The 284,669-nt window shown below is 44.0% G+C and overlaps 13 protein-coding genes across 29 annotated transcripts in view; 7 read left to right on the top strand and 6 right to left on the bottom strand.

Annotated features, from left to right (window-relative positions):
• Positions 1-28,500, bottom strand: part of plekhg4b (pleckstrin homology domain containing, family G (with RhoGef domain) member 4B) — a 29,538-nt gene extending 1,038 nt beyond the window's left edge. Inside the window, exons 1-23 of one of the 2 annotated variants that reach the window (XM_018740702.2) lie at positions 28,259-28,500; positions 20,059-20,256; positions 16,893-18,117; positions 12,326-12,526; positions 12,019-12,142; positions 11,679-11,772; positions 10,884-10,973; positions 9,626-9,742; positions 9,279-9,377; positions 8,775-8,917; positions 8,211-8,349; positions 7,952-8,074; positions 7,459-7,620; positions 6,426-7,261; positions 5,809-6,058; positions 5,132-5,221; positions 4,794-5,018; positions 4,432-4,602; positions 3,530-3,707; positions 3,240-3,356; positions 1,444-1,707; positions 1,079-1,320; positions 769-831 (exon numbers count right to left, since the gene is read on the bottom strand). In XM_018740702.2, coding sequence (XP_018596218.2) covers positions 787-831; positions 1,079-1,320; positions 1,444-1,707; positions 3,240-3,356; positions 3,530-3,707; positions 4,432-4,602; positions 4,794-5,018; positions 5,132-5,221; positions 5,809-6,058; positions 6,426-7,261; positions 7,459-7,620; positions 7,952-8,074; positions 8,211-8,349; positions 8,775-8,917; positions 9,279-9,377; positions 9,626-9,742; positions 10,884-10,973; positions 11,679-11,772; positions 12,019-12,142; positions 12,326-12,526; positions 16,893-18,117; positions 20,059-20,256; positions 28,259-28,309 — 5,184 coding nt within the window. In that variant the 5' untranslated portion in view covers positions 28,310-28,500 and the 3' untranslated portion in view covers positions 769-786. The remainder of the gene's footprint in view (positions 1-768; positions 832-1,078; positions 1,321-1,443; positions 1,708-3,239; positions 3,357-3,529; positions 3,708-4,431; positions 4,603-4,793; positions 5,019-5,131; positions 5,222-5,808; positions 6,059-6,425; positions 7,262-7,458; positions 7,621-7,951; positions 8,075-8,210; positions 8,350-8,774; positions 8,918-9,278; positions 9,378-9,625; positions 9,743-10,883; positions 10,974-11,678; positions 11,773-12,018; positions 12,143-12,325; positions 12,527-16,892; positions 18,118-20,058; positions 20,257-28,258) is intronic. The other variant, XM_029259835.1, reaches the window with a different exon arrangement.
• A 21,298-nt stretch (positions 28,501-49,798) lies between these two features.
• nkd2b (NKD inhibitor of WNT signaling pathway 2b) lies at positions 49,799-77,362 on the bottom strand. 3 transcript variants are annotated; one of them, XM_018740600.2, is made up of 10 exons: positions 77,258-77,362; positions 77,086-77,112; positions 76,722-76,798; positions 55,041-55,101; positions 54,356-54,474; positions 53,407-53,502; positions 52,690-52,840; positions 52,020-52,158; positions 51,521-51,648; positions 49,799-50,984 (listed from the first exon to the last, which is right to left on the bottom strand). In XM_018740600.2, the coding sequence occupies exons 1-10, from the start codon at positions 77,280-77,282 to the stop codon at positions 50,371-50,373; spliced, it is 1,437 nt and encodes a 478-aa protein (XP_018596116.2). In that variant the 5' UTR covers positions 77,283-77,362; the 3' UTR covers positions 49,799-50,370. The 3 variants fall into 3 exon arrangements, with proteins under 3 accessions (XP_018596116.2, XP_018596117.2, XP_018596118.2); XM_018740601.2 differs by having other exon boundaries at positions 52,020-52,104; XM_018740602.2 differs by lacking the exon at positions 53,407-53,502.
• Positions 77,363-82,604: 5,242 nt separating this feature from the next.
• trip13 (thyroid hormone receptor interactor 13) lies at positions 82,605-88,185 on the bottom strand. Its single transcript, XM_018740672.2, has 14 exons — positions 88,151-88,185; positions 87,606-87,709; positions 86,752-86,902; positions 86,037-86,163; positions 85,529-85,584; positions 85,327-85,417; positions 85,143-85,215; positions 84,986-85,049; positions 84,800-84,886; positions 84,566-84,672; positions 84,251-84,404; positions 83,412-83,524; positions 82,865-82,934; positions 82,605-82,774 (listed from the first exon to the last, which is right to left on the bottom strand). The coding sequence occupies exons 2-14, from the start codon at positions 87,701-87,703 to the stop codon at positions 82,679-82,681; spliced, it is 1,287 nt and encodes a 428-aa protein (XP_018596188.1). The 5' UTR covers positions 87,704-87,709; positions 88,151-88,185; the 3' UTR covers positions 82,605-82,678.
• Positions 88,186-88,305: 120 nt separating this feature from the next.
• Positions 88,306-95,480, top strand: brd9 (bromodomain containing 9). The gene is made up of 17 exons (XM_018740636.2): positions 88,306-88,634; positions 89,301-89,521; positions 89,626-89,715; positions 89,906-90,038; positions 90,143-90,200; positions 90,543-90,687; positions 91,111-91,221; positions 91,786-91,973; positions 92,239-92,371; positions 92,640-92,715; positions 93,058-93,153; positions 93,397-93,529; positions 93,621-93,732; positions 93,937-93,996; positions 94,101-94,209; positions 94,349-94,519; positions 94,905-95,480. Exons 1-17 carry the CDS (start codon positions 88,586-88,588, stop codon positions 95,003-95,005), a joined length of 1,986 nt encoding a protein of 661 aa, XP_018596152.1. The 5' UTR covers positions 88,306-88,585; the 3' UTR covers positions 95,006-95,480.
• A 537-nt stretch (positions 95,481-96,017) lies between these two features.
• zdhhc11 (zDHHC palmitoyltransferase 11) lies at positions 96,018-104,827 on the top strand. Of its 2 annotated transcripts, none has more exons than XM_018740593.2 (11): positions 96,018-96,307; positions 99,489-99,710; positions 100,639-100,817; positions 101,007-101,108; positions 101,196-101,320; positions 102,505-102,660; positions 102,825-102,934; positions 103,277-103,335; positions 103,761-103,809; positions 103,937-104,018; positions 104,150-104,827. In XM_018740593.2, exons 1-11 carry the CDS (start codon positions 96,230-96,232, stop codon positions 104,365-104,367), a joined length of 1,380 nt encoding a protein of 459 aa, XP_018596109.2. In that variant the 5' UTR covers positions 96,018-96,229; the 3' UTR covers positions 104,368-104,827. The 2 variants fall into 2 exon arrangements, with proteins under 2 accessions (XP_018596109.2, XP_018596107.2); XM_018740591.2 differs by having other exon boundaries at positions 104,147-104,827.
• Positions 104,828-106,471: 1,644 nt separating this feature from the next.
• Positions 106,472-125,770, top strand: tppp (tubulin polymerization promoting protein). 5 transcript variants are annotated; one of them, XM_018740694.2, is made up of 5 exons: positions 106,472-106,690; positions 117,367-117,444; positions 119,265-119,594; positions 124,834-124,987; positions 125,546-125,770. In XM_018740694.2, the coding sequence occupies exons 3-5, from the start codon at positions 119,269-119,271 to the stop codon at positions 125,747-125,749; spliced, it is 684 nt and encodes a 227-aa protein (XP_018596210.2). In that variant the 5' UTR covers positions 106,472-106,690; positions 117,367-117,444; positions 119,265-119,268; the 3' UTR covers positions 125,750-125,770. The 5 variants fall into 5 exon arrangements, with proteins under 5 accessions (XP_018596210.2, XP_018596209.2, XP_018596212.2 ...); XM_018740693.2 differs by having other exon boundaries at positions 117,364-117,444; XM_018740695.2 differs by lacking the exon at positions 106,472-106,690 and adding an exon at positions 107,370-107,506.
• A 3,639-nt stretch (positions 125,771-129,409) lies between these two features.
• Positions 129,410-140,528, bottom strand: cep72 (centrosomal protein 72). Of its 5 annotated transcripts, none has more exons than XM_018740687.2 (14): positions 137,761-138,572; positions 136,860-136,987; positions 135,701-135,893; positions 135,043-135,148; positions 134,718-134,896; positions 134,536-134,594; positions 134,381-134,423; positions 131,902-132,096; positions 131,405-131,592; positions 131,184-131,292; positions 130,905-131,083; positions 130,621-130,741; positions 130,285-130,396; positions 129,410-129,658 (listed from the first exon to the last, which is right to left on the bottom strand). In XM_018740687.2, exons 1-14 carry the CDS (start codon positions 137,831-137,833, stop codon positions 129,529-129,531), a joined length of 1,815 nt encoding a protein of 604 aa, XP_018596203.2. In that variant the 5' UTR covers positions 137,834-138,572; the 3' UTR covers positions 129,410-129,528. The 5 variants fall into 5 exon arrangements, 4 of the variants coding, with proteins under 4 accessions (XP_018596203.2, XP_018596204.2, XP_018596206.2 ...); XM_018740688.2 differs by having other exon boundaries at positions 136,860-137,061; positions 137,761-137,807; XR_001965585.2 differs by having other exon boundaries at positions 129,594-129,658; positions 130,063-130,396.
• LOC108927415 (uncharacterized) lies at positions 139,948-143,566 on the top strand. The gene is made up of 3 exons (XM_018740698.2): positions 139,948-139,996; positions 141,549-141,735; positions 142,474-143,566. Exons 2-3 carry the CDS (start codon positions 141,643-141,645, stop codon positions 142,999-143,001), a joined length of 621 nt encoding a protein of 206 aa, XP_018596214.1. The 5' UTR covers positions 139,948-139,996; positions 141,549-141,642; the 3' UTR covers positions 143,002-143,566.
• Positions 143,567-144,665: 1,099 nt separating this feature from the next.
• Positions 144,666-158,644, top strand: LOC108927370 (kinesin-like protein KIFC3). The gene is made up of 19 exons (XM_018740631.2): positions 144,666-145,338; positions 145,631-145,727; positions 145,886-146,055; positions 146,295-146,532; positions 149,149-149,318; positions 149,505-149,570; positions 149,818-149,955; positions 150,600-150,797; positions 151,918-152,091; positions 152,195-152,342; positions 152,486-152,616; positions 153,169-153,280; positions 153,446-153,627; positions 153,793-153,897; positions 154,749-154,879; positions 155,288-155,408; positions 155,836-155,965; positions 156,064-156,293; positions 156,560-158,644. Exons 1-19 carry the CDS (start codon positions 145,234-145,236, stop codon positions 156,686-156,688), a joined length of 2,775 nt encoding a protein of 924 aa, XP_018596147.2. The 5' UTR covers positions 144,666-145,233; the 3' UTR covers positions 156,689-158,644.
• A 444-nt stretch (positions 158,645-159,088) lies between these two features.
• Positions 159,089-166,085, bottom strand: ccdc12 (coiled-coil domain containing 12). The gene is made up of 7 exons (XM_018740700.2): positions 165,963-166,085; positions 163,810-163,886; positions 160,941-161,020; positions 160,679-160,740; positions 160,520-160,554; positions 160,256-160,332; positions 159,089-159,462 (listed from the first exon to the last, which is right to left on the bottom strand). Exons 1-7 carry the CDS (start codon positions 166,044-166,046, stop codon positions 159,383-159,385), a joined length of 495 nt encoding a protein of 164 aa, XP_018596216.2. The 5' UTR covers positions 166,047-166,085; the 3' UTR covers positions 159,089-159,382.
• A 5,772-nt stretch (positions 166,086-171,857) lies between these two features.
• Positions 171,858-221,777, top strand: nbeal2 (neurobeachin-like 2). Of its 3 annotated transcripts, none has more exons than XM_018740704.2 (55): positions 171,858-172,330; positions 192,908-192,996; positions 193,575-193,736; positions 194,265-194,346; positions 195,483-195,595; positions 196,108-196,190; positions 197,246-197,331; positions 198,222-198,525; positions 198,977-199,083; positions 199,526-199,612; positions 201,696-201,779; positions 202,536-202,634; positions 202,834-203,450; positions 203,721-203,853; positions 204,184-204,303; positions 204,600-204,942; positions 205,123-205,205; positions 205,966-206,058; positions 206,214-206,385; positions 206,506-206,639; positions 207,318-207,477; positions 208,095-208,197; positions 208,656-208,809; positions 209,083-209,235; positions 209,606-209,765; positions 209,910-209,998; positions 210,193-210,858; positions 211,157-211,332; positions 211,686-211,842; positions 211,935-212,078; positions 212,195-212,521; positions 213,569-213,718; positions 213,969-214,126; positions 214,264-214,388; positions 214,558-214,678; positions 215,499-215,656; positions 216,089-216,222; positions 216,322-216,429; positions 216,554-216,649; positions 216,906-217,030; positions 217,404-217,544; positions 217,651-217,781; positions 217,871-217,980; positions 218,097-218,214; positions 218,353-218,450; positions 218,543-218,656; positions 218,784-218,867; positions 219,003-219,112; positions 219,238-219,410; positions 219,680-219,774; positions 220,561-220,677; positions 220,806-220,967; positions 221,105-221,253; positions 221,402-221,537; positions 221,670-221,777. In XM_018740704.2, exons 1-55 carry the CDS (start codon positions 172,280-172,282, stop codon positions 221,775-221,777), a joined length of 8,352 nt encoding a protein of 2,783 aa, XP_018596220.2. In that variant the 5' UTR covers positions 171,858-172,279. The 3 variants fall into 3 exon arrangements, with proteins under 3 accessions (XP_018596220.2, XP_018596219.2, XP_018596222.2); XM_018740703.2 differs by having other exon boundaries at positions 211,154-211,332; XM_018740706.2 differs by lacking the exon at positions 199,526-199,612 and having other exon boundaries at positions 211,154-211,332.
• A 9,901-nt stretch (positions 221,778-231,678) lies between these two features.
• Positions 231,679-244,853, top strand: nradd (neurotrophin receptor associated death domain). Of its 2 annotated transcripts, none has more exons than XM_018740645.2 (6): positions 231,679-232,160; positions 239,423-239,555; positions 239,884-240,252; positions 241,174-241,387; positions 242,943-243,085; positions 243,630-244,853. In XM_018740645.2, the coding sequence occupies exons 1-6, from the start codon at positions 232,107-232,109 to the stop codon at positions 243,941-243,943; spliced, it is 1,227 nt and encodes a 408-aa protein (XP_018596161.1). In that variant the 5' UTR covers positions 231,679-232,106; the 3' UTR covers positions 243,944-244,853. The 2 variants fall into 2 exon arrangements, with proteins under 2 accessions (XP_018596161.1, XP_018596160.1); XM_018740644.2 differs by having other exon boundaries at positions 243,627-244,853.
• A 1,823-nt stretch (positions 244,854-246,676) lies between these two features.
• Positions 246,677-278,091, bottom strand: setd2 (SET domain containing 2, histone lysine methyltransferase). Of its 2 annotated transcripts, XM_018740715.2 has the most exons (22): positions 277,725-278,091; positions 274,617-274,737; positions 270,294-270,315; positions 263,837-268,596; positions 263,082-263,213; positions 262,254-262,382; positions 261,955-262,078; positions 261,040-261,117; positions 260,802-260,899; positions 260,404-260,548; positions 258,698-258,832; positions 258,182-258,310; positions 255,969-257,123; positions 255,775-255,823; positions 255,321-255,534; positions 254,302-255,013; positions 253,922-254,047; positions 251,607-251,743; positions 251,337-251,448; positions 248,855-248,929; positions 248,471-248,572; positions 246,677-248,170 (listed from the first exon to the last, which is right to left on the bottom strand). In XM_018740715.2, the coding sequence occupies exons 2-22, from the start codon at positions 274,643-274,645 to the stop codon at positions 248,009-248,011; spliced, it is 8,625 nt and encodes a 2,874-aa protein (XP_018596231.1). In that variant the 5' UTR covers positions 274,646-274,737; positions 277,725-278,091; the 3' UTR covers positions 246,677-248,008. The 2 variants fall into 2 exon arrangements, with proteins under 2 accessions (XP_018596231.1, XP_018596230.1); XM_018740714.2 differs by lacking the exon at positions 274,617-274,737.
• Positions 278,092-284,669: the final 6,578 nt, after the last annotated feature.

Genomic DNA, 284,669 nt, shown 5'->3' with positions numbered 1-284,669 from the left:
GTGACATTATGGATGTACAAAACACAACCGCGTGACAGATGCGGATCGCTGCCACTGCCCAGTATCGTGAAAGAGTATCGCATCGCATATCACTTGCCCGGGAAAAAAAATAAAAAATTCAAAGTTCAAAGTACAGTTTCTACTGAATGTCTATTGCCAGCTCATCATCGTAAAGTTGAAAAAATCGTAAGTCAGAGAGCACCTGTATAAGCACTATACATTGCAAATAATGCACATAAAGCTCTTAACTCACATAATAGTAGTAAAGCTTAGGAACTTATATCAATTTAAAGTAATTACATAGCTTATAGTTAAGAACTTAATTTCTTAAATTGCAAAATATAAACTAAATATAAAGACCATTTGACCAAACAAATTACTACCCACCCATAAATAGGCAGATTTGTTTGGACCAAATTACAATTGCAACTATATTAACAAGCAATTGTTTAACAATACATGAACAATTAATTGTTTCAAAGGGAAGAGCAAAATAGAATCGAAAAGGACCCAGAGTTCCTAAACAAATGGCAAGTAAAAAGGTCACATCTTTTCAGTCCTAACAGAACATACCCAAGCAACAAAGACACAGAAGAGTGATCAAATTTAATTATAGACACACACACACACACACACACACACACACACACACACACACACACACACACAGATTAGTGGCAAGCAATGGAATTGCATTAAAAGGGTTAGGTTAGTAAGACTCTGAACAGAACAGAAGTGAAAAAAGCTCGGGTGAGGCTGCTTACTTACTGAGCTAAACTCTTTGAGTCAGACCACTGTTGAGAGGCCTATTGTTATATGAGATGTCTTGCTCTGGCAAAAATAAACAAAAAAAGATGAGATAAGCCAATGGAAGGACATGCTGATGACATCACGTGTCACCTCGCTCCAGCTTTCTGAACAGACGAGTATGGATATGATGGGTGTCATTGCACGTTTCAGAGGTAACGCAGCTTGTCTTTCACCCCGACCACAAAGGTTTATGCTTCACACGCACCTTACAGCAACCTGAAGATGTTTAGTATCGATAGAAGGGCTCACCACCTGAGGGGATACTTACTGCTGTGATGAAGCTGCTGCCCTGCGACTGGAGGTCCTGGTCCTTCTGGAAGAGAACTGGCGGGGGTGCCGGCGATGGCGGGGATGATGAGGAGGAGAAAGGGGACGAGTGCAGGGGGGAAGCCACATCGCTGGAGAATGTGTCCATGGCGATGGCAGCGCTAGGAGGGAGTGTAAGGCCATTGAGTCCGCCCACGCTGTCGCTGGACGTGCACTGGGAGGACGTCTCTGAGCTTTCTGTGACTGTGGGGCAACACACAACGCCAGGGAAATAAGAATTCAGAATAAACACCCCACACTAATGTGGGATTCTTCTCAGTTACAATTCAGAACACAACTCAAATATTCCCAGGTGTGGTAACTCACTCATGGATGGTTGCCTGCCACTGTCCTGCTCCAGCTCATCCTCCTCAATGCAGTCGTAAGGCCAGTGTCCAAAGGAGGCACCCCCCGGGAGTGAGTGGGCAGGTGAGGGGTACAGGTGCAGGTTGAGGGAGCCCAGCAGCGAGGATGAGGAGTGACTGCTGGAGGAAGAGGTGCTGCTATTGGAGATGGTGGAATGAGGCCTCTTGAAGGGTGCAGAGTGGTCAAAGGATGATGCTGTGATGGAGGCCATGCTTTTGGACTCTGCTGGTAGAGTAGGGCAGAGACATGTTATTATATTATTATTATTATTACTACTAGGTTTTATAAAAAGCCTTTGTCCTAAACACCGTAGAACGCTAGCTATACTATACCAAACTCCTTAAAATCATTCACTTAATTATGCCCCTTTTTATTTCAGGAGCAGCAGGTAGTGTAGTGGTTTTAGCTGCTGACTTTGGACTCAGAGGGTGCAGAATCAAATCCCTCTTCCTGATGTAGTACCCTTGAGCCAAAGCACACACACACACACATTTTCAGAACCGCTTGTCCCATACGGGGTCACGGGGAGCCAGAGCCTAACCCGGCAACACAGGGCGTAAGGCCGGAGGGGGAGGGGACACACCCAGGACGGGACGCCAGTCCGCCGCAAGGCACCCCAAGCAGGACTCAAACCCCAGACCCACTGGAGAGTAGGACCTGGTCCAACCCACTGCGCCACCGCACCCCCTGAGCCAAAGCACTTGGCCTGAATTACTCCAGTAAAATTACAAAACAGTATAAATGAGTAAATAGTTTTAGGCAGATTAATACTGTCGATCACTATTGATAAAAGTGTCAGCTAAAGAAATGAATGTAATGCAAGCAGAGAAAGGTAACTCACTCATACACACAAACAAATGCCACAATCATTTTAGAGCCACAAATTAACCTCAAGGATATGCAAAGCTCATGCAAACTGAGCCGGATGCAAACCTATGTTTGAAACCAGAGCCCAGGACTTGTGAGGCACCACAACAACATCCTGTGCCATCATACTGGAGTGAAGGGAAAGAGGCACAGCAAACGAAAAAAAGCAAACATGGCAGGAGAGACTTCCTCACACCTTCCGATAGCATTTACTTCACGTATTCTTTAAATTTTTGCCATGACCATAAGGATGTAACCCAGTGATTGTGAAATACCCCAATTTTTTCCAGATGCCTAAGCTGCACAAAGTCCCAAAATGTACACATGATGGCTGAATGGGTAAAAATGTGTGAAGAGATCCATGTGACACTAATTGCATCTTATTCAGGATATTTCAAAGTGCCCTCAGAGAGTGCATGCGAAACACCTGCGATAAGGACATGCCCAGACAAGCTCAGTATTCTCATTCCTGTAGACAAAATAGTGCATCAGCACACACCCCGCTCCTGTAATATATGGGCTGATAAGTCCTCCAGATGGTCTGGTTGTCTTTGAGTCTAAGAATGCCCGTATATTTCTAGGTGGAAAAAGGAAAGCCTTGAAAAAATGTAATGAAAGCTGTCTAGTAGAATGCTGTGGGCTCTAGTTCTGCAGACCTATCCAGAATGAGTCAGGAGTCCAGATGTCGGAGAGATGGGGGCAAAATAAATTACATTCAAGAAGCTGTTATGACCTAACTTATAAGTGAAACCAGGAGAGGTAAATGGAACTGTGTACAATGCTAAGGACAAACATCACCACATACATGGAACTGGGGGGGAAAAAACATGGTGAGGTGAAACAAAGAATTGCTTAAGTTGTCTGCTCTCTTCATGCCTTAAACAATATACCTGATCCCTTCATGGTGTAGTCAATGGCCCGGTCACTGATGGCTGCTTCACTGGGTTTGATATCCATGAAGGGTTTGTTGCCAATCCCCATGGACACCATTTCCTGCATCCGTAGCTCTGCAGACCAAAGTAAGTTGACTAAACACGTATGTCTGTTCAAGGACAAGGACATGGTGCTTAGGTTTAAATACGCAGTGCACTCGATCTTATGATTAGATTTGGATGATAAGGGATACGGTCAAGATCCCACTGACTCTTTCGATGCTTCTGACTCCTTTCTGGACTCCCACCTCGGTTGCGCAGAGCTTGTCTCCACAGGATCTTGCCAATGATGGAGGTCCAAGCAGCCTTCACCTCGACCGAGCTGGCCTGGAGGATGAAAGTGTCCTGGGACTTCCTGCGCCGGAACCAGATCTCGAACCGCAGCCCACTGTCTCCAACATTCTCTGTCATGCCGATCTCTGCTGTCTGAGGGAGCAAAACGAACCAGATCGAACTTCTCTTACTGACATGTTGACACGTACCTTTACACAAAGTACAGACAAAGACTTTGTGGGTTTTAAAATAATCATTTATTTCAATATGAGTCAGTCTTCACTGAAAATTATTATTGGAAATGAATTTTGGCTCATCAAAAATTCTGTGCAGTTTAACAGCACACAACTACAATTACAACTGTGCTGTTGCCTCAAGAGGAACAAAAGGAAACACGTATTTGAAAAAATCTTTTCATGTTAACACCATACCTCACATACCAGAAATATCTGTTGAAACTTAAGGTATTACCAATCCATTATTTGAATTATAGTTTTTCCACAGGCAATACCACAACTGACAAGCTCATCATTTTTCTTTCTAAGTGTAGAGCTGAAAGCTTTCGTCTACCCCTCTGCTGTATACTTACATGCTTTACTCAGTTACTCTATGTCAAACATTGCTTAACTTGCTGTACAACCAACTGCATTCAATCAAATTATAGTCATTTTCATACAAATGGATGACCCTGAAAGTAAACAAGTATATGGATAGTTTTCAGAGTATCTGACCTTTGATATTAAGTTCCGTACCTTTAAACATAATCATCGCAGTTAAACATGCAAACACGTCATATGATAAAGTTCAATAGAATTATTTTGAGGAAATCTCTGTTAAAATCCAGACTGAATATCTCCCATTGTGAAAGCTCTTTCACCTTGTAGGACTGCTTGTAGATGTAAATGTCATAACCCCCATCAATCTTCTTAGTTTTGCTGAAGAGGATGAGGTCCTCAAATAAAAAGACATGACGGAGGTACTTCCTGCGTCCACACCAGACGACGAACTCATCCTGACACCGGAGCTGACCCTGCTCTTTCAGGTTTACCTGGAGCCCAAGCAAGAGAGAGGCCGGGGTCATAAGTCATGGGAGAATTCATCAATAATGGCAGTTTATCATGGGAGTCAAAGTCACAGTTATCTACTATGCTCATCTTAAGCCTGCTGAGCTCTTGTGCTGATGTCATATCCACCCACTAGTCCAATAAAAACACATTTGCCTTCTCCACCCATACGCACATCACATCCACGAATAGCATCCATAGCCAGCAAGTCATTGCCATGGCGGAGCTGGAATTTGACCATCTCCTCAGCCGTGCGGAGATCACTCAGCTCCTGTTCCTGCGAGTGGCTACACTCCTTGATGAGGTCCTTCAGGAGCAGAGCATACTTGCTCATGCGCTGGATGGGCTTCAGCAGGTAAGAGGCCAGGTCCATCTTATCCCCCAGCTCCACCTGCTTATTCTTAGCACCAGGAGAACAGCAGAGGACCACGGTTATGGGACTCAGAAGTGCTTAAAACTCTATCAACAATGACTTCTGTCACCATTGCCAATGATTTCAAACAGGCAACCAACCTTGAAAAACCCATTGCCATGGCTAGTTAGGAGTGCATCAGACTGGGGCTTGTTTTTGCTGTAGAGAGCGTACATCCCAAACTGATCCTCCTGGAATAAAGACAACAACCCTCTTATAAGTGTACATGGACGTGATCTTTCCTCAAATAAATACAACAGGAATTTGGAAGCTTAGTACTGTGTAGCAATGGTGAGTCAGTTGAAAAGCCACTGGCAATAGAAAGGGAATGGTGTATTTAAACACGTCTACACATCATCTGGCACCACTTGGGCATTCTGATGATGCCATGATGATCCCAGATCCCTATTTCCATTCATCCAACTTCAATGACCGCTTGTTCTGAGCAGAGTTGTGGAGTGTTATCTATTTATTTATTTTAATTTAGTTAACTGATGCTTTTCTCCAAAGCTACTTAGGTTTGTATTCTGAGTTGCAGTGATTTACAATGATTTATCCAGTTACAATCATCATACCCATTTACAGAGCTGGGAAATTTTTACTTTATGAATTCAGGGTATGAACCTCGATGAAAGGTAAGACAGAAGGAATAGGGATTTAAGTCCAGGTCATTCAAGTGTAGGGTAACTTTGTTCTTTTTACAAAAGACTGATACAAACACATTTACTCCTGAAATCAATTATTAAATTAACCATCGGCCTGGGTTCAAGGGACCTACATAATGCAGGAAGCAGCTGCTGACTGAAAGAGGGGCATGAGCACAGCGCTCCAGCTCCTTCAGGAAGTACTGGCCATGGAAGTCACACAGCTTCTCCAAATTTCCAAAGATGATGCTACGCTTCCCACGCAGGTCCTGCGGCAGGTCGGCCCGCTCCATCTCCGGGAAATAGTTCTCGATGATATAGGTGAGGGATCGTACGTATTCCCTCTCGGTGGCAATCATCTCATCCATGATATGCTGGACTTTACTGTCAAAGTCAGGGAACTCAATGAAATCACGAGATTAAATTACCCAAAAAAGCAATCTCCAGAAATGGGAGAAAAAATTCTATACAGTAGTAAAACCACATTTGATCTCTTCTCTTCCTGAGATAAGTAAGGCATTTAAGTGCCAAGAAGCTAAACTTGTGCTGGTACCACTCGTTCAAGAGGTGCTGCAGGACAGATGAAATTTGTATTGTTCAGCAAAAAAGCCGGAAATGGTCTGAAATTGAACTTTTTCTGATAATACAGCCATTTTTAAGGATATTCTCTAAAACATCACAATGGATGGTCAAAGAGCCCTTATATTTAGTTCTGGCTGATTTTGACCCATGATTGCCAATGGTCTCTTACTTGCTCTGCTTCTTGTCCTCCTCCATGTGTCTGCAGTTCACCCCAGCAGGGGAGGACATACTACGGCTGCGACCCAACCCTGGGCTCTTGATGTCAGGCCGCTGGTACTTCTTCTCCACACACACGTTGTTGGCCACTTCCAACCCTTTGATATAGACACCTGTATATCCATGCAGGCTAACTTCAGTGTGGCCAGCTTCCCGGGTGGACAGTTCATAGCTCATTGTCTTCTTCATGATCTTCTTCAGTGGCTGCTTGCGGTGTCTCGTGGCTGGGGAGAAGGCCGGCTCTGACTGGCAGGAGGCAAAGGAGTCGATAGTGCAGTCGCTGTCCGTGTCATCGAACAGTGATGGGCGGCGACTCGGCCCCTCACTCTTGGGTGAGCCAGGAGGGGGTGCAATCGGGAATGCAGGTGGGCCCCTGCAAAAGGGGCTGGGAGTGCGGGTCCTTGCATCCTCACTGTCGAGGGAAAGTCCTGCCCGGGGATCAGGAGGTGTAATGTCAGAGAGCAGGCAGGAGGACCCTTTAGATGGGACTCTTGCTTCCACTGGCTCAGGAGCTTCCAAGGCCACCTGAGCCCTGGCCAGTGCTTCCTCCAGCTCTTCCCGGGTCTCCTGGCATTTGTGCCAGAGGTCATTCCACTGCTTGAGCTCCCGTGCACTGCTCAGGTTCAGCACCATCTCGTTTAGGGAACTGAAGTTCTCTGGTGAGAACTTGGTGGCTTCATGATGATAGTCCTGGAGAACCTGTACCACTGCTGGGGTGAAAGGGGAGTTGCTGTTGTCCGTGCTCAAACTCTGTAAGTAATCCTGGCAGTGCTCCATCCACTGATCAGCCTGTAAGAGGACAGACAGTTCCTTAGATACCCAATTATGCACCCTAATGTCCAACATTCCGATCTAATACAATAATTTCAAGATGTACAAAGAAGGTGGTTAGTTTTTGTCTATCTGGGAAAAAGTGATTATTTTAATACAACTGTCTGGAGAAAAAAGTTGAAAAATAAGTCTGAAGTTGTAAAAGGGAGTCTTACTGAGTCGTAGAACTCATACAGGTTGAGCAGAAGGTCAAGCTCTGCTTTTCGCCGCTCAGTGCGAGCAAGGACAGAGCTGAGGTACTGCTTGAAGTCAGACAAAGTGGCGCTGGGGATCATCTTTGATTCCCGGATGAGCTGTAAACCCCGCTTCTGATGTTGCTGCGAGACAAGAAAACACTGGAACCTTCAGACATCTTGAGTAGCATCTTGGAATATCATCTTTCAACAGCTATCAATATCTTTCTCTAAAAGAAAAATAAAAAGTGTAGATGCTCAGCTGTAAATCCTAAACTAAATTAATGTCATAAAAGTCTCGGAAAATGATTCATTTTCATTTCATTTCATGATACAGAGTTTATCAGTGGACACACTCCACACATTTGTAATGTATCTTGTGCTAGAACAAGATCTCACAATTGCTGCCAGTTCTTAAATCCTTCACACTCTGGCAGATTCACGTGCATGGTTTTCTAGGAAACAGGATATTTACTGCTGCCTCATTGAAGAAGGAGCCCATTTTTAGCTTCAGCTGTTTGAGATTCCTCAAAGACATGTTCATGGAGTCCAGAGAAATGAGGTATTTCTCCCCCTCAACGCTGAACCACAGCTTGATCTAGAGAGAGAACGGTTCACATGAACTGACTTTTGAAATGCATTTTATACATACATGTTATGTTACAGAAACTCATGTATGTTCAATAAAAGGCACAAATATAACTGATGGTTGCCTTATTGACATTATGTCTTACTTGAGCACTCCCCTCTTCAAATCTACGTGTTTCCAGGAGGTTCTCCAGCCTTTTCAATGACTTGTTTGAGAGTATCACAAGTTTGTGGACTTCCTCATCGACCTGGTTGTACAGCACACTCACCAAGTCAACCGCATCCCTGAGAATTAAATCACTGATCAGTCTGAGAACTTCTGCTCCTCACAAGAAAAATCATACAGAAAAATCAAGCTATACAGAAAGGCAATTCAGAAGAAAGCTCCTTGACTTTTTTTAGCAAGTAAATGACACTGCACTGTGTTTGTTTAGTAAAATAAAACATCATTATTATTTATTTGATGCTTTTCTCCAAAATACCTTGTTAGTTTCCTACACTAAGCTACTTAATAATTAATTTGTTCTACAGCGGGGTACTTTTACTGCATCTATTCAGGGTAAGTTCCTTGATCGAATGCTGTACAACAACAGCGGGGTTTCAAATACAAGTCCTTCGATTACAAGATGACAGCTCTAACCAACATGGCACATGCTGCCCAATATATTAAGTCTTATAATAACCAAGCAACTACTATGTCACAACAGTACCTATAACCGTCATTTTCACAAGCCTCCTCTTTCCGGATCCGAGCTAAAACAGTCCCGCCCTCCAGCCTGAGTTGGATCAGATGCGTGTCATCCAACACACTCTTCATCAGCCGCTTCTGTTGGTCAATGACCTCCTCCACATCCTGCAAGAATGAATCTTGTTCAGTTTTGTGTGCTGTGTAATGATGTATATCTTTTGATGAAACAGTTATGATGTTACCTCTAAGAAAATTAGGTACACATGGTCTTTATAAACTACAAATAGGTCAAAGTTAAAAAAAAACTGATACATTTTTTCCATGGTAATATAGTGCCTGCAAATAATATTATATAATACTATACTATAATAAAGGACATTTGCATACAGTATGCATGTATAACTTAACAGAAGTGAAAATATATCTTCTGTAGTTGAAATAATGGGTTCTTGAAAAAGAACTCAATTGTCATATACAAAGTGGGTGCAATGTGCTTCTGGTATGGCAGGTTGCCATGGTTACATACCTTGGCAGTGTGTAGTTTGCCACCAGAGCTGAGAGTGGCAATGGAGCTCTGAAGAGAGGAAACAGCTGACCTGCAGCTGCTGGCGAAGGGTTCGATTTTCTGCCGGTTTCAGACAGAACAATTAAAACACCATAGCATTTACTATCAGCCAAACCATCCAATCCTATATTCCAGATGTATACAATATACTAAAACACTGTATAGGGATCTGTCTATTTTAATTAGCTGTGGTGTACTGAAAGTCATATCATTTACATTCTCTGAACTAGGCTGTGGTCTGCATGGAGTTTCCATGTTATATACGGAGGTGGTTTCAGGATAAGATCAAAGTGCTTCGGCAACCTTACCCTTCTGAACTGTACCCAGTGGTTGTGGTCATAGGCGAAGCTGCCCTCCAGGTCCCGAGTGAGATGGCTTGCATCCACATGCTTCTGCAGAGCCTTCAGGGAGGTGAGGAGCTCACACTACGGAGAGGGAAAAAACATAATGGTTCAAACTTTGCTTCCTGTTCAGTGGCTTCGTTTACCTGTTTATATCCACACTGATGTACTAATAAAATACACACATCCACATAACACTGGGACACATACAGCAGTGTCCTAGATTTGATGGAGAGCAGCATGGTGGTATAGTGGGTAGCACTGCCTCCTAATAGCATGTGGGTGGTTCGGGCATAGGCTTGAAGGAGTTTGCATGTAATTCCCGTGTTTGAGTGGGTTTCCACTGGGCACACCCATTTCCTCCCACAGTCCAAAGACGTGTTCCAGGTGAACCGGTAACTAAATTGCATGCAGTGTGCGAATGTGTGTGGCCACTCTGCAAAGGACTGATGTCTCATTCAGAGTGAATCCAACTTGGCCTTGTGCCCTGTACTTCAAGGATAGGGTCCTGAGTGCCACAACCCTGATAAACAGTTAAGAAAAGTGAACAAGTGAGAAGATCTGATGCGGCTGTTCGGTACTGAGGTTATAAGTACAGTGGTTTGTGACCAGTTCTAATTCTGGAATCAAAACAAAACCATTCAATTGCAGCGTGTAAGCCGAGTATCTTTTCAGCGTTCAAGTGGAATATCCCAGGAATGATAATTCAGTTTCGTTTTGCATGTGAACCCCAGCTCCTTTCTTCCACGTGCCCACTGATTGATGTTGCGGTGTGACAGGCACACGTTCGCCCTTAACGAGGAGGATTACATTCCCCAGTAGACGTGTGCCTTCACGCTGACATAGCTCCGACATTCCTTTTCCCATCATCCGCCATGTGACGCACCAATTCCGTTTCAGCCGATGTCAGGGGTCTCATGTCAACACGCTGCCACAACTCAAAGGTCAGCTATTCAACTCTTTTACGACTTGCATTCATCTAACGTTGACAAGGCTGTGGTCCTTACAACTGTCACCTGGGCTCTTCTGAGGATAGGTAATGTTCCTAATTCCATTACAAATGAGAAAAGAACTTGTAAGAGAAGAAGGGTACGATTTACACTGAATCGCTAGAGAAGGGTGTCATTACAGGACCTATTTAGGGAATTATTTTTCTTCATTGTAGATTAATAAAATATCTCTGTCAAATGGATTTTTTACTACATTTTACTGATGCTTCCATTACCTGGACTGTAAAGTCTCTCAAGTCAGGCCTTGATGCGTTGTCCTTGTCCACAAGCCACAGTACTGAATAAAGTGCATTAGGCAGGAAAGCCTTGGGAAGGAACAGAACAAAGTCATAGTTAGCTTGTATTATGTACTGTATATATGTCACATATTATATATACATATATATTTTATATAGTGTGGGATTATATTGACAGAATAAAATAATTCCTGCTATTGCTCTTTAAAATGATGCTGTTTTCAAAAAAGGGGGGTGTGGTGGCGCAGCGGGTTTGGCAAAGGCCTGCTCTCTGGTGGGTCTGGGGTTCATGTCCCACTTGAGGTGCCTTGTGATGGACTGGCATCCCGTCCTGGGTGTGTCCCCTCCCCCTCCAGCCTTACGCCCTGTGTTGCCAGGTTAGGCTCCGGTTTGCCACGACCCTGCTCAGGACAAGCGGCTTTAGCCAATGTGTGTGTGTGTGTGTGTGTGTGTGTGCGACTGTAAAACTTTAGAAGAGACGAGATCCTCATGGTGGATCCCCTTCTCTTCTGTGGAAGTTGACTGCGTGTTTTGGACAATAACACCCACCATGTGGTCTCGAGGGCAAGTGAGAACAGGCATTCCCACAACCCCTTGGGACTGGAATTCAACTAAACTATTTTGGAAATATCAACAAGAAGAAGCGGAATAAGCAGGAGGGCCATTTTTGACAACAGACAAAAGCAGAATGAAGAGTCAAACCACTGCTGTGCCCTGAAACATAAGAGTGTTTGTGGAAGAAAGTGGTGTCAGGTACGACAGCGAAGGTTCCACCTGGAGTTCGGATAAGGATGCGAGCAGAAGTTGGCTCGGTTGCTGTCGGCGCGTGTCCATCAGCATGATGATGCCCTGATCCCTCTTCTCCTTCCTGGAACCAGATCAGGGAGGAGGACAAGAAAATGTGTCTGGGCCGCTCAACTCCAGGTCACATCCTGCCAAATGTCTTTTATCTCAGAAGTTACATCTTACCAGGAATATTAAAGATCTTTTACAATTCTCAAAATAATAATACAGATCTATCCCTGTGATATAAAGTTCTCATATTGGCATTGGATGATACACTGCAGCGGTCTCCACCATCAAAACCTGGACTGCGACAAGACAAAATGCTTACCGAAGGGTGGTGTAGTAGTAGCCAAAGAGGCAGGTGAGGTCTTTGGCCGTAAAGCTCTCGCTACTCCACACCGAGTTCCGAGTGCACACCTGTAGCACCGCCCGCCCACTGCGGTCCCTGTTTCCTGTGAAACACACAGCCAGACACAAAACAGCAGAATACAATAATGAATGTTGACTTTGCCAAAATACTGTTTCTAAAAAATGCAGTGTCATGCAGGTGTTTCAGCGCCTATTTCTTTGGAACAGTCTCCCCAAGTCAAAGAAAGCACTACTATGACAGATGCAGATTGCTTGCCGTAACCCACCTGGCAGGATGACGGCCCCTGAAAGCAGTAACTCCTGGTTGACCTCCGACACGAGTCGAGGAAGGACGCAGTCAGTAGGGGGCGCTGGCGGAATCCCAAACTGCTGTTTGGGGGTCGCACTGGTGGGTTTAGGAGATTGGGGCACTTCTCCGCTGTGGCTGTTGCGTCTGCGCTCCGTGTCGGAGCCGGACCCATGAAGCCCTGTCGAAGGAATGAGGCATGTTGTCATGGTGATTTGGTGAAAACCTTGTCATTAAAGCATCTGCTCTCTGCTGCCCAGTTTCCAGAGACTAAAAGCCACAACCAGCTAACTTTGGATGGGCCAGTGGATCATATAGTGGTTAAAGCAGTCCTTTTGCAATCTAAAGGACCCACATTTGAATAACACTCTGCTGTTAGACCCTTGATCAAAGTACCTCAACTGATACAGTAAAAATGACTCAAATCATTGCAAGGCTCTTAGTATACAAACTTAACATTGTACATTACATTGAACAACCTCATCTAAATAACGGTTAAAAATTGTCTTTATGATCAAAATCATCGTTCCAGGAAAAGTCATCAGCAAGAACCAACTAAGATTTCAAGATGACTCTATGGGCAACAGGAGGTGTACTGGTTAGAGACCCTGCCTATTGAGTCCTCAAGCTTGAATCCCAACTACCGCTTGCGCACCCTTGAGCAAGGTACTTACCCTGAATTGATACAGTAAAAACCGCCCTGCTGCACAAATGGGTAAATTAATGCAAATAGCACAACAAGATCAGGTAAATAAATAAATGAAAATATATACCCCCAAAACAAGTTATAATAAAACTTCCAAAGACCATGTAATCCTAGTGAGCAGGGCATAATAAAACTGTGAAGTCAGGATACATTTATTCACGTAGCAGACACTTAGCAGAAGATACAATGATCACTATGTAGTCTTTTACCTGACTCCTTTGCCCAATGTGTCTTAAGGTGTTAAATACACTGCGGTAAACTCCATCTATACAGTGGTGCAATGTAACCTACAGATACATACTGTACATATAGACTGTGGGCAATCTGGAGTCACTAGGCAACTTAAAAGATGTGTCTTTGGATTGTGGGGGGAAACCCACACAAACACGTGGACAACAAGCAAACTCCACACAGAGCAAGCAGGGATCAAACCCATGTCCCGTCGCACCATCCGCTGCACCAACATGCCATGCGGGACACCACGTTAAAGGCATATCAGGTGCAATCACTTTTCTGGCCTTCAGAACCACTTCATTAGAGGAGATATAGGTGTTCTGAGTGCTAGATGAGAGCCCAGCTACATGCTGTGTGTGTCGTCTCCAACTTCAACGCCACCGTCCCGTCTCCTCTTCCCTGTGTCGTGTCAAGGTGAAACTGCTGCCCCCGTGTCGCGTCAGTCCTTACTCACCGCGAATGCCAGGTGTTGCCACTGACTCACACACACTAGAGGGCTGTGGTGCTATTACTGTGTGTCGTCATCTCCCCACAGCTCAAAGTTTCTCCCCCCGGGACCTGCTCAAATAGCTCCTGACGCTCCCAGGTGGCCTGGCTGTTGACAGACTTTCTTCTGGCCCCGAGGGAGAAACCACAAAACATAGCCCCAACACAGAAAGGACAAGTGGCGGGCACTACATGGAACAAACCTTTCACATAGAGCACAGCAGCTCATTAATAACTTTATAAAATCTGAAAAATTAGTATTATTATATTTCGATCACACCATTGCCAAAGGCAACTTATAATATTAACAAAACAAGCTCCTTATAATAATTTTCCAACTTATATACCAGGGTATTCTTGCTGTATGAACTCATTTTAAGTACCTTGATCAAGGGTATGAAATCAGAAGTGGGATTAGAGCCAGAAACTTCCTGAGCGAAAAGTGCTGCTCTGAAAACATCCAACCTATAGTGTGGATGACTTGCATATATTTCTTGACGCTAAAATATTCCATAAGATAGAAGAAATGTGAAACACCATCCAAACGCACTCACACCCACACAGCGGAATCTGCAGTCTATACCTAACAATAGTCCGAAAGGCTGTGTATGTCGCTGAACTCACTCACACAAATCAAATTTATTTTCATTCCTGTCTGACAATAATAATGGCCATCTCGTATGATCCTCCTTTAACCCTCGTTCCAGCACAACGGAGTACGTATCAGCGAGGCGACAGTCCCTGTGCTATGACAGGCCCAACCGCATTGCTCGTAAAACTCAAAGCTTGTTTTAGATGAATTGATCCGCAAGGAAAGTTCCTTTCCGGATACCGCAAGTGTTCACCTTCATGAGAGAAGGTAGAATTTCCTTTGAATTTTTTTTTCAATATATTATTATTATACAGGGGGGTGCGGTGGCGCAGTGGGTTGGACCGCAGTCCTACTCTCCGGTGGGTCTGGGGTTCGAGTCCCGCTTGGGGTGCCTTGCGACGGACTGGCGTCCCGTCCTGGGTGTGTCCCCTCCCCCTCCGGCCTTACGCCCTGTGTTACCAGGTTGGCTCTGGTTCCCCGTGACCCTGTATGGGACAAGCGGTTCTGAAAATGTGTGTGTGTGTGTGTGTATTATTATACATTGCAGCTGTTTCCCACACACCTTTTTTTTAAATTTATGCTTATTTCACTTATCTTTCATTATTAACTGGGGGCAGTTGGTAACATAGTGGTAAGCGCTGATGCCTTTGGACTAAAAGGTCATAGGTTTGAACCTCACCTCCAGCTGTGATACCCTTGAGCAAGGTGCTTTCCCTTGAATTGCTCCAGTAAAAAATTACCCAGAAGGATAAATGGGTAAATACTCATGAATAACTTAACATTTTAAGTCACTAAATGAATAAACGGAAATTTAGAGGATGGTATTGCGGCGTAGCACTGAGCGACTCACAGCGCTAGGACTTTGGGTTTGACTTGACTCAGTTTGTGTCAAGTTTGCATGTTTGGACCCGAGTCCACGCGAGTTCCCTCTGGGTGCTCCAGTTTCCACCCACAGTACGAGCGCATGCTATTCGTAATCAACACATATCATAAACCGATGTAAATTTTTCCACTGCAGCGGAAACCCCTGTGGACACCAGTGTGTTAGAATCACGCTGGGCGTGTGGCTTGTACAGGCCCGGAGACATTGTCCTCCAGCCCCCTAACACTTCCTGTCTACGCGGGTTACAACAGTTCCGTGTTCACAGGCAGCCAGACCGCGCGCGCATCGAGCCGGGCGCTGAAACTCCACACCGGCCCGGAAAGCACCATTCGCTGGCTGATGCTGCTAACCACGGTGGTTTTCAAAAGGTCTCGGTTTATGTCAAGGGGTCTGTATTGTGATAGGCAGCGGTGCAAATAAAGAACGCTCCAAGTCAAGCGGCGCTCGGCATCAGGTGGAAAGTTACCCCCGGTCAAATTTTTGAGCATTTGCTCTTGAGGTAGGGCCAAGTCAATTTTCAGTGCTCTGACATTCCAGGCATGAATGTCAACTACCTGGGGACAGGTACAACCTTCAGTTCCTTCCCCCGCCATCTCCCCTGGCATCCTGGCTACAATAAGCCACATTGTGTGTGATACAGACAATCAGTCTGGGACCAGAGCTCTGCTTCCCAGAGCCGCGAGCTGCGGCCAGGTGCGGCTTGACCTAGGGGTCGTTCGCATCTGAAACAGAACCTCGCAGGAATAAAACGCCACTGTCTTTGTGTCTATTTCAAGAGAGACGACTCAATGGCAACAACAGTGTTCAGCACAAGGGCCAGAAGAGAGGTCAAGAACCATCCATCAATCTTCTTCCAAACTTCTCCAGCTGAAAATGGTAACGATGCAATGCACTTCTGCTACAGTTTATATTAAATGGCGTAGAGATTTCCACCAGCTAAAGCCTCCGATGAATGAAGGATCTAATTCCTAGCTCCGGATTCAACAACCACTGAGCACAGGGCTTTGCGACCAGAGCGGAAAGCAGCAGAGCCCCTCCTGCGCCGTGCCAAGGGCGATGCGTCAGGCTGAGACACGTTTTCCTGGGAAGGGCACTGCGTAACCGCAGACGGTGGGCCAAAACCAACACTGCATCTTCATCTTGATGCGCCCAGCGACACACATTAGGAGTGCCGCAGACATCCAGGGCTGTGTCTCTACACCACGCCCCCCCACTCGGCACCGCACGCCACCTGTGATAATTATAGGCTTGAGCAACGCGTCAAAACCGCACCGTAGAAACCATCCGAAACTAACTAAATCCTGGCGGTCGTAAATGTGCGAAAACAAAACATGAATCACCTCATGGAAGTCAGCGAACTGTTTGCTGAGCATGCCGAGGGCAAAAAGGTAGTGGACAGCGACGCTGGTAGGATTACGACACATTCGGTCAAAAACAAGACCACGTGGTACTCTCTGTATTTCAGTTGAAACTGACTGTCACAAATCCCTCCCAAAGAGATTAACCCTGGCCTCATTTATCATTTTCTCCATAAAGCAGAGAAAAATTTAATACGTTCTTGTCTTCTGGCGAGTAAAACTTCACCCATGCTCCTTTGGGCCAGAGCCCAATACGACCAGCACGGTTACTCCGAACGGAATGTGTACCTGAATCATCCTTGATGAAACTCCTCCTCTCCGCAGCTTGAAATGCTGTTTCCAAATCCAGCTTCCTGAATTTGAGGGCATAGCCATTCATGCTCTTCTTCAGAGGGCTGCTATCAGAGCCCCCAGAAGATGAGCGTGCCCTGTGACCTTTGACCTGCGAGGCCTTGTTTGTCCGCTCCAGAGATTTGGCCCGCCTCTCTGACCTACTTAGTTCTGGGGTTTTGAGCCCTCGCTGAATGGAGAGGATGGACGAGTGAGATTGGGGCTCCTCCCCTCCCAGCCACCCCTTGGGGGTCGTCCTTCTGGGGCTGCGGGTGTCTGAGGCGCCGCTGGTCAGCGACACGCTGTCCTCTTTGGGAGTGGGGGGTGAGCTCTGCTCCGAGCCTTCCTCCAGGATCGACTCGGAGCTGGAGCCCAGGTTCATGGGGTTCTGCAGGGCCTCCATGTAGGACTTGCGGAACAGCCGCCGTGTCTCGAAGGCTGCGGAGTCCCGGGGATGGCGACGGCGGGGGCCCGGGTTACTGAGGTCCGTGCCAATGGAGAGTGACCTGGGGCCCCCAGATTCCCCATCTTGTGCTTTCCCCACGGTGGCCAAAGGCGACAAACCAGGTTTAGTGGTAACAGCCTTGCGCTCTGGGTTGTGGGGCTGATGCTCCCTGGGCCTCGGTGGCAGAGCTGTCCCCATGAGGCCCCTGGGCGGCCCAGGCTCGGAGACTGTCGACTCGGCGCCCTGCGAGTGAAGGGACTCTCGGGAGCTGCGGTGGCTATCCAGGGTCCCTGTGGAGCCACTAGTGCTGCAGGTGCTGAGATGGGCCCGGAAGGAGCCGCCGCGACGCGCCTGCATGACAGCGTCGGTGGTGCTGCTGACCAACAGCGGGTTGACCACGTTCTTCCACGGCGTGCGGTAAACAACTGCTCCAGTGCTCAGCAGGCAGTTTTGCAGTGGGTGCAGATTGCGGTCGCGCGTCACATTCTGCAGGAAGTCGGCAGCGAAGATACTACCATACATGCTCTCCGCCACAGGGATCTCGACAATGGCCTGCCCGCTTGGCGACAGGCATTTTATCACCAGCTTGACCGCCTTGCGGCCCAGGGGAACCACCTGGAGGTAGAAGTCACCCTGCCTCAGTCGGACCTTGTGCAGTGGGGCAAGTTGCAGGACCACCTTCTCGTGGATGCAGAGTGGCCAGCCCTCGTGGTAGAACAGCAGACCTTTGAATCGTAGCTGGGAGACACAACAAAGTAGAATGAATGAGTCACATGCGAGTCACACTCATAACATGTCAATTTATTGCAAAATCAACATAGCTGCGAGGCACTTCAAACAGTGCGTGTACACACTACGTGCCTTTTCGTTTTATAAACATTCGCCAAGGGTATATTGTATAAGAGAGATTCTCAGCACAGATTCTTGGTTTTGGCTCAGATGTGGCAGAACGAGTACCCTCTCTCCCTCAGCGCTGCTGAATCCTTCCAAGCGTTCTAGGAAAGTCTCAAAACTTGCTTTTGGACACACTTCTTTCTCGATCTCCTAAGGACAACATCAGTTTGCATCACACCGTCTGAAATGATCTTATATGTAACTTCTCCCTGACTCAGTTCTACTACTTGACTAATGTGTGTCAGAAAAATGGCAGTAGCAGACCTAATAATGGTGAGTCTGCATGTAAAGCTCTTGATTGTGAAACTCAGTTTTTTACACTCACACACACAGACACACACACACACACACACACCACTATTGTGTGTGTGTGAAAATCACAATGAGTAACACTTAGATCTCATATACTGTATCTACATTTGTGCGTGTCTCAAATACATAATATAGGAACGATGCAATTTCACTTTATTAATTTTTTCTTACATACAACATAACTTACCAATAAAATAATTTTGTCGTTAACCTCCAAATATTTGTTTGCAAAACTTTTGAAAGCCTAAGCTTATAGCTAACTGTCTTCAGCACATTATGTTTCCTGAACTTAGTTTATGACATGACCAACCCTCAAACTAAATGTCCCCAGTGGGACATTTTTATAGCAAGATGACTGAAACATCCGCTTCCCTGAGATACAGGAACAAGCATTATCTTAATGACTTTCCCAGCATGCATTTCTCCAGCCAAAAAATCTACACACAACCCAAAGGATGCACTAAAATAAGCACTGAACATAAAAAAAATTGTTTTCCTTCTGTACACTGAGTGGAGCTAACATATAAATTGAAGATTTGGCAAAAAAGTTGACATCTAGTACTGAAATTTGACTGGAGGACTAAGTTGTTCCTATGAAACAAAGTGGACTCAAGCGAAGCCTCCCCCATGCCACTTTAAGCATGGCAATCTCAAAGCTGCTCAAAGCAGCGGAATAATATTTCAAGGCTTAGCTCACGGAGCCGTGGCCCACAGCACTCAAAGGCTCCTGTGAATCGATATTAGATGTCAGCCCGACTTCCAGGCCCTCTCCAAAACCTGCACTTTTCTTTATTCTTCCTAGATCAGGGAGGTAGCTTTTCAGACCGATTTCCCGAACAATAGCGAGCTCTGTCTTCGTCTGATGTCCCCCCCCCCACCGACGCCACCCTTCACCTCACTGGACACACACATTTCCCATCTTGCTCTCTCCCTCCACCACCCGTGATTAAAGTCCATTGTTGGTGAGTGGAATGACTACTGTACCGTCAAAGCACTCCAAACGATGAGACTAACGGGATACAATGCATATCTTGGACTGGAGGATCTCCGCAATGTGCTGCACTCTTCACCTGCCCCTTTGTCCTTCGCTTGTCGTCGGTGCTCTAATAAGCAACAGAGGCAGCGGGCATTGTTCTTACGCTCACTCATCTCCGTTCCACAGGAAAAAAAGACGACCCTGAAAATCTGTTTTTTTTTGTGTGAGTGAAGTGCGGAAATGACTTGGAACCGCACTGGAGAGGAGCGTGGATTCTGCTACATCGGGACGAAATGGCGCTTTGTGCACAACAGAAAAAACGCAGAGTTAAGGGCCAGTTTTGGTCCTGACTAGATCTTAAACCATAACTCAGACACCCTACTGGTTGGAGGAAACTGGATTTCCCAGTTGACTAATATCAAGAAAAGTCACCATGACACTTGGATCAGTGTACAACGCCTGTCTCGTCTCTCACGGTCCATCTCTCCTGCACTCACAGATGTCTCCTGCTGGATGGTCTGCAGGACCCTTTTGGCAGGCAACAGGAAGTCCACCAGGCAGCGCAGGCCGTCTCCACGGTACTGTCGCTCGACCACACTGAAGAGCTGCCACAGGACAGTGGCGGCAGTGGCACTGAACGGTGGGTACAGGGACGAGAGGGTGCTTTGGATGCAGCTGTCTAGGGATTTGGAGTCCTGGGATGCGGACAAAGAGAAAGACACTCATGAGGACAAGAAGAGCTCTGTGCACTTTATGTTGGCATGGCATGGTTTCAACAGCAACGGTAATATGGTAATTATACCATACTAAAAGTGTGTTAATTTAGAAACAATATTTCTTGTTCAGACTGCAGAAAGTTCTAGTCATTACATTTCCATATCATTTCAAAAAGGGGACAGCTGGTAGCATAGTGGTTAGCGCTACTGCCTCTGGATCCAAAGGTCACAGGTTCCACCTCTAGCTGTAGTATCCCTGAGCAAGGTACTTACCCCAGAATTGCTCCAGTGAAAGAAAAAAATACCCAGGTAGATAATTGTAAGCTTTCAATCAAAGCATCAGCTAAGTGAAAAAATTTAAGTGGGAAGGTTCAGCTTAACAGAAAAACTTTAAAGACCTGCACATTTGTGCTTTTAATGAATAACCAAATATAGGATTACATTCCTTTATATGATCTCAATCAGTCACTACCTAATTTAATAATTGCTTATCTTAAGATAAGGTCACAGAGGTCTCGAGCCTATCCTGGAAACACAGGGGAGTAGGGTTGGGACGCCATTGACTGTCATTTATTGTACACATCCGATCATCAAGATACTTGATACTTGCGTGAAATGTGTCGAAATGTGCCCATGAAGAGAACATTGACAAATAAAAACATATTTATTTCTCTAGGGTCTGTGTGCTGTGCACACTCGTGTTAGCAGAGAGGTCTGCGCGTTTCGTCTTGGCAAGGTGTATTCAGTTGAGTCCGTGACTCCGCTGCCTCAGAGCTCTGCTAAGCCACCTTTTCCTCGATGCTATAATGACTTCATATTGACCCTGGTTATGAAATGATACAGGAGGCAGTGCTGATTATCCAGACTGATTAACAACCATTCCAAGAAAACCATAACAGTGGCTGCAGATTGCATGACTGCAACCAAACGGGTTGGAAGCAGTTTTCACCCACAATAGTGCTTGATTAACTGCAAGTGATTAAAGTCTTTGCTCATCCAAAATCATTACACAGCAAAGCACTGAACACAACAGGGCAGCAGGCAGCATGACCATTTAGGAGACAGCCTTTGAATAAGAGGATGACATGATGATGTGGTGGTGTTCAGGTGTAAACTTGAATTCAGCTCAACCTGTGTAAAGTTTGTCCGTCTCCACTGGTTCACGTGGGCTTCCTCCAGGTGCTCTGGTCTCCTCTCACAGTCCAAAGACATGTGTTTCAGATGAACTCTGGACTTTGAATTACATCCAATTATAGATGACATGGACTACGTCACCTTCACCCTACATTAATAGTCATTAGTGCAGTTGGCCAACTGATGGACCATGTTTCTGTTTTGGCTGCAGAGACGTGGGATGATCCAGCCTACAGCTATGCCCAGGGCAAGGGCTCTTGTCCAGAGAGCCAGCACATCCCCCTCTCCTGCCACACACACACACACACACACACAACAGGAAGTCAGGGGGTCACAGGAAACATCCCCACAGCTCACGTTTCCATTGGTGAAAGGGGAAGCACCTGTGAGGATGACGTCACGTGCCGCGTGGTCAAAAACAAGTGCTCGGAAAATCCTGGGAGCAGCTCCGTTCCAGCATCCCGCTGTGTTTGCTGTGCTGAGAGGGGATTTTCTCGCTGGGAATGTTGTAATATAATCCCATAATGGCAATGACAATGAGCCAACCATACCTGCAAATTCCTAAATGCATTACATCACTTGGGTTTGTGGTCGAGAGCGAGCAGTTAAAAGTGGAAACACTAAGACCTGCAGGACCACAAACTGCAATGACGCTGCAACGGAAACACGGAAACGTACCCGGATCACCGCAGTTCCTTGTGTATTCCGCTCCAGCCAAAATGATGAAAACATTACACTGAAAGGCTCATTTCACCTCGCTGCACGGTAATTTATCAGAGTGTGTGACTATAGAGCAGACCAGCTTGCGGAGCTTCCTCCAGATGATCACTGGGACCTGAATTCCACACAGCCCCGAATGTTTGCTTTTCTTTGTGGGCAGCGGAGATGTGGAGCCGGGCAGCTCGGCCGAGCGCCCCCGACGTGGCCTTTCCGCACCCTCTCTCCCCTCGCTGCCAAACCCGCCGCCCACCGGCCTGGCCATTGTGATCCCGACACGACAGACAAGCCGGTTCCTCGGCTCGCTTTCCACAGGAAATGACATCAGCAGGCTACAGAAAAGCCCAGCGGACAGGGGAAAGGGCCTTCCTGTCTATGCACCTTGGTCACCATTTTTGGCATTTTTCTACTCTTTACTAACAAAGGGCACGATGGGTTGCTCACCGCAAAGCACCCCCATGAGGCTTCCATTGTCAGATTGCTTAGGCCGAGCGGCTGCGGGTCAGCGCCATCCTAAACAACACGGGCACCTCTAGAGAAAGCGCCAAACTCACAGCGAAGCCGCTGGAGCTCTCAAGTTACACTGCTGTACGTTGGGGAGGCACACAGGCATGGAAGAAAGTCTCGCTAACGTCTCACGTGCATAAAGAACGGCTGAATCCCTTCCAGAATTCCACAAGGGTCTCAGAGCTTCTCTTTCAAACGCATTTCCCTCCCGCGCCCCCGATACCTTCGTAGGTTAGTCCTTCGCCATCCGGTGCCTCGCCGCTCCTCGGCCACTTTCAGACGTGGGTTTGAATCCCGGACGGTTTGTGCGGAGTTTGCACGGGTTCCTTTCCGCGGTCCAAAGATCGGGTGTTTTGGGTGAACCGGTGACTAAATTCCCCACAGCGTGTCTGTGTGTGTATGCTACACCGATTTGCTGTGCGAATGTGTGAATGACGGTAGGGAGTTCGCTGTACTATGTCTAGCATTCTAAGTGGTGTTGGATATAGAAGCCAGCTAAATACCGTTTAATAAGCACTGTATACAGCTTGGGGGAAAACAGTCTGCTGAATGATTCATGGAAACATAAATGTAGTTTCCTCTTCATGTGTTACTTCTGTAGGTAACCGCTGGAATATGTGTGCCAGTAAAGCAGTGGTACACACACACACACACACACACACACACACTGCATGTGCTGTGCAGCTTGAAAGTTTGTGAACCCTATACGGATGGCCATTATTCTCGCATAGAATATTAAAGTAAACCTACGAAATGAATAAATGAATATGACTTACGCACCCGATTCTGCTTATCTGCTTGGTTTAACCAGCTCAGCTTGGGGTTCGCTTATTTTTGCGCCTGCACTACTTCCATTTTATTCCAACGAACGTGCAGAATCGATCATTACACACCTGTTATATCAGAGGAAAAATCCAGTTCTGATTATGCACCGATTTTGTCGTAAATATAAGGGACACGAGGGCTTCGCGTACTTTCAAGCAGCACCCTACAGACACGCAAACACGAAGCGGTACCCTTGAACTGAGGTAAAAATGTCAAAGATGAAGTTTGCCCCAGGGCCTATTCAGTCCAGAACCAGCAGTAGAATTAAAACGTAGTTGAGGTCCCAGTGGCAGACCTTTGAGCCAAGCTCTCAGTCAAGGGAAACACCTCTCTTTAATCGTGAGAATTTACGGCAGCTGCGACGGGCCAGCGCTACGACTCCGGGCCTGTAATTAATGGTCTGTGGGCCCCAAATCCAGGTGGAACACAGCTCTCGTACCCCTGAGCGAGGAGCAGGGAGCTCCAAGGCAGACAGACGTGACACGTTGAGTGCCGTCACGGGCTCTCCCACCTGTCTGCAAAAGCAAACACACAAACACCGCGAGGCCTTCCCTGACACCTTTAAATATATAACATTAAATGGCAGAAAGTCCGTAATGTTGTTACAGTCCCTGGATGTCTTGTTTCCAGTAACATTCACAGACTGTGCTTCTTTTCATTTTAACTTCTATGGGCCGACCACGTTGGAACAGGTGCGAATGAAAAAAAAGACATTGAACTAAAACTAAGAAACAGACCGGCTCTTCTCATCACGCCGTCAGCAAAGTAGAGAAAAAAAAAACACTCAGGTTTAATTAGTCAGTTATATAATGTTGATCAGATCTGTTTACATACATTTATATTACTGATGCATTTAGAGGGGAAAAAAAAAAAAACATTTTCAGCTTAAGCATTACACTTCTTGAACTGTTTTTCAAGGCCATTCAAATATGTACGTATTTACCACTAATGTGTGTCCCGCTTTATTTAGAAAAATCCTAATAACAATAGCAATGCATGCAGTCTACAGCAATCGCTTGCATCCTGCTCGAGCCACATCTGCATATGTGTTTAACTTGTAGCTTAAATTGTCTATTTGTGTAAGCTATAAATTGTGTAATTGTGTATGGTCTCAGCAGCCTTCGCAGGAAATACAGCAGCAGACGCACGACGGAACCTGTCTATTTGGGGTTTACGAAACTGCCCGAATTCCAGCGAGACACGAAAACTCAGAGGGTACGAGAAGGGGGGCAGAAGGAACACGCTGGAAGATTCCCTGAAATAGCACCAGCGGTTAGCCTGCATGGTCAGCTGGTACGATGTTTCAGAACAGCACCAAATTATACCGTGCCGCTGAAATAGCTGCGTCCTACACACTGTAAATAGCTATGGCTGCGGAGGGGGGTGAAGTAGGGGGTAGACCAGGCGCGTTTACTGGGTCATCGACACAATGGCACCGCGCACCAGGCCTCCAATGGAGCATGAAGACACCACGGGGGGAGAGAGAAACACGAGAGAGACCGAAACACACACACACACACACACACACGCATGCACGGGAGCACACACACCCCTTCACCACCACACATCGGAGCCATGAGCAAACAAAGAGTACAGGATACAGACCGGCCTGGCCAGCAGGTGCCAACGATAATATCGCTGGCAGCGCTAACACCAAAGGAGCCCCACGTTTCAGTCCAAATAAGCCTTTTATCACTGGGGAGCGGAATGGGACCTGTGGGATGTGCCAGTGTGTGCGGGGTGCGTGGGAGGAGTCCCAGCTGAGTCCCGATCCAAATGTCGGGGGAGTGACACCAGCTCAGCGTGATGCTCAGGCATCCCGGGATGACCAGGTCTTGGCTCGGATGCTGCTGTGAAGTGGTACTAAAAACTTTGCCCCTTATACAGTTGCTTCTTTTGGACATTTTTGTCAATGTTTTTTGGAGTCTTACATTAAAAAAAAAAAACCACAATTTTGTATAGGGATGTTTGCCAATGGAATCTTTTCTGTGACTCCTGCAAGCAGAAAGCACACAAACACACACACACGTATCATGGAAAAGACAGACGACAGATGCTGGACTTAGCGTACAGACCAATTACAAATGTTCAGAAAAAGTCTTCCAACGTGACCAAAATATCTTACATAAATATCTCGCACTCAAAACTTAGAACAGCAATGAGTGGCTTTTAAACAACGGTAACTGAGCTAAATTGTTTATGCACCATTACTTAAATCTGACATTTTTTAAAGGAATTAGAGTTGTCCAAATAGCAAAGACTGCTTTTTCATCACTGGTATAAATCATGTACTTACTAATGAGGTATTTATTTGGCAAACATCTTATGCCCAAGGACACCAACAAAGACAACGAAAACATAATGTAAAACACCCACATACAAGAATCCAGGAAGGACTTGAGAATTTAAAAAAAAGTCACAGAAGACTGGGGCAGGGACCCAGCAAGTGAATCGTGACTCAGACTCAAAGCCGGTCTCCTTTCATTTGGACTCCAACACAAGTGAATCTGACTCAACGGGGATTTGTAAGTTGAGGACATGACTATACAACACTGGTTCCCAGTCACTAAAGCCCCACGAGAGAAGAAACACAGTATCCCATGATGCTGATTCCAGCACTCAAAAGTCAATTGGGTTCATGAACCAAACTAATTTATAATCCAGTTAATATTTAGCCGGCACTTTGCTCCAAAGTGACTTATTCTGTTGAGCTACTTTTGTTAACCTAAGTGGCAAGGTAATTTTAACTGAGCAATTCAGTGTAAGTATGTGACTCAAGTGTGCTACAGCGTGAGGTGGGATCTGAACCTGAGTCCTGTGCGTGCAACACAACACCTCAAAACGCCATGCCACCTGCTTCGCCATCGCAGGACAAAATGTTAATAAATATTTTAAAACCGAAAACAAAATCAACGTCAGCCAGCCTAACGGGGTTACACTTTCCGGACAGAATTACTGTGCGCACATCCATTGGCGTGAAGGCGTGACTTGTGAAACTAATATGAAATATTGCTGTGTTCATTAATCCATGCAAAAAAAATTCCCAAAAGTTGTGATGTGAGCCAACTTGACACTATAACATCCTTTGTAAACAGCAGAACTGGCCAGTTCCTGGATGCCTCTATCCCCAGAGTACATGTTCTTCAACATTTCCCATCACGGGAGTCTGATTCGTGTCATGGAAGTTCAGGACTTTGTTCGGCAGGATGTGAACTATGCGGGACAGGAAGAAAAGACAACGCTACCCAGAAAGCGGAGAAAGCCCCTTGGACAATTAGGAAATTGCTTTGCCAGCATTGTATACACAAAACAGGCAAAATGCACAGCAGGAGGATCTCCATCGGCATTGATCACCAGAGAAGCAGCAGTTCGAATGTGGCGAAGATTCGCAGTCAGAAGCGGTGGTGTGTCGACACATCTCAGCTCGCGCACATGTCACTCGTGCGTTTTTTTATTCTCCGCTTCTTTGTCTAAATGGGACCTTTATCTCCGGATCGAAGAGAAAAAGAAGCCTTCCCATGATCGCCTCCCACCGAACCGCCGACAGATCCGCACATACCCCCCTGCTGTTGTGATACGCTCATTATAGGCACTCGAGGAGCAAACAGGCCATGGGAGGTGGGTGTGACAACCAGCTGGGGCAAAACATTTCAAACATTTTATAACAACAGACTATTCAAAACAAGGTTTTACGTAACTATGGAAGTGCAGAAAATAAACAACAAATCCAAAAAAAAAAAAAAAAAAAAAGAAGTCAAGCCAAATCAAACCAAAGCCAGCGATTTTCAATAATCTAAGTTGATGCCATTATGACTCTTTTTGGTAAAATTCATCAACAGCAGCGTTTCAAACCCAAAGTTTAGAACCACAATGTTTACTAATGTATCATAAAAAGGCCAATATTAACCCTCCACAAGTACCAGGAAAATGTGGTGTAGAGCTTTCCTTGTGTTATTCCAGATGAAAGGAATAAACGGAGCGACCTCTGTTTTTTAGATGCTGTAAAATGTGCATCAACCTCACATCCCATCGATTAACATCAAACCTAGACATAATAAACCAGGGCACTAACTACACCCCCATAATAATTTTCTTCGGAAGCAAAACCTATATATCCAGACACCCGCTGAAAGCAGCTGATGAGAAGAAGCGAAGGCGAAGTGTCTTGTTCCAGCGAAGCGACAGGTGTGTCGGACCTTCTCAGACTGGAGAAACGAAGGGGGGATGAACTCCAAACCACACCGGCACCCCTTCCAGCACCATGCGTTTGAAGACCGGATTCCTTCTGCCAATTGCCCCCCAGCACCCCCCGTAATTCAACTTGCCCTGACAAAAACCTGGACAGCTGGAGCGCAGCACTTGAAAACAGTTTCTCGGGGAGTCTTTCCACCGTGCATTATTCAGACATACACTGGACACAGCGTACCGTGGTAATGCTGGACATGCTACCATCAGCTACTTAGGCAGCATAAAACTTATCCACTGTGTGTAGCATCTCACAAAAAGAGCCAGGAAAACATGTATACCTGAGCCTCACCTTGGAGTTTCTAACTACTTTCAGCCCTGTGATGGTAATTCGGCGTTAACCTGCAACCTGAACACACTCATGAGCTACGAAGGTGTACAACTTTCCAGATGACTGCTTCGCAGCACACATGACAACATGGCCTTGATAACCTGCTGACACGTATCTGACACATATAAAGGTGTTTGCTGTGACTACTTTTGCACACTTCCAGCCAAATGAGTGCAAACCCACACAAACACACACACACACACCCTAATGCCTGGAGCTTACCTTAATACTCAGGTAGTTCTCGCAGCTCTGTGACTTTGCTCTCGGGTGCATGTTGCCAACTCACAGCACTGGAGCGTCCCGAGCAACTGAACCGGTGGAAGGAAAAACCTTCGAGCACCAGCGGGGCGGCCGGGCCGCTCTCGTCACGAGCGCTGCATCATCTGCGTGGATCCGGCGTGGCGGTTCCCCTCTCGCTGGCCGTGCCCATGGCTCCCTTCCTGTCCCTTCCGCGTGGATGTGCCGGAGCGAATGGCTGGAGCGTGAGAGCGGCGGTGCGCCCTGCGCCGCTTCCACCCACCCCCCTCGTCCCTCCCTCCCCCCCCCCCCCCCCGCTCTCCAGTGCCACACCGGTCTCCCCCAGCCAGATTGTGTGCACTGATGCAACTTCCTTCGCCATTCAGAAAGCCCACAACCTGAACCCACGCACAACAATGATCCCTTCGCCCCCACGCCCCACATCCACTCCAGTCCCACCCTTTTCCCTCCCTTGCCCTGCAGGGGTACGACACCGGCTGACCCCCGCCCGCCACCCCTACTTACCCCCTGCACCCCACCCCACCCCACCCCTGACGGTCCCTCTTTGTCCTGTCTAAACAAATGGACTTGGGTTTCAGCTTATTCTGCTGCTTTTGAAAAGGGGGGGAAAAAAAGAGAAAGAAGACATCAGCATGGCTGCCATTGGGGCTGCAGGTCAGACGCTACAATGGTGCGCCTTAAATCTTCACAGCAGAATGGCTAACCTTTACACTGGGCATTCCTGCAGTGTGCATGCACACACACACGCGCACACACACATACATACACTATAGTCCTCAACATTACACAGATGCGAGATACAAACTGAAGTAGATGGACATGGATCTTCGATTTTTTCATTTTGTGACTAGCAGCCAATGTGTAACCTGAAAAAAACAGACTTAATTCCACCACGAGGCCCCTCTTTCATGAGATTCTTACGCAGCAGGGTCAGTCGAGATGTGACCTGGAGCACGTGGCGGAAACCAGTGCACTCTTTATCTAACCCCACGCTGATTAAATACAACTGTCATATGTCAGTACTGAACGTACTGATGGCTGGGAACTAGTTTGTCTGTGATGCTGGAAAAATCCACCGAGTGCCCCTCCGTAGACGCCAAATATGAAGCCCACCATACCTGGAGCAGGTCCTGTGGAGCTCAACACCTCCCAAGAATACCATACAATGATTACAGAGACGTATCACAATGTAACGCCCCGAGTACTACTCAGTACTCTGAGTATTGCTTGTCTACTCTGAATCGTACCTTGACAGGAGAAGTGTCTGACAAAGGTATTTGTGAAAATGTAAAGAGTGGAAACGGCTGCTGCTGCCTTTGGACCCAAAGGCTTGCAGGTTCGATCCCCACCTCTGGCTGTAGTACCCCTGAGCAAGGTACTTACCTTAAATTGCTCCAGTAAAATGACCCAGCTGTATAAATGGGTAAATAACTGTAGGTAGACTAACACTGTAAGAAAATATGAGCAGTAGGTGGTGCAGTGATTGGAGCTGCTGCTTTGCAACCAAGGATCACTGTTCAAATCTGTTTCCACTGTAGTGCCACTGATTAAGGTACTTACCCTAAATTTCTTCAGTAAAAATTGCCCAGCCGTGTAAAGGAGGAAATCATAGTAAACAACTGAATGAACTTATCTAACACTGAAAGTTCCTTTGAAGAAAAGCCACAAATAAAGAATCGCTGTATTATATTTTCATTGTTACTATTTACGTATTATAACATCGGACAAACACCGAGCTGGGAGATTCAGATGGGATAACGGAATTCACAGCAAAAACGTTGTTGTTCTAAAAAACAAACTACTTTTTCTGATGCAATCAGTTTGAAATATGGAATTTGTGTAAGCATCATTTAGCCTTTAAAAATTTAAGGCTCCCTTGAAATAAAAAAAAGAGGCCAAGAGCAGGAAAGCAAAGAGGGCAGATAAAGGGATCAGCGGAATATGAGAATCATAGTGGACACACACTTTTCCCTGAGTGTGCTGTTCCTCCCACACCATTTCACTGCTATTCTTTCCCTCTGTCCCCCTCTCCTCCTTCGCCCCCTCGCTCTTTCTGCCCCCCCAAGCCCCGTCCTGTCTGCTCCTCCCCACCTCCCAACTTTCCCGTCGCCAACTACCTCCCACGGCCCCCCTCTCCCTGCTCTCTCCTGCCCCCTGTCTCTTCGCAGTTGCAAAAGTGTCACATACGGCTGAAAGTATCAAACTGACTGTACTTTAGAATCACGCATCTGCATCTAAGTGTCTCTTCCCGCTAATGTAATAAACACATTGTATTTTCTATGGGATGTACATCGCTTTGGAGAAAAGCATAAGCTAAATGAATACACGTAAATGTAAATGTCACTGCTGCACATATTTCATTAACATATTTGCCTTTCTGATAAAGCTCTCATCACTGATCATTCCACGTTTAGAATGTTTCGCCCTTCTCCTTTTTCTTTACGTTGTTTTAACCCCGTTGCCTCCTTTCTTCAGCATGTAACCTAAATCAGAAATGTTTTAATTCTTTAAGGAATTAAAATACAATAATCAATAGAGGTGTCTAAACTTATATTAAACTATTGTTTGTTGATAAGCACCCCATAAAGTTCACCATAATGCTTTCTCTTAAAATGATGTCCGGTAAGATCACACTGATGTTCACAAAGCACATTTCCACCAGTCTGACTATTTTTTGACTTTACCAGCAGGGAAACTCCAGTGTAAGTGACACTTTAACCACCAGCTGGGCAGAGACTATGGTAGCTACCGTGATGGGTTCTCAAGGAGTGGAGCATCAGCGCTCAGGGCTCTCTATGGTGTGACTGTATGATTTTCACAGTATTTTAAAGAATTATTTACTATTGTTCGATCATGATAAATATGAAAACTCAATTCAAACCCAAACACACTGGCCTGAAACTGCAAAAAACTAAAAAAGCAAGACATGGATAAGATTTTTGATGTTTTCATTGTTTAACACGAAAGGCAAAATTTAAACTTCTTGTAGCTGTAAAAATTTATCCTGCTTTGTGTTGTTGTTTGTGTTTGTTAAAAAAAGAAAAAGAAAAGCATCTACGAAATTACAAAAGGTAAAAGGAAATATAACACTGCGTTTACAATGAGGTGAAATTCTATGGAGAACATTAACGAAAATCTCATCATATCTTCAACAAGTTTAGCTCAATAGCACCAGTGTTAAATCTGTCTTCTTCAAACAGCAAAAGAAGTTTTTTCATCAGATAAATCTGCTCGAGTCCTGAATCAACAAACTATGAACATCATATCTCCATAAATCCGTCCGGAGTCCAGGGACCATGGAAAGACAGAGAAAGAGCTTGCGATACAACATTTTCCAGTTTTTTTCTTTTTTTTTTTCATATGATGGGGGTAGTGTGCAGGAAAAGAAATGCGGTATAGTATTTTACTGGTCTATTTGAAGATGTTTGAGATAAATGGTGTTTTGCAGTCATTATGTTCACTCCAAATTTTCTGATAGCTTGCTATTTAAATCTCAGCATACAAATGATCTTTATCAACATTAGCTTGTGTACTTTTATGAATCCAAAAATAGACAACAATTTATACTACCTTATGGGTACTCTACACTGAGCTGCTTCTCCAGAAATGCGACTCTGGAACCAAGATGAAATTTTGGAACTTCAAGACCGGTAAAGCAGCACATTCTATGTTTTTCAAACGTGTGCTTAACCGATGCTATTATTCTTAGCGAATAACAGTGTCTGACCCGCTAAACTGCCAGGCATTTTATTGACAAAATTTGTAGTAAGTTCTTTGATCAAGGGTATTACAGTAGTGTCATCATGAGGGACTTGAAGAAGCAACACAAAGGTTACGAGTCCGTGCGTTTAACCACTGCACCACCTGCTGATGAAGACAGTATAATTCGCAGACCCAAGCAATTTTACATGGTGCATAATACTGAATTTCAAAGCGTATTTCAGCGAGGTGTTCTTCACACTTAACCTGAAGTTAAATTTCAGATATATATTTCAACATAGAGGGGGTGCAGTGGCGCAGTGGGTTGGACCGCAGTCCTACTCTCCAGTGGGTCTGGGGTTCGAATCCCGCTTGGGGTGCCTTGCGGCGGACTGGCGTCCCGTCCTGGGTGTGTCCCCTCCCCCTCCGGCCTTACGCCCTGTGTTGCCGGGTTAGGCTCCGGTTCCCCGTGACCCCGTAAGGGACAAGCGGTTCTGAAAATGTGTGTGTGTGTGTGTGTGTATTTCAACATATTGGCTGTACATGGATTTTCTTAAAGCATATTCTCTAATAAGTGGTAGAAATGTTCTTCTATTTGTCCATTTCCACTTGTGGTTCTACCACTTGTTAGAGAGGGAACAGGGTCAGGGTGTCCTGGAGGCTATCCCAAGAAGCATACTGCACAAGCTGGGGCAGATATCGATAAAAATTTATTCCACAAACAAGTTTTATAAGGAGTCAAATGTCTTGTAAAAATAACTGCGGACAGATTTTAGCAGGAGGCACTGCACAGGCACTAAAATGGTCATCGAGTCGGAACAGCAGAGAATAAAATCCGTCTAAATATTTGAAAACACATAGCTGCTAAAAAAAAATAAATGTTTACGAGAGTCATTTGTGTACTGTTCTTCCAAAGTGGGCGACCTTACAATAATACAGTTTACATGGGTTTCTGGTAAACTCCACTCATGAGATCCTCGAACGCAGATAGTGTCCTCCTTGGAGAGGAAGACAATCTGATAAGACAGTTAGGCGGAACGGAGACCATGGGACCTATGGTTATTGTCTTTCATCATATATCATCTTCATTTATATTCTCGGAAGAAAATGTCGTATGGGTCACGGATTCATCAGCGACCTCAGGATTTATTCAGTTTGGGTTTTAAGCAATTTGTCACGTTACAACCAAGACATTTTCCACAAACATCTCCAGGAAATTGTTCAGTTGTGCTATTAACCCCATAACCTAGAGTTAAAATAAAACGGTGCTCGTGCTCCTAGAATAAACCCAGTTGATTTTTTTTTTTTTCAGGGGCCTTTTCCTGGCAACAAAAGTTGTAAAGATGTAGGAATTACAAATGAAAATACACACAAGTGTATCTGTTCCTGCATGACCCTGGAATTCTTCCGGCTCCAGATAATTGTAAGTTCAGCCCATTTGGTCCCTTCCTTGTAATTACACTGAGGAGGTTCACCATCGATGGACTTTCCCGGTCCAGCAATTAGAGCTTTCCACAACTCTTCCCAGATACGTGCTCCATGGGGGACGGCAAGAACAGTTTGATAACAGATTGACAACTTCATTAAAACTCAATATGTTGGGAGGGACTGTGAAGGAGATAATTCTCAGACAACCAGCACCACCAGCACCAACCCCTAACCCTAATAAGTCTTCAACATTTTGAACTGAGCATTTCATTCGCCACATTTACTGAGGATCATTACGTTTCAACAGCTTTATGGAAACAGCTGCTACACCTGAAAGTGACCTCAACGATAAAGTGACAGAGTATTTAAAAACTGGCTGGTCTTCGTGATGACTGCTATATATATATAGTGTTGTTTAATCTCATATGAACTGGCTAGTTAGTAGGATTATGTCCAGTAATTGACCATTGAGGAACAAAAACATTCGCAACGTCGTAAACCACTCCTTGAGTTGGAGAACTTTTAATATTTGCTCAGCAAATGCCTCCTTAAAAGCTGTTCTATCCTCCAACACACATGTGCATTCACACACAGACCTACACACTCATAAACGTTCACCCATCTGTGGAATGTTACACCTCGGTCCTACTCCAGTTAAACACAGAAGACAGCAGGGACCCCGATCCCCTCTCCAGAAGGTCTTTTCCAGACCACATCCCTCTGGCTTTCATGTGTCCATACCACCCTCAACATCTAAAGTGCGCCACTTTTAACTTACTATCAGCTTGTTCCGCTGATTCCAATCACCCGCAATTCCTTTTTCTTCAGTTTACGACATGCAAGTCCATTTTCACCACTGGTCTAGCAGGAACTGCAGGTGCTGCTGTGAAAAAAACCTACTGGTCACTTTGCAAATCTGTCCCTGGACATCCATCGGAAACCCTTTCAGTCATCAGACCCAGTAGGCGTTGACACGGGCACTAACGTGCTGTATGAATGAATCCTTGCAAAGCAATTCCAAAGAGGAGACCTTGAGCAAAGGAAGAAAAGTGTTTACCTTGTTATTTCAACACCATCAAAGACGCGAGGGAGGCGAGTGTTATCGATGCATTTTTGTACGACTCCGTCTGGTTCGCAGCTGATAGCACCTTTTGATGCCAGCAGCTGCTAAAATCCGTACCAGAAATCCTGGTCACGCTTTGGCTTTTTTTATACTGTCTTATTTCTGCCAAGACTGCAAAAAAAGAACTGTAAAACAATACGAGAGGACTCAAACTTACTGTTTGCAGTGATTTTTTTCTTCATTGTACAGTATACGGAAATGATGTTGAGAACTACAATGCTTTAAGATGAAGCTGAACTTTTTGGTATAATAAAGTATATAAGGAAATAATGACGAATATAGGAAAATAATCCAGTGACTAAAGAACTATGAAAAAATTTAATCAGGAACCAACAAAAACATTCAAATTCTTCATGCCATACCATACCATACCATGCTATACCACAGACCTGTTCAAGAGCCTTTTGACAGTGAAGTAACACACAAACTTGAAATACTACATTTTATGCACAAGGGCAAAATGACCACAATGTTTTTGCCATGGAAACAATTTCACCAGAAATCTCAGCTTGTGCGAAAGGAGAAATCTCATGCCACTAATCACAACAAACACCAGCATTGTTGACACAAATCACATGACAGTAATCCCGATAAATCACCAGTTCTGTTTCGCATTCATTCATTCACTCACAGGTCTCGTCTCGGTCAACGAATCCCGATACCAGTAATGTCCCGAGTCCGATTGTTCGGCGGCTGCTCCTGAACCGGCCGCACACAGCGAGTTACCACAAGTCACCCTGTCCACCTAGCACAGCCGTGAGAACACACACTACCGAACGCAGGCTGCCTTCTGAACTCTAAGCCAGCTGGCCCCTCCCACTCAGGAATCCAGTCATCACACTTCTTTCGGCACTTGAATGTTGCACATCACCACCGATGAGACACCTAAGGATAAAACAGACCTTTCACTGAAGAGCCGGCAGGTGCAGCCAGTCGTGTCAGTCTACCTCTTCTCAGACTCAGCGATATCACGCATATCTGCTCTTGATACATGAAACGGGCACCAGACTGGCGAGACTGAAAGATCTGAGCACTTCTGCAGCTCCAAGCCCACCATAAACATGCTCCCACTAGAGGAGTATCACAAGTGGACAGGCAAACACATTTAAGAAAGCCACATGTCGATAATGAGGCGGGACGGCTGCCCCAACCTGGCTGATGTTTAACTCCACTTTCAATGTTTGGCGTCGCGGGCGGATTCCCGAGGCGCGCTCCCGGAAGGGTCCAGCTGCCCATTGTTCCCCTTCTCAGTCTCACTCTTCAATCGGTTCACTACAATGCTCATCAAACAAGTCTCACAAAGCGCGGGCCCACGGGGACCCTTTGGAAACCCTCTATTCTCATATATTCCCGCAGGAGTGAACTCCACCACCATGAATCTAACATCACGCAGGAAGTGAAGAAAATAATGGAAACAAGAAACGAGCAGCGACAAAACTTAAAAGGAGCAGAGCCAACCCTTACCTTTAAGTCCTGCACTGTGACTAGTGGGATACTGGATCATTATTTCCCACAAGCGTTGAGTGATGTTAAGATCTGCTCATCCTGGAGGCCATGGAAACTCTTTGACTTCATCCTGGAGCTCATGAAACAGCTCTTGTCATTTCCATTTTGGATTATGGGGAAAATTGTGAGGAAACAGTGTTTCACATACATATGTGGTGATGCCTGTACCCTAAAATTGCTTGAAATTTGTTAGTCATTATGTTAATTTAACCCAGTGGACCCTTTACATGGCTGCCCACACATTTCAGATCAGTGTAACCAGTGCTGTTCAGTTCTGAAAGTTTTCCTTGTATCGTATGTCCCACTATGCTTTTTGGCACTGTTTTCATGGGGAATCCGGAATAACTTAGCAGTTTTTGTCATCGAGGCACCTGCAATTTGGATTTTTGACGACTTGGCCTCTTTCAGACTCTGTTTGCTGTCTTTTGTTGTTTTATAGGGGATGCGGTGGCGCGGTGGCACTGTGGGTTTGCCCGGGTCCTGCTCTCTAGTGGCCGGGGGTTTGAGTCCTGCTTGGGGTGCCTTGCGATGGACTGTGTCCTATCCTGGCTGTGTCTCCTCCCCCTCCAGCCTTATGCCCTGTGTTGCCAGGTTAGGCTCTGGCACCCTGGACAAGTGGTTTCAGAAAGTGTGTGTGTGTGTTGTTTTATAAACTCATACATTAAGGCGCTCTCTGTAAAAACTCTTGGAGTTGCCACATACAAGCCACCGGTATTCAACTTAAAGACCCATCTGTTTGGTACCCCATTGTGACTGTGACTTAGTCACTTCAGCAGCCAAATTCGCCCTTAATGTGACCACACCACAACCTTCAGATGGATTACTGACTGCAAAAATGATAGCTTTGGTGCTGTCTAACCCTTGAAAGCAAACACTGGGGGTACAGTGGGGCAGCTTTTTAATTTTAGGCCCAGTTTTCTTCACTGTTATTCTACCTACTTCTCCTACATAAGCTTACGGCGATAGGCCATCACTCCTTCTTCACCAACAGTTCACTGAATCGCCCACCTCCCCGGCTGGCCGCAAGACTCCGAGACACGTCAGCGGGTGCGCGACACCTGTCGTACCTCCAGTAGCATTCTCCGCCCCCCGTCGTGAGAGCGTCTCAGAGCCTACCCCCTCCACGAGCCCAGGGAACACAAAGGACATTGTCCTCCCCTTGAGTCCCAGCACAGGTGGCGGGGGGGGGTGGGTGCGGTGGGGGGTTGGGTTACAGCAGCTCTCACAGCAGGACTTCCTCTGAGGGCCTTCACTCCGGAATCACACACACCGGGCAGCCCCGGGGTTCCGTCACACCGGACAGGGGGGATGAACTGGTAGCGACAACTCCTGAGTCACTCGGTGTGCGCATATCGTGCCGTGAAGAGACGAGACTGATCCTACAACTAGAGTCCTTCAATATCCAAAATGCAAGCAAACACTTTACTCCACTGTGTGACTTCTCATAGTCGCATTGTGTACCTCTGAGTAAGTTATTAATTTGATAACAAACCCATTTGAGCTTATTTTTCAACATGTCCTTTTTCACTGGACTGATGTTTATCAGCAAAATTATGACCCAGGAAGTGGGACATTAGACTGTTTACAAACTACGCACAGTACGGGCATTCGGCAACCGTACCAGCACTTAGCTGTGGTTCGTGACAAAACGTGAATTGACAAAGAACCCAAAGGTTGGTCCTGACAATGTGTCGCTGAAGATTAAGATGGATAGTGCTGTACTTTTGTCAGGGAGACAGCCACTATGGGCACTGGATCAGTTCCAGACTGGGGACAGTGCTGGCTGTGTGTGAAGACTGAAAAAACTGATCATTAGCTATACAATTAAATAAGAATATAATTTCAGACTGTTCTACAATATATACTGCCAGCCAACCCCCCCCCCCCCACACACACACACACACACACACACACACACAATCTGAACCCGCTTGTCCCATACGGGGTCGTGGGGAGCCAGAGCCTAACCCGGCAACACAGGGCGAAGGGCTGGAGGGGGAGGGGACACACCCAGGACGGGATGCCAGTCCGCTGCAAGGCACCCCACGCGGGACTCGAGCCCCAGACCCACCAGAGAGCAGGACCTGGTCCAACCCACTGCACCGTTGCACCACCGCACCCCCCCCAGCCAAAACCAGACTTTGTATAGTTCAATTTTAGCGATGTCCATAGAGTCATCCTCCAAAACCCAGGGCAGATCCCTGAAAACCAAATGGGAACTTCCCTTTTTTGTCAAAATGACATGACATGAGGACCGAAGTGGTGGAGATGTGCGCTGATCGAGGAGATGACTCAGGGAAATGAACTAATGTAAACGGGAGTCATACAATAAAGAACCACTAACCTTGAACTGGAGTCATGGAAAAAAATGTAAACCATCCAGTTTCTAAAGCTTTCCTCGCACCTCCTAGTGAAATGACTAAAATGGACTCTGTCATTACCCGCAGTAATATTTATTTTCATCTGCTCATGCAATGTTTGCAGTACACAAACCAATGAGCCTTATAATTCAAAGAAGAACAAAAGACCACAAATCCACGGAAGAGAAAAACGTTCCCCAAAAATGCAGGACAACAGCGGAACCTCTCAAGTCCAAACCCATTCCGCACTTCAGGATCCGTCTACTCTGCCCGTGCGGTGCATGTCAGCGTCTCAAACCTGCCATCTGCTCGGATAAGCCGCCCGCATATCTCCTTTGAAGGTAAAGTAAAAAAAACAGAGGGGGGGGAAGAGAGAGAGCGAGAGAGAGAGAGAGAAAGAGAGAGAGAGAGAGAGAGAGAGCGAATGGCCCGCCATTCTGCTGACAGCTGTCTAACTGGGAGCATCAGCCCTCATGTCAGGTCCTCGTCCTCGACATGTTCCATCAGCTACGCCGCTTTGTTTGCAAAAGACAATCACAATTTTAAGCCCAGGCAAAAAAAGTCCGGTCCCTGCGGGCATTAACTACAATTCTTTTTTGGGGTCTGTTGGTCTCCCTCCTAATCCTGCCCTACCTTTCCCTGCGTGCACACTGTGACGGTGGGGGGGGTGCGGGGTCATCGGTGTCCTGTTCCACATGCCATTGCATTATTGAGTGGGCCGTTTCCTTCCCACAGCTCTGTCATCGGTAGCTTCGCTTCCAGGCGCTCGAGTCCTCGCTTACCTGGCTCCTAAGGTAGGGCAATAGTAAACCAAGTGCCCCCCCCCCCCAGCAGGACAAATCCACAGTGCTTTGATCTTTTTTGGAGCAACACCATATTTTACATTTCATCTCACTGGTGCTCTTTGACACACACACACACAGACTGAAAACCGCTTGTCCCATGCAGGGTCACAGCGAGCCAGAGCCTAACCCGGCCACAGAGGGCGTAAGGCTGGAGAAGGAGGGGACACACCCAGGACGGGACACCAGTCCATCGCAAGACACCGCAAGCGGGACTCGAACCCCAGACCCACTGGAGAGTAGGACCCGGTCCAACCCATTGCACCACCACGCCCCCCACCTCTTTGACATATATTCACTGAGAAAATACAATATGCACTACATCTACAGGGTATTTATTCATTTAGCTGACACTTTTCTCCAAAGTGACTTACAATTGTTGACCCAATTATACAGCTAGACAATACTAGGGTAAGAACCTTGCTCAAGGGTATTACAGCTGGAGTGAGATTCAAACCTACAACCTCTGGGTCCAAAGGCAGCAACTCAAATCACTACGCTACCAGCTGTCCCATATAGAATACAGACCCCTCATTAATTAGAATCTAATGAAGTACCTGTTCAGCACATTTGCTTAGCTTGTAAGGGAATCATGGGAATCCTGGGAACCAACTGACTTCAGCATCAATAACCAATGAGAGCATAGCTCAAAACTTGCACTACGGTATCTCAAAAAGACACATTTTTTTTTTTTTTTTTTTACAAAAAGTCTCTGAAAAAAACTGGGCGACTGTGGGAACCTTGCTGGTGGGAGCCCAGCCTGAGACAGGCCGACACAGGCGTGATAGCGCACAGTTTTCGATACAAAGCCTTCTCTCCCCCTGACCGGACCAGACGTCTCAGAGATTACAGGACCCGCTGTGCAAACACCTCCAGGTGTGCATTCCACACTGGGCCACGGTCGCTGCCCCACCTTTCAATCAATAAAAATGTTCATTTTTCTCCTTTTTACTGTCACTCTCAAAGGTTGTGCAGCAGGAAAAGCGGCAGAAATGGGAAGCTGGGCCTACAGGTACGCGGGAGTCCAGAATCCTCCTGCCCAGGGTGCCTCGCAGGCATCATCATTCATCGCTCGCTCTTCGGCGTTCCCTCCTCGGCCGTCAGCGTGCACTGGAGTCCTAGACAAGGCTGAGAGGGACCGGAAGGTCATGGAACAGGACTAATGTCAGGCCTTCAAGCGCACACCTGTTTCATTTGTGTAGGACAGGGGAAAAATTTGAGGTTGCTCTTGCAATCGTTTTGGACATTTTGGACGAACAGCTAGTGTACATTTACGACAATTGACTCACCAAGAGGAAAAAAGTGCATAAGCTACCGTTCCGTTACAGTACATTTAGTGGTTAGAGCTGCTGCCTTTGGACCCAAAGGTTGCAGGTTTGATCCCCACCTCTGGTTGTAGTATCCTTGAGCAAGGTACTTACCCTAAATTGCTCCAGTAAAATTATCCAGCTGTATGAATGGGTAAATAATTGTAAGCTTGTAACTCTAATAATTGTAACCTTAACGTTGTAAGCAGCTTTGGAGAAAAGTATCAGCTAAATGAATTAATGTAAATGTAGTTTAACAGTATTTCTGAATGTATAATTATCCACACATAACAGGGTCACTTTGTTCCATGAAATCATCCTGCTTGGAAAATTCTTGCTGTGAGGGAACAGACTTACTATTATTTCTTCTGGAAAAACAATCAGTCCCACGATGAAAAATATGAACACTTAACTTTTGTTTTTGTTACATTTTTTCTTTTCAATTTGTCTTTCTCTGCATTTGCAGCCTTCCCTCTTTTTATAACCTTTCTACGTGCCGTTTTGCTAATTTGGCACACCAGGGTTTATTATATATATAGCAATAAAGTTCACAAGGTCTGATACTGCCTTTGTCTTTCACGCCACAAAGACCATGGACACCGTATCATTGGAGGCACTTTGCAGAATTACTAATGAATGTAAGATACTAGATGATCATGGAATGTTTATTAAGGATTTATTTATGCTGCGGGTCATTGTTTCTAGAGCAATGCAGAGATTAGAACACTAGATTTAGTGAGAAAATAGCCAGCTTGCCACCGCTGAGGGATTAAAAACCTTTGGGATGAACAGCTAGGTCTGATTCAAAAAGAGTTGCTGTTATACAGAATAAAATGACTTTGTGAAAATAAAATGACAGTATCAAGTGAAAAAGTACATGGCACTAAATAATAAACCTGTGAAAAAGGGTATATTTATTTACATAGGGCACATCTATGCATGTTATATTTATTTACATAGCATCTCTACATTAAGTGCTTTAGAGTTTCTTCATCGTACAAGAGAAATTAACATACTTCTGTTTACTTCAAAATCAAGTGTTCAATGCCTTCAAAATAAACAAGGAGTCTTGTGTACAGACTGTTTCTGGTTCTCAGCCACAGTGAAACCCTGAGAAGATGAGTGCTGAGTTTGGTCACATCTGAAATTTCCCTTCTAGCAATTCTGCTCAAAATAAACAGTCGGGGTGGACATTTTTTTTCTAGTTCACTTTGCTTTGGGGATTATCCCTTCAAAACACGAAGTACGCGTCCGCAAAGTCCGTGCTGACCCTATTGAACTTAAACTCTGACACTCCCGAAAAAACAAACCACAACCTGTTGGTTTAAGGTGGGTTTGTAGCCACGGATGGGGAAAAGCTGTCCATGAACACCAATGCATTGTGCGTGAGAACTAGTCAACCTGGGATGATCTATAACCTCTGCCTGTCCACGACCCGTGAAAAACCACAGAGCAACTCCTTCCAGCCAGGGGACACAATCATCACAAATAAAAATACATTTCACTCTTAATTTACTTGGTATTCCACCAAGGAGAAGCGCATGTATAACTCAAACAAGTATGTGAAATAAATGGGGAAAAAGCCAATTTTATCATAAAACCAGGGACAAAATCAGAATCCAAATAGTGATATTTAGTAAACAACTATGTACTTAAAAGACAGATTTCATTTAAGGTCAACAAGTGTTAATTGCCCACAAGGAGCCCAACCTTTTTGGCTTATAGATACATAATGTCAGGACAACAACCAGTAGAAGATGATATCCTGCAAAGACGCTGGCGATGGATCGGCCATACCCTGCGAAAGCCAGCTTCAAACACTACAAGAAGAGCCCTCACGTGGAACCCCCAAGGCAAGAGGAAGCGAGGCCAGCCAAAAAACACATGGCAACGCCACCTGGATGCAGAAGCCAAGAGGATGGGTCACACCTGGGGAAAACTGGAAAATCTGGCCCAGGACAGAGATGCCTGGAGAGCCCTTGTTTATGGCTTATGCCCCAAGAGGGGTAGTAGGCATAAATGAAATGAAAAATGATACATAATGTACTTTTTCCAAAGAGCCACAGGGGTGTCGGTCTAGGGGTTTACAGTGAATCTACGGGACAAAAGGGCGTTTGGTGAACCCTACGCTATCTTAAGGATCCCTCCTTGGACGCTGGTATAGCGTGGTTTTGGGTGCGGCTCTTCCTGAATTCATTCTGCTGATTGCATACTTCTCCGGAGAGCCGCACCAGAACGGCCACGGTGACGTCCGCCGCTTCACGTCACGAAGGAGTTCTTTTGCGTAAGTTACGCGAAACAAACGTCGCATGAGACAATGATTATAATAGTTCCACATCATCAGTGACTAATCATGTGGACACTGTGTTTTTATTTGTTCCTGTCAGTGCGTAACAACTTTTTGGGGAAAACTGTGGTTATTTAGATTGCATTTATTTTATTGTGCTGTCCAGGAAAAAGGGAAATTACATATACTTTTACATTTATTTGTTTAGCAGACGGTTTTCTCCACGGTGAAGTACATCTCAGAAGACAATACAAAAAGTGAATTACAGACGGATGGATTTAGATCCAGACACCTGATTCTTGAGTAGAATTTGTCACGTAACCAAACCAGTATACATTACACGAGTAGCAACTTACAGGATGTTTTTTTCACATATACATTTATTTATTTATCAGACACTTTTCTCCAAAGCGACTTCCAATGAACACTACGTAGTGTTACCAGCCCACACACCTTATTCACCGCGGTGACTTACACTGCTAGATACACTACTTACACTGGGTCACTCATCCATACATCAGTGGAACACACTCTCTCTGTCATTCACACACCATGGATGAACCTGAACAGCATGTCTTTGGACTGTGGGAGGAAACCAGAGCACTCTGAGGAAACTCACACTTACACAGAGAACATCCAAACTCCACACAGACTGAGTGGAGATCGAACCCACATCCTCTCGCACCACCTAGGTGCTGTGAGACAGCAGCGCTACTCGCAGTGTCACCGTACCCCCTAAATTGCTTCAGTTAAAAATTATCTAAATTTATAAATCACTATGTTAATAATTTCTAGTAGATTCCTATATATTAAGAGGCTTATTTATTCTGTACATTCAACAGTTCCACGAAATATCAGAAGCTGCTTGTGCAATGCAGGGTCCAGATTCTGTCCTAGTGCATGAAGCAGAGTACAGTCCCGGCAGGACACCAGTCACGCACACCTTACCAAACACATGACACATCCTTTAGTGTGTCCAGTTCATGTGTCCTTTAGTGTGTCCAATACATCCTCTGATTAACTTTTAAATAGCAGTGCAAGTAGCTTACGTGTCTATATGTTACTTTCTGGAAAATCTGGACACGTGACGTGACCTTGGTGTTTAGGATTCAGTTTTTGATGAAAAGACAAACTACGGTGCTTTTTTTTTTCTCCCCCCCAAAGTTGTTATCAGTTTAATGATTCCTTCCTGTTTAAAGACATTTGAAACAAGATTCCTTGAATTATCAGCTCTCTCAAAGCTGTTGAGTCTGGAGCAAATCTTTTTAGTGTCCAAATACATTCCTTCCAAACTAGATGAGGTCCCATGGTAATACCGTGAGTATGGATATAAATAGTTCAGTGAATCTTTTGCAACTCAAAAGTCAACTCCAATTTAGTAATTACACAACCTGTACTGGAAATGAAAGGAGAGATCATCTCTTTAGGTCAACAAGGGAAAACAACTTTTTCCAAAACACTTTACTAAACGGCTCCAGCTTTTCTTGCCGCTTCTATGACGAGTTCAACGCACATCATCAAATTTTTAGTTACTTTCACCTAGAGGGAAAGTGGAAAAAGTGGGAAGTCTAACTGAAACGGGGTCTTTTTAGAGTTCTTCCATTTCTACCGTTTTTTTTCTCTCTCATTTGTCTTTTTTTTCCCACTGTAGGGACAACGCTAAAGTAGACCAAGCGCCGACGGGGCTCCAGATTACTGCGAGTTGCTCCCGAGTAGCTTCTCTCTTTCAATCAGCTTAGAGTCCCTTTTCCATTAGTATGCGGGGTACAAAGGAGGGGAGAGCAGTCCTCAGAACTGGGCTTTTTCGCAGAGAAAGAGCGGCTATCCTCACCCTCGCTGCGCTCCCTCCATCCCAACAGACTGCCCATCGCTAGGCAACCACAGCAGGAGGCAGGGAATTCACACAGCCCTCGCACCAGTCTTGTGTTGCTCTCCTTACATATTTTTCCTTTTTTCATTTTGCCTCACAAAGGCTGCTCGCACTTCTCAAATGCAGGACACCGATCTACTTTGCCATTTGCTATTTCATCTTTAAACCTAACTTGTCCATTTCCAACACCCCTCTTGCTTTACTGCGCTGCACAAAACGTGCAAATCACTTTAGCTCATTCATTTTTATGTTTCTCTTTCACTGAGCCGTTATAATGACGTCTTTCTTCATTTTCGATGAGCAATTCACAATTTCCAAAAGATAAACAGTGGTGGCAATTTGGTCAGGAAACACAGGAGCGGATGCAAAAAATACGTATGATACACTTCCCATGATGAGTTTGACTATGTGAAGAATGGGTTTGGCTCTGTCCAATAATTCTTCAGAGTGAATTATTACCAGCTAGGCAATACATTGACAAAGTGGTTACCAGAACATGAATGAGCACGCGCCCTAGATTTCCACAAACCGGTGAGATGTATTACTGTCACCAGCAGCCTTCCCAATCTGCATTAGCAGCAAGAATACAGAACTATCAGCTAGCCACAGGTTGTTAAGTCAGATTACGGAGAAAGGCAGAACACTTGTTTCATGGTCATATAAACTGTATCAAGGACCCCCTAGCATGACATGCCTCTGCCTTCCTCAAATTGCCCCATCGTTTTGCCCAGCAGACACTGTCCCAACAGCAGGGGTTAAGTGCACCGCTGAGGTTTCCTCCAGGATAACAGCTACATAGACAACACAAGCCAACACAGGCAATCGTGGCACTCCCCACAATTCTCCACCCCAACTGTACGGCACTTATCGGAGCTGTTTATAGTGCATTGCACCTGTCAGCGCAGAAATGTGCTGCTTCTCCTTGACATTGAAGTCTACATGCAAACTTATTCAAGACTTCTGCATCGCCACTGGATACTGAAAGGGACATCTGGAAAACCATGGTATAATAACTACAGCATATGCAGCAGAGCTCCACCTATGCCTTCCGCCGGTCGTCTCAACGTGTAAGCTGTGCCATGACTTCAAAGAGAATCCCACCAGGAATTTCACACATCTCACAAACACCAGCAGAAGACAACGCAAAACCAGCACAGCTGGTCTGACAGCACCTGCCGCCCCGATTACGCAACCCAAAACTCGGCGTTGGTCAACTGTTGACCAGGCCCAGGATCGACCACGAAGAAGAGGGACACCTAGACAGGAAGCGGAGACCAAACCCCACCCAGGTGGAGCTGAGCACCCACTGTGATTGAGGTGGAGCTGAGCACCCACTGTGCCTGTGATTGTGTTTAAGTTCCATGGAAGACAGCTGTTCAGAAGGAGCAAATGAGTGACAAAGTTGGGCAGCAGGTGGTGTAGTGGTTACCCAGGTTCGCATCCCACCTCCTGCTGTTGTACCCTTGAGCAAGTTACTCTAAAGTTGCTTCAGTGAAAATTACACAGCTGTATAATTGGGTAAATAATTATAAATTGCTTAATGTTGTAAGTCGTTTTGGAGAAAACGGTCAGCGAAATGAATAAATGTAAATGTACATCCCAGTAAAAACATTACCTGTCAAACCCAGTGGCTGTGACATATTAGTAAAGAAACTGATGAACTTCCACAAATCTTTATCAGAGACCCTCTTCATTCGTAGTAATAACCATCCATATTTTATTTGGAAATGCTCCTATTTTACAGAAATTTCTCACCGCTATTGTGTGTATTGTTAGCGCCACCCAATGAGGATCCACTTGTTCATTTTTGTGTGTTTGTGTGTGTGTGTAATAATGTGGTCAAATGTGGTCAGCGAAGGAAATCAGCTTTCTTTCTGTGTCACAAAAGTAGAATCCATCCGCTTTGTCTGGACTTGCAGTCTTAGAATTAGTCAACCATTTTCTTTCCAGACACAACTCAAGAAGCTTGGAGCTCAATCAAGTGGAAATTGGAAGTAGTGTTGGGGGGGGGGGGGGGGGTTTGGGGACGGGCTCGTGGGGGTATGTGGAGGCAGGGGTAGGGGCCTGTGCCTAGAATGAAGCAATTGTTTGGGACAAGAATTCTTCTGGAGACCTCTTTGATGTAATTCTAAAGAGGGAAAGCCTTTTCTCAAAGAACACCCATAAACATTTACTGTTGCGCTCAAGTGCCAGCCAGTCCCTGCACACCTCGCTTGAGTGAAAAAGAGCATTTCTAATGGAAGAAAGCAAACACTTTGGGGCTATTTTATTAATCTTCTGCTCCTTTTGCCAATTACTCTTTTAGTTAAGGTTACTGGGTTAAAAATAAAGATCGATTTTTCCCCCCTCCACTCCCTCCGTTTCCATAAGTTTTTTTTTTCTTTTCTCCCCCAAGTGGAAAGTGAGATTTATGTAGGGAGCGCAGAGACGCGCCGCGCAGCATCCCGAGCGACTGGAGCGCACTGACTGCCGACCCCCCGCGGAGCCCATTGTCCGCTCGCGCTCTCCTCCCGCGCGCGTCGCGCAACGTGGTGCGCCTCCCCTCAGCGACCGCCACTGCGAAGCCGCGAGCAACACGAAAGTAAGACGAAAGAATATAAAAGTTAAGCGAAACGTGCTGTCCGTCCGCGTCACGTTAAAATCCCGCACTGACTTAGTTTCGCCGGTACGATGAGCGGCCACATTCAGTTCACACGCGCTTCTTCACTCCAGTCCAGATGCTGCTCCAGCATCGCTCGACTCGAGTAAAACTGCACTAAAGAAACAACAGGAAGGTCGAACGCATATTTTGCGAAGAGACAAAAAAAATTAAAAAAAAAAAAAAACACCGAAACCCAACATATGCCAAGGTCTGCTTTTGTAAATCTCTCGCAAAAAGGCAGTAAAAAGTTGTACTTAATTCATTGGCCACGTGACGTTTCTGAGCCGTGATGTTACCACACCGAGGGGCCCCCTTACCTCGGCGAAGGAAGCCGCAGGTGTGCTGGACTGTCACATCTCCTCCGGCTGAAGTCAGGTGTCACACCGTCGCACCCGGACAGCGACCGCTCCGTCACACCAGGTCAGGTACCACACCGTGGTAAAGCGGGCTTCATCACCGCTGGCGATCGCCTCGCTCTTGGGACCGGGACCCTAAGGGAGCGTCGACAAAGTGCGCTGCGAGCGGACAGCCGAAAGGGACCGTGACCCTTCAACAAAAACACGTCCTTAACCCACTTCACGGCAGCAGGGCAGCTGCTCCGTCAAACTGAGCGCTTGTTCTCGTTGTATTTTAACGGCCCGTAATTTTAAAAGCAGCTATCATATTACTCTTTTTATTATGTGCATTTAATGGGATGATAGCTGAATTCTATGGTTCTAGGGGTGGGAGCCCAGCTGGTGTTGAACCAGAAACCTGAAAGACTCTCCATCAAAATTTTTAATTGTTCTTCTTTAAATACAACTTAATTGTTAACTCTTCATTCATGTTGTTATTAACAGTTCCATCTCTTTCTATTTCACAGTCAAAAGATTTTTTTTCTGTATCAGTTGTACATGACTAAGTTGGAAAAAGCCAGTTCACACTGTGTTATACAGCAGGATTGATAAAATAAAAGGGACTTTTTGAGACTCAAATTATTTTCAGGTAGACTAGTATTTTTAATATGTTAAACTTACATCTGCTTACGAGTCATTTGTACCATGTACAGAATTTTATACAGATAATATACTTATTCAATTGTCACCCCAGGTCAGAGGTTACAACTGGGCTACTTGAACAGCTATCCAGGGTCAGCGGTAAAACGTGACCTTCGAACCTCAAAACAGAGCTTTGTAGAAGAAACCTGTCTCCTTTCCTACAGACCATGGGCAAAAATATCTGAGCCACCTAGCCCGTTTCTGATCGGATTAGCCGAATTAAAGGTGTTTCAATAGACCCGTATTTACAGTTATTACCCTGCAAAAGCCTACATTCTCGTTCTCTTTGTGATCATAAATTCTACCCACAATAACATTATTGGTGTGGACAAAACACAAGAATCTAAGCTATGAAACTCACTGTGGACAGGTGAGTTTGATAACTGAAACATCAGCTCAGATTTTTTTGTCCTTAGAAATGCATCGCAAATAGAATCATCTCTTGTAGTTGTAAATACAAATATAGGTTCTGTTTTTGTTTATTGGCTCTATCCAAAATATTGGCGTTGCAGAATTAAGTACATTTACATTTATTCATTTAGCCGAAGCTGTGGTTTGCAGTCTTGATTGAAAGCTTATCTTCTCAGTGAATCAGAAAATGCTTTTGAAGCAGTTTAGAAGTTTCACGTTAGGCAGATAGTTTTACAGAAGACATTAAGTTTACAATAAATGTCATTATATTCTTGGTTTCAGAATAGGCTTAGTTTGAGTGTTATTAGGTTTAGATCTTAGTTTGACTTTACTCAGAACCTCTGTGGCTTTGTTCACTCACATTGCATTACACTGAAGGTTTTCTTTCAGTTTTTAGGGTAACTGCAGTAATAAAACCCACCTGTCACTTTTACACATACTGGGTTAAATTTAATGGGCCCTGCTGTTGTATCCTTGAGCCACACACATAACCTCACTTGCTGTAATAAGTTATCATATTCCTACGTAAATCTGTGAAAGCAGAGGAGGCTTTTATAGCTGCATAGATCCATTTTTAGCTCTTTGGTTGAATTAACAGCCCTGAAATTTGCACTTTGTTACAGTTTTCTTGTTTGTTGTTTTACAGAATAACCATCTGACAATATTTGGCCATATTGCTTTTTACAGTATAGATACTATGTATAATTCAGTTTTGACAGGAAACACTTCTCTACACATGCAAAGACAAATAATCAAGTAATCAAACTGGCAACTGTCTGTGACTAAAGCAGGTAGATCTTTTCTCCATCTAGGTAGAATTACGCTAATGGGGTATAAAAAAAATAGCCATGGGAGCAAGTGTCAAGTAACTCATTTCAGCTAGTGTGTTTATTAAAATATATAAAAGAATATATATGCATATGTATACACAGCAATAAATATGCACATACAATATACGTAATTGTACATTAATATATGTATAAGAAAGGCATTTAAATTTATAACGGCAGTGGTGATTGAAAATATGTTATAGTATTTTTAAAATAAAAGGTCCCCAGTCCACAGCAGGTTTCCAGGGAATTAGTCTTTTTTATTAATGCTAAAGAGCAGCATCTTTAACCTGAGGTCTATGGCTGGGAAGAGAGACATTATAAAGAACAATATTACAAAATCTCCATTGAATATCAACTGGATATAAAGAGAAAACATGAAAATGTCCAGCTGGTGAGGTCTAAATAAACAGGATACAATTAAACCGTTCTGCTTCTGTAGCAGACTGTAGTATAATATGTAATTTAATGAAAGGTCTATAATTATTTCTTCAGACAACATAACCCTTTTGGGAAATTACATAGCTTTGCTTCTGAAAGTAACAGCAGTCTAAATTCCACAGTTTTCGAGGGCTAACCAGGACGTGTTGGCAGCTTGAGACTGCAGAAAGAAGATGAGTTAAAAAAAAATCCTGATGGGAGATGGAGATACTCCCTTGGAAATATTACTGTCCCAGGCTCTCTCTCCTCTCTCTCCCTGGTTCACGTATCCCCCTTCCCCACAGCATGGTGGGGTCATGACTGTTGGTAGTGGTGGTAGTGGTGATGGTGATGATGTTCGTGGTGATGGTGGTGTTCGTGTCGCTGGACCACAGGAACCACAAGCCCAGGGCTGCCCGGGAGCATGGGGGGCTGATCCCTCTCCATCCCTGGAGGGACTGGGGACACAGGCTGCTGCTGCAGTGCCAGGGGCTGCCCGGGGAAGGGGGCTCTGGAGGGGGAGACAACCTCCCTGGCCTTCGCCCGGAGCCGCCTGCTAGAGCCGTGCGGCACGGGATGCGGGTGGTGAGGAGGTCCAGGCTGAGAGGGGAGGTGGTACACGTCCTGTGCCCCTGTCCCGCCATGAGAGGTTGGCTGTGGGGGTGGGTAGTGCCCGTGGCACCTAATAGGTTTGCTTCCCCCACCAGACACACCCACTGGACTTCCCCCTGCTCCCTTTGAGGTCGCTTTGGGCAATTTGAGGACCGGGGCTGCCTTCCCGCGGGGCTCCGAGAGAGCACAGTTGTCCAACAGAACCTGTGAGCGGCGCTGGTGGACTGGCTGCGTCTCACATTCCTGAGAGCGTGAGCGGTTCTGGGCTTGGGGACCCCGCCCACGGTGCTCCGGGGGCAACTGCAGAGGGGCAGATCCTGGCCACAGGCCGTTGTCACATTACCACAGGTCATTGTTAGTTTTCTTTACATTTAAACACCATTCACTTTTCTAAAATTGTGTTTCTAAGAGTGTTTCACAAGTACAGATAAATCCACAAATCCAATCCCGCTATAAGTTAAATGAATGTAAATGCCATGACAGAATTGCTTATGCAACGGTGCCTCAAAAATTTGCGACCAACTGATCACATTAAATTACCTACATAACATGTACATGTGATCAAAATAATTACTCGCAACCTCCTTTTACCAAGCTATCTATTTTTTATAATATTTCAATACACCCCAAACTGTATACGTTTATTAATTTAACAGACACTTTTCTGCAAAGCAACTTACAATTATTTACCCATTTATACAGCTGGGTAATTTTACTGGAACAATTTAGGGTAAGTACCTTGCTCAGGGGGCACTACAGCCAGAGGTGGGAATCTAACCTGTGACCTTTCGGTGCAAAAGCAGTGGCTTTAACCACTATATTACCAAATGTCCTGCAATAATGTTAATATTACCTCCTTCAAATCTAGAGGTGTAGTTCTCTATCCCAGCGAGGTCCAGGTAGTGATTCCTTCTCTCAGTGTTCTCATCAACGCAGTAATGGTTTCTCTCTGGGCTTAGTGGAACTTCGTTGTTATGCCTTCTGCAGATGCATGAAAGTGGAAAATGTCATGTTTCTGATTTGTTCCGGGCAAAACAAATGAGGGAATGATACAGTCTACCAGTACTACAGAACGTACTGCAAGCTGAAGCAGATAGATAAATGCTAATTGTACAGAAAAGATTTTTTAATACAGGCAGCATGCAGAGATTGCAATTTTGAAATAAGGGGAAATTATTGAATGGGATCAGCAAAGCTGATTATTATTTCTTTTCATTCGAGACTAAACCACTTGCTTTGATCATAAACAAAACAATTAGGCTCCAGCAATAATTTACAGTCATATGTGGAATTTCTAAGAAAAACGTTGCCAAGTTGGTAAAGCATACAAATGCACGCTCAGGCTTGCTTACCTGAAGTGGGTTGTGAGCCGTCTGTCCACACAGCGCCCTTCTTCCTGAGGGTCTAGATCATGCCGACAGTGACCGAGGTCCCGGTCTAACAGCGAGTAAACACTGTCACTGTTTACACAGTCAATATACTGGAGGGTAACTAAATTCAGGGCAGGAAGTACAGTAGTGATTAGAGCTTCTGCCTCTGGACTCAAGTGTCTGCAGGTTTGAATCCCACAACCTGTTGTAATACCCTGAATTGTTCTACTAAAAAAAAAAAAAAAAAAAAAAAAAAAGACACTCATCTGTATAAATGGGTAAAATCAATCTATGCAAGTTGCTCTGAAGGAAAGCATCAGCCAAACAAATAAATGTAAATCTGCCCAGGGCATTAGAGATAAAATCTCAGCACTTCTAATCAATCCTTTGACAGCCAGAATGAGTAAAGACCTCATTTTGGCATCCCTTCCAACAATGGATACATAGTGTGGCACAGTGTCATCTTCATTGCACTCAGGTGACATAGTACTTTAATTTGCAGTGAGGTGGACGAGTGCCCCCTACTGGTGCACCAGCACCAATTCCTCAAGGTTGAGCTGCACACCAGGCAAGTGTGGCAGGGTGCTGAGCTGCAGGTGATGAGACAGTTGTTTCCACACCAGCCCGATCCCGTCCGTCATGCAGGCCTCACCTGCTCCCACGCCGGATGTCTCTCTCCTGCGCGCGACAGGGCCGGCAGTCACGCTCAGCTTCACGCGCAGCGTCCGGCTCTTGTTGCCGGACGAGTGGTTCACGGAGGCGTCCACCACATCATAGATGGTGTGCATCAGACTCGATATGTCCTGCCACAGACAGAAGGCTTCATAATGAAAGTGCTGGCAACACGGTGTAGGAAGTGCTTAAAGAGAAAAATAATATTTGTTCCGCTATAGATGTCAACAACTTACAGTCACTGGTTTTCTCATATTTGTTTAACACAAATCAGGTCCTTGTTACATTGTTGTGATGAAATGAACTCGAATGATGAGTCACCTTCTCCTTCTACAGATTTACGACAAGTAAATTTCTGATTTTGAATGAAATTATGTTTGAATGCAAATAATCAGATGGCGCTGAGATGGCACTTCCACCCATTAGTGGGGCTCTAAGGTACTAAACCTTCTGGTTACATGTTCAGTGGATGGACATATCTGGAACAAGTATGTTTTCATTTCAAGCCACAGTAGGGGCCTGTTGTTGTACTGTTGATGAAGATATTAGATTTGTATTGTTTAAGTCAAACATCTGGCAACGGAAACGAGCCGAACTGTGAACCACTCGGCTGAAAGATAAAACAAAACAATGAGGTCATGTTGGATTTGGCTGAAGCCGGACACTGCAAGGGATTTTGCGCTGTGAAGCACCACACCTCTCTGGTGACTTTGCCGTTGTTGTCAAAGTCATACAGGGTGAAGATCCACTCCTGCCGATTGTCCTCCTCTATGGACACGTCACATTCCAGCTCCTGTCACCATGGCAACAGAGACCGTGAGGGAAGCAGCCACTAGAGGGCAGTGCAGCGCTCGCTAACTCCTGCCAACACGGACAGGTACCAGCTGGATACAACACAAGCTTGTGGGGAAAGGGCCGTTTTTTATGTTGCAGCTTTTTTTTATGTTTACAAAGAACATAAATCCACAATGGACTCTGTTTCTAGACAAGCTTTCCAAACCCCATCACATATGTCTGAGGAAAGAAAGGAGAAAGGGAGACATGTCCTTCAGTTTTTTTTTTTCCCTCCCGCCTTTCTTCGCGTTCCAGGAAAATGATTTTGCCCGCACTTTCTCAGTTTCAGGTCCCCTGGCAGCCTCTGTGATCCAGGGCTATCTAGTAACTGGCTGGTAATTGGAAAAATAAACCGCTGGAGTTTGCATGATGTTGCGGCCAAGACGGGGAACAGGGCCTCATCTCACACACAACATGGTACATTACCTTCTGTGTGCTTATGTACATGCTCATAAATTACCCTTTTATTCCCTTACCGACATTTAAAAAAAAAAAAAAACACCTCTCCCACGGAGTGGAAGTAGAGAAATACAAGTGTGGAATTCTCACAGGGCAGAGAGTGGCTGGACATAATGGACAGTTGTTGTCTATGGATCAGATAGTGCACAGTTTGGATGAGCAGGGAGACACGTAGGGAGACAAACAGCAAGGTGAAAAGGGAAACGAGTAGAGAGAGATACGACACAAATGGAGATGAGCAGGGAGACAATGAGATGAACCAGGAGACAAGCAGAGAGACAAGCAGGGAGACAGCTAGATATACAGGGAGACGAGCAGAAAGACAAGCACGGAGGCACCAGAGCCTCTCTCACATCAAGGATGATGCGCTTCTTGCTGGAGCTCTTGCTGGAGTCCTTCGGGGGCTCCTGCTCACCATCCCGCACATGGGGGGTCCTGGCTTGACCCTCTCCTTTCTCTACAGGCAGCACCACTGTCACACAAACAGAGAGTGGTCGAAAATTAAATGCCCACGAGTAGCTCAAGCAAAATATTTGTGTCAGTGAAAACAGCGGCTCTAACCCAGGGAGAGGAGTGAGCATCAGCGACTGGGAGGATTCCTCATACCAGCATCAGTGATGAATATGAGAAATGAACAGGATATTATACAGTGGGCTTAGAAACGTACGTGTTGTGCAATAAGTTATAACGTGTACAGTTTATGTAAGCAGATGGTCATAATGGGATTATTTGTTTAATCTTTTTAGTCTTGCAACACCGAGTCATGCTCCTTGCACAATGTTCATGGCAATATTTTCACTGAATCTCAGTCTGGCTATTTAAGCACGATGAGAACTTTTAACACCTGCACTTCGAAAGCTGGAAATGTGAACTTATTCTTGAACTGTTTAAGTCGTGGTTTCAGAAAAGGAATGGAAACATTAAACATGGGGAAATAACATGAAGGGGGTTAAAACAGTGAAGAACAACACAAAGGTTGTTGATGTGAAAACCACCTGCAGGTGTTTATAAAGTTCATATTCTAAAGTCTCAACTCACCCTCTAGGGGACAGTGGTGGTCTGGGAACTGGGCCCCCCTGAGGTCTGAGCTCGGCATATCCTGGGGGGGTGTGAGAGAGAGACTGTGAACCCAGCAGCACAGTATGTACACACTTGCCACAAGAAGAGGGAAGAGGACTGACTGCACTCACCCACATACAGGCTGTTACTAGTTGAGATAGTTTGTTAAACTGCTTTTATTACCTGTTTATTCAGTTATCTCCTATATGTATTTATTTCAAATTTATATTATTTGCTTTTTATTTTTATTTTTTTTAGAAAACAAACCTGTGCTTAAAATTGTTCAATCGCTACGTTGGATATACAAGTGTATATAATTCGTCAAGCCAATAAAGCACAGTAAAACTGAAAAAAAGAAGAAACTTTTGAGAGAGAGGGAGAGTAAGAGAGAGAGAGGGGGAGATGTTTAAACGGAATATGCAGCGCTTTGACCACAGACGCAGAGAAAAACAAACAGCTTGAGCCGAAGCATTTCCTGTGCCGGACCGGCCGGGGGCCGAGGGAGACGGCGCCAGGCTGGCCTCCACGGCGGACGCTTTGAACATGTGCGTGCTTATTGTGTTTCACGGTCTGGGTCAGAGCATCACCACCGTCGCCAGCACTTTCAAGCTCCCTCCAGCTGCCGCAGCGGGCCGAACACGTCCCCGGAGGGCCACATGCGCTCACTCTCTCTCGCTCTCTCTCTCTCTCTCTCTCTCTCTCTCTCTCTCTCTCTCTCTCTCTCTCTCTCTCTCTCCAGCTACTCCATGATATAGACTCTCCCGGTCAAGCCTCGCTGAGCTCACTTCACCGACCACTTGGCCGTTGTTGCAGGGGAGGGATGTGCAGACAGCACTTGGGGACTTGGACTCCTGCTCTAGATGCCTCTGTAATACTTCCAAGAACATCCCCGGTTTGTTGTGCTACCTTGGGACGACTTGCATACTGTATTTTACTGGCGTACTGCGTAACCACCCTTTCATCTGGATATAGACATAGTGGGATGTTGCTGTCACATTGCAGAGTGGACGGTTAAAGATCAGAGTGTGTTCAAGTTTATAGAGTCTAAGTGTGAACAAAATGTCATTCAATTTGCAGATGGTCTTTTATTACTTTAGAATCTGGCCTTCGGTGTGTCTCTCTACATCCAAAATCTTGGCCTACACTAGTCCAGTGGGAGGACCCCAAAGCCAAAGCAGAATCCCTCTCACACTTTCTTTTATGCTAAATGCACTTAGTCTTTTTTTGTACACAGTTAAATGAAGCAGACAGAAGCGTGTATACTCACTTCCTGTTCTCTGTGAGTAAATGGGAATGAAGCCAAAGTTTGCAATAATTTCACATCCATCATATCAGCATTACTTATTAAAAAGACTTGCATGGTGGCACAGTGTGGTAGGTTTCGAATCTAACTCAGACTATGGAGTTTGCATGTTCTCCGTACATTTGGGTTTCCTCCCACAGTCTAAAGACTTGTGTTTAAAGACGACCAATGACACTAAATTGAACATAGCGTATGTATCTCTGACTTAATGAGTGAATGTGTGTGTGTGTGTGTGTGTGTGTGTGTGTGTGTGTGATTGCCCTGTGAAAGACTGCTGTTCTGTCCAGGGTGAACCCTACCTCCCATTCAATGCTTCCAGAACAGACTCCAGACCACCACAACTCTGCACTGGACAAGTCATCATTGATGATGGATAGATGGATGGAACTAAGCTCTAACTATTGCAAGTGCACATAAGTAGACATGAGAGACTTTGTTGGGTCTGATTTTGTCATTCTCAGTATACAAAAATAACGAGATTATGCTGTTAGATCCTGATGGGCTGGAATTGAAGGCAAAGCAAGGAAAGACTGGTGCTGAGCACAATGCCCATAAAGGCTTTATGACAGCATGAATATAAAAGCCCACCCATTCAGCTAATTATTGGTGGATTAGGGGTGGGCTACACACCCGTCATCAGCAGCACTGCCAGCTTTTACCTCATTGTGAACAACAAAGTTTAATGCAAGACAAGCCACATGGTATTTGGACAATAAAACGATATCAGCGCCTGGGCTGTTATTCCAGCCCCAATGTGCATACCATATGTTTAATTAACAAGGAACCACCTCACGCCCATATGCACAGACGGCATCCTCATTCCTCCAACCTCTCATCATCATCTTAGCAAGACGTTTCACTGGACGGAGGCCGAGATTCCCGCGGGATGACCAAGCCCTCACACCTGACTTTGATTGCTGATGTTCACAGAGTTGATCAGCAATGTGTCAAAAAAGCCTGGAGAAGAACAAAGCTGTAGAACCATGAAGAGAAACTATCACCGGTGATGTCTGCTCGCCTGTGTCAATATCTTCTCCATCGGAAGGATAAGCCAAAGATCTGTAGGACGTTTTCAGAGACACCAAGAAACAACTAATCTGACAGAAGATGAAAGAGCAATAGAGAGCAGAGCTGGATGATGTGATTTCACGCATTATGGCTACAGGTCTCTCTAACTGCTGCTTCATACCCAAGGAAGTGGGATATAGGAAGCCTGGGGGACAACCCAGAAAAAAACACCAACCCTAACCCCAGCAAAATATTAAAATTAGGGTTGTAAAAATTAGAGAAGAAATCAAAATAATTTGTCTGTACTTAAATACTTGAGTGACCCATTAATTCACCTAAGGTTCAAGAGAAGATCAACAGTTGATGCTTTTCAAGTTCATTTCAACTTCAGTGGATTAAAGAAATTTATGACCTGGTGAATTCTGAAATGCAGAGATTTGTCAATAAACCCAAAAGAAAAGCCTAGGTCCTTGAGTGTCACCCCCCGTTCTTACCTTTACAGACTGTTTACTCTGACTTTTCACAAGCACGCTCCCTGATTCAAACCTCATGAAAGGAGCGGCAAGCAAATATCTCATTACATCTGCGTGCGACTGAGTGGAACCGTCGACAGACAAAAGCTCTCCATTCCAGAGGAGACCTGACTTTCCCACAAAACCAGATGTGCCTTCCTCCTTTTTTCTTGCAGAGAAGGGTGGGAGTAAGAGGGGATGTGGAACTGCGGTTAAGAAAGGAAAAACTCGAAAGGGTGGAGGGGCAGGGGGCGTGAGGCCATTGCACAACTCGACTTTCATTAGTAACCTGATCCAAAGGAGCAACACTTCACGCTCTCTGGTTGCCTTTATGCTGACCACAGAAAAGCAGGCCGATTTCCTGTTGGCTGCTAGTTGGCGTTGGCGGATCGGGCCCTTTGGCCTGGACGGGCCTGGCAGTGACAGATCAGGATTCCTCCCTGACAGACCATGGCCTCTCAGTGGCTTTATAAATGCAAGGATTGGAAAAATTTCACAAATGCTAATAAGATTTGATTGGCCATCTGGCTCCGGGCAAAGGGCAGCGGTTTACGTCTGACAGCATATTTATTTCAGTTTACTGCTCTGCTTATTTGTTCTTACCACTTAGTGAAATGCTATATTCCACTAATGTTCCAGCCTGCTTCATTCCCCTAAACTTGCCTGAAAAGAGAAGGCAATATTTAAATTCCCTCATAGAAAGAATATTCTTTTTACCTATGACAGCTTGTCACATTCTATGGAAATTGAAGGTACATTTTTATTATATTTTTTTATAAATATCCATTTAGCAGACATTGTCCTCCAAAGCAACCTGCAACTGCGAGTAAACCAAAGTGCATTTCACAAGAGGTGAAGTGCCTTAGATAGAGACACATGATTTTGCTATAACATATCGCTCAGGTAGCTGTGATGTTCAAATGGAAAAATTTACATAGATCATATCACAGCAGGTGGTGTTAGGCAAATTCATGTAGCTGCCAGGAGACCAGGAGACAGATGGGTCTGAAAGAAGAGTTCTGCAGCTCTTATTCAATGCTAGAAAGAATTCAGCAGTTCTGGGGGACACAAGGAGTTCATTCCATGACACTGGGAGGAAGATTAAGAACAAAATAATTACATGTTGATAGTAGAAGGAAATTTCCAGATATAAAAAAAATGTCCCACTTTCTCCAAAGTTCCTAAAAAACCACTCTTTTCTTGTAGATAATGTTGACATGGTCCACTCCCCAGCTGGAGCAATCTAGTCTTCGAATCGTTTTATGTGGCAGCTGGGAACCCAGCTTTAGCCCGTCCTTCTAGAAGGCTATTTCCTGGCGAGTGCTGCTCAGACCCTGCTTTAGAGCTCTGTTGTCTGGATGGAGGTTCAGGTGGCCCAGAGATATCTGAACAGGACAGGGAGGCCTTGCTTCTGACAGGATGTGAAGCAGTTCACTATGTGCTGTTTGCAAGCCCACATGGACTGGGCAGCCAGTTGGCCTTGGACCCCCCGATAGTTCTCCTGTTCCAGCATTCAGGATTTTGTTTACTCTCCCCTGTTCTCTTCTGGAATTCTCCACCCTTGATTTGAACCGTTTACCTTTCTTGCTAATTATTGCATGTCTCTCTATTTATGAGAAATATTCTCTGTTGGGAGGGACACTATAAAAACATAAATCAAACTGATCTGAAATGAAAACTGCTTCAGGCATAGTGAGAAGACCACGGCTATGAAGAGAGGAGAGGGTGAGGACCATTACAGGCCATGGCCTACACCTTTTCCCTCCATCACCATAATGTGCATTAGAGCCACGCCCCTTAGGCACAAAAGCCTCCACTGGAGCCACATCCTTCACCAAGACCTCCACATTTCTGTGCTACCATAGAGTGCACCAGAAACATGTACATCCACCACCATAGCCGGAGTCACAGCCACACCCCTTTGAAACAAAACCGTACCTAAAGATACCATTGCTCCTCTTTCAATGGACTATAATCAACCTTCACCAACGGAAAGGGCAAAGCCTTGGGAAGGCTTTGAGGTTAGTGAAAATATTTTATTATTTTTTATATTATGCCTTTCCTAGGATAGTTGTTTCACAGTGTATAAGATCAAATCGAAGAAATATGGTTAACCTGATAAAATTAGCTGCTTTGAAGGAAGTTAAGTCTATACAGTAAGCAACATCCAATGATTTACCAATTCGTACAACTTCTTAGTTAGAGTGAGTCAAGGTAAATACCTTGCTCAAGGGTACTGCAGCAGAAGTGGAGGTTTGACCGAGGACCTTATGATGGCAAGGAATTGGCTGTAACCATTATGCCACCTGGTACCCCTACATAGAGGCAAAATCGAATTACTGATTGCAAATTATATTGTCGATTACTGTGCGGTTACAGCTTTCCTTTCACAGCATTCACTATTAACCGCATTATCTTCGGATTCAACTCATGCAGTTGCCTTATTTTACGTTCTGTAGACTTATGTAATCAAAATGAGCCTTTCTAGTTAAGAAGAGAGCTCTTCTGAGGCAAGAGAGCTCTTCCAAACTCTTCAGGAACTCTGTTCTTGTGCCTTACTGACCGAATACTGCTTGACCAATATTGCGCAGAAATGTCTTATGCACAAAGACGTACATTGTGAGAAATCTAAACCTTTTCCTTTCCCTTCCTTTCCTACAAGAAACCCCCTGAAAACCTGGCAGGCCCTGTGTGTGCTAATGACAGCCTTCCTCTCTGTACTGCACTTTACCCATTACAGCTTCCTTTCTGACTGTTTTTAGGACCCTATTCGGAGATGGTTTACAGCCCCCTTTGGGCTCGTGTTTCTTTTGCAAGCAATGGAGTTGAAGTACAACACTCGAGCACCCTGAGCCATTCTGTTTCCCTCTTCTGGAAAACTAAACATTTAAGAATGGCAAGAGTGAGACACAACAGCATTGTTTTTACAGCTATAAATGATCTACATTCACACAGATTTACATGTCATTCCCTTGGCTGGCGTCCCACCAAAGTCCTTGCACGGCGTATCAAAAAAAGAAACAAAGCACACACAACAACAACTGAACAATATTTACATTAGTAACAGAATGCATTAGTTAACTGGAGCACGTCTTTGGTGAGGTTTAGAATAGTGGAAATTAACCGTTTGTTTTTTCTAAAACTGACGACTGGCAGTGAAAACACTGCAGTGAGCTGGTCTCTGATCCAGTGCATTCAAACTGAGTACCTTTTATTTTCTTTGATGGCTTAATGAAATAACTGTTGGTGAGCTCAGTATCAGAAATGCAGTCTTGCCCTCAGACTTGCAGGAGCAGTCAAAAGTTTGAGTACACCTGGGTAACCTGGACAACACCTGTATGGGATAAACTGGACAGGAGGGTGAAAGCAAAGTAACACACAAGTGTCCTACATCTCTGGGAACTGCTTCAGAAGGGCTGAGAAGAAATGAATCTTCATTTCCTCATCAAACTTGTTCATAAAAAATGCTTGTGGATAAAGCTGGTCTCCAGCAAATGGACCTACACTTTTTACTAGTACCTTACACACCCATGTAGATAGGTGAACTTGACAGAAGGGCCACAGAAAGCAGACAGAAGGCGAATGTGGCAAAAGACCCTTTAATTTTGGGAGGATGCTGTCCTGTTCTCGGCTGCTGCAAGCACCCAGCCCCCGCATCCATCGTCCACACTGCCTTCCACCTCAACCAGTGGGAAGCAAGTAGGAGCTGATAAAGCTTAAAGGATTTGTTCCACATTCCGCAGGCCTTAAAAAACACACAGTGGGAAGGCAGATACCATGTCAGGTGGCAGGGTCTCTAACCTTATTACAGAAGGAATTACAGAACTGCAGAACAAGAATGCTCTGCAGATATGTAGCCAGCATCACCACGTGGCCGCATGGTCCTCCCAAATACCCATCTATCTATCTTTGATGGCTGCTTCTCTCCTTCTTCTGTTTCTTCCTTTGGCGTTTTGTTCCTTGTGGCATTAGAGGCATGGGGTGTAAGACAGGTATCGCAATGGACAAATCAAATGAAATTCAAAAACGACGAGCTAAGATTATTGACTCGCTTCAGTACGGATAGACACAAAAGGGTTGGAGGGACTTCAGGCTTCTCGAAGTGATAGATCCACTGATCCCAGGAGCACATTTGGCACAGTGGTTGGCCAAATGGCTTTGGTAGAGCTGTTCTCCCTATTCAGAATAGCCTATGTGCAATGTCTTGCCCCAAGTGAAGAGATCCAGATGTGGAGAAGTAATGTAGATAACAGCTGAGGGAAGATTCCTGCTAGTACACTGCAAGGTCCATACATCCTAAGAAGTCAGTACATATGCATTATATGAAGGGACATGGTGTCACAGTGGGTAGCACTGGTGCCTCGCAGCTGGGCTATGCATTTGGATGTGGATGCAAACCTGGCTCTGTCTGTGCAGCATTCACATGTTCTTCCCGTGACCACATGGGTTTCCTTTGTGTGCTCCAGTTTCGTCCCACAGTCCAAAGACACATTTCAGCTTAAATGGTGACCCTAAACACTTATACAGCATGAGTGTTTGTTTATCTTTGCTTGGACCTTCATGTAGCATATCTACAACTGAAAGTTGCCTTGGACAAAGGCATCACCTGAATCCAAGTAAGTTTTCTGAAGAAACCCAAGTCTGCAGAGACAGAAAGACCAAACACAGTGTGTGGCACTCTGAGAAGTGATACATCTCTGAGATCATCCTGTCAAAGCCATGGATGCCGCGTTGTTTAAGAATAAGCCTGCCAATGCATCACAACCACATTTGTTACATTAGCCCCTGAATCCTGCCGACAATCCTCCCCCGGTGTCTGTCGCCATCACTTCCATCGCTGGATGGAGGGGGCGGGTGGTCTCTTCAGCTCACTGGGGCCAATGGCATTCTTGACACTGGTGCAAGAACAGGCTTAGTTCCAAGCTGTGAAGTTCCTCACAGGCCTGATGCTGGCCAGGGTCACCCCGAGGTCAACTGTAGCCCTATTCACTAGAGGAAATTAAGCCTAACTTTTTAAAAAATTGTATCTATATCCCTTTCAAAAGATATAGTGAAAATTGCTAAAAATATCATTGCTAACCACGTAGAACTGAATGTTCTTAAATAATGAAAGGTGGAAATAAATTTCATTGGCATATCAAGGTAACCCAGGCTTTGGTCCTGTGACATACGTATGCTGCCTTCTGTAGTACAAAAAAGCAAGAGCGAAACAGGCGCCAGGCACCAAAGGCTCTGAGAGGTCACCGCATGGCGGCGGCGGGGAGCAAAAGTTCAGCAAATGGGTTGCTGTGCTGAGATTTCCGCAGAGATAAGATCAAGGAGAGCCACATAAAGATGGGGGGGTTGCTGTGCTGACCTGGAGAAAAGGGCGAGATGGTCTCATTTCCATGTGTGGTGGCCTTGGTGGTTATGAGGAAGGCTTCCCTTCTTCAGTTTATGCACCGTATTTAACAGTGCAAGGATGGACCCATTTTTATAATATACTTCCATATTAAGGATGTCCTGCGAACGGGATGGGGGTGCGGTGGCGCAGTGGGTTGAACCACAGTCCTGCTCTCGGGTGGGTCTGGGGTTCGAGTCCCGCTTGGGGTGCCTTGCGACGGACTGGCGTCCCGTCCTGGGTGTGTCCCCTCCCCCTCTGGCCTTACGCCCTGTGTTACTGGGTAGGCTCCGGTTCCCCGTGACCCCGTATGGGACAAGCGGTTCTGAAAATGTGTGTGTGTGTGTGTGTGTGTGCTTTCAGTACCTACATACACATATCTCACAAAAGGGAACACTGAATCCCTACAACAGCAAGTGAATATACTTTTTTTAACACACAATGGGGTCATAAATTTGGCACAATGGCATTCATTCTATTCATTCTATATCTGTGCTTCACTCAAACCTAACAGAAGCAGCACACAATTTAAGGACAGACATGTTCACTGAAGCCAGCACAGTTGATTCCAAACAGCACATCCCTGGTTGTCAGTTCAGTACAGTCATTCTACACAGCAACAGCACTTCCATTTATTAATTTAGCTGACACTTTTCTTCAAAGGAACTTATAATGTTAAGATACTTACAAACACTCACCCATTTATACAACTGGGGAATTTTATGGCAAGTACCTTGCTCAAGGGTACTACAGCTAAAGGTTGGTTTTGAACCTGTAATATTTGGGTCCAAAGACAATAACTCTAATCACTATGGTACCAGTTGCCCCTATATAGTAACTATACAAGGAAACATGGAAAAATCAGTCATGGGAAAATTTAAAATTATAGAATACAATAAATTCATTGATGCTTAGGGTGGGGTAATATGGGAGGACACTTGTCATTTTGACAGTCTCAACCAGTCAAGGTGCATGTGAAATTTGTGCTTCTGTTGTTGCTATTTACAGAAATGATGGCTGACGAGGGATAAGTCACCCTCTCCAGGGTCTTTCTTGGAGTTGTGTACCCTCCTTCTGCTAAGTAAGGTTTAAATAAATGGTGATGATAACATTGTCTCTCCTGCCTTTCTGCTTTTGTGGCCACACATATCAGAATTATATAAACAGCTTTAATAGCAAGAATACCCTTATACTGGTGTGAGTAAACTCTTGACCTTGTAATCAAATGAAGATTGTCTAGCATCAAACATTTATTAGTAACGCTGTATAGTGCATCCAACAGCATACTCTCCCTGTGCATTGCAGAGTGACATAGGGATCTTACAAACTTTATATCATAAACTTTCATGAGCCAATTTATTAAGATGTCTCTGTCCACTGTGCCATGCACCACGTTTCATACCCTGGGCTTGTGACGGGGGACTCCGGAAGATGACTTTTATTTTTTATTCAATTCATTTTAGGTGACATTTTTTCGTCCATGAGACGATTATTTTTTCCCCCCCGAGACATAATTTTTAAGAAATGTTAATTCAATCCCTTCATACTGGGAATTTGCCTAAGGATGATTTTGCAAAACTAAATAACCCAACTAAGTGAGAGATAGGTCTACTTTTTAAAAATAATTTTGAAGACTACATTTAATTCTTTCAAGGAGGCATAACTGATTATGCAAATTTGTTTTACTTTCTAAATTAGCCTCAGTAATATAAGCAACTATAAAATCCATCCATCTGTCCATTTTAATTAACTGATTGTCCTAGTCAGGGTTGCGGTGATCCAGAGCCTATCCCAGAATCATTGGGCACAAGGCAGAGGGCGGTACATTCTAGACAGATTGCCAGTCCATCGCAGGGTAAACTTTAAAATCAAAACTTGCAATTTCAGTTTATGGATTTAGCAACTAATTTTCAGAGATAAAGATACACTTAACTTGACATAAAATTTTGTTAAATATACAGAGTGCTGTGTAAAAGTGAAAAATTATTTTCCAATACTGCATTTTATGTTTCCGCAGCTTTTTCACTATAAATTTTATTGAGATCTTTTTGACAGTTTTGGTAGAACAGAAAGGAAAAATGACACTACAAGTGTTTGTATGTTGTTTCCTTTGTAGGAGACAAAGAAATGTCCAATCATAAGCACAAAAAACTAATTGTTTTATCAACCAAATTAAGGAAGCAAGTAGTCAGATGTCATAATTCGACCAAGCCTAATTTCATACCAGTGTAATATATATTTTAATTTAAAAAACAAAATTGCTTTCATAAGCCTATGAAGTGTATGATTTTTGCAATCCGAAGAACAGCTGAAAAGCAAATTGTGCAACATTTTACACTGGGGCCTATACTGCAATCGTGGAAATTCATCCAAGTGGTGCACCGCATAACACCTAATGGACACATGCGATACTTGCACATGTTTTTAACTAAATCCATTCCATGACATTGCTCAACAGAATCTGGAGTTTCACCCACAGTTCAAATGGTTCCTTTTATCGGTGCTTTGAAACATAATGCATATTCAGGTCTAACTCTGGACAGAGTCTGTTCCAGGTATTTCTGGAGAAGAAGAGGACTGTTTAAAATAAAACACACGAGAGAACACCACATGGTGTCTACTGGGGGGGGTTTGTAGAAATGCTAGAGATTTCTGAATCATTAAACAAACCTGTAACATATTTTGTTTCTTTTTCCTTTATTCCATATGTTACATAAAGATCTAATAAAGGCACACAGAGTTGCGCCTGCCTTGAAAGTGGATAGACTCAGGAGAAGTAAAGAAAACGGGGAAAAAAAACCTATTTTCAGAGAAAATACGACCATTGGCCTTAGTCTTCTGACAGCTACAGTATACGACCTTGAAGTTTGCTCATGCCAAAAGGAATATATGGTAGTGGAATAAAACATCAACTTCAGCTTTTATTCTGCCCTAGTAAGAATGCAGCTTTAAAAAAAAAGTATGAGCAATACCATACAAGACCACACATTTCTCAGTGTTTCTGACCTGATAACTAATTCATCACCCCAGAATAAAATCCAGTCTGATAGAAATGGGATCATCAGAACTCCCGAGGCTTTAATCGCAGTAGAAGAAATTAAATTGGAAATAATGATGCGAGGAATCTGCTTATAACAAAAGAGGACCTGGCAAAGAGTACCTCACAGCATTCACTGCAGGACATACAGAATGCAGGCAGATCTGCTTGGCCTCTCATTAAAGGGATGCCACCATAGTGTCAACAAACACTTGGTGAAGAGTCCAGCACACAAATCTGTACGCTTCTGAGCCAGTCACAGGTTTGAGAAAACAAAGACATAAACAAACGTTTGGGTTAAAACATCTGGCTGCACAGATCTCAACGGTGCTAGGTTTGGGGGAGGGGGCACACTCGAATTGCACGTTCCCCTCTGCCCCCAGCCTGGGAGGAACCTGACGTGCCGGAGAGCTTGCCAGGCTCGCTCTGTCTGGAAACCCTATTCTGCGCTTTGAAGCTGCCTGTCTCGGCACTCAGTGCTAACCGGTTTCAGATGTGCAGGCGTGGCGTGAGCATAAATTACGGCGGCACCTTCACTGGAGCAGCAAGCCGAGGTGGACACCCCACTTAGCCGGGGGCGAACAGACTGAGTCACACGGGACCCTTCGTTGCATTCACCCCTTTCTCTGAATGCCAATGACCTGGTCAAAAGCAGACAGGCTTTTAAATGCTAGTGCTCTGTGAATAATTCACATTCATCCATTTAGCTGATACTTTTCTCCAAAGCAGTTCACAATGACTTACTTATTTATACATCTGGGTCATTTTGACTGGAGCAACTTGGTACAAGTACCCCGGTCAAGGGTTCTATAGCAGGTGGTGGGATCTGAACCTGGTTCCTTTGAGTGCAAGCCAGTAGCTCTGTCCACTGCACAACCTGGTGCCCACTAATTTCACAATATTCCAAGGATAAAACTTCTCATTTGGCAGATTCTCACGGCACAATCTATCAATAATAACCAAATAAATGGCCAATATAGGATACGCTGACTGGTATACCAGTGTCCCTCATACTTGCGGACTACCTTCTTCTCCAGGTCTCACTTTGCATGTGCCATTCAGTGGCAGTGGGATTCTTATTGCATTTCCTCAATAAACCTACAACTAACCACAAGAGCAAGCCTTTCAGTTTTGTACATGATACAAATGGACAGATTTTGTTTTCACAACCACTGCATTTGGTATAGGTTCACTGGGAATTGATGTTGGGTGGATATCAGAGATATTCAGCCGTCTGACAACAACCAGTCAGCCATCCGTTCTCCCTATACCTCTCCACTTGTTTTTTTTTTTAGGTGCAGACAGGAAGCCTGAGGGTGGAGAGTTTACAGAAAGACCAAGCTCCAGAGTTTAGGTGCAACGGAACATGAATCCTAGGAGTAGGACCTAGATGCTCCTTTTTAATTGACAAGGCCATCTTAATTAATACATGTTTCAATTCATAACTGTTTATTACTCATAAGAGAGTGTAAATATCTGTTGAATAGGATGCATTTTTCCTTTTTATTTTAGTATCATAAGACCTTTAAGATGTATCAAATTCCATACTGTATAACAGTATGGTTGTACCCCTTTGATCACAATAACATCAAAAGCAACACAACTCGTAAGCTGCAATTCTTCTACTCATAAGCAGTAACAGGTATTTCTCATTTAGCCTAGTTTTATGATTCATTTCCTTCTATGATTTTGTTTGACTACAATGAGAAACAGATATTCTCTTAGAAGAGCAGATGAAAATTAGAAGCGTCCACCGAGACCCATCATATTAGTCAAACTGATCATTATCTGAGGACTTAAGCCATACTTTTACTGTCAAAATCTAAACATTTGGGATACGAAATACATTGACATTGATTCTAGATGCCTACATCTACATTTATTCATTTAGCATACACTTCTCCAAAGCAATGTACAGAGAGCAATACAAAAAGTGCATTACATCTTGTTTCCCAAGACAGGTCTCACAGATCTAGGAAAACAGTTCTTCTGTAATTTTAAGGACTCTTCCTGCTCTGAAGGCAACTGTATATTTTATTTACAATCACAGACATAAAAACACACATGCCTGATTGAATACAAACAGTTGTTTTGAAAAATGCTGGTATTTTTTATGGACCAAGACAAAGAATTTGAATGAAAATCTCAGAATGTAGCTGAACAGCATAAACCATCTGATCAAGAAAGCAATGCTTGCTTATCCTACTCACTCTGTTTTAAAACATGAAATTCATTACAGGTAAAAGGGCATGACGGTATTCTTTATAACAACACTAACAACAACTATAATAAAAAAGACCCCCGTGACCACTCCAAGGCTTGCAAAATGAAGTGCACTTGGAAAAGAACTGCATCGCTCTGCGAGGGAACAGGGGTTTATGTGGAAACATACCTTACACACTAAAATGTAATAACCTTTGAGCCTCCCAATGTTTTACTTGGCCTGAAAGCAACGCGAGATCAAACGCAGAGACCAGAATCCAGCAGACTCTGCCAGAAATGTCAGCGCTAAGCACAGGACTCCAGCTTGAGCTGTTTTCTTTCCTCGACGAATAAGCAACAGACGGCCGACGCTGGGTTAACCCCATCGAGGTCCCCCACACACCAGCCGCTCTGTACTGCCCCTTCAAATTACCCACGTCACCCTGGGATGGGGAAACCTGCTCATTCACTTGTCTCACAAGCATTTTAATAAGTCTTTTTATTCTATTTACTTTTCAAATCAGTTTGGAAGTTTTTCTATTTTGGTCTTCTTGTGAAGGCCTCCGTAGATTTTATGAATCATCTAATGGTTACAGTCAAGTGAAAAGGCCATATGACATTACATTTATTTATTTAGCAGACACTTTTCTCCAAAGCGACTTCCAATGAACTCTATGTAGTGTTATCAGCCCACACACCTTATTCACCAAGGTGACTTACACTGCTATACACTACTTACACTGGGTCATTCATCCATACATCATGGCAACACACTCTCTGTGTCACTCACATACTATGGGTGAACCTGAACAGCATGTCTTTTGACTGTGGGAGGAAACCGGAGCACCCGGAGAAAACCCACACAGACACAGGGAGAACATGCAAACTCCACATAAAATGAGCAGGGAACAAACCCACGTCTTCTCGCACCACTCAGACATCCAGACATCCAGTATGACTTCTGCCAGTCACCCAATATGTCAAGGACCTAGTACATGATGACAGATTTTGGTTATGCACATAATGTGCATGTCACCTAAAGTTTAACAATTAATTTATGGTTTATTATGGTTACCAAGGGGGGGGTGCCAGCTTGCCGTGACCCTGCTCAGGACAAGCAGCTTCAGTCAACGTGTGTGTGTGTGTATGGTTCCCAAAAAGCTATACAGCACAACCATTTCTTCAAAATGAATAAGATGATCTTCTTTAAAGGTCTCTTAAATACCAAAATAAGGGTGTTAAGACTCCTTCCCTATATAATTGTTTGGCTGCAACAGTCCCAGCAGCCTTGCTAAGACAACTTGTATAATACTCCATTAGTTGTTGCATATTTATTTACCCAGGCCTGCACCATGCTGGCTGCCCCATTTGTCCAAACCAAGGAGATGTGCAAGTAGCCATTTACTGAAAGTGAGTAAACAGCTTCAAAGAGTCCCCTGTAGCAAAAATATCTTCAAATAAACAAACCCACGATCTGCCTGCAGAATTAAAACATATTTTATCCATGACACAGGTCATGTCAAATAAACACAAGCTCCTGCAAAGACATACAGGCACACACATGCACACAGACACACGCAAGCGTGCATACCTAACACTAAAATATCATATTTCAAAGAGTTCAGACTTCTGAGGTGTTGACATTTAACCTGGCAGGGGACCATGCGGTAATGGTGATGTTGGGAGGATCAAGTGGAAGTGAATATACCGGTGGTTAGAGACTAAAGTTTCCGATTTTTACATTTTGTTGGTTATGAAAAACAGGTGAAAGTGAGGGTCTCAAATAGATGTGGTGGGAGCAATTATTTCACTTACTTCACACTGATAGTATGGTGAAGGATTTTAAAATTTCAGGACTTTATCAGCAATCTGTCAACATCTATAGCATCCTATGTATATCTTCGTGGAACCGACTCTACTACACCTCTTGCCCCTCTCCCCTCAATCCCCAGGAGCAGATGTTTTTGCGGCAGTGCTGACAGACCCGGCTGTTCTGGACCAGCGCCACATGCCTTGGAGCCAGAGATGAAGGCGTAGAGAACTTCTTCTTGTGGAGCCAGGTATCCAAAAAAGGAAGAAGCTAAATAAATATATAAATCCTCATTCCTCCCGTCAAAAATGCATTAACACACTTCTCAGCATTCCTAAGGTACCACCGCTACCACACACCAAGGCAAACTAACATCACACGAGAAACACAAGACGAGCCCTGTCATTATTCCTCACTCACTGAATTTATTGCATAAGTTCTGTAAAAGATGTGTAAATACTAATTGTGGCTGGGAAACTACAGATTGTGACACCGTTTTGGTAATGAACCTACTGTTTTAGGTAGAACCCAAAAAAGTTCTAATTACATCCCACGATGAGTGGCCACATTTCTGAGAATCCATCACAAAATGTGCTTTAGAGCTTTTCTATGAACGACCTTCATAGTTCTCACAAAACTCAGACTGCATTCCTAAAAACAGTTATTGCTTCACAAGCTTTAAAGGCTGCCAGAACAGTTGTATCTCAGATATTTTTTTCCATGACATTAAGAAATAAAACAACTCCAGCTTAACCAAAGACTATGAAAGTTACGAAGACCACCAATATTTTCTATGAAAGTTCTTTAACCAGATAAACTTATTAAAATGTAGCGCTGTACTTTGCCGCCCATTTCCGAAACATTTGAGAGACCAGACAACGCCTCCTCCTTCATGACCCCATATTTCCAGGGTCCTCAGAATCACGAGCATAGGGACTCCAGTGATATCAGAGACCCTATGACTTAACTTACCACATAGACTTTGAAGTCTCAAGCCAAGCAGCTCATGGATACTACCCCACCACTGCAACCATGATGATCAGATGTTGGGGGAGTCCTGCCAAACACAGGATCCTCCTTGTCCCAGTATTATGACACTGGTGTCTGACCTGCTTCCATAACTCATCTGCTTGCTCAAAAACAAAGTGTTCCCTTGTAATGAGGGCAGAAACCTCGAGCTTCAGACAGTAGCAGACAATATTAGTTGAAGGAACTGCTTAGCTGGTCATTTAGTCCACCAAGTCGTTTAGCTACATCAGCATTAAATGGTTTTTTTTCTCCAGTAAAAGGTTTCCCTTCTGAAGGTACTGAAATTATGCTGCACTGAAAAAGGCCAGAGAGGGGCGCGGTGGTGCAGTGGGTTGGACCGCAGTCCTGCTCTCCGGTGGGTCTGGGGTTCAAGTCCCGCTTGGGGTGCCTTGCGACGGACTGGCGTCCCGTCCTGGGTGTGTCCCCTCCCCCTCCAGCCTTATGCCCTGTGTTGCCGGGTAGGCTCCGGTTCCCCGTGACCCCGTATGGGACAAGCGGTTCTGAAAATGTGTGTGTGTGTGTGAAAAAGGCCAAAATATAATAAAGGCCACATTTTTATTATTTTTATTTATTCATTTAGCTGACGCATTTTTCCAAAGCAACTTACAATTATTTCACCATATACACAGCTGAGTAAGTTTACTAGAGCAATTTTTTAGGGCAAGTATCTTGCTCAAGGGTACTACAGCAGGTGGTGAGACTCAAACCTGTGCCTTTGGGGTTAATTGTTTCCCACATTTGTTTCCATTGTTATTCCTTCCTATATCTGGGTTTCTGAAATCTATGTCCGAGCAAGCATTCACTTTTAGAGTTGAAAATACAAATAATGCCAATATCACAAAACACAGAAAGAGCACAGTATGATTCCACTGAACCTGACTGCAATGGCATCAGGAACAATTCCATTTACACATATTTCAAACTTTTCTGAAAACTGACACAGAAACTGTTACCCTAAATTCAATGTCATTATAAGGTTAGTTTGAACATCCTAATGTTTGCTTTGTTTCACACATCACCATGCAGGTGTACAGATGTAACAGAAAAAGAAGGGATTTATATGCACCACAATGTAACCCACATGATCTTTTAATTTTATTCTGTTTTAGAAAGTTGCGGCGACATACCTCTTTGCATCATTGCCACATTTTATTTAAAACTTTACCACAGCAATGAGGTTTGCAGCTTTTGGGTAAGAACCCTGCTGAAATATATTAGCAGGGGAGCACAGCCAGCGTGTTGAGTGGTATGAGCGCCTCTGCAGCTCCCTACTTCAAATCTCACAGGGGTTCCATTTGCAAAATGCATATGCTAAATATTGTTTTCTGAGTAGCTAAGCACTATTTTTTTCCTGATCTTAGCATTAGATCTTTTCTGACAACTAGTCAAACCAGTTTAAAGTATTAGTTAATGTCAATGATTTTCTTCTGTTAAGGTAATGCTCCATACATTCTGCTGGTAGATTGGGGTCTGGCAATACATGCTAGTGTAGTAGTTAGAGTTACTGCCTTTAGACCCAAAGGTTGCAGGTTTGCTTCCCACCTCCAGCTGTAGTACCCTTAAGCAAGGTAATTACCCAGCTGTATAAATGGGTCAATAATTGTAAGTTGCTTTAGGGAAAAAAAAACATAAACTAAATTAATAAAAATATATTATGATACAGCAGTGACAATTTTAACGACTGTTCTCAGTACTTGCATTCTATATATATATATACATATGAGTGTTCAGTAGGCCCTTGTGCGATCACTTTGATATATTGTTATTTTGTTAAGTGGTGGTCACTGTGATGATGTTTACATTTGACTATAAGAGAATGCTCCAGAGAGACCCGAGGTTTAGAGCAGTGTGAGTAGCTGTGTGGCTCCGAGCTTTAACAAGTTCAGGGTTGATGTTACAGCAACAATGAACGACAAATGGGGTGTACAGTGTGTGCACACTGGGCATTGCATCTGCCAGTAAAACATCCACATTCTTAATCAGTTCTATTTAGTTCCAGTTTGGGGCAGCTCTCCTTTTCTCTGCTGCACTTGACTACACACAGCACTCCTGAAAGGTGGCGGTGGAGGTTGTCTTGGTAATGGGCTGATTTTCATACTTACAAACCAGTCCCAAATACACCGTAAATGCTCCATTCCGCTATTCCTTTCCCCTTCCCATCCAAAAAGTCAATTCAGACAGTACCATTTCACACGCCCCAAGAGGACACCTGTTTTCACAGAACCGCGAACATCAGGAGGTGACGTGGCTTCAAAATGCCCGGGGGCCCCCTTGCAACCACTGCTTGTTCAGATGGTGTTGTAGCCCTCATGGGAATTTGGGATCACAGGGATTAAGAGCACAGTCACAGCTATTACGGTGACTTCTCAACTACATCCAAAGTGAACATCCGGCCTAACTCATCCTGAGGTGGGAGACCCACAAGCATTTGTGCTCCAGAATTAAAAACTACCAACAGCTATTTGAATATACATCTCTGGGCTAAGTAAGCCTGGTGTCAGCATGAATCTATACAAGATCAGTCTTGTATGAACCATAGACAGAGCAGCACTTGACACATTGGGAAGTACTCTGAAGTCAGTGACCTACCAACTTTACTCTAAATGACTACATTATCCCAGGTGATGACGGTTCACATGACACATTCAAAGGCATCAAGTTCAGCAAGCATCAGTTATACGAGAGTAACCTGAGAAGTAAAAATGTGTTTTTTACAGCCCTCTTATGTGTGTTAAAATTACTTTTCCACAAGATATCTGCTGCCTGTTGCACAAATTCAAACCCAACATGAGAAGTGTGACAGAAAGAATTACGCTCACAGTTGGACTACTTTAAAATGAACCATTTACTAATCCAGGTTTGCGCACAAACGGGGGATTTATCGTGCTCCAGAAGGGGAATCAAAGCCGGGCTTCTGATTAAATCACAAAGTGTGACCCACCCACAAATGGTAGCGTACAAACGCTGCGTTGATGGCCAGTTTTCTCTAGAGAGAACCACAAGACTTCTGGCATGAAGAAAACTGCTATTTAATTTGCTGTCACTGGGTGGGCAAATGCTCAGAAACAATCCTCTCCTGCCACACCTCTGGGCGCCTGGACCTCTCGACTGAGATCCCAGTAGATATAAATATATTTTTTTATTTTTTTCACACAGCTTTCAGCCGCCGCCTTTCAGCACCATGCTCGGATCGCAATGATGTAATGTTATGTCATCGACGCTCAGCCCTGTGGGAGCAGCGCCGTTTCACAATTTTTTTTTGGAAGGCACCTAGCAGAAGAAACACTACGCCTACTGATGCCGCCAGCGGCTGTGACATCAACCCTCGCACCCAGCATCTACAGAGGCGCCGCTGCTGCCGCCTGCCTCCAGCTGAGGTCATCTCGCCCAGCGGCACCACAGTAGCACTACTCTGTGCCCCCCGAGGGGCCCACAGCTGCTAGAATGTCGCCACAGAGGAATAAGAGCAACTCCCTGTGGAGGAATAACAGCGAGCCGCTGCAATGCCAAAAACGTCAACAACGGTAACCATCATCTTTACACGACTCATAATATGTCACTGTATAGACCCAAAATACACCATCGCAAAGACCCAGACACCACGTTATTTGGTTTTCTGCTTAATTTTTCAGCATTTTTTTCTGACTCATTACAGCAAACTAGAAGTAGTGCTTTCTAACCCAGTGGACAGTGATTTTCCAGTGGAAGAGGCACAGAACTTGCAGGAGCTGTTTGCTGACGGTCACTGAGCCGCAGGTGTGGAAATTGACCTGGTGAAAGGTCATGTCAAACCCCTTTATGGTTTTCATTATCACCAGTTTCCATTCCAGCACACACACACACACACATTTTCAGAACCGCTCGTCCCATACGGGGTCACGGGGAACCGGAGCCTAACCCGGCAACTCAGGGCGCAAGGCTGGAGGGGGAGGGGACACACCCAGGACGGGACGCCAGTCCGTCGCAAGGCACCCCAAGCGGGACTCGAACCCCAAACCTACCGGAGAGCAGGACTGTGGTCCAACCCACTGCGCCACCGCACCCCCCCTCCCATTCCAGCACAATAACTTATATTCCACTGACCATTTGGTTAATTATTTATGGCAGTGGTGTTTTGGGAATGGATTTACAAAGAGACTTTGCAAAACAGAGCACGCACACACACATACACATTTTCAGAACCGCTTGTCCTATACGGGGTCACGGGGAGCCAGAGCCTAACCCGGCAACACAGGGCGTAAGGCTGGAGGGGGAGGGGACACACCCAGGACGGGACGCCAGTCCGTCACAAGGCACCCCAAGCAGGATTTGAACCCCAGACCCACTGGAAAGCAGGACAGTGGTCCAACCCACTGCGCCACCGCACCCCCTCAAAACAGAGCAATAAAACAAAATAATATCTATTTGAAGATTTACATCTTCAAGAAAAAAAGATTTCAGATATTCATAAAAATACTAGTGAAGTTGACATGTTTTAGACTTATTGGAGATATTGACATTTCCATTTTCACTTCGATTTCCAACAATGAAGAAAGTTTTTTTTTTTAAAATCTGAACTTGTGGTGTCAGGGGCACAGTGGCGTGGCAGATTCAGTCGGTGTCCGCTGTGTGGCGGGTCTGGGGTTCAAGCCCACTTGGGGTGCCTTGTGCCCTATGTTGCCAGGTTAGGCTCCGGTTTGCCGCGACCCCACTCGGGACAAGCGGTTGTAGACATTGTGTGTGTGAACTTGTGGTTCAGGGATTTACTGTGACAGAGCAAGTAAAAAAAAATTAGAACAAAGTATGATAAAGTGGCAAAATGTTCACCAATGAAAGCTCCTGTTACTCACCAACACCTTATACTACAGCAGTTTTGAAGACACAGTACAGTCCATGTTTATATGCATTATCAACCCTAAATGACAGTCATTACTGATCCTTATGTAAGTAAATGAAACCCTTAGAAGACCTCCAGGGTCATCTGATCTCACCACTCTGGGAACTAAGACACACACTCTTTTTTACATTTACTAAATTGTGTATTTAGCAATATCGTATCAATACAATTATCTACTTTAACCAGAAGCAGGCTGCACTCTAGACCACACGTCAGATGCAACAATCTATCAATAAACTCCCATTGCATCATAGCCAACATTTTAGCACCTATTTGAAAACCAGAGTGTCTCAAGTTTACATTAAATCTGTGAAGTCAGACAAGCAAATTCCCACCTTAGAATTAAAATTTTTGGCATCCAATTAAAATTAGGTACATTATAATCATTTTGGTCTTGGTACTGGCAGCACTTTAGTCAAATGTATCCCACACCACTTTTGAAACCATAAAGGAGATATTAGAATATAGAAGTATCTGTGTGCAAGTGGCAGGAGTGGTCTCACCGCTCCATCCTCCAGTCTGCAGTCCAACTTCCCTCCATCCTCTGTCCCCCTGCGGCCACTTGTGACCGAACTGTCTCCTGTACGTGAAGGGAAATACCAGCAAAAACTACATCAGGCCACACAGCAAACACCGAGACACACTGTAACACTGTAGATGGAAATCATAAGTCATCATAATCATCTTCAGTAGCATCATCCTCATTAGCAGGTTCATCACCCTCATCCTTACCCTCTTCAGCACTATCATCATCCTCATTACCCACATCTTCTTTGTCGCACTTATCCTCATTATCATTATTATTCTTAGGATCATCATCCTCCTCATTCTCATTCTTATCATCATCATCATCATCATCATCCTCACCTTCTGGGTTTTCCCTGCGTTTACAAGCTTCGTTCATTCCGGTGGCGCCCACAACATAGAAAAGATTAAAAAGTATAATTCCACACTGCCCTTCTCATCTTTAACATCCACACTGGATTTGTCACTGATTTATTACAATCATATCAATGATCATGATGTCCTCCACACTTACCGTGTTTCGACTGGACTTTGCCCATCTTGCGGCTCGGAGAAGGTTTTGTTCAGTCCATGAAGCGCGTGCAGTGATCATACAAGGACATGGGTGGGCGGCGCGGGGGGGGGGGGGGGGGGGGTCACTTGATCGACATGGTCCATATGTCCATGACTCAGTGCACGAGACGCAATACCCCCGAAAAATCGATCTGCAACAAAAATTCGTCTTTTTCATACAAGGAATAGATGCGGCAGCGTCATTAGCTTAATAACCAAGAAAGTAACAAGTAACTTTTTTTCTAGAGAAAACACGCGAGTGGGACGCAGCCGCTCCGGCACCCCAACTGCAATTGAGGCGAGGAGCGGAGAGCGCCGCTACAAATCACATCGCGTTCACGGCGCCCTCTACAGGCCGCTCGTGTAATTCCCTCGCTTCGTTACGTGGGGACCGCGGGATCGTGAAGAACACAAGAGGCAGGAGCGCAACCACCATTCATAGCCATAAAAGGGGGGGGCACAAAAATCATCCAACATCCTTAAATAAAAACGAAACATTGCACGTTCATAGTCATGATCATTATCATTATGATGAAACAACTAACTGACGTAACTCGTTTACTGAGAGTGATAACATGTTGTTAAACATGACCGCGTGTGGAGACACTGACTTGACTTCTTCTCCGGAAACAAAAATTTTCAATGATTGAAAGCCCGAATTGAACCCTTGCGAAGGGGATATAATTAAGTAATTAACCATGATTAATTAATTACTGGTTTCTATAGCTGCCCGGATCAAATTTAAGACACTGGTTATGGCCTAAAAAACCATTAGAACTGCTCGTAGCTATTTCCTGTAAGACTTGATCAATCGCTACACCCCAGCAACCGCTTCGCTCTTCTACTTCTGCCCACTTTGGTGGTCCCACACACGAAAGGTAAAGGACGGAGGTTCTCGGTTCTGGGTCCGTTGCGGTGGAACGACCTCCCTCTCTCACTCAGAACTGCTGAATCTTTGTCCACATTTATCATGAAGGGTCTGACTTAAAACTCACCTCTTCCGACTCACTTTGCCCACGATCTCTAAATTCATACGGTGTAAACGTTCATAACTTTCAAGATCATGCCCAGATTAAACCTAAGCAGCTACTCCGTAATGTACGTAAATGTTCATGTATCTCCAAAAAAATTACGAAGGTGATCAGGAATCGTCGATATTAGTTTTATGCAGCTACTCGTGTGTGTGATGAAGACTGATTGGTGCGGAAAAAAAACTAGTAACTAACTTTGCTTAAGAATCCCACGTCTGCAACTATGTACGTCTCTCTTTTCCTGTGCACACATTGTATTTTCTGTGTACGTCGCTTTGGAGAAAAGCGTCTGCTAAATGAATAAATGTAAATGTAATGTAATGAAGTAAAGCGCCTGAGGCGATTTAGCGGCGCGCGCGGGGCTCCGCGTGCAGAGAAATGAGCCGAGCTCGTCCGTCGCTTCTCTCTGACCGCAGTCCGAAAGGCGAGCGAGAACATATTTTAATATTTCCATGTTCCTCTCTGTAATGCCTTCTCTCCCTCGTGTGCCTGCGGTGTCACATCAAGCAGACAGGAGAAATTCATTCATATATAACAGTAACATAAAACAGCTGCAGAAAGAAAGAAACTAATCTCTAACTTGAAGAGAAGCACAGCAACTACCGAATATATTTAATAAAACATGCAGTATCCGTCATCAAGACCACGCATAATACAATTTTTTTTTTTTTTTTTTTTAGTTTAACAAAGGTGCACATCAAAGTGTATACTGTGCGGACAACGTGCTTTAGGATAAAATGGTGTAAGAAGGGACACGAAAAAAGTATTCATAACTGCTTTACACCTCTGAATAAAGTCATTAAAAACTAACCAAACACACCCCTCCACAACAGACATTTCATTAAAACATCACAAAACCAAAACATCATCGTGAAAGAACAATGGGGTCCCATCATCTCTTCCACAAAATGGTCTTCCATAAATTCAAACCATAAAGTCTAAGCAAAATTGACATCTAATCAATGTTAAATAAGAACACGAAAATACGTGATATACATCTGGCTACTATTACAATCCAGTGAGCAACACACCTACATATCAACAAATAACGCTGATCCTTTACATGGCCTCTACACGCAAATTACAGTTTTCATCTGACAATTACTCTTCCACATCACATACAACAGGTAACACCTATTACCATCCAATCAACTGTACACCAGTTCCTTAGGGGGTAATAAGAGTCATTTACTGCACCCATACACCAGTAAAACTGACAATCGAAATGACAACGCACACAGCACAACAATCTTACCGCAACTACAACCAACGTTTAACAGATCACCATACACGTCTGATCAAGGAAAGAAAATGCGTCAGAACAGGAGTTTTATTAAGCCTCTGCGGAGTGAGACTCGAACCCACAGCCTTCGAATCACCCCAAGCGCTCAAGTAGAAGGCCAGCGCCGTATCCGTCGCACCATGGAGCCGAAGAAGAAACAAACCCTGTGAACCTGGACAGTATACAGGCACCACCTGGACCTGAACCAGTATATAGGTGCTACAGTTGATACCTCGTTTCTGCTCATATGGGGTGGCCTTCAGGAGTGTGGGATGCTACAATATGTTGTTCTATGGAATGGCATCAGTTCTTGCTATATGTAAATTCTGCAGTTGGCAAAATAATGCAAGCACACTGGCTCATCAGCCTGCGAAAACAAGTGGGGCGGAAGATTAGATCGTAAATCGATTTTGTCATAACTCAGAAGTTGCATTTAGTAAGTCACAGTCAATACAAGCTACATAACACAGGCATAGCCCTGATTATTTGCAGATTATGTTCTGTAAAACCTCAGATAAAGCGGTAATAAATATTCATAGAGATCATCTTTTGAATGATGACACTTTTTTGTGGTCTTACAGCAGCAAAATGGGCTACTGTACAACGACTGATGGACATGTCTTTACCCTTTCAGTCTGGCTGTCTAATTTTAGGAAAACTGCTCTTATGGAAGGCTCAGCAATAAAGATTATTTTAATTAAAACCTGGACATTACTTTTCAAAACATTGTTGACATTTCTGAGAACCTAACATTTTTGGGCATTTTCTGGACACTTTTGCACCCAGTGCTTTTGTTTGTTTGGTGATGGTAGAAGTATAAATACTGATTTAAACATTTGTCACACAAGGAAACGGTGTAGTTTAGTGAATTTTACATCACTTACCCCTTTATATCCTAAAGTAATAACATAAAAAAATCTAAATGATATATTTCTGCAAGAACTAACATTTAAAGCATTTCTGTTGTAGACTAGTTGATATTTATGGCAGAAGCTAGAATGCATTCTGTCTGAATTTTAAAATTTAGAGCATCTCACTTTTTATTCATTTCTGTCTTTCAATATTTGGAATCTATTCAACATGTATCCAGTTATGAAAGAAAAAGTCCAGGTGTTACTATAATTCAGGTTGTATTATTATAATTGTAGCTAATCAGTTAATATTTTGATTAAAGTCTTCTGTGGAACAGTGTCCTGAAATATAAAATATGCAAATACAGAAGGCTAAGAGAACTGCATGTTCTCATAATCAAATTTCCTTTACGTCACAGTGGTTTGTACCATACAACCTAAAAAAAACTCTGAAGGAAGACACAGTAACAAAGCTTAGTATTGTAAACAATAATTAAAACAAGCAAAAAAATGATGGATGTTTCTTCGAGGAGACAGGAGCAATAATTTTCAGTATGCTGTCTCATCAGTTTATATTCACAGCAGTGTTCTAAATACCAGCTCAGTCTAGGAAGTTTGTCCCTGCTTCGTTTCATAGTGTTTATTTTCCTGTTGTATGCCCAGTCAGTCTGAGATTTCGAATAACAGCTGGGCTATTGTTAGAAATAAAAATATAGTAGTTAGGCCATCCTAGAAAATCACCCACAACATGCAGTAGTCACTCAAAAGGAAAATTAAACTATACTGGAATATATCATAAAATACATAGTCTTAGAAGCAGGGTAAAGGTGTATAGAACAGTTTGAGTAGAGGTATAGTAAAATACTACTTTGCTATTTGAACCCCTGCAAAATGGGTAAAAGTTAGGTTTTCCCAGGACAATTACTTGAAAATGGTAGCTCAAACAAACAGATGGCAAATTTATTGAATAATCTGCCATATATTTCTTAGAGAATTACCAATCTAGACAAAACATACTCATATCATGATTTCATCATTTCTATGGACATTTTTTTTCTGAGATATTTTTCTCCAAAGTGACATACTTCTGCAAAATAAATAAATGTAAATCTGATTGTAATGCATTATTGAGCTGCACCTATGAGTCTATAGTTCTTTAGAAGAGAAAGCAGTGCATATTTGCATAAAATCACCACATTGCAGCCATGGACTTTTCAAAAGTACTTCTGCTGAAGCTTCTGAAACATAGTCAGATACATAAATGTTAATGATTCAGTATATGTACAACTACAGACAACTCTAAGTGGAATCTTTGACAAAGTTTAGGCAACCATTCATTCTTAAAGATTTAGATGAGCCCAAAGGTTTAGAACATTTTTAATTGATAGACAAACATACAAAGAGAAACACTGAATAGGAACATCCTGAGTTGTTGTGGGGTAACAGAGTATAATGTTGAGGATAAAACAGACAAATATTTTACATCTTCTGATGTTAACACTGATTTTAAAATTAGGAAAACATGTAGGATAAATGTCTTAATGGTGTTTGCATTCATTAGGAATTGCACATTTACTAAATTTACTATGAATAATGACACACAGGAACTCAAAAGTCTCCAAAAGGATTTACCATATTGCTCTGCACTCTGCTTATGGTTCATTTTTATAACCATAGACACAATGTACTTTTCAGTACAACTACAAAGATTATTACTGAACTTCAGGTACATGGAAGGGACAGGAACAAACACCACCAAGGATATGTTATTTTAAACACCAAACACCAGGGTTAAGACACGTTAAGAGACACTCCAGAAGAAATGCCCAGAGCAACAGATGAAAGAAAGGGTTTTTATAAACATCTCCAAAATCTGCATCTTATAGGCTGCAATGAAACTAATGTGGAGAAAACAGCAAAAAATAACTGGCAACATACCTCAGTACTGAGACAGTAGTAAAATTTACAAGAAACCATTTAAAGTCAAGTCCAATTTTTTGAATCTGGAACCAAGTAAGGAACAATATACAGTACATACAGGTTGTTCAAAAGTTCTTACACCATAACTTTAAGTGTAAAGTCAGACCAGTTAGTGTTAATATTTTGTTTAAACCAGGACCATGTTCCACTGTCTGGAACTTGGAACCACAACCATCTGTATCACATTGTTGGTACGAGTTTGGCAAAGCTGCATTTGTCAGAACTGCAGCAAACTAGACTCACACAGAGTTAACCAGGTTAGCCTTCTCTTCAATCTGTTTGTTCACTGCTTGGTCCATAGCCTCGAGGAACCTCTCGAGGGTGACTGTTGGGGTCTGATGGAAGAGAAGAATAAGCTTAACATGGCCCACATACAGTACAGTATAATGATGTATGAGAAGTTTTTCTTCTGTGCAAAGAAATACCTTGACAAAGAGGGCATGGGCCAAAAATGGCAGTTTCCTCAGTGCCCTCCCGCTAAGTCCTTTGCTCTTTCTGTAACACAAAAAAAACATAAAACAAAATATATGCAGGGATTAACACTAAAATTTAAGCAGGTAGCATGGAAATTATCTACACAGACTGACAACTCTGATTAAGGTCACAGCTTAAGAATTGCACCAGTGAAAATGTGCAGTAATCTAAGTGCATAAAGACTGCATTTTTGATGAATATATTTAGTTGAGCAATGTAAAAAGAATAATCCTTGTTTTTCAGTGGGGCAACATTTGGAAATAATGGTTAAAGCTGTCACCCTGCAGTCAGAAGACCTCCTCAAATACCACCTCCTCTTGCAGTACCCTTTAACAAGGAACTTACCAACAAATGATAAAGTAAAAATTAGCAAGCAAGCAGCACAGAATATAAAACCTAACACTGACAAATTGCTGTGAAAAAAAATGTCAGAGAAATGAGCAAATAATAATAATTTGAGAGAAAGGCAAGAAATGCCTGGGTGCGACGGACACGTACGCTGCAATATCCCTGAGAATGAGGCTAAGCTCCGATACATTGTTCTCCTGAAAACCCATGGTCTCCAGCTCCAGCATGGTCAGGAGCTGATGCCGAGGGTAAATGATCTGGCACTGGACAAGGAAACAACAACAACAACAACAAAAAAAAAAAAAGTTTTTTTAAACAATTATAATGACTAAATTAACATCTAAAGTTAACTTCAGAAATTCAATGTAGTCATGTCAACAATTAAAATAAAGCAACAATGTGCAGGGTGGACAAATTGCAAAACATATGAAAACACATTAAAGTTCGAAATTAATAAATCACAATTAAAATTGCACCTACACAGGTGAGTTACAAATTGAATTTCAGGTCTGAGAAGACAAGAAAAATTTGAGTGAAATAGCCAGAGTATTAGGCATAAAACTGAAATGATTTAATGTGGCAAAAGAGACACTGTGGGTCCTATATGGAAAATGATAATTATAAATGACAAGAAACAAGAAAAAACTGCATACATAAGCAAAGAGAAAGCAGTCAGAAGTCAAACCTCACCAAGAGAAAGAGTTAGGACAGGAGAACAGTCCAACACCTTAGTAAACTCAGAGAGCGTTCGAACAAGGACAAAAGCTGTTCTAAAGGTAACCCTATATTAATTACTTTATATTCATATGTTTGGGATTTCCAATATTTCTCTCAAAGAAAGACACAATGTGGTAACTTTAAATCTGAATTTGTGGGTTAGAGGCCATATGAAGACCAATAATAACTACAAAACATCTGTTTGTTCTTCAGAAATGTACTGAATATTTCCTTCATAAGCAAATGTGGTGTTTTACTGGAGCAAAACCAACCTTCATGAGCTCTCCGAGACAAGAAAGATAAATGTTGAAAATAGCCTCAGCTGAAGGAGGTCCGATGTATTGCTTAATGTCAGCCCGGTCAACGAAGGCCAGGTCAATCTTCTCAGTCACATTGGATGTGGTGAGGATCACTACATTTGGATGTCTGCCACATTGCAGAAGGTCGAGATATAACACATAAGAACAGCAGCAAAGACTTTTAGGGACTGAGAAATTGAACTGAACTGACTTTCACTCCCAACATCAATGTCATGGAACAGAGCAATGCTTTAGCATCTGAAAACATTGCTGCATGGCAGGGTTAACCTTTTGATCTGGTCCAGTTGTGTGAGCACAGCGTTGACCACACGGATAGCATCTGAGGGCTCTGTTCCAGCTTTGGCTGCATTACGAGCCGCCGTAAGGCTCTCCACCTGAACGCAGAGAGCAGCACAGAAAATAACATGCAGTTTCATACCACTGTAGGAAATGCAGTGTATTAGACTCCTCTTCATGTACCACCCAACACAGACTGACAGTGTTAAGTCAGATATTATTTACCTCATCAATCAGAACAAACACAAGAGCTTCTTTGTCATCTATCAACTGCTGGATCTTCTGGAACATCTTGGTAACAAGTTTACCGCTCTGTAACAAAAAAAATCATACCTATAATATCTCATATATATAATGCAACATTTAGAAAAAATAAAATCACTTACAGAGTGAATAGCAAAGTATAATTACCTCAGAAAACCATTTGGAGAACAAACTATGGCTATTAATCTCTACAAATTGGCCATAAGCATACCTGAAAAAAATTAAAAAAAGATATCTGAAGTCAGAAGGCAAATTTTCATACATAAAAATATTTGCTCTCACCTTGCCTTGAGCCCTGACTGACCTGTTTGACAATCGAATGGAGAGTTTTTGAGCCAGAGCTTTACAGAGAGAGGTTTTTCCAGTTCCAGGGGGTCCTTGGGGGCAAAGCTTGAAATTAAACTGATCATAGTAACAGAAGGCTCTGTTTATATACACAGAGATCCCCAATACAAATGTTTCTGACCCACAGGCTTTAACAGTCTCACCATGAAGCAATACAACACGGTTCCATGAAATCAGGTTGCTGTCCACATTTTTGTCAGAGAAGAAAATTGTTGTTGAGACATAATCTAGGAGCTGTAGAAAAATATATGTTCAAAAATAACACATAAAAATACAAGTATGATTATAAAATTCCTATCAACAAGTGCTTAAAGAGTAACTAACATACTGCAGAAAATTCCTTACCTGTTTCTTGACTCCATTCTCATACACCAGACTTTCCCAAATGCCATGAAATTCAGCTGTATAAGAAAGCAGGAATAGCATTACTTAAACAGGCTTGAAATATTGTGTTTATCAGGTATTTATTCTGATCTTCCAGATCAATCACTTGGTAAAAGCAAGTGGACAAAGACAGATGGGTAAATAGAGGTTAAGCAACAAAATGCTGTTTTTACTTGCATATGAAATTGGGCTTTCATAACACATCTATTATCTTTTAAGTGAGCAAAAGTTTCTCATCTGTTTAACTTAACTCTTGCTACAAAGAATGGGGCAAATGGTCAAAACCACTGTAAAAATATTACACCTACAATACTATGGTATGGTGTGTACAACCCACAAATAAAAACTTACAAACATCTGGCAACTTCCAATAATCATTTCTTTTGACAAATTGACTGAAATGTTTACAAAGCGCAAAACTTTTGATGACCAGTTTTGTGATTAACTATCACATGCCTATTCTGCCCACCTGCAGGTAAGAGCCAGTGGTTTGCTGCTGACAGGTCCTCATCCTCCTCCAGGTTCAGTGTGCTCACTCCATCATCATAAAGTGTAAAGATGTGAATGGACAGACAGCAACTCTGTAGATCTAATGGCTGGGAAAGAACATGATTCAGATATAACATAATCCAAATACCAAACACTTTACACAAAAATTAGAGGTTCTGGAAGATAAATTACAGAAAACTTGTTAGCACGTGGATATACTGGGAATGGGAAAGGCAGAATACACAGAGCCAGATATAAATTCTGCACCATTACTCAAATAATACTTTTATATATTTCCGTAAACCTACATGTAAAGAATTAAATTTCCTTTCCCAAAAAAACTCGGCACAAAGTCAGACAAAAAAAATTTATAAGTCATGGTAAAACCTGTAATATTCTGTAGAAAATTTCTGAAAAATCTAAAAAGTCATGCATATGCAAATGTTGTATGTATAGCATATACACATGTAACTGACATTTGATTTTCATGACAATTCTAATGAATTCTGGAATATGTGGAAACCCTTCTGGAAGTTATTAGAAATTGCTACACGATCATACTGGTGATACATGATAACCTTTTGATGCTGAGCTCTCACTCTATGCTTGTGGACATACATGCAGTCTCTCAGTTTACTGTGTCTGTATGCTGTGCTGTTCATAAAACCAAAAAAAAAATAACACAAAGAGCTTACCTGTCGTTCAGTGTCCACGATTGCTACAGACTCAACATGTTTTGCCAGGAAGTCCTCATCGAACTCAACCCACTTATAGTCCCCAAACACCATCCGGTGGCGGTTGAGCAATGCTAGCACATGAACCTTCACGTCCTCTCTTTTGGCAGTGCTGAAACCAAGAGACAAGAAAAAAGGCAGATAATTTCCATACTGCTCCAGTCCTGTCTGCGTGCAATCAAAAAGCTTCAGGTTACTTTGAGCATACCACCATTATTTTCCAATATACTTCCCATCTATGAAGAATAAACTCTGCACTCAGAACATTAACACCAAAATCTGCATTTATGCAAAAATGCTTAACAGCTGAGAGGAAGTTATGCTTGGACAGGGACAGCTGGTAGTGTAGCAGTTAGAGCTGTTGCCTTTGGACTCAGAGGTCCCAGGTTCGATCTCCACCTGTAGTACCCCTGAGCAAAGTACCTACCCTAAAATTGCTCCAGTAACATTACTTATCTGTATAAATGGGTAAATAATTGTAGGCAGATTAACACTGTAAATCGCTTTGGATAAAATCAACTAAATGAAAAAATGTATACTTTAAATACTAAGACAAAGGTTTCTGTCAATTTCCAGACAGTCATAAATGCACCAAATCATTTGTTCCACATTTATCTTTTTTTTTTTTTTTTTAAAAAAGTCATTGTTTCATTATATTTATTTGAACAACTGTTACTAATACACATGATCTACAGCTGTAAAGATTGTTCAGATAATTAATTAGTTTCCTGTTAAAAAGAAACATATTTTGTCACCAGTAAGTTAAATAAATATACAAGAAATTAGATAGTATCTTCATGAAACACAAGAATTACCTGTGAGCCTTCACCAGGACCTCCACGTGCACAGTCACTGCATCGCTATTATTAGGGCATAGTTTTACATCTTCAACAACCTCCATATTAGGCTGCATACAATCCTAAAACACATGTTAAAGGGAAAACTGTTGTTACAATGTCACAATTCCATTCGTATCCTATCCAATATCGAGTACAAAATAGTTTTGTCGTTGGCCAGGCTAAGAAACCTCTCTGTTTTTTGACAGGCTGATCACACTTGCTTGGAAAGAATAAATACAATACAGATACCTTAATTTAATAAATAAAATACCAGGCAGGACGTCTGAACAGCAAGTATTCCTCAGATAAACACGTTTAATCAAGTTTAGCCGACTGAGCGTCTGTGTGTGTGTGTCATAAATTAAACAAGAAGAGCAGTCCGTGCGTGTAGCAGTTAAATTACGGATTACCGCTAGAGAATTAGTATGTCAGTAACTAAAATACATTAGAACTAACTACACGTGACGTGTACTACTACAACACCGTACCGAGGAAAAACTCAAAAGAAGATATAAAATTACCTCAACTTCAAACAAGTTAAATTCCGCGCGTATTGAAGAACCTTTAACCTGGAAATACATACAGGATTACCGGAAGTACAGAAGTAACCAGTTAGCTGCTTTTAATGAAAGGCTGTTCGACATACTGACGGAGGGTATAGTTAACGCGGTGGGTGTTTTCTGATCAGGAAGAAGATACATTATTGCCGGAAGGCGAGTAGAGTAGCAGGCAGCAATTTGTTTTTGATTAATGCCGGTGAAATACCTACGGATAGTAGTGGTAACGCGTTGAGCCTTCATTGATCCGGAAGTAGATTTACTATTGCAGGAAGTTCAAAGTAGTAGCCAGTTAGCTACTTGTATTTCTTAGAAGGCGGTGAAATATACAAACGGAGGTTTTGGGGTGATAATCATTATGGTGTAGTTTACTGTAAGAACCATCAGCGGTACATCGAGATGGGCAAGAAACACAAAAAACACAAGTCGGAATGGAGAACAGTGGAGAGTAAGTGGAAAAGATACTTAAACGCATATTGAAATTATCATATTGAGGTTTTTGTTTTGGATTAGCCTAGGTGATCGAGGGGTCACTACATATTTTAAATACTTTTTCGACACATACTAGCTATTTTAAAAACGTATAAGCAAGAGCTTAGTTTAGGCTGTTTGTAGCCTGTGATGTTGCGTTGTAGTGGCCTAACTAAGGACTGATGTCATGAGTGAACCGTCCTGCAGCCCGGACGGTTGTCAGCTCAGTTTCTGCAAATTTGTTGTTGTCAATCTTGTTGTATTTCGCTCATTCCCACCCAGGTCTTATAATTTTAGTTAGTAATTGCCTCTAGTCTTTCCAGCTCTACGTTTTCTCTGGATTGTTCAACTGCATACATCTGAATGCAAAGCATTTGCTGATGTCTTCGCATCTTAAAGCTGTCACACATTGTAATAATTAGTATAATTTGTCAAATGGGAACTTTTATGTGCACTCAAATAATGCAAGTTCTGGGACAAACTAACACTTTGTTCACTCTTTCACTGGAATTTCTATGAGATCTTGAATTTATGACCAGCGCACTTCAAACGTGAAAGTCTTCGACATGATCAAGACATTTGTTGATATCCAAGTGGATATGGCTGTTGTTAGTCAGTACAAATTGGGTATGTTTTATCGTAGACTATGACGACAAACCTTTGGACAAGCCACTGAAGTTGGTGCTGAAGGTTGGAGGCAGCGAGATCACAGAACTTTCAGGTTCGGGCCATGACTCCAGCTACTATGATGACCACTCCGATCATGAGCGGGAGCGTCACAAGGAGAAGAAGAAGAAAAAGAAGAAGAAATCAGAGAAGGACAAAGACAAGCACATAGACGATGAGGAACGGAGGAGAAGGAAGGTGATTCAGCTGAAAGACATTGTTTGCCTTTGACCATAAAAACACAATCAAATGTTATTTTTATGCTTCTGTGAATACCAAGACTGTGATGAAATATTTTTCAGGAGGAAAAGAAGAAAAAAAGAGAGAGGGAGCAATGTGAAACAGATGCCAGTGTGCCAATTGAGCCTTTCACCTTGCCAAAAACTGTGGAGGTCAGCAGTTCTAGTCTATTTAACTTTTTCTTTTTTTTTTTTTCTTTTTTTTACAGAGATGTTAAGGATAGGTAGAAATGTTCATTATGTTTAGTGGCACATGCCATGGTGAGGAAACTGAAGCACAGGGAAGGTGTAGGTCCATGGACACATGGGCTCTCATTTTTATTTGGGTTGTTTGTTTCTGTAGTTGGAAGAGAAGAAGCGAAAGCGAGAGAGAACATGTGATGTGGAAGCAGAAGGGGAGGAGTTCCATCCTGGAGTGAAGGTGGAGGTGGAGCAGCAGGCAGACCGCCCAGTCAGAGCCTGTCGCACACAGCAGGGTGAGGGATCAAGTAGTCATTATTACTTCAGGCACTACATGCTTTGTAGCTTTTGTCTGATTACCAAATATTTTAAATTCCATGTGTGTATGTTATTCTTCCAGAAAATGAAAGCACCCCTCGGCAGCAACTCTTGGAGCATTTCCTACGCCAGCTTCAAAGGTGAGGTGCTGATTCAGATTAAGGACCCTTAGTTCTTCAATTTAAACTGTTTTTAAGATGCTGATATTGTTGTCTGCAAAATCATGGTTTCCTTGTAAACTCCAGCATAATATGAGTGGAATTTTATAGCATAGTCTCTGGAAAATTGATGTCATAGCCTTTTACTGCTATTGCAGTTATTAATAGGATGGTAGGTGACATATTGGTTAAAAAAAACTAAAAGCCATATAAATTTTTTGGGGTCACATTTGTTTTCAGGCTGCTTAATTTGTCCTGCAGTGTTGTCAGCTTCACTCCACACCTTTGCACTAATCTTGTTTTGTTTTCTCTTTGCCATTGCAGAAAGGATCCTCATGGATTCTTTGCCTTCCCAGTAACAGATGCCATTGCACCTGGCTACTCCATGATCATAAAGCATCCCATGGACTTCAGCACGATGAAGGACAAGATCGCATCCAATGAGTACCAAACAGTCACAGAATTCAAGGTGGCCATATGCACAGAACTGTGGTCTGCACTGTTGCCTTGTGGCTACATTTCTGTTATGGTACTGTCCAGTTGAAAGACTGCCCTTTGGAAAGTGTAGTATGATGAACTGTGCAGTAAATGTCAAGCTGTCTTAATGGACAAGTATTTTGGACTGGATTTATGTGCTTTGCAGTTGAAAATGTTTGACAAAAATTAGTATGGATATTGTGGTGTGAGAAAGACCAGCAAACCTTCCAGCGTTTACCCTGAGTTATACCTTATGCTTCCAGGATAGGCCTTGACCCACTTTGATCCTGCATTGGATAAGCAATTACTGATAATGGATGGATACATACTATGGATGTTGTGCTGTTTAACATTGGTTCACCATAGTTATCTTGCCATTGTGACATTGCATTTCTGTTTCTTTTTGCCCATACAGGCAGACTTCAAACTCATGTGTGATAATGCCATGATCTACAATCGGCCAGAAACGGTTTACTACAAAGCAGCCAAGAAACTGCTGCACACAGGTTTCAAGATGATGAGCAAAGTAAGTGCTCCATTATTCTGTAGCATCTAAATTGCGAAAGAAGTCACATTTAACAGCTTGGTCTTCTGTGTGACCATGTTGACCTTGTAGCTAATTCATAGTCTTATGTATATTGTTTGCAAAAGTACCTGAAGGTCTTGTTTTTTGGAAATTGCTTTTTTTGGTACCCCTCAAATGTGTTGTTTCTTTGTTAGAACACATGTTCACAATATCATCTTCCATCTTGCAAGTATTTGTTTACTGTAGCTGTGTGATTAAATCGTGTAAAAATTTAATATTTTACAGTTTTCTGAAGTTACATGATAGATTACGCAAAAGAGTGGGACACAGTGTGAATCTTATTTTAAATTCTGACCCCACAATAAGCCAGGTGGCTGATTTAGAACCTGTCTGTATGCTAGCCCCTTTTTCCTTTGTTTCTTGGCATGATGGGAAAGCATTTCGAGCACCTTATTCCAGCATTTCCTTAAAGGTGCTTTCATCCTATCCCGGTGGTCGTCATGTTGCACCCTGTCTGCTTCTCAGTCGAAATAAATGAGCTTCTTATTTTTGCTCTGTTCACAGGAACGGCTTTTAGCTCTGAAGCGCAGCGTGTCTTTCATGCAGGACATGGACTTCTCTCAGCAGGCAGCCATTCTGGGTGACGAGGACATCTCGGCTGAAGATCCTCCACCTGAAGTCATCCCCATTCCCATAGAGACAGCCAAGAAGTCCAAAAAGCAGCCTGTCAAAGATATGAAAGAGGTGATCAGGTAAATGAGTTCCTTGGCTCCTTTCTGAGATTGTTTAAATGTAGTTTACCCTGTTAAAAAGTACAATGTCAGCGCCTTTTGATTACCAGTTCTTTTTCTTTTTAAGAACTTCACTGTGTTCAGCGTTAACATGTCTATATATTGATTTATTTTAGTGGACGCTTATTTAAATTTGTTTTCTGTATACACAGTCTTTTATGACTGATTCGTACTGAAAGGTACAGGCAAAGCCAAACGTGAAATGGTTTTTCTCTGTTATTGGTAGTTATCTGTATGAGCCAGAAGGGAATGCTTGCAGCCTGACAGACAGCACTGCTGAGGAGCATGTGCTGGCTCTAGTTGAGCACGCAGCAGACGAAGCCCGTGACCGCATCAACCGCTTCATGCCTAACTCTAAGGTACTTGGTTTCAAGAATTCCTAAGGGTCAGCACACTTTTTAAAAAGTTATGCAGGCATCCCTTGATTTACAAAATGAATCCATTCATGAAAGTGGTGCAGATATCAAAATTTCAGATAGTGAAAGTCTTTCCCATTATTTTAAATTGGGAAAAATAATAATGCAGTCCCAGCCCATCCAAAAACTTCAAACAAATTTCACAGTTTTGATATGTATTTATGACCAGTGTGGATGCCCTGGTCATATGGTTTCATGTGTGTTCCCTTAGGTAGGCTACCTGAAGAAGGAAGCAGATGGCTCTCTGGTCTACACTGTAGTGAATCAGCAAGACATAAATGCAGAAGGTAGGACAGTCAGAGCAGACCTACCAACAATATATTCTGTTACACAAAGTCAGTAATTTAAAAGTGTCTTTCTAATGTTTTTCCATATTTCATGTGACTACTTACACTTGAACTCTAGGGGAGAAGGACATGTCTTATAATTTTTATTTTCTCCTTCCCTTAAATTTCTACACCATTAGTAGTTACCTTTTGCCCTCAATGACCTGTTTCACGGATAAATAACACTGACATTTGCTTTTCACCGTGTTATTTTCCATTCTGTTCTTTCATTTACTTCTGAAATAGTTAACCATTATTAGTAATGCACTAATGAACATGTTTTTAATCCTTGATGTTTGGCAGAAGAGGAAACTCACCAAGTGGATCTGAGCTCCTTGTCAAATAAACTCTTACCTGGTTTAACAACCTTGGGCTTCAAAGATGACAGAAGACACAAAGGTTTGTGTGCATAAATGAGTCTGAGAACTTGTATACTTTTCACAGTTTTTCCACAACTACTCTAAGTACTTCTCTGCTAGGATACTGTTACTGAGATACAGTTTGAACAGTAGATACAAATTAGGCTTCACTACAAAAAGGATCACTGGAATAATAATTGTATGCAAATGTCTAGTAGTTTAGATTTATTTTAGTGGATTTGTATATTCACAGCACTAAATTTCCATCCTTATCCTACTATAGTGACATTCCTGAACAGCGCATATAATACCCAGAGCCTCCAGAATAATACCGTATTCTCTGACCTGCTTCCTGAGGAGATGGACCTCCTCTATTCGGCTTATGGTGATGAGACAGGGGTACAGTGTGCTCTCAGGTAACAGTGAACCTTTCTGTACATACTTTTTTTTTTGTGGTTCTGTTTGTATTATGGTAGATGACTTATGTGTTGATTATGCATCTTTCAGCTTGCAGGAGTTTGTTAAAGATTGCGGGAGCTTCACCAAGAAGCTGGTGGATGAGCTGTTGGACAAAATGACAGGAAATGAGCATTCCAAAGCAGTTTTTCAAATTAGACAGGTACTTTGTGTTTAGGGTGTGTGTAAAGGTTTGAGTTTAAGGTTAAATTCAAGTTGTTTGATTTGCTTTCCTGTTACGGTCCTCCATATATACATTTTATGTGGGGTGTTATATATGAAAATTTTAACTATTTTAGTCAGTATGTCATGCAATTGGATTATGTCACACAATAGATGGATTGTAACATTTATTTTCTATGTTAAGAAACGAAACATTGCCATGAAGCCTCTTGGTGAGACAAAGTCCAGCCTGTGTGATATACAGGTAACTGCAAGACTGTTTTTGGGGAATCTCTGCTTTAGTGAGACTGCAATGAAGAATGATGTAAATCTATCTGCTATTCAGAGTGTTTTGGTGTTTGTCAACAGATGAGTGATGGCACTGTAATGCCTGGAGAAAACAGCTCAGTTCTGGATTTCATGTCCATGAAGAGCTATTCTGACATGTCTCTAGACATGTCTATGCTGCACAATCTGGGTGAGGCGTCATACTTCAAACATTTAATTGGCTTTTTCTTTGGCTTGTCAACCGGTGTTGGACCAGCTACACACATACTTTATTCTAATAGCTGTTCCCCTCCAACATGACTGTTACTTTCCCTCCTGATCACCTTCAGGTAAAACGGTGAAGAAGGAGCCGGAACAAGAGGAGGCCCACCTGCACTTCGATGAGACAGCCAAGCTGCTTCAGGACCTCCAGGAGACACAGGTGGACCGAGTGGGGTCCCGGCCATCCTCTAACCTCTCCTCTCTCTCCAATGCATCGGAGAGAGACCAGCACCACCTGGGTAAGGGAGTGGGAATACAGTCACAGCTGCTGCTTCGTTGCTTATACCTTTTCCTTCAAACACTACTTCAGCCTGCCTCATCCTTCTTGATATTCTGCCCATTGATGTTTTGCTTACATGTTCACTCTTACTTTTAATTACTGTATTGATTGTTCAAAGCCTGACCAGCAGTTGTTATATTTCATGGAGCTTAATGAGACATTTTGCAATTTTCTATATATATATATAAAAGGGCACATTTTGGATGTCTGCTTTCCCCACTGTTACAGCTTCTAGCTTCTACTCAGGTTTAAATAATTCAGTGGTTTGTCCGATGACTGTAATTAGAAAAATTGAAATTTGAACAGCATGTACTGTTAATAAACCTTCCTGTTTTATTCTCTAGGGAGCCCATCACACCTGGGCGTTGGAGACCAGCCAGAAATGGTGCATGACCCGTACGAGTTTCTTCAGTCTCCTGAACCGGGGTCGACCGCCAACAGCTGATTCACATACTGTGTAACATGTCATCAGTGTGTAAACTTTGGAAATTTGTAGCATAAACCTGTTTTTTTTTTGTCCTGTTTGTAAGGAGTTAAGAAACACTGGTTGTGTTGTGAAATAATGTCTGTAGCCATGATTGTACAGAATGGATATGTGTATGTGCTAAGTTTTAACAATAAATTTTCATGGTGGGTTTTTTTTTACACACCATTTATGTTATTTCTAGACTGTACACTCGTACAGAAGTGTGTGCACAGAGTGGGACTCATTTGATGTCATCCCTGACTTTGACAAGTGCACGTTATCAATGCAACATGCCATCAGTTAAAGGGGGGACACAATATATTTTTTTTTTTGCATGAGAGTCCTCACATTTCATTTTATCTACACTGAATTCCACCTTACTAATGAAATAAGCCTTGTTTACTTCTGTTCACTGCCGTGTGTGTTTATGTTCCACAATTCCTAGTTCTCCATGCGTTCCTCCTGCACAAAACTAATGATTTTTGCTGAGCACCCTGAAAAGGCAATCCTTTAACAAATTTAGAAGGATGCACGGTACAATCAGAATGGTAATCTTTGATGTATCTAATACAAAAAGAACAGCCCGGTTAGATAAGCTTGTAGACAGGCAATATGTGCACTAACCTCATCTCCTGAACCTTTTTGTCACCATTCAAGTACTGTACACTTTGATTTTTATAAGTATAATGCTCCACTCAACTAGTATATCATACTTGATCAGTGTCGCCATGTATTGTAGATTTTAAATACGTTGATTTATTGCTAAATAAATGTGCACGGGTGGGGAGGTGTGACATTTACAAAACATCATTGAGAACGTCATAATTTTGCCGAAAACTAAAAATAGTACTGAGTCGTGCAAGAGAAGAATCAAGAAATTCAAGGACTGAAGTCCGGGGAAGCGTCGGGCTTTAGGACCATGTGGAAAGCCCGTGAGGTCAGTTTCCATAGCAGCGTCCCTGTGGAGTTAAAAGTTAAACTAAGTCTTCATCAGAGCGCTCGCTGCAAGAAGCCTAGCTCAGTTTTAGCGTCTTTAGTGTATGTGCTGCTGGGGGGGGTTAGGGGTTGGGGTTAGGGTCCACTCCTCACATAGACCGGAGTTCCGTGTGTACTGCGTCCACGAGGAGTGTCTGTCTCCCTCCGCGCGGTCACCTGCGCACTAATTAACTAGTCGAGCGTTAATTACAACGATGGTGGGAAGAAATGCTGAACGCGCAGTCCTGGAGCTTCGGCCTCTATTCACCATTCCCACCGTCAGATAAACGCTTGTTTCAGCATAATGTAAGTATCTCCTTATGGAGCGTAATAGCTTTGATTAAAAAAACTAAACATTAATTTTTAGGTAGAAAATTACTTGTCTTATTAACTTGGGACCTGTTTGTAATTTACATTTGGGGAAAATAGGAATATCATAACATTTTATTTTTTTTTTGTCAGTGTGGTTTTTTCTTCACTGCGCCTGTACCTTAACAGTGATTTATATGTATATTGTATTGTGTGCCTTTCTATATGACCCCCCTTCCCCCCCCTTTAACCTGTTACAGTAATATTTTGTCAATGCTTTCTCCATATTCTCATACATGATGGATGACATCATGGCAGGTATATTGATATGGGCACAGTTATGGCTACTGCCTTGCATAATTTTGTTTAACAAAGCAGCCTGCTGTGAGTTCAGCTGAGCGACGAGACCTGAGGTGCTCCAGGGGTTCTGTTTGCCAGGCAACTAGATCTCACCTGCTGCAGTTTCGTCCTGACAGAATAGAGGAGGGACAGAGGAAGGACAGACAGACCGAAAGAGGAGTTCCACCTCGGTAGTTGGTCCCACACAGCTCAAGTTACTCTCCCACGGTTATAGCAAACTAATGGCTGAATAGTCAAATCTGAACCACTGAGCTGACAACAGGAGTCCACTGGACACCATTGTAACCAGATAAATCCAGGTCTAAAGTACTGTTTTTAAACTCCTGGGATCTGCTGTAATGCTGAACTTTCACATTGAAATGATACTGCCTGAATAGTAGAAAAGGGAAGGGCTTCTGCGGTTATAAGAGCAGTCCTGGTCAGAGAGATAGAGAGGACTCAGTCTAAAGTTTAAAAGATGAAGAAACTGTAGTTTAATTGAATTGATTTTGTGTGTTTCCATTATTTGTTTGATAGTTTCAAAGAGAGCATTGTAACTCAATTTATATATGACTAAGAAATAATGACATGAATTGTGCATAGTATGCATGCCATAATAAATGTCAAGTGTGGTTCCGTGTCTTTGTAGCACTTGTTGTCTAGGGCTCAGTCCTGACCCAAGTTGTTCTAGCTTTGTCATGAACCGAACTGTCCATTAATGACACCCGAGGGGTCTGCAACTCGCTCTCTAAATCCAATGTGCAGTACTCTACGAGAGTGTAAGGGGTGCTTATTCTCTGAAAGCATAGACTTCCTCTTGGCTCTGTAATGTTGTCATAGTCAACAAGGAAGCCTAAACATCATGACTTGGGTTTTTTTTTTTTTTTTTTTTTTTAAAACAAGTCCAATTGCATGCTCTGTTTTTATTTTGAAATCTTAAAATGTCTTTATTCAGTCATTCATCAGTTATATTGCACATGACGTCACTGTAGACGTCACAGCTTGCACTCACTTATAACATATAAAAGGAAATGATTACTCACCCTGGTCTGGAAAACCTGGTTATTACATTTACATTTGTTCATTAAGTTGATGCTGTTCTCCAAAGTGATTTACAATGTTGAACTACTTACAATAATTTACCCGTTTATACAGCTGTGTAGTTTTACTGTGGCAATTTAGGGTAAGTACCTTGCTCAAGAGTACTGGAGGTGGGTTTCGAACCTGTGGGTCCAAAGGTTGCGGCTCCAATCAGTCCACTACCAGCTTTCCCAGGAGAGTATTGTACCGAAATTGGACTATGTTGTTTATTTCTGCAGGTATCATAATAAGTTACATTGAAACTATGGCCATTGAATTGTTCTCATGATTTGGATTCCCTACAGCCTGTTTACTCTGGTATAATCAAATACTGAAATACCATATGTTTATTTGAAATATAAAATTAAATTTTCCTTGTTTTCTCACTATTTGAGTAAAGTTTTGTGCTGTGGAAATTCAAATGGCTTTAGTTTTCTATGTTAGACCATTAAATACCATTGTGGAACAAAAGCAAATGGAGTAGTGGTTTAAAATCTTGTTTTACAGTTTCTCTCTCTCTTGTTAAAATGGGTTCAGTCAGTCAAACTCTGCTTGTAAATGGCTACAGAGCAGAAAAAGCAGAGCTGCTGAACTTGATACATTTATATAGTTTGTTCATTTTGTGGGTCACTCTTTGGTTTCCATGACAACAAGAATAACTTCTTATTGGCCACAGCACATGAGTTCATACTTGCATGTGCATCACCAGAAGAAGAGGTGGTTTTTTTTTTTTTTTTTTTCCCCAGCTAACAAGCTTCACGATTCAAATGTGCAAAATCACCAAGTTTAGTCATCACATTTGCAAAATGAGGAAAGTATGAGCCTCATTTCCTCACCCGAACAAACGCTGTGGGTTTCCTCGCGTTGCTAAAGCTACAGGTGATTAAGCTGTCATATCTGGTACTTTTTCCTCTCATTTCCCTGGCAAATGTACTGTGAGGTGTGCCACAGCAGGGCTAACCTCTGCTTGCGTTAGAGCAGTGTGATCCAAAAGGTAGGTAAATTAATCAACCAACTCAAGTATTGAGTTTTGAAAAACAATTACTTGAGTATAACTAAAAATAGTCATCCAAAAAAAAAAAAAAAACGCTTGAGTAGATGTAAGAAAGTGTCAGGTAGAAAAAGTTCTCATATAGAGTTAATTTGATTCAGGTTTTTTTTTTTTTTTTTTTATGTATATTCTGAAGCATTAGCAATATCAACAGCTTAAATCTAAAGTTTTAACTGTTATAGTTACTCATTTAGCTGATGCTTTTCTCCAAAGCAACTTACAATGTTGTTACAATTACCCATTTTTATAGCTGGGTAATATTACTGATTATTGATTGATTTGATGTTATTGATTAATGATGATTCATTACTGAGGAATGAATGAATGAATGAATGAACGTGTTTTGAATGTCCTTCGATGCACTGCTATCCTGTGCAGGGTGTACCCTGCATCACTCCCTATGTTTCTGGCATAGGCTCTGGACCACTGCAGCTCTCCAGTGGATAAGCAGCTGCTGGATGGATGATATGAAGGAATGTTAAAACAAACGCAAAGATTCAAATGTAGTCAGAAAATGGTGATAAAATATAACAGTAAAGTTTTCTTTACAATAATACTTGAATAAAGAGTACCTTTGCTGAAAACAACTCTGAAAAGTTAAATTTTTAACTAACATTTACTTAAATACAACTAACAGTGTAAATATAGTTCATTACTGCCTATCTCTGGTGACATCCCATTCAGTGTCCACCCTTCTGTCTCTTCCAGATGAACTATTTCCTGCGGAGGCTGCGGCGCACGGCCCCCTCAGGCGGGGATAGCCGTAATGAGTTGGTGGCCCCACCCCTGCAATCACGGGTTAACGGGTGGTCCCTTCCCCTCAATGGTTTCCAACTAGTTGCTTGGATCATCTACTGGTACCTGGCCATTGTGGTATTTGGCATCTACATCCCACTTCTGCCATCACCATGGGCCACCGTATCTTACTGTGTATCCTTAATTCGTATGAGAAAAGGATTGACTTTCTTCAGCATGACGCTATGAATATCTAGGGATTCAATCTTCACGTTCACTTTTTAACACTGAAGCATTCAAAAGTAATTTTGTTCAAATTCATTTGGACTCATCAGAACATTTAGGCCATTAATTAAAATCCTTAAACTTTCATACAACTCTTGATCCCTTTGCACGAGAGCTTGGGATGCGTGGTAGAAGGAAATGAATACTCTTGCTTGAGTGTTGTAGGTGAAGACTTTATTTAATGGTTGGCGCTTCATGTTGTGCAGATGAATAACCACATTCTGTCCTTGTGTGTTTGTTAAAGGAGCTTGGCACAGATGATGACTGTCGGGAGCTGAACGTTTTTTAGTGTAGATCTAGGTGCCTTGGTGCACTGCTTAGTCTCAGGGACTTCAGCTATTAAAGCTGCTTCTTTGTGCTGAAGCCATTGCTTTTCCCATGTTAGCTCCCTACCCCAATACCATGGTTTATGCCCTGCAGTGTGTAATAATGGCAGTGAAAAGGGCAGATTTATAAAAGACTGGCACAGCCCCTCATTGAGCAGTTTTTATAAATGGTAGTGTCTCTCAACGGTACCTGCATTGGTTCAATGGCATTTGTTGGTTTGTAATTATCTGAAAGCACGATATGAGTATGCCGGCATCATTTTGTTTCCGTCCTTCAGGTGACAATGCTCCATAATTCTCCCATCTTAAAGGGAGAATTTATGTCAGAGAGGAACTATTTAAAAGTATCGGTCTGAATGGCATGCCAATGGTTGATGTAGTTGCTGGTTTGACTACTGGCTCTGAGTTGGAACTTCAGAATGGAAGTGAACTGTCGTCTGTATCTCTATGGAGATTCTTCTTTCCATGAAACTCTTTATCGCGGTTGGATCTTGACTTGTACACCTGTCCAGGTGATCGGCTGCTTCTTCTTCTTTCACATCGTGACTCACCTGGTAGCCACGACTATCGACCCGGCCGACGCCAATGTCCGTGCAAAGAAAAACTATGAAGACCCTATGCCTGTCCTGGACAGGACAAAGCACCCCCATGTTATCCAAAACCTGCACTGTTACCTGTGTGACGTCGATGTGTAGGTGTTCCGAGTGCTCCATCCGCCTGTAAAAAGCAGCCTTTACAAAAGCGAAAATTCTCATCAGCCCACAATTCTTTGTTGCTTCTGTTATCCATTGTATTGCTGTTCAGTCTTTTCACACCCTTTCTTCCCGTTTTACCGTTTCAAGGTGATTGGTGTGTATTTACTTTACCATGTGGTTCTCAGGGGCCCCAGGGTGAAACACTGCAGTAATTGCAACAAGTGTGTAGCAGACTTTGACCATCACTGCAAATGGCTGAACAACTGTGTGGGTGGAAGAAACTACTGGTAAGAAAGACTAGTTATCCCACGCCGTTATGACAAGTACACATTTCCAATGGGCACTTTTTAAATTCACTTATTTTTGCCTTTCAGGTGCTTCTTTATTACTGTTGCATCTGCTGCCCTGGGAATTTTGCTGCTTATTTTAATTGTCCTCTTTGTCTTTATTGAGCACTTTACGAACCCTGCCAATCTCCGCACATCGCCCCACTTTCACAGTAAGGACCTGTTACCGTCTACAGCGTGTGGAAATGCGCACCCTTGAATAGCCACATGTTTGCTACGCTGGAGTGATCGATGTGTGTTCGGGCACTTTGCTCCTCACCAGCAGTGTGGATGGTGGTCGGGAACACACTTGCACCAACCGTTTCGGTCCTCCCTTTGTTTGTATAGGTGGACCTAGATTTACAACAGGGTTCCCTTCCAATGACTCTATAGTAAGCTGACTTCAAGAGAAAATCCCCTTATGTGAACTATGTATATGTATATATATATATATATATATATATATATATATATATATATATATATATATATATATATATTATAGTGTGTGTGTGTGTGTGTGTATGTATGTATATGTGTTTACTAATTTCACATGTTATTCGTGTTAAAATAGTGTCAATATAGTATAGTATTACAATTATACAGTATTTTCATGCTATGCTGTTTTTACTTTTTGTAAATATTTCACTTATGCTTTCTGCACAATGGGAGTCCTGTCATGTTCCCTTGCTAGTCGTTGTTAAACAAATAACTTAAATGGAATCGCAAATGAAATGTTCTATAAATACATCGCAATTGCTAATAGACACATTGACTGAGAGTCACATGGGTGCCTTGTGGAAGGGTGGCCAGCTGATGCTGTCGTGGAGCGGTTCTGATTAGACATGGTTAGATGTTGTTACGCCAAAGCATCGAAACCCAAATAATGTTAATGGGACAGTCATTGTAAGTCAAGAACTACTTGTATGCATGTTTCTGTATGACCCGTGTCTGCTCCGTTTTCTGTTGAAACTGTTTCTACCTGAAATCCTGTTACACGGTACCGTCAGTAAGTTCTAAGACAGGTGCAGCTGGTGGTGTAGTGCTTAGAGCTTCTTTGAGCCCAAAGGACCCAAGGTTTAATTGCCACCTCCTGCTGTAGTACACCTGGCATCAAGGTAATTAATTGACACAGTAAAAATTATCAGGCTGTATGAATGGGTAAATCGTTGTATGTAATTTGCTTTCCAGAAAGGCATCAGCTAAATGTAAATGTGGGACGTGCTGCTGTGGTTATAAAGGATCGTGTATGCAGCACAGCAGCGTCACACTGTGGCCAGTCTTAGAACTTATTGATTGCACAACACATTATCATGTAAACAGTTGATCTGAGTTTGGCACGTATTGATTTTGGCAGGCTTGCGAGAAAATGACACGTGGTTGGTCTTCCTGCCACTGGCGCCGTTGGAGACGAGCTCCACAGGCATCCTGGTACCAGCTTTCATCACGGTCATGTTGGGTTTGGCCTCCCTGTTGCTGCTGGGCCATTTATTGGGCTTCCACATCTATCTGTGTGAGCAGGCTGCCTTTGTGGGCCCTTTACATCTGTGTTCACAATGCATAACTTTTCAATAATGTTGAATGTTTTATGATGAAATCTTCCACTTTTGTGCCACTGAGTGTGATGCTCGATCTGCAGTGCTTCACTGTAAAAATGCAGTATGTGTTTCTGTGCAGTGGCCAACAAGATGAGCACTTACGACTACATAGTGAAGCAGCGTCAGAGTCGCAGCTCACAGAGGTCGGAGGTTGGGACCACCCAGTCCAGAACCGCTGACAGAGCCTCGGTACGGCCAACACCCGAAACCGCTCGGTGTGATGCGTCTTCTCTCATGAAATACTCTCATCTTACTGTAATAAATGAAGAGAAATCTTTATTTAGCTTTTACCGATTGTGACTTGGTGGTAAAAGTGATTCAGGAATTATGAGCAGGGTCTGGTCCCAACTGCTTTCATAAATTGTGGAGCCAGTGGGTTAACTGATACACAGCATTGTGTAGATGGTGATGTTAAAACATAAATGTATGCACCAAGAAATGAGTGTACGGATGTTTCCAGCAGTGTGTGTGATGCTGTCATTATACAACAACTTCCTATAGTTTGAATGGATGTTTTGCGTATTTCTGTAGAAAATGCCCCAAGTGGAAACATCCATTGACTGTGATGCCTCGCTGTCTGGCAGAGTCAGGTAAAAGTACCCTTGATGTGTCCGTAGTATTTTGGTGTTTATTGATGTTTATGGTGTTTGCCCAACCTGCTAAAATGAACGTTTCTCCTTGTAGCTTGTAACAGGCTTTTAAGGTATCTGCCTTGCTGGTTCATCTATCTTAAGTCAGATCCCTTTATACTCCAATATTAATGTTGAATACCAGCATGTCTAGTGTTTTCATCAAGGTGCTAAATATGTAGACCATCCATTCATCCATCCAGTTTCAATAATCGCATGTCCTGAGTAGGGCTGTGGTGATCCGGAGCCTAAATATATAGACCTTAACTATTAATTATACCAGCATCTGTAGGACTGAGGTTGTCTGCTCATGTAATTAACTTGAATTAACCTTTGTAGATTTTACATGTATGTTGGAGGGTTTCTCATCTTCTGTTGTTCTGCAGTGCTTTAAGGTATCAGGATGAGGGGCTGTCGGGTGGCCTTTGTGCGGAGGTGAGCTTCCAGAACATTCTGTTAGTGACCGTCATTAGCATACACCTCTAGCTGTGGCTCTGTAGTTTCCTTTTTTGTAATGCGCACCATGCTTCTCTTCAACTAATTAATTGAAAATGTCTTTTAGATGGATGGTTTTCAGCCAGCAGAGGCAACATCAGAGGCAATGTTTCATTATGGTTCAAAACCAGCAATACAGCCTTTGCCAGGCAAGTGTGGGTTTCCTCCTTTAACTTACTGAGCTTTAATAACCTGAGTTCAGTTATTTTTTTGGCTCTGTAAAACCCTTAATTTTCGAGTGTGGCGATTGTGATCATGTTGATTTCATCTATAAAAGAAGGGGTTGCCATGGATGACCCTATGACCTGCAACCAAGACGGAGATTTGAGGACACCAAGCCAGCAGCAGAGAAGCAAGGGGTGTCTGGAGAGTATCCCTGTTGTCCAGAACCCTTTGGAAAGCTCCATCATGGAACCTGCAGTGGCTCTTCAGCAGCTGTACTTAGAGGCGTCATCCGTGCACCCCCAGCAGAAGTGGTCTTTTGAAGAACTGCCCTAGGGAGATACAGGAGGAGATGCTCCTTCCCCCTGGAAACACATGAGCTGTTATTCAGTTGCCTTCTTTGGGTCCCAGTGGACTGGGCAGAAAAGTCCTAGTCCCTTCCTACCGTAGGTGTTTCGAACAGTGAAGAGCTTGGTGATTATATCACAAGTGGAGTTGGGTACATTAATTCTGAACTGGAAAAAAAATGTGGAGTCAGTTGTGTCCCAGGTAGTGGAACTAAAACGCTGCTTTAGAACCTCCAATACAGGAAAGTCCACCATGTGGAAGTTAACGCACTAAATACTTTAAAATCATCAAGCAAGTTGAACTCCTTCCGGTTTCCTGAGGAACTATGCTCATGCTGAACTGACTTTTAGTCATGACACATACGGAAATAATGCCTTGACACAGTGAAAGCAGTAAAAAAAAAAAAAAAATCTTGAACAAATATATTTTATGTATCTGTTTTATGTCTTATTGTCAGAATATTGTTTTAAATCAGATTATTGAAAATATTAAGATTTTTTTCTTTTCTCAGTTATCAGATCTTGGTCAAGAATGCCATCTCTATTTTGTAATAAAATGTTCTTAATTTAAGTGTGCAGATACAATTTTTGCTCAAAGCAACATATGCTGCACAAAGCTATTTTGCTTGTGCATAAAGCAGGGTGTTTATAGTGGTTGAGTATGTACCTTGAGGGGAAGATGGTACAGTAACTCCTCTTACGATGCTTGAAATACACTTCTTGGGGGTTCCTGCTATGCTGGTGCCTTTGCATTCTGATGAATGGACACAGGCAGTAGAGTGATTCAGAGAAAGGCTGTGCAGTATCTGTGTCTCCTGTAAGATACTATGCCACAGGATGGTGCTGTTGTGATTTACCAGGGGTATGTAATCGGTATACAGAGAGGGCTTTTTGACAAGAGTGGCATTTATGGTGTGTGTTCTGAAATTCAGATGAAACATTTTAATCAGGAATTAAACAGAACTTAAGTAGTACTTGCTTACATTATTATTATTTAATATAGGTCTTAACATATGTTAAAATGATGACATGAAGCGATATTAACTTTTAACCATTCTTCAGATCCACTTACATCATAGAACCCTCCACCCAAGTTCCCTACCGTACAGTGAGGCTCCAGTGGCCACTGAATTATATAATCTGTAATCACTCACTGCTTTCTGCTGAAATATTTATTATATAACCTCTTTGGTTCCGTACTGGATGAGTACAGAGGTCCTACGCGATTCAACAGTGTAGCAGCGGCTTCGAGCTCGCTCTGCGTGTGTCAGTTCGGCTGATGTTTGCTTTCAGCAGCTGCCTCCCGAATCAGTCGTCCTGGGGAGTAAAACTTCTTCCCGCACGGCCCTTGCAGATGGGGTCGCAGAAAGACCTGCTGCAGTCGGCCTGCAGCCAGAGCGCACTTCCTGGAAAATATTCACTTTGTTTTGTTTTTCCTCCTTCAAGCCATTTATAAATGTGCCTTTTCTCTAGAGCTTTGCTGTTCCACAGTGCAAGCGTGTCTCCCCCCGGCGGTGTCGTGAAGCTCGGTGGTTCGTGATCCGGCGTTTTTCCACCTCTCTGTCGCATGGCTTCTCTTCAGGTGCCAAGAAACCTTTGTGCGTGTGAAATGGGCGCTCGCTTAACTTGTGTGCGGAAATGCAACGTCGGACACATGGGGACAGCAGGGGGCGTGACGGTTAGGGCTTGTTCCCTCACAAGCCAAAGGTCCCTGGTTCGAGTCCCACTCCTGCTCTAATGCCCTTGATCAGAGTGCAGTAGCAGTACAGTACCCTGCTCTATAACAAAGGCAGAAAAAATAAATCCTTGTAAAGTTGGTTATGGCCATGGACAAGAGCATCAACTAAGGAAATACTGGGGCCAAGATGAGTTCTTAGGGGTGTCATGATTCGGAGTTTGGTTTTGTATGAGAATTACCATCTCATTTTGAGTGAAAGTAGTTAAACCCAATCCAGGAAGAGAAGATATGTGGTGTGGTTTTTTTTTTGGTCCCCCCCCCCCCCCCCCCTCAATAATAAAGGGTGCGTTTCCATTGAGAAGGACAGCGGTAGCTCGTCCCATTAGCCTTTTAAGGGTAAAACGGACAAAGAGCCGCTGTGGTGAGGGCTGCTCGCGGACCAGGGAGGAGATGCAGCGGCCGCCGGAGCCAATCGCAGCGCTCTGCGTGCCGACAGCGGGACCCGAAGGTCCAACAGCAGGCAGCGGGCGCGCGCCGAGCGCCGGGTACTGAGCGCGGAGCGCGCACCTACACCGACTGACCCTCCGTCCGGAGCTGGACGCGGGAGCGGGAAGTGAGAGCCCGGCGGCACCAGGTGAGGTGACCCGCGTGAGCATTTTTCCCTACGGCATCCGTTCGCTTCGCTCCGCACTTCTCTGCGTTGCCCCCTCCCGCTCGTTTCGTGCGCGCGCGCGCGCGCGCGGGTCTCGTGTCGTCGATTTCCGCGGCTTCGAAGCGTGCGTCCGTGGGTTGGCATTGGGGGTCCTTACATAACACCGCACAGCCGCGCGGGGTTGGAAACGCGGCGTTTTTCCAATTATTTTTTCTTATTCATTGACATTGTCTTGGGAAGAAAGAACGGAGCCAACCAATGTGAATGTGTCATGACTGCTGCTGCGGTCGGATCTTTTCTCTCTTTTTCTTCCTTTCGTTTTTCACTCTCCCCTGCCCGCTCCAGTGATGATGGGCCGTTTTTCGAACGCACACACAATGTTAGTATCTTACACATCTTATTGCTGCGTAACATCGCTGGAAATAACAATGAATTCCATGTAACGGTGAGGATGTATGGAACGCCGGGTATTTATAGATGCGCCACACGGGAGCTGTTGTTGATTTCGACGTGCGGTGGGCAATAACAAAGTCACGTGACCACCCCTCACCACCACCACCCCCCCACACCTCCACATGACATACATAGAATATAGAAATTGAACGAGGAATAATGTAATCAGAAATCCGATGCAGTGTTGATTTATTACACTGTAGTTGTAGTTTTGCGTTGCGCCTCGTAGGTTTTACTGTGTAGTTCAGCTGCATTATTTTTATCCAGAGAGATACAAATTCAAGATTTTGACACTTCATACATACATAAAAAGCTGTTTTCGTCCGACGGCCAAGCTGCTTGATGGTAAGAAGCTGAAGTATTTTTTAGCCCTGATGTGTTCAGCTGTAGGAGTAATGACTATTTTTTTTTCCAGTAACCATTAATTTAACGCACAGATTTTGTGTATGTGGGATTTTTATGTTTATGCAATTTACTGATCCCTGTGTACTTCATGGGTGCAAATGAAGACATTCCAATGCAATTTGTGTTCATCTGCTAAATCTGCTTGTGCTTTACTACTCTTTAATTCCGATAACTCTTATTTTCAAGCTTCCTGAAAGTGATCAACTAATTATTATAATTTAAAGTGGATCAAAAAATATTAACTTCCCTTATGATCTAGAGATAAATGCAGATAGACTGTATGCATGCTGGTGGATTTCATTAGTACACTGTACAGCAGCACGTTTTGGAACATTTTGTATTGGTAGGTAAATTTTACAGTGCTTTGCTAATTAAAGAGTAGCGTGTAAATGAATGAATAGAATAGGCACCCTTTGCGACATCAAGACCTTGTAAGCAGTGTTTGTTTTGCTCTAGTGGTTTATCTGGCAATAATATGAGTGCACTAACACTTGCCTTTGTAGACAAGGCAGTGAATCACAGCTGATTCATTGACTCTGCTGGCCAAGGGGCAGTGCACTAAAATGAGCCCATGGCTTATGAATTCAGAGTTCTGATTGGTCCAGACAATATCTACAGTAAACAGTCACACACTGTACAGGACTCTGAGCTTCAGCTCCCAGTGAGATCATCTGAGCAATGCTGAATTCCATGAGATATCCCGAATTAACCATACCTCAGCACCTCATTTTCTTGGGCATTTCCAGCATGACCACAACAGCTGCATTAGCCGTCTAGGCGAAGCCTTCGCTGACCCTAGCGTTTAAAGTTTAATAGTTCACAAGTGGAATAAAAATAAAGATATTAAATGGCAGCTTGTTGTATGGTAGTTAAGGACACAAAGCTGTAGCCAGATGTTTGCTTGTTTAAGCCCCACTCTTTGCTACTGCTGTAGGAGCTTTTAGTAAGGGATTTGTCAAGACTCACTCCTGCAAAACTGCCTACATGTGTAAAGGGTCAACTATTATTTGTGTTTTTTTTTTTTTTTTTTTTTTTTTTTTTTTTAAGTGTCAACTCAGCAACACATTAATAAGAGATCATTTGTAAGTTAAAAATAACACTACGCTAGTTGTTGGGGGGACAAAAGCATTGCGTAATTTTGTGGAAAATGTTTATATGTGACCCTGTCCGTCTTAAAAATATAAGGTCAACTCACTGCTCATGCTCTGTGTGCTACATGGTAGAATATCAAAGATGCATTTACCATGGGGTTAGAGCTGTGCATTATGTGCTCACTGTGGTCTGTATAGACAGAAGTCAGACTCTCAGTGGGTACGTTGGAGGAGCACACGGCCTGCTTTCGGACTGTCGGAGGTGTGGGGGCATCTCGGATAGCTGGGTCTGGTACAACTTTGAAGATGACAAAGCTGGAGCGAAACTTGGTGGAGTTAAAATCAATTTTTTTTTACAGTTCCAATTGTACCCCAGTAGTAAAAAATAAACAAATGGAAGAAACAGATGTATAATCCTACAGAAATCCTTTATTTATAACCAAATGTCCCATATGCTAATATTAAATTAGATGCGCATGATGAGTAAAGGCAGTGATTCACTGGGTTTGCCCCAGATTTCTATGGGCTGCAGAAGGGCAGTCTTTTAGCCGCTGGCCTCTGTCATGCAAAATTAAATTTGAAATGCAAATTGGTCTAGTTTGTTTGCAGTTATACAGCTTTTATAAGGTTTAACAATGTTAGCTGATCCACAGATGAAAGGATGCATCGCTTCTGTAAGGGTGAGCAAAACTGAGTTTAAAAATATTCTGAAAACTGAATAAAAAATGTACAGTATAACCTTAAATATGTAGCACATTTTTTCACATTAATGAAAAATTAAGTTTAATTATGCATTAAACATTGATGTAAGAAGACATTGTATATATAGGTCTCAAAATCACCACAAAATTACAATTTTATTTTATTGTTTCATCTACACAGGACATTTGTTCCCAGTGTAGCAGCTGTGTCTATAAAGCTAGTAATCTGTTACACATGATTCATGGTTCCAGGGCTGTAACCACTCAGAAGACACAGCCAAAGGGACATTATTATATGGGTTATGTTAACACATTGTCTTTCCTTGACAAATATATTTTCGCGCTTAAATAACATTTTCATAAAAGACTGCGAAATGCGACAAAACAGCTATGCCCACTATTGATATTTGTATCAGCTTTATTATTAATTCTAAATTTATTAAATAAATTGGTGAAGAATTACATTAAATATAAATTTGTGGAGATGAAATATTTAAATTTTCAGTCATAACTTTTAATGCAGCTCACATTTCAAAAGAATGCTGTAAGGTTTTTATTTTCTTTATTATAACTATGTCTAAGTCTTTTACAGACTCTATCCAGTGAATAAATAGAGGTGTCTCTATTTTTTTCGACAAGTCAAACTGAATTTATTCAGATGCTTTATGAATTTTGCACATTGTTTCAAGTGAATTAAAGGTAGTTACAGTTACATTTATTTACTTAGCAAACACTTTTCTCCAAAGTGACTTCCAATGAACTCTATGTAGTGTGATCAGCCCACGCACCTTATTCACCGCGGTAATTTACACTGCTAGATACACTACTTACACTGGGTCACTCATCCATACATCAGTGGAACACATTCTCTGTCATTCATAATGTGTGACATGATACGTGATGGACTGATGTCCTATCCATGATATTCCTTGTCCCACATCCTATGTTGCCAAGATAGGTTCTGGAACACACTGACCCTGCACAGGACAAATGGTTGATGATAATGAAGTTAATAAATGAAAGCCTTCACAGTGAATTTTTAATTCATTATAGTTTCCTCTGAGGTATTTACAGAAAATTGCTCGCTCATAAATCAAGGACATCTGTATTAAACATTTATTGATAGTGATGTAGTGGTTGTATATATGAGCAACTGGAGTTACAAACAGACTTCTACTACTATTTGTGTTCATAAGTTGAGGACCCAGTGTAATATATTGCTTTGTAAAAACCTAGAGTTATAAGTCACCTTGGGAAAAAGGTGTCAAATAAAAAGTAATAATGACGAAGGAAATATGGGTACAGGAAACACTGACTGCTGTGTGAGTCAGTAATAGATGAACAATTTTTAGAAATCAGTGACGTTCAGTCCCACATGTTGCATTAATTTCATCCAGTACAGTTGATGCAGCCATTCAGGGAAGTATGTTTTTGAGAACCTGGAATGTCTTTACCCTTAAATACACAGTTACTGTCACGGTAATACAGTTACTGACCCCCAACTGTTCAGGTGAAGACCTTACACCCCCAGCGTGCCCTACAGAGTATAGATATATTACATCCTACAGAGAAGAGTCCTTTACTGTGTTCTGTTCAGCCTTCTGTGACCCATACCTCACATACTTGTAACTCTCTGCTTGTTCCTACACAGTAAAGCAGGGAAATTTTACCAACCCCCCCCCAACCCCCCCACCTCTGGTATTTAATCTAGTGCTGGCGGAATGCGATGGTTTTGTTTACACAGAGAATATGTTCCCTTTTATGAACTGAAATGAAGTCCCTCACACCTTTCAGCTGGTGACACGCTGCAGGGATGACTGGGGGAGAGGTTTGGAAGGCCTTTGTCATTACACACTTTCCACCGTTGTGTGTGAGATCTTGCTCGACGAGGCCACCGGGGGTTCACTGGCATGTGTAAGTGGGTTATAGCTCCAGTATGATGCGTATCACGAAACAAGTGAGTGTTTCGACGGTTTCTATCCTTACAGTTTTTTTTCTTCCTTTGTTTTGATGGCAGTAGTTCGGTCAGTGGTTGCGATCATCAGCACGGGGAATCTTTCTCGGTCTTTGTTATCTGTTGAGGGGAAAGAGCTGTTGCTGGAGAACAGGGTCAGCGCACGGCGTTGAGTCAGTCCCGCTGTGGCCGGAGCGCTCCGAGCACTGATGTCATCAGCACGGAGCGGGACGAGGGCCGTCGCTGACAGGCGCGGTTGTGGCCGGCTGGCGGGGACGCTTCTGGGGTGGGGGTTAGAGGGGGTTGGGAGGGCGGGGCGGGGCGGGGCAGGGAGGGAGACTGCGGACACCTTTGCTGTGCACCCAGGCTTAATGGCACAGTATGGCTGCTGTCCACTTTAGAGGACCTCCCTGACACAACACAACACTGGTCGTCGTCATCATTTCCTAAATGCATTGCTGATCACCCCCTAAACACTATAGTGCACCCCAACAAGACAGATATGCGAATATTCTCTTTCGCACTACATGTGCTTGTCTTCATTTTTCGTCTTTGGGAAAGAGGAGAAGAGAATTGGGGGAAAGGAAGGAAAAGAGGAACATGTTAAAATGTATCGCACTATAGGGTCATTACAGAGCACTTTGTACATAGAAATGTACACAGGACTTCATTGAAAGGCTACAAGGACTGCTGTGAACATATGAAATGCACAGTTTCTCAGTTTCTGTCCACTGAAATGCTTAATTCTCAGTCATTGCTTTCAATAGCCTACTTACCGTCTCAAAATATCTAAAAAGAACTGGACGTAAAACTCGGCCAGATCAGCTGAACCCACAAAGTTCCTTTTCAGGACATTAATGCTGTCAAACCTTAAGTTCTCATCTGGCCTTTTTCACTGTAATCTCATTGTTTATAAGGAGTTTCTTCATATTACTGGAAGAGATACATAGTTGGGTATTGTGTTACTGCATTAAAATGAAGTTTGATATACTTTATGGGGTTTTTGTGACAGTGGCTATTTGCAGGACTGGTGCTTTTAGAATAAATGACTTATACGATTTGAGTAATGGAATATTATTGCGAGGGGACAATAAAGGAAGAGTACTTGAAAACCAAGAAAACGTTTTTAGTTCCTAAACCCTGCAGTTTATCTGAAATAAAAGAAGTTTTTGTCATTTTATCATACAGTGGAATGGTTGTGCCGCTACGGGTCTTCGTTTTCACCAGCAAAGCATGTATAACTACAGTCAATTCTAAGTGAATATAGAGGTAACAAATAAAGAATTTGTTATTTCAAAAAAAAAAAAACAGAAATGAAGAGGACAAAATCCAATTATGAACAAAATTAGCACCTTACAGTACAATTATGCTGGATCCACACAGCTGGATAGAAGCAGAAACTTCATTGGTTCTGCCTGACGGTGTATTTACACTGGTATTTTCGCCAGAACCAAAGCCAGTGCCGCACTTCTTCACTGCGGAATAAATATATTCCAAGATAAAAAAAAGAAATAATCAATAAATATGGAGCCTAGCAGCGGGTCATGTTTTGATCTGACCTGTGGATGCTTCAATAATCGTACACCTACACACGCAGAACACACACATTCTGTGACATTCTCGGGCCGGTCCGCGTTTTTCATGCTTGTTCTTTTTATTTTTAGCGTTCCGCATGAGTTGCGAGCCTTTCGCAAGCTATTCTCGCAGGAAAGTGTATTGGACAGCCGTAACGCCGTGGCGCGAGAGGAGGCCAGCGCTACGGCGAGCCTAAGGCACTTGAGATCCCGCAGTGTAAGATGAAGAGAGCGAAAGGCGCCTTTGTCCCACGCTGCCATTGTTGTACTCGTCCAAACACAAAGGACGCCACAGTTGCAAGAGTGCAAAGGCGTCACAGTAAATAAATACAACATTTACCAGACTTTGCTGCCCGCGCCATTGGAAGCCATGATGCTCTGCACACACGGAAAGGCTTCCCCAAGTGTGAGAGCCGTAGACATGTGGAGCTTCGGGCAAACGGGTCTGACGGGTGCGTGTTGAAACAAAACCGTACAGACATTTACATCAAATATTTGTACGGTTCAAGATCCACACCCTCAATTCCTGGCCAATGTCAACTAAATTAATATGGGATAGATGAGCTGTACCTATAGAATGTGATATTGTTCGTAGTGATTAACACACATACATATTTGTATGGTCATTTGCAGGAAAGCGTGTCTTGGAATTTGAGTAGGATTTTAAGTTTTTTATGTCTGGAAAGTCATAGCTAGATGAAATTTTTTTCGCTCTCATTCTTTTCTTTTCGGTGTGGTATAAGAAGCCATTTAACGCACTCAGTTCCACAGGACTCGGCAAGGTAGGCACTCGGGTTAGGTGCAAACCGAAAGTCTTTTATTGTGCAAGCTTGTGCTGCACAGTGCCGAAAGTGCCGAGGGTGGACCGGCACGAAGGGTGTTGAATTTGGTACGCGGGACAACACGCTCGGGGGTGTTTTCATGCACACAGATTCTAGGCTTGATCATAGGCTCAGGTTCAAGATCCCAGACACTCGACCTTATTGGAAGGCAGGCGAATGGGAAATCGGCGACTAGGGAGTGGGGCGCCGCTGTGCCGTGGGTGCCTCTTCTCCCCCTTGTGCTGGGCCGTACTATTCTGTGCTAAAGTGATTAACTCACTGTTCCGCTCAAGTCTGAGTCCACTTACTGGAAAACTTTTCTCCCCACAAGGCATTTGGTGAACGAACTCTTCTGCCGTTGGTCTCATACAAGTATTACCCAGGTTGCCTAGGTGTACCAGGTGTACCACAGTCCAAAGACATGCTGTTCAGGTTCCCCTCTAGTGTGTGTGAGACAGAGTGAGTGTGTTCCACTAATGTATGGATGAGTGACCCAGTGTAAGTAGTGTGTCTAGCAGTGTAAGTCACCGCGATAAATAAGGTGTGTGGGCTGATAACACTACAAAGTTCACTGGAAGTCGCTTTGGAGAAAAGTGTCTGCTAAATGAAGTAACCTAAATGCAGTTGAACAAAATGAGTCCAGTAAATATGTTACTGCGGTGACAGTTTGTTCTACATTCATTTTTCCGCTTGACCTATTTTATCTCTTTAAAGCTTCTACACCTTTCAGTAAGCCTTACTCATCATAGTGTGTAAAGGCGATAATCTAAGTGACTGGCTCGATGCTCCCTCTGTGGGGAACGTTGGTCAGGTTACACTCCGTGACTAACCGGTGGACAGCTGCCAAGTGACACACACGCGCGCACACATCGGCACCTGTGGTGTGTGGGAGCCGAGGCTGGCTGCGGTGACAGTGTGCGATGTCACTTTCTGTTTGTGTGTGTGTGTGTGCCCCAGACACGCTCACACTTGACAACACAATAGTCCCCCAGTGTCCCCTGTCCTGAATGGCAGTATTGACTATGATTAATTATCCTTTTGTTTATTTTGAAAAGCAAAGGCGAAAATATAATGTGCTTAAGTAGACCCTGGGTAGGTTTTTGTGTCTTCTTCATGTGTGCTAACGACGGTTCTCAACGCCTATTGTTGCTCTTTTTTATGAGAAACATACATGGAAAAAAATCAGATTTCTCTGGCTCCACCCATACAGTCAGAGGTGGGAGTTGATCCAGTGTAAGAGGCTACTGCTGAATTAACGCAGAGCAGTTAATGGTTTGACCCAAGTGTGATTTTGACGCAAGTCAGAACTTCTAGCGGGACTTTGGTTGGAACTCCAGGCCGGAGGAGAGCAGGTTCATCGCTGTGCCGCTCGCTCGCTCCTTGGCTGTCGAACCCTGGAAGGGGACCATTCAGGCTGAAGGGCACTTTCTTGGAACCCCAGAGAGCCGTCTGAACCTGGTTGCGCATTGCCATGGTAACCCAAGCCCTGTGAGCCTGCTCTTCTGGAGCTGGGCCGAATACTATGGGGACAACTGAAAGGTGAGCCAAGTTTGGGTCAGTTGGGTTTGTTGGGTTTTCTCTGTTCCCAAGGTCAGGGTAAGCTAGCGGGGTCACTCGGTTCAACTTTTAAGTCTGTGACCTAAGCGTTGTGTCTCGACATAACGTAGTCCTGGGTTCTGCTCTTCTGGGACACTAGAGATGTATTCTGACGAGGTGTTTAACCTGCATTTAACTCATACCTCATGGAATTACATCATGCACTGTATTCCTAGCTCAGCTAATACAGAGAAAATAAAACCTAGCAAGCTGTAAAACGAAAAGAAAAACATAAGGTGTTTTTGCACTCTTCGCGTTTATCTGATCTGTTTTGGAGTTTCTTGTCTGTGTTCTATCACAACTTCTCCAAATACAGATTTGTGTTTCAAACAGGATGTTGACTACCCTACTGTGTTTGGCTGCAGAGGACGATGAAGCACATCGTATTCCTCTTTCTGATGAGTCATAGTTCTCCTAGAAATTTAACGAGTGAGGAATAATCCTTGAACAGCAAATGCATTTAACTCCGTTTCATTCCAGTTGTACTTTTTTCATGTTTAAAATAACGTAAAATATTTCACATCATTATTTTGCACACTCTAAATTGACCTGGGTTAATTATATGTAAGACAGCATGGTGGTGCACTGGGTAGTGCTGGCACCTCACAACACTCAGGCTGTGCAATAGGATGTAGGTTCCTGGCAGCGAATAAGTCTGTGGTTACACCGCATTGGATTGCCATCCCATCCCCACCTAGACTAGACAGGCTTTGCTTCTGAGACAGGCCCATGACCACTGCAGGACAAGGGATTACTGACACTGAGTTCTTATATATCATAAAATGTAGCATATATATAGGAGCCTAGAATTTAATTCCAAATTCCCAATTTTGTTTCTGACCCTATTGTATCACAAAAGATGTTAGTTTTAGAACTCAGACAACTAGCAATATACAGTAGATGCTGCAGTGCGCAAAACTACAGGTTCAGATGGAGCGAAGGACATAGAGAGAACATTCATTTTAAATAGAACACTAAGACACAGAGATGATGATGATGATGATGATTATTATTATTATTATTATTATTATTATTTCACACCACAGATCCCTTATCCTGAAGAACCTGCACCCTAAGCCACCCCCAGGCTTTCTTTCCACTAGCAAACACGGTCACCCCTTTATTTTGCCTGTAAGTTCCCCCAGTGGTTGCACACTTTAATTCACATTTCCCATAATGCAACTATTTACAACAAACGGGCTTCCCGCTCCAACTCACGGTAACGTGGATCGTTACAATATGTACTGTAGATATTTATGTATACCCACAGTTCACCGAATTGTTCTTTTACAAGCTGCACCCTCTCAAGTGGCTACATCTTTCACAGCATTTTTGTTCACTTTGCATTGTTATGAGGCTTTATTATCTCAGTGGCCAACGACCATCTTTACTATCAAGTGAGTTATACAGCCTTCCCCCCACCTTATGAAGGTAACGTGCTCCGAAAAAACCCTTTGTAAGGTGAATTCTCTTAACTTGTGGACAAAATGACCATTAATTTTAGTAGTGAAAAATGCGTGTTCCTCAGCCCCGACAGTGACACCCATTTATACTGAAATCTCATTAAATCTCATTAAAACGGGCAGTTACATCATGAGTAGTTCTAATAACAAAACATTACACGGCAGTTTTCCTTTATTAATTTTCAGTTTTGCTGGTTTTCTGTCCACCTGTGCTCATTCAGCTCTTTTTTTTTTTTTTGGTCTTACATACACTTAACACTTTGTGTGTGTGTGTTACATTGCTGCATACGCGGCTGAGTGATTGTTAGGGAGTTTAGTGCCGTGCATCTATCCCTGTAAGTCACGTTGGATGAATGCGTCAGCGAAATACTGGTTAATAATCGTTTATGTCGCTTTGAGGAAAAGCGTCTACTAAAGGAATAAATGTAAATGTAGTGTGCTGGTTTTTTTTATTGAAAGCTATGAATGGTGTAACTTTGCCCTTTGAGTTCAGACACCTGCGCTCTCGCTCACACACACACACACACACACACACACACACACACACACACACACACACACACACACTGACCCACTGTGTGTGTACTGTCTCTGCAGCAGAAGGCGAAGACAGCAATCCCCTTCTACGAGCGGCTCGGACGAACAAGCCAACGGCTGGACGGACGCTGCTTGCTCAGAGTGAGTTCAGGCCCGGTAGAAGTGAAACGCTGGCCGTCTGTGATTTTATGTTCTTTCAAAGGATTCGAGATTTCGGAAAACCTTCCCGTCATGAACGTAACTCTAGCAGTACACTGCAGAAACAGTTTTGGTGCGTTTAACAGAGCCATTTATGCAAATGTGACATATGCTGAAGACAGATTTAGGCTTTCAATAATGACCTTGTTGCTATTTAAAATGCTCAGTTTGACTTTGGAAGTCTTGGGTCTGAAATACCTTGTTTGGCACATTTAGAGTTCTAAGTATACCATTCTAGCTTTGGTTCTGTCAAAAACTGGTTATGATTTAGTGGCTGCGAAAAGTTTTATGATTGTTTTTATTGTGTTTTGCTTAAAGAATTTTTTGTAACTCAGGTCTGGCAGTTGCAGGTGCATTTTTTTTGTCCTTTGCTAGAGAAAGTGAAAGTTTCCATTATATGTAGCCTTATTCATTGCCACTCCATAAAACTGAATTTATGACTCACCCAGTGATAAAGATGCCAAGTATCTACTTATAGTAATCGAGCTATAATAACAAGCTATGAGAATGACTGGAACCTCTACAGAATTAAAAGCGTCATGAACGCAATAAAAGAGGTTTATCAGATTTGTTGTGATGCGCGAAGGGTTGATTCTGCAAGCTTCTGGTATTTACCGTCTCTCGGCCGTCTCCCCCAATGTGCTTCTGCGCTCCCGTCTCCCCCTCCGGAGGGCGCTATTAATAATCCTCGCTGTGGCGGCACAGCGATCGTAACATCGAGCCGTTCGCAGCCGGTCCACGGAGAAGGAGGCTCTCTCTGGCCCAGCTGGCTGGTTTCAACACTCGGTGCAGAGGCTCGGTGAGCGGCGCTACGCCCAGAGCCAGAGACGGGCAGACAGGTCTTGGGGGTCTGGACTTGGAGAGACCGGGCCACAGGGTCATCGATCTGTGTGCCAAGACCTGATGACTGTGCCCTGATCACAGCTCTGGAAATCTCTCTGTTCTTAGTTGTATGGGACAGCAGGGGGCGTAGCGATTAGAGCCAGTGCCTTGCAGTTGAAGGCCAAGATTTGCATACTACCTCCTGGTGCAGTGTCCTTGAGCAAGGTACTTATCCAGAATTGATACAGTAAAAGTTATTTGGCTGCATAAATGCGTAGATCATAATAATTATTAAATGGTTGTGTAATTCCATTTTGGCTGTAAGCTTTAGTTTATTTCATTTAATTATTGTGCTGATTGTGTGCGAATGAGAGCATTAATCCACCTCTAACCTGAATGAATGCATCTGTCCTGAGATGAGGTTTAACCTGTGCCTGTATTAGTGTGTGTGTGTGTGTGACACAGAGAGAGTGTATGTGTTCCACTGATGTGTGGATGAGTGAGCCAGTGTAAGTAGTGTATCCAGCAGTGTAAGTCACCACGGTGAATAAGGTGTGTGGGCTGGTAACACTACGTAGAGTTCATTGGAAGTCGTTCTGGAGAAAAGCATCTGCTAAATAAATAAACGTAAATGCAATGTATTACCTCACTGAAAGTAAATATAAATGGATTTGTTTGGTTGTCCAGGCCTGAGACCCCCTGGACATTGTGAATGAATCATTTTCTTTTATTACTATACCATAGCATCTTTTACAATGATCTTATTCATGTAGCATTTATCCCCTCACTGCTTACAGAAATGAAATGAGCGTAGGCACACTTCGGCTAAGAGCAAAGCCTACGGCGTCCTCTAGCTCTGCCTTCTGCCGAGTTGGAATCGCAGGAGGACATAGCTCGGTTTTGTTCACTGTTTCCTCCCCGTGTTCTTATGTGCACCTCAGAGACATGGCGGAGTTTAAGGTCCAGATGGCAAAGCACCCCCCCCACCACTCTCCGCTGCGACCGCCCAGCGAGCACTCGAAGGACCGCGCCCTGAAAAGGCTCTCGTCCGAGTCCAACGGGACCGGTGAGAGCAAGGCGGGGTCGGCCACGCCTGTGGAGCTCACCGCGCTGGAGGAGTCCTTCCGCCGTTTCGCCATCCACGGCGACACTCGCGCCACCGGAAAGGATATGCACGGCAAGAACTGGTCCAAGCTGTGCAAGGACTGCGGCATCATCGACGGCCGGGCTATCACCCTCACCGACGTGGACATCGTCTTCACGAAAGTCAAGTACGCATGTCTTTTTTCCATTCTCAGTGAGAGGGAGCAATGTTGCCGATACAGTTAGCTATTTGTCTGCCCGTTGGCCTCCTACCTGCAGGGCCAGCAGGTGGCGTAGTGGTTAATGCTGCCTCGTTCCACTCAAAGGACCCAGGTTTAAATCCTGCCTGCTGCTTTAGTTCCCTTGATCAAGGTCCTTACACTGTATCGCTGTGGTAACAATGACCCAGATATATAAATGGATAAATAATTGCGTGTGGCTTCACATAAAAACCTAACAATTACATTTATTCATTTATCTGATGCTTTTCCCCAAAGCTACTTACAATGTTGTTACCTACGATTTTTACCTAATTATTACCTAACAGGGGGGCGCGGTGGCGCAGTGGGTTGGACCAGTTCCTGCTCTCTGGTGGGTCTGGGGTTTGAGTCCTGCTTGGGGTGCCTTGCAATGGACTGGCGTCCCATCCTGGGTGTGTCCCCTCCCCCTCCGGCCTTGCGTCCTGTGTTGCCGGGTTAGGCTCCGGCTCGCTGCGACCCCGCTTGGGACAAGCGGTTCGGAAAATGTGTGTGTGTGTTACCTAACATCGTACACTTTCAAGAACATTATCAGATGGTGAAACACACTTTTGTTTTCCTGGCAACGTGCATCGCAAAAGCGTCCACTAAATGAATAAATGTAATTGTAAAATGAAGCGCATCAGCTGCATTGTGTTGCTTTTTTCTGAAATGGAATGGTATCACGGGAGGAAATCGGTTGAATTATGGATGTTTCTGGAGTCAAGTTAAGCAGCCATAGTCCTTATTTTTTGTTCCTTTCAAAAAATAATGGTTGAATGTTAATTCTTAATAGGGAGCTGTGAACATCCAGAAGCTAAGAAGAAAACCATGATTAAGGACAAGTATGTGAAGAGCCCTATTTTTAGAGTATTCTTGCAAAGGACGACAGAGGACTTATTACTATTAAAAAAAAGCTATATTTATGTGTAATGTCAGCCAGGCTAAAAAGTTTAGTAGAAGCGGGGCATCAGGCCATGGGTAACATAGTACAGGATTGGGATGCACCTGTTGAAGAGAAAAATCCAGTGAGATGTCAGTTTTATCCCCTTTACTTTGAGACAAATGTGTGCAGTAAAGAACAGCAGGATGAGATTTAGGTCCATTTCACAGAAATATTTAGGGCATTTTGTCATTTAGGGCAAGTTGTCATATTTCTAAAAAACAATCATGGTTAATGTGGAGTCTGTCTCTCTGATCTAAATATGAGTTCTGCAAATTCTCTTTGAGTTTCATTTCAACTCCCTTGTGCCGCATCAATGCAAGGAAAAGATGTATTGGAGCGAGATGTTTAAAAAGCACATCGTGGCTGTGTTCTCGGATGGATTTGTCTCCTCTCATCGCATCAAGTCTTCCCTCTAATTGTCCTGTCAAAGGTCATGCTTCAAACATTTAGTCTTCATTTTCCATTTTTGTTGCTACTAAGGGACGTTCAGGAGAAATCAGAGTTAAGATGCCATGGATTTATTCAGAATGAAAGCTCTTCCTTTTCCCACGACACCAAAGTCCTGCTGCAGTGAGGAACACGTTCATCTGGGAAACCTGGCAAAATGTCATTTTACAACCAGAAAAAAAGGGCTGAAAACATTTTTAAAAAAAAAAACACTGAGAAATGTTCATCTTACTCTTTGGTTTGACTCCGGTGACCGTTATTTATGTTTTTTCATATACGGATTTAAAATGACTCTGGAAAAACATTGAATTTGACAATGTTACAGCTTGTAGTATCTGAATTTCACTACGGAGCAACTTCAATTCACAGTTTAGTCATCAATCACACATTTTTACTGGACACAAAGATTGACAGGCAGTTCCTACTAAATCCAAATGACATGAGCCATAATTTGGTGTTTTAAACTGATTCTCTTGGTTTGGACAGAAATGAAAAAGTGTGTTTCCTAGAGTGTAGTAAACTGTGTGGGTAAGCGGCCAACTCTGAGCTTCGAAATGGTGGTTTTAGGCTTGAAAATGCGCTTAAGTAATCCATCCACTTCATTTAATCAGCCTTATTAAATCATCCTAAGGGTACAATAATTGTAATTTACCCTTGACATTTTATATTCAACAAGGCTGCCCTCTATGATCATTCACGTATAAATAGAGGTAATATAACAAATTGTAGACTTTATGATGGATTGTTCACTGAAACTGTGAGCCAAGATATTCTACAATGTTGAAAAAAATGTATAAACTAATGTTTAAACTAAGATCTAAACTTGTTTTCCCGACTAAGAGGAAAGGAAGGCATGTCACAGCCTTTCTGTGGGCTCTGTGGTTAACACGGTGCCGGCGTTGAGTCCGTGACACCCTTAACAGTCATAATTTTTAATAACCGCTTGAGTTATTAAACAGTTATGAGCACTTTTGGGTGTATCGTGGGAAAACACACATTCTTTGGTGTATTTCTCATCAATAACATATGAGGCAGTTTGCACTTGTTTTTGTGCTGGAATGAAGTTCGGTCATTTCGTGGAAGGTTTCGCTCTGCGATTTGTAGGCTCCGTGTCCAGCAGGTCTGAATACCATACCTTCGGACCAGTGGAATAGGCGAACCTCGGGTGCAAGCCTTTCTGCGCTTCACCCACGATAAAACGCTCGCCAGTTCTCTGCGTTCTTTCAAGAGCTGCTCTGGAAAAGCTTCATCCCGGGATGAGCTCTGCGTATAAACACAGTCCTACACCGCAGTGCCGGAACGCGGAGGCCGGGGCGGAGAGAACCCTGGCCTTCGTCCGCGGGAGAGCCGGGCCCGACTGGTGGACGTAGCCGGCCTCCCCGGACAGGAAATCCTAGCCTCGGACAAACTGCCCGGGTTTAAAGATTTTGCTAGTACAGCTAATGGACGTTCCCATTCAGTCGAGTGGAAAATTGTGCAAGACTCCCGTTACGGCACTGTCATTAATAATTAGTAAAGAGATACACGCCGGGCAGCTGGTTGAGCAGATCTGCTGGGGGTGTCATCCCTCCGATACCATCTGAGAAGAAGCATCGCTAGCTACAAAGAGGCGCTAAAAGCCGCGCTACCGTGGCACATGTGCGCGAAGGAGCGACGAGAAGGGGAAGTGATCCCACCCAGAGCGGACATATCACTTACTTTTTGTACGTTGTTTGTCTCTGTTTATTACAATTTAAGTTCTGTATTGCGAAGCCTTGGAGTGTGCCACGCGGGACTTTACTTCGCCCCCGTTGGCCTCCGCAGGTCCCAAATAGAAAGTGCGGAACGGGGCGCCCAGAGCCCAATTGCACAGTAAAGCAGTGACTAGTCAGTGATGCGCGAGGGCCGCGGAGCGCTAAGGAAAGTGCGCGCGCTGTGTATACTTTACACCCGGGCGCTGGGTAATGAAAGGATTCCTGTGGGGGGCGAGGGGGGGGGGGGGTGTTATGAGCTGTTTGGTCTCCAGGCGTGAGCTGCGGACCGGGCCACACGGCTCGGACGCAGACGTGCGGACATGGGCTCCGCTGGCCTCGCACGCGGCTCCGCTATGGCCGTGGAGAGAAAGGACTCCTTTGTGTAGCCCAGGACACTGCTTGCTATGTCCTCTGCAAGGTGAAATGAGGCTCTGCCTTGTTTGAGCTGGAGAAGTCTACACGAGCACTGCTTTATTAAACTGTTAGTGTAAGTACTCACGGTTTCAGTTGTACATCATCTCCAGAGGGCCATAATGTGGGGAGTAAATCTAGTCTTATTGCTTTACTTTGACACTTTGCTCTACAGCCCCTTTACCGCTCACCCTGTGCCAGGACAATCTGGGAAGATAGACTATAAAATTGGATGTAATCTGATATATATAAGGGCAGGGGCTGTGCCTGCTGTATGGTGGGTGTGGGGCTCGAACCCCGGACCCACCGTACAGCAGACTGGCATCCCGTCCCTGGTGTGTCCCATGCCCCCCCCCCAGCCTCGCGCCCTGTGTTGCCGGGTTAGGCTCTGGTTCGCCGCGACCCCATTCGGGATTAGCAGTTGTTGCCTCTGTGTGTGTGCGATATATATATATTTAAGTAGTTGCATCCAGCTACTTTACTTAAAGCAACGTTGTTGATGCATACAACTTAAGAAGCTGCAGCACTTCAAGAGCTCCTGCAAACACATCGGCACCCGACGGTTGCGTATTCCTTTTGACTTGTTCCGGTCTTTGCGGTTCACGACCGTTTATTTAACGCTGCTGATCCAGGTAAGAAAAAGGTAATACAGCGAGGAGAATTTATACCAGACACACGTACGTCGCCCGTAGATACGACCGGCCAGCTGGAAGTAGTAGAATTTCACGTCTGACATTGCACAGCACGGAACAAGCCGAGAGGAATGATCCCCTGAAATGTTGAGCGGTAAAGGACTGCCCAAACAAAAGTGGTCATTGGCAAAGTCAAATTAATAATAAACCCAAACAGGCCTGTTTACTGTGCTGTGTTACTATGACAGCAGGTAACCGAGGCAACGGCGGCTTTTACAGGCCCGTGTTTATGCGATTTATCTCCACGGCAATTTCTGTTTGTGTTTGTGTTACTATGTGCTTTCTAACATGAAACGGAGAGCTGCTGCGTGCGGGCCAGTTTGATAAATTCCTCCCCCACTCGAAGAAAACTTTTTTTTTTTTTTTAATGACATGGCTCGAACTTACTAAGTGACAAATGGTGTATTTTTAGAATATGTTGCATCAGGGAATAGTTTTACACCTACAAGAATACACAGCGTAGCCACCGGTCAAGCTTTTTAAGCAGACAACTTAATTTAGTTGTGTCTGAGTGCTACATGTGAATGCTTTATATCCCTGTTTTGTAGGTTACATACATCGTAAAACACTGCTGCCTGTTTATTCATTTCATCTGTTGCATTTGTCCAAGGTGACTTAGGTTTGCACACTGAGCTTCTTATTATTTACCCATTTTCACAGCAGGCTCATTTTTACTGGAGTAATTCATGGTAAGCACCCTGATCAAGGGTATTACAGTACGAGTGGGATTCAGCCCCGGTTGTTGCTTATTGCATGGCGATGACGGCTCTAACCGGTACGCCACCCGTTGCCTCATTACAGAATAAAGGACGGCCTGTCACAGTGTCACCAAGTCCAGGTTTGAAATGTACATGCAAAGTAATAATATGTGTTTAATGACTTTAATGATAATGCTGCACAGTTTTGTTGTTGAGAAATACATTGGTTTTTAACCTGCGTCTCAATCGTCTTTGTCATCGTAGGAAGAAATCCTGTCGCACGATCACGTTTGACCAGTTCAAGGAGGCGTTGGGGGAGCTCGCCAGGAAACGGTTCAAGGACAAGACTGCGGAGGAAGCGGCAGAAGAGGTCTTTAAGATGGTAGAAGGAAAGTCACCCATCATATCTGGAGTCACGGTAAAGCCCAGTCAAATCTGTCACAGCCACGAGTTAATTATACCTCGGGACCTTCCTCTTTATTCCATTTCGGAGGACATTCCCGAGACTTCTCTAGTGTGGTTAATTCATACTGAACCTACCATTAGTGTATGTGCTGGTGTCGACCCTACCGTAATATGAACATTGTACAGAAGATCAAAGGTGAAATACAGCTAACACTGATTTTGTATTCAGTTTAATGATTATTAAATGCTTTCGTTCAGTCCTTGACTGTTAGAATTTCAGTTATACTGCAACTGGCTTATTTAAGGTTTTACAGAGGTTTATTTACAGGTTTTACAATCCTGGATGCACGTTTGCTTTTTTCGTTCTTTCTAAAATTTGTGGTTTTTGGCAGTTATGCACATATCATATTGATTAAGAGTGTTTGTGTCAAAAGTGGTTGTTAACTGGAAGTGACGTGAAAAGACAAGTGGACACGTTAAGGGATTTGGTAATTTAACGTGATCTGGGACCGCGTGAGCTATCGAATGTGTCCGCGCTACATAACCCACTCCTCGATCCCCCTCCACACAGAGAGCCGTGGCCTCCCCGACAGTCTCCCGCCTGACGGACACCACCAAGTTCACAGGCTCGCACAAGGAGCGTTTCGACGAGACCGGGCGGGGAAAGGGCAAGGCGGGCCGCGTGGAGATTGTGGACACGTCCGGATACGTGTCGGGATACAAACACGCCGGCACGTACGAGAAGAAGGTCAAACCCCCTCCCAAGCCCGTGTGACGACGGAGCGGAGCAGAGGGATCGCAGCGGAAACAGACCACCACCCACGCTATTCGTTTTCTAAAAAAAAATTTTTTATCAAAGCACAAAAACAGGACAGGATGTTGTATTTCCACTCATCTGTGAGCTCTCGTGTCCTTCTGATGCGTGAAAACTGGAATACAGTTTACATGTGCTCTGACAGAGACAGTACTGGCTGGATACATTCCATCCCAACAGCACGTTACTGCCAAGCTTCCAAGTGAACCGGCGGGGTTCGGGGGGGAAAGCAACAGGTTCAGCATTCATTTTAGAGACTTATCATCATTAAAGGACTAAAAGAAGTAATAACAAATAACACGTTGCCAAGTAAGAAAAAAGGTATTTGACAAAGACGACTAACTACTCCAAGATTGCACTTTTTTTCATTTTTATTTATTTATTTCTATATTTTTTGTGAAACGTTTTTGCAGTTATGCATAAATTGTACTCCTTTCAGGTATTTAATTAAGGAAGCAGATGCAAACAAAACTGTAATAGTTCTTCTTCTGTCGTTTCTTCACACTTTTCAAATAACTTCTTCCGTTGACAAGCGGTTTCTTCGGCGCAAGTCAACCACCTGCATCTAGACCAACGTGGCGTGCCGTACGCGTCACGTAATGAGCCAGGGTTCCGGGTACAGATTAGACATAATCCTAGGCCGAAAACAATGTTCAATGGAGGAGAATAATTAACAGTACAGTATAATTTAGTTCAAGACTGGCCTTCATTTGTGTCTGGCAAACCAGGCCTCTTATATTGTTCTTCATGTAGTGTCATTCGCAATAGTCAGGAGAGTCACATCTTTTACTAATCATTGTCCCTTGGGCATCCCGAAGGAAGCTAATTTATTTGCGCTTCTTTGAAATCAACGCAGATTATTCTATAACATTCTCTGAATCATCAAAATGATATAATCTAAATAGAAGATAGTTTTTTAATGTATTTTTTGTATATTGTGTAAAACTGTTTTCCCTTCATAAGTCACTTTTTAATGTGCTCATCCTTTTAACTGTTATGTTCATTTATATGGATTCTGTATCTTTATATACACTGAAGCTTCGGAACAGGAAAAATATTTTGCTGATATGTGCCCTTGTTTGAACAGCAAAAATTTGTCAAAAACAACATGTTCAAATTCATTTGCAGGTGTATTGGCCATAGAAAAACCTGTTAATGCCATAGCCAACTTAAAATTCACAACTATGGATATTAAAAGGATTTTTTGTATATGGGGAAAAGATTGTATTTTCTGTTTTATGACATTCATGTTCAAATTTATTCAGTTCTTAATATGTTGATAGTACAATATATTGGTATTAAACTAAGTTTTGTCATTGTTAGAAACAAAAAAAAGTGTTTAGTTTGTGTTCTCCGTAAATCGTGGATCAAGAACTACAGAAGGTACATGAGCCACCTTTGATTCGGAATAATTCTCACAGATATCATGAGTACCAAATGGAAGAATGAATACTCGCTGTGTACTCTCCATGGCAATTACCTGGAAAGTCATATTTGACAAAAACTGCTAGACCTGAATGTCGAAAGCAGCTCAAGCAGCCTTTGCCACTGCGGGAAGTACGTTACATACCCTGGACATAAACATGACCTGCAGTAGCTGCTTCTGGGTTCGAGAGGGGAGACACCGCTTTCGGAAGACGTCTGTCACTATAAACAGGCTGCACTTGGGATTTCATGACATCGAAAAGTGCTGACTTTGAAATTCACTTCAGCAGACATTAAACACCACCTCCACTAACTATATACATTATGGAAAAACAATTACAGATTTTTCCCTCTGAACTTTAATACACTTTGTTGCAGTGACAATGAATTTCCACATGAAAATATTACACATATAAGGAGTTACCAAAGTACAGCTGAATCACAAATGCTTCCAGTTTTTACAGTCCTCGGTGCTCCTCTGAGTAATTTGCAAACTCTAATTGCTTCCTTCTGTCAGCAATTAGTCTGGAATGAAACGATATATAAAGTAGCTGTATCCGAGCATAAAACGTGCACTTTTCAGTGTGAAAAACACAAAACGGAATTTTGATACGACATAGGTACCTGTACTGATTTTATGAAGAGGAACCGTTACGAATATACAGCGTAAATTACTTTTAAAGGATATATCCAGGACATACAAGTTACAGTGATTTCCCTGCTATTGCATCACTTCTGACTAAACTCATTTAAATAAATCTCAAAATTACATCAGAGTGAAATATTAAATATTTAGCATAATTTCTAAGGGTGCATGAAAAACAGAAGAAATGTCATCGTACAAATTTTCTTTGTCTGTACTTAGGTGGCTAAATGTATAGTTCATAATATTAGGAAAAACCTACATTTGGTGCATTTCATTCATTCCCATAAATATTCCTTTCAAACCATAAGTTTATGTTTCTTGTGTATTTAATATCAACTACTGTGCACCTTTTGTTCGGAGGAATAATATTGTCTTCTATTTCAAATATTACATTTTGTGAGCTATAGTGCCCTGGTGCATGCAACGTGTTCTTGACATGGTTCTTTATAATAAAGGTAAATCTTTAATACGTACATGTGCTCATGTTTTAAGTGTTAAATAAAAGTAAAATGAAATTTTAAAGAACGAGCTTGTCTCCTGGAGTTCCTGCCACCGCGCCTCTTCTTTCATCGCGACTGAGCTCTGGCCCGGCCAAGCAGCGGCCGCTCACCCGGATTTCGCTTAGTTGCAAAGACTCTGCGTATCAGGATCCCCCGCAAAACACTCTGCGTTACGCAGTTCCGCAGAATGCTCGTATTTTCCGGCAAACGGACATTCAGATGTGTCTGGGGGAAGAAAAGGTGGTCGAATACCTGAAGCGTTTCAGGCCTTTGCTGGCTGCGAGTTCTACGAGCAGGGCTCAGTATATGTTCGGCGTGCGCGAGCGATGAGACAGTACAGAGGCCTAATTCAAACATTGCAGCAGAGCTGAGTAAACAGGGCTCAAGCGCTTGTTACTGTAGCGTACATAACAGATGCCAAGATGTAGTGCTATAGTGCGTTTGTTATAAATGACCTGTGGTAAAGTTCCCCAAACATCATATTCAGCTTAATGACACAGGAAAAAATGACTCATCGTACTAGAGACGTTACTAAGGGCTTCTAAATGAAACACTTATCGTAGCCTCTTGGAACGGAGGCCACCATTTCTGACAATTGTATGTTATTGGGTTCCACAAGCCAAGTAGCCATACCAAACTATACACTAAACCTTGAAAGTGGTCTCGTGGTCCCGCTCACCAGAGGTCCACAATCAAAAGTCCTCAGGTTAAGCTCTAACGTTGTTGGAATGGACCCTCAAAGATGCTGAATCCCTTCCACCATTCAGGGGTCTCAAAAGACATTTCTTTGCGACCCACTTCCCTCCCGATCTTTTGAGAGCTGAATAAATTTGCAAAAGGCTATCGGCTACAATCTTTGTATTTCCTATCGGCCTCTCCGTTCTAGTCAGCTACTCGAGGAATGCGTAGCAAAAAAACTGCAGTATCAGATAAACAAACTGTGCTTCTATAATTGTGTCTGTGCAAAAGGCTTTGTCTACTGTAAAACGCACTTTTCTAAAAATGAATAAATGTAAATTGTTTCAGTGAAAATATTTTCACAAACACACTGCGCAACATCGTAAGTTATATTTGTCACTCTAAACTGAAACGCATCCTAAGAGAAATACCAATGCACATAAAAGAAAAGCAGAAGAAGATCTTAGACTGAAGCGAAAAGCCTTTGGGGGTCATGTCTTCCTGTGGAGGGCCGCAGACGCCGAGGTGGCGGCCTTCCTCAACTGTTCCAGCTCCTCCCTGTGGCGAGCCTTGGTCTCCGCCAGCTCCGAGAGCAGACGCTCATTGGTGAAAACCAGCGACCTGCATCGAGAGGAGGCCAAAGCAGGAGAACACTAACCGTGATTCGACAGCGAAAATCCTCAGGTTGCACCTCACTTAGGGAGCACATTGTGCAAAAAAGAGCACAGTTCACTGTTAGTGCAGTAAGAGACAGTGTAAAGAGCGGAATGAAACTGACCTGGGCGGAGATGAGCCGTCACTGTCCTGCTCGTTTTTCTAATAAACATGGCTATCATGAGTGGCCCTTTTCCAAGCTATTCTCTGACTTTAGCGACAATCAAATACCCATTCCTTATGCTTGCCCCTCAACAACACCTTCACAAAGTCATAAGGGGATGAATACCAACATCATCTGCGAGCCACCCATACATTTTCCCTCAACACATTTTAGTGGATGATAAGAAAAAAAGCTTGTAGAAGAGCACCTGTCTCCTGATTCCAACCAGTCTTGATCCAACTGAATGTACATGCTGGTGTGGTCAACAAGAGGGTGGAAAACCAGCTACCTCAACAATCTCAGGGAACGTAAACCGGGTCTGCACAGCCTGCAACTCCTTGTCGCCGACAACAATACAGGTACAGGAAAGATTCAGACCCAGATCAATGTCACAGCGGAGCCATCGTGGCTGTCAGGGGGCTACACTTGCCTGTGACTTTCCTGCAGCATATCAGCCAACTCCTGTACCTTTCCTGCTTGCTGGATTGTCTCTTTGAGCTCCTCCACCTCTCTCTTCAGATGTTCATTTGTGCTCTGGTTTCCTGGGCACAAACACAACGGTATCATCACGAACTACACTAGCAGGTACCCCACACCATGTTCCTTCCAATGACCAACTTCACATTTCTACCTACAGAAACACCACATTGACCAACATAAAACTCAAAAGATCACCTCAATACAACACAGTAATCGCAACACAACTCATACGAACATCCACTAACACAAGTAGATATAAGTACGAGCAATTTAAAATTTAACCCACCAATAACCTCAGGCGAACCATTCATCTGCCAGCTCAACCATCGTTGCTCTGATTTAATAAGCTGTTTCTGCAAAGACAAGTTCTCCTCCAAGGTATCAGTCAGCTGTCGGTTTAACTCTTCCTAAAAACCAAATATTGTAAAACAAAAAACAAGGTTTAGATACGGAAATTATTTTAATCCAATAAATAAATATATACATGTTAAGCACTACTTCTTTTTTGCTGGTTTTTGATTTTTTGCTGACTTGCAGTTGAAATTGTAAAATGTTGCACTTCGATCTTACAATGGAACTTCGAGCTTCTTCCAGATGCCTGTGGAGGTTTTGGATCTCTGACCGATACTCCTTCTCTTCTCTCCGTCTTTGTTCATTCAGAATCTGGATGTTCTCAGTCGTACGCGTAACATCCTGTTGAGGACCAGCGGTGGCTTGTTCCATCTTTGAAAGGATCTGAACAGCTTGAGCTATACAGACATTTTGCAAAAGAGAATTCGGTTTAAATGTGACATAACGTCATGAATTTGTCCATATGGGAGAGGAAGTGTACCGGCATACAGGACTTACAGAGGAATTTGTGATTAGACCGAAGAGAGCCCTTGCCATCCCAGTGCTTATCTACCAGTTCCAGTAGTACAGCTAAATGTTTTCCGGAACTGTGGGATAGGGTGGTTTCCTGTTTGAAACGATACAGCATTCATAAATTTTCATCCAAATATGAAAAGCTTTACAGAAACCTATAATGATCATGAGAACTTCATGAAAGAAGGACTTTTTTCCCCCCTCACACGTTGTTTGGTGTTCTCCTCCGCTGGAGGCAGGAACCGTTCTAAGCGATGTCTGTCATTCGATCTACTGCAGGTTGGTCTGGGAGAACGGGACAGCGAGGTGAAGGCACCCTCAGACCTGGGGCTGTGAACGTTGGAAGCCTGAGTCTTTGTGGATAGGGAATGACTGGAAGGAAGTGGAGCATCTTCTAGATGATGAAAGCAGTGGCAAGCATCATAATTTTGTAGGTTTTCCAATACAGAACACTAGCGATTGATTACATGCATTTTCAAAAACCAAGCTGAAATTATTAAGAAAACTTTGTTACTTCTAATTTGACAATTAAAAGGAAATCATTCAAGTCCTGTAGTGCTTCTGAAAAAGAATCACGGTTGTGACCCCAAGACGCTGCATAAACAGAAACGTGAAGATATATACTGCCTCTGTCTTTCTACTGTTAGGAAAGCCTGGACATTTTCAGTAAAACACCACGATACATATCCTGAGCGTTCCTTACCAGGCTTTGGGGTGAAGTTCCACTGAGCAGGAATTCTGGGCTGTATCTGGACCCCATGCTGCCCCTCCTCCTCAGAAGCCTTGGAGTAGCTTTTCTGCAAGGATTCAGCGAAGGAAACCCCCACACGGAGGCCAGTTCCTACTACACGGTCACCTTCACTGGAAGACGTGACCCTTGAGGGCTGGACTCCATGTTCTGGTTGATAACACAGTGATTCACCGGTTACTGATATTACAGAAAGAATGAAGATGGTCAAAGGACGTGAAAGTTCGCGAAAGTTCGCGCTCTCAAATGAAGGGGAATAATGAGGACTTCAGATGGAGCAGTGGTTGGAGCTGTAACCTTGTAATATGAACATCCTGCTCTGAATTCTTCCCCACCTGCAGTACCCTTGAACAAGGTACTATCCTGAACTGATACAATAAGAATACTTGCTGGAAAAATGGGGGAATCACAGACACCGTAAGATGCGTTGGAGTCAGCTGTCCGCTAAAAAAAAAAAAAAAACCAGTAAGAAGCAAACCATAAGGGAGATGCCATGGTTTATCCTGAGATTGGACCCACGGAGATACCGCAGCAAAATAAATATACGATAACGTCATGAGATACAGTACTGTGCAAAAGTCTTAGGCACTTAGATGTTTCACAAAAATAATTGTTTTAGACGGTTATTTAATATATTCTGCATTAGTGTAAGTGGGAAAGAGCATGTTTTAGATTTCCAAGCATTCATTTTGCAAAATGTTACATATTACAATAAGGGTTTTGTATGTCGTTAAAGAAAGAAAGTACACACACACACACACACACACACACAGAACCTGATATCGCTTGTCCCAAGTGGGGTCGCAGTGAACCGGAGCCTAACCCGGCAACACAGGGCATAGAGCGGGAGGGGGAGGGGACACACCCAGGATGGGACGCCAGTCCATTGCAAGGCACCCCAAGTAAGACTCGAACCCCAGACCTGCCTTGAGAGCGGGACCCGGCCAAACCCGCCGCGACCGCACTCGGGACAAGCGGTTGTTGACGACAGATGGTTACTAAGCTTTGTAGGAAGTTTATTAATTAAGAGAATTATTTTTGGAAGCATTCTAACTTTACAGCTTTTTCCTCCAAGTGCCTGAAACTTTTCCACACTGCTATATGTCCCTACCATTTTCTTCCAATAAAATCAGTTTCACTGACATTCAGCTTTTATTATCCTATCAGACTGTTATATTGGGCTACTTACAGTAAGTTTCTTTATACAGCTAGGCGGTTTTTTACTTAAGCAAACAACAATGGGGTGGGGATTGGAACTCAGAATCTTCAAATTGTAAGGCAACAGTTCTAACCACCACATTCTCAGATTCACCCTCATCTACATCCCCTTTGACTTCATAAAATGTAAGAGGTTAGGAAATCAGGTGTAAAGACAATCAAATTCAGGAAAAGCAAGACTTACAAATGAAAAATTGGATTAATAAACAGTTCCTCCACATATCAGAATGAAAGTGCACACCTTTAATTTACATTAAAAATGTTAACTTTTTAAACTGAATTTATATGTATTGGTCCTTAAGATTGTAGTTAATACCCAATCAAAATGTCTGTCAGAAAGGAATCTGGGAGGAAAGTCTGCGTGAAGAAAACTGGGCCAAAGACCTGCGTCGCCCCCGTGTGGACAGGGCTTCCAGGTCTGGAACTCCACAGCTCAGCACTAGAGACCTGTAAAGCCTCCTGCTCTCTTAGGCGAGGTGATGAATATGAACACAGTGTGTCAACTCTAGACACGTCAAGGCTTCCTGCATTACCCAGGATTTATGAAGGAACATTACGTTTCAACCAAAGCTGCAAGTACATTTATTACTGTTAAACACACACACACACACACACACACACACATTTTCCGAACCGCTTGTCCCAAACGGGGTCACGGGGAGCCAGAGCCTAACCTGGCAACACAGGGCGTAAGGCTGGAGGGGGAGGGGACACACCCAGGACGGGACGCCAGTCTGTCGCAAGGCACCCCAAGTGGGACTCGAACCCCAGACCCACCAGAGAGCAGGACCCGGTCCAACCCACTGCGCCACCGCGCCCCCTACTGTTAAACATTTTTCTCCAAAGCGACTTCCAATAAACTCTATGTAGTGTTATCAGCCCACACACCTTATTCACCAAGGTGACTTACACTGCTAGATACACTACTTACAATGGGTCACTTATTTATACATCAGTGGAACACACTCTCTCTGTCACTGGGACACTAGGGGTGAACCTGAACAGTATGTCTTTGGAGTGTTGGAGGAAACCAGAGCACCCGGAGGAAACCCACACAGACACAGGAAAAACAGGAAGCACCCAGGCGCTGTCTGACAGCACCGCTGCTCGTACATCAACTTCAGAGGGTTTACTGAAGTTGCCTTAAGCATTTTTAATTAATAATAAAATAAAGAAAAAAATATATGTCTAGAAATATGTAATTAGGCAAACTCACTTTCTCTTCTACAATTGTGCCCAAGGATGGGTTTAGCTGGGTCCTGCAACAAAATCAATGGCTGCTTGTCATTATCACTGCTTTTGACTAAACACTTCCCAAATACATTTTTCTTATACTAAGATGACATTTCATTTACCAGACAGAAGGCTTACTTGTTTTGAAGGCTGGAAACTTTCAGCACTATCCTTATCATTATCTTCCTCATGGTCATCTTAAAAAAAAAAAAAAACACACTGGACATGAATCACCACGTATTTCCCAATTAAGGTGAAAATAATGAGATGTTACATCCGCCTGTTAGGATGATGCAGCATAGGCAAGCTACCCATCTCACCCTGTAAGTTGTAGAGCTGGCATCTGAGCTCCTTATTAGTGGAAACAGGCAGGGATGATGGTTCCCCTAAGTGCAGGTTGCTCTTAGCAACCAGGTTAAGCACAGCTTCATCACTGTCGTCCAAGAAACTGCGCTTCTTGGTTATCTGTCTCATCAAGGCCACCCTTGACTGGTCATTCCTGAAAGATGCCAGCATCATTACCAGAGCAAGGAATTTTACGAATGCAGGCTGCAAAGCATGTAACTATTTTTACCCATTTATATCCAAACAAAGGGGCAAAAATACTAGCACAGTAGTTCATATTTTTACACTGAAGTCTTTTACCTTTCACCTGATGGAAAAGGGGTTGCCTGACAGGGTTCAAATGTCACATCTGAAGAAAAATGCAGTATGGATGCTTTTCTTTCCCTATCTCTCACCGGACAGTCATCTAGAAGAAGAAAAAAAAAAAAAAAAGAACCTGAAATCAACCACACAACAAAAAAATCAGACCACACAGTCCTTAAATGGGTGAAGCCCAAATATAGTCAATATGGGTAATTTGTGTACATAATGTCTACATTCTTATCACAAAACAACATCTCACAGACGATTACTTCCAATACATGTTGAAAGCATGATCGCAGATACTGACAATTACAAAAAATACAAATTAGTGGAAAGCAGTGATTCAGTGATTTAAAAAATAAAAAAAAAAAACAGTGATGAAAAATTCAGAAACTCCACAAGCTTACAGTGGAAAATACACAATAAAAACCATACCGTATTATTCGACAGGTTGTTCTTAAACTTTCCACAATTATTGGGTCAGCATCTTGAAATGCCACTAAAGCAGCATCAGTGGAAAAAAATCCCAGTGTATTACTATATTATATGGTACCCTTATAATAATCTATTGCTATATAACTGTACAAACTTGCATAGTCTCCATGTGCAGGGAAACAAGGACATACCTGGTCTGGAAAATCAAATCCACACTTACCAATCTTACGTAGGTCAGGCAGTTCATGCACAAGGAAGAGGCGATAGTCCGGGCTGTTCTTGGCTACTGGATTAAGTCTCAGATCAATCTCCCTCAAGGCCTTCAGTTTACAGAGGGACCGAACCTCCGACAGGGATGAGATTCTATTGTAGTACAAGCTGAGTATCTCCAGCATCTTCAAGTGCTGAATGCCCTATGAAAAAGCACATCCAATATTCAAAGTCTGCTGTTTATATCATAAAAGTTCTGCACTTGTTAGTAAGAAAATAAACACTGAGACATTTCCTATATTCAAATATAATAGCATCACCAAAACAGATTAAATGTGAATCTATTGATGAATCATTTCAATTTATCCAGTGTAGTGTTGCCCAATACCAGAATACAAGAGCCAGGGTGAAACCATGAAGGAATACCAGTGAATAGCACTACAATCTCTCTCTTGCACAAAAAAACCCTGCATTTACATCTATTCATTTAGCCGACACTTTTCTCCAAAGCAATTTACAGTGTTATAGTTACAATTATGTACCCATTTATACAGCTGTGTAATCTTTCACCAGAGCAATTCAGGGTAAGTACCTTGCTCAAGGGTACTACAGCTGGAGGTGGGGATCAAACCTATGACCTAGGTAGCCAAAGGCAGTAACTTTAACCACTACGCTACCAGCTGTCCCGTTTCCAAACTGATTATTAATGGATCTGCACTTAGATTTAAAGACACCAAAATTAACTGAACCAGTTAATGCCAAAGGTTTCAAACTCACCCCCTATTCAAGTAACAGCCTAATTACGCAGTAAATATTAAGCCAATTTAATAAGGTTGATGGGGGGTGTGGTGGCACAGCGGGTTTGGCTGGGTCCTGCTCTCTGGGGGGTCTCGGGTTCGAGTCCCACTTGGGGTGCCTTGCGATGGACTGGCGTCCCGTCCTGGGTGCGTCCCATCCTGGGTGTGTCCCCTCCCCCTCCAGCCCTGCGCCCTGTGTTGTTGGGTTAGGCTCCCGCTCGCCATGACCCCGCTTGGGACAAGTGGTTTCAGACAGTGTGTGTGTAATAAGGTTGATTATAAAAAACATACATGATCATCATGTCCCGCAAGTTTTTTTAAGCACCTCTTGAGTCAACCATGTGCTGACTTGGACTGAACAACATGCAGTACCTCAAGAGAGACGAGAGCATTGTAGGAGAGGTCCAGAAGCTTCAGGCGAACAAAGTTCTTGAGAGAGGAGCCCAGGTGGCCGATCTTTCCCTCGTACGTCCCAGGGAGACACAGGGACCTGACATCGGCTGAAAGGGGCTCGGTGACACAACGCTGCTGCCACTTACATTTATTCCCTTAGGGTGGCTTTTCTCCAAAGTCACTTAAAATGTTAAAGTTACAATTACTTGCCCATTCCCCCCCCCCCCCCCAGAGCAATTATTTTTTTATAGCATAAGTACTTTGCTCAAGCCAGGATGTTACAGCCAGAGGTAGGGCTCAAACCTACAACCTTTGGGACTAAAGGCAGAGTAACCCTAACCATTATGCTACCAGCTGTACAACCTATATTTAACCACTTAGTGTGGCTTTTCTCCAAAGCCACTTACAATGTTAAGGTTACTGTTATTGACCCATTTTCTTTTTCATCCAGAGAAATTCTTTTTTATAAGAAAAGAACTTTACTCAATGCACGATATTACAACCGGCGGCCTTTAGGACCAAGCAGTAACTCTAACCACTACGCTACCAGGCAGGCAGCCGAATGCAGGCGCACCTATCCACACCTTTGGTCAGTCAGGTGTTACATTCACGTAACTACACATTTCACTTGTGCTCTAAACAAGCAACTACACAACGGCGGGTAAATGTGTAACATATATATATATATATATATATATATATAGGACGTGTCCGTGCGTGACAATGAATGATTCAATGATTGATTCATACATACATCACCGTGATGATCACGCCGACACACACACCGCCAGTCTGGATGGATGAAACCTGATATTCGACAAAGTGAGGCGTGTGTAATTCTGCTTCGCTCGGAGTCGCTGCTGCAGAGGATGTGGATTACCTAAACACTTGTGCTGGAGCTGCACCTTCTCCCGGATCCACTCTTCCGTTAGAGACAAATACGGGACCGCCATGTTTTCAAATACTGACGTCTACGATTGGAAGGGAAGAGCCGAGAGAACCAATCAGACAGCGCCGTTTGATCATATGGCACGACGCAGCCAATAGAAGTAAAACGCTTTAATTCACGGAAAGACGCAATACGTGTTTACTGTCATTCGTTTGTAGACTAGATGACGCTTTTGTCGGTGCGATTCACAGTATCGAAGCCATTTATATAAGATGCGTATTTTACTGGAGTAATTCAGGGTGAAGTTCTTTGGGTAATGCCTGTAGGGCTTAAGTTACGACTCGTCTCTCTAAAATCCTGATCCTGAGACAGATCCAGGTCCTTTCATGTCCACCTTGCTGTAGTGTAAAACAGTGTGCTGTGACCCCACTCGCGCCCGTATTAATAGCCCCAGGCAGGTTGTAGGTTCAATTCCCGCCTCTAGCTGTAGTAGCCGTAAGCAACCTATTTACCCTCAGTAGCTGTAGTGAAGTTACCCACCTGTATAAATGGGCAAATTATTGCTGGTATCTTACATTGTGAGTGGACTGGAGAAAAGCCTCTGCTCAGGATGTCAGCAAGACCGAATTCTGAACCGATGGCGATTTTCCCTTCAGATTTCTTCGGCTTCTTACTATCCGTGGATAGTTTTACCGTGCGATTTGAAGGCCCCTCCGTTTACTTCCATCATCTTATAAAAACACGCTCATTTCTGTAGCAGCAAAGAGGTGGTGGTAGTAAGTTCTGATGCAGTGGGCTAATGTGATGTTGGGTGTAGGTTCGAATCTGCCCTTGGGTGCATGGAGGTTGTTTCATTTCCTGTGTTCATCATCTAAGGAGATGGATTGGGTGGGAGAAGGCAATAGTAAACCACTTCTGCATCCTCCCTTATCACAAAAACCCAGGGAGTAGTCACTCAGATGGAGGGTATATTTGCCCTTTAGTAACCACTTAATCCACATCTTGTATTTCAGCACATTTCTGAGGAAAGTGTACTTGTCAGAGTAGTTTCAGTAATGACACTTTTTACTATACAGTCAGTCCCTGGGTTACAACCTTGACATTTATTTATTTAGCAGACACTTTTCTCCAAAGTGACTTCCAATGAACTCTATGTAGTGTTATGAGCCCACACACCTTATTCACCACGGTGACTTGCACGGCTAGATGCACTACTTAGACTGGATCACTCATCCATACTCACACACGGTGAACCTGAACAGCATGTCTTTGGAGTGTGGGAGGAAACCAGAGCACTCAGAGGAAACCCAGGCAGACACAGGGAGAACATGCAAACTCCACACAGACTGAGCAGGGATCAAACCCATGATCATGTCCTCTCACACCACCCAAGCCCTGTGAGACAGCAGCACTACTTGCTGTGCCACCCGACTTATGTACAACCCGTAGTTACAACCAACCCCAGTAAAGTCTATTACATTCAAAATTCGAGTTACATACAGCGGTTCATAAGAAATGGGTGCTACTTTGCGACGCGCATCAAAACATTGTGCGTCTAGTAGGACAATGACTTTGTTCTGTTAAAAAATGTTAACTGTATCTGGAAGTGTTTCTTTAATGTTTTTATGCATAGAAAGGTACACTAACATTTGACTGACTGACTAACACGTTAGATACCAACCGTACCTAACTTTTACGAAACTCATTCCTAATCCGGGAACTGTCTGTATTTATAGAGGGAAAAAAAAAAAAAAAAAACAATTTCACACCTACATTCTTGTCACTCTCTTCTAATTAATCGCCTTTCACGTTCTAATATTCTTAAAACAATCTAGAAGTCACTTGCCAGCAAATTCTTGAATTTACTGCTTCACTCTCATGCTCATTATTTATTTAAGCGCATTTCTCAGTTAAAAAAAAAATAAATAAAAAAAAAAAGGTTTAGCGTTGTGTCAGCACCGTTTTTCTAACCAAGAACACATAAATAAAAAGATATTTAAAAAAAAAAAAAAAAAAAAAAAAAAAAAAAAGTCGCTAAATGAAACTGGGAGCTGATTTAGAGCCCCAAGCCTCAAGCCCGTGCGACTGGATCGAGCGCAGCCGCAAACTCACCACCTCATTCGCAGCCGCACTTTCGACACCCGCGCCGGGCCAGCTGCGCGTCTGGGCGGGGAACTGACTGCTTGGTCGGTAACGACCGACCGCATAAAGGCTTGACAAGGGAAGGGTAATGTGCTCACCGTTCGGGGCTAGTTTATTTCTCACTATACATTGATTGAAATCTGCTTTTAATTCATCTTAGATATTAATGACTTCAGCTTACAAAGGCTAGAACCACCCGATCCGTTTATACACAGTTGGGTTTTTTAAATGAAGTAAGTGAGGTTCGTCGTTGGGCGGGACTCGAAGCGGTAACCTTCAGAGTAAAACCGCGCGATTCTGGTAATAAAAGAGGATGCGTGCGCTCCGACGTCGGGCGAAGGCGAAATGATAGCCGGTTGCGTCGTGCGATCGCGGTCAATTTATTTACTAGCGAGACTCCTGTCATCGCTGCCGCGCTCATTGGCTCCACGCTACTACTGGCGCACAACTTGCCGCGTCCGACTCGAAGTGACCCGTGACGTGACCGCGGTAAAAGTAGCGTTCTGCGGATCGTTCGGTCCCCACGTGTTTCTCTCTGGTCTCAGCGTTTCCAACGATTCATCACGTTGTACTGCATGAAATGGACCGAAATACGATTACAGCAAAAAAACTTTGTTTAGTTCTGCAAAACTTTTTAGTAAATTGTTTTTTTTTTTTTTTTTTTTAAACAATATTTATTTTAAACCACGCATGATATTCACATTTTCGCTTAACAAAAAATGCTTAATCAAGCTTTTCGGTCTCTGCCCATTTTTGAACGGCTCGGTCGGTGCTGCACATGATTCCAATTTATGCAAGTTTGCAAAATTATGTACAAAATCTGGAAACATTTGGGTAACAATGTTGATGAACACTAATCCCACTCGTTCCTCCCGTCTGTCACTTTAAACATCTGTTGTATATTAACTGTAATATAAAATTCTTATTCAACAATCGATTGCCAATATGACATAAATACGTTCCTGTCTTTTATTAATGAATAGTAATTTGAGTTCTATAGCTTATTTCACATATATATATATATATAAAGTTGCTGTACAGAATTGTATCTCTCCAGGTATGTCATACTGTATAACAAGGGTTCTTAACCTGGGGTCTGTGAACTTGGATGGGGAAAAAAATTACATCTTTATTTTCGCTAGCCTCTGATTGAAATTGTGCATTTCCTCTAGTTATGAATTTAAGCAACATTAATATTCTGATAACTGTACTTAAATATAATGGGTTCCTTTTTAATTCCATGTCTTCTATGTATTTAAATACATTATTCTGAGGAGAGGAGGGGGTGCGGTGGCGCAGTGGGTTGGACCGCAGTCCTGCTTTCTGGGGGGTCTGGGGTTCAAGTCCCACTTGGGGTGCCTTGCGGCGGACTGGCGTCCCGTCCTGGGTGTGTCCCCTTCCCCCTCCGGCCTTACGCCCTGTGTTGCCGGGTAGGCTCCGTGACCCCGTAAGGGACAAGCGGTTCTGAAAATGTGTGTGTGTGTGTGTATTCTGAGGAGGGGTCCATAGGCTTCACCAGACTGCCAAAGAAGTTATTGCATAAAAAGGTTAAAAACACAGCTCTGCAACGCTAGTCTTTTTATGAAAGGAACTCTGCAATTATTTCATTGACTAGATTTCCGTTCTTTCTCTTTCAGGCCGGTGTTGAGCACCAGCATTCTTGAAACGGTCAATGAAATGAAAAGAGAAGATCTACCAAATCGACTAAATCCGGTTTAGTTTAGTGAGTTGATGGCGTTGAATCCCACCCAGTGGGCTGCTGCTGCTGTTTCGGACGTTGCCCTGTGCCTCTCGGCCCTTTACGCAGCTTTCCACCTTTTCAAGGTAAATTAGCGTAAAAGTGCAAGGTCCTGCATAAATTGTCATGCTTGTATTATGTGCTCTTCAGTGGTTTCTCTTAAACGGAATATATTTGGTGACTTATGTTGCAACACAAATTTCCACTTGTTTATACTAATTCATATTTAGTTATGGCCTTTGTTTAAGGTGACTCACAATTCTAGACATGTGACACTAAATAACGGAGAAGTACGTACCTTTCCGCACAGCTGAGCAGTGTTGCACACACATAAAGAGTAATTTTGCAGTCATCACTTCACTTGAAACAAGTATTTAGACTCGGAGGTGACACACAAGGAGAACCTGCAAACTCCACACAGATTGAACAGGAGTCAAACCTGTGTCCAGATGCGCAGCCGAGGCTCCGTGAGGCACCCGTGCTACCAACCTCTCCACCCAAATTAGCACCGAAAAGCTTTATTTTGCTCTCACAGCTCTAAAACCAATGAAACAATTTATGCTTCGCGTTTCAGGCTGTTTTTGTGTAAAACAAAGAACTGATTATTTTTGCTGTACGGCATTTGACAAGCTCAAAGCATGGGTGTTCTCCTTCAGGTTGGTCAACATCTGCTCACGTGCACACATCTTTGCATTCTTTCCCTTTCTACTAGTATATAACTTAGCCAAAAGTTGTTTTTATGTACCGAAACCAAGAGTTGTGAAATAGACCTCAGTCTAGGTGTGTTTTAAACTCCCATTTTCCTTGGGTCTCGTTTGCTCCAGGATCACAGGGCTTCAGCAGTGGGCTTATTCCTGGTTGGCCTCTCTGCAGGTCTGTCCAGCCTGGCTATCTCCAGCCCAGCTCTGATTTCCTTGGAGGAAGACCTGGAGTGGGCTGGTGCCGTGTTGGGGCCAGCACTCGTGTCGTTTGATTTCCTCTGGTTGAGTGAGGATCGCCTGACGGCCCACGTCGTGCTGATGTGCTCTGCGCTTCTCCCCATGCCGCGTGACTGGTTCTCTCAGGAGGGGCTGGTGCTTCTTTCACGCTGCCTTGCGCTGTCCTCGCTCTCCTGCTCCCTCACCGTGAGCCTCTTCACAGGCAATGGAGCTGGAGCCCTGGCCAGTGTGGCCCTCAGCCTGCCCACCCTGGTAGCCCCAAAAGGGACTCCTGGCTCTCTTGCTTCTCTCGTCACACGTGAGGCTGCACAGGGCCCTTTGACGTGGCTCCTGAAAGGCTTGATGGCAGTAGGGTGTCTCTCCACAAAACGAGCACTTGGCACATATCTGCTGGACTTAAAACAAGTGCAATAACATGAATCTGTCATATTAAATGGACTTGTCCGCTGTGCCTTGCGGAGGTCTCATAACAGTGCCTTGTGAACTCTTTGCATGTAACTAATTGCCTAGTCTATAAATGACTGATGCTATAGTGATGGGCTGAAATCACACAATGTGCAGTTATTAAAATAAGAGCTCCAAGCGAGTCGTGAAGAAGGTGCGAATGAAAGTGTCAAACATCCAGTGGAAGTCACATGGGTCGTCGTGACAGAAAGCCCTGCTCTTACATAAGGAATGAATGCACAGCCTGTGTTGGAGCGCTCCGTGCACAATGACGTTTGTTGTTCCGAGAAGGGAGACACTAAGGCTGGTTGTTGTAGAATAAAGCCCTGTGCAACACCTGTACGAATGACTAAATCCAGATATCTGATAATGTCTGCATTTCTTCTTCATTTAAAAATAAAAATCAATTTCCGCCCTTAACACTTTTTCAGTTATGAGGTTTTATCGTGTTTTGTAAAAATGCACTGGTGCCAAACCTCTGGCTGACAGTTTAATATGCTACCTAATGGAAGTCTAGGAGATATAAACTAGCCGGACTTATTTTATTTAATGAGCTTTGAGAATCCCCGCGTACAGGTAAGACGCTGTCCTTTTACCGCAGAAGTCATTTTATGGGCATCCGTGTGACGTTCAGGTCTTTACATGATGTATTTCACAAATATGAAGACGTGCTCATGCTTTTTTTAGTTTGGCTTTTTGCGTTTGTTAAGAATCTGGGTACCGTTCCTGATTGGCCATAATGGACAGTGGATATTCTGGAGACTGTTGATGTGCTGCTCTGTGGCTATTACACTAATAATATATGAAAGAGCAGATGTCTGAGCTCAGCACTTAAACGCTGGCAGGTGTCCCAGTCCAGCCAGACTCAACTTAAGATAAAGGTAGAGAACATTTTCCTACCATATAATTAATTACCCGCCATTTGAATTTTTCATTCCAAATCCTTCTAGAGATAACATATGCAAGTCGGTAGTAATCTGTGTTGTCTGACAGGCTGCAACATAAGGCTTTGTTTCTTGTCACTGAGGGAATTCAATTTTTGCTACAACGAGCCTCCATTTCCTATGCTGAAATGATAAATATGCAAGAGAACCATTTTCCCATTAGATTTTTGTCACCGTGAACCTTTGACATTTTTTGACGAGCACTGATGTTAATTAGAAGCTGCAATTCAGAATTACCTGTTCACGTAGCGATTGCGTTTACACATGAAAAAATTAATTGTGCTTGTAGCACACAATTTAAATGTCCAGAATATTAAATGTTACCATACAAGTAAATAAATTCCCATAATTTTGTAAGCCTGCTGGAAAAGGTTTAAAATGAGCAGCATGTAAAATGAGTATGTCAAAGAATTAGAATTCTGTGCATTTACAATATTGTGTCCAGGCACATCATCTGTGCTCCTGCTTTGCTGCATGGTATTTCGTGACTGATACACACCCACATAAAATAATATGTGAAGTGACTGAGCGACGGGCTCAGCGCTGTGACTCATTGATGCTGCCCTTGAGGTAGCGGGGTCTGCCTTGTCTCATCCATCCACACTGCTGCCTCTTTTGCCACTGCAGAGGAGGGGAGCAGCGCACTGAGCATGCTCAGCAGAAAAGCCTTCAGATGGATCGCAAGGGAGGTTGGGGGGGAGGCTGTGTTCCTGGAGCAGCCGGAACGATCGGCAGCGATACTGCTGCTGCTGCTGCAGCTGAGCGGAGCAGGGGCCGTGTGGGATCTCCGCTGCTGAAACGGAAGGAACGTCCTCCGGGAGATTAGGGGCAAAAGCCGTAGGTTGAAATGACCGGGTGGAAGATGACAGCAGAGCAGAAAAAGGATGTGAAACATCCGGATGGTAAAAAGAACTGTCATTGGGGATTCTAGATCAATACTGCGTTCTCAGTTTAGGAAGGAAGACTGAACAAAGGGATGACCTTAGCCGCAATCGGATGAACTGGCAAAATCTGTTCGGACACATCGATGAGGATGACCGTCACTTGGACCGGTGTGAGAAGAAGGCAATTTCTTGACCGTTACCTTTGATGAAGAGTTCATTGTGGAGCCCGAGAGACCAGAGGATTGTGAGGCAGAGCGGGATAACAGGTCTACGTTAAACCATTTTCTTCCACAGCCTCTAGCCAGCTCCGTACTATGGTTCTTACGCGTTCGTTGACTTCCGTTACCTTCGGGTGAACAAAACGTTTAGTGGAAATGTATGCATTCTACTCCCTGTTGGTCTACATCTTCTACACTGTCTTCAAGAAGGAGGAGGAGTCAGCCTTGGGGGGGGAGGGGCCTGACGGAGCCACTGGTCAGGTACGTGTTACTAAAGCATGTCGATTTCCCGTAGACATCCATCCTAAACGTTTCTCCGTGACGGGTTCATCTTGGGTCCTAAAAGGCATTTACAACAAAAATGGGAAGTCCGCATTAAGATTTATGCCCTGATGGGCTTTATTAACTGTGTTGCTAAGAAAGCAGTGCTCCGTGTTGTCTCTAGAGATGTCATTGATTGTTTCCATGAAGTCTGATTGTTTTTCGCAGATGGTGCCTAGATCCCCATCACTCTTCATCTTTATGTCCTGTTCTCCTTCTCTCTCAGAATGAGACAAGGCATGTTTCCATGGAAACACAGAGCAGGAGGAGAAATGGCCACACCCCCAGTTTAGCACGAAGGGGGTTTGATGGGGTCATTGACTCCGGAGGTACGTGCTGTTCAATACCAGAACTAGATTCATCGATGCTACTATGAATTTTAATTATCACATGTTACTCATGCGGAACTTGATGTGTCTCTTCTCAGTACTGATCTGCGATCGATAAGAATGAATGAGAAATATTATAGTCGCTGTTTGTTGTGCAGGCAGTAGCGGTGACAGTGACGGCCTCAGTGATGAAGAAGAAGATGATGACTGTGCTGTTGAGGAAGATCCAGGGGCTGTAGCCAGCACCCCACTGGCTGCCTTCCTGTCCTTCAAGCAGGAGGCAGAGAAGAGGAGAGCTTCTCATGCATTGCTAGAAACTGGTGGAAAGGTACAGAGCAGTGATTTACAGACCTTTTATAAAAATATGGCCTTTAGATTCCAGGGTGCTGTAGCGATTAGGTCAGCAGAACTCGCGTCCAGAATCGCGGGTTTGCATTCGGAGGACACTGCAGCCTTTCATTTGTTTCAGTACAGTTGGCAAATGGGAAGCAGCTGACGCCGCAGTCGATGAAACCCCCATCAGTGTGAGGTGAAAGTGTGCAGCGGTCCTTCTGCGTTTTTGGCCAGGGTCCGGAGTCACCGCTGGTGGCGGTGATGTCGCACCTGCTGAGCTTCCTCGAGCAGTACGCCCACCTGCAGCAGCTGCAGCAGCAGGCCGAGCAGTACCGGCTCCAGCTGCAGCGGCGCCGCGTCCGGCACCGACGCCAGGTCAAGGCGCTGCGGGCCTCCTACCGCCGGCGCCTCAGAGACAAGAGCAGCGTCATCAGCACCCTGGAGGAGGCCATTTCCCAGCAGCAGAGTGAGGGTGAGAGTCCTGGACCGGGAACAGTTCATCAGCCTTCAGTCTTAGCTCGCTCATTACCCCCAGCACATTTAAAGTTGGGGGCTACAGGTGGCGTAATGAGTAGAGCTGTTACTTTGCGATCAGAGACCGTGGGTTTGAGTCCCGCCTCCTGCTATAGTGTCCGTGATCCGTATGCCTACCCTGGACTGATACGGTAAAAGGACCAAGCTGCATAAATAAGTCATCATTTTAAGCAGCTCAGGATACAATATTAACACTAAGTCAGATAATCGTATAAATAACAGCCTGATTTAATACTCATATCAGCCTTGTAGGATCCACAGTGAGTTAAAGGTTTGGTCTTGTTCATTAAATCCAATGACAGTTTTAAAGTGAGACATTTTCCACGAGGGGTCCGTAGGAAGTAACCGCATCTTCATCTGAGCCCAGATCGCTTCGATCAGCACTGAAATTAGTGGGTGTCCAAAGAGTGTATGAGCCTGCTGGCCAGAGACCTTGGAACAGAACTGCGTACTTTGTCCGTGAGAGGGACGCACAGTATACAGATGCACGATCGTACAATTCGACACGGGAAGCTCCAGAGTAACTTTCTGCCTCTTCCTGCTTTGGTATCGTGTTAAAAGTCTGCACTTTAGTTCAGAGTGACTCAGTAGCTCCACATCTTAAATAAAACATTTGTTGGGAGCGCTGTACTTGTTAAAGTGTGTTTCCGGGCTCGCGCACGTGCAGGAGTCCACGTGTACTCGTGTACTCGTGCGCCGTTATAAATAGGCCGGACGCACCAGAGAACCCCGTGTGATGTTAGGACGGAGCGTTACAGCAACCTGCTCCGTTCTAAGGCCCTAACATGCTGACAGTTTCTGCTTCTGGTGGAAATGTTGCAGATATTTTCCTCGCTGGTGTTAATACTGTGTCGGATTATCGCAGAGCGTTATTTACTGCTGTGCTGTAATTAGCTCACACCATCACCATGGACACTGGGAGGCAAAGCACGTGACATCGGCTGGTGTTTCTCGGTTATGGAGAAATCTGGGCGGGCCCCTGGGGTTCCACAGTGAAATGGTGAATATTTCATTCATGTTGCCTTATTACATCCCCTTGTAGTTTGTGACTGAAAATGTTTTTAAAATAAAACAGAGTATCTATTCAGGTGGTGATGATGGGAGATAAAGAGAAAAAACTGGGTAGCAGTTCGGTAATAATGGGTATCGTTATTGGAAGATGTTCCAAAATTGGGTAAATTGGATGCAAAAAATGATTTAGGCGAATGGACTGAGCGTCAGTCAGCAGCGCTTGTTAGGTAAGCGGTTTTGCCCGGGCTTGTGCAGTACAGAAGCTGTCAGCAGGAGACGATACTGTATCGGCAGAGCTTTGGCAGAGGTGGAGCCCCAAGAAGGGCTGGTTGCTGCCCTGTTAGGAGATAACCAAAGGCCTGATGTGCCAGCTTTGGAGAAGCTCTGCTGAGGATCTGTTCGTGCAACACTCCGACACTCCGGCATGCGATCAGGCACACGTGATTTCATAGGCTTACAAGTCCAGAAAGATTACCATCTGGAGTTCCTTAGATATTTTCTTCATTCTACATATTTTATGAGTTTTTGACATTTCATTTGTTTTCTGCATTGCTGAAAGTGGGAATGATCAGGAAAAAGTAAAGTTTGTAATTTCCCTGTAGTTTTTATTTTCTGCTACTTTTATTTACTTAGCAAGCACTTTTCTCCAAAGCAACATCCAATGAACTCTCTGTAGTGTCATCAGCCCACACACCTTATTCACCGCGGTGACTTACACTGCTAGACACACTACTTACACTGGGTCGCTCATCCATACATCAGTGGAAGACACTCTCTCTGTCACTCACACGCTATGGGGGAACCTGAACAGCATGTCTTTGGAGTGTGGGAGGAAACCAGAGCACCCAGAAGAAACCCACACAGACAGAACATGAAGCAGCTCATACAACTTACATTTACATTCATTTATTCAGATTTAGCAGACACTTTTCTCCAAAGTGATGTACAGCTGTAGAAAATACAACTTGCATATATTACTAGAACAAAGAAAAGAGGGTTTGCATGCAGGGAGATGTAGTGGCACAGTGGATTTGGCTGGGTCCTGCTCTCTGGCGGGCCCCAGGTTCGAGTCCCGCTTGGGGTGCCTTGTGATGGAGTGGCATCCCATCCTGGGTGTGTCCCCTCCTCCCTCAGGCTCCCCGCGACCCCGCTCGGGACAAGCGGTTGTAACATTGTGTGCATTTGTGTGCAAAACTTAACTTGTGAGTTGACGCTAAAATTTTGAACCAGTAATAACACGCTGGTCTTGTCTTGCTGGGCATATTTTAAAAAATGCAGTCAGTGTTTCAATGTCAGGTCTCATACTCCATCTACTATTTTTATTTATAAAGGTCTGCTGTGGCCACACAAACCCAGGAAAGTAACAGTTTTCATCCTGCAGCATGTTCTCTTCCAATCTCTAAATGTTTTGTAACATGGCTTGAATATTTTCTAATATCAACCTTCCCACAGTCCAGAGATACATCCAGGGACACCTCAGATATTGTTAAAAACGCTCTTGTCAGCACTCAGTACCATGCCATGGGTCTGATTGTCCACGCAGGGGATCGTGCGGCGTCCGGGTTCCAGGCGGGTCTACACAAGCTGGTGGAGTCTCTGTGCGGTCTGCAAGGGGAGCGCAGTCAGCTGCGAGGGGAACTGCGCTTGCTCCACGCCCAGCTGGAGCAGAAGGACCAGGACCGGCACGTCCGAGCGCAGGCCTTTCAGCAGCAGGTCAAGCGCGCGTCCACGACTCGGCCGGTCGAACGTACACGTCTTTCGTCCCCGTGTGATAATACATCGCCCACATCTCCACCAGCCGACCAACCGGACGTTCACGTTCCCACCGGGACGTCAGACAGATCGTTAAATCTAATCTGTGTCCGAGCCGCCCGGTGAAAAATGTTCTTATTCGTCCAGATTGAGGAGCTGAAGAAGCACATTGCAGAGCGAGAAGATGAGTTGGCCAGACTGAGAACTGAGTCCGTGAGTTGCCTCCGGAAAAAACATCTCGCTCGTCTCGCAGTTACCTTTCATATGAACTTCTTCATAGATTCTTTCTCAAACAGCTCTTGGATGTCTAATAGCAAGTAGTGAATTCCGATGTGCTGGCGATGCTAGTACATGGTCAATCCCTGTTTGCCAATGATGATCACATAATGTATATGGAGCTGTTTTCATAGATCCGCAGACTTCTTGTGGGAGAGTGTTTTCCAGCGCTGTTCCCCCCCAGGGCGTGACCGACTCCGAGAAACGAGTGCTCTGCTTGTCTGCTGAAAATGAGAGTTTGAAGCAGAGCCTGACCGTGACACAGGGTCTCCTGCAGCAACTGTCGGTCCTTCCCTCCCAGTCCAGCTGCGTGCTTCTCAAGGTGAGGATCCCTGGTCTTAGCAGCACCGCGCGTCTCATCTACATAGAGAAATGCATCAGTAAGAGTTATTTCCCCATAACCGCTGAGGTGAGCGGACCCATGGCGGATACTGCAGTGGTTGGGAGTTGTCAGAAAACAAGAGGCTTTTTCTAGATTGAACATGTTTTGAACCATCTAGTTCACAGGATGAACTAGATGGTTCAAAACATGTTAATTCAAAAGTCTCGGTGGAGGTCTCCATCCGCAGAAAAAAAAACGTTAGACACGTGCCAGTCCGCTGTTTCATTCATTTCATCTGGAAAAAAAAAAAATTCAGTAAATGAATGAGCACTTTAACTTAATTGCTAAAAGGCTGAAATGATGGACTGCCTCCCTCTAACGGCTTTCCAGGGCAAATAACGGCCACTGCAATATTCATTTGGCTGAAGAGGGCGCTGATAGTTGCATTATTACAGATGATCTTCGAGCTCAGTTATTCGGAATCCCTGTCCAATGCGTTGGCCTAGTCTTCCTTTGAACCGACGGCTTCATAACGTTTAGTTGATCCGGAGGTCCGCTGCGGCAAAACTCTAGCTGTACGCGGTGCCACGGCTGGGAACCGCTGGATTGGAGGGCCTTGTAAGAGTTGAGTGACCCCTCTGCAGGAGAACGAGACACTGCGCAGCCGGGTGCAGCAGCTGGAGAGCTCGCTCCAGCAGCGTGGGGATCAGCTCTCGTACCTGGAGCGCAGGAGCGAGCAGTCTGAGTGGCAGCGCTGCGAGGAGCTCCGCAGACGCGAGGAAAGACTGCGGGAGCTGCAGCTGGAGCTGGACAAGGAGCGCAGCAAAGAGCCCGTAGTAAAGGTTGGCACATCATGCTTTGTCCGGTAACCTGAAGGTGACGGAGGGGCGCGGCTCCAGGTTTCTTCGGCGTGCTCCTTTCCCTGGGTTCCGGTAACCCTGAGAATGTTTGTGGCACGAAGGAAACGGTGAAAGAAACACGGTGATATGTCGGGGACGGCTGGCGGCGTAGTAGTTAGAGCGGCCGGGCTGCCTTTGGACCCCCATGGTCGCAGGTTGGATTCTCACTTCCAGCTGTAGTACCTTTGAGCAAGGCACCTACCTGTGACGCCCCCCTCGGCACAACGAGGAGCACCTGTGCCGGATCAGGGGACGGGCGCATAAAAAGGAGACGCAAAGCACGCACAGACGCGGAACCTTGTTCAGTGTTATTACTGTGTACCTTGCCTTTGCTTTCCTGACTTCCCCGATTCCTCACCCTCCTCCTCGTTTCCCTGAACCCTCTCCTGTATCTCCACGACTCCTTGCCTGTTCCCCGGATTACGTCTCTCGGATTCTCCCTTTGAACGTCGTTCGCACATCGGTGACCCTTTGCCTGCTTTTCGACCATGTTTTCTGGATTTCCCCCCGAAAGCTCTTCCTGTGCTCCGCGCTTGGGTCCGGCGCTCCCGCCCCGGGGAAACTCCGTGACGCTACCCTAAATTGCTCCAGTGGAAATTACCCCGCTGTATATATAGGCAATTGTAAATTGCTTCGGAGAGGAGTGTCAGCTAAACTAATAAATGCCATGCGTGTAAATAGACATTTATTGCTTTGTAAAATCAGGGTCATTCAAAAATATTCAAATCTTACATGTAAGAAACACCAACCTCCTACAGGTGTGGATATTGTTATTTATTCATTTACTTGACATTTTTCACCAAAGTGCGTTGCAATAGTTGCCATTTATAAAGCTGGGTAATTTTTACTCTTTCATTTAGGACTGAGTACCTTGGTCAAGGGTGCTACAGCATGGAGGTGGGATTTGAACCTGGGTCCTTCTGTTGTAAGGGAGCAGTTCTATCCACTGCATCCACCTGCTGCCTCTAAACAAATATTAACTGAAATCGAACTGATGCCCAGGTCTCAGCCTGTTTTTCATGGGCGTATCTGCTCGAGCCCTCACTGTCCTTCCATGTTCTAGTACGTCACCCAGACTGTGGAAGTGGAGTCACCCGCCACTCTGAGGCAGCTGGCTGAGGCCAAGGAGCACAATGAGCTGCTGACGGAGAAGCTGGCCAGTCAGAGTAAGAAGTACAGGCAACTTGAGGAGCAGCTGAGATGCTCAGATGAAGTGTCTGGGAACCTGCAGCGCAAGGTAAATTATGTTAAATGAATACCCTGGGCCTGGTCAGCTGAAACAGAGGCCAATGGCGGATGGCCAGTTACACCTTTGTTGCGCACACGTCTCTCCGGGACAGATCATAGCCTACGAAGTGGAGATTGAGAAGCTGCGAGGGGAGCTCTTGAAGGAGATCGGGCACCTGGAGGAGCGAAAGGAGGAGGCAGTGAAGGCTGCTGCCGAGTGTTCCGAGCAGCACTTGCAAAACCTGCAGGAACAGTTCACGGGTGAATCCTCCGGCGGGAGCAGGGAGGCAGCGTTTTCAAGACAAGAAAAGTGCCCGTTTGGAAGTTATTGTTCTAGGAAAAAACAAACAGCCCCGCCTGTAAGCGAAACCTGATGTAATGGACGTATCTCCAATCCCCGGCAGGTCTGCAGAGGCGTTTAGCCGCCCTCCCCCCCACCCTACGATCCATGAAGACGGACTACGCCAGCCTACGGAGCCAAGTCCGCAACTTCTCTGATTTCTATGGTGCCGCGGTCATGGAGGCCAAGAAACAGGTGAGAGAAACATTTTGGCCCTCAGTGCCATCCACCAGAGGATTCTTGAGTGCAGATTTGTAGCTTAGACTTGTTTTGTGTAAATTGCATCTGTTGTAAGGAACGAGGCCAGAAACAAGAGGTGCAATGCCCGTTCGTGAGGGGTTTTATTTGCACTTAGTGCGGGAAGAAGGAAAGGGGTGGAAAAGGGGCCCAGGGAACAGGTAGGATGGGGCTTCTTGCGGGTCAGGGGCGCTGGGAGCCTCGGGTCGGTCCGGATGCCGACGTCGTCTCCGGGTTCAGGTTTGGGTTCGTCTCTGTCTCTCTGGATTCGCTCTCCTCCTCCGTCTCTTCCCTCTACCGCTGGGCACCGGGGAAGAAATAAGGAAGGTAATCAGCCCCAGCTGTGGCTGCTTTGCCCCCGTCTCTACCCCAGCGTGCTACATCTGTGTTCAGCTGCTGTAACACAAACAGCGAAGCCTGGTCAGTTCCATATAGTTTTATTCCCGACCTTGTTGTACAGGGGACGTCATTTGTGAAGCTGTATTTTTGGTGGAAACCTCTTGTGTGCAGCTTACGGCAGTCATCAGTGAGATGTCAGAGGCCAACAAGGACCTACTGGAGAAGTACAGGAAGGAGGTGGCATTGCGGAGGAAGTACCACGAACAGCTGGTGGAGCTCAAAGGTACACCTTGAGGAGAGGGTGTAGCAACCTAGAGCAGTTCACAGATGATGCTCTCAAGCTCAGGTGCAATACGTGTGTCCAGTCTGGCGCTGCTCAGGTGCTTTGAGCGTGTGATGTAGGAGGTCTGGCTCACCTTCCCTGTTCTGTGCTGCATCTAATTGCCAGGTAACATCCGTGTGCTGTGTCGGGTGAAACCCGTCCTGAAAGAGGACCAGCATGATGAGGGGCAGATGGTGGTCGTGACCACAGACCCAAACAACGAGTCGGCCGTCACCGTGCTGCACAAAGGAAAGAGCCGCACCTTTGAGCTGGACAAGGTCTTCCACCCGCAGGCTACACAGGAAGAGGTACTGATCAGCGGGACGCGGGAAGGACAAAGTGGGAACCATTGCCACCAGCAGGACTGGAGTCCATATGTCTCCATTTGTCCTACCGTTAGCTCTAAGTGGCTCTTCTTTTCATCTCTGTGATGTGTTCTGGAACCTATCTACTAAGTGCAACTTGTATTCCAGGTCTTCCAGGAGATTGAACCACTTGTGACCTCTTGCATTGATGGATATCATGTCTGCATCTTTGCATATGGACAGACAGGATCTGGGAAGACATACACGATGGAGGTACTCAGGGTTCACTGTAAGGCAGTACCACTCTTCAAACTGCATCTAACAGATCCATGTGTAGCCCTATAATCACAGCTGCGGCAAACTAAATGTGAATGTTTGTGACAGACTACAAATGAACCAAACTACATGTCTAAGTGCAGTATTCATGTTTGTCGTGTATTAAATAAAAGAGCATATACTCTATTACAAGGATCTGGTCCAAGCATAACTGTTAAAAAGGATCAGTATCACAGATCAAGATTCTGAAGCCCAGGTCAACAAGAGGATTTAAAATTCAGCCTAGAGGTGTGATAAATGAACCATAAAATCACCAATTTGGTCAAAATAAACTCCCGATTAAAGGGAAAAACTGAAATTTAACCCATATGACTTAATTCGAGCAAAATTCAGTTCGGTGTAACACGAATGAGTCAAGGATTTTCAATTATCCGAAAAAGCCAGTGTGAAAACGTAGAACCGATTATAACATTTTTTATTTGCGCAAAAGAATACAAAAGATGGGGGAGATCGAAAAAAACAGAGGCTTTATCATAAGACCTCCTGGGAAACAAAAGTGAGGCTTAAGAATTAAATAATACAAGTGACCACAGAGCATTTCCATTTACGTTTATTCGTTTCAGACACTTTTCTCCAAAGTGACGTTCAGTTCGGAGTAAACAGAAGTAAATTTCATTAACAGACAGAGAGATACTGATGCAGACACATGAATCTGCAAACTGCTAATTTTCAGAAGTCCCTCAAACTGTATGGGAGCACACAAATCCTTCTGAGTTCTCATGACAGTTTCCACTTGTGTCTAATGAATGGAAGCAAACAGGGTATTTTGTTGGTTGTTTTAAACTCAGGGCACTGCGGAGAACCCGGGCATCAATCAGCGAGCTCTGAAGCATCTCTTCAGTGAGATTGAAGATAGGAAGGACATGTGGACTTACTCTGTCACCGTCAGCTCAGTGGAAATCTACAATGAAGTTCTCAGGTATGAACAATGTTTTCATCAAAATTCTCATTAGAGGTCTCTTTCATACAATTTATAGATACTTTACATTGTACAAATTGCAATGATCTCATTACATTAGAACAGATTTGTGAAGTGATACATAGTTTGTTCAATGTGACGTAAATATTAATTATAAAAAGCAGCTGGTAGCATAGTGGTAGAGCTACTGCCTTTGGACCCAAAGGTTGCTGGTTTGAGCCTCACCTCTGACTGTAGTACCTTTGAGCAAGGTATGTACCCTAAATTGCTCCAGTAAAATTACCCAGCTGTTTAAATGGATAAATAATTGTAACCTCAACACTGTAAGTCACTTTGGAGAAAAGTGTCAGCTGAATGAGTAAATGTAAAAAGGTGTTTCTCAACAATGCTTGTGTGTATGGTCAACAGAGACCTGCTCAGTAAGGATGGTGAGAAATTGGACATCAAGATCAACCCAGATGGTACTGGCCAGCTGCATGTTCCAGGTCTAAGAGTAATTGATGTCAAGAGCTTCCAGCATATAAAGAAGGTAGATTATCAGTTCATGAAACCAGAGTAAAATGTGACCATTAACTTCAGTCACTTTGTTTAAAACCCACTTAAGGCTGACGTGTCTTAAATATGTTGTACACTTTTTGTTAAACTGTTTTTTATTATGAACAGGCAAAATTATATATTGCTTAGTTTGCAAGACAGAAGCATAGCAATAATTTGTTTGACAATATTTGTATGGTCAGGAAAAATATGCATGAAATGCATGGTCTCACAATTTGACTTTCGCAATTTATTGCATTAGTTTTGGGATCTACTACTCATCAGACAGATGACTCTAATTCCCAAGATCCCTCAACTTATATTTAACGGTCTTGTTAGCAGTATCATGTACTATGTTAGCGCTGTTTGTACATGTGTGATATTCACTAATAAGTCATTGTTCCGATGCACGTCTTGTACAGATTCTGGCCAAAGCAAGGCGGAACCGAGTCACGTTTGGTACCCAGATGAACCACCACAGCTCCCGCTCTCACGCGTTATTGACCGTCACTGTGCTGGGCACTGACCTCACCACTGGCACCAAAACCTCTGGTAAGTTGCCCCTTAGAAGAACAGAGGATCAGTGATAAAGCCCAAAACGAGCAGCATAGGCAGCGCAGCTAATTGACACACTGGTAATGTTCATGCAGGGAAGCTGAACCTTGTGGACCTCGCGGGTTCAGAGCGGGTGTGGAAGTCAGGAGCAGAGGGAGAGCGCCTGAAAGAGGCTCAGAACATCAACCGCTCCTTGCTAGCACTGGGAGATGTGATCCAAGCACTGAGGGGCCGCCAAACACACGTGCCGTTCAGGAACTCCAGACTCACCTACCTTCTGCAGGATTCGCTGGGCAAGGGCAACAAAACCGCCATGGTGGTACAGGTATGGTCTTCGGTCATCTGTAGCACTGAAGGTGCTTAGATCTACCTACAGCATATTCCTATAAATACATTACATTTGCAAAGTACCAAGATTATCAGATTGCCAGATTTTCTAAGTACTTATATAGCCTATGTATCACATATAGAAGTGCTTAATGCAAAAATCATCTGCTGTACATCCTTAAATTATCCCACCACAAGTATGAAAACATGTCTCTGGAAGGAGTCTATGACGGCTGCTGACATGAATTCCAATTTGTGGTTCAGATTTCTTCCCTGGAGCGAAATGTCGAGGAAACCATGTGCTCGCTGAAGTTCGCCCAGCGGGTGTGCAAGGTGGAGCTGGGACCTGCTGCACGCAAGATTGAGACCGCGTCAATGTGCGAGCAGATCTGAATCACCTTTCTCCAGAGGCAACCTCGTATCCCGCAATTCAGCAGCAAACCAACCATAACACTTCAGAAAAAGTCAACACCGACTATAGGGTGGGTGCTCAACTCTAGTACAAGGGCTGTTCATAGAGGCTCCCATCTCATCATCAGGACTCTTAAGTGGATGCAGAAATGATGGGAAGAGATCAGTCTTCAGCAAAAAAATATAAATAAAAAAGGTCTGAAGGTCACTGGAAAGGAAGTGTTGGGGAAGTTACGACCTAAAAGCATACATTCCTAAAACCAGAAAATTCCGAGCTGGACATAGAAAACCGAAGTTGGCCTTGAGTCTTCTACAGGTTTGGAAATTGAGCCTTCAGCTTTGGGAAGAAGCTGCTTTCCCTGGACTGACCAGCACACTGAGGTGTTTCTTCCTCAACGCGGCAGTCTCAGTGCCAACCAGGCTCGGCCTCAACAACCTTCCTCTCGCTCACACTCTTCCTGTGACCATATCGAAACCTTAGAGACCAGTAAGCTGCTTTCATTGTCAGCAGAGGACTAGAGTACAAGTGTGTTCCACTGACATCACGTCTCACAGTCTCCCATCTGCCCTGGCTGAGTACCACGTTCATTGTTCCAGCATTTAGGAATTTTACATTGATTTTATCAGTCGGAAAATTACCATAGCTCTTGTAACTCAGTAATTTAGTAGCAAGTAGGGGGTATACTGTAAATATGCCTTGTGTTAAGTGGGCACACAATATGAATGGTAGTTCATAACCAGTTATCTGCGTGATGTCAAATGAAAAACAAATGTCAGGTGTCTGCTGTTTGGCCCTTTAGAGTCATATTCTAGTCATTTACATAAAAATTGTCAGCTGTGACATCCCAAGAAATGGTTGCAAAAAATATTACAAAGCAGTCTTGTAAGATTTTTTTTTTTGCCTGATGGCCAACCTGGGCATTTATCTTTTCAAACATATAGCGATAGTATAATATCTATTTAAGGAGTGATACCTATAATATTTTATTATAAGGTTTATTTCTTTTTGTGCAATACAAGGTGCTTGCTATTTAAGCCAAATGTTAGGCCAAAAGCTTTTGCCGTGGATAAGTGTTTCAGATGTTTAATATAAGTGGTATTTAGCCATTATAGTGAAGTTGGGTTAATCAGTCATCATATTGGTTCTCTGATAGCATAGGCTTGGCATCTAATAATATAACTTTAATTGTACCTGAAAGCCAGGAAAGTTTTTTCTATGAAAAATGTTTGCAGTTTGATATAAACCAACGGTCTACAAAAGCCATCAACCTCACAGTTGCTGCGACCTTCTCTAACAATTTCAGAATAGTTCCTCCGCACTACTCTGAACAGTTAGGAAATGAATGGAATTCTATTTCAAAAAGTCACACTTACAAAAATACATAATCGCCTATTTTCAGCTCCTTAACAGACAGTCAGATTTGCCATTTTTTGCTCGGTTTATGACGAAAAAAAACAAACTCAATAACATAACTTGTACCCAGCTCACAACTATAAAGTAAACCCATTTTATATCAGGACTGTTATTGACAATTAGTTAATATTAGACTTAACAGGAACCAAATTAAGGGTGCATGGAAGCTACACTTTTCCAGGTATTCAAACCTTTAACTCAATGTGTAACTGGGTGAGTAATTTTGTGAACCTAGCCACATGGCTATATAGTAACTAAAACTCCAGACTATTCATCATGTATGCGCCCAACCTGCAAGTACAACTTATTCCTTAACTGTGAGTAGCCTAGGAAAAACTGCGAAGCTGTTGTAATGCAGTATGAGGACACTGGTAATTAACTTACACACAGGAATGCGTTTTATAAATCAAGTCTACAGATATTGCAAATGAAGACTTAGAACTGTGTTCACCAAGGCTGTTGATTTACACTTGGAGAAAACCTTTAACTCACAATGACTATTTAACAAATCATGCAAAGTGTATCAGTTACATAATGTACTTGAGAGCAATAAAAAAGAAAAAAAATTGTGCTTGATTTTCAGTAATATGTACAAACTACATTTAATTGTGGCCTTCAAGTAGTACTGTGTATTATAAAGGAATAAAATTATATGGCATCTTGTATAATACACTACTAATAATGATTTATACATTTGTGACAATCATTTTTACTGTATAAATTCAGGATAACTACCTTGATCAAGGGTACTACATTGGGAACCATGATATGGACTTGAGCCTTTTGACTGGAAGGCGCTAGCATTAATCCCCAGGCTATTTGCTGCCCAGGGGTATAAAACAGAAACACCATGTTTCCAATATATCGTCAAGAACAACTCAGTAACATGCAAATAATTTTCTTTTAATTGAAAAATATATACAAAATCAGATATAAAAACAGAGTAACCACCATTGAAACCTGCTTGAAGGCTGTTACAGGAGTTGGATAATGTTGAATATATCAGACTTGACCCTCTTAAAAAAACAAGAGCGTCAATCACCACACTGACCGAAAGCTTGTACTCAGTACATGAACACTTCCAACAGACAGGGCCTTATGCAGAAGCAGGCCATGACATTGAAGGTCTCCTCCAGTGATGCCATAAACCCTCTGAAGAAATTCTGGGATCCTCATTCCTCCAGAAAAGAGTGAATCCAGGAGCAACAGATCTGGTCCATGTTTGCAGCACTGGAGTCTGGACCTTTGCTGGACTCCAGGACTCAGTCTGAATCACCCTCTCCCTCCTTCACCGCTGCTACAGCCCCAGCCAACTCCACTTCACTGCCCTTCAGACGCTCACCTGGCAAGTAGAACACCGTTGCTCTAGCACACATCTAATGAACATTGATGTAACTAAATTATATCATTACTATAAAAAAAAAAATACTGCAGATTAGCCTATTTAGGGACAACCCAGAAACTGGACAGCAAATAAAATGAATTCATGCCTAAACTGATGAATTTCACAATGTGTCAGATTTTAATTTAAAAACCTTATTACTCTCATAATGGGCATATTACTCATCAAAATGTAATATTTTTTTCCACAGTGATTGAAGGAAATGACTAATTATACCTCAGCCTCTCTGCAACCAATACCCAAACTAGTGGACAGTGACATGAGGGAGAAAAGCACTGGAAGGATATTTTCAGCACAAAATTCATAGGAAGGAATAAACATGCCTACACAAATTAAATCAATATTTGGGGAAATCCAGACAATCAAATTGAAGCAGCTTCCCAAACCTAAAATTAGTTTTTTTCTTTTTTTTGCTCTCTGGGGAAATGCCCTTGCGAAAGGGAATCCCAGTCCTTGACAAGAGATATGGATATAGGCCAGGAATCACATCATCCGTCATTAGGAGGTTTTAAATCCCTTCGGTCTTTGTTATCCACAGAGCAATTAGCCTGAAAACATGCAACCCAATTTAATCACAAGACACTCATTCCCTTAATTTACACAGGAACTGTACCAAACAACTACTTCAAAACATACAACCGTGCTGGCTATGTATGGTTTTGAACCCATCTTAAAAGAACAGGTTGTTTGGAGAGCATATCCTGACCCTCGGGTTGCCCCCACCCAGACTTACGGATGAGCTCCGCGATCGCCCTCTGTGTTCTCTTCTGCAGCTTCTCCAGCTTCTTAGCTACATCCCTCTTTAAATCCCTTCACATGGCAAAGAGAGATTTGATCCAGTGTTTTTCTAACACAAATTCAACAAAGCAGCAGATAGTTTCAAACCTAAATCACATCCAAACTTTATCTTGAATTTGAGGCTTTTTGCCATAAAGCAAAGGGGCAGACTAGAAAACTGGTATAATGAGATATATTAAGAAATAAATGATGTACTTACCAGTCCGGTTTCCTGGGAGCCAAGTTGACCAAATCCTGTAAGACATCCAAAAACAGGAAGTGGTTTGCATTACTCACATTAAAAGTTCATCTTTCAGTACATGGAGAATGTGGTCTCACTGAGTTTAAACAACATGGAGGTCACAGTCATGCCACTCACCACTTCCTTAATGACTGGCTCAGGGTTTGCTGCTTCTAATTGCTCCTTCACCTTCTCCTCCACTTAAAGACCACAGAAAAAATGGAAGTCAGGCATAAAGCTTCTTTAAAATATATTATAGACAAACTTGCTAACACAAACATACACGTGTGTGCATGAAGGTGGCATTCACTGTATTGTAACTTCTGAATCACATGGCTTACACAAAAATACAACATAAATTTACGTGTCTGATAACATGAAACCAGTCAGGTTCCCTTACCTGAGGCAGGTTTAGCTTTGGGCACCTGCCTCTGCTTTAGCTCCTCATCCTCTGGGGTATAGTTCCGTAGCTTCAGTTCTCTGTAAATGTAGAGACATATGAACATCTAATTTGCTGAAGAAAAAAAATTACAAGATGGACAACAGGTGATTCAACACATAGCGATAACAGCAGTATTGAGGAATACAAAATTCTGTGCATGGAGTACCGAAACGAACCAGCAGGAGGTAACGCATACCAGGGTATTGCTAGGGCTGACATGCTGCAGGTGGTGTAGCCAACTGCTATGTTTACTCTGGAACTGTCACAAGGAGAAATGATTGCCTTAAAAAAATGCTTTATAGAAACTCTGTTACTATGATCCACCTGTTGACCACCTTCATAGAGGATAACAACTGACAGCTGAGACTGATTTAAATGCTCTACGAATAGCTGAAAGGTTTAAAAATAAACATAGAAGCAAGAAAAGTCTATCCACATGTTCTGTGAAAATATTTCAGTGAAGGTACAGAATGCCAAAGTTGTTGAAGAGAGAGGGTTTTCGCTCTCCTCATGTCATTACCATGCAAAAGGGAAAATTCCCATCTTGAGAGGAGGAAACCTTGAAGATGATTCATAGCACACATCTCACTCAGAAATGAGGATTAAAAAATAAATACTATTCCAAAAAAGACAGTGTAGACATTATGATATGACCTGGGAAATGTGGAACAGCCCAAGATTTTAACCTTGTCTTAACAAAAAGTGCACACAGGTCTCAAACACAGCTTAACCTCTACCAGAGCAGTTGGTAGACATTCCAAAAATAAATCCACATAGTGCAATTTTTGCTGAAACAAACCAAGAAACTGAATCACAGCATTTTTTTTTTTTCTACACACAAAAGCTAAAAGCAACAGGAAATTCTGAAATCGAGGGCTGCAGTCTTTATTTATAGCTTTCAATAGAAGTGATGCAGAGTTCACGTGAATTCTGATTGTTCTGCTTTTGTTTACTTGCCTGAAACAGCTTAGGGTCTTAACTGATACTTTGATGGGCCATTTAATAAATAAATAAAAAAATAAATCCATAAATACAACTGCCTCCAATACCAAACCACCTATTCTTTCACTCGAGGGCAGTACTGATGGCCGTAATGTGCTTGGGGTTTTTTTTTTTTTTTTTAAACATCAACAAAAATGTAATGTCATGTAAAAGTTATGGCCTACATGACCATTAACAAATCTGCTCCCTAATACCTACAAGAACTGCACTCTCTACGCCAACCAGAACGCTACACACTTCCACCTCTGGCCCCTTCATGGGTCGCACGCATAAGAGGTCCAAAATCAAAAGGCCAGGGGTTCTCGGTTCTGGCTCCGGCTCCAATGGGGTGGAATCATCTCACTCAGAACTGCTGAATCCCACTTGGTGCTCAAGAAGGGTCTCAAAAAATCCATTTCAGACTCACTTCCTCATACATTTATTCATTTAGCTGATGCTTTTCTCCAAAGCGACTTAGAATGTTGAGGTATTTACAATTATTTACTCATTTATACAGATGGGTAATTTTACTGGAGCCATTAAGGATAAGTACCTTGCTCAAGGGCACTACAGCCGGAGGTGAGATTCAAACCTGCAACCTTTGGGTCGAAAGACAGAGGCTCTAACCACTACACTACCAGCTGTCCCCACAATCCTCCCAATCGACTTCTTAAATTTACATTATTTCCTTTGTGATACTGTATCCATACACACATACACACATTTCAGAACCGCTTGTCCCATACGGGGTCACGGGGAACCGGAGCCTAACCCGGCAACTCAGGGCGTAAGGCTGGAGGGGGAGGGGACACACCCAGGACGGGACGCCAGTCTGTCGCAAGGCACCCCAAGCGGGACTCGAACCCCAGACCTACCGGAGAGCAGGACTGTGGTCCAACCCACTGCGCCACCGCACCCCCTATGTATCCATACACATACTTTTATATTTCCTATGAAATGTATACGTTACTGCTCGTGCAATGCTATGGTTAGTACCAAATTTAATTTTTTTTTTTTTTTTAAAAACTCTCGACCATTTGTATGTGCAGCAGTGTATGCCAGTTTTAACAGTGGGATCAGACAGCCTGACTTTGAGAATCACGTTTCTATCAATGTTTTTCCATCTGTCTCATCTTTTTACTGAGTTGTATGTCGCTTTGGAAAAAGTGTCTGCTAAATGAATAAACGTAAATGAAAACAATGCCAAGTGCAATTCCCATTGCAGGAACAGAAACACAACACCTCTGTGGCATTACTGACACATGGTTCTGACTACTTCAGCAGGTACAAACAGTTGACACTGACAGGTTCCATGTGCAGTAGTCACACTAAGCCTTCTAGGGAACATCATTCATGGTGATGAAAAACTGCCCAAGATCCATCATCAGTAGTATCCTTTTACATGTTAAACACCGGACTCAATGCCAAATATCTTAGCAGTTAAAATGATATGGGACACACTGATTAAACTGTTCAGATTCCTTTAGCCAGTTCCTACTGATAATATGATACTATTAGTTCTGTGTATGAGGTATTTATTTAGTAATATGGAAAAAGGAAAAATGCCAGCCCTTGGCTCTGAGTTAGCAACATTACAAAACAACTGATTTTACCTTCAGATGCTACTTAACAAAAATAATTCACAATAGCATGAAATGCATTTAATAGCCTTTTTAGTAACCCTTAGCTGTAATCCATTATTATGCAGTGATTGAGTGATGAAGTCTTGGCCACAAAGCCAAGACTATCAGTCTCTCAGTGTTGGATTCTTCAATTTCCCTGTATTTATTTATTTATTTTTATTTTTTTTTTTACTTAAGTGAGTGCAAACGGGTCATCAGCCCACCTGTGTCTCTCCTCCACATACTCCTCCTCTCTCAGCATCCTCTTCTTGTCTGGCTCCTCATCCTCTGGACTGCTACCCTGGTAACGTAGAGGATCCAGTAAAAATGGAGTTAAAATCTCAAATGAGCGCATGGAAATTTCACTTCTCTATGAAACAGCTAACAAGAAAGGGAACTAGGGAAAAATATGGTTTCTACTATGGGGCACTTGACGGTTTTTTTAAACGCCCATAGGTGTTTGTGGCAACAGTTCTCACTCTAAATTCACAAGAAACTGCGAGTGATCGTTCAAACCTTTTTTTACTGTGCATAACTATTTTGCCTCTTAGAAACCAAAAATAACCTTCAGGTAACTGCTGGAATTTTGTTGCTCTCCTTTGAACAATACCCATCAGAATGGTATGCCCTTTTTCAGTTCAATACTACTACATGACAGACAGGCCGACAGTAATAGCAGCTCCAATTCGAACCACATCAGAATAACAGCGTATGAAACCTATCAAAGCTTCTCCTACTCCATCTAAAGGCATACAGTTTAAGATGGCATACGATTCCTCTTGCTTAAAGTGTTGCTATTACTGTGATTTATTATTTTGCCTACAGCACCTGTGACCACTCAAACAACGGGGGGCTCACAATGGCACAAAAGATTTGGCTGCACTTGCTAGTACCAGAGAGAAGAAAAAAACAGCAATGACAGTATGATAAACTATGATGATGAGTGCTTGAACAGGAAAGGATTTTTCCTGACATGTAACCAGTAAACACTGTTAAATATCTACTCTTCAAAAGTAGAGAAAATAACAAAATTTCAGCATTGGTTACATTTCTTTGCTGTCTTGCTGGCAGATAGAAAGCAAGCTTCATTACAGGGGCTGTCACTGATCCCATAATACATTCTGAACATGAAAAATTAAGTTCAGCTTCATGCCAAAAACCCTTCAGCAGTTCCAAGCACTGAAAAGACAAGCTAGATGAAAGATGGTATTTAATATAAACAGGACATTCTCATTTATCATTGACCGTATTTCACATTTCACCAGTCCTCAGAGTAGCAAGCTTAACAAACAAACAACAATCTGTAAAAGCAAGGAGGAACTGCTCCATCGAAATTCAGACCTGTAGAACAAGCTGAACAGATGGAACGGGAAATGATTCACAGAGGAGAAGCCAAAACAACCTACAGAACCCACTCGGCTTTCCAGTACTACCATCGTTCATAATGGCAACGTGCAGCACTGCTGTTGCACAACAACCGGCGTGCGTGCGTGAGTGTGTGTGCGCGACAGTGTTAATGATTTGTAAACAGGTTGCATTTGGTGGGTAAAAACAGCTGCCAAGGTCAGAAAAAGGTTAAAGGAACCAAACAAGGCTTCAGTGATATCAGAAAAGCAATCCCAGTAAAGGGTTGAGGCAAGAGCTCTGACTGCAACCCAGCCCTGCTCTTTCCTGGTGAGATTTCCGCTCCACCTGCCAGAACAATACAAAAAACATGGCTGTTCTTCAAACGCGCCACAGTAACAAAGTAACCAGGCACTTCAGGAATGTCAACAGCTGTTTATAAATCTTAGAAACCCCCTCACCCACATCCCACACCACCCAATGTATTCTGTATTATAAAACAGCACTTCTAACCCCATAGCTAAGCAGCAGAGCAGGGAAACTACTGCCTTTCTGTTCACTTACAACCATTGACAGGTTAGGAGGATGGAAAGACACACACACACACACACACACACACACACACACACACACTTGAAAAAGTTAAAAAAAAAAAAAAAAATTCCAGTACTGTTTAGATGGTTGTTTAATAATTAAGTTCCTGTGCTGTGCAATACATTGTATTATACAACTGACACTACAAAAACCAAGCTCAAACTGGGCAGCAAGTCTTGGGGTCTTAGGGCTGTCATCTCTGGAGATCTGAAGTTTGAATTCCCACTCCTACTGCAGTGTAGTACCCTTATGGTACTAACTCCCGAAAATTAATCAAATGCTTAACAAACCTTAGCTAGCTACTAGCTTAGCTAACGCGGGCTGCCACACACACAGTCAGTCAGCACAGCAGGCCGTGAACTTCACCTCCTGCCGGAGTTTCTTTCCGACGGCTGAAATGTGTTCCTAAATTAATGTGAAACATTAATATGAAACTCACGTGAAGCTGTTTGTTTCGAAGAGCCTTCAGCCTCTCCTTCCTCTTCAGCGCCTGCTCCTGCATGGAGCCCACGGTCGATTCCATCTCCTTGCTTTCACTTTGGCGCCGCGCTACAGGCCCAACTAAGCGATACAAGCAACGATGCAGGCAGAAAGACGATCGCCGAGCACATCGATGCGGACCCCCCTGGGAGCATTTGTTACGTTACCGTAACAAAAGGCCGAGAAATTTTAGAATTATATTGAATCACAAAAAGAATACTGTCAGAACCTTTCTGTTAGGGATAGTTAAACATGAAATTTTCACTTTTCCTTTTACCAGTCCTCTTTATTCCCTGAACCAGGTTGTTTTCTAAGATCATGCTTTTTTTAGTTTCCATCCCAATGTCTTGTACTTTTTCATGCTATTGTTATTTTTATTAACTATAACACCATCAAGAAGTCCAATATGTTAGCTGAAAAAAACAATATAGGGTTTGATTGACCTACTGTAGTAAGCTAAATACAGCCAGCAAGATAAGGCCAGTTTTTTCAAATAAACAGTAGTCACTGGAACTACATTTGAAATAATATCATTAGCTATTACTAAAAAGTAGAAAATATAAGACTATGTAATCTGGGCTACATAGTTAAAATGAGATTTTTAGAAAATATAACACTTACATTGACTGTTTTGTCAACCAATACATTCTGTGCTGTTGAGAATTTCAGCTTGATGAATACCTTATTTCTGTGTACCCTTAAAACACATTTTATAAAATCTTGAGTATTTGGGATAATTGCATAACAATTTTCAACCTTTCAATAAAGAAGACAGTGCTGAGCATCCACAAAATTTCTGCCACTTTCAGCAAATAACTCCAGTTGAACACCTGAAGATGCAAATAGAGATACTGTATATACACAAAAAAATCTGAAAAAAACACACACAATCACACACACGCACTCTCGTGCTCCTAGTCATGAATATAAGGACAGAAATAGGAGAACAGAGGTCCACAGAGCTCTTGGCTCAGCCTGGTGTGGAATGTAGGCCGTTGCTATGACAATACAACTGCCAGGAGGTCCATTCTGCACATCCTCCTCTTGACCAGCACACAAAAAAACACAGAATTAAGTCAGCGATGGGCCAACACAAACTCTTATGACACATGAAAGTGTAACACGCCCCACAGATTAGAGATTGTCTACATCTTATAAATTACTATTTATTCATTTAGCTAATGCTTTATTATAAAGCAACTTACAATGTTGGTTTTTTTATACTAGAGATTTAAAATTATTTGCCCAGTCATGCAGGTGGTTAATTTTGTATTATCAGTTCAGGAAAAGTACCTTCCTCAAGGGTAACATAGCAAGAGTAGGGGTTTGAACCTAGGGTTTTCAACTACAAAGTGAAATCTTACATCACTGTGCTACCTGCTGTCTCCAAAAACTCCACTAAAAAACATAGCTGAAAATACAGCTTTTTCAGGTAATTAGTCTGATTTGTTTGTTAATCCAAAATCACTTTTTCCACTAAGTCACAGTTAATAAAATCTTAATAATACAAACTTTCCTCAATTTATTCGCTGGTTATTTTCTGCATAAGCCTCGGAAAAACCTGCAGTGCTGCTTATTAAAAAGAAAATAAAAGTATATCTAAAGTTCTTTCAAAAAGCACCTAAAAGTCTTTCAAGACTTCTGGAAGAACGTTCTATGGATGATGAATCAAAAGCAGAAATTTTGGGAAACAAAATATAAAACCAAAATGTCATATTTGGTTTTCTTCAGAGTAAAAACCTCCAACCAACAGTAAAACATGGTGGTGACAGTGTGATAGTCTGGGGATGTTTTACTGTCATAGTACTTGGGTGCATTCATTGAAAGAACCACGAATTCCTCTTTGTATCACCGAATTGTAAAAGAGTATTTCAGACCATTAGTCTTGAAATGCAGCTGGGTCATGCAGCAAGACAATGATCCTAAATATATATGCAAGTCAATACAAAAACAGATTTAAAAAATGTAATGCTGGCCAATTCATCCAAAAAACATGTGCAATGTTCCTCACTTTCCTAGCCATCAAGAGACAGGAGCTGTAAAAACTATGGAAGCAAGTTGAACCAAGTTGTAATAACTGTACAGGGCAAGCTCTCTCTCAGGTGACTAACTAAATACGATCATCTTGGAAAATCTTACAGAAATTATTATTAAGCCACTATTTCCTTCAGAAGTAAAAGCAGTATAAGTAATAATAAGTATAAGTATAACTTAGCAGTGGTGTTCACAATCACTTGCTCAATACCCAAAAACTGTCACCTTCTCATGGTGTCGCTGGAACTGAACAATGAGGTAATGAAACAGTGCGAATGTGAGACTAGAGCTGCAGCCAGTGAACTTTCATATATTTTTTCATCTTTCATATATTTTTTATATTCTTTCATCCTGAGCAGCTGCATCACTGCCTGGTTCGGAAAATGCAGCATTTTGGATGACATGACCCTGCAGTGGCGGATAGTGAGGACAGCTGAGAAGATCATCGGGGTCTCTCTTCCCTCCATCACAGACATTTACACCACATGCTGCGTCCGCAAAGCCACCAGCATTGCAGACGACCCCACGCACCCGTCACACAAACTCTTCGCCCTCCTGCCATCTGGAAAAAGGTACCGAAGCATTCGGGCCCATACAGCCAGACTGTGTAACAGTTTCTTCTCCCAAGCCATCAGACTCCTCTACACCCAAGGACTGAACTGACACCAACCCACACACACATACACATGTATGCATGCATGCATGCATGTATACACACACACACACACACACACACACTCTCTCTCTCTCTCTCTCTCTCTCTCTCTCTCTCTCTCTCTCTCTCTCTCTCTCTCTCTCTCTCTCTCTCCAATGAACACCATTCCATTCCCTTTGTAATTTTTTTGCAATTATGTTTACATTTTACAGCATTTATTATTGTATTGTAATATACTGTTTTTTATTGTCTATAATATATTATAATAAATTTTTTATATGTAGCACCATGGTCTTGGAGGAACGTTGTTTCACTTCACTGTATACTGTACCAGCTGGTTGAAATGACAATAAAGCCACTTTGACTTTTGACTTTGACTCATCTGTACTGTACCTACATTTGTGTCCATGTTTTTTAACACGAGTATAAATGTTTATTGTTTGTGTTTTTTTTCTTCTCCCATTTAAGAACAATATGCCATTGGTAGTGAAACAGACTATATGTCCTGTTCCGGTGATGTGGGGTGGGATTGTTGTTGCTCTGTTCAGTGTAATACAGGTAATTTCAGGGAGGGCACTGAAACTAAAATCCTCCTGCTTGGCTAAGACCCTGATCTCTACAGTCTATAGATCATTGCTCATATGACAGGACACTGCTGGAGACTTTTGTATCAGAAAAACTGTTGGTTTTTCAGGTGTCACATGGCCCCTTCAAACATCGAGACATCCATTTGTCTTTTCTCTATGTAGATGCATTGGTTCCAAATGTGTCTTATAAATGAAAATCAGTTTTCTAACTGTGCAAAAAAAAAACAAGTAATTACTCTTCAGAATGGAGCTGCTTGTCAACTGCAGGTGACTTATGTGAAGAAGCATCACAGTGACAATTACTTACGCAAGATTCCTGCTGGGAAGCTGTCTCCTCTCTCCTTCTTAGCTGGAGCAGCAATCATTAGTATCAGAAGCTGTTGTTCTTTCAAGCTCTAATGCACCCCAGCTCAACATAATGCGCCGATACTTGTTAATGAAGAAAAACATAAACAGGTATTATAAAACTTGTTTATGTACCATTTTGTTATGAGTCCCCTCAATGAAACAGTTGAAAGGATTGGAACCCTTTTATCTGTAACCCCCATGTATATAAAAGTCATACTATCCTAATACTCCTACTATTTTCAATATTTACTGTATTTGCCTTGATAATTACACACACACACACCGTCCGAAACCGCTTGTCCCATACGGGTTCATGGCGAACCGGAGCCTAACCTGGCAACACAGAGCGTAAGACTGGAGGAGCAGGGGACACACCCAGGACGGGACGCCAGTCCGTCGCAAGGCACCCCAAGTGGGACTCGAACCCCAGACCCACCAGAGAGCAAGACCTGGTCCAACCCACTTCACCACCGCACCTCCCACTTTTGATAATTACTGTCAAACAAATATTTTTACACATCTGATTCTTGAGTTAATTATTCTTTGCCTGCCTTAAGTGTCCAGTAAGCTCTGCATTGTTTCGATTAAAACAGATCTTTGTTTAGAAAAAAGTAAAATACACATTTTTCCAGTTACCCATCATCATCTTTGCACTTTTATAACTGATATGGCCTGCTGGTGAGCTTCATTTCCTTCGTGCAGCCCGAAGGCTAAGCAGTTCTTTACATGTTTATCTTCAAAAGGGATTTATAAGTCTATGCAATTTCACTCACAAATACATCACTGCTGGAGACTGCAGCGGAACACAAGATGTGTCAGTCTGGAAACTGTGCAGTGCACACTTTTGGCCAGGTGACCGGCCAAGCCCAGTCCTCTTGGAAAATCTCTGAGAAATTATTATTAAAGCACTTGATCTCTATCAGCAGCGTATTAAATTGTATGTTTCTGTGGCTTATTTCTTAGCTAAAGACAGGTTTAGATAAGGGCACCGAGGGACCCTACCTTTTGTCATCCATCTAAATCATACCTTAAATTATATTTACAAGGGAGGCAGCTTAGCCAGAAGTCTTTCCCTGAACTAAAAGAGAGCTCCCTGTTTAAATCTGTTTAAACCATGAGCATTATAATTTTTTTAGAATTTATTTCCACTGCTTTCGCTAGATAAAACCTCTGTTTAGTTGATTTGTGTCTGAACAGAGGGGAAAGCTCTGTCTTGTTAAAAGAAATTGTTTACAGCACAGGCCTTGATACACAGACTGGAATGTGGGCTGAGAATTATAGACAGGACGCAGAATGTGAGACAAAAACTCTATACACAAAACCTGCAGTAATGAGAACAAATTTATAATATTCAACACATTTCAGCATCTATGTATCTACCTGTCTCAAGTTTACGGAGCCACTAGATACATTTTCACATGATGCAGATGCATTTTTTCCTGTTGTTTAGTGCCCACATTATTTTTAGTGCAGACCTTTTCGGTTTTAGAGGAATTTGCAGTGTGGGCAAAATTATCCTGGTTAAAACATCAGATTTCAGATGTCTATTTCTACTTCTTGCACCTGAGAATTCTAAAAAAAAAAAAAAAAGAACACATTGATTTTGCTACCACTAACAAGACACATTTACCTTGTTTGCAAGATGCTAAGGTTTTCCACACATTCTGTTTGTTTTGAGTGCCAGCAACTGATTAGTTACTTAGTTATTCATTAGCTGGTGCTTTTCTTCAAAGTAATTTAGAATTATTTATGTAATTTTTACTAGAGTAATCTATGTAAGCACCTTCTTTAGGTACAACAGCAGGGAGTGGGGTTCGCTTGCAGGTAAGACATGCCTCTGACCACTACGCTACCCAGTGGCCACTGGACATACAGTGATTGTATGAGAAAGTGCAGAAGGAAGGGCAGTCGATGAGCTGATGGAGGAGCGCAAAAGAGTCAGGGGTCAGAGTGACTGGGCCAAACGAGCACACGCTAACTTCTCAAAATGGAAGACTGTGTCTTTAAGGCTGTTCAACCTGTGTGTGCTCTGCTTGTTTGTCAGAAGGTCAAAGTAGAAGGACCTGTGGAGTTTCGGTTTGATTTTCTTTAAGGCCACTGGTGACACCCGTTCACTCGGACCTGGTTCGCCCACTTTGGAGCGGGTCATTCTCAACAGATCCGACCACTGGTCTCGTGCTGGAGCACGAGGGCGGTCTCTCGCTCTCTCTCTTCTTCGCGCAACGGAACCTGTTCTTCACTAACCTGTCCGTACATGCATGCGCATGCACGGAGGCAGGCTCGTGACTGGAGCTCGTCTCGCGGGCGCGCTTAATGTACAAATGTTTTGTCCTTTAAGGCACCCCGGCCTCCTGCTATCGCACTCGACTCTGTGTGCGGACTGCTATATTTAGTCGTCTTTTTCTTCTTCTTCTTCTTCTCCCCCCCGCCGCCCTAATCTTGTTTCCATACACCAACACTTTATCTGATGACTTCGGGGAGGCAGCGGAGCTAATGGCCGGGCGGGCGCGCGCGGCGGGACGTGCGCTGGCTCGAGCGCGGTGAGCGAAACCCTCGGCGAGCGAGCAAACAGACGGAGAGACAAACAACCAAAAAAAGCGTGTAAATGAGGGAGAGGTGAGGTGTTTTTGAAAGGCGCTGGAGTGGAGAAGAATGGCTTCCAAGGAGCGGCTGTACGAGCTGTGGATGTTGTACTACACCAAGGTGAGCGCGCGCGCGCGCACACACACCTGTTCGAGTCGCATGCGGCACTGCCCCGCGCGCGGCTTTATTTTCACTGCGTTTAGACAGAGTATTGTCCTTTACCAACCAAGCTCCGACGAATCTGCGGAGTCTATGTGTGTGTTTGAGGAAGTGATGTTCGCAGAGTAGCGAAATGCACCACTTCAGGAATGTGCGCGGAACACACACCGCCGGTTTCATAAATGTTTTCCTGCTCGTGTTGCCCGGGACACTGAGCCTCAGTCTGAGGTAAACGTGACAGGTACCATAGTATTCTGTTTCGAAGCGAGCTGGTTGGTCTAAGAAGTAAAACTAGTCAAGTAAGAAGTCAGACCGACTGACTATGTAAACTAAACTACCTGTTTGACCCAGGGCACTTCCTCGTCTATTCCACACAGATCTGGCGAGCATCTCCCAAAAAAAGAGAAATAACTAAATAAAATCAATAAGTGCAAGTTACACTACGGGTTTCGTAGCAGAAAGCCGGGAGTCGGCTGCTTTGCGCGTCATGATCATGCTGGTTTTGCTCCGACAACAGCTGAGCTATCAGTAATAATAATAATAACAACGTGCGGGAAGTGCCCGTTTACAGTGTGCAAACTTATTTGCTGGCCTTGCGGCCGCATTCTTGCTGAAAAAGTGCACCGCTGCGCTAATAATGCGCCGTTTTTAGAGGAATTGTGGCGCAAAGAGCTCGTAGAGCGGGGAGGGTCGAGCGCGCGGCGAGGGCGGCGGCGGCGCGTGCCGCCCTTATCGGAGATAGTGCGCCTTGTTCCCATGTCCCTCGCGCCGCCAGCGGGTGCTGCCCTCGTGGTTTCCCCTTTCTTGGTGGCAGCAGGCTGACACCCATGATGCGGATGGGTGGCTTTTATGGTAACTGATATGTGTTTTGGACTTAGCCGTATACATAAATAAAAAATGGTGCACGTGAGGGAGGTGAATGAGATATGTGATATTTGGCCGCCCTGCTGTCTGTGTGTGTGTTTGTGTGTGTGAGAGAGAGAGAAATGGTGCTATGGAAACGAGGGACAGCAGGTGCAGTTGCCCACCCAGCATCCCTAGTGAAGTTTTAATTTGTAACTCTGCTGGAAAAAGATACTTAACATTTTGCACATTGGTTACTCTTTGGAAAATCCCCTAGCTCCCTTCTTTAAAAGCTGTATTAAGTAAAGAGGAAATGTCAATGTGTGTATCAGGACAGGCTTCTTTGGGTTTTTGCATTGCCTTCCTCTAAGCAGTGTATCATTGCAGTGCTGACTCTGGGTTTCTTGTGGGCCTCGGGGGGTGTGAGTGAGCGGAGGTACTAGTTCAGAGGTCAAGGTGGGTGCCGATGTTTGTGACACTGCAGGCGAAAACTGGGGCGTTATGGTCTGACCGGCCTTGTATGGGTGTGCCCGCGTGGAGTCCGCCTCCCGTGCCAGGTTTTCACAGTCCCTTCGTGACTTGGCAAGCAGAAGACGAGATGGTCATCGTGCAGAGGGAAGACGGTTCAGCCGTGTCCTTTGTCCACCTGTGCTGTGTGTTGACCCTGGATGTCATGGATGGGTGACGGAGGGGTTAACTCGAGCCACAGGAAGGCAGACAGACCTGTTCTTCTGACCTGTTTTGGCAAGCAGGAGTAAATTCTGCCCCCCGCCCATTGCCGTTCACATTGTGGTCCACCCACGCACCGCACCGCTTGTTTTCCAGTGTGTGTGAATGTTGTAGTGTCAGTATTTTTTTCGGTGGTGTTTTTGAGTTTTTTTTTTTTTTCCTCCTCCTCTTTCATTGTCTTCTAGTGTGTGATAACAGCTGATTGTGTGTCAACAAGGGTTGTATATGGTGTCACCCCAACTTTTATTTGTATTTAGTGGGAGTCCAACAACAAGCACTGAAAAGGTGGAATTAGTGAAGAAACCAGCACGGTAAATTAAGTTTTTGATCCTCCAGTGACCCCACAATGCCAAATATCTTGGTGTGTGCATACACGCTGGTCGAGTAATTTCTTGGGAGCTGTCATGGACTATTCTGAAATGTACAATTTCTGAACTGGCTTTCACTACCGTGATTCCGGCTAGTCTCCATATAAGACCCGTTCAGACGTAACTAGTTCAGATGTATTTGCTACCTGTATTCTCTACAGAAAGTGTGGACTGAGATTTTCTACCTAAATGTAGCGAATGTGGTCTTGCTGTTTCAAAGAAGAAATATTTGGTGCACATTTAGGTAGTTATAAAATTTCAACTGAAAATGTGAGTTATGAAGTACAGCATACATTGTCTTCTAAGTACTTACTGTAAAAATAAACTCAGCGCTAGACTATCTCGCTTAAAATTAGAGCACAATCTCTTAGACCAATTGTTGCTATGGCTCTCAGGGGTCTGGATTTTGTAAATTTAGAAAAAAAAAAAAAAAAAAAACTTGTGCCCTTAGGCTGACTTCATGAACGCTGTGTTCGGTAGGCACAGATAACGTTTCCCGTCTTGCGTGTTGCTGAGAACGTCAAATCAAAGTGCTTGCAGTCTGCCAAGTTACAAGGAGAGATTGGCTCAGTGACCTGCTAAAGGTCACCTTAATGTGGAAAACGGGATCTTAACCAGGAACGTCACCCAAGGCTTTAAAAGTTGTCTTGCCCTGCTTTGTTTGGTTCACAGTGACTCAGGCTTTCCAAGGGCTTTTAATGCACTGACTTGCATTATTGAGGTGTTCAGACATGATGCCGATTGCTACACCAGCAGCCCTCCTCAACCTGTCAGGAAATACATGGTTTTAATGTTTCATTCCTGCATTTACATGTATTCATTTAGCACAGGTTTTTTTTCTCCAGTGTACAGTTACTAGTGTTTAACTGATGTCCTTTTTCCAGTATGATTTGCATTGCTAGGTGTCTAATTTAAAAATAACTACATTAATTTGCCCATTTATACATTTGACAGTATCATTCACTCTGTCACAAATTCAGAACACACACACACACACTTTGCAATTTAGAGTCACCAATTTGCCTTAAATGCACATCTTTGCACTGTGGGAGGAAACTGGAAGAAACTCACAAGAATGTAGTATGTGAACATTCATACTCTTCACACTGAACCAGATTCAAATCTACTTCTGAACTCGCCTCCAAGGAGTTATGAGGCACCGGCACTACCTGCTGTGCTGTCGTACTTCCTGCCACCCAAGTGACTTGCTGACATATTCAGTTTGTCTATGCTTAAATGATGATGTAGAAAAACTATGAACATCTTGTGGATGTATATAGGACATGACACTGAGGGCAAAAAGCTGCTTGTTTTAGGCCTATGGTTAATATTGATGCTGCATTATGGTAATTGTCTTGATGCATAAATTTTCATATGCAAGAACAGAACACTAAGAGCTGCATTATATTTTGCCCTGAATATTGTAAAGGAGAAGGGGGGTGCGGTGGCGCAGTGGGTTGGACCACGGTCCTGCTCTCCAGTGGGTCTGGGGTTCGAGTCCTACTTGGGGTGCCTTGCGACGGACTGGCGTCCTGTCCTGGGTGTGTCCCCTCCCCCTCTGGCCTTGCGCCCTGTGTTGCCGGGTAGGCTCCGGTTCCCCGTGACCCTGTATGGGACAAGCGGTTCTGAAAATGTGTGTGTGTGTGTATTGTAAAGGAGGAGGCCGACACCCATGTTCGGTGTAACCATGGAAGTTTCTAGTGTTTGTTGCATCACAGTGGGTTTGACCGGTAAATGTTTTGTGTGTAAATAGATCTAGGTTTGCAAACGTTCAGAAGCTCATAGAGGTACTACGTTATCCAGGGATGTGCAGCACCACGCGATGTCACTCATAGCCCTGTGTTTTGTATGGACTGCAGCCTTTCCATAGTTAACACTGCTGGGGCACCACCAGTGTATTAAGGATGTTTAGGTGACCGCTACACCGCAGGCACATGGTTCAAAAATGGTCTCAAGCAATTTGCAAATGTCTGAGATTAGACCCGTAGGCAGTAGTAACAGATTTACCGTCCCATGCAGTTGACAGTACTGTACGTAGTTTTTCGAGGTGTGGCCCAGACTGTGAAAACCAAGAAATGTCAACTGGATTTTTGAGATTTCTGCAATTGAGTAACAATGATCATTCTCAAAGGATCTTTCTAAAGCTCCCTTTTAGGAGGGTGGTAATGCATGATGGTCCACTCCCTTTTTTGACTGCTCACTAGGTGCAGCAAGGTCTCTTTTGTCTGTATTTCCACAAGGCTTGGGTTTGATTTGTTCCAAACAGTCTGTGAAAGCAAGTCAGTAATGTTCGTGCTACTTTTAAGTGTCTTTAAAGTTTTAAGGTGCTGTTGGGACTCTTCCTTGAATTACTGATATTTTCAGTATTTTTTTTTTTTTATTAAGCTAACATTACAATTTCAGCATTTCTGAAATTTAGTTTTTTTTTTAATTTTATTTTATTTATTTATTTAAAAGCTCAATTTCACTCATTTGTGGCTGTGAGTGGTGGGAATAGGAAATGTGAAAATTAAAGCATGCCTCTGCAAAGGCTGCTATTTTTACCTTTAATGAGAATGTGTAGTAAGGTGGGAAATTAATGGTACATCCCCAGGCGTCTAGGGGTAGCCAGGGTGTAACGTCAACAAAATCAAGAACCAAGTGTGGTAAGTGCAGTCTTTTACTCTTCCAACTGGTGTTTGACTATTTACAAAATCACAAAGGCACTTCCTAGGGGAAAAAGGAAGTAAGACAACACCGGAGCAAGGAACTTAGAAAATGCAAACCAGACTATTGCAAGTTGGACAACTCTAATGGCAGAAAACAAAAACAAGAGGGTCTTCAGTGTCTGAGGCTGTAACTAACCAACTCTACCTGCCAGTAACCTGAAGTACAAGGAATGGCACTTACCTCTTCCCTGGTGTATCTAGACTGGTTGGCAAAACCTATGTGTTGGATATGTAGAGTGTGTGACATGCTTACCTGTTCTTCCTCCCCAAGATGACACCACAAAGCCAATAAAGAACTAATTGTCACAATTTGTCACAGTACACGGACTAAATAGATGTCAGGGAGCAAACGCACACAAGCAAGTCATCGGTCAAATGCAAGAAACATGAGACAAGTCTGGGGTTCGCTGGGCAAATGGTGGGGTTATTAAAGTGGTCGAAACTGCAGGTTATTCCTCCGCATGGAGGAAGTGATGGGCTGTTTTAGAACTAGACTACTCAGTATACTTTTGAAGCAAAAATAAAGACTGCTTTTATGGTATTGTAAATTTGTAGTTACCTTGAGTACTCTTGCAGTTCATGCAAATGATTTCTGGAACAAAGCAGTTGTGCAAAGCAGCAAAGGAAAATATGGTGATGCTGTATCTCTATACTATCAGCGCGGTGCAACTTTTTGTTACTTAAAGCTTATTCGAAACAACATAGATCTACAAATGATGAATAAACAAATCTAAACCAGATGCTTTATATTTATTCATTTAGCAGACACTTTTTCTCCAAAGCGATGTACATATCATAGAGAAGATGCCAGAGTCCATGAGGGATATCTTCTAGACAAAATGTAACATTTAGTGCTTTGCACTCATTGCCGAACTAAAACATCAGAAGCAACAGTATATGCTTTCCTTTACTTAATAACTGATGCTTGAATGAACCCAGCACATAAAAGTATTTATTTCTGAACTTATCTGTCTGCTTAGTATTACATTCTCAGAATTTTTTTTGAAAAAGTATCTAGTATTTATTGCATGTAGCTGCCCCCTGGCTGTTACGGTACAACATAGCATACAGTTCTTCATCACAATTTAATTGGCAGTGATTTATATTTGAAGTTGAGGGAAAGGAAACGTAATCGGTGTCAGCAATCCTGCACAGTTTGCCATTATTATGTGCATGTCGTAGCGCTACATCTCACAGGTGTGTCCTCCGACTAACTGTCTGAACAAGGAATGAAGGATTACGTGCTGTGATGCAAGACTTCACGAGACCGGATCCTGGGGCAAACAAGCATTCGCAACGAACAAAGTTGTCCCTCGATGCAGCAAGGTGACTCGATCACCTCCACATCTAGAGTACCATGTTTACACTTTGTGCTGAATCAGCGCCGGCTGTGCTCTGGAGCCTGAAATTTCACAATGTTGCATTCACGGTTGTCATTCGTTGTGGTGACTGTGCGAGTTACCAGTCAAGCCCTAGGTAAATGTATAAGCTTTTCAGGAGTAGTTTCAGTATGAAAGCAGGGTTATTTTCAATGTAGCCTATAAATATTTGATAGTGCTGTACTTGTAAACAGCTACTTGATTTGCTTGTAAAATAGTGACCTTTTGAATACCCTCAGCCTTTAACTTTTGAAGGTACAGGGTGGGGTGACTTTTGTCATAGTATAAGTGTGTGTATGTTATGTATAAATGTTATTTGTAGTGCATACTATGGCCAGTTCAGTTCTGCATTTTCTGTGGCTATATGTGTACTTTACCATATGCAAATAATATGTATGAAGGTTTCTAAATAGTTATAATCACCCCCCCCCCCCCCCCCCCTTTTTTTTTTTTTAGGCCTCAGCTAAAAACATTAAGTTTTTTTTTTTTTAGTAGTTTTGTTTTTTCCTTTTGGTTCCAAGGGCTGATAAAGCTCCAGGAGAGGCACTAAAAACCTTGTATTCAAATGAGCGTTTTGTGTGCACTATGCAAAGTGGAGGGCTTGCTGCCCAGGCTGGATATATGTGTTTCGGGGGGGGTGTGATTGAGCTTGGCTAAGGACTGCAGTTGGTCTCAGCAGTGCTATAGGGCTTTCCCTACTGACTGGAGCCCCACCGTGCATCAACGCTCTGTGAACAGGTGGCGGCGCTCATACTGCCCACATCTCCAACAAACCACTTCCTCCTCAATCTGCTTTGCAACACTTCCGCTTGGGGCCCTCAGTCCTAGCTGATGCTCGACTGGGAGCAACCTGTTCCGTTTAGCGAAACGGTTGAGAAAGCCAGTCGTGGAAACTGTACAGCAGTGCTGATGCTGTAATGTAAAACAGGGCAGTTCAATACAATACCTGTCTGTACAGTGTCTGCTGTATGGCCGTTACTCTGTTTCCATGGGTGGAAACATGATGTGTCTGTGAGTTCTGAAAAATAAACTTTACTTGGCCATCCAGTGATATTGCATCCCTTTTGTGTGGTACACATTGCTGGGAAAGCGAGCAATCGATATCATTCACTCATTCAAATGTTTTACTCATGCAGCTATGTAATGCCAGTTTGACAACTGGACTGGTATAATGTACTATACAGCTGCCTTTACTATGGTAAATAGGTTCCTGCCATCAACAGGGATCTTTCTGTCAGTGGCATTTCTACAATTACATTTATTCATTTAGCAGGTGCTTTTTTTTTCCATTTAGCATTTAGGTGACACCATTTCACCCACAGTGACATAAAACGGGTGGTACACTACGGTGAGTCATTTCTTTATACACCAGAACAACACACACACTCATGGCCGATCTGGAGTCCTCTATTCACTTAACACGTCTTTGGACTGTGGGGGTCGGGGGGCAGAGTACTTCGAGGAAACTCAGGCTTCTCAAAGACCGAGCAGGGATCGAACCCATGTCCTGTCACACCACCCAGGCGCTGCAAGACAGCGTGCTGCGCCACCATGCTCCTCCGTTACTAACTGTTGATGAGTGTTGCTCGGTGGTGCTGCCCGTATGCACGTGACAAATGATCACACTCCTCTAGCGATGCCCTGGCAGGAATGTTTTCCTGTTTAAGGATCTGAAAGGTTCAATTGACATTCAACGTGTCTTTTGCCTCCTCGTACTCGTGTGGTGGTGCAAGCAGGGCATCCATGACATTAGCCCCATTCCTATCTCGCAATGACTTCTTTGTCACTCATTACTGTTAAGGGTGTGTATCCTTTCTGGTGGAATGTTGTCTCCTTCCGAATATTGTGACCTTCCGTGTCTTGATGAACGCGGTCATAAACTGCTTTTGTGCTCCAGATCAAGTACTGCTCCAGCGTTGAGGTAACGGAGGGCTTGTCTGATTAATTTAGCTTTCTTTATTGATACCTGTTTAATAATGAGGGTCCCAGGTGTGCTGGTTCGACCCATGCTGTTGCAGTCAAAGGGCCTGGGTTCAAATCCTCGCTCCTGCTGTAGTATCCTTGATCAAGGTTCTTATCCCAAATTTTACTCAAGCAAAAATTACCCAGCTGTATAAATTTAACAAAGTCTCTTTCGAGAAAAACATCAGCTAAATAATGGTGGTAATAGTCTTTTATGTAATCTTTCTGAATTTACGGGAGTGCAAGATGAAAGTAAAGGGCTTGCTAAAACTGAGATGCCGATCTTCCAGAAGGCAAGAAACTCTCTTTATTTCTGCTTTCTGACTTGCATGTTTAAAAGGTTGTTTTTTTTTTTTCTTTGTTTTTGAAGCTAGTGGCAGGAGAACAAAGGCTTGAAGCTTGTTCTGTTCTCTTTTTCAGAACAAAGTTTCTTCATAGTTCCTAGATGACCACTCCTTGGCCTTTCCTAGTGTCCTACAGCACATTTCTGAGCAGTTATCCAGTGATGGAGTAGTACGTGTTGGCATTGTTCCTACGGGTTTGTACAGAGCATTTCAGCACCAGCATCTATGTCACATTTCTTGTCGGCGCTCTGGAAAAATACTAGTCAAACCTGTCACAAGATGGGCACAGCAAAGGAACTGACTGAGTGGAAGTGCAGCTTTTGCTGTTCAAGGTCTAAAAACCTGTCAATATCAGCAGCTTTGGGTGGGTCTGTATTAGTTCCAGTATCTTTGGGGAAAAACACTTTAAATAGTTGTGAGTCATGGACAAGTTAAATTTATTTTTACATATCAAATATTAAAAACATGTATATTCAATTTTAATTCAGTTTAGTCATCCATCATGACTAAAATCTTAAAAAAAAAAAAAAAGAAAAAAGTGAAGCTTTGATTTATGGGTACCAGTCCAATGTATAACAGGTCAAGTGTGTTCTGGGAATTATGACTCAAACAGGCTGCCTTCTTTGGGGGTGTGACTGTTCCCCATTGCTGAAGGCACATTGCTTTTCATGTTTCATCTTTTTTTCCCCCTCCAACTAAACTGCAGTTCTTCCTTTTTTAAATTGTTTCACTCACATTTGAATGTTTGTTACCAACTGTTACAGAGCAATATCTACACTGTTGTCTTTTTAGCAATATTCATGTTAAAAAGTTAAATGCTTTCATAGTTTTAATAAGTGATCACTCCCAAATCGTTGAAAAACCAAAGATGTACTTGCTCTTATTCTTCCCTTTCATCTTTGATACAGTAAACACCTTCCAGCTATAATTGTTTTGGCAAAATTCATAGTGTTTCATTCTTCCATTACTGTGCAGTTCAGTGCTTTACTAGTATAGAGTTTTCATGCGGAAAACGAGAAGTTGCGATTGCCTTGTTCATCGCAAGTGTTATGTAGTGACGGGTGAAGTTACGAGGTGTCGGAAACACGACTTTGTCGTCACGTTAAATATTGTTTCGTTCCTCGGACTTGAGCCATTTACATATTCACCCAGAAGTGTGTGGGAGTGTGTGATGTAAGCCGCCCCTTGACAGCAAAGTGCCGAACTGGGTCACTGAAAAAGAATTCACTGTTGGGGGAAATTGAGCAGCAGGTAGTATCATGGTGAAGTACAAAGACTGCTAACCTGGAGCCGCTTGATTCACATCCCAATTAGGGCGTAGGTTAACCGTTTTTGTGCGATGAACCTTTTTTGGCAATTTGGTGAAGCCTATGACTCCTCAGAATAACATTTAAATGAATAAAATGCACAGGATTACAAAGGATTACAAAGGAAAATATATAAAAATTTCCCTACATTCATAACTGAAGGAAATGCTAAAGTTCAGTTTGAGGTTAGTGAAATTTCCTCCCATCCAAGTTCACAAACTCTGCCCTGAAATATATGGACTGTGGACCCCCTCATGTTAGTAACCCCTGAACTACTGGGTCCTCTAGTAGTGCTTTCAAGCAAGGCACCTCACCTGCTTTGCTCTACATGTTGACCAAAGCTGCAGGATAATATTAGAACATGTTACTTTTGATTGGCAATATATAATAAAGCATAGGAAGGGATTTTGATCTTGAATGCTCTATGTGGCATTCTCTTGTAAATCACTTTTTTTTTCCTGAAAATGTGGTCTTAGCTTTTGTAACTAATGGCACCTTAATTTCACATAAACTTGTACCTAGATGAAGTCACATGTTACCGTGCCTTGCCCTCCGGTTTTTCTAGATTGTTCCTTTTTATTTCTGTACCTGTGAAGCAAGACAGCACATCGGTTGTGTTGCATCAATGAAGTCGACGAGTTCATGAGCGTCACTAAAATGACGTGCTCTCTAAATGATAGTCACCCACAGACCTTATGGCAGGCCACTCTTGTTATTGTCACACCCTTTTTTTTTTTTTTCTTTTCCCTAGTTTGTGATGGGAAGTTGTACCCGGCTGCTCCTGCTTAACTGTAAAAACTGGTTATAAAATCGCTATGAAGCAATTCGCATTTGTCAGTGAGTTTTTGCACCATGGCAGAGTATATCGTTTCATGTTAAGTGCAGTTTTTGTAGAGCACGTTTTTGTTTTTCCAGCATCGCCACTTAGCTGCTTAGCCCTGGCATTCAAAGCAGTGTATGATGCAGTGTGAGACCGGTCGCATTTTCTCATGTTAACTGTCCTTGCTAGCGTATAAGCACTTTCAGTTTGAGTCACACTGATATACGCCCTCTTCCCTTACCATAAGGCTCCTACACAGGTTGTACACAGATACCGGCTGCTGTGCTTTGTAACTGTAAAAATTTCACCATTGTTTAGTCACATGTGTGCCCTATCCTCAAGGGGCCTCTTCGACAAGTATTTATTAAACTGCACTGCATTTAGTTGACGCTTCTCTACGCACCGACTTTGTGAGTAGCTTGGCATATAAATATAACACTATGATGTACCCATTTATACAGCTGGCAATTCTTATTGTATCAGTTAAAGGTACAGTGCTGTGAAAGAAGTATTTGGTTCTCTGGAGCCTGAGTTAACTTAAAGGTCAGCAGTGTTGTTTTCGTCATTTCCTTGCTCTGGAATGTAGGGAATTGAGCAATGATAGGTGTGAAAACCTATTTGCCCAGACGGTAATGTCACGTGCCACCTTTAGCTGCTATGACTGCAACAGAACCTATGTCTGACATTGGCGTCTATGGGTTTTGGCCAGTTCCTCCATACAGAACTACTTCAGCTCAGTGACATTTACAGGGTTTTGGGTATAAACAGCTCCTTTCAGGTCTCTCAGACTTCTCAGTTGGATTGGGAAATTGGAAAATACTTTTTCATAGCTGAATAAGTACCTCGATCAAAGGTACTACAGCAACATTTAAACCTGGGATCTTCAATTGCAAGGAGATGATGATGACTAGCCAATATACTACCTGTTAGACGGTCCTACCATGCCTGACCTGTTTCATTGTCCTTGGCCGCAGTTCTCAAATCTCATCCCAGCTGCACCTTTGCGTGCAGCCCTTGGGTGGCAAGTCATCAAAGTAATTTTGTACAACTATTTACCAAAAGGAAACCACGTTCCCCTTCCTTTCAGCAACATGGTATCAGTGCTGCTTTAGTTTTATAGCACCTTTGTTTTTTCCACCCCCACCGCATAGCCAAGTATACTACTCAGATGCCTCATCCTGTGCAGAATTTCTTAATGCTGAGCGAGTGGGCCTCGGCAGTCCCGTACGTTCGTTTTCCTGTACGTGATGTAAAAGGGTGCGGCGGTCATTGGACGGTACTGGAGATGTCGATCTGAACATGTGGAAAATGTGCAGAAGCGGTGTGTGAGACAAGCCCACGTATCCCGGCAGTACCGTCTTTCCACGCTGCTGGGTATCACAAACGACCTGTTTGTGTCACTGTGGTCTGTCCTGTGGCTTTCTGGATTATTCTTTTGTGACATTTGAACTTTCATGGGAGTATAGACATGGTCTTTGTAAGTTAAAGTATAGTTTATATGAAATGAAAGGAAGAGGAGAACTTGTGTTTTGGGGCATCGTGTCAGACGGACGACGGGGAAACACCTCCGTCAGCTGGGTGCTGCCTCAATCGGTAGCTGAGTGGAGGAGCCAGTAAAAAAAGCGTGCCGGGTAACTGGCATGGGGTGCACAGACTTTGTAATGTGATAAAGGACGTCTTTGTGAATGCATTTTGCACTTATTACAAAGTGAATTATTTCCCCTTCAGTATCTAGTGTACGATTCTCAACTTTTATAAACTCGCTGCCATGTGGGCTGTTGGACATAAGCTCATCAGTGTCACTTTTTAATTGCTTTGTGTTGATGCCCTTTTTCATACACTTGTTGTCCATTAACATGGAAAGGGTTTCACGACTCATCGCGGTCATTCACAAGACCAGGCTTTGTCCACTTTTCTGCCCTACTGTATATTTGTCTCCACATAGTTAGTTAATCCAAAATTACAATAAATGTATGACTTCTGACCATGGTAAATGCTATGTTTGTAATATCATTCTGACATGTGGGAACATGATTTTGAAATTGTTGGCATACACTTTTTCCCCACTTTTTTTTTTTTTTTTTAAAGTTTTATGACCAGTTCTTAACTTCTTAACAGTCAACTTTCCAATGGTCAACTAGTCACTCCGTGTTCCTCCTTTTGAAGATGAAAATGTGCTGTAACCTCAAACTGTCATATTCTGTTGCTGGAGATAATTTGTAATGCTAATATCCTGTAGCAGGAGAAATATTCCCCCGTAAAAATTTTAGAAATTGAAATGTGGTATCTCCCCATCGGGTAATTTCCGAATGAAAAACCCTTTTTATATTGTGCAGGCTGCCGTGCAGGCTTTCAGTTTAGCTGTAGCCTCTTTTGGTTCTTACCTGTCAAGGCCTGTCGACGGAGGAGAACTGAGTGCTTTCCCGTGTTCCCTGGGGCCCCTTCGACAAACAGGTGTCCCCCAGGATAAGAAACCCCCCGCTGTTGCCCGGGCGACGTCCTGCTGGTCTTGCATGATCCTTGCCCTCTGGTACACATTTTTAGTGATGCATGGGGTAACTGTTCTTCTTGTCTTTTCACACTTACACCTTGATTTTACTGGAGCATTGTGGTTCCTGGGCCTTATTCTGAAATATCCGTGTGCTCTTTTTCAACTGATCTCAGTTAGCTGGCTTTTCCTTACACTTCAAAATCTTTTTCGAGAGAGCGTAATAATGAATGAGTTTATTTAGAATTGCATAAACTCGTTTCCCACAAATCGCCATCAAGATTGGAGTTGGTTGTAATCGTAAATTAATTTAAATATTTGATTACCACATTTTTTTCTTTTTGTTTGTTGGTCAATGTAGATGCATAGGGTGGGGGCAGAGTTGTCACAGTCCTCCACTGATGAGCAAGACGTGTTCATCCAGGTTTGCTCGGTGGCACACTTTAGCACTACTGCGTCACTTAAAAAAAAAAAAAAAAAAAAACCTTGTGTTGAAGATTTTTGCAACGGGTCGTGCCTCTGTTGTAATTGGGATGAGTGGCGAGTAAGAATTCGGACAAATACAAAGCAGGTTAAAGCGTTTATGTGCACGTGGCTGCTGTTGTGGAGAAGCTTTCAGATAATACCATCACACCCAATTGTCTAGTTAGAAAGCTAGTTGAGATATGAGTCAGGATGAAAGGTTTTTTTTTAATCCAAGTAAGCAAGCAGCACTTTATCCATTTATTACCAGCTTGTCCTGTACAGGGCTGGGGTGATCCTGAGCCTATCCCAGAAGCACAGGGCCCTAGGCAAGCCAAGGTATATGCTGGATTGGATGCCTGTCCATGACGGGGCAGCCACACACACCCGTTCAGTTGCACGTATATACAGTAAGGGCAATTTAGGATTGCCAGTTCACCTGAAACACATCTTTAAAGTGAGGGAGGGTACTGGAGCACTAGAAGGAAACCCTTGCTGACATGGGATGAACTTGCAAATATTGGATCTGAATCCATCTGTGAACCTGAAGCACAGGAGCAGGGACACCAGCACTGATAGTACTTGTAGAAGCCATAATATTCAGTTCAATTTATTTTTTTTTTACAGAGTGCTCTTCTCACACAGTGACACGGCACAGAACAAAGGCACATGATAAGATTTGGTATAGTGAGTGGCTGCTGCTGAATATTGTAGCAGGAACTATTATATGTGAACACTGGTCAATATCGGCAGTTCTCAAGAGATTAAATCAACTAGTAGTGTGTATTACTTCAGCTTTCAAGTTCCCTGAACCCAGGGTAGAAGGGAACTGGCACTTTGCCCCTAGGGGTTATCGCCAGCAAGGGTAATACAAGCTTTCGCACTCATTAAGAGGCAATTATTGAAAAATGAGTGTAGTGAGCAGGGAGCTGTCTGGTGCAGGAAGCAGATAATGGTCTTCCATAATTAACCTTGAGCTTGCAAGACTTGGATAGCAACAGCCTTCTTCTGTGGCCACAGCGATAACCTAGCTGTCACCCAGACTCGTGCGGTGGGGAGAGACGGCATCTCCCAGGCTCCCCTGCAGGGACGCTGCTTGCCTGTGCTCTTCGCCCGCCCGTCCTTCTGTTTTGTAATAGGGCTGAAACGACCAGTGCTGTGAAGTTGGTGGTGGTGTTGAGCGGTGTTTGAGTGTTCATACAAGCGCGTGTGTAATTGTTAGCGTGCGGGTGTGTCCGTATTGTCACAAGGAAGTGATAAGGAATCCCACCCTTCAGCCGCATCTGCTGCCACTGGCAGTCTGTGTTAATTATAACCCCGCACCCGCCTGCCCGCTCACCCAACCGGCCGCCCATCCCTCTTTACCAGTAGCAAGCGGAATTGCAAAACCAAAAGAGTTCTTCATTACTGCCCAGCTGGCACAGGAAGCTGGAGCGGCACAGAGTCCCCAAAAAGGCAGCTGCACCCACCCTCCCGCTGAAATGAGATGGAAGCCAAATTTGCCCCAAAGCATTTGTCCACATCCCTCTCGCACACTGCACGCGCCGGGGTGTGTTGTGTGGGTTCCTTTCTCTGTGCCATCAAAAAGAACCCAGCGCTGGAGGTGAAGCTGGATTCCGAGGGCTGTGAATGAATTTTGAGACGCCAGTCCACTCAACACCAACTTTGCGTGCAACCTGATGTGTTTTTGTAATTAACATTTGTTCATTTAGCAGATGCTTTTCTCCAAAGCAACTTACACTGGATACTATGTAGTTTTACTAGCCCACACACCTTAGTCACCAAGGTGACTTATACTGCTAGATACACTAGACTACAACGGGTCACTCATCCATACACGAGTGAAACGCACTCTCTCTGTGACACTCGCACACTAAGGGGGACCTGAACAGCATGTCTTTGGACTGTGGGAGGAAACCCACGCAGACACAGGGAGAACATACAGACTCCACACAGACTGAGCGGGGATCGATCCCACGTTCTCTCACGCCACCTAGGCACTGTGAGACGGCAGCACTACTTGCTGTGCCACCGTGTCGCCCATTTTTTTGCTCATAATAAGTGCATGCCAATTGTGCTCTGCATCCAGTGTGCACTTTCTTGGACAATTATGCAGTAAGACTGATTTTGAAATTTTGATTTTTTTTGTAAGACACATTTTATGCTGCATTTTAGTCCTATTTGGTCAGTGAGATTTTTAGAATTCTGAGATGCGAAAAATTATTAGGAACAAGAAATAATGTCCACGGATCAGATGAAAATGTCTAAACCTCAGTGTGTCATATTAGTGTCTGCTGGGTTCTTAAGGGAATACAACATGTTACTTGGATTGCATCATATCTGAACAAGGATACTTGGAGTTGCGCAATATGGTTTAAAATTTGACTTGTTTAAACATGCTAAATTATTTTCTTAACTTTTTTTGGAAAATCTTTTTACGTGGCCTGTGCGGTATATCTCTGTGGGACCTGGCTTCCGGGATCCAGTTATAACTGTGTTTATTATGCGATGGCCCTTCGAAGCCTCAGTGCCGCTATGTGAAGTAACCGGAAAGTGTCATAAGCCACAAGGGTTGGTTGTCAGTGGCCTAATCCTTCAGTTATGTGATGGAGGTACAAGGCTGGCCATTGGTGTACTTGCATCACCACAGATGGCTCAAGTCCTCCCTATACTTTTAAAGCTGTACTTTTGAACACCCCCCCCCCCCCCCCCCAAAGAAAAGGGATGCCCCAGCCTGAAATTATAAATAGGTAATGTATGTAACGTCCAGGAATCGCGTATTTGACGCTGCTGTGCAATCCTTCAGCCTTTTAGCTACATTTAAATTTATTCATTCAGCAGACGCTTTCCTCCAAAGTGACGTACATCTCGGAGGAAAACGCAAAGAGCGTATTACATCAACAGGAGGACAGATTTGGGTGCAAGAAACTTAACTGGGTTACTGGAGAAGTTCAGGGTATCTGCCTGAGTAGAAGGGTGAACTAATTTTTAGTAGTTTGATATGCAAACCTACCACTGGAGTTACACACATTTTCAGAACCGCTTGTCCCTTACGGGGTCACGGGGAACCGGAGCCTACCCGGCAACACAGGGCATAAGGCCAGAGGGGGAAGGGGACACACCCAGGACGGGACGCCAGTCCGCCACAAGGCACCCCAAGCGGGACTTGAACCCCAGACCCACCGGAGAGCAGGACTGCGGTCCAACCCACTGCGCCACCGCACCCCCACCCACTGGAGTTACAAAAGTGTTTAAATGAATAAATGTAATACAATTATCTTCCTCTCCTCATGGCTCCATCCAGGACGTCTGCAGTGTTACGAGGCCCAGAGGGGCCCGGTGTACCTGAATTGTATGTGTTCAAGGAGTTTTCAGTTTCCAGTCTGAAAACCCGGCATTCTCTGATCACGGATGGGGTGAAACGGCACACGTGTGGTGTTTGTGTTTGCAAATAGTTTTCTGCAAATGGAAAAAGCCACCCTTTCCATTTGTGCTGGCGTGTGACACCTAGGACATGAGAACTTCTGTGAGGAGGCTCCTTCAGATCATGCTGAGGAGCTATGAGATGGGAATATTTTGCTACGCCTCCATCACCACGTTTAAAGGATGTATGTACATAGAAAAAGATTCCCGTCTCGTAGTTCCTGAGCACGATCTTCACAAACATCTTTGGTTGTTCTCGCGTCACAAGCAGAAACGGTTTGCTGCCACGGGCTGACTCGCAGCGAGCGTTGGAAGAACTTCCGAGAGAGAGAGAGAGAGAGAGAGAGAGAGAGAGAGGCTCGCTTTCATTTGCCCGCAGAATAGAGCAGTGACAGAAGAGGAAGGAGTTATGAAGAGGTTTAGTAGCATAGCAGAGGAAGTTTATTTCTGTTAAAGTGACTTGGTATTTCCTGGTAGACTGACACAAAGAGAGAGCGAAGTAGAGCAAGAAGGACCGTAGAATTGTTGCCAAGAGGCTGACCCTCAGGCTTAATGTGGGCCCCTGAGCTTATTCAGCGTCCCCAGTGAGCCCGGTCTGGGCCCCTTACGCAGTCGGAGGTGGGCCTGAGGCCGGGGTCCCCGGGAAGCCCTAACCTCCCCGTGTGTCCCCGCAATGAGACATGGACTGGCCCACGGATGCAAAGCGGCAGGTGAGCGATGTCTTTTTCGAAGCCACGACGAGAGTTGCTTTTCGACGCTGTTCTTTGCGATTGCAGGTTTGACCGGGTGCCTAACTGCCATTCGTTTGCCTTTGTTAAATGCACCTGTCTGTAGTTTGTGCTTCCATGTCCATTACTGCTGGGCAGCTGTTACCTACTTCCTCTAAAGATGCAGAGCTGCTTGCTCCCGCGGTGGGCTTTGTCAGATCAGGGCTGTGTACGACACGCAGATTACTGGTTTTGGTGCCGTCGTTAGGTTCGGTGCGCTTGCCGGGGGGAGTCGGTGCACAACCGGTTGTCATTTTCAGCCGTTTTTGATTTTTGTCCTATTGACTGCACAAAGTAATCTTCCAAAAGAGCCTAAAGTGATGCCTTCCATAGAACAGCGAGGCCAATGTGTCCATCGTGTCCGTGTGTCCAACTTGCGTTGTCCATGTGCACTGTTGTCTGTCTGTCTACATGTTCCTGCCAACTGGGACTCAACTCTGAGCGGAACAAAGGTTTTCTTTACTTTGTTCTGTTTATAAAGTGCAAACACTTACTGTTCTGTTTTTGTGTCTTTAAATAAGTGTGTGTGCTTTCCAGACCACGTCCTCCAACTATTGACTCCCAATCTCCGTCTGCTGTATCAGTAGTTGTCAGATGCTTCTGTGTGATTAGTAGCGTGCAGTGCTGCAGCTGTCATTGAAGTTTCAGGCCTTAATGCTTGATGGTTTGTTTTGATTATGTTTTTTTAAATTCTGTTTTGCCGAAAGATGCGTTAGGGCAGTATTGCGTACGTTGCGGTGTAGAGAACCGATGATGCCAGTGATATTTGGTGCAGATGGGCCAGCTACCAGGTCCCTACCCTAACCCGTGGGTCCGCAAGTGGCAGACATCGCTAGAGTGACGCGTGCTTAAGTTTGAGGGCAAGACTAGGCCGACGGGGGGGGGGGGAGGCGCAGGATGTGATGCGCCGATGAAGCTGATAAGAATTATGAGAGCATGCGTAAGAAATTGCTCCGGTTCAGAATGCCGTCTGCCTGTCCGTCTCTGACGGCAGCAGGCCTCTTCTTGTCGCACCCACTAAAAACATTTGAAAGACTAACATTCCCTCAGTGAAAGGTGTTGGACAGATATTTACAAGCATGAGCCTTTTATGCAGAGAGTAAGAGGCCAAATCCCCCCCCCCCCCGTTCTTGACTTTGCACAGTAGCTCTGCATTCCAGCGGGCCATCTGACATTGTATTTCCCACACACTTTTCTTTCACAGACACCATTACTACACATTTTAAATGACTTGGTCATAAAGGCCACAGCATCATAATCGCTTGTCTTGAGGGTTTCGTCGGTTTTGCGAACTTAAAGTTTACGAGGCTTGCGTTCCATAAAAGTAAAGCCTACACATTCTGGAAATCAGTTCAGATGTTTTGTCATCATTATGATGTGATGACTCATAATTAGCCATTTAATACTTCAGTCATTTTTAGTTTGGTTCTAATGCTGCTTTGTGTAATTTATTGGAGAGATCCTTCAGGGCAGGTTGAGGATGCTTTAAACTGACAGTTCCAACATCACCAATAATCTTATAAATGTACATTTTTCATATAGTCGGTGCCTTTGTCCAGTGAGACTTGCAATGTTACTGCTATACTACTCAGGGTGTGTAAGATGTTCAAGGGAACAACAGCAGGTGGTGGGACTTGAACCTGATGAGAAGGCAGTGGCACTAACCATGGTGCTACCTGCTACCAGCTCTTATAGCTTATAAATAAACTGCTTTCCCCCAGGTGTACATTTACATTTATTCATTTAGCAGGTGATTTTCTCCAACGGATGTCTCTGAGAACAATACAAAGAGTGCTTTACGGCAACACAAGTTGAGACTTGGATGCAGACACGTGATTCTAGACTGCAGTTAATTTGTCACATTCCACCATATGAACCCGTCCGTATACATCACATGAGTAGCTGCATAAAGGTTTGTTTTATTCTGCAGTTCTAAACACAGAATTAACAAATATTTACATCACGCAGGTATAACTAGCCATAAGCCAAATTTCCTTCCATGAGCTGAGCTTTGGCAAAGACCGAGAAGCCAGCGAGGCGCCAGTGCCATTGCAGCCTCCTCAGCAGCGAGGTGCCACAATGCAGTGCCCCGGTGCCCGATAAGCCATTATAAATAGCTCAAAGAGCTTAAGTTCATGTCATGGAAAAGTAATGTGTAAATGATGGCACTTCTTGCCGCTTGCTTGTGACTTTTGCAGTATATTGACTGTAGGGTCGACTCTGATGATGAGTAAGTTTAATTTGCCTAACTGCGTGGATTATGTGTTTTGAGGGTCATTAGTTTCTTTCAGTAATCAGCGTGTCGTTCAGCGAGCGGTGCGTTAACTATGTACAGGTTCGGCTTTGCTTTCCTCCTTGGTACAATATGGCACGGCCTTTCAATAAAGGAGTGAAATCCTTCTAGGGAAGAGAGAGGGTTTCTGTCTGTCAGTGACATGCGAAACACCGTGGGTCTTGCAGGATGCTCATTAAACCTGGGCCTCGTTCTGACAAATGTTCCCTCTGCAGAAGTTGCATTAAGCAGGTTCATTAGTTGAGGATTGCAACCCTCAGGTCATCCACAGTAACGGTGTTCCACTGAACTGCTCAAAATGCCTTCTTTTTATTTGCAGGTTTCCCTGCGCAGTTCAGGATATTAAAACTGACTGATTGGCTTAATTATTGTAGTTGTCATCCAGCTGAGATCAAAAGCCAACAGTCCATGGAATTTCTAGGCAACCGCGTTGTTTCGGTTCAAACTCAAAACTAGAACCTTTATCAGCAAAGGAGTAGGACGTGCTTTTTGTAAGGTTTGGGGAACTTGAGCTGAGGGAATGTGGTGGTGTTCTAATGCCAAGTCTCTTAAAGCTGGGTGTGACTTTTTGTTCTCATTCTGGTGGAGAGCTGACACGTTTATTGGATAGCCGGTGGATTCTGAACTGTTCTTCCCGTCCTGCAGAGAGATGTGGCCTACCTGCAACAGTGGCTGGAGGCGTTTGTCGCGTCTTTCGAGAAGCTCATCAACGTTCAGTCTCTGGAGCCTCGCCGGTGAGTAGGCCCACCTTCCGCACCGTGTTTTCGGTGGAAGGACGCTTAATAATGCCATCACCCTCTCTGGATTACTGAGTCCATAGGCCTGACGTAGCCATGAATCATTTTTCACGTGGTTGAAGGGCAGCTGGTAGTGTAGTGGTTAGAGCTGTTGCCTTTGGATTTGAAGGTTGCCAGTTTGACTCCCGTCTGCAAAACCCTTGAGCAAGGTACTTAACTATACATTGCTCCAGTAAAAAATTACCCAGCTGTGTGAATGGGCAAATAATTATGGGTAGCTTAACATTGTAAATTACTGTGGAGAAAAGTGTCAGCTAAGTGAACACATTCAAAGGGAGGGAAGGGAAAAAGTTGTTTTTCCTGCAAACATGTTACATAGAACAGCTGCTGTAATAACATGCCTCAGGTGCTACATGACTCGCTTGGTGTATTATCTACACTGCTGGTGTCCTTGTCCTTTGACTTGAGAGCTGACTGGCAGAGAAGCTGCACTGGAGATCCTTGGTGGTATTTAGCACTGGTGTGCCCCCTATTATGGTAGTTCATTCCTTATATACTCACCCTGCTTTCCTCAGACCAGAGGAGTCCTGCTCAGAAGTGCCCCTTTTGCCCCGGGATATGCTGGTGTTCCTCAGCACCCAGCTATGGCACAGTGCGCTCCACCTCTCTGGCCAGGAGCAGAACAGCACTGCCCCCCACCCCCTACTGCTCATCAAGTTCTTCATCATCATCTCCAGGTATGTCTCACAAACGCCTCTAGACATCAAGGGAAAATGTAACTGTTGGTTGTTGTTCTTGAGTTTTCTTTGCTGATGTTTTCTTCTGAGATCTCTCCTATGTTTCAGTAGAGGGTTCCTAGAGCATCACGTAAGGGAGATGTTGAGCATCCGTCCCTTATCAGTAACTGCGTGTCCATTGCAGGGTTGTGGTGGTCTGGAGCATATTGCAGAGGCATAGGGAATGAGAGAATGAGTGCACCCTGGATGGGTCACCAGTCCATCATAATGGAATTGCACACAAACTTATACAGACTATGGGGATTTTACAGTTATCAGTGTACCTCAAATGCATTTTTGGACTGTGAGAGGAAATCGGATCACCTGGAGGAAATTCTCTTGAATTCAGGGAGAACATGCAAACTCCACGCAGTCTAATTCCAGAATCAAACTGAAGTCTAAATTCATGGTTTAGTAATCATTAGGCACCAGCTATACACATGGCGTCACTGTGCTGCCCCTGGTGTTGACCACTTTAATTATTTCTAGGAACCTCGAGAACATCGACACCGACAAGACTCCTGGCTTTGTCTTCGAGACCATCAAACTTTTGTCTTTTTGTCTCATGCAGGTATGAAAATACATCAGCTACTATATTGCTCTTTTGCCCGAACTCTCACTGCTGTATGCATCATATATTGAATTAAACTAGGAAATAGACACACTCTTTAGCTGTGTCTGCCTTTGCACTGTACACAAGTCTCAATGCTGTAGTCGCTTGTCTGTGGCATTTGGATTCAAGCCACTGTGCAACATGACATTAGAGTTAATGTAAGAAATAACTGACAGATTTGTGTTTGTACCATGAGCCTCCAGATAAAATGGATTACCAGGAAAAGAGATATTTCTGTGGCTGACCTTTTTGAGACATATAGTGTAAATTTGACACTGTTAAAATGGCAAGTATTCTGTTCAGAGGGAGCATACTCTGTTACACCACTCTTGTATGGCTCCTTGCAACAAAATCCCATTGTATCCAGTAAGTCTACAAATAATTGGTGTTTATGCTTGTTCAAGACATGTCTCACAGTGTGTGTTATAAGTATTGTTGGTGGGTTTTTCTTTCTTTCTTTCTTTCTTTCTTTCTTTCTTTCTTTCTTTCTTTTTCCAATCCACATGCATAGCTTCCCATTTCTGCAAAACACTTTCCAAAACAAGTTGTCAGAGGGAGTAACGCACAACTCTAATCAGTTCCCTCTTTGGGGGGGAAAAAGGAATTTTTTTTTTTTATATATAATATATATATATATATACGGAAGTCAGACTGACTTTTCTTTCCTTTGGATCCTTTATTGTAAATAAGTTTCACAGTTTTTGTTGCTGAATATTCCCCCTGTTGGCCTTTAATTCTACACACCAAAAAAGCTTAACGCAGATGTGTGTTCAAACAAGAGTGTGTAAGAGGGTGGGGTAGGGGGGTGCTCATATATTCCCTTGTTACCCTAAAGATCAGCACCTACATTTGTTCTGCTTGTGATGCAATCGATGTGATGCAGCTGCGGGACATCTGAGAAGGAGCTTGAGGAATGGTTTCATAGCAGCACTATCTGCTTTTTCACCATGCTGTTTAAATCTGTCAGGGTGCAGCATCTTTGCCCCTTTGGTGTTGCGGTCTGTAGGGAGTGCGAGAGAAATTTGTGTTCTATTGACTACTGAGGACTGCACTGTGGCTGTGGGTTGACAGCTTCCCTTGCTTGTTGTTTCTAGCTGAAGAAGCAGGTGGAAGACCAGAGGTCACTGCAGACAGTGGTGCAATATGGCTTGCTCCTCTGTGAGAGCCTCTTTGACCCCTACCAGACCTGGAGAAGACGACTGGCTGGGTGAGACAAGGGGATTCGCTTTGAGCAGAACTGTGTGGTCAGGACCCAGGGTCTGAGAGATTGAATTGGGGTTTGATTTGCAGTCTTTTGATGTAAACTGATAATTTACTTGCATCATGATTCGTGCATTTGTGGTGCACTGCATGGTATTCTGGTGTGCCATATAGAAACATGTGCCGTTACATGACATCATTGTGTAGCCAGCTAAATATGCTTGTGTCTTTATGAGATGTAGTTATTTCTGTTCTTATGACATTTTGAGGACTGTGCAGTCAATTCTCATTGGTCCCCAAAAAAAAAAAAAAAAAAAATCTTTGTTGTGAGCCATTGTTGAAACTGCCCCTCCCTTGACCTGTGCTTTATTTGCTCAAACTATTTTAGTGGGCACTGGGGATACATTGACACAAAGCTACGGATGTTGCTTTAGCAGTAACCATTTATGCAAGATTGATGGAAATTAAGTACATTGTAGCAGGGACAGTATGTCCACTTAAAGTTTCTGCATGTAACAGGGAGGAGGTGAGCGTGCTGGAGAGAAGCAAGCACAAGTTCACCCCTCTTCCCCTGCCAGAAGAACTTCCAGCCCTGTTCCATGGTGAGAAAAACCTCCCTGTTTGGCTGGTCTCCAGTGAGGGAACCAGCTTGGCTTCATCACTGGGACAAGATTTCCGTTGTGTGCCAGTGATGTTGAGAAACGGTTATTGCATTGGATATGTCCCTAGGGACAGCTGGTAGCGTAGTGGTTAGAGCTACTGCCTTTAGATCTAAAGACTATAGGTTCAATCCCCACTTCCAGCTGCAGTACCCTTGAGCAAGGTACTTACCCAGCTATATAAATGAGTAAATAATTATAACCTCATAATAATTGTAACATTAACATTGTAAGCTGCTTCGGAGAAAAGCATCAGCTGTATGACTAAATGTAAAACTAATCATTATAGCTATATTCGAGATTTTTAGAGAACACACACATTGACTGAAACCGCTTGTCCTGAGCAGGGTCGCGGCAAGCCGGAGCCTAACCCGGCAACACAGGGCAGAGGGCTGGAGGGGGGACACCCAGGATGGGGCGCCAGTCCGTCACAAGGCACCCCAAGCGGGACTCGAACCCCAGACCCACTAGAGAGCAGGCACAGGCCAAACCCACTTCACCCCCCTATTTTTAGAGAACCTAACCCTTAAATAAATCAAGGGACCTCTGTGTTATTTGACACAGGGGTAAAAGTGATGGAGTTGCAGACAAAATAATTTGGAGACACACTTCCCATCCTAGTTGTATTTGTAAGTTGAAGAGCCAGTGTGTACACGTATTTTCCATTGCGAGATGCTTCGCTGTGTTTAGCATTTGCTTCCACTTGTCAAAATGAGTTTTTCAGTAGCTAAAAACTGCAGGTAAGAGAAACACTGCTGCCTTCTAAGTCTGCAGGCAAATGGCCATTCTTTATAAGCCCCAAGGGACCAGACATCTCTTGTTTGAGGCCATGTTTTTTTCCCCACTCCTGATATGTAGATGTCCTTTTCATACAGTCTAATTTTCTCTTTATTCAAGTGCCGATGTTAAAATGGCAATACTCGATATATGTGCAATACAGTGTATTTTTCTGGCAAGATTACTTTTTTGAGTCTCTCTCCCCCCACACATACACACAGAGAGCTTACAAGACATCGAACAACTGCCTGAAGAGCTGACAGTCCGTCTGGTCCATCTCCAGGGTGCTGTCATCAGCGGCTGCAAGGTGATCATTGTCTGTCGTCTTCCGGGACCTTTCTTCTGTTTTCTTACCATGGTGCTGTGTAAATTCATCTAAACTGTGGGGTAGCAGGTAGCATAACACTTGGTGCCATCCTCTTGCAATGTGAGTCACAGGTTTAAATCCCTGCTTCTACTGGAGTACCACTGATCAACGTACTTATCCTGAATTGATATAGTAAGAATATTTTGCTATACAAATGGGTATATTACATCATAGTGCAGTATGCTTATCATTAAGGGTATCCGCTAAATTAGTAAATGAAATTCTGAAGACAGAATATATTTTCTGTCCGACTGTTAATAGATTGATCGCCGTGTTGTAATCTTGCAACTGTGATACTGTCTCTTTTACTTAATGCCGGTCAGTAGCAACATCCTCTGTTTCTCTTGTAATTTACTATAGTAATTACATAAGCTGGCTGCTGTCCACACAGTTTGAAGCAGTGGTTCAAAATGTATCAGAAGAGCATTCCTGCATCTGTGGTGTGGTGAAGTGTTTCAGGAACAGAAAGATAGCCAGTATATGTATTTATTGCTGGTGATTTTTTGATAATGCCAACATGTTATATATTTCAGGCAGTTCAGTGACGTGACAGTGGTGTGAGGGGCATTGCAGTTTTTGTCCAGCTGAGTTCAGTAACGGTCATGACTTTAAGAAAAGGGATCTCAGAAAGTTGGTGTCATTCTCTTTTATTAAACAAGATTCTAATTAAAAGTGCAAAGGTAAGTTGGAAACTTAGAGGGACACGTGTTGCTGTACCTATACACTGGTATTGTGCTGGTGTGTGTGTGTGTGTGTGTGTGTGTGTGTGTGTGTGTGTGTGTGTGTATATCTCGGTGCTGAAGAATTTTATTTATTTTTTTCCCTGACAGAAGAACGGCCTGGCCTCCATCACTCCCCAGGCTGTGTCGGACCTCATATCCCTGCTGCGCGCCTGGTGCTGCCGGCCGTCCGTGGAGCCCAAGGACCCGCGGCTGGTGCGGCTCACCCTGCAGAGCCTTACCTCAATGGTGCACCTTCTGCACTCCAGCAGCCTTTGCCAGAGGCAGGTGGAGATCCAGGTGGTGCTGGACAGCTTCTTCCGTCTACTCAACTGGAACCGGCTGCCAGAGATGGAGCAGGGGGATGCTCGGGGACTGGAGGACAGCCTGATCACCCTGCAGGCTCACATGCTGAGTGAGAACACACTCTCTGAACTAGACCACCCTTTTTTCATCCTCCCTCCTCTCCCTGTCCACTTTGCTGGTTTCTTTTCACTGCTTATTTTTATTTTTCTGGTCTGACCAGTCCAATTAAAAATGCATGTTTGGCAAGTGTGTGTGTGTGTGTGTGTGTGTGTGTGTGTGTGTGTGTGTGTGTGTGAGAGAACTGAGCACAGAAAAAAGTTGCTGTAGCAGGTCTTTATGGGTTTTGCTATAGTATTCAAAAATGATATTTGCACATAGCAATAAAACATCATAGATACTGATTAAACATGTAATAAACAACAGACATTAGCTGTAATGGACAGGAAGTAAAATATTTAACTTGTATTCAGGAAATGAAATGCTGCTTAGAGCACTGGGGGGGTTAAATGGGTGCGTAAAGACAGTGAATGTGGTTCAATATGACTTCAACTGCTCCACAGGTGCTGTCCCAGAGATCTTGCAGTGCTCCGACCGGCCTGCGCTGCAGGCCATCTTCCTCAGCAACAACTGCTTTGAGCACATCCTGAGACTTATCCAGAACAGCAAGGTCAGCCGGAGGGGCATTTGTGTGTGTACGTGTGGCCTCAGGGTGTTGTCTCAACCTGTGTCTGCATGCCCGTCTCTCCCTCTATCATGTCAGTGACCAGCAGGACAGTGTGTACATGTGCAGTGAGTGTGAATGAAGGAAACTGATCCTTAAGCTTTTTCATCAACATTGTATGTCCTAATGTTAAGTTGTAGCAGCCCGCCTTAAGGTGTGTGTTCGTACTTTCCTGGTATGCGGTGACACCAAGGCGGGTGACTGTGTCCTGGATTGTGTAAGTCCTGTGGCTTTACGTGTACAGGGCGAAGCTGTGTATATGTGTGTCCCCCCACTGCGTTCCTGTCGCATGCTGATGTCTGCAAGAGGCGACGCTTCTTGTGCCTCTGTGTGTTGACGCTACCCCCCCCCCCCCCCCCCATCTCTTGTCTGTCTGTCTGTCTGACAGCTCTATCAGGGCAGCAGGGGTAGGCCGGAAGAGCAGAGCGCGTGTGACCTCACTACACGCCTGCTCACAGAGGTCGAAGTGGACCAGGTACCTTCCCGTGGTTTTGGAAGCCGACGCTCACAAGGGTGACGGCAGGAAACTCAAAGCCTGACTTTCTCTCCAGTTACCTGACCATTTCCTGTTTACTTGCTAACATCTGGCATTTAGGACTGGTATTGCTGGGTGTTACAACACACAGATTACATCACTCACGCACGCACGTATTGTATTCTCAAACTCAGGCTTATTTCGTATACATGGATTACAATTCATTACGCGAATGACTAATTGAGAGAAACAAATTGTTCCCGTTAGAGTCCAACATTCAGCTTTCATACCATCAGTATGAAGATAAGAGTCTTGAAAATACTATAAAGCAATGTCAAAGTCACCTTGTGAACCTGGACAGCAGAAGGGCTGAGCTTGTTACTAGATATGGTATCTGAAGTGCACCGGGCATTTGTTTCGTACTGCCTGTTCTTTTGTTTTATGTGTGCAGTGTAACTTCAGCTGCACAAACTGTGGCGATAAAACTCTTTCCGCAGATTAAAGAAAACAGTACTTGTGGGTATTTTTTTCTCTTCCACTCTTTGGAGATCTGTGGGATGGTGACGTTAGACCGTGCGGCCGCAGGTCTGGGTCCGCTGCCGTTGGCGAGATTGTTGAAGTGGTTCCTGCTGAACTGCAATCTCTGTCACAGGATGCACACGTTGAATTTGTACACAAATGCCAGTAAAGTGTGTACCCTTCAAGCTTTAGATTGAGTTCCTGCACTGTTGAGCTGCAACAGTAAAGAAGTCTTTTAACACTTGAGGGAAGTTAAGCAGGAAGTGTGTCGCAACGAAGGTGCACTGACTCAGCCCTGGCCGCAGGATTGTCAGTTGGAGTGATGCTGCCTGTCCTTAGCGGTGGACAGTCAGGTAGAGCACCAAGTACTGAAACATTGGGTAAAAAGGAGTGAATTGAAAGTTGAGCTAAGAGTTTCCTGTTGACTCTGTGCAGTCGTAGGTAGAGGTGTGTGTGTGTGTGTGTGTGTGTGTGTGTGAGAGAGAGTGAGAAAATGTGTTTTGCATGCTGGGAACTATCTCACTGCCCTTATATCCATTGTCCCTCCTTAGGATGGAGTAGATGTGCATCAGCGGTGTGCTTCTCTGGTCTCAACAGTCTGCTCTGCTGGGGTTGCTGCAGCCTCTGCTGTGATTTGGGGAAAGGTTTACATGCTGTGCTTCTGTGTACTCTTTTTTTTTTTTTTTTTTTTTTTTCTTTTCTCTTCCCCACCCCACTGAGAGTAATGATTAGACATACTGAGACTGATCAACTTTCATGAGCTCTCTCCAAACCCAACAAATGGATATTGCTGTAAGAGCCATGTCTCACCTGACCTCCACAAAGTATAAGGTGGTAATAGTGTCTCAGATTCCCATTACACAAAAAAAAAATATCCAGAGGGACTGCAATTTCATTGACTTAGAGCAGTGATCTCCATTTAGAGTTTTGTAGCCCATTGTATGATTTGAGTATTACTCATTGTATTACTCACCCAGTGATAGTTTACTGCTGACATGGGGCGGAATAGAAAGATATTTGTTTAATGACCAGTTCTGTGATGCGGTTTGGCAAACTTGTGGAGATCTGATATGGTAATGTAGGTGAAATTTTTTTTCAAAATTTAAAGTTGTAGTGTTTGGTTGGCTGGTCATCTAGATTTTACATTTCCCCTGCCAGTCAAATGCTACTACTTTAAATAACAAAATATATTTATACCCAATGTAAGGTTCAGTTACACTGGGTAGAAATATAGAAAACATGCACTTCTATGTGTGTTTAGAGTGGAAGTTATTTGGAAATTCATAATCATACCATGTGACTACTTGATTTTGAGGGCACTGCCATTAGCCTTGTGCTATGATGACGCACATTTAAATCACGTGCAATGACATGGTGGGTGTGTCTGCATCTCAGCCAAAAATGGCAATAATCGCAGCTTAATCAAATAATGCAAGTTGACTCAGATGCAGGGGACCGCATGCACCCCAGTGCCCATGTGTGCACGGCCATCCATCTTCCTCTTTCCCATCAGACCGTCTGCTGCCGATCTTTTCCCATGTCGCCGCGTTGTCCCTCTGTGCAGGTTTGGGAGAAAGGATCCGATGCCATCACAGTTCACGCCCTTGGGGTCCTCACCGCCATCATGGCCAACTCTACCTCATCCAAGGTATGAGCGAACCTCCTCCCCTCTGCCCTCACTGTACACACAAATTTTACCCCTTTAGTTACCACAGCCCCTCCCTCTCTGTTTACTGCTGTCCGAAAGATTCCTCAGAGTTTAGTCTTTACTCAAGTTATTATACTGTCAAAGTACTACTGTAGTAGTAGTATGGTATTTAAGTCTTTAGTGCTTATGACCGAGTGACATCCTGTTATAATTTCACTCTATGGTCTTTTTTTTTTGACCGCAAGACATGCAATTCTATTGCTTTTTGATCTGCTTAAAGACATATTGTGTGGTTTTTATATTAGAAATAATAATTGGTTTTGGAATGGATAGTTTTATCTGTAGTTTGTTCCTCTGCCTTATTTCTTAGAATTCTTTGTAAAAGCAAAACAGGATTTTTTGCCCATTCAGTTAAATTATATTTGATTCAGTATTTAATGACTGAAGAGTGAACTTTGTGCTTGCTCCTCTCGATGTAAAGACTGAGCATTTGATAGCACTTAAGAGATCGGATTATTTTTATAACAAACACTGGGAAAATTAAAAGGGCCAAAATCCCGGAGGATATCTCCCAGAGCGAGAGATGCTGGCTCAAGACATGTTCGACAGTGTTTAATTATTTATGGTGCTAATTAAATGTTGTGATTTTGTGTGCGTGTTTATAAATACCCAGATGCCTTTTTTCTCGACTGTGTTTTTGAAACTTGTTTCCCTGATTCACAGCTCTTTCCATGGTTTGCTTTCTTATCCCACCAGGAGGTTTTCAAGGAAAGGATTGGGTACTCGCAGCTGTTTGACGTGTTGAAAAGCCAAGGAGAGCCGACGAAGCGTCTTATGCAAGAGCTCATGAACATGGTGAGATCTCTTGGGTCCACAGTTCCAGCTCCATGTTGAACCTTGTCATTGAGCTCAACATTGACAACAAGTGCTTTGCTGAACTTCACATTATTAAAGTCAGATACACATTATTAGCTTCATGTGTTTGTCCTTTTCCTGATCCAAAACCTTCATTCCTGTTTCTCCTTTCTTCTTCCTCCGTTTCTCTCCACCCAAGGCGGTTGAGGGCGATTACACCCAAGTGGCACTTCTGGGCATCAGCAATGAGCAGCCACTGCTGCTCCTGTTGCAGTGGCTCCCAGAGCTGGCCTCCCGCGAGTTGCAGCTGCTCGTGTCTCAGTGGTTGGTTGCAGCCTGTGGAGGCTCCCTAGCCTGCCGAACATTGGCCGTCGAGGCAGGGCTGCTGAGCACTCTTCTCGAGGTGCTGGCAAATCCTGAGCGCCTCGACCGGCAGTGTGCTGAAGCTCTGCTGAGCCTCATGCAAGACCTAGGCTCCCTGTCACTACGGCCACATGAGCTCAAGGAGCTGCTGAGGCTGCTGAGGGTGGACTCCAGCACCCATCCCTACTGTGGGCGTGTGGTGAGGGCGCTATCTGCCATGGCAGCCCGTGAGAGCTGTAGCGCTCTACAGTACTTTGACCTCACGCCACCTATGGCCGGTATCATGGTGCCCTCCATCCAGCGCTGGCCAGGCAACGGGTTTGCCTTCCACGCATGGCTTTGCCTCCATTCTGAGTTCCCAACCCAACATTCCGCACCCAACACTCCCACCACACCTACAAGCCCCGGACATCCGGTGCTCCCAAAGGGTCGACGTAGGAAACAGCTCTACAGGTATTGGTATTGGCTTAAATGGAGTAATTGTGCAATTCAACCTCGCCTTGTCGATCAGTTTGAACTCCCTAATTTTTCAGTTGTGTCCATGCATGGTTTTCAGTGCTGTTAACACTGAGATAATTAGAAAACTAAGATATGGTTGAAAATGGTCTCTGTGTTGCAATTGTTAGCCAAAAGAGATGGGAGAAGGTTCTGGACATTACTGCTGAGGAACATGGGTTTCAGAAGGAAAGTAATGCTGAGATATGTTGACTATAACTTCGGTAGCTTCTTCACATCAACTGGCACGGGATTTGAGGCTTTCTTCACTATTGAGGGCATGCTGGTGGTAGCGGTGTGCACCAGGAAAGACTACATGGCTGTCAGTCTCCCAAAACCTCTGCTGAACGACTGCGCCTGGGTGAGGAACTTTGACACATCTTATGCAGACTTTCTAAAGAGCTCTCAAGAGTACAACTGCCTTGGTCCTGTGGGGCTGCCGTTGGCAGATTTTCGAATTCACTTCGTTAAGCGACAGTCAAATGACTTCTTTCAAGAATTGAGTTGAAGTAGATAGTTCACTGTGTGGCACAGAAACTGACCTCAGCCCTGTTATGGTTTGGTCATAGATCAGCATCTGTTACCTGTTGGACGTATGTCACCCATATTTCAGTTTGAATATTTCTAAATATGTTTTAATGATCAGATTGGCTGTGATCTAAATTTTTCTCTTTCTCTTTTTTTCCACTAGCACTCTGTGGACATAGTGCACATTCCCGGTCGGCGACCTTTTAGCCAGAACCAAGTCACCATCTACGTAGATGGTGTCCAGCGCAGGACTGCTCATCTGCGATTCCCATCACTGAATGAGGTGAAAGCCAGAGAAAGGGGGAAGGATGGATTCAGCATGTGCCTGCATAAAACATTTATACAAAGTGACAGAAATGATAGATTTAGAGAATTTGTATTAATGTGAAGATTACATTTATTCGTTTAGCAGATGCTTTTCTCCAAAGCAACGTACATCTCGGATTTAATAAACTGAAGTGCAGCTTCAGGCACAGGGTCAATGCACTGCAATGCTGTTTCCTCTGTTTGGGTGGTTTCAATCCTAACAGGTTAATTTGCACCGGGATATTTCTTCTTACATGTGCACTGGTCCTCCAGACCTTCACTTCCTGCTGCATCGGCTCAGCTGGCCATAGGACCACCACAACCAGCACTGCTGGCACCTCGCCCACCACCCCTGTTGCCACCTTGACCCCAACAGAGCTGCCCTTCCCCACCCAAGTGCCCCCGCTCACACGCTCCCAGTCAATCCCAGCATCCTTCGCAGCTAGCCAATGGATGGGTTCCGTGCCACCATCTGACGTGCCTGTTCAGACCATCTCAGCTGGGCTGCAGGACACAGAGTGGGGCACACCCTCGTCACTGGATGGCCTCCTAGGGACAGCCTTCATTTGCCATGAGGCCCTGCAGCCCACACAGGTCCTGGTGCTGCATGCTGCAGGTACACCTATTTCTGATAGATATGTGTCACTGGCCTACTATGGCTTAACCACATTATTCTGCGGGTTGTGTGATTGTACACCAGCTTTAGCCAGTGACATCCAGGTAGGCCACGAAAATGTTCTGGAAACGTCTGGGGAAAACGGTACAAATACATCTTAACTTGTCGTCGTCTTTGCAGGTCCCAATAGTGTGTCACTCTTCAAACCCGATGGAGAGCTGTCAGAAATTAATAGCAAGCTGCTGCTATACTATACCCCACAGGTAGGTGGTGCTCATTTCTCCAGAAGATATCTTCACCCACCTTCATAGCAACATTGTCAACCTATTGAGGTACATCCATGTCTCAGGTTACTGCTAGGTGCCTTCCTTTTGAAACACTTATGGCTGTTGTAAGCTTTTCAGCATAAAATACAAAGCATTGTTTTATTGAGCTCATTTACATTTATTAGTTTAGCAGATGCTTTTATTGAAAGCATTGTACAATTTGGTGAAATCAAAACTCCATTTTGCCAACAGATGGAGAGACATAGATGCATACATGATTCTCAAAGTACAGTCAGTATAGTTTGCTGTGACTGCTTAAACCAGCATATGCTACATTGGTTGGTGTATATGGAATTGATCTACAAATTTAAAACCAGTAACATTACACAAGTAGCAGCATATAGAATTGATAGGAAATACAAAGGTGTTTGTGACAAATGGTGTAATGTCCTATCTATGGAGTGGAGAGAAGTGAGTGAAAGATTTTTTTAAGGCCCTTTTTCAACATTGTGTGGGATTCAGCAGTTCTGAGTGAGAGGTTATTCCACCACATTTACATTTATTCATTTAGCAGACGCTTTTGTCCAAAGCGACGTACATCTCAGCAAAAATATAATTTGCTCATTACATTAAGAGAAAGAGACATGGCTCACATTGAACCCAGAACTGAGAATCTTTGCAGTTTTGATTTTATCAAATGTATTGGTCTCTGTGTGTAAAACAATAATCTTGATGCACATTAACTGGTTCCCTTCAGGCCTTTAAGAACCAAATCTGTCTGGATCTGGCACCAAACCACCAGTATGATGGAAGACTGACTGGACACAGAGTAGTTAACTGGGATATAAAGGTTGGCCTTTCGACAAATTAAACCTTAGAGAGGTGGTGTTTTTAATTGCACTTCAGATAACATCTATAAAAATGTTTCATAAGTTTTAAAGATGTCTGTTGTGTCCATGTGACTGAGTTGGTGGGATTTCAGTGTTTTCTGTTTGGGCTTGGTAGGATGTTCTCGGCTCTGTGGGGGGCATAGGGGTGTTGCTGCCCCTGCTGGAGCAGGTTTCCATGATGGAGCCATCTGAGGAGGGTAACCAGGAGACATCAGATCTGCTTGGTCCTGAGCTCACCTCCTCCAGTGGTCCTGCCCGCATGGGACTGCCCCTGGGCAAATTGATAGGTTTGTGTGTAGAGGAATGGGGTGCACTCTCAGGAGGCCTGTGGAATATAGATGTTGGGGTGACAACACCATGAGTGAGTCTGTGTCAGTGTTCTCTATCTGGCTGTGTGTCTCTCACAGAGGGCCGGCTGGAGAGAAACGGTGTGGCCGCCTTCTTGCTCATGGTGAAGAACCTGTTGAAACAACACCACGTGAACCAGGAGAGCTTACTGCACTGCCACGGGCCGGCCATCATTGGAGCCATGTTGCAGAAGGTGGGCAAGAGCGCTTCCCCCTGTGGCAGCTCAAGTTGGACACAAAATGTCCAGCATGCATCCTAGTTCTTTATTCACCCACTTAAGCAGAGGAGTTGCTTATGGATTGTTTGTCCAGGGTCTTCACTCCTGGTCCAGGAGGCCATTATGTCTGCGTTTTTACTAGCACTCCTTGAACGGCTAGCAGCATGAATATCGAGGGAGCAGGGTAAACTGAACCAGTTATTGCATTAATTGGACCAGTCGTGCCCTTGCATGCTGAGCTAAAATGAAGACATGCAGACACTGTGACCATCCAGTAAAGACCTGGAGGTTTTTTCTGTGCCCTGGAGAATTTCTGTGAAGGGCTTTGTTTTTTTTTTCTTTTTTTTTTCTTTTTTCTCCAAACAATATTGCCTTGATCAATGTATTGATCAATGAATTTATATCTGTGTAAGGACACCCTGGCCTGAGTAGGGCCTAGGGTTCAGTGCACCGTAGCAGTGTTGTTGGAAAGAGCAGGGGTAACTTGGAGGCCAACAGGACATGCTGGTTTTTGTGAGCGTGAGGTGGAGCATCCTGTTGGTGACGGGAGGGGGAATCTCCGTTTACAATGCCTGTACGGTCACTCGGTTCCAGCTGTTCCTAACCCCCGAGGGGTTTACAGGTTGTAACGCTGTGGCCCCTGCCTCCCCCCAGGTGCCAAGCTCCATGATGGACATGAGTGTGCTGATGGCCTGTCAGCTGCTCCTGGAGCAGGTGTCCAGTGAGGGCAATGGGGTTCTGCTGTCCCAGCTCTACCAGCATCTGCTCTTTGACTTCCGCGTGTGGAGCAACAGCCACTTCGCCGTGCGCCTCAGTAGGGTCCCACGCACCGACCGCTCGTCCGTAACACCCCAAACCCCTTGATCTTTGGCCCAAGGCCCTCCTGGCCTTGCGTTCTTTGTTTCAGTCCCTGTTTTTACATTTTTAGAAAGTCTCTAGGGAGCGTTGAGATTTTGTGCATAATGGCAGCTACACAATGTGTTTCCTGTGCAGAAAAATAACACTACTGTTTTGCTAACATTATTCACCCACTCACACTAACTGATGGGACAGGTCGAATGATTCTTTTGGTCGATTTCCCCCCCCCCCCCCCCCTTTGTCAATCGTTTTCATGGTATGCATATCGTATCTGTCATAACCTTTTCATATTTCAGAAGGGCTTTTGTTTCACAGGGCTACTTGTAAACACCTCACTACGTATCCACACGTGTCCATGGACACTCTGCTTATTTACCATTAGAGCATGGGGATTACACAAAAAGTGTAGTTGAGTGTCTGTCACATAAAATTAGGGATTCTGTTCTTCTGCGGGTTCTAACAGTATGAGATACTAAGCATTTAAAGTGTACGAAGCACAGAAATGTGGGCCTTTTTCACGTTCCATCTGTGTTCGAATCCCCTGTAGCTGTTGGTCTCTGGTTTGTCTCACAGGCCACGTGCAGCAGCTCAGCACTGTGATCACAGAGGGCAAGCAGCGCACACGTCGCAAGTATGGCGTGCAGTACCTGCTGGACTCCATCAAGACCCACTACAGGTGAGGAGAGCTGAAGGAAAGCGGGAGAGATGATGAGGTCAGTCCTGCTGTGGGCTACTCAGCTTCTCTGGCATGCGTCATCTATGGTGTTAAACACTGTGAAAGTAAGTTGAATTAGTCCAGTCTGACACACCTGTTCTGTTTCTGTGCTCTTGACTTCCCTCTATAAACTGGGCTGCTGAGCACAGGCCACATTGCTCCTGTACAAACAGAAATTTAAAAAAAAAAATGAATTTTAAAAAAGGAAGTGAAGAAAATGCAGGAATCCTAACCAAAGAAAATGTTTCTCTATTTGACAATGTGCACCTTGAGTGTTCACGATACACGGAGCCGGGGTGCTCGTTAGTAAACGCTCCAAATGCGTACGGATCGTTGCGGGTTTAGATGCGCGCGTTTCCTTTTTTTCGGAAACTGTGGTGTATAATTTAAGAGCTTGTTCCTGCTCACTTGTGCCCCAGTGTGGAGAAGGACGGCAGCCCACTCTCAGATGAGCTGCAGACGGTGCAGGCCTCCCTCTTCCAGCTTGTGCAGGACTTGCTGGACAAGTCTCCGTCCCCAGAGGAGCTGCACAGTCTGCTGGCTTTCACCATCACAGTGGGGGTGGAGCAACAGGTACGTGCAGTGGGTCACGTGACCAGCCAAAAGTTAAATCAGACAGTCAGTTGGATCAGTTTTGACTGACAGTCTCGTTTAGCTTGGTGCAACTTGGACCTTGACTGAATGCAGTAATGCTTTAGTCAGCAGGTTACAGCGCCTTACAACCAACCCGCAGATGAGGATGCTGTCGTTTCCTTTTTGGGATGTTGTCTGTCAGCGTTGTGGTTTGAATGTGTGAATTCAGGGTCTTATTACTCCCACGCGTCCTTTCCTCCCTGGCTGAACTAGGCAAGCCGGGCGCTGATGGTCCTGCAGTCTGTCCTCCATCACCCACCTCGTGAGCAGGTGGTGTCTGTGTTGCTGGAGTGGGGTGTAGAGCAGCTGTACTACTTGCTCTTCAAGCCCGGCTTTGGGGACGAGGTCCGGGAGGAGGTGTTCCGGGTGAGTACTGCCCTGGCAGCTGTTGCCGTAGTAGCACCTGCTGTTGCTGGGCACCCGGATGTCACTAAAGCCTGATTTCTAGCCAGGTCGTTTCCACAGGCTCACAGTGTCATGTTTACAGAAGCAAGCTTCTGTCAGTAATCATTTCCCTTTATCTCTTACTACACATCCTGACACTGCTACTGTTAATATTTACAGCAGAACTTCAGTGTGTCACTCAGCTCTCTGCTCTTTGCTAGCTGTGTAAAATGTTTATTTACACAGTGTGCTCTGAGTAGCCGATCAGCATTCTTGTCAAGGCCATCCCAGCTGGACGATCATTGTGTGTTGATCTTTTTCTCCTCCCTTCCCCCGATCTTTTCTGTCTCAGGTCCTGTGCAAGGTCTTGAAGAGCGAGCGTGTGTCCGAGCGCAGCAAACAGCGCGTCAGACTTAAAGACTGCAGCTACCTGGGTCTTGTCTGTTTCCTAGGGGACATCCCGATCACTATGACCACCATCCGCTTCCTTTCTGAGCAGGTCTTCACCACAGGTACTCTCGTAATCATGGTGCAAGTTGGGAGGTGGAATAATTATACCCGAGAAAGAGAGCAGGAAAATGGCCTGTAATTTTGCAATAAATTATGTGAGAAAGTGTTTGTTTTAAAGAATAATTATGTCCCTGTCCCTTTTTAAGATTCCACCCCTAATTTCCGGGACCTGCTAGCTATAGTCTACCTGTCCCACCGTGCAGACCTTATAGTGCGCTTGGATGTCTGTCGCAAGGTGAGCCATACTGGCCCTTTGTCCGAGAACTGTTTTTTTTTTTTTTTTTTTTCCCCCCCTCAGTCTTTGGACTCCTAGATTTTGCACTTTTTTCCTGCCTTTTCCTTTCCATGAAGAACTGAATATCTGTTGATTGTTTCCTGAATTTGACCAACCATGGCTCTCACGCGCCAATCACTTCTCCCATACCCTAGCTCTTCCACCTAATCCACTCCAGCGAGGACTATGTCAGACAGCTGGCACGTCAGCCCGGCTGGCAGGACGTTCTCACCAAGCTCTACGTAAAGGAGTCTTATGAGTCACGAGCCGCCAGCCAGTCAGGTTCCAGCCCCAACAGCTCCCTGGACCCCTCCCAGCCCCTGCTCAGAAGGGAGGGCAGCCTTCTAGAGGATGGCCGCGCTGAGGTCTTCCTACCTTACCCCTCGCGCGACGAGGAATATGAGGAGGGCTTCTCTGACCTCTTGCCATCGCCCTCTGTCGGCGGCAACTGCCAGCTGAAGAACCTGGGCGTTTCCCTCAACTTCAAGTCCTTTGACTCGGTGGAACAGAGCAGCCGCTCATCCTCCACCTCTAACACAGTGGACATCCCAGGCAGCCGCCCCGAGGAGGAAGGTGTGTATCAGCCCCTCTCTCCATTTGGCACGTCACCCTTTGAGCTGGATCTGAATGGAACTGGCAACGGCAGTGGGGGGAGAGCCTCCAGCAGCTTGCCTGACACGCCATCACCCCTGGAGCACAGTCGGCCTTTCCCCGGCCTTCAAGCCCGCAAGAGCTCCAGCCTATCCAATGTGCTAGATGACACAAGCTACAGCACGGAGGCTCTGCCTGGGGACAACATCTCCAACACGTCCAACCCGCAGGTACTGCTCTGTCTGCTCTTTGTCACTGTGTCAGCTTGGCATTTCTCACTACATCCAAATGAGCCAGTCTGCCGGCTCCTGCAAAGAGCCACTTTGAAAAGGACTGCCAAACATCTTTTGTGTTCTGCTTATAAAGAAAATATCATGCTACTGCTCAATGACACCTGTGTTTACCATGAATGCTGACAAACTCGTTGTACGTGTTTGGCAGTTTTCCCCCAAATGGGGCTTCTCTTTTCAGTGTATTGTTTGTGTACCCATAATCCCTCTGTCTTCCATCTACTTACCGCCCCAGCAGACTCCCGAGGAGGAGCTGTGCAACCTGCTGACCAACATCGTGTTCTCGGTGCTGTGGAGTGGCACTGAAGGCAACGAGGATGCTGTGTGGCGAGAGCGAGGCCTGGTCTTCTCTGTCCTTACCACGCTAGGCTCATCCTGCCAGCTGGTCCGCCCACCGGATGACATCAAGCGCAGGTCAGGAATTGTTTCTGTGCTAAAAGATGCATGGGAAATAAGAAAACCACAATAATTTTGTGCTTTTATTTAGTAAATGAAAGGAGTTGATTTGTTCATCCATTCGTCTGGAGCATATTTTGGAAACACAGGGTGTAAGACAGAATACACTCTGGACAAGCTGCCAGTCCATCCTAGGGCTAAATAATTACTTGCATTTAATTTTGTAGACTCGTTCTGATGGTTTTGTGTAATCTCTTTGCTCCTCACCATATAACTTTAAAATCTCTGCATTCTGATGGAAAGTTTGGACTCGAGTGCAGGGGTCTGTGTAGATGCGTGACCCTCTCCACACATCTGCCTTCCTCTCACAGCCTCCTGGAGATGATGTTAGAGTCATCCCTGTCCGATCTGCGGGATGCCCAAGGTCTGTCCCTCCCCCACTGCCCCAGCCTGGTGCGCCTCCTACGACTGCTACAGGACTTCCTGTTTGCTGAGGGTACTGACAATCAGGCGCTGTGGAGCGAGAAGGTGAGCCAGTCTTTCCCTAAGCATATCCTGACCCACCTGATCCCTGTATTCTCATGCTGTCCGCATGCTGTGTCCACACATGTTATTCCCAGATCTTTGAGGGTGTGGTGAACCTGCTCGACAAGCTAAAGGCCTGGCACTATGGCACCAGCTCCCCTGGGGCCCTGGAGCTACGGGAGATGGCCCAGATTGGCTTGCGCATCATCATAGGTTACATACAGCAGCAGCACTCCCAGGTGACCACAGAATCCAATTTAAGAAGGGTTCCAGTGGGAGCAGTTTCCAGTAGGTGTGGATTAAAGAGGCCATCCGCTTTTTCTGTCTCTGACTATGGCTTCCCCTGCCCTGACAGGTGTATGAGATGGCATGTGTGAAGCTGCACAGTCTCCTGCAGACAGTCCTCTATCTGAGCTGGGATGAGGTGTGTTTCCTGCTGGGGCGGCTGGGTGCCCCCTTGTGGCAGGGCAAGGAGTGCAGTCTCCCAACCACTGGGGCCCAGACGGAAGCATTTTCTCAGCTGGTTCCCATTGTGCGGACATTGCTGGATCAGCATGCGGAGCCTAACATGTTGCATACTCTTCTGCCCAACCTGCCGCCCACTAACGGCAGCACCACATTCGCTCAAGACCTCCAGGCCTACTGCTGCACCCAGGAGTGGCAGGACGTCTATAAGCAACAGGTTAGATTTCTACCATGGTATCCAGCCTGCAGACATCATTGCCTTGCTGCTCAAACTCAGCTGCAGACATTTCATCTGTCAAGCATGTTCTGTATTTTAATTTCCCATTTATTACTGCTGTCTTTTACCTTAAGGAACTACCACCTATTAACTCCCTTATTTTGCACCATAAAACCAGTAAAAGCTGGTCACGTTGACTCTGCAAGACACAGAAACTGTAGGAAATAGATTAGTGAAGAAAATGCAATTAATAATAAATTGGAAATTTTTACATCTAAAAAAATTTACTTGACTGTTCCTGGCATGACAATCCAGTGTATTTAGAGAGAGATATTACTTTATGATTTTAAATATTTAAGTAGGGCTATTTATCAGCAATTGTTCATTATGACAACACTGATACTTGCTATATAAATAGCAGTACGCTTTGTACTCTTTTATTGTCATATTTCTGTTTTCTCAAAAGATCATTATACTCTGTTTGGCTGCTGATCTTAATCCAAACTTCACAACAGAGCTACAATATACCTACCTCTCCATTATTGCCACAGTTGCACGACATTCATATTCCACAGATGTAGCATGGAAAGAATGATCTTTCTGGAGTAACACCCTGGATGTTTAAATGAATAATGAGCCAAGCCTAAACATAATGTGTATCCACAGGCCTGTGTGGGATATGTTGTAAATGTACGCATGACTGTGGACATCTATAAATCTTTATTTGGATAGTAAAGATATACACAACACATGATCTACTGCCATGCCATTTGTTTGGCAGGACAATGGGGCTTGAGATTGGCTTGTGAAAGAGGAAAAGGTGTGTGTGTGTGTGTGTGTGTGTGTGTGTGTGTGTGTGTGTGTGTGTCTATATTCTGTTCTGAGGCAACTGTGCCAAGAAGTAAATCATATGAAAATGAATTGTAATCATTAAGAGAAGATCTTGGAGAAGTAGTACATCTGGGAGCCACTGGAACCAGCTGATACAAGGCTTGGGTCACCGTCAACTTCCCCTCGCGAACGTCTGTATCTTTCCCTCTCTGTCAGATCGAACCCACTATGCTGCAGTATGAGCTGGACACTTTTGGGAAGAGCCATGACCTCATGTCCAACTTCTGGAACTCCTGTTTTGATGCCCTGATGAGCACAGCGCAGAAGAGAGACAAGGACCGTACCAACTGCAAGACCAAGTTCCAGGTGCCCCCCATCCCTGTGCCCTTCTTGCCCTCAAATAACTGGCAATTTTTTTAAACCTGGCTTTTAAGAGTTAATAAGGCTTCAAAAGTTATGCTCAGGCCCAGACGGAAACATGCAGGTAGCACTTTCTAACCTTCCCACCTTGTAAGATTGATAAACCTCTCCTGAGCTTATGTTTCCTCGGAGCCTTAAATCTTTTTGCGGGGGCTCTTGATGAAGAGCGGTCGCCTCTGTGTCCCTTTGTGAGCAGGAGATGGTGGTGGAGCCTTACTTCAAGCGGTTACGCAGTGAGAACAGCCGTTACCACGCCAGCCTGAAGCAGAGCTCCAGCCAGCAGGGGGTGGTGTGGCAACACTGGAAAGCCCTGCACCGGCTGCTAGCCAGCGAGAGGGGAGCCTGGGCACACCGGTGGGTGAGCTGCTCTGCCACACTGTGTCTTTGTGCTCCTCTTCATAGTTTTACTCACCTATTTGTGTAAAGAAAAGCCTAGGAAAAAAGTGTTTGAATCTATTGTTGACAAGCCTTCTATGTGCCTCTCCTCCCAGTGTCCAGCCAGAGGTGAAATGGAAGTTGTCAAACGCAGAGACATACTCAAAGATGCGACTGAAACTTGTCCCAAACTACAACTATGATCCTCACTATGAGGCCAGCGCGCAAAGAGACAATATGGGTGTGTGTGACAAGTGTTTCATTCAGGGGGAATCAAGTGCAGTATGATTTGTTCATGATTGCAGCATAATGCACGATGTCGGTCTACCTAGAGAGCTGGTTTGATTGTGGTTCTGAATTTGTCTTGTACCGGTATGTCCATAGTTGTGTGACTGCCATTTCACACACAGGAAGTGACAGCCCCCGCAGTCTCACGGAGCCTCTCCCGCTGGCCGTTGCCAAGGAAGCCAAGGTGAGCGAAATGGAGGATGACCAACTTGGAGAGGAAGACCTGAGATACCTGGATAACCAGTGAGTCACAAATTCTACCTCTCCCCAACTTGGCAACAGCTTCCCCCCCCCCCCCTTTTTTTAATTTAATACTTTGCATAAACAATTATGACCAGAGGTCTGTCTGCATTTCATTCTGTTCATAACTCCAAACTCACTTTTACCAGTAATTCACAATTGATACAGGATATCTATAGTATCAAAAAGCCAATAAATTTAGAGTTTAGGATCTGTAAAACACATCGGTTATAGCTATAATAAAACTCTAAGACTTCAAATTACTTTAAAACTAATTTTGAAAACTGAATATAGAAACACAGTCACCACAAATGTCTGTTCAGTGATAGTTGACTGATTCATCCCATAAATGTGGGCAACATTCATGATCTTTTTATTGATCACTGACACCCAGGAGCACCAGACAAGAGTTGTAAACACTGTGGAAGTGAGTTCAATTAATCTGGTCTCTTATTTAGTTTGGGTATGTTTCGCTGCAGTCTGGCACTTCGGTGGGTAAGCACAGGTCACGGTCATTTTCTCTCTCTCTCTTTTACACACACACACACACACACACACACAGAGAAAATGCACAAAAAAATTAACAAACTGGAAAAAATTGGTGCCTGAAAATTTGAAACTGATCAGAACATCAGGAGCCAGGGTACTAAAAACTGTAACACAGCTGCAGAAGTTTCTTGAAACATTGCTTTTGAACCCAACAGCCATTTTTTTTTTTGTTTTGGAGTAGAGAATGTCGTTCTTCTGAGTTCCAAAAGTTCCCATGAGACAAAAAGGACATGCCATGTATAATGGACCAATTCTCTCTTGTCCTCTGTGTCAGCGTGGAAGGAGAAGACGAGAGCCAGAAGGAGAAGCTCATCTTGTCAGAGGACTGTGAGCTCATCACCATCATAGCGGTGGTCCCAGGCCGCTTGGAGGTCACCACCCACCACATCTACTTCTACGATGGCAGTTGTGAGAAGGAGGAGACAGAGGAGGGTAAGGCTCTCCCTGCAGTTGCTGACCCCGTCCCATGAGGTCTTCACTCTTTCACTCAACAGTGTGGATTTGCTCACAGTAGCTGTGTGACAACATCCATCATCGGCTGGTGTGTAACAGGAGAGCCACTTCCCTTTTAGAGAGCACATGGAATTGTCATTAATCTACAGAGGCAGTTATTAGCATTCCAATCCCATACTGCAATGGGCTGTGGTACATCATATTTACTCTATTACTGCTACCTAAACATTGCGCCCTGTTCAGTTAATCTGGTCTATTCTACTCTGCATCCGGAGCTTTAGAAATTGGTTTAGTCAATTTTTAATGAGTTCTTTGTAAGACTTTTTAGAAGCGCACTCAGTGAAAAGTGTCAGTCACCGTATTGTTATAGTGCTCGTTCAAAGGGGTGTGAATCAATGCATATCTTTTCAGGCATTGGCTTTGATTTCAAACGGCCGCTCTCTCAGCTAAGAGAGGTCCACCTGAGACGTTACAACCTGCGTAGGTCTGCAGTGGAGATGTTCTTCATTGACCAGGCTCACTACTTCATCAACTTCCGCAAGAAGGTGAGGCACATGGGTTGGTTTACACTCTCACCGGGTCATATGGTTTGGCGCTAGCACACAAACCCATGAACATCTTCCTCCGTGCTGCTCTCTCCACAGGTCCGTAACAAGGTGTATTCCCGCATTCTTGGCTTGCGGCCTCCCAACTTGTTCTACTTTGGCTCACGGTCCCCCCAGGAACTGCTCAAGGCTTCAGGTCTCACACAGGTGCTGTAAGGCCATTTAATTCCTATGTAAACCAACTGAAATGTGTTTTGTTTCTGCTTTATCAACACAGCAACAAGTTCATGTTTGATAAAAGACTAATAGACTGTTTTCTTGTGCGCATTAGAAATGGGTGTGCAGGGAGATCTCCAACTTTGAATACCTGATGCAGCTCAACACCATTGCTGGAAGAACATACAACGACTTGTCCCAATACCCAGTGGTGAGTTTTTACAACAGGAAAACCTATAAAATGTTATGTGAAGTATATTCGTGTGTGTGTGTGTGTGTGTGTGTGTGTGTGTGTGTGTGTGTGTGTGTGCGCGCGCACTTATGCATGGTCAGTACATTTAAAACTGAAGTAAAAAACCAGCACTGACTCGCTGCTGGAAATGATGTGACTTACAGCAAAAGCCATGCAGTCAGAGAACAGAAGTTTCCAGTCAGTTGCACTGAAACAGCTTTAATCCCATGTTCAGTTCCCCTGGGTGCTGTGCGACTACACGTCCCCCACTCTGGACCTGGAGGACCCAGCTGTGTTCCGTGACCTGTCTAAGCCCATCGGTGTGGTGAACCCCCGCCATGCACAGAATGTCAAGGAGAAGTGAGTACAGTGAGCAAGCTGTTGGTTCAAATGCACAGTTCATTGTGCTCTCCAGTTCATTTTGTAAACCTACATATTAATCACAGAGAACTACAGCACGACCACCCCTTTCCATATATTGATTGAGCTGATACTGTAATAGTAACTCTCTAGTTGCCTAGCAAACGCTTTATTACTAAATCAAACCTTACTCATTTATTTAACTGGATATTTTTAATGGCACAGTTCAGGTTAAGTCTCTTAGGGCTCTCAAAGCAGAATCCCTGGACTTGAACTGGCATCCTTCAGGTTACAGTCTCTTCTAAACTACTATGTTAACATGTAATGAGGTGACTCAGTTCTTGACCTTTGACTTGTGCCCCTGTCTGGCCAGGTACGAGAGCTTTGAAGATCCCACCGGCACAATTGACAAGTTCCACTACGGCACACACTACTCGAATGCGGCCGGTGTCATGCACTACATGATCCGTGTGGAGCCCTTCACCACGCTGCACATCCAGCTCCAGAGTGGCAGGTGGGTTCCAACCCTGGCCCAGACCACCCACCTATTCTTCTACGTGTGTTGTGCTCTGAAGGCTGTAGGGCAAAGCGTCACTCCTGACTCTCTGTTGTGGATGCAGGTTTGACTGCGCTGACCGCCAGTTCCACTCGGTGGCTGCAGCATGGCAGGCTCGCATGGAGAGCCCAGCTGATGTGAAGGAACTCATACCAGAGTTCTTCTACTTCCCAGAGTTCCTTAAGAACATCAATGGTAAGTTCTAGGGGTGTTGACTGTACCTTGATCCATCTGGGTTCTGTAGCCTGTTTACCACTGGTTACATACCTGTCTCTCTGTCCCAGGTTTTGATCTGGGGAAGCTTCAAATGTCTCAGGAATCTGTGACAGATGTGGTCCTGCCACCTTGGGCTGAGTCTCCTGAGGATTTCATCAGGAAGCACAGGAAAGCCCTGGTAAAGGAAACTTTAAATCGCTATTTCATACACAGCATGCTAAGTGTAAGCTCACTCCTGTGTCCACTGTTCTGGTTGCAGTCTCGGCGTACATTTGTGCACGTGTGTATTTGCAGGAGAGCGAGCACGTGTCTGCTCACCTGCACGAGTGGATTGATCTGATATTTGGGTACAAGCAGCGAGGCCAGGATGCTGTGGATGCCCTCAATGTGTTCTACTACTGCACCTACGAAGGTATGGCTTCCTCTTTCCCTCCCCAAGCCATTGTATTATGCTGCAGCTCCTAGAATGATGCTTCCACTGATCCCCAAATGGTCTCTGATTGGTTGGTAGCATGTGATATTTCTTTCGGTTTGTGTCCCCCTTGTGCAGGAGCAGTGGACCTGGATGCTATAGTCAATGAGACAGAGCGCAAGGCCCTGGAAGGCATCATCAGTAACTTTGGTCAGACCCCCTGCCAACTCCTCAAGGTCTGGCAGTGAGAGCAAATCATACACCCAGGTTCACGTGGGAATCGCCACTTTCTTCTCAAAGTTATTGTCCTTTCGATTTGTCCCCACAGGAGCCGCATCCCCCCCGCATGTCAGCGCAAAGCGCGTCCCGACGGCAGTCCCGTATCGACACCCTCCCACCAAACCTATTTGAGAAGCTCACCAAGCTCAAAGCCTTCATGGAGGTCAGCTCAGCTTTGCTTGGCTCATGCCTTTCAATTGGTGGGCTCCAGTTCTGGTCCCTCTTAGGAGACACCACATTCTGCTGAGGCTAAAGCTCTGAAATGCTGTCTGTCTGTCCATCTAACCTAGGTTGTGAGCGATGGGGTGGCGCTGGTGCAGGCCGTGGTGCCCAGGAACCAACCGCGGTACATCACACAGGGGACTGACATGCTGGTGAGGGTCTTTGTAGTGACACTCTGCCCACAGTGCAGAAAGCAGCAGTGTTGAGTGGGGTCATTTACTATTCAGTTGCTGTAAATCAAGTTGTGTTCTAACTGTTATGATGAGTCCCACCTCCTCTGCCCTAAGGTCACCATCAGTGCCAATAGATTGCTGGGAACTCACAGCTGGCTGCCATATGACAAGAACATCGCCAACTACTTCACCTTCACCAAGGACCCCACTGTGTCGAACCCTAAGTAATGGTTTTATCGCTGTTCCCATTGCCCATCAGTTATGACCTTGACTTTTCTCCAACAAACGTGCCCATTACTTTGTTGAGTAGTTACTGCATCTAACCGTGCCCTCCCTCGCGCTGTCACAGGACACAGCGTTTCCTGGCTGGGCCCTTTTCCCCAGGGGTGGACCTTGGACCACATGTCTTGGTGGTCTCCAGCGATGGGCGGCTGCTGTTCAGCGGCGGCCACTGGGATTGTAGCCTGCGTGTCACGGCTTTGAGCAAGGGCAAGCTGGTGGGCAGAATCTGCCGACATATTGGTGAGGCCCTGCCTCCTCTGTCACAAGCTCCACCTACCCACATACCTCTGCTTGATTTCAAGTTGCTTTGCACATGCATGCAGCCCAAGTCCAATGTGCACAGACCACTTACATAGAACTCTTTATAACAGCAGCTTGTAGCTTTGGACTCCCAGCAGGTGACTGTTGGGGATGTCAAAATTGCTGTCAGTGAAAAGGTCTGAAGAGAAGTCTGAAGGGGTTAGTTGTCTACTCAGAGTGCAGCTCCTGAGCTCAGCTCTGTGTTGCAGACGTGGTGACATGTCTTGCTCTGGACCTGTGCGGCATCTACCTCATCTCGGGCTCCAGGGACACCACCTGCATTGTGTGGCAGGTCCTGCAGCAGGTGGGTCTCCTAGTCACCTCACACCATTAACTTCACTCCACATGTATGATGAGCACACTGGTTCTTCAACGTATGAAGATGAGTGGGACTGGAAGTCTGTTTGAAAGTCACCTTTTGCAATAAGTCACAATTAATGGAAGGTTAATAATTAAGATGTCCCTCAGTTAATTTTAGACTTTGGTTTTTGTTTATATATATATAAAAAAAAAAAAAAAAAAAAACCTTCTATATAGCTATTAAAAAAGACTGTTATGGTATTTTTATGAACATTGAGCAGTGTTTAAAATTTAAAACTAATATGACTGAGAATACACATACATTGTCTCCACAAACCCCTATTTAGCTCTGATTGTTCGTGGATTCATTATCATATTACAATAGTTCACCGACACTCAGAAAAACCAAACATAAGTTCTAAACAACGGAAAGAAGCTGAATGATGGTATTCTGATTCTCCTGTTACCTTTAGGTGGGTTTTATTGCTATCGACCTACTGGAGTTGGAAATGCAGGTTGTTTTAATAATTTCAGAAAATAGGTTACTAAAGAAAAGGCAATTAGAAAGGAATAAACTGGAAAATGGTCTTCAAAAATGTATAACTTAACTGTTCAAGTAACAAGAGGAGCCAGTGTACAAACCCTGCTCACTTTCTCTGCCAAAGTCTCCCTGCACCACATTTTATATTTACACGTCATCTTGTTTCTCAGTCATAATTCTGCAAACTCCCATCGTTTAGTATAGGGTGAAAATGACAGCAGTAACTGTTTTTGCACTGACCTTCCCCAGGGTGGCTTCTCCAGTGGCCTGTCCCCCAGGCCAGTGCAGGTCCTCTGTGGCCATGACCAAGAGGTCACCTGTGTGGCCATCAGCACAGAGCTGGACATGGCTGTCTCAGGGTCAAAGGTGATAAGCTGTGAAGCGATTCTTGTTTAAATTCAGAGAATGCTGCGAGAAGTGGTGTTGTGACTAAAGTGATCCATTTTTCTCTGACCTTTGTTTCTTTCTTTTCTTCTCTGTCTACCCCATTTCAGGACGGCACTTTGATAGTGCACAGCGTGCGGCGTGGCCAGTTCCTCCACACACTAAGGCCCCCCTGTGAGAGCTGCCTGCCTTCTAGGGTGACGGAGCTACAAGTGGGCATGGAGGGCCACATTGTGGCCCAGATGGTGACAGAGGGCCGAACTCCTGGCCAGGTACCCTGCTGTCTCTCACCTGCAGGTTCAACCGCTGAGTTGAGACTTGCCAGTCATCCTGTACAGTGTTAACGCAACTCACTGGGTCCAGCTCCTCGTTGCAGCCTAGCTCTGGTTTAACATCTCTCCTCTTTCAGGAGAAGTACTTCCTCCATCTATACTCGGTGAACGGGCATCAGCTTGCCTCGGTGCCCCTTGAGGAGCGAGTCACGGCTCTTTGTCTGGTTCCGGAGTACGCCATCACGGGCAGCTCCGAGGGAAACCTGGAAATCCGAGACTTGTACAAGTAAGAGCTGTGGAGGCATCTTTGCTCGGTTAACACTTTTTTTATGGTTTTCCCATCATTATTTATATACTATATACTAACTTTGAGTCAAGGCAATTTGTAAGCACATACTTTTTTTTTTAACACACATTTTCTGTGTGTGAGACAGCCTGAAGCTGGCTGTCCCAGCCTTGGCCTTGAAGGTCCCCATTCTCAGTATATCTGTCACCAAGGAGAGCAGCCACATCCTGGTTGGCCTGGAGGATGGGAAACTCATTGTGGTTGGAGCTGGCCAGCCTGGAGAGGTGAGACTTATATTGGATGCTGGAGACTGGAGGAGTGAGGATGGGAATTCTGGGAGTGCCGGTAGCCAGCTGTGCTAGTCTAATCCACTAGACACCTGTGGCTCAGCAATTTCACCACTTTCTCTTCACCAGGTACGTTCAGGCCAGTTCTCCCGCAGACTCTGGGGCTCAACCCGCAGGATCTCCCAGGTCTCCTCTGGGGAGACGGAGTACAATCCCAGCGGCAGCCCCAGCAAGTGAAGACCGAGCCGATGGTGACTGGGAGCAGCGAGGGAGAGGAAGACGAATGGAATCAATGTTCCTCCCACTAGTATTTCTGTTGCCATGGTTCCCTGTGTGCTGACCCTCTACACCCCCACCTGCGTGGGACCCACTGCACTTTCTGCAAGAGGAGGAACAGTAGAAGGTGAAAGACAGAGAGCTGAGATCAGAACATTTCCAAATGCTGCACTTGTTTTTTAACAGATGGGGAAAAAAAATGTATTTTAAATATTTTGTACTTTTTTTAAAAAAAAATCATTCCAAAGACTCAACGCTTTGACTCTAGGAACTGTATTCTTCACGTGGAATAATTGGAGACTGATGTACTGGAAATAAAGGTTGTGATTGTGGATAGGGGGCTACCTAAAGTGGAGCTGGTCTTACCCACAGTTTTTCTCGCGCCACAAGCCCTGTATTTATTAATGTAGAGGACTCACAGTGCAATGGCTCGCTTTTCTTCTGGAGGGCTTGGGACAGGTGTGAGAGCTTTTCAGGGTCCACTTTTTTCTTTGGCTTTCTTTGCTTCAACCAGTACCTCTTTTTAGCAGTTCTGCACATCTGTCTGAACTCTTGAAGAAAACTTGAAAAGGTCAACAGACTGCTCCATTGCTGGACCCAGAGTCTGCACTGTGGTACACACCAATGATCACGTGGTCTATTGTGTGTGGTATGAATGCTGTAGATCATCACCAAACACTGTTTGCTCTGGAAACAGTGACAGAAATGCATATGGAGTTCACGTAACCTTCACACACTGTCTAGCCCAGTTATCATATTATAGGAGGTGAGGTTTCACCATTAGGAGGTTTTGCCACTTGGATCCATATATGCCTGAACAGTTTCGCTCGGGAGAGATTTCCTCGCTTGCGCCGATCGTCCTTTCTTTTCACAGAGCAGATCTTCCCACTGCTGCTCACTCGCAACACACGCACCCTTTCCCAGCACTTTGCACTAACAAATGCCTATCATGTAAATACACACATCCTACTTTGCACAAGTGCCTTTCCCTTCCCAGGGAAGGGGTTCTGAAACCGGAGCACTGAAATGCATTGCGTGGACCACATTTTGGGATTTGCTAGCACTTGTACAGACATTTCTCTGGAGGAATGAATGAAGTGACCAATGTGTGTAATTTTTCTTGGTATGGATACAAGGCAAGACTTTGGCCATAATATTTTTTTTAAACTGAGATTAAATGTCCGTTTTTCTGTGTGTATATATACATATTTCTCTTTCAGGGAAACATGGGGCTTTAAGGATCATGGAGTGTATTTTTCCCTGTGGTAGAGACTGAAGTTTCTGATCAGGCTCCCAAAAGTGGCATGAGACCACAGACTTTACACTCCCATGAGTCGCTGTGGACAGACAGTCTGAAGGTTTCAGGAACTTTTGGACACTTACTGTGACATCTACAGAAATGTTAGGAATCCAAAGCACACCGTTCTTAAAACCAAAATTGTTTGGTCTTACAAATTGTGCCTTGTTCAGACCTTTTGCACGTGCATGCGTGAGTGCGTTTCCGGTTAATGTAAAATATGTAACGGTTGAGTTTTTCGCCTTGCTTCAGAGGAATGACTCTGTATGAGATGCTTTGAAACAGGAGTGTCTGCGAAACACATGGGTACACAGCTGGGTCTGACTTGATAGGCAAGTGACATCCCATTGAAAATGCTCCCCCCCCCTTCTTTTCAGGGGAATTTTGTTGTAAAAAAGGTGTAATAAGGGAAATAAGTGAATGGGGGAAATGAAATGATACAGGAAGAGGACTGCATTGCCAGCTCAGTGACTTTGCACTGTTGACTCTGTAAGGCAGCAGAGTTCAAACAAAAGGCTGCTGGTTTGATTGCAGTGGTCTGTTAAGCAGTAAAAATACAGTGTGTGTAACCAGAGTTTGACCTCTCGGTTAGCCAGACTAGTGAAACTGCAGAACTGGTGCGCTCTTTTTCTACAGCCCAGTCTGGAACAAGATGTACCGCAGTATTTCCAGATCTAGAGGAATCACATTAGTACCGGCTCGTCTGCAATAAAACAATTCTTGCGGGCTGGTTTGCACATGTTGCACCATTTCTGTTTTGGACAACATTGCCTTGCGATTTGAATAATGAGATGCACTGCAGTCATCGCATGGGCTGATTGCAAAGTCTTCTCTGGCTTCTCACGGGAGGGCTTCGCACTTGGTCCTTCTGCCTTTTCCAAGCCCGCTTTGCAGGGCAGAATGATCTGGAACCCTCGTTCCCTCCTACAGGACCCCACTGCGATATACCCAGACCTTGGGAGCAGCCAGTGTTTTATCTTTCTACATGTATGCAGAGTAACGTTTTTCCCCCCCAGAGGCCTTAAGCTCAGGTTGCCTGTTTTAAACACATTTCACATTCTTGGTCCTTTCACTGTTTTTGTAAACCACCTTTTATGACAAAATAAAGAAATGTTAAAGTCATTGTTTTGAGACTTTTTTTTTTTTTCCCCCCCCCTCACAAAACCATGTTGTTGGTAAAGTATGACACACACGTTTTCAGTTTTAACATTTTATGCTTCGACCTGTTTAAGCTGAGCTGAATTATAGCAATGTGCACCACGCAGTACTTGTGGCTTACATTTCTGCTTGCCATTTATCCTTGGTGAATTTCCATTCATTCACCTTAGAGAAGTCTCCTCAAATGGGTTTTTATCTTCATCTCCTTCTCCCTCTCTCAGCCATGTCAGGGTTTGAAAGTTCACAGTAAAGGCAGATTTATTTAGAGAGGAGCCTTTGATCCCCCAGCGGACCAAACATCCTGTAAGCCTGCCCATAAACAGCCCAAGGGGGGCAATTCAGTGAGCTGTGGCAGGAGAGGGGGTGGGGGTGCTGTGCTGGTTAAACAGGCCTGAAGGCCTCCAGTCAATGCGAGCGGAGAAAGGGCCTTACGGCGGCGCTACTTTGGCCTCTGATGTGGCCCACCGACAATGAGGGGAGGGTCTGACGCCTTGCTCGCAACAATGGCAGGTATCTCCTCCTGACCTCTGAAGTCCCTGAAGGGGGGTCTGGTTAGACTAAAGGGAGAGCAGTGCTAAGACTGTGAGGTCCTGCAAAGTCTTGCAAGCTCAGATCCCCCACGTTTCCACAGATCAGAGGGATTTTATTGCAGGAGAACCACACTGCTACTTCGCACCCCAATATGAGGGTTCCCTGTAAATGCTTGAGAACTCCACAACATTATCTTCTGTATAACAGGTTCACCCAACTGCCACCCAGACTGAACTATTATACAGAGAAATAACTTGTTTTTGGATTGCATAACTAGCTTCCCTGGAAAAAGGCTCAATATTTACACGTTTACAAGTGCCGATGCCCTGCATATGCATTAAGAACGTGTAACAACACCGGGTGCCTTTATATGTTTTGTTATGGCACGTCCAGTTTCAACATAACCCATTCTTCCTTACACAGAGCTCACCCAAAGGTTACACCTCACTGAGCGAATGAGATCAAGTGATTTTTTTTTTTTTCTCCCCTCTCCCTCAAACATTTGGAACCACAACACTCCAGAATCAACATTCCTGTTTCCTGAAATGAAAGTTAAATGAGCTGGACCCACATCCTATAAACCCAGCAAACCCAGCCCTTAAAGATGACAGGTAACCACAGCACTGTTCCATATCAAGTTGTATTAGATAAATTTTCTCTTTTTTTTTTCTTCTATACAAGACGAAGAGCCTCCTCTGCCGCTGCCGATACTGTGGCTTTGTGCAGCGTTGCTGGAGCTGCAATCCAGGCCCGACAACTGGAACAGCTCCTGTGGGCACTTTTTGCACCCCAGCTAATCTGTCCGCCACCCACAGAGACCACTGACACCACAGGGCACTTTTTTGTGTGGGGGAAGGAAAACACATATCTAGTCATGGCAGTCTGGTCCACAGCTTGGATTCAAAATGCTCAGATTCCCCGATTCTCTCTTTCAGCCTCTTTTAAAAAGGCGTCGCAGATGTTAGTGGTTTGACGAACATCTCCCGCATGAAGCTTTCGCTCGCTCCAGCTTTACCTCCACAGCACTGATCAGTGGAACATCAGCTCTGACTTTGTTCCCGCTTTCATTGGGATGTTTTGTCTGAAGTTTGTAGATGGTGCATTGGACAATGCTGCTCTTTCAGAACATTGTATAACCATAAATGGCTGCAAGGCTACCAAGACATTTTAAAGAGAGGGGGGACCACTAGTGGAGGAACTACCATACACCGGTGTCCTTATTTACACCATACATTTTAGCATCTGATCTGCTCCTTTTGGTGTAAAACGTGTCGAAAGGATAAGAACGCGGTGTTGGTTTCGCTCAGCCAGGTTAACAGAACCGGTAGGAGAGCTGCGGGACGGCAATGGTTGGGAAGTGGGAGGAGCAAAGTGGGGGGGCACACAGCTGGTCTGCAGCTGTACAGGACGGGGATTTTCATTTCATTTTGCCTTTCAACAAAACGGCTTCGTTAATTTCACACTTAAATGCTAGAGAAATGGAGCAGGCGTCACTTGTTAGATGTACGAGGGCTGCTGGTAGACTGAGGCTGTGTCGCTCTACGAGATGTGCAGCAGCTCGAAGTGACTCCGTGGAGCCGTATGGCAACATCAGAATGGCGGGGGCGACATCTGATCGTCATCATGCTCATGTCTGCTCTTCTGATCGCTTCTGAAAACACGAGAACAAAGCGATCGCTCTGTGTCTATGGGAGCCGTGAACGTAACGCCAACGTTGGCCAGAGCTTGTTGCAGTGTGGAGATGAGTTTTGGAAGGAATAATTAATAACCGCAACATTTCTGAGCACTTCTGGGAAGTGGTTTGTCCCTTTGCTTGGAACTATGAACTTCGTGTACGATTTCTTGCTTTATCTACACAGGAAGAGGGGTTTTTTTCCTTCGCGTCATCGTACTCAAAGACGTAGGGTCATCTTTGGTTACATCAACATGACTCTTACCCCCAGCCAGTCTCAGGGATGCGTAGCTGCACTCCTTGTGGCAATGGGACCCCGGTGAATGGAGACGGTCTCGCTGAGATTGCGGTGGGTTCGAGGCGAGAGTCTCTGCCATTGAGGTGTCGCCATCGAAAGGGCGGCGGTTTTCGCTGAGGAGGGCAACGGGAGATAGCGGTGTTTGTCACTGGCAAATGAACTCTTCTCAGACTCTCTTCCAGCTCTGATCTGGCTTTGTCTGCCAAGTCGGGGGCTGGGGGATGGGGGAGGAGGAATCAGGCTGCCGTTTGTGGGTGTCTCACAGGGCTCAGCAGTGACATATGACCATATCTGGTTTTTAATGTGGTTTGGAATCACATTCCACACCTACCTTTCTCCTTACACCAACTGGTGATTGTTGCACACAGCCATTTGCAGCCTGGTCAGATTACTGCTGCTCTACACCACAAAAGCACACGGTACGCACACACAGGACGAGGTCGCGACTCCACGCTGGATAATCACAGGAAATCACTCAAGAGCTTCGCTGGACCCGTGGAGAAAATACCATTAGTCTGATACACATTAAACAAATGGTTGGTGTTCATTCCCAATGTTCAGTCTTCAATGCATATTTATTATAATATATATAGCTTGTTGGAAACGGATGGCTTTTTAACGCAACATCAGTTGTGCGTTGTGGTGTTGACACATTAGTAAACCCTTTCCCATGACTTCCTGTTATATGGCTCTTATTCTACGATTCTCCGTTCACATGGCAAATGTGAAAAGCTCACTTTCGAATGCCTGATCTACTAAAAACTACTATTACTCTGTGAGTTCTGAGCTCTGAACTATCCAAGTGGGCTCGTCTCATGGACTCTTGCTCCAAGATATAAATTTTTCACGGCTCTTCGACGCTATAATCAAATCTCAAATCGATCTGTCAAACTGATCCCTGAATCCTTTATCCGAAGCAGCACTCGGTCTGTGCGGATTTACCAAAGTGTTCCTTTCTGGGAGATGCGCATGAAGAGGCATGTTCTAAACTCTAGTGTGAATTTGCTTTCAGACAGGGGTCCCGCTGCAAAGAAAGTGATGGTCAGGAAGGAGGGCGGAGCCAGCAGGCTGCAATAATGAGGCTGTAAATGGAATGGCAGAGGAAATGCTGTGTAAAACAATGGGTTAACAGATATTGTCTTAAACCGAAGCAGCTCCCCTTCCTTGACCTGCAGGCCCCCGCGGCTACTGCATGTACAACGTATGTTCACGCTACAGCCCTCCACGTCAGGCCATTTGTGAGTATAGCCGCTGGGCTTGCATATTCATATTATTTTAAAATAATAATAAATAAATAAAAACAAATTTTTACTCTCTATCAATTCCGTATGAAGCTACTTGTGTAAAGTTTTCCCGCAAAAAATGGTGGTATTGGATCTATAGATAGCGCTTTCACAATCACATCTATATCTAGAGCTCTTCGTCTGTTGTTGAAATACTCTCCTGTTTACAGTAAGTTATGTGTCATTTTGGAGGAAGAGCATCTGATAAATTAACAAATCTAAACTCACTAGATAAAGCCTTTAATCAGCCACTCCTCCGGCATTGTATTTGCTTGCTTGTGTATCTTATAATATTTAAAAAAAAAAAAAAGAAAAATTTGATAGGAGGGTATCAGGATTTGTCTATCCTGTGTTTTATGCACCTACTTGAACGATGAACCTCGGTGCAGCAAGTGGTAGGTAACAAACTAGGTTTACTTGAGAGTCACATGTCTGTAGCCATGTCTCCTTCTTTTAATGTAATGCATACATTGTACTTTTGCTGAGATGTACGTCGCTTTGGACAAAAGCATCTGCTAAATGAATACATGTAAATGTAAATGTAAACGTAGATCTTATTGGAGCATTATAGGCAAAGCACTATATATGCTACATTACTATATAGTTACTCCATAGTTTACAGCTTGAATATATTTACTGTGGCACAAAGTTTGAAGCAATGGTGACATTACAAAGCACAAAGACAAAAGAAAAAAAAAGACTTCCACAGGTGCCTTGCATGTGTGTAAAGTAAAGTACATAAATTATGAGCAGCACAGAGGTAGAAGAGACGATGGCCACTCATTCTTTATGTGCTCCTGATCCAAATTGCTTTTTTAAACTACTTCCTGGGCATTTATACTAGCTGTGTGAAATCTAACACCTCGACTAGAGGAGCCTGTATTTTGTGCTTCTTCAAAAGGATCAGCAATCCAGGGTACTCAGGTCAATTGCTTTGCATTTTGTGCCTTTTCTGAATTCATCATGGCTTACAGCTTGATAAATTTAAGTTGAATTTGGATTTCGCTTAAAATGTTTCTAAAAAAATAAAAAAACAAAATTAAAAAAACTGCAGATGCACACAAAGCTTTCAAAGAAACAAGTGCAGAGTACAATGGAGAAAATATATTAAATATACAGGGACAACTAGTAGTGTAGTGGTTAGCGCTACTGCCTTTAGACCCACTGGTTGCAGGTTTGATCTCCCCTCTGACTCTAGTACCCTTGAGTACTTACCTTGAATTGCTCCAGTAGAATAACCTAGCTGTACAAATGGGTAAATAACTGTGTGTACACTACCATGGAGAAAAGCATCAGCTAAATGAATAAATGTAAATATGTATTATTAAAGATATGATACACAGACTGCTTTGGCAGGAGGCTGACAACTGCTGACTGTGGTTCTGGAAGCATGTTTTGCCCTGGGTTCTGTTTTAAGGATTGGGTTACAAGGGAGTTGCACTTTTGGGTTTCTACACCTGGATTGGTGATGGTTTTGAGTAATCTGTTTCCAAGGATGGCTTGGCGATGGAGTGAAGAGAAATTATTTTTTCCCAACGCGTAAATATTATTTCTAGGCACTGGTTTTCTTTTCAGAATATTGTAAGATTATCATCTCCAAAACTATGAATTTCATTTGTATTGCTTTGTTTCCAGTAAAACGGGATAAAAGCTGAAGATGAGATACACAATAATCCTCATAAAAGCTTCCCTGGGGGGCAGTTAGTTAGTGGTGGAATGTGGGTTTCCACCACTTATTTTTTTTCCTCTTTATTGCGCCATTAGACTGTAATCAAGACCAATGTGCTTTTTTCCCTTAAAACACATAAAGACTGTAGACCGGCAGAGTCAACAAGAAATATTCATTGTTTTCTTGTTTATTGCTGAAGAACAGTTTCAAACTCATTGCAATTTTTATTTACACTGAAACATAGTTTATATATAAGACTAAAATTTTTAGTGAAGTTGATAACTCCCCTACAATAAACGAGTTATAAATATGTAAACTCAGGACAACTAAAGCACAGACAATTTACAAGCAGTGCTCTATTGCCTTTTTATAACTATTAATGTATTAATACAGTATTAGAGCAGGAGTAAATAAAGTACAAGAGCAGAGAGCACTAGTTAACTATTGGCCTGTGCGTTCCTGCAGATACCAGGAGTGTATGTAAGCCAACACACACACACACAATGAACTCTTGTACTACGGGTAAGCATAATTTTTTATTATTAATTCTCTCTTCTAAGAAACTTAAACTTACCCATTTATAGAACTGAGTGTTTTTAATGTATCAGTTGGGGGTAAGAACCTTGGTCAAGGGTACTACAACAGGGGAGGTGCTACGCTTTAAGATAACTACAAATCTATATGTGAATCCCACTTGTCTAATCTGTTCTGGTAGGTTCCCACTGTTTAAATTTTGCTCTTGTTATTTTTATTTGCACTGTATTTCATCATGTATTTGATGAAAGTTAAGGATTTTTTTCCATACTGACACTGACTTGTCATTTTAGGTTTTTTTTTCTACAGTAATTGTACAGGGCAGCAAGAAGTGTAGTGGTCTGAGTTCACACTTTGCACCTGAAGGAGCCAGGTTTGAATCCCACCTCCTGCCACAGCACCCTCGGTCGAAGTACTTACCCTGAAATAACAGTGTAAAAAATTCTCCCGTGGTCTTAATGGAAAAGCGTCGGCGACGCGAACGAATAACAAACGTGTGGCCGATTGTTCTGACTGGACCAAATGCGGTTGTGGTGGATGTTCTTCTCATCCCGTGCACCCTCTTCTCCTGGTCTACCTGCACGAACCCATGCGTGTTTCTACCAGCCCTTCCCCAAGCTGGAGCTTTTATTGACCAGCTCTCGCACCCCGTTTGGCCAGGAGTCCTTCGCAGGGATCTGCACCCCCAGCTCTCGGCCCGGCCTTCCCTTTCGCCCTCCGCTACCCTGCCGCCTTTGAAGTCCCTCTTTCATTGCATCCAGAAGGATGTTTCCATTTGTTGTGCTTTGAAGAGAGCAGACCCCATGGGGAGCGACCCGGGGCCATCAGGTGGTCTGTCTGAGTTCCATCCACCCACCACTTCATTTACATCTCTCTTCCTGGATGTGCCATAGCTTCTTAAAGTGAAGTCAGCCTACAGTTCCTGACTGCTCTCCTAGAAGAGTATTGATCGAAGACTGGTCCAAGTCCTAGTAGAAAACACTGACAACATCCCCCACAACACTCAGCAATATTACAAATAATAAATAAACTGTACAACTCTGTTGCTATATTATACTCGCACATGCCACGCATGATAAATTGAGAATAAACACTTGTAAAAAATCATAATACTCAGGTGTAGATACGAAAGCTATTCATTATCCGATTGATTTCTGTTTATATAATCATGTATGTTGAGCAGGTCAGTAAGCGCTTGAAAGATCATAAAGTGCAGCACTCCATGGGAGAGAAGGTCTCCTTTCAAATGCAGAGAGGACCAAAAGCCCGGACACTTCTGATTCTACCTCGTTTTCACCCCCTTCGCTGTGTGGGGACCGTCTGACCAGCGCGTGAAGAAAATCGACTCATTGTTTTAAAGACTCGGGGGATCCGAGCCAATCAGAGCGCAGCTCCGCGGTCACGTGGCGAACCTGTTTGAGCGGGAGGGGGGGCGTCGGTTCGGCTTCTTGAGGGTCCTCAGGCGGAGTTTCTTCATCACTTCGCGAGCTTCCCCAGAGGATGAGCAGCCTGTGTAGAGCAACACTGCAGAACACACACTTTTGAGGGAAGCCGAGGCAGGAGCTCGTTGGTTCCTATACTATAGTATTTATTCCTGAAGAACTTCGACGTCCCCGCCACCGAGTTTTCGTTTTTCTCTCACCACCTCTCTGCGCTTCAGAAGGAACTTAAGAGACTGAACTGCTGGATATTTTTTCTTCTGCTCCCTCAGTTGATGCGCAGCATTTTTTTGTTCGGTGTGCGAAGCAGCGGGATTCGAACCCAGAGCCTGCCGGGTGTGTCCGAGCCGCAGTCTGCGAACGGAGCGGAGGGGTTTTACCGCGCTGTGGACGTCGCGCGCTGCTGGCCATGCTCTCGCGGGGGACTGCGCTCGCGCTCTCGACACTGGCGCTCGTGCTCACGGTGAGTCCCTGCGTGCTCGCGACGTGCGTGTCCTGGGCTGCAGGGCGGGCTGCGATCCACCCGCAACCCGCGAAAAAAAAGGGAAAAAAACACGAGACGAGAGAGAGTGCTTGCGCTTTGCGTTCCTGCGCGACGTCACGAAAGGTTTATTTCACGTTTTCTCACCATATGGCGGACTCCTTCAGGGTGACCATCTCGTGTGATCCCTAGGGTTCATGCAGACTATTCCCGAATGAATATGGAGATCTTCCATTGGCCCCCACGGAGCAGAGGGTAGCGCTGGTGCCTCACCGCTAGGGTGTGGGTTTGAGTCCCGCTCAGTCCCCCACTTGCTCTGGTGAGCCCTGGCCTGAGCCAGACTGCTGTCCCAACTAGGGTATACTGTGTCTCACACCCCACTCATCCAGGATAGGTTCCAGACCCCTGTGACCCTGCACTGGACAAGGAGTTACTGGCTGGGACCCATTCTGGGATATCTGGCCCGGCCATAGAGGTCGTAGCAGCTGCCCACTTACTACGTTCCATCTGTGGACTCACCGTTGTGCTGGTTTGCGTGTAGCTGGGTACAAGGTGATACCACGGTAAAGACAGATGGGGGTCAGAACTCCAAACCAGAGTATTAATGTTGTACTTAAGGTGGTGTGTGTTGCTCCTTTCGCTCATTTGTCATTATTCAGAGACGAGTCCTACGGCACATTTTGCATCCAGCTGTCCGCCCTCCTTTGCGCACCGCAGCTCATGTCAAACCGCGCTCTTTTGTTTTAAGGGCCCGGCTCTCGAAAGGGGGATCCGAAGGAGACGAGCCAAATGGCCCTCTGATTTACTGGTATAACCCGAACCCCCCACTCGGAGAAAGCGAATCCCTCTCATCGGGAGCCGAGCCCTTGGCCTGGCATCACGGCGAGAGACGCGGCTCTTTCCTTACGGTCATATATCATAAAACGGAACCCCAGTGATCCTTGAAAAGGACAACGGTTAATGCAACAGCAAACGTGTTCATATTACCCATAATATGTTTGCTGAAAAAGTATGAGTGGAGTCGTTGCGAATGTGGTGGATCTGTAGGGTGAAGTGTGTTTAATATGAATGGACATGTTGAAAAAATTTTTTTTTTTTTTTTTTTTTTTTTTTTTTTTTTTTTTTTTTTTTAAAAAAAGATCAACTTTCACCTCTCTGCTGAGAGAGGTTTTAAAATCAGCTTTTTCTGTGAACTGTTGCACGTTTTTCAGCATCTTCATCAAACCTGCTGTTACTTCTTAGTGTTTGTATCGCCCATTGCCCTGTGCTGCTCCCCCTTTCTGTACCCTGTTTACACCACCATCCTCTGCCCCCCCCCCCATTTCTGCCATTATCATCCCTGTTCATACAGAAAAATCCGCGGTGTTGGAAGTGCTTGGGTTCGACAAGTCTGGCACAGCCGGAATTCCTCTGTTCTCGGAAGGGGGGGCAGGGCGTAATGGCCCGGTAATTTAGAAATGTTCCTTAGCCACGCAGATGAGGCTTCTGCGGGGGTTCCTACCCAGCATTCCCTGCAAACCCATGACCCCGCTCTTCACGCCCCTCGGGCCCTGCGAAAGGAAGCGCCGTGTTTTTCACTCCTGCGCTCATTTTACCGTGCCCGGCCAGGTTTAAAGGCGCTGCCTTTCTTCTTGGAGGAAGAGACCTTTTTTGGTGTTACTTTCATCTGGGAAATATTTTTTGATTAAATATTATGACGTTTAAGCTTGCAGCGGACTGTTATTTGTAATAAAAGTATTCTCAAAATATGCGAGCTGTGCTGCGGACCCCCCACACACTCACCCAGGTGTCGCTCCCACCTCACCGTGGAGTAGGGCACTCGCGTGTTTAATCCACAGGGTATGGAGTGCACAAGGCCCCACCTCCCGACGCTCCGGACCCTTTCGAGTCCCTGGATCTCGGGCCGGATTCGTGGACTTAAGGGGCGAACCCCTCCCGCCTGCCCGTCTCCTCCGGGGAGGTCGAGGGTGACCCAGCTCCGGAACGTGCCGCGCGCATCCTCCTCGCGCTGAGTGACCGCGACAGCTCCTGTTCTTTGGTGGTCTCTCACCGGGGAGCGAGTCTCAGCCGCGGCCCCTTAATGAAATGGGAGAGCAGCTGTGGCTCTTAAGTCCCCCCTTGTCTCTTTAGGGCAGAGATAAGATCTGTTATGTGTTTCGGGGCGCAGGAAGTGCAGGCCGCGTATGGTTGTACTCACGCTGCACTCCGGCGGTGGCAGCCTTAACAGCCGACATCTGCTCCTGGTTTATGGAGCGGAGCCTGCAGCTCGGCGACATGAAAGGCGCCTTGCAAGGAGGCCGCGAGAGTTCGTCTTATTTTAAGGCGCACTTGGAGCTGTCGTTGAGAAACGAATGAAACCTTTTGCGTACGACGATATTTATTAAGCCAAAAAATATGTTAGACGTGGGTTCGAATCGCTGCACCGAGACTTTCTTTACTCCGTACAGGTATTCGTTCCGTTTTTGTGGCTTTCTTTTCTCCTTTCGGGAGCACTTTTAATGTGCAAAAACGGAATGAGAAGGACAAATTTTCTTTAGTTTTACACCTCTCTCTGAGGTGACTTAGTGTTTTACCCCTTTTTCAAGCCAGGTGATTTTTACCATGTATCAGTTCAGGGTAGTTACTTTGATGAACCCAGGTCCTTCTGTTTGCAAGGCAGGAACTCTAATGACTGCGCCACCTGCTTTCCAGTGGGATCTGGTACTCGGAACTCTTTTTTTTTTTTTCTGTGTAGAATTGAGTATTATGAACAGGGATAAGAAGGGATCACGTAAGTGTTGGGCACAATAGACATTTTAGCAGACATCAGCTCGTTAGGGTGGAGCGTGACGTGACGCTCGCTTGGGGTGCGTGTGTTTACAAGCCAGTACTGCGCTAAAGTCAGTCAGTCAGTCTGTCTCACATTGTTTAAGACTGAGCTCAGTGCGAGAGGGCTGCTTTGTGTCACGAGACGGGAATTATTTAAAGTGCTGGGTCGCCCTCAGATCTTACGGAGCGCTCCAGTCCCGGGTGGTGCGTTTCTCCCAGCGACTCTGCTGCGTTCGGGTTACGTGCCAAACGTCCGTTGCAAGGACCCGCGTGCGATCTGCTGGCCGAGGTGCCCGTTCCGCTCTCTTCTGCCGCTTCTTCTTACTCGCTTGGCGACGTGGACATAGGTTGACTTTAGAGAGTTGGAAATAAAGCCGGGTCGTAAATGCGGCCTCCAGAAATGAAGGTCCGATACAAAGATGAGAGGACAGCGGGCGACATTCTGCTGAGCTTCTGCTGCCTTTAAGCCCTTCTGAGGGATTCCGTGTTGGTCACATCTACAGGCCTTCTGGTCACGAGCCTTCGGACCCCACGCTGCTCTTGAGTTCCGAGAGCCCAGCTGACAAATCTATTTTTAAAAAACTTGGATAAATTTAAAAATTAGATAAGAAATGCTGCAGAACAAGGGGTCGTGGTGGCGCAGCGGGTTTGACTGGGTCCTGCTCTCTGGCAGGTCTGGGGTTCGAGTCCTGCTTGGGGTGCCTTGCAATGGACTGGCGTCCCATCCTGGGCGTGTCCCCTCCTGCCTTGTGCCCTGCATTGCCGGGTTAGGCTCCGGCTCACAGCGACCCCGACTTGGGGCAAGCAGTTTCAGACAGCGTGTGGGTTATTATTTAATTTAATATTTAATAATAATTAACTCCCCTAATAAGTGAAATTACCAGTTGCGTACACTAATTAGTCTACAGCTTGTATTTTACTGAGGTTTTACAGGTTTTTAATTTTAATTACGCACAGCTCATATCTCCTCTACGTATGATTCGTTAACATTGTATGCAATACATCCAGTGTAATTGTAACGCTTATTATTCTGCATTACTTGCCTTTAGCACAACCGGATGATCGTTATTTTCCAAAAAGGCTCGATGTTGTAATGTTTGGTTTTCCAGCCACTAGGCATTGTGGGATTGTGTCGAAGTTCCATATTTGGGCACAGCCTGCGGTAACAGCAGGGCTCTTGCATCTGTCATCCTGCCCTTGTTTTAGACACGAGGAAGGACCAGATAGCCAGACTCCCAACACCATCAGCACCAGCCTTCCCTATCAGTTCATATATAATGTGCTGTATGAATATGACGGAGCGGAGATGTCGGTTCTATAAGCCGCGGCTCGCATTCGTCATACTGAGTAGTTTGGTGCGCTGAGGGAGCTGGTGTCGATGCCGTGGGATGTGGCAGAGGACCTCTGGGGGGGAGAGGGGTCAAGCTACTGAGATATGCTCATAGTGCATTTACAGTGAAAAAAGTTGAAAAAGCAAAAGTTTTATGAACAGCCAAGTTGCAAAATAGACACGTGTTCTCCAGTTTATTATTTATTTTTAATTGTGTTTTCTGAGCTATGTAAAAAAATTTCTGCTGTCACAGAAGTGAACGTAACCTGTGTTCCCACACTCAGTAAAATGCAGGAGTAGGAGTGTGGGGCTGCCTTCGGTCACCTCGTTTCCACACTGTTTAGTGTGTCTGGTGTTTCTGACCGATTGGTGACTGATGACAAGATGAGCACCACATGTTAATGGGATGAACTGGTCAACAGTCAGTTCTGAACAGGAATTTGTGGAAAGAAGGTGTTTTTATTGTCGGTCGTTCATTAGTTTTAATGTAGCATAAAATTAATAAAATTGAAAGTCTTGTGAAATCACACGCGTTTGCTGAAGCTGCTTGTCCAGAGCAGGGTCGCTGTGAGCCGGAGCCTAACCCAGCAACACAGGGCGCAAGGGGACACACCCAGGACGGGATGCCAGTCCGTCGCAAGGCACCCCAAGTGGGACTCGAACCCCTGGCCCACCAGAGAGCAGGACCCGGTCAAACCCGCTGTGCCACCGTGCCCCCCGTGTTGTGAAATATGTGTTTATTACAGTTGTATCCGGGACCTTCACAGAACGTAACCTGTAAATAAATTTGCTATGCACTAAATTATCTAAACGCTGCATATACATTCAATGCAATTTATATAGTGCTCTTCCCAGCAGTGTGACACATTGTGCTGGACAGTAAATATAAACAGGACAGCAACAGAAACTGTGGGGGGGGGAATGGCAAACTCGGACAAATAAGCCAATTGGCAAGCGAGGAGAGGAAAACAAAAAAATTCCCATCCACAGTGAAGGGAAGAAAAACAAACCGCTGCAAGGCCAAATGGCAGTGGCTGCAGCCTTCCTGTATGCAAGAAGTGAATAATACTACTGTGTTATAAACTCTGTTGATTTGTGATTTTGTGGTGATAAAAGGACATTAAAGTTAAGAAGGGGTCCAGTTACAACTTTGTGGTCCCTGTGGCCGGTGACACGTGTGTATGCGTGCTTGTGTGTGTGTCCAGCACTCGTAGTCCTGCCACGGGAAGTGAGTGTGGCGGGGGTCACGGGATGTTGTGCAGGTTGACACATGCTGCTCCTCAACGGGCCCCACCCCGAGGAGGGGAGCCTTCGGCAGAGCGCCTGCTCGTCACCCTGCTGCCTTCAGAAGGCTGGTTGTTACACATCTGTTTGCCCTTGTCAGCTTAGCCCTGGGGGGTGTGGGGGGAGTCATCTTTATAAATATGTGCATGTTTAAGATGCCGCTGTCAAGGCCCCGCGGAAGACGTGTTGTGGAGACGGGCGGGAGGTGGTGTTGGGGGTGGGGGTAGTGGAACAGCGCTGACCTCCACACACACACACACACACACACACCTGCAGGGCTTGGGGACATCAAAGGCTCCCTTCGCCCAAACACACAGCGACATGCTGGGCTGCGCTTGCTGGCTCGCAGTGCTGCCCTGGGGGATCCGCTGGCCGAACCCCCTGAACCCCCCCCCCAACAGCACCCAGAACAGTGTTAACTCTGTCATGTCACACTCTCCTCACTCACTCACGCACACGCTATAACGCATGCACGCACGCACACACACACACACACAAAGAGGTCTTTTCATATCTGTGTGTGAAATGTTGTGAGACGCCTTTTGACAGAAGAAGAAATCTTGCATGTTTTTTTCATTTCCATACTTTAAAGGGTACTTGCATGAACCATTTGTCCAGAAACACACACACACACACACACGCACGCTTCAGTTCTGAAAACTGTCTCATGCAGAGTGACAAATCAGAGGAAAATGAGCTACTGGGATTTTAACTGGTGTTTTGCTGCAGCTTCATGTCAGAAGAACATTTTTGCCTGCAGTTGCCAAGTTTCCAGCTGCTTGAAAGCAAAATTTCGGGATTATATGCTTGCGCACGTGATGTACATTCTAAATAAATAATATTGCATTTTATTTCATTTGAACCCTCACTCAGTTGCGTTTTGTAGCTCTATGCAGTCTTTCAGATTTGCATCGGTGGTCACATTTAATCTATATTATATCACACTTCCACCATATGTAACGTAAATGTTTATTTGTATCGCAAAAAAATTCAGAGGAAGGTGATCAGGAATCGTCGATAGTCGGATAAAGTTTTATGCAGCTACTCGTGTGATGAACGTTGGTTCATGGTGGAAAGTAACAAACTACAAAGGATCACACGTCTGCAACTATGTCTCTTTCTACTAATCATGTAATGCACACATTGTATTTTCTGTGAGATGTACGTCGCTTGGAGAAAACGTTTGCTAAATGAATACATGTAAGTGTATAGAAGTAATATTCTTATTAACTTAGCACATAATTGTATTTGTCTTCAAGTAATAAGCGTAGGGGGGTGCGGTGGCGCAGTGGGTTGGACCGCAGTCCTGCTCTCCGGTGGGTCTGGGGTTCAAGTCCCGCTTGGGGTGCCTTGCGACGGACTGGCGTCCCGTCCTGGGTGTGTCCCCTTACCCCTCTGGCCTTACGCCCTGTGTTGCCGGGTTAGGCTCCGGTTCCCCGTGACCCCGTAAGGGACAAGCGGTTCTGAAAATGTGTGTGTGTGTGTGTGTGTAATAAGCGTAAATTGAAAAACGTTACTTCTGACGTGAGTATTTCCTACGGGAACCTCACTTTATTTTAATGGAAGTGTGAGGACGTCTCAGAATTAGACGTCTAATTTTGCTCTCATGCAACCTGAATCGAAAGATAATGGCAGAATGCATTTAGGCCACATTTAAACCAGTTTTGCTTTCGAACCACTAGCAGTGCTGGCTCCTGTTTGGTGACCTGTGACGATGTTGGTCGTGCGACTGCAAGGAGAACCTGGCCTCCAATTTCTGTGACCTGGATGCAGAATGATATTCTTTGTCTGTGGGTGTCCGTGTGTGTGTTTTGTTTGGCAGGCTGCACGTGGTGATCACTGTGCCAGTGGCCTTCGCACCTCATCGGGGGAGTGCTGTCGCCTGTGCCCACCGGGGCAAGGGCTGGCGGTGGAGTGCGCCAGGGAGAACACCAAGTGCCAGCCGTGCCAGGATGGTGAGTCCCGTGGATGCGGTGCGGTCGAGTGCGGTTGTGGGGGTGGGTCACGCCAAGCCAGTGATCTAAGATTACTCTGCTCGTGGATTTTACTGTAATCCTCCAAAAAAGAACGCTTCCCTTGACTCCTAGGACTGAAAATGTCACAGTCCAGCTCATTAACACAAGTGTTTTTACCCAGTTGGCTTTTTTATTAAAAAAAAAATCAATATGGCTTAATGTCATGGATCTCATCTAGTGCTGTGAAATGTTTCTGTGGCCCAGTGTGTGACTGGGGTGCGAGCTGTGGAGGATGCTCATCGGCAGGCTCTGTCCGATTGCGCTACAGGAGTGACCACCTCTCTGTCCGAGGACCTGTCCCCCTGCCTGCCCTGCGTGCGCTGCCCCCCGGGGGTCCCGGAGACGGCCCGCTGCACTGCATCCCAGGACACGCAGTGCGACTGCAGCGATGGCTTCTACCTGCGGCGCATGGGCAACACTTCGGAGGCCTACTGCGCTCCCTGCTCCTTGTGTAGACTGGGCCAGGGCGCGGTTCGGGCGTGCGGACCGCTGGGGAACACGCTATGTGAGCCCTGCGCCCCCGGCACCTTCTCGGAGGAGCGCAGCAGCTTCAAGGCGTGTCAGCGCTGCTCCCGGTGCCAGCAGAACGAGGTGGAGATCCGGCCCTGCCAGCCCGACTCCAACACCATCTGCATGGGTGAGCGCTCAGCCCGACCGGGTCCAGATCCCAACACCAGCCGGGGAACGGGACCTGGCAGACTGTTGCTCGGGCTCCAGTCGGAACCTCCCGTCAGTGACCCTTGACCTCACAGAGCTACAGGGAGCCCCTTGAATTCTTTAATCGCAAAATACCCGTCCAGTGGGAGCCGCGCTCTGTTTCGAGGCCTCATCACCACCACATTATACCCCACACGTTAACTCGCAAACACTTGTGTGTCCCATACTCTGGATTAAGCATGTGTGGGTGGGGGGGCAGTTTCATTAGGAGCTGCTGCTTTGTGCTCATTAAGAATCCTGATGAAAGGTGAACGATTGCACTCACCTCACCCCCATTGCCCCGCCTCCCATGCCCCGCCTCTTTCGCAGCGTCTCCCTCGCCCCGTTCCTCACCCCCATCGCCCATTCCTTGCCCCAGGCTGCCCTGCTCGGTACTTTTATCTCTTGAATCACGGAGCTGCCAAGTTAATTCAGTTGCTGCCGATTCCTGGTTTCACCGTTACATTTCATGTCTTTTCAAGAGTCACATGAAGCGTCAAATACTTGTCACGTTATTAATTTCCATAGGAGACAGAGTTACAGATAGACACCCTTAGAGAGAGCGGTGCTCGGTGTGTGACGCTGAGGGTCCGGCCAGCGGCTGTGGGTCCCCCACCTCATTTCTAAATGCCATTTATTTTCTGCAATTTTGCAGCTGGAGACATAAGGAAGCATTTTACTTATCGACTTTTGGCACTAAACGTATAATAATGGTTAGGAATGTTAAGTCGTGAAATCTCAAATAAAATGAGTGAAATTGCTGGCCCGGTTCTGACCCCGGGGTTGCAGACATACCGAGCAAAACCCCCCTTCTTAGCAGATATAGAAGTAAATTGGCTCACGCTCATCTCCCCTTCTTTAGAGAAGAAACTACACATCCTGTCCCAACCTGCCGAGTCGGACGGTCCCCGCCGGCCGGTGAACGGGGAGGACCGGGGAGGCGACGAGGCCAGTCCTGCCCCAGGTGCCCCGAGATTCACCCCCCAGGAGGAGGGAGGCAAAAATATCATCCCGGTGTATGTGTCGGTCCTGGCGGCCGTTGTGCTCGGCCTCCTGCTCTACGTTGCCTACAAATGGTGAGTACGAGGGTGGGGCGTTATCATGCCGTAATAATATCTAATTACATTTTTTTTTTTTTTTTTGGCAAAAAGGACAGAGTGTGTGCTGATGTGGTATTTGGACTTTACAACACGTTATTTTTCACCCCGGAGGAAATGCAATTAGAGGGACAGAAAATAATAATAGCAGGAGCTGTGTAGCTGGGCGGCATGGTGGAACAGCGAGTAGCGCTGCTGTCTCACAGTGCCTGGGTGGTGTGAGAGTACGTGGGTTCGATCCCTGCTCAGTCTGCATAGAGTTTGCCTGTTCTCCCTGTGTCTGTGTGGGTTTCCACCAGGTGCTCTGGTTTCCTCCCACACTCCAAAGACATGCTGTTCAGGTTCCCCCATAGTGTGTGAGTGTGTTTCACTGCTGCATGGATGAGTGGCCCCTTGTAAGTAGTGTATCTAGCAGTGTAAGTCACCCTGGTGAATAAGATGTGTGGACTAGTAACACTACATACGATCCGTTGTAAGTCGCTTTGGACAAAAGCGTCTAAGTGAATAAATGTGAAGAGTTGTACACAAATTTTGGGGGTAAATGAGACTTGCGTGAACACTGGGGAACACGTCCCACCGACCTGCCCTTGTTACGTTTATGTGTAATCGTAATGTAGAAGGAAAAGCTCCACAAACAATGTAATTGAGCTTAATTTCCCTAATTAACCTCTGCCTTATCTGGCTGCTTCATGTGCTAAATTGGGAGCGATTCGCTCTCTGGAAACATTTGCTTTATTATGTTTGGACTCGTAAACTGGCTCATATATTGAGTTTTGACTTATGAATACTGCTTTTTGTCAGGGACGTGCAGTGTCTCATTTCCTGTACAAAGGTTTGCAAATAACTTCTTCACTCAAATTACACTTCGTGTACAAGTAATAAAAGCAGTGACAATTCTTAATGAAGTGTTATATAAAATGTTCGTCGCGTGCAGCTACCAAGCCAACAAAAGCAGCGCACGGTTAAAATCATCATTATTTATTTAGTTCTGCAGTTTCTAACCATATCAGGCTAAGGAAAATAGGAGTACTTGAGTACTGCGAATATTATTACTAATTTATATATAATTCATGAAGTGGTGCAAACATAAAATACTCTTAAGAAGTTTAAAAAAAAAAAAAAAAAAAAAAAACTTTTGCTAATGCCAAAAATGATATTTAATGCTCTATCTACACAATTATTGCTGGGCTGAAGGCTGTTGTATTGGAAGGAGCACATCTGGCAACAATAGGTATGAATTTTGGTAAAGGCAAACGTCAGAGTGCAGCTTGTGAAATAGTCCGACACTTATTCTACATTACCTTGGAGGGATCGGGAAGTTAAATGTGTTTTTTCCTCCAAGGACCACTATAAATCTCCCAGGTATGGGAAAAATACACGAAATTACGGACCTAAATCAGAAGGTTCGCAGCAGGAGCAGCTTGACGCATGACGGCCTCTTTTTTTGGAGGGTTAGCTGTGTCCCTCGGGTGCCGAAGGTGGAAGGGAGCTTCTCTGCCGTGCTAAGCATGGGCTTTGACCCCATTCTCCCCAGCTGGACGTCCTGCAAGCAGAAGCAGGCGCTGGGGAAGGCGCGGAGCGGCGATGCCGGCGTGGCCCCCGAGGGGGAGAAACTGCACAGTGACAGCGGCGTCTTCCTGGACTCCCACAGCTTGCAGGACAGCCAGCTCAGCAAAGGTAACCACCCCCGTGACCACACCGGGGTGTTCTTGGCTTCCTGGACACGGAAAGGAGGCTGGTGCTGGAGAGTCACAGGTCTCTGTGGCAGTGTAGGGGGGGGGGAGAGAGCGAGAGCGATGGAGTGAGAGAAGGGTGTTTCCTGATGTGTGTGTGTGTGTGTGTGTGTGTGTGTGTGTGCTGGAAGCGTGTTCGGCCCAGAGGTAGCCAAATGTGTACGGTTGCCAAAGCGCAGCATGGCATTACATAACAACTCCATTGAAAGGCTGCGTGTCCGTATCCTTGGCAACCTTTCAGGAAATCCAGCCTGCATAAATTAGGTGGGTAGTGGGTGGGAAAATATGGGGCTATTTCATGCAGGAGGCCCCTGTTCCTGGGCAAAAGTTGATCTGGCGGTTGCGTCGCTGCGTGCTATTGTAGCTCTAGGATGGTTGAGCATCATTCACTTTTTCACGGGCATCATATTTTAACCCCGACCCCCCCACCTCATAATGATAAGTCCTTCATGTCCTCTTAAGTGTTCTTGTCCTCTTTCCTTCAGCAGGCAGTAAGCGGGACAGCAAACCGGATAGCCGGCTGTACCTGAACCTTCCTCCCCACAGGCAAGAGGAGGTGGAGCAGCTGCTGCAGGAGGGCGGGGATTGGAGCTGGAGGCAGCTGGCAACCCAGCTGGGGTACGAACAGGAGCGGTTGGATGTGTTCGGCCGCGGAGAGGATCCCGTGCACACGCTGCTGTCTGACTGGGCGACGCAGGAGGGCTCCACCCTGGGCGTTCTCTGCTCTGCTCTGACAAGGATTGACCGTCCCGATGTTGCAAGTGCCCTCTGCTGCCCAACACAGGGCAGCTCGGTGGTCTGACACCCACTAGGAAAGGGGCACCGAGCCTAGGTATGGATGGCGTCTGAGAGCTTGGGGAGACCGGGGTGGGGGAGGGTGGCCCAACTGTGCCTTGAAAAACATGTAGAAATTCAAATCAAGATACACAGGAAAAAAAATGACCCACCAGCTCAGTCCATCACATTGTGTACATTGCTGGTGGGATTTATTTTTCAGGCCCAGGGTACTTTAACAGACATCCCGTCTCTGCTTGGCTTTACCTTGCAAAAAAGAGATGATACTGCCACGAGCGAGAGCTCTGGATTAGCAGCCAAGAAGGGCCAGTGGTGTTTTTGGTGTTCTGCAAGGCCCCGTTGATCGTCCATCAACTTTCTTGCCTGTGTAGCTCCACCCCCTCACTATGCTCACGTTAGAGACTCGTTTCTGTGTGTGTATGTAACAGACTCTTTGAGCTGCTGTTTCCTGTGCCTTCAGCTCGCCTTTGCTGGATTTTGTACAGTAGCACTGTTTAAAAAAAAAAAAAAAAAAAAATTAAATGTTAGTGCCTTATTTTGGAAAAGCACTCGTTATACCTGTCATCGGTTAGAGTGAAATTGTCCAAATGTGCTCATGTTGTACAGCTCAGGTTTCCCTATTCATTACACTTTTTTGAGTATTTTTTGTTTTTTTTTTTTCTTCTTCTCTAAGCCAGTCTGTAGTATGCAAACTTCAGTAAATGGAATAATTTAAGCTCAGAGTGCTTACAAACAGCTGGTACCTTGGTACAGTTCGCCTGTTTAATCCAACCAACTTTCCCTCAATTTGGTCATCCATAACAATATTGCTCTGTAACGGTTATTATCTTTTTGTACTTGTTCATAAATGTCTCAGTATGTTGAGAGATCGCTTATAAAATTCTGCCTTGTTAAATAAACACACTTTGAAGAATGTCTCAATGGGAAGCTTTATATATTCACAGTGCCACAGGCTATCGGTTGCGTGTTCTTACAAGTCTGCTGGAACTTGTCCTGCCCAAACAAATGACAGGACTGGTGCAATCAGTAAGACCAACCCCCGGCGTCCTCAGTTGCCCTCTATAGAAAGCATCAGTGCGCTTTCCATGAGCTAGCGCACATCGTCTGGAGAATACACCGCTGACCACCCGATGGGCGATCCTCTTTCAAGGAGACCAAGCGGTGGAGCTGATGTAATCACTGTGCCGGTCCAGAGCCCTTCCTCTAAAATGGGATCAGTTGCTGTAAGGAATGCAATTAGGTATGTGGTACAGAGGGGGGAGTAGCAGATAGTGTGGTATTTAGGGCCATCACCTCACAAGATGAAGGTCCCTGCTTTGAAGCCCTCCTCCTGTTGCGAGTCTTATTCAAGGTGCTAAGCATGATCCAGTGAAATTACTCAGCTCTACAAATGGGTAAATAACGTTAACTTGGAAGTTACCTTGACCAAAGGCATCAGATAAATTGTAAGTCAGTGGTGATATAAAGGAAGTCCCTTGAGCTTCGAGTTATCTTCTCAGCGAGGCATTGTTGATTCTAGCAGGATCGATTACGACTTTTACAGTTCGTGTCAGCGGCTGCTCTCGCCGAGCCGCTTTTGTGACCCAGCCCTTTGATCTCCCTTAATGTTGCAGAAGGAGATAACTGTGGTAAGAATTACCGTCGCAAGAAACCATACTGAATTCCTGAAATTGATAAGGCTCTGAAATAAGGAAGGATTATTCAGTCCGCACTGAGTCGTGCATCAGCAGTTTGTGTTGTGCTCACTAACGAGACCTTGAGCTGGCAAATGTTCGCCAGTTTCTGCATTTCACCGTTACAAACTCATTTTGTAGAGTCAATAAGCTGGAGGGAAAAAAAGCCAACTGTGCTGCATGATGCAATAAGTTTAAAACTTTCAATTACCACTGGTTTGAGTTGATATGTTTGTCAGGAATAAAATAATTACTCACTCAAAACTGGAGCCTCATCCATGCGTTTCAGTGCACAGTAATAGCTGCAGTCGTCATGCTCCGCCAATGGGAGGAAGCAGAAATACAGAACAAGCAGAAAATGCCCCAAGCCATCAGATAGCCCAGAGGAACAGTGACGGAAAGCTGGTTATTAAAGCTCATTACCTGAGGCCTCACTGAACATTTCCCAATTCTAGTCTCAGTCTGAAGCAATGATTCACAGATTCAGTATGAGTAATGCCACACACGTAGGTTGAGGGGCAACACTCTTTCAGCAGCCTCAGGCAGTACGAGGGCCACAGGTGGCAAAAGGAGCCGGGCCGTGCACATCAAGAGCCACCAAAGGCTATTTGTGCTGTTGTCTCAGCAGAGATCGCAAAGGGGCTTCCTCCATAAGCGAAGCAGGCGACCCACCGAGCCCCAGGGCAGCATCGCATGCCGTCACGCACTCCAGACGGGACCGCTTTCCTGCGGTCTGGCGTGGGTTGCGCACGGCGCCACGGAATGCGCATATGCAGGAAAGGGGGGGGGGCTGAGCAAGGGCACACCAAAAGAAATGCTGTACTTGGTGTTTGGAGACATTGTGCTGGAGCGACAGCGACCCGACTCGGCTCCACTCCTCGGTTCCAAACATCTTAAAATAGCCACTTCTGGGGTGGGGGGCTGGCGACAAGGGGGTTTGGACTATGACCATTTCCAAGTCAACTTGAAGGCAAAAGCACCAGCTGAATAATATGACTCAGACTCATTTTTACAAAAAAGTTTATTTTACTTTAAAATGTTTTTACACTCAGTATGACAATGTGCTTGCACAGTACTTACAGGGGAGTGATGGCCAGACTCCTTTTGTACATAGAAAATTTCTGAAATCGGCCTCAAAAAAGAACAAAATGAGAAATGACATCTCACACCCCTGGAAACCAAGTTCAAAATAAAAATAATAAAAAGCTGTGATTATCAGCAGAGTCCCAGGGCGAGTTGACGGACAAGGAGGCGGGACAAGGGCGACATGGCACAGGCTGCCATCTCAACTGGCTCCGTATCCCAGCCCTGGACCTCTCCAGAAAGCAATATCCTGGTTAAGTTTAATTACACATATTTACACTTTAAATCAAAGAACAATAGTCCTTTTACAAAGTCTTTGCTTATTTAAACATTCTGGAAAAATCAATATATTCACATATAGAGCAATATAATACATGTGTTTTTGTGAAGGTGTTTAATGCAGTTCATAAGAAGGGCCAGTTAGTTGAGTAACAGCCCAAGCCTTAGTGACAGTTTCCATGCCAGTCACATCTCATACAAACAGGGAAAAACTGCAGACTACCTTGAGGATGAAGAAAGCATAACATCCACAGGACTGCTAAGTCCTGTCTATAATGGTCGTCCAACTTTCTGGGTGGGTGGGCAGGTCACTTTGTAACACAACACAAGCAATGGACTGTTAAAATAACAATGCTACATACACCTCCTCCAGGACCAAGACAAGAGGCTGAAAGGGCTCAAGATAGAAAAATCCACCTGGGTACATCACCAACTATACCTAATTCACAGAGATGGAACAGACACTGAACATCCCAAACACACACTTGATACCCTAACGGGATTATAACTGTGCTGAAAATAAAATGAACACAGGGACCTAGATGTCCACATGAAGACAGAGAAACCCCCCACAGCTAACATGACCCCTATTCACGGAGGAAGGCCGTGGAACTGTGTTTGTGGCCCAGGTGGGACAGCAGAGAACCTCAGAAAGAGACACTGAAGTGGGCACCTGCACTGGTTTCTTCAAAAATATTCTAGCAAAACTGATGGAGGAATGTGGTGGTGGTGGGGGGTTGTCAAAGTCTGTATCAGTGACACACAGAGACCATCACCCATAGCAACCTGTCTCCATGTATGGCCCATGGACAGAACAAGCTTTAAAAAGCAGCAGGTAGGACATGGTTACTGTAAATTAAGTTAAAAACTACATTGTATACAGAACAATCTTTTTCTCAAGTGTACGTACGCCGCAGGATGCCTGAGGCAGCAGTGACTGGTTCTGGTGACCAAACATGACACCATAATGTTTAGAAGGCCAAAGGCAATTGAGTGTGTCTCCCCCTTACCGAGACTGTCAGGCACCAGAGTACGTTCTAGTCCACCTCGGTGTCCTCCTTGGGTCTGTATACAGGCCCAAACTTCTGCATGTACTTCTTGATATACTCCTTGGTCTTGTGCTTGACATTCTCATTGCACTCCAAGTCCTCAGGGTTCTTGCAAGACTTCAGTTCCTTGTTCATGACACCATGAGTCAGCTGCAAACACACGTGGGAGGAGAGATATGTTCACTGCAACAGCCATGTAACGTACGTGTTGCAATGGATAAGGTGTAGAAGTCACAGGTTCTCACTCAAAGCAGGTAGAATTTGCCATTTTATGTTGAAGAACGAGGTCTTACAAAAAACAGCTTGTGTTCACTGACAATGCAACCTTCACTTTCAGGATAAAAACTAGACTTGATGCCTTCAACATTAATTGAGAGGGATGTCTGATTCTACATGCTCATCAAACATCTCCACTCCCCCATCAATTACCCCACCTACAAAAGGCCTCACCTTTCTGGCTAAGTGTTTAAAATCCTCTGTGTTACTGATGCGTCCCGATTTGCAGTCCGGTTTCCGGTACGGGTTCAGGCATTGCACAATGAACTGTGACATCTGGCAGGGAAATACATGGCCAATGGCCGGATCAGGAGACACAAGAGGGACAGGGAAAGGTTATTTGGACACCTTAAAACAGACTAGTTAAATCACAGAACTGAGGTGAGCAGTTCAAATAAAGAGGGCTAAAGGGTCTGTCCAACTGGTAGAGAAAGAAAGGACAATTATTTCTTAATGAATGAGAAGCTTACAAATATACAAAATCATTCATAACCATAGGTCACAACCAAGGCTCATGTAAAAGATGAGTGTGTGTGTGCATGCACTTAATGTTTTTACCTCTTTGCGGAACACCTCCTTACTCTTCTTAGCCAGCTCACTAGAGGTGTCTGCCTCTGCTGTCTTAGTGGAGAACTGAGAGAAAAAAGAAAGAAAGAAAAACAGCTGTGTCAGCAAGAGAACAAAAACAATGTCTAAATCGCACTACCGGGTTCACAGAAACAGCTCACAACCTGCTCCTTCCTTCTTACATAAGAGCTATTGGCAAAAGTAGAGCAACTCCCATGGGTAGGAAAAGAGATGATCTTCCGCAGAACACAAACCAGCTGATGTGACAAAATGGAAAGTACCATGATGAATATACTATGTTTCTACCCTGTACCCATAGGAGGAACCAAGCAACTACCACTAATACCCTTTAGTATGAGCAATCCTTTTGAACAGTCTTTCCTTCTACTGCAGAGACAGTAAAAACTGGACTTTCCAGTATGACAATGTTGTTCTGAAGAGCAGACCTTTTATCACTTAAACGTTACATTTTTTTTTTTTTTTTTTTTTGCAACTCATACAAATGGATGCCCCCTTTCTTGTCTCTGTACTTTTCACTGTCCATAAAAGCCATTATGACATGTGGAGGCTGATTTACAACTCCACATCTTAACATCTTTTATGACTGCAATAAAATTTTTTTAAAAAATCCAAAAAAGCTTCCCCCCCTTTCAGCATACAAGCTTGTTTTTTAACATGTCAAAGCAGCAGATTTCCATTTGCGACAATGAGGAAATTAATAAATGGATCTTTAAACAGATCTTTGCTTTAGCACACCTTCTGTGAATCTTCCACTTATGGATCACACTCATCAAAGTGGAGTGCCAACTAACCTGACTTGCCAGATGGAAGAAACAACTACAATGGGTACAATGTGAAAAAGCAGGAAGCACCCTACTGCACACATCTGTCAGTCCACATTGCTCTCGTTAGGAACGTTGAATGCCAAAAAATAAATTAAATAAATTTGGTACACAACAGCATATATTTACATATCTTTAAATGCTTCTTTGCAGTCCGATTCTCAAATGGAAAAACATTAGGCTGGCTTTCATTATCATCAAAGTGGAGGGGGACGGAAAGAGAAAACAAACCCCAAGACAGGGACAAAAAACGTAGAAGATGATGCAGCAGCAGCACCCCACCATGGAGGCCCAGGGGCTGGACAGCTGTCTGAGTAGAGAGATGGGAGGGGCAGCTGTGTGGTCTCCATGTCCCAGTGTGGGAAGGGCTTGCATTTTTCTGCTCTTTTTCATCTTCAGAATCCTCAACATTCAAAATGTTGACAAGATACTTAGAAAAAAAGATTCATACGAGTTATATGCCTCAAAACGGCCATTCAGGCCCGTTCGTGGCTGAACGCGTAATCACCCAGGACCACAACTCAGTTCTGCTGGGTTTTGAGTATGCATTTCCACATTTTATGTTGCCTCATCTTCAAGACTGAGTAATTTATAAAAGGCTCACTTAGAAAATGACGTACATTATTACTCTTATGGGATTGGTCACTTTGTTTTATGACATATCAATAATCTAAAACATAACAATCACTTCTAACAGAACATGAAAGGCCAGTAAATGAGGTTATTAAACACCTTGCTTTACCACTGTCTGATATTCCGTCATTAAGCAGAAGATGGCAGAGTGGTTAGAACTGTCACCATGCAATCAAAAGACCCCAATTGAAATCTTGTCTCATATTAATGCTGTTGATTAAGGTACAAGCCCTGAACTGATACAGTAAAAAATTAAACAGTTTTATAAACGGGTAAATCACTAAGTAGGCTTAGTGTGCAAAACTATCGTTTTAAGTAACTCTGAAAAACGGCATCAGTTGAATGAATGAACGAACGAACAAAAACAAAAGCCAACGTTGTGCATGTTAGGTCAAATTTTACTGAAAGGAGAATGAATTTGACAAAATGACTGGGATGAAACTAGACCAGAGAGTGACATGACTCCCCAAAGAAGTATAGTTTCACCAGCCTCGATTGAGACATATTGGAGCCAGATGTACCGTTATGTTCCTGAGATAGGACAAGCATTCCATTGGCCTTGGGTTCTGCAAGTGATAAAGTTAGGAGTGCTTATATTTAAGTGTCACATGGCAAAAATTATAAGTTGGTCAGGCAGCCCTCAGTTTCTTGGGTAAAAATAGATTTGAAATCTAGACAGGGAATTACAGAAGAGCTGGATGTGAGGAAGTTGGTTCTTCACTTTCATCGTTTTCATCCTATTGTTATGCTCTGTATGGCTTCCATGTGGTTGGTTGCAAAGTCACCATTTCCTTCATGAAAATCATGGATATAAATACAGGCCAGAACGACCAGGCATTCTAAGAAGACTTGGAAGACCGAGACATCAAAAAAAAGCTGAAAGTGAAAAATACTGCAAGGCGCAGTTTTGCAAGAGCATGACAAATGAGTGTGTTTGCAAACAAATTTAGAAGGAAAAAGAGTGAATTTGTTTACAGGATAAGAGGGTGAAAGGTTACCTTGGAGGGGTTTTCATCATATGTCGGTGTCCCGAGGTCCATTTCTGCTTCGTGACCCACGCTAGCGTCATCGCTGCCTCCTTCCCAGCATGGGGGGTCCCACTGCGTTTGCCTGCAGAAAGGCATCGTTAGAAATCAACACACATACATAGACATTTATACACTTGTACATCAACTGCTTAAATATTTTATTTAGGCAGAGTAATTCGGTTAGCACATCATGCTATAGTGAGCACATGCAAGCATCAGTAGGTGCAGCAAGGTACCTACCTTGTGATAACGTGGTAGTAGTAGATCTTGCCCTCTGGGTCCCTCGCCACTTTCCAGTTGGGTGGAAGAACAATGGTCTTGGGTTTGGGCGGGGAGGGTGGCGGAAGGTCCATCAGGCTGTTAGGGGCTATAAGGTCCTGTGGAAGGACAGAAAAGACCTCAGCACTGTCTGCAGAGAAGAGTAAAGCAATTTAAATGCTAACTTTCTCCCCTACACAGTGGGCTGCAGGGCTGGAGCTTTGAAGACAGCTGTTGGCATTCCCAGAAGACAACTGTTTAGTGGAAGTTCACCCATATTGACCAATCAAGCACAGCACATTTCTAATAGTAAGTTCAAAAAATGTCAAATGAAGTTAACTGCTACAGAGATAGTCCCTGGTATATGTTTTGCAAATATCTCTATCCTTCTTAGGGATCATGTGTCACAATAAGACACTTTTACACAGTACAAATGTCAACAGACCGCAACAGGGCTGCAAAAACTCTCAAAGAAGGAAACTTTTACCTTGACGCTGAAAGTATGTATGTACTGTATATTTTTTTGAAGCCATGACAAAATGTTTCCTACTGTCATCACTGTATGATTTACTGTGCGACCATGATGTATGTACAGCCTCATTAAAGACAGTAACTTACCATCAATAAAACTAAGAAAAAACAGAAGGTTATCAAATACCTGGTTATCAGGATTCATCTATCCTGCGTTTTATGCACCTGCTCGAGCGATGAACATCGGTGCCTCAAGTGGAAAGTAACAAATTAGGTTTACTTAAAAATCACATCTGGAGCCATGTCTTTCTCCTAATGTAATGCACAAATTTTATTTTCACTGAGATGTATGTTGCTTTGGAGAAAAGCGTCTGCTAAATGAATAAATGTAAATACAGTAATGACTAAAGAATAAAAATAAATGCAGCTAATGGAGCAAAACTGAATGGCACCTGTGCTGTACCAGGTTTTTTTTTTTTTTTTCCCCCCCTTGATCCACATATCTCATGCTGCATCAATTCACTCTAGTGCACTGCTTCACAATATTTCACAAAGTCCAGATTTCTGCAGTACAACCCTCCTGCTTCTACATACTGGTATAGAATGTAAGATATCCCAAACAAAAAGACAAGAGAGAATACATCTCCATGCTTTCATGCATTTATGTCACAATGGTCCACATTAATGGTTTCCATGATTTCTTACAGGAAAATTAGTCCTGCTATATGTTATTTTGTTGTATGATACACTTCATTCAGTCTTTATTAGCACTGGAGAGCTGGGACCACGTTAATAAAACACACACATACATATGTACACATACGCATATACATATATGCGTTTCCTGTGGGGCAACACCATACAAAAGGGTACAGGCCTACTGAAATTCAAACAACAGAAAACTTGGACTTTCTGCCTAACATTTTGTTCTTTTAACAAAACACAAAAAGCTGTGGTTTTCTAAATGTACATTTGGCCCAACGTTAAAATGTGTTTAGTAAATTAACTATGATGAACATACCGAACACCGAATAAGAATGATATAAGGACAAAGACTCCAGACATCAAAAACCAAAGAGGGATACGCATAACACCGCAAATTCCATTTTATGAACGTCATAAAGCAATATGGGATTTTTAGGAAAACCACACAGTGTTTGATAGACTAAGTGGCTTCAAGAAATGCTTAGAAAACATGAATATTTCTGCTTGTTCCCTTGCCACATATTTCTGTCCATATGCAATGTTTCTCTCCATGTCAAATAAGGATTACTCTAGAATCACGTGTTTGCATCCAAATCTCTCACTCTGTTGAGGTAATGCACTATTTTTGCCCTTCTACAATATATATTGCTTTGGAGAAAAATGAAACAAATAACTGTAAATGTGAGAATTCTAGGTAAAGGTTTCTCACAAAGAAATACAAACATCAAAATGAAGACAAAGACATGTACTAGAGTTTTGAGATCACCATTTATAAGACAAGAAATATGAGACTGAGTACTTCTAATGACTTATCAGTTAACACAAACACAAAAATGAGGGAAAACACAGAAGACGACAGCTCAAAAAGAAAAATGACAGGAGAAAGAACATATCCAGTGAAAGGAAGAGAGTTCTTACATGGGAAGCTACTAATAAACAAAAATAATCAAATTGCGGATAAAAAGTCAACCTCGGTACATATGCCGATGATTACACACTCGTGTGTCAACAGCTGAATACAAGAAAGGGAAGTAGAACTCGATAAGCAGGTTGTGCAGTTTGATACTGACAGTTTCTCTGTGGCCACCTAGCGGCTGATGCTGGAAACATGAGTCACCCACCTGCTGAACGGTTGGTGCGGTGACAATAGTGGTGACAGTGCCTGCCTGCTGTAGCACAACCCCCTGCTGGTGTGCAGTGTAGACTGGTTGACCCTGGATGTAGCCTGTTGCAGGCTCAGCATAGGTCTGCAGAAGAGCACAGGAGAAGCTGAATAAATATTCTACTGGAAAGAGCAGCCAACATATTTTATGCAGCTAAAAGAGCATGCAATATATTGCACAAAAGAAATATGACAGTTTTTAATATTTCTACAAAAGGAAGAGGGCTTTAGCTAAACTTTCAGGACTGGTATGGATTTTTATCTTGGAGGATCTGACATATGTCCATAAAAGTTAACTTAGCTTTCTAGTGACAAGACAGCTTTGTACTGAGAACTGACCTGGATGACAGGGGTTCCAGCCTGGGGGTAGGCAGTAGGGATGCTGTACACAGCCTGGCAGGCTTGGCCCTGGTAGTAGATGGCAGTGTGTGGCTGTGCCGGTTGCGCTTGTACAGTCAGAGGTTGCGGCACAGCTGCACTCCACACGGGAGTATAGCCCTGCTGGGTCTGCGTCTGTGGTCCACCCGTAGGGGGTGCCGCAGAAAGCACAGTCACGCTGTCCTGTGACGGGGCACGGGACTGCACGTACTGCGCTGTTCCTGGAGCCAACTCAAGGGTCGTGGCCATGTGTGGGACACCTGCTGTGGGCGCAGTCTGGGAGGGAGGGGCCGAGGAGGGCGAGGCCAGTCCTAGTTCAGATATCAGAGGCTGGGGAGGTGTCTGTTCATATGGCACAGTGGCCCCTGCTGCACAAAGTGGCTCCACTGAAGGGGTGGGTAGCAGAACTTTGCCAGCGTTGGGGTTGGTGGGATCCACATATGTCTGTATAGGGTACCCTGGAGGGTATCCCATGTACCCATGTGGCCCTGGAGAGTAGCCCAACATCTCATAGGGCAACGCTTGCAGCTGCTGCTGCTGCTGCTGCTGTTGCTGCTTCTGAGCCTCCTTCTGGGCCACTTCCTGCTCGAACAGTTTCCTCCGCTCCTCTGTCGTTAACTTGTTGCGCTCTTTTGGTCGAACCTTCTTCTTGCTGCTGTTGGGGTGCTCGTACCTTGAAGGGCACAGTTAAACAGTTACCACAAACTGTGAGCATATTCACCCTGTTACTAGCAGAAGACTGGCAAAGTTCTTCACATTATTGCATTTCACTAAACTTGTTTCTGCTGTCTTCAAAATTTGTAATGGTTTCTAGCATTATGTTTGACTGTATGATTTAGCTGTATATTTATGCAAAGGTTTAATAAAGAACTGCCTTCCTTCTATTAAATGTGACACTCTTGAAAGTGTAGGCATGTTGAACATGTAATTCTGACAGAGAAGGAATACTAAATAATGATTAACTACAAATCCTCCCTCACCGGTCATCACTCCGCCGGCTGCTTCTCTCATAGGCAGACAAGGGAGGGGAGTGGGAAGATCGTCTGCGGCGGCGTTCTGTGCTGCGTGGAGTCCTCTCCAGGTCTCGGTCTCGCTCTCTTTCCCGGTCACGGTCCCGTTCCCTGTCTCTCTCCCGGTCGCGGCTGCCTGATGGGGTTCGAGATGACTGAGGGCCGTCTCGTTCTCGACTGCGCTCTGCACAGGGACAAAAAAAGCACAATTGTAACTGGAATTTTAATATAATTTTGAATAGCCATAAAATTTATATTTTAAAAGGCAGTCCTAATCAGTTGTAAAACTAATCACTTGACATAACAGGTGAAAGGCAAGGTTTTTTTTGGCATGATGAGTAGAAAAATTACATACCATGTCCAAGTGAAAAGTCAGAAAGTTCCAGATAAAGGAATGGGGACAGTTATGTATCATAACTTCTACCTTTAGGCTCCTTCTCCACCTGGCTCTTCTTAGGGATCCTGTATACTTCCTGAAAGAAGAACAGGGATTATCATCAGGGATTCAGAACATGTTGGTAACAAGTTTTCTACAGTCCAAAAGATTGGGAGACAGGGCTGGGTGACAGCTGCTTGGGAACTATCGGCACATGAGCACAACTGCAGTGAATGACATACCTTCAGGTCTTTCCAGCTGTCCAACAGGCGTGCGGCCATGTCGCTAATATCAACTGCCCGGATCGGTGGCTCCTGGCTCCTTTCGCTCTCCACATCCGACACGCCCTCCTCTTCATCCTGTGATGGCGTGCCCACGGCCACTGGATCTGTTGCGGTAGTGGTAGAGGCAGTAGCAGCAGCTTCTGCTGTTGGCACAGCAGATCCTGGTACCTCTGTAGTGGTTGAAGCAGATCCCACGGTTGTTGTTTCTGCAGTAGCAATAACAGACCCCACATTCTCCACCGTGGAAGCAGCTGACTCCTCAACTGCACTTTCCTGTGTTGTTGTAATTGACTCTGTGGTCTCTGCCATGACAGTTGAGGTATTAACTGTGGTTTCCACTGCAATACACACAGACACCCCAACATCAGGCTCCAATACAGACTCTAACACAGCAACTTCAGATGAACCAGCAGGGCCCTTGCTAGCCACAGTGTCAGCCTCTTGAACTTCTGGTGAGGAGAGCTCCTTCACTGGAGCAGGCCCAGTCTCATCATTCTGTGAATGCTGCCCCGATTCGGAGGGTGCTGTGACACCCGGTGCCCCCTCAACTCCCACATCTTTTTCCATCCTCTCCTCATCTGGAGCAAGCTCCACATCTCCCTTCTGCCCTTTGGTCCTCTCCTCATCCAGCTGACCCGTTTCCACAGCCTCTTCTTTGACCTCCGCTGGCTCCTGCTTCTCCAACCCAGGAGCTGAAACTTCTTCCTCAACTTGGGCACTTGGCTTGGTATGACTACTAACAACAGCATCCACTGGTAAAGAGTCTTCCTCCTCATCTTCCTCCTCCTCCTCCTCCTCTTCTTTTCCATCAGAAGCCTTACTGGCATCAGACATGGCACTGTCCAAGCTGTTCTCGCTGATGATCTTGAGGCGGCGGTACACCGCACGCTTTGGTGTCTCTCCATCCAGCTCTGGCCCTAGTTTGGCAGGGGGACCATCAGGGGTGTTAAGAGGAGTCTGGGCGCGCGATGTGTTCTCACTGGAATACCCATCCAGCTCAGGAGCCTGAGGCAGCGTCTGGTTCTGGGCCCAGCGTTGTATGAAGTGAAGGACTCTGCTCTCTTCCAGCATGTTTTTAGTAGAGATGGGCAGAACCTCAAGACTCCTCATAATCTGGACATAAAACAGGTAGCAAGCATATTACTTCCTATTTTTAAGCTTTGGAAAAAGAAAAATCTAAACTTAAGAGGGCAGTGTATATTAAATGGGTTCCTATTTACCACATAAGGTACAGTCATACATGGACATACACTCATTCAAGTTATGGGAATTTGACTATACAGGGAGTTTCATTTTATACCCCTATTTTGTCTTACGAGGCATTTCTTCACATTTATGACTGAATTTGGACTTTGTCTACCTCCCAAAAGCTGAGTGGTGCAAGAAATTTACATTTATTCAATTTTGCAGATGTTTTTATCTAAGGGTCATACAATGATTATTAACTAGTAATTACCCTGATACCTTTATCCAAGGTGACAGTGTTGGATAAACTACACTAAGCCAATCGCCCATCTATACAGCCAAACATTCTAACACATGCGTATATACACACCGTGGGCAATTTACAGTCACCAGCCAACCTGAAAGAAATGTCTTTGGACTGTGGGAGAAAAACTGGGCACCCAAAGGAAATCCACACAAATACTGAGAGAAACTCCACACAGACACTTTTCAGCTCTAATAATCTAAACAATGACTATCCGAACAATGCCAGTTTCATTGATGTGTGAATTTGTTTGCATTGTTTTCACTGAGTTCTTGTCTTTACTGTTCTGTAAGGAACAAGGAAAGATATAGGATTACAGAAAAATTAATAAAAGGGAAACAGCAGTGTTATGATAACTAATATTGACTACTGTGTGCATTTCAATGGAATTCAGTGATATTTCGGCATAAATGGGTGTTAATTTTAGTTCAAGAATGCGTGAAAAATCACTGAAAGCAACAGTAGTTACACCTTTGATTCACAAGAATTCACCTTACAGAGGGCTTTTCAAGAATGATTTGCCTTTGTAAGGTGAGGAAGACTATTCAAAACTATCAAATTCAATGTTCCTCATACATGCTTTAATCAATTGATGCTGGTGTCATCAGCTTTTCAAAGAGCAATATTTTTTTGAATTTATTTCTTTTTAAACAGAGTGCCACAGTGTAATGTGCACACTAACCTCCAGCTGCAGTTTGATGTTGTTGCTTGAGTTGCCCTTGGCCTCTGAAAGCTCCACCATGAAAATCCATAGCAGAGAGAGTCCGTGGTGATCCAGGAACTGCTTCAAGCAACCGGGATTCTGAGTGTTCTGAACATGGACATCATACAATTACAATCTGACATTTTTCACTTCTCAGAATATAAAAATCACTCAACAGAATTATGTAAATTGTTACTTTGAATATTAAAACCCTACTGAAACAATAGGGTTTGCTTTATACCTGATGACAAACAGATAACTTCTTCACAATAAAGTATATGAATACATCTTTTCTTTATATTGCTAACAGAAACAATTTGTAGTAAATAAAGCATGAGTTCTATAAAAATCATACCTTGTTACCAGGAGATTACATTAGGAATTCAAAGATCAGTGTCAAATTTGAACTAAGTCACAATCTCACTGAAAACCACTTAAAACTAAACAGCCCATACCTTTCACTTTTGTATGACTAGACAGGACAGAACCACTCACCTGGATGAGTTTGAGACAGGTGAGTTTCTGTTCCATTGTCTCTACTCGCACCATGAGCCTGCAGAGAGAAATAACTTCTTTCTCATCAGAGAGACCCTCCCCATTCTCCAGTAGTGCCTCCAACTCTTCATCCACCTGAGGGCAGGGCAGTAGTGAAGTCATTATTATTGTCATTCTGTTACGAACCTTCAAGTTAGACATTTTCAAAGACACAAATTTTCAAAGGCACAAAGCTTTAATTGCACTTGCTTTACTTGTCTGTTTTCAAAGATTTGTTTATTGGAGAGCAAATTCCCAAGAGTTTCCATGTCCAGCCATTATCTAGCAGTAAAATGCACCCAAACAGAGTAGGAATGTGGGACCAGATTAATTCAACTTAGTATTTACAGCTTGCGCCTGGTATTTGTGAGTGTTAATGATTGAAAACTTCTGGTACTATAACAGAAGCAGGGATTTGAACCCAAGCCCCTCAAGTGGAAGGCTTTACCCACTGACTCCAGTTCAGGACAAATATATCTTTGCCAATGAGAAAGATGGATGAACTTTCATTGTTACCCAACTCTTGTGAACACCTACCAAAGGAAAGCATTCATTTAAAGTAGTCGATGCATACCAATATTCATCTTCACCTATTACAGAGCTGCTCCAAGACGTATCTGTACTGCTGTAATATTCTTATTTACATTGATGTAGGCAAATATATTTAAACAGGAAATTCGAGTATTACTACACATACATATGTATATATAAAAGAATTAACACAAACGTCACTGGAGAATTCAGAGCAATTAACTGGAAGCGTACAGAGACCTGACCCAAATCTGCTTACAGATGGTTCATTTTCACTGCTGACAATTATACACCTCACCAGAAATGTTTCACATCCACTGTCACGTCACAATAAAATCTGATTATGGTTCAGAAATCTAAACAATCAGATGGCCTGCTGTTTTACCTCTGCAAGAGGTAATTACCCTACATTCCTTTGGCAAAACATCAAGCTGTGTAAATAGGCATATTTTCATACAAAATACCAGCAAATCAACACAACCTCAGAGGATAACTGTCAGTAGTATAAACATGAAAAATCTACAGCCGATATGCTACAGCAGTAACAAATCTTATGTTGAGTTCAAGCTACTGAAGTAAAATAATGTATGCAATTCATACAACTAATAGAACTAAGGTGTGCTGAACTATGGACAAAATACAGTGTGAAACTCAAGTACAGACAGATGTACGTGTGTAGGTTTGTAATAAGTATGCACAGGTGATTCACTCCCACAAAAATATGCACATCACTCAATCAGGCTATAAACTGAATTCAGTCTTAAAAGCTAAATGCAACAAAACCATCACCTGTCAAAATCAATAACGAACGCAAGGGCAACAGTAAGAAATAATTCAATTACCTGCATTCCCCCCATTTCATTTATTATTAAAGTAATATATCCACAAAAAATGCCAAATCCATTTGCATCTTAATGCTTAAAAATATTGTAAGATGTTAATGTCCTGTTCTTGGGGGGGGGGGGGGGGGGGGGGACTACAAAATAACAGATTTATTAAAAGACCAAAAGACTAATAACTTAACTGTACTTTTCGAACGTTTTTTGAACATGTATTTTTGAAATTGAAGTTTATCACATTCTGAAAGGGTGAAAAAATGCAAGCAGAAATTCATTACAAATTTTACACAGACTCACCGTAGTGAGAGCACTGACAGAATCTTTCTTCCGTGAGCGCTCCTTCTTCATCTTGCCCCCTGCTGCCCGGATGCTTACCCGGTTCTCTCCACCCAGGAAGCCCCGACAGCTGGGTGCTCCACACAGGCACTTCTGTGCCTCTTTCCTGGTGGAACCAGACTTGAGTTTAGAAATACACAGAAATGAAAGGCTACAACAAGGTATCTATTCCTGACCCCAAAGTTGTAATGCTGCTGCTGGATTTTAGTATTAAAGCTTGAAAGTCAAGCCTTAATTTGGGCATCTGATTATAAGTTGTCGTGTTGTGTGTGTAAGAGGACACTTCAAAAAGAATCCTTAAAAGAAAAAGGAAGTAATTTTTCATTCCAGAGGGAGTGAGGTACTGCTGGAACACATACCCATATCTTTGGAACTGGTAGTCAAAGGTGAGCTCTGTGCCAGCTGAGACTCCCTTCGTGGTGAAAAATCCCACTCTGAGCTGACCATTTACTGTCCACTGTAGACACACACAGGGAGCGTTCAGGTTCTGCTTACAGAGATGTTCCATCACAGTTTCAACCAGACGTACTCAAGTTGATCAAAAAGTTAATTAAAAAGACAAGGTGGTGACAGAAGTGACCACTTCACATCACATACCTTCTGGGTTTCACAGTTGGGCTCGCAGCTGTGATTCATAAAGCGTGAACAGTTACCCTTCAGCGTAGCATCGATGATCTGATCAACACAAATTGCAATGTCAGATCAACCTGCAGATCCTGGATGAGCAGCTGATTTTTTTTCTTCAAACAACTAAAAACAGTTCGGCAATTGCAATTAACACATACAAGACTTTGCTCTTTAAAATACTTTAATATTTTAACAGATTTTTAAGACACAAATTAGGAGACATCTTTTCCATTTACTGATACAAGACAAAAGGAAAGTCACCATATTGGCACAGCTCCTGGGCTGTGAGTTTGGACATGAATTCAAATCTGAATGTGTATGCTAGCATTCAGGTGCATTTCCTCTCTTTTACATTTATTCATTCAGCAGATGAAATTTAGGGGGCATGGTGACACAGCGAGTAGCGCTGTTGTCTCACAGTGTCTGGGTGGTGCGAGATGATGTGGGTTTGATCCCCACTCAGTCTATGTGGATTTTGGATTTCCTCTGGCTCCCCTGGTTTCCTCCCACAGCCCAAAGAGATGCTGCTCGGGTGGATTGGTGACTAAATCACCCATGGTGTGTGAGTGACAGAGTGTGTTCCACTGATGTATGGATGAATGACCCATTGTAAGTAGTGCATATAGTAGTGTAAGTCAGCTTGGGTAAATAAGGTGTAGGCTGATAACACTATAGCGTTCACCAGAAGTCGCTTTGGAGAAAAGCGTCTGCTAATTGAAGTAACGTAAACGTAGGGCACTACAGCAGAAGCCTGGATTTCTGAGTCTAGAGGCAGCCGCTTTAACCACTGCGCTACCTGCCGCCATAACTGTACATCTCTTTAGAGAAAATCATCTTCAAAATGAAGAAATGTAAATGAAGGTCCTGATCATCCCATCTGCCCACCTCATTATTCTTCAAGGCCATGAAGTAGTAATGGATGTTCTTGCTGCGGGCATACTCTTTCACGCGAGCTTTGAATTCCTTGTGGTCCAAAACCTCCCCGCAGTACTCCAGCACAAAGGTGTTTCTGCAACAAAGGGCTTGAGCTAAGGGCAAAAAGGACAGATTCTATCTCCCATCTACCCACTACGCTTCCATTTCTGAACTGAAACTCCTAGGCACTGAGCCACTACAGTGCTAAATGAAGTCCATCCTAGCCCCATGCATGACTTCACACATCGACAGGAATGGCTGAAACTCACGGTGCCAGGTCCTTGGCAGCACGAAGCCCCCAGCCCTTGTTCTCAGTCAGGATGACTTCAAAGTCAGCATGCTGTTTCATTTGAAAGCGTCGATTTGAGCAGTAAGAGCCATTCAAGCATCGTGAGGAGCTGAAGGTAGAAAGAAACCAGCTGTACTTTTAGGTACAGGTGTTTTTACAATACAAATCTAATTCACTTCCATGTACACTTGCATAAAACACCATGTTCATATTTGGATTATTTTTAAAATCTCTAAGACATCTAGGCTGCAAGCTCTTCTGCAGTGCTTTAATGCACTATGATACATAGTATCTGGAATTTTATCTGTAATTGCATGTTTTAGTATTTAATTTTTTGAAGCCTTTGAGTGCAATGTTGAATTATAATTGCATGAGAATAGCATTTTACCTATGTTATCAAAAAATACAGAACAGCAATCTAACATTACATTGAACAGGAAACATTTATTCAGTAAATCCTTAAATGGGACTGACTTCTAAAAAATAAAGCCAATAAAAACAAAGAGCATACTATGGAACATGTTCAGATGTTTAAAATTGCATTAAAAAAACATTTTACATGAACAGCATTTGGTCTGATACAATGACAAGGAAAACATATAATGGCACCTCTACTGTAAAACGTACATAATTTGAAACAAAGACAAAACAAATGATGGGAACTTCTGGGTCTTTAAAATAAAACATGAAATTCAAGACATTAAAGAACAGTATGCAAGTGTGAAGACGAAGGTAATCCCAAAATTTTTTCCTCTCTCCTTTCCTCCTATTCTTCCAAAATCTCTCTACTGAGATGGGAGAGGCTTACCACTCAATCATCAGTAAGCGGTTGAGGCAGTCCTCCCCACACGCTGTCGCACCTCGAGCTCGCTCCTCCCTCGACAGCACAGCACACTCACATTGCATCCGCTTGATGTCCCGGTGTGACTTGTTCTTTTTGCTGTGCATAGAAACAGCAATTTCACATACTGTACAACTCTAAATGTGATTATTCTGATTCCACAAAATGACAAGAGACTGAAAGCCTATCTGGACACATAAAGAAACAAAAGCAAATAACAGAGACATTCGCTGTAATATTAAATCATTAAATTGGCATCGTTAAATTACAAATATTCAAGAAAAATTAGTTATGACTAACGTGGTGATAAACAGTTCTTTTGATAAACACGTTCAGCTTGTCAAAAGAATGCATTGATGAATTTTTTTTTTTTTTATATATATTTGAAAGTTGTCAAAAAGGAAACTGACATGGGACACTATCCACATCTGCCAAATCAATTACTGGCACTCAATTAGGGCAAAATAAGATTTCTTGACAAGACAAAGCAAGTGCCAGTCACAAACAAAGCAAGATCAGAATAATAATTCATGTGTAAGCCCATACTTAACTGACCATTTAGAGTGTATATACTGACAAATTGCATAATCTGCGAACTATGTCATGAAGTACGTATTTCACAAGCACCAGCAGGAGGGGGGGGAAAATCGCAAAAATTTGTAACTGATAAACTCAACAGTTTATGCTTCGAAACAAATGATTTTGTAACAAACGTTACTCACCGTTCTGTCAGGTACATATTTTCTTCAATCAGATCAAAATACGGTGGCATCTTTTTGAGCTTTGCCATATCCTTCCAGCGAACAGGATCCTGAAAGTCTTGAAGACTAAGTGATGGCCGTTCCACCTCTGCAGTCTGGTTTGGTGTGTCCACAGGGTCTTTTGAAGTCCTTGAGACATCAGGTTCTGCCAGACGCTCCCTTTTTATAGAATTTTCTGATTCTGCCTCATTTTCAGAGTCCGACTCGAACTCCGGACGTCTCTTTTTGGGCGGACCTCTGCCTCTGTGAGGTTTCTGACTATCCTCCCTAGGGGTGTCCAAGACACCACCAAGTCCCCTACAATTACTGCTTATTTCAGGGCCTTGGACAAAAGAGGTGGATGCAGGAGGAGGATGGTTGCAGAAGGTTACAGTGCCATGATTTTCCTGACTTTCTTCTTCATAGTCATTAGTCAAGGAATCAGGATGCATTTCGTCAAGAGACTCACGATACAGTGAAGGCACAGAGAGGTAGACAGGCCTGCAACCTTGTGAAGCAGTGGGTTGAATCCAGCAACCACTGCTATGCTGACCCATCTGCCCCAATGCAGGACTTCCCACCAGCATTGGGTTGGGAGTATGGATACCGTAACTGCTGTCTGGTTGCTGAAATGTGCTGCTAGGCTGCTCTGGCTGTGGAATATCCCATCCCCACCTATAGCCATCCTTATTGCTTAAGTCATCTGAACTAGAAAATTCTCCGTGTTGTTGGTGCATCAATATACTTTTCCTGTCATGCCAGCTATCGGGCCTATCACAGGGCCGTGACTGACCTGGGTCAGATGTCCTCCACATGGTTTCAAAGCTGTGGAATGACCCCACCGAGCTGGATGGTACTGATATCTTTGGATTCTGGTAAGTACTGGACTTTTGCTCCTTGGATTGCTGGGCTTCAAACGTGTGTGAAGCTTCAACATGACTTGTGCTATCAACCATATTACTCTGAGACTGGTATGTCACATTTTGTTGGCCCGTCAAAATAGGCCTTTCAGTGCACAAAACATGAAGGGTATGCTTACTGCTTTCAGGAAGCTGGCTAGAAAATCCTTTCTGCCTTTCCACAGGGCTGAGGGTTCCGGAAACTTCACTATACGCATCATGTGCCCGATTTGATTCTTTACTACTGGACCCCCTCCACCCCTGTTCCTGCCAGTCTGCAGGCAGCTGATGGGGGCTACCAGTTGGACTGGAGAAAGATGTAAGTGTGGCTCTTGAATCATGAGGCTGGGTAAGGGTAGAATTTTTTGGCACAACTACCACAGAGTGCAATCTGTTCTTAGGAATGCTACAGTCATCCGAATCTGAATCCGACTCCTCAGAGTCACTGTCATCACTGTGGCTTCCAACATCCTGATTGATGCTCGTATTCCTCCTTTCCAATTTGTCTAAAAGGACATCGTGCCCCCCTGTTTTACTGTCTCGTGTCCAATCCTTTGCAACAGACCGCGATGTAGCATGGCTAGACCTTGGAGGTTCTTTGTAATTCTGATCAAAACAGATGTCCACATTTGTGTTGCTGGTATCACATGGTTGGGATTGTGTAGACATAGACAGTTGTGTCTTCGCATCAAGCTGGTTTTGTGGAGATTTAAGGGAATTATCTTCAAGGCTAGCATGATTTTTTCCCACAGAATGTTGTTTAGACAACACCGTTTCATTGTTCAAATTCATTTTTATAGTCCCAAAGTTCTTGACATGTTCCAAGCCAGAGTCTTTGGAGAACTCTATTTTCTTAACTGAGATAATTTTTTTCACAGACGGTTTTGTTTCATGACAAGGCATTTTGAGAGAATGTTCATGATCCGATTTGTCCTGTCCTACAATATCCCAGCGGGACTTCTTCAGGTTAATTTTATTTTTTAACAATGTACCACTCTGCTGTTCAGTCTTAATATTCAGTTGTTCAGATTGCTGACTTGCAACTGAGAGCTCAGAAACCTTGGTAGATTCAAATTTTGGTGGAACTACAGAAGACTGTGAACCAGTCTCATCTAGGCTACCATGACAGATGTCCTCTGATTTAGTTTTCTGTTGCAAATCTCCAAGTGACAACTCCTTTATGGAAATTTCTGCTGGATTACATACTTTCTGTGAAATCTGAGGGGGACTGCAGTCTGGTAAAACACATGTGCTATAACTGGATAGTTGCGCGGTGGCATAATGCTTTGTTTCTATAGACTCCCTATAAACTGGGATAGAAGATTCCACATGACCCTCACCTTCACATGAGTTATGTCCTTGAAGAACATGCCTGTTTGAAGGGAAGCCATTTGTAACTTCAATACTATCATTAATATGAGCATTTGATTCTGAACTGACATTAGCACCCTCAAGGACTTCTATTCCACTTAAGTTAGACAATCTTTCAGAAGATACCACACACATCATAGACTCCTCTGAAAGCCCAGGTGAAGTGTTATCTTTTGAGTAAGGTTGGCAACTGAGCACTGCTGGACTTGAATTCCTACTGGGTTCACTTAGAACACCAGTTTCATTTTTTCTCAATACAACTGGGACCACTGGAAGAGTATGGCCATACTTGCATAACTGTTCCTTGTCCTGCTCATTCGTGAATGTTTCAGATGATACACAGCTGTCAGGCAACACGGTGTCACAGACCACTGAACTACTTTTGTTTAAGCTTTGATTCGATCGGCACTGTTGTGCAGAGTCTGTATTGACTATCAGAAGTTTAGGTGGGGGTGAAGAGTTGTGTTTATGTGGTTTGGACTTGGAGCGCAGGCTGTATGTTGGTGCCAGTGTGGCCCCACTACTCACAGTTACATTAACAGAGTCTGCCTCTTCACAGTCTTGACCCACAAAGTCATTAGCAGAGACTGGGTCAGGCACAGATAGGTGATGCATTTCCTTACTGGGGATGGCAGTATCTTTACTTTGACTTAAGTCAATATGCTTACTTGGCAAACAGTTTAACTGACATTGTGTGCCATCCTCAAAACTGGAAGGACAATACTTGTTAGAGTGGGACTGCATTTGTATTAATTCTGTATTGTTCAATTTATCCTGTACTTGAGCATCAGTTACTATGAGCTTAGACAATGACACCTTAAAATCTTTTTCAGACATAGCTGGCTGGGAATCATTCAGTCCTGAGCAGGGGGGGAGTTTAATAAACTTGGACTTTTCTTTCTGGTCATCTTCTGAGTCAGAACTAGAATGACCTTTGTGAGGTTTTTTGTCTATGGTCTGGGAACAGATATTGGATTTTGAAAGAGGGGATTTGATGTTAGACTCCAATTTGCAATGGGCATTTGACTTCCTACACTCTGATTCTAATTCTGGTGAAGTTTTTCTGATGGACTCAAATTCAATTTTTCTAGGGCATCTTTCAGATCTAGAGTGCAACTGTATTCTTTTCTCTGTCTCAGAGGAACGAGAAATTTCTGAGCATTTCACATCCTTCTCAGATTTAGAGTAAAAAAATTTAGAGTCCCTGTGAGAACTAGAATGGTTTGAGGACCGATTACTTCCTGTTCGTGCCCTCCGATAATCATCTTCAGAGTCCGAACTATCCCGGGACTTGCGATCAGACCGCGACCGCGAAGATCTCCTTTCTCGATATGGGCTTCTGTATGATCTCCTCTCTGAATCATGGTAATGTGACCTATCTGACCTTGACAGTCTTTCATTTCTTGATGACCTTTCAGATCTAGAGTATGATGAACTCGTCCGAGACCCTCTCGATCTGGACCGCGAGCGGCTTTTAGTCCTTCTCCTCTCTTTGTCAGAACGAGAGGATCGAGAGTACCTTGTCTCACGATCTGACTTTGAATGCGTAGAGCACCTTTCTTCCTTCACCCTTTCATCAGACTTTGCATAAGATGATGACTTCTCCAATTTCTCTGACTCCTCCACTCTTGAAAAGTTCCTTTTTGCATCCTTGTTTTGATTATCTGTCTTAGCCATACTCCTGGGGTCACCAGATTTGTGACTGGAAGACGTTCGTACTGAGTCACCATCAGACTCAGAACCAGGAAGGGTGCTATCTGACTGGGACTGACTCTTATGTTGTTCTGGAATATCAGCCTGTTCTAACCCACTAAATTTCTCTTTGATTTCTGTCCCAATATGGGAGCTATCTGTAGAACCCTTAACAGAAGGGTTAAGGTTCTCCTCCAACACTCCTATGACATGTTCCTCAGAGATGCAGTCTTTGAAGGTTAGTTGGATCTGAGAAACTGCAGCTTCGGTAGTTATTTTAGTTGCAGGTTTGAGGACAGTCTCCTGCAATGAAGACACTTCCTCAAGTTTGATGGTAGGCTTGGGCTCATCCACTGGTTTTTCAAAACTAGCAGACACACTCAGGAGTTGTTTTTTGAAGTGCATCTTCCCCAACTCTAATTTAGATTTTGGAAGGGAGGTGACTGACAGTGGGGACTCAGGTACTGGTGTTGGAAAAGACAGCCCCGTTGATTCATTTCTACTTTCCACTTTTAGCTCTAGTTTACCCTGCTGTGAATTATTAGAGGACAAGAGAGGAAGCTGGAGATCACAAGGAGATTTCTCTGGACTGAGCTGGGACAAAAAAAGGTTCGGCAGAGGCTTCTTTGTCTGGCTGAAGCTGAAAGAGACTTTCTGTCGGCCATGCTCCTCCAGGTTCACCTTTGATTTTGTTCCCTTGGGTAGGAGGCGACTAGACAACAAACCCTTGGTTGGAAGGTTCTTGAGCAGGGTTGGCTTAGAGAGACTTTCCTCTTTCACCTATAGTTTAAAAAAAAAAAAAAATTACCACATTACCACCACCAGAACAAAAACTGATTTATTAACATGTCTTATTTTTATTAATTTACAATGTCATTGCTTAAATTTAACCATGTGAACAAATTTAAAGGAAAAGTTTGCAAGCACAAACATCTGAGCTCTTTATAACATTAACCAGTATGTGTGTCAATACATCTCAGTTTTTAGATGGATCCTTTGCATGGCATTTTTGCGGTTATAAAAAACTCATTACCAAATGACCAAAAAAGCTTATTTATTTGAAGTGTTTAAATTCCTGGCATCCATTTCCTTTTTAATACCAAAGTTAAAGACCTATTTCATGCTAGAACAAGGTTTTCTATACATTCTTACTCTCATTTCATATTCACAGCAGTTAGAATGAAGCAGCGTCTTACTAGTGCAACGAGAAAATTTTACTATAAATGTTGTACCTAGCTTTCTATAATGCACAAAAACAAAGCTAACAAATTAATATCTGTTCACAGTCAGATGCACTGCACCTAGCTACAGTCCTAATTAGAATTAAAGTTTCTATGCATTTTCACATGTCTGCTATAGGGCTTTATGCAATACTTCAGATACTGACATAAAATCCATCTCTAAATAATAAACTACTGACAAACTCCTGTCAAGAACAAGCCATGACAAGCTGATGGTGCATTCATAGATATGTCGGGAGCAGGGTAGCTTAAGTTCATTTCAGTTTATGCAAGTACTTTTTGTAAAAGCACCCTATACATTCATGGACTGAGATATTGACATGTCCAGGGAGAAAAGGATGAACTTCTCTTCACAATAAGTATTTAATTTCAGATTTAATTCATCAGGTGAGGGTACTGAACTGAAAAAAGCTTCAATAAAAAGATTTTTAGAAAATATATTAAACTTTAAATATTTTTTATATTAAGCATAAAGACTACAAACAGCGATCTGAAGGGATTTAACGTAAGAAAAGACTTAGATGAGGTGTTAACTTCCGGCAAGTGACAAAGTGGCACAATGTAGTTTACATTTATTCATTTAGCTGATGCTTTTCTCCAGAGAGATTTATAATGTCAAGCTACTTACAAGTATTTACCCATTACACAGCAGGGTATTTTTCTGGAGCAATTTAGGATAAGTGCCTTGCTCAAGGGTACTACAGCTAAAGGTAAGTTTCAAAACCTTTCAGTCCAAGAACCTTGAGTCCAAAGGCAGCAACTCTAAACACTACATTAGTAGCTGATTCAGTACAAAGTAATGGGATGTGACATGTTGCTGATTCTCAAATAGGGATTTGGGTTGTGTGAGAGAAAGAATGACCAAAAAGGTAAGTTATATAGTAAAGTCATTTATTACATTGTACTTTGTATACAAGAAATAGGTTAGAATATTTTAAAATTTAATCTGTTTCACCTGAAACCTTGCTAGCCCCGGAGGGAGTTAAGTTTTCCACCAACAATCCTTTCACAACCATAACTGTAGATGTTATTGGTTAAGCTTAAGATTTTTATATTTTTTTCAGTTTGACAGTATAACTTGTTTTTGTTGACCTTGTGAATGAAATGCACTACAAAGTACAGTTGGGAATCCAGTCATTGCTGTTTATTAGCAATAGGTTTAGCTGAAATCAGCCTGCTGGTTAAATGAGGCTCTGTATAAATGTAATTTCAATTACAGCAGCAGTGTGAACTTACCACAGTGTCTCCACCTCCTTCCCTGTGGACACCCATGGAAATGAAGCATGTTGGAAAGAACAGTGGGCATTACATTAATGACAAAACACAAAACCGAAACTCTTAATATCACTTTAAAAAAAAAAAAACAGTACTCATTAAAAATTGAATACCTAGACATCTGTATAAATACAACACAAATTAATGCATTAAGACTAGAGAATCTAAAAATGATATTTTTACATTTATGAAATCTCAAAGCACCAGAAACAATTTTCTTCAGAAGAATTGTGGATGAAGACCACACTCAAAACTGTTTAAAAACTATAATTTACCAGTAAATAACATTTCAGTGCATATGCATACTCATTATACCAATCCTAATGTCTTGTCCATTTCCACCTTGTTTTAAGTGAAAGGTTGAGACAAGGGGTTGCCATGGACACTGTGGAAGGATTAGAGCAGCTACACAAGTTGATTTGTTTTCATGTTGCACAGTGTGACTTATCTATTCTAACAGTAATACAAAGAACAGGACTAGGTAAAATTCTTTACAACGCCCCCAAACTAAGCTTGAACTGCAGAAAAGGTTCAAATTGCTGGGGGCAATTCCATAAACGTTATTCCATAGGATGGCAAGGAGTGATCATTTGCCCATGCAAAAGACATAAAAGAAGCTTTTAAACTACAATCATATCTGACAGATGAAAGCACACTACAACAACATCCCTGCACTGCTCATATTTATCAAGTATATCATCTGGCATGTAAGATGACATTACATTAGATGAGATGGTTTCTTCTATTCAACTGGCAAAACAAATTTCTCCCACTTCATAGAACTTTTGGAATTATCCACTGGTTTCTACAGAGTTCTCTGGACAAAATTATTAGCAAGTGGCTTGCAGTGTAGAACCATGCCATGCTTAGAAAACAATATTGCAGTTGTGCTTTCTGGCAGCATGCTACAGCTGCTAGGCGACAATCCTGTCTGCTGCCTCCCTGGGGACTGAAATTGTTTCTCTGACCTTCACGTTTGCCCTACTGTAGAATGGCAGCACTGGTGGAAGGAGGAGTCAGCAGGCCATACTGCCAGTGCTGAGAGGGCAAAAGGGAAACACACCAATAGCTCATATCAGAGTCCACTGAACTGACAAATCTGAAGGACCTGTTATCTCTCTGCTTATGTAATTTTTGTCTGACCCATGAGGCCAGCAGAGATGTGTAGTGCCGTTTAGATGGCTATATTACTGAAAGGCAGTGACTGAAGTGCAAAGAACACACAACGGAACAGCTTTCTTCTAGTTAATTGCATAAGTTAGTGGTTTTAAATGTATGATGTGTCAAACGCATGCTGCCACAGTTCTAACAGCACTGTGGTTACAAAGGCAGAGTGACTTGCCCCACGTGTCAAAACAAGGAAGATGTGGTTCTTATATTTTATTGTACCGAAATATGATCAACAATCTCCAAGCCTTGCCAGTTTTATCTTTTCCTCACAGATATTTCCTTGTCACTGTCAAAATCTTAAATAAATAAATAAATTAAAAAAAAAAAAAAAAAAAAATACAATGACAACAAGGTTCTTTTTGTGAACATGTGTCCTAAAGTGTCTACTTACAGAAATGGTAACTGAACTGGATTAAAACAGTTGCAAAATGGCCAAAAGCAATGCTGAAGCATTTTTCAAATACTCTTTCCCAACTTCATGTTGTCTTCTGGGACATCTTCACAGTTCACCCCTGCAGCCACCTATACAGGTGTGCAAATGCATGCGAGCTCCCTTTCTAATCTCGCTATTGAGCCAACTACTGCATATCCCATACATGCACCCAAAGAAAGGTGGCATCCAAGTTTCCTTTTTGGCAAAACAAGAACTGTAGAATTCAAGAATGTTGTAATCTTAATCTATGACAAGTGGTCAACCAGGCCTTACCAAGAAAGGCAAATCTTGGCCTGATATGTATACCACGCAATTTTCATACTCATGTAAAGATGTACAGAAAAGGTGCCAAGATACAAAATAAATACAAATAATCTTGAACATGTGAAACATGAAGAAAATCCTTTCTACAGAAGAACAAAACTAGGGAAAATATAATGTAAAAATAATGCTGCAATCTGTTGGTAACAAACTACAATGTTTAACATTATTTTGAATTTGTGTAAGTAAGTGATATGATGCTATGAAAATAACTGGATTTGAAGAAAACCAGAACATCTCTCAGAGTACAAATCATGAATAAATGTAGCTCTGGAGCAGTGGATAAGGGATGCCTATGTTCAAGAAATAAATATGCCCATATGCAATGAGAGCAGACAAAGATTTCAAATCGCTGAAGGGATTAGTCTTGTAAACTTTACAGTTCCAGCCTACTACCAGTTCCGCATCTCTTTTTATGTATATTGTTATGGGTTTCATATTGCACAATTTAATAAGTCTGACAGTAAAATGGACAGAAAATGAGCACACTGCAGTGAGGCTGTTTTGCTACTTCCTATGAAAGCTAAATAACCTATCTAAAAAAAGTTCCACAGAATGTTCTCATGTACTGGATGAGAACATTTCCACTTTCACTGACCACACTCAATGGGATTCCAGATCATCATAGGCATTCACACACTACGGGCAATTTAGAGTAGATTACTGAACTGTGAGAAGACACTGAAGCTCCTGAAGTAAAACTACACAAACATGGAAGAACATGCAAAGTCATGTCTGAAGGTACAGCCAGGGAGATATAAGATGCCAACACTAGCCATTGTGCATTGATGGGGATTGATGGAAACAAAAAAGAATTACAGAAGTTAATCAGCCATATTACACCATAACAGTAACAATTCAAGGCTATTAGCTGCAGCCTGAAGACTAAGTGCAATTACCAAATATTTAATAAGCTTCACTTAAATGTCTTGTCATCTGGGGACTTGGTTTGCTTTTGCAAAACATTTAGTGAATTGATTCCTTAATTGAATTAGGCCACACTGAAGTTTGGTCTAATACAAAGCTTTTAAATGGGGCCAAAATGACAACTACCATAAGATCTAAGCATATTTTGTATAGATGGTCACACATAGATGAGTGGCTATGTACCTTTTGTTACAGACATGAATAATTATCTCCTCTGTATTCCACTGAAAGAATTAAGGTCTTGTTACTTTTCAATTTAACTGAAGTCACAACGCAATGTTCCCAGAAGTTCCAGGAATAGGCCATAATACAAATAAGTAATTATAAACACTGCATGTGATGGAAATACATTTATGTCCAAGCATAAGCACCCTTACATAATAACGTGAAAACATCATGGGATATTTCTCCAACATGTGACAGAAGCGAAGAATTCCACAGAACTGAGGACTGCAATGTTGACCATCGCTCTCGTGAAGACCCAGAAAAGCTGGTCACCATGGCAAGCAAACTAACCTGAGTGGATGGAGGAGCAGAAACTTGGGGTAATACAATACGACCATAACTACAACTGCACTCTCCAGAGCTACTCACTAACAACAGCCAAAACAAAAGAAACACGGGCATCAGCCCAGATATCAGCTTCTGCTAAGGTAGTAGCATGTGAAACAGACTGCTGGGCCATTCAGAACAATAAGTCCAGAAGTTCAAACACCAAAGGAATTTAGCAATATCCCAACACTATGTAAACACTTTAAAACATACCATACAGATGCCCATTAAAAGAGGAACCCCTTTAGACCTGTTTTGAGAGCAGAGTTGCTACAGCACACCTGAGAGATAATTTCAGCCATTTCTCTTGGGATTAGGAGCCCTGCAGATTGCAGCCCCTGACTGACAGAATGAGGTCTGAGGATCACCACACCAGTGGTGCTAGGTTGCACAACAGCCACTCCATGACAATTCATAGAGCAGAGCAAACTAGATAAACCAGAACCCATCTGTGCAGCAGAACTTCAGTTGCTCTGCACCGAGGTTGGAATTCAAGCAAATCTAGGCTGCTGCATCTACCAAAAACCATCTGACACCAGGCCACACTATGCATTGCCTTGACACAATAAAGTCTTCAAACAAAGAAAGTTAGCATGTACAACAATGCTGAATCAGAATCATTGTCTGTTGTGCAAAGAATAAATGATCCATTTAAGTAGAACCTACATTAGCTGCCTTAAGAGAATCAATAGGTATACTGCATATAGCCTTTAATAAACCTTAGAGGTTCATTCAAATTCCTGGCACCTTCTTGCATGTTTATTTCACACAGATGTATATTTCGACAAGACTACATGGCTACATGCTGTGAATGTAAACAAATGTGTGTACATGGACTGGATATGTGATTAGGACACGTGCATATGAGGGGATGGTGGTACCTGATCTCCGTCTCCACAAGCGTATCCATTTAGGGACGGGTCTGGCGTGAGCAGCCCGGTGGAGCTGCTGGCCCGGAACAAACCAGTTCAGAGCAGTGTGCTCTCCAAGGTGATGTCACACCTGACAGGATTAAAGAAAAACTGCTCCAGTTAACAGCCCTGCACTGCATCCTGCGATCATATTATTTGGGATGTAGTCCTTTCCTCTTAAAAAATACTGACACAAGCGATGCCACATGCTGAGTGGTAGAAACATAAATTTGCCCTTCATAACTCTACGCTCCTACTTATGGCTTCTCAGACAGCCCACCACAGCTTGGATTCCTTTACTTTTCCTTCTGAACACAAGACTGAAATTCCAAAGAAAAGGTAAACACTGTCAAAGAACCATACTTTACCAAACTGCTTGCAGTATTCCAGAAATTATTTTAGTAAATAAGTTTAAATCATTACTTTTGGCAATTTTTGTAACCACAACAAACTGTACAGATGACCCTACAAATTGAAAATCAGAGCTCGTATTTTGAAATGAAAAGACCAATGTTTCGGTCAAAGAAAAAAGTTCTCAAATCACAATATGAAACTAGACGTTTGCTAACATGGACATAGAGTGTGAAGCATGAACAGGACCTGGTGATGTTACTTTCCAAGGCCAGTGAAGGAGAGCAAAATGACAACAAGCAGGACCTCCAGTCAACCCTGAGAAACAGTTCACTAGAAGTGAGAAGAATTTTGAGAATCTACAAAAACAGGAGGAGGATATGCAATCAACATATATAGCCTGGATTAAACTCAATCTACCTTGTGGCAGGAAAAAGATGACTGCACTTTATAAGAACTTAGAACTGAACACTGAAAACATATCAAGAAGATAGACAGGTAGAAAATCCAAAAAACACATGAAGCTAAATCACCACTGTAAGTGGATAGTTCTATGCAGCAGCTTTACAGTGGCTGCTGCTTTTCGAACTGACAATACAAGTGATATTGTAATCATTTATAAAGAACCGCTTACTGATTAGTACTAAAGTATTCCATATAGGCTTTATAGGGAAAATGTACTTCTGCAACAAGGTTACCTTAAAAAATTTCCTATGCTTTTGTTTGCAGATTTAAATGTTTGCAACAATGCTTTGAACATTACCATGGGAAATATATAAACCAAATGATTTAAGGATGAAAATTTTGGACACTGGAGGGTCCTCAAAAAGCCAATGCCAATTCATGACACTGTGACATTTAGATTTCAGATGAGTCCAAAACAAGGGAGGGCTGTGTTCAACGACTGCAAAAAAAGAGGCTTACAAAATAATAAAATCAACTATTTTCTGAAAATCCTTAATATTGTGATAATGGTGCAGACAAAAATAGCAGGCCACTCATTTCTTAAGCTTATTAATTTCTACAAGGCATATCAATATTTCTGCTGCCAAAATTATGAGGGAGATTTGAGCTCTTGTATCACACTGACAATCTCAAAACTAAAGTTTCTCTTTCAGTGTCACAAAGCTGATACCTGTACAGTGTCCACTCTCTTGTCAGCCTCAGAAAACTGCATTCACTCACCTCAGTACTAAAACATTTGTCTGTGACATGTGGTACTGCAAGTTGTTTTTCAGCACAAATAAAACAAAACAAAAAACAAAGCTGAGAATTCCTTAAGCCCTGATCCAATAACTTGGTGCTTGACACTTAAAGTACACTTTCGAGAATGCTTTTCAAATCAGTCCTTAGTTTTATGCAAACAGCAGGAAAGCTGGACAGTTTGAACAGATATGAAATTATGATTTGCGATGTAAACGTGTCATGCAAAATAATTACAACCTGAACAACCCCCAAAAAGCCAAACATGTCTTGAATCAAAGGCCAGATCATGCATGGAGGGAGAGAGGCCATCTCTTGTTGTTCTAGGTCTCTCCTGGCTGTTTGCACTCTAACAAAAAGGAAAATTGGGGGAGGGGGGGAATCATCAATTAAACCCTCAAAACACCTTTACGTTTCTCATGCACTTTGCAAAAAAAAAAAAAAAAGTGAAGCACTGAAACAAACAACCTGAAGCAGCACTGGTGCTTACACCTTTGTGTGTTAAAGTCAGAAGTGACATGTTGGCTGCGTCTATTGTTTCCACAGGGAACCATCATCACTACACTTCTTACAGTCTACTAACTCACACCTGGCTCCTGAAAAAAAAAGAAAAACACTTTGCAGAATGTGTCGTCACTAGGCAAAATGGGTTCAAATATAAGAAAGCGTGGCGTTCACCCACCACCTTTTTAGTATTTTTCCTTGTCGTCCATGAGGAGTGCAGAGAGAGACGTCTCGGTTCATTGAGCCACAGCACAAGACTCTCTCTCTAGTCTAGACCAGATTAACTAACGTCACTTTTCGCCATTGACCAAAAACAGGAAAAAAAAAAAATCTGCTCACACATTACGCTTATGTGTTTCCTAGCACGGTATCGTCATGTGAAGTCTAAATGGCGCCATGTAAAAAGTGCTGTTTGTGTGTGGGAGAGCCAGAGCGGGCCCGTGCTTAAGCGGCCGTGTCGGGTTGTCGCCGGACGGGGAGAGTTATTACTTTAGAGCGGGGATCCGAGGCCTACTACAGAGGCCTGCTGGAGACAAACCGACTCATGCCTTCTAGACCAGTTTACATATCTTCAACCGACATGAAGTACTTCTGTGCCTCTTCCTTTCAACTTCAGCCACATTAAGTTGAATTATCACACAGCAAAGTTACTGAACTGTGGTTAGCGTGTTTTGTTTTTAATTGTGATTAGCCGGTTAGCTAGGCTTTGAGAGACTGTCCATGCCCACACTGACTGAGAGCTTCATACTCGTCGAATGCAAGGATCCCGGGTGCCCTGTGTGGTCTAGTGCAAACTAATAAGCTAGTTTAGTTACCAGCCTAAGGTCACACAGACCTCGCTGTGAGACACGCTTCAGTAAGGCAGCTAGCTAGCTGCAGAGACCCTTCAGAATGAAGTCGTACGCCGGACTGACAACTTCACCGTGTCATTCAGACACAAAAATAGACGAGCTCGGAGTCGGAGCTTCCATCCATGCCTTGTGGCTCGCTGGCTATAAATGTACCAGATCAGATACTCACTCTGTCGGGTGTTCCGGGTCATAAACGTCCCCCATCCTCTCCGCCAGCAGCGAAAAGCCCCTCCGCTTGGCTCAAAAACATCCAGCAGTTCCGATGCCCAGGTCCTAACCGGCTGTTCTTCAAATGTAGCTGGCTAGGCTAAGTGTGCTAGCCAGCTAACTCCGTTCATCGATCGAGCAGTGGGTAGTTGAGCAAAACAAACGAAACCATGCAGACCCGGAGGAAATACGACTCATTTAACTTTGTAAAATATATATTATGTATATTTTAAGTTTTGCGGCTTAATTTGCACCAGTTTCTATGCTAAACGTTAGACAGCTAAGCAGCTTGCTAACGACCCAGTCGGATACGATTTACCCGCGGCGGCTCCTCCCTCTCGCGCCGTGACGACTTCGGCGGCTCCTGCCTCTTTTCCTGGTGGAGCTCTGACGTCATGCGGCGCGAGCCGGTTCCCGGGGGTCCGCTGCCGCGCGCTGAATACAGTACGTGATAAGTGACTCGAGGGAAAACACACGTTCAGAAAAGAACGGTGATACAACTGTGTCGCTTTCGCGTCATAATTCAAACAAGAACGGGCGGAGTCGCTTTTCTGCCTTCCGAGGAGGAGGCTCCGCCGGTCCGACCTTCGGAGGATCAGGAGTGACTGTTGGAGATGTTTACCACGACACAAGTCGGTCGTGGTGTAATAAATGTTTTTTTTTTTTTTGCACTGACTGAAATGCTAGGGCGATAGTATAGTTACCACACGTGATGGCAGCAGCAGGTTGAGGTTCCCGGACACTAAACGGGCACCCAGTCCCTCGTGGACAGCGATTAATTTCCTGTCCTTCGTTCATTCACCCATCCATTCCCATAAGTCATGTGACGACTGTTACCTTCTCCGCGGTACTCACTGAAGTATGCAAATTGCAACACACACTGTACTGAAAAGGTCGGACTAGCTATGTCATATGCGAGTACTGACGACGTTATTCGTTATGTGCTTTTACCCTTTTCCTAGTTCCATCAATGCGACTGTTGCCCGGCTTCCAGAAAGCGCAGGCAGCCATACAGCTCCCGTGCCACGCGCCAAGATGATGTAAGGGCACACAAGTTCAGCGCGTGGGGCCGCAACGGCATCTGGAAGTTTGCCAGCCTTCACCGTAGTTTCGGTTTTTATCAGCTGTTTAACTGCCACCTAACATTCTTCTACCTTCCTGTTTTCGGGTGACCCGATGGTGATGTTTCAGGATGATTCGATTTTTTTCTTCGATATCTACAGTAAGTTCTTTAACAAACCGCGTACACGATCAACAAACCACGCACACGTAAGTTTCTTCCCCCAAGCCATCAGACTCCTCAATACCCAGGACTGACAAGGGAACTGTTGTCCTGTCTTAATAATTATTGTCTTGTTTTAGTAACTGTTGTCATGTTTAGCACTGTTTGCACAAGCCTTGCACACGTGCACTTTATGTAGTCTGTGTCGACGATGCTGCCCTTGTTTCCCATACGGTGACAGCTCTGCAGCGTATAACATCCTGCTTTTCAGAGGCTGCCGAGCTCTTCGGGCTAGAAGTCAGCTTGAAGAAGACAGAAGTTCTCCACCAGCCTGCACCTCAGGAAGACTACCATCCTCCCCGCATCACCATCGGCGAGTCAGAGCTGAAGACAGTCCCCCAGCTACCTGGGTTGCGTTATCTCCTCGGACGCCAAGGTCGACAAAGAGATTGACAACAGACTGGCAAAGGCAAACAGTGCATTCGGGAGACTGTACAAAAGAGTCTGGAACAAGAAACATCTGAAGAAAGGCACAAAGATCAGTGTGTACAGAGCCTTTGTATTGACCACCTTACTCTGCGGCTCCGAGTCAGGTGTCACTTACCGTCACCATCTGCAATTCCTTGAGCGCTTCCATCAGCGTTGTACCATCCTCAGCATCGAATGGAATGACTTCATCACCAACACTGAAGAAGCAGGTGAAGGTCACCAGCATAAAGGACATGCTGATGAAGATGCAGCTGTGCTGGGAAGGGCGCAACTCCAGGATGAAGGATCATCGCCTGTCCAAGATTGTGCTGTATGGCGAACTCACCACTGGCCACCGCGACAGAGGTGCACCAAAAAAGGACTCTCTGAAGAAGTCCTTTGGTGCCTGTTACGTTGACCACTGCCAGTGGTCTGTTCTAGCCTCCGACCGCGAGGCCCAGAGACACACCATTCACCAGGCTGTCTCCTCCTTCGAGAACACACACAGGGCAGGTCTTGAGGACAAAAGGAGATGGAGGAAGAAATGTGATACTGCAGCACCAAACCCTGTGTACTGTTCACTGTGTACTGTTGCATATGGTTGAAATGACAATAAAGCCTCTCTTGACTCCTGACTCCTGACAATCATGCATTTAGTTTTGATTAAATTTGTGAACCTGCACAGTTCACCTGCTGTCCTTCAGAAGCTGCTATAGTCTCAAGAACTCATCTACAATTGTGCCGGTGACAGTAGTAACACCTGCCAATAGCATGTGGCTTGAATAATTTGGAATTTTTAGCAGTAAGGTTGCAGGTTTGAATCCCACTGCCCCCTGTGCTTTCCCTGAATTGTTCTGCCAAAAGCACCCAGCTGCATACATGTGTCATATTATCTAAACTGCTTTGGATACAGTAAATACATCAGCTAAATATCATCTTATTGAGAGCAGAGTACATTTGAAATATTAAGGGAATGCCAATTTTTCTTCTGATGTTTTATACTTATTTTTGGCACCTTTCCCAAGAGTTGAGCAGTGTGAGTTTAATGAGCCCAAAGCTCTAATGAGGTTTCCTCTGTTGTTGAGTAGCAATTGTGAAGTTGCTATTTTGGTTTCTGGTTCTGCATTATCAAATGTGTAATGTTTTTTTTACTGTTCCAAAATGGTCCCCCATGCAATTTTACAACACTGTCAGTGAACAGTATTATTCTGGGGAAAGCAAGGAGATACAATAATGGAGAATTTACTGAGAATATGGACAGAACTTATGTGGCACACCTATATAACGATGCTTTTATTCGTACCATCAACCTTATCAAAATCTGCATGTGTTCAATACACAGGATGTGCTCTAAACTTCAATATCCATTTTCACACAGAAAATGAAACCATTTCCAATGTACATCAATTTAGAATTATTTTTTAAATCACATTTTCGCAATATCAGTGTCTATGCCCCCACCAGTGTGAGGAGAGCCACTGCCCCACAGTGCTGAGCCTGGTCCAAGTTTATATGAAACAATCTGTACAAACAATCTGAGAACAGACTCTTTATTTGTGGTAACATTCCTTCTCTCCCTGGTATTAGGGCTGCATTTATGTATATTGACCTTGTATAGGCTGAATGAATAAAGAATTAGGGATTTATCTTTATCCATGGGACCCTGTGAATAATACTCCTGGCTAGCACAGCTTCTGGAGCATTCCAGTGAGAATACCAATAAGACTTCATTGTGTTTGATTCAGATTCTATTACTGACACATATTAATTGAACATTCGTAGACAGAAGTAATTTCAAAGCAAAACTGAATGTAGTTCTTGTTTTCATTCGGCAGTTCAGCCAGGGACCAAACCACAGGGCTGTAAAAAGATAATGAATGCATAGTCTGCCTTGCTTTATCTCTGCTAAAACAGTTTATTTAAATTGAGTAAAATATGTTTTGCTTTAACGTATCAACAATTTCTTCTTGGCCATCTTTTGTTTAAACTATATGAGTGAACCTCTTGGGGGGGTGTGATGGTGCACTGGGTTGGCTCAGGTCTTGCTCTTGGGTGGCTCTGGGGTTCGAGTCCCGCTTGGGGTGCCTTGCAACGGACTGGTGTCCCATCCTGGGTGTGTCCCCTCCCCCTCCAGCCCCCTGCCCTGTGCTGTGGGGTTAGGCTCTGGCTCCCTGCGACCCTGTATGGGACAAGCGGTTCAGACAATGCATGCATGTGATGCCTCTTGCTTGGCTCTCTCACTTACAGGACTGTTCATAGAGTGATCCTATTCCATGGTGATGAAGCCCTCATGGATGCAGAAACCCTGTCACAGCACCCCCTCCACCATGTATACGCACATTGTTTCCTGCCTTTCTTCCTCTCTGCAATCTCAGTGCTTCCAGGTTCTGCTGCTACAGAAAAAAACGGATATGGAAATTCTGTGAATGAAATAGCCTTAGGTTTATATCCGCAGTGGTGTTCCTCACCTTTTGTTCAGTGCTCTGCATTTTTCTTGGGCATAAATTAGCAACAGTTCTTTTCTTGTCTAATCTTCTCTTACATTAACTTCAACCCTCTTTTACTGCCCCAAGATTTGACATGGAGCCTTGGGGCTTGGAAGGGTCTGCATGCCTCTTTCCCTCTGCCAAACTCCTCAAGGCTAGCTCAAGATGGGGTGGATGAGTTTTTACAGAGCATCTTATATATTTAAAATATTTTCAAATGACTCAGACTTGGACCCATTTGTACAATGGGCACAATTAAAATAATGTGCTTAACTTGAAAGTTTAACACATAGTACCGTTATAATGGGTGCTGAAACTGAACCTTTATACTTTTCTCCTCTTTTCCCACATGGCTAGAAGCATGATATGCTGGAACAACAGTGCCAGTTCTAATCTCCAGTAAATTTATTATCCTTTGATCTATTCTCAGCCTGTGCATTCTCTACTGCATTACCATTAGTGTCATTAACACTGTGTAGCCTTAAAGAGCCAGTCATTGCCTTGGAGAGAAATGTGTTCCTTATAGGGAGTGCGGTGGTGCAGTGGGTTGGACCACAGTCCTGCTCTCCGGTGGGTCTGGGGTTCAAGTCCCGCTTGGGGTGCCTTGTGACGGACTGGCGTCCCGTCCTGGGTGTGTCCCCTCCCCTTCTGGCCTTACGCCCTGTGTTACCGGGTGGGCTCCGGTTCCCCGTGACCCTGTATGGGACAAGCGGTTCTGAAAGTGTGTGTGTGTGTGTGTGTGTGTGTGTGTGTGTGTGTGTGTGTGTTCCTTATAAATATGTGACCTGTAGGGAAAATGGATTATATGTTTTTAATGCAAAATCTACTTAAAAACAAACAGTTGAACAACAAATTTCTTTCACATTTTACTGATCAAAGAATTCAAAATTCATATGGCTTATCTACAGCACTTAAGAGATTAGTAGCTGTATACATTACTGCAATACATATTTAATTCTCTTGTAGCCTTGTGCCCTGTGCTTCCAGAACAGGGTCTGGACCACCATGATCCTGCGTGAGAACAAGCAGTTATCACTAATTAATTTGTGAATCGGTTCCCTTGCATTCGGCAGAGTACTGGTGAACTGATATGAGTGGCTCAGAGTTTTGATGGTCACCCTTAACTCATATCCACAGTGCTCTAAATGGTTAAACAGGGTTAGTGCTGGGATTCTTGGAGACATTTTTCTAATTGGCATTTTTTCTATCTCGCAGAGATTGGTATCAAGAATTAATGAAGATTTCAATTCTTAGAAAATCTTGGGCACTTGTTATGATCTACTCGAAGCTGAACAGTCCCTACACATATTAATGTTCATGTAAGAAGTATGATGGTTCAAATGAGCAAGACTGTGATCATTAAAAGGTTGCAGGTTTTGAGTTTGAGTCTTGGGAGTTGCAGTATCCTTAAGCACATAAGACTGATAGAAGTGCCATTCCTTCAAGTTCAACTCAGCAACCATTCACATGGTTGCAAGGCAAAGGAGAAACAGAAGTGCTTTGCCAATGCCTTCTTCTGTGAATGTTTGGGCAGTGCAAAAATAAGCAAAAAACATGCAAACTCTGTGCACCCTGAACTGAACTTGATCCCCACTGCAGGAGCATTACTTGTTGTGCCACTGTGTCCACCTCAAGTGTATTATTTACCCTGTATTGCTAAAATAAAGTTGTATCAATTGGTAATATTTTGAGTTGCTTTGGATTAAATTGTTACACTAAGCAATAAAATAATAATCAGACAAATTCAGATTGTTTTGCTTCTTTGATTGCATATTTGCATGGCAATCTCTCTTCCATTTATAGTAGTACCTCTTTTCTGGTTGGGAACCTGGATTAAATCAGGCCAGACCTCTCATTGGAAGCAAATTATGAGACTGAGGTTACCGCTTTGAGTGAAGATTGAAGGACAGTAATGCTTGGGTAGGTTGAAGGAAGAACAAGAAGAGGACAACCAGCAACAGTATAGGTGCCTTCAGTAACAGTGACAATGGACACACCACTTTTAGCACTATGGAAACAAGTGAAAGACAGAAGTTTCTGTGAATACTTTGTTTATGAGGTTGCCATGAGTTGGCATTAACTTGATGGCACTTAGCAACAATCAAGGTGCTGAAATGTGTCTGCTGCGCATTTTAGTTTCCATTGTCTTATTGATTTCCTTGGCCACAACACATAGTTTGGAATTATTTTGAACTTTCAAAAAGAAAAGAGGAAATAGTACATTGATTCATTTAGGGGATGCTTTTTTCACAAGGCAACTTGTAACATTAAGGTACTTATCTATGTGTACAGCTGGAACAATTTAGGGTAAGTACCTTACTCAAGAGTACTACAGCAGGATGTGGGACTTGAACCTATAACCTTCAGGGCCAAAGGCAGCAACTCTAACTACTATACTACCAACATATCCCAGCTCTGCATAATGTTGAAACTTAAACAGGCAGGTGATGATTGCTTACACACACACACACACACACACACACACACACACACACACACACACACACACACACACACACACACACACACACACACACACACACACACACACCATCTGAACCACTTGTCCCATATGGGATCACAGGGAGCTAGAGCCTAACCTGGCAACTCAGGGCATAAGGCTAAAGGGGGAGGGGACACACCCAGGACAGGATGCCAGTCCATTGCAAGCCACCCCAAGCAGGGCTTGAATCCCAGACCCACCAGAAAGCAGGACTTGGTCCAACCCACT

Source organism: Scleropages formosus, chromosome 18 (genome assembly GCF_900964775.1).
Source record: "Scleropages formosus chromosome 18, fSclFor1.1, whole genome shotgun sequence".
In the NCBI taxonomy this organism is placed as follows: domain Eukaryota; kingdom Metazoa; phylum Chordata; class Actinopteri; order Osteoglossiformes; family Osteoglossidae; genus Scleropages; species Scleropages formosus.
This window is presented reverse-complemented; position numbering and strand designations above follow the sequence as displayed.

Bases quoted from the DNA above. Each gene is read 5' to 3' on its own strand.
- cep72 (XM_018740687.2), bottom strand. From the start codon at position 137,833: ATGGCGGTCCCGTATTTGTCTCTAACGGAAGAGTGGATCCGGGAGAAG. The intron at 131,293-131,404 runs GTGAGGGGGGAA...CGTTTCAAACAG, and splicing joins AGGAGAACACCAAACAACGT to GAAACCACCCTATCCCACAG. The intron at 129,659-130,284 runs GCAAGTGTAGCC...CTCTCGATGCAG, and splicing joins ATGCTGCAGGAAAGTCACAG to GTCGCTGGTTTTCACCAATG.
- trip13 (XM_018740672.2), bottom strand. From the start codon at position 87,703: ATGCAGCCTAATATGGAGGTTGTTGAAGATGTAAAACTATGCCCTAAT. The intron at 84,887-84,985 runs GTAATTATACTT...TTTTTGTTACAG, and splicing joins TCTCCAAATGGTTTTCTGAG to AGCGGTAAACTTGTTACCAA. The intron at 84,405-84,565 runs GTTAACCCTGCC...GCAATGTGGCAG, and splicing joins CAACTGGACCAGATCAAAAG to ACATCCAAATGTAGTGATCC.
- zdhhc11 (XM_018740591.2), top strand. From the start codon at position 96,230: ATGCTGAACGCGCAGTCCTGGAGCTTCGGCCTCTATTCACCATTCCCA. The intron at 99,711-100,638 runs GTATCCTTAATT...ACACCTGTCCAG, and splicing joins GGGCCACCGTATCTTACTGT to GTGATCGGCTGCTTCTTCTT. The intron at 103,336-103,760 runs GTAAAAGTACCC...GTTGTTCTGCAG, and splicing joins TCGCTGTCTGGCAGAGTCAG to TGCTTTAAGGTATCAGGATG.
- LOC108927370 (XM_018740631.2), top strand. From the start codon at position 145,234: ATGTATGCATTCTACTCCCTGTTGGTCTACATCTTCTACACTGTCTTC. The intron at 145,728-145,885 runs GTACGTGCTGTT...TTTGTTGTGCAG, and splicing joins TGGGGTCATTGACTCCGGAG to GCAGTAGCGGTGACAGTGAC. The intron at 149,571-149,817 runs GTGAGTTGCCTC...GTTCCCCCCCAG, and splicing joins CCAGACTGAGAACTGAGTCC to GGCGTGACCGACTCCGAGAA.
- LOC108927415 (XM_018740698.2), top strand. From the start codon at position 141,643: ATGGCGTTGAATCCCACCCAGTGGGCTGCTGCTGCTGTTTCGGACGTT. The intron at 141,736-142,473 runs GTAAATTAGCGT...CGTTTGCTCCAG, and splicing joins CAGCTTTCCACCTTTTCAAG to GATCACAGGGCTTCAGCAGT.
- tppp (XM_018740692.2), top strand. The intron at 117,445-119,264 runs GTGAGTTCAGGC...TGTGCACCTCAG, and splicing joins ACGGACGCTGCTTGCTCAGA to AGACATGGCGGAGTTTAAGG. The intron at 119,595-124,833 runs GTACGCATGTCT...TTGTCATCGTAG, and splicing joins ATCGTCTTCACGAAAGTCAA to GAAGAAATCCTGTCGCACGA.
- nkd2b (XM_018740600.2), bottom strand. From the start codon at position 77,282: ATGGGCAAAGTCCAGTCGAAACACG. The intron at 55,102-76,721 runs GTGAGACCACTC...ACACCCCCCCAG, and splicing joins GCAGACTGGAGGATGGAGCG to GATATGCCGAGCTCAGACCT. The intron at 51,649-52,019 runs GTAAGCAAGCCT...ATGCATCTGCAG, and splicing joins CGGCTCACAACCCACTTCAG to AAGGCATAACAACGAAGTTC.
- brd9 (XM_018740636.2), top strand. From the start codon at position 88,586: ATGGGCAAGAAACACAAAAAACACAAGTCGGAATGGAGAACAGTGGAG. The intron at 89,522-89,625 runs GTGATTCAGCTG...AATATTTTTCAG, and splicing joins AGGAACGGAGGAGAAGGAAG to GAGGAAAAGAAGAAAAAAAG. The intron at 90,201-90,542 runs GTGAGGTGCTGA...TTGCCATTGCAG, and splicing joins TTCCTACGCCAGCTTCAAAG to AAAGGATCCTCATGGATTCT.
- setd2 (XM_018740714.2), bottom strand. From the start codon at position 277,759: ATGGGGGACGTTTATGACCCGGAACACCCGACAGA. The intron at 262,383-263,081 runs GTAAGCCTCTCC...TTCTACCTTCAG, and splicing joins CGCTTACTGATGATTGAGTG to CTCCTCACGATGCTTGAATG. The intron at 248,930-251,336 runs GTAACCTTTCAC...TTTTTCTCTCAG, and splicing joins ATGATGAAAACCCCTCCAAG to TTCTCCACTAAGACAGCAGA.
- ccdc12 (XM_018740700.2), bottom strand. From the start codon at position 166,046: ATGGAATCGACCGTGGGCTCCATGCAGGAGCAGGCGCTGAAGAGGAAG. The intron at 161,021-163,809 runs GTGGGCTGATGA...CTACATTTACAG, and splicing joins TATGTGGAGGAGAGACACAG to AGAACTGAAGCTACGGAACT. The intron at 159,463-160,255 runs GTAAGTCTGGGT...TCTACTTGCCAG, and splicing joins GGCGATCGCGGAGCTCATCC to GTGAGCGTCTGAAGGGCAGT.
- nbeal2 (XM_018740703.2), top strand. From the start codon at position 172,280: ATGGCTTCCAAGGAGCGGCTGTACGAGCTGTGGATGTTGTACTACACC. The intron at 172,331-192,907 runs GTGAGCGCGCGC...CCCGTCCTGCAG, and splicing joins GGATGTTGTACTACACCAAG to AGAGATGTGGCCTACCTGCA. The intron at 216,430-216,553 runs GTGCTGTAAGGC...TGTGCGCATTAG, and splicing joins AGGCTTCAGGTCTCACACAG to AAATGGGTGTGCAGGGAGAT.
- nradd (XM_018740644.2), top strand. From the start codon at position 232,107: ATGCTCTCGCGGGGGACTGCGCTCGCGCTCTCGACACTGGCGCTCGTG. The intron at 232,161-239,422 runs GTGAGTCCCTGC...TTTGTTTGGCAG, and splicing joins CACTGGCGCTCGTGCTCACG to GCTGCACGTGGTGATCACTG. The intron at 243,086-243,626 runs GTAACCACCCCC...TCTTTCCTTCAG, and splicing joins GGACAGCCAGCTCAGCAAAG to CAGGCAGTAAGCGGGACAGC.